The following is a 288,358-nucleotide window of genomic DNA, read 5'->3' as shown; positions in this document are numbered from 1 at the left end:
TGAGCAGTTATGGTTTTAGCAGTCTTTTCATCGCATTAGCGTCACTGATTGCTTTTTCTCAGTGTCAAGCATCAATATGTAGACCTTGTGCTTATTAACAGTGATTAATTGTGAAAACATGTTCACCTTACTTTAACATGCCCGAGCGTCATGAGTCCTACTGATTTAGCACTCATGGGAAACTTTATTGTGGCAAATAAGTTATTTTCTAAAATCCTGTCAGGAGAAGGTAGTATCCGGATATATTTCTGCTGGATGGACCCCCCCCCCCCCCCCCCACGTACAATGTAAGTAATTTACGCACTGTGCTCACAACATTGTTTGTTCTTTTCAGTTATACACCCAGATCTACTATCCCTATCTACCCTTTAAGTTAACTTTACTACTATTACTAATATAATGTGGTGATGTGTCACAATTTCTTTGAAACCTTAATTCATTTGTCAATGTGAATGAAGAATGAAGCACAATCCCACTGACCTTTGGCTATGATTTGTACATGCATAATTTCTGTAGACTATTCGTGGCACTTTCTGCTGCAGGGACACAGTTCTTTGTGGACATTGCGACAAGTAATTGTCAAGAAAAACAGCCTAAAATCACGAGAAATACGTTTCTGAAATATGGTTGGTTTCTACAATATTTGTTTTAACATGGGTACCCAGAGATATTCCGCATATATGTCTTCGTTATATCTATTCATATAATCTGTACTCCAGAAATATTTCAACCAAGTCACATCATACATTTATTAGTTCATCAAATTATCTAGTATCTTATGTTCTGTGTCAGTTCTGTGTATCCAGTTGTACCAGTTAATCAGTTTCATGGTTTGATATTTGTTTTATAACCATTAAAACCTTGTCCATCAGTACATGTTGCATGTGTTAGCCCTACAATGCATTGACATTATCATCACACCTCAAGTTTCATATTTCTGAAAGAATCGTTGTGTCAGTTATTTGATTTACAGATATGGATTGTGGACCAACAAACTCGGAGAATGATGCCCGGTAAGGGAATCTCTTTTATAACAATATTATTCATATAGCTTTATAATGAAGCTGACACTATGTTAATACATACAACAAACCTTTTTGACCTCACTCAAAGTGTAACTGTACATGGATTCAAGCATAATATATACTTATATTTTAAATTCCAGGAGAAATACGGCTTTTCTGTCCTCACTGCCAGACGTCTGTTTCAAGAAAAACACGTTATCTCCATCTCCGTAACAAGATGTTTGTTAGTTTGTAAAGATTGTTCGGGTGAATGACAAATGTTTCATCAGGTTATTCAAAGAATTCAAAGAATTCAAAGAATTTTTAGATTTCACTAAAAATCGAGTTTGCACTGTCACTTTGCTATCCATGTTTAATATATTTAATGCATGTATCATACATGTAACTGTAATAACTGAAAGTGAGCAAATGGTAATACGTATTTAATATTTGTAATACATGTTATCTGCATATATTGCTGTGTTTCATTCATTGAATTGTCTCTCAGTTGAATTGATGATTCAAACTGAATGTCCTTTTCCTTTCCAGACACTGACAGTGACCAAGATATTAACAGCACATTCAAGGTTTGCGAGCTATTACCACCACAATGTGAGAGCCTGATTGATTCGGATTCAGATGTTTCGCCAGATATTAACCAGGAACCAGGACTCGCATACACCAACAAACATCTACAGAAGAACAAAGCACTTTGTGTACTGGCTAGCTCGTCTTCATTTAGTGTGCCTACTTCCTGAGCAATGCTTGTGTGCAGAGAATTCTGTTACTCTTCTCTGAGCGCCCCAGTTTCTTAATACAGCGAATTGTGTACTACTGCAACTGCCCTGTTGCATTAAAATGTGAGCTTTTCTAAGAAATGAAACAGTTGGATCATAATATTTCCAGCGTTTGTTTTTTGTTCAAATAAATATGTAATAAATATAACAAGATAATACAACATATTTCAGCTTTCTAAACTAAGCGAACTCTCATTGCCATCTTCCTTGTACAGAAACCTAGCGGAAACCTACATTACCCAAGATCCACAAGGTTTCCGCAAGACCAGAAACTCACTCACTCCAGCTATAAAGGTTTCAGTAAACTGAAACTAAATGGAAACTTCCAACTACAGTTTCAGTTGACGGAAACATGACGGAAACTAAGACTTGTTAGTTTCAGTTGTGGAAACTATGCGGAAACTCTCATTGCGCGTTTCCTGAAACTGAAACCTAGCGGAAACCTACATTACCCAGTATCCATCAGGTTTCCGCAAGAACGGAAACCAAGTTATTTTTGCTGTGATACATTGTAATATACAGATTCCAGTCCCTTGGGGGATTGTGGTTTCAACATACTGTGAATGATAAATTGTCAGTTACAACTCATACCAACTCAGGTTTAAGCATGTTTCAACAAACCATTAATGATAAAATGTGTGTTCCAAGGGCAGGACAACTATGGTTTCAGTATATTTTAAGATATATAGAATGATAAAATGTCAGCTCCAAGGGCATGTTATCTGAGGTTTCTTCATGTTTCAACGTACCGTTAATGATAAAATGTCAGTTCCAAGTGTATGTCAACTGAGGTTTCAATATGTTTCAACATACACTTAATAATGAAATGTCAGTTACAGGGTGAGTCACACACATATGTAGTCACGCATACAAAATAAGAACAGGAACAACCAAAAGTGTAGACAATCATGGTACGTTACGTTCATAATACCTTCAGAATCCTTCCAAATCATTCTGATGATTCGCACATAATAAATTAATTAATGAGTTGTACGTTAATGAATGAAGTCAAAATATCATTCATTTATTTATGTTTGTTTCAGTATCTGGAAATGAGGTTCAACAAGACTGTCCGGACATGGGCGGTGATACTCTTCATGTTCCCAACTGTGAGTATGTATGTATGTATGTATGTATGTATGTATGTATGTATGTATGTATGTATGTATGTATGTATGTATGTATGTATGTATGTATGTATGTATGTATGTATGTATGTATGTATGTATGTATGTATGTATGTATGTATGTATGTATGTATGTATGTATGTATGTATGTATGTATGTATGTATGTATGTATGTATGTATGTATGTATGTATGTATGTATGTATGTATGTATGTATGTATGTATGTATGTATGTATGTATGTATGTATGTATGTATGTATGTATGTATGTATGTATGTATGTATGTGTGCATGCATGTATGTATGTATGCGTGTGTGTGTCTCTGTGTATGTGTGTATGTGTGCATGCATGCATGCACACGCGCACGTGTGTGGACGTGATTATGTATGATGGAGGAGGGAGGAATGATATGTGTTTGTGTATATATACAAGTATTACATCGTTTACATTGACATTTCAACGCTGCCATTAACTTTGCATTATATTTGACAAATTATATTCTGTAAAGAGGGCGGTATGGACATCTAAGCCAGCCACTGTCAGGCAATACTCCATTCAGATCTGCTAATCATCGTGAATGTGTGTTTTTTTTCTTTTCAATTTCAGATAGTATACGTGTCGTTTGTATTATATGCCCCCAGTCTTGCATTCAATGCAGGTAAGCCAGGAACTTATTTCTGTAAGCTTGCTCGTATTTCCATACCTGAAACATAGTTATCATATAGGATAAACAGTATTACCATGTGATGTCACACGAATGGTATCACAACCCCATACTTGTAGACATCTACACACGGTTGGTATCACAACATCATAATTATAGACATCTATACGTCATACAGTACACCTTTTATTCTACATATATAATATCTATATCCGAATGCACACATGGGTGTACTGATGCATATCCCTATAGACAACACATATTGCTACACATGCCGTTGCTTCTATCTGATTTGGTACAGTGTTCCCTGAAGTTTTAGAGTGTCTGTTGTTTAACGACGCGCTGTACTACACAGACTGAAAGCTGAGTATTAGTGTTCGTTGTATAACGACGCACTGTACTACACAGTCTGAAAGCTGAGTATTAGTGTTCGTTGTTGCACGACACACTCGTACACATTCCTGTCACATTCAAAACTAATATTCTCTCTGCGAAGATGAAATCAGGCAACATTTACCACTGTTTCATTCTCGACAACAGGTGCTTAGTTCAAGCTACAATTTTATATCTTTAAAACACTTTCCCCCTGTATCCGTGTTCTTGCAATTCTTTCGAAAACCTTTTAAAGTCACCAATCCCCATAACAGTGTGAACCTGAAAAATTTGACTTTCATTAAAAAATGCATTAATCTTATGTTTCTTTTCATTTCCGTCTCAGTGACAGGACTTGACCTTTGGGGTTCGGTCGCTGCTATTGGTGCTATAGCTACCTTTTACACAACTTTAGTAAGTAATTCAATTAACAGTAATGTATTTCAATAGCGATGACATACACTAATCACTGATTTTCATTGTTAAGATCGTGATCATTATTCATGTCTGGTCTAGTTGTCAAGGGTATCCGAACCTCAACACGTCCCCGATGAAAGGTTATGAAATCTCCCCTCAGATCTTGAAGGATGTAAAGTCGTGATTTGGAATAGCATATTGTAACGTATTTAGACAGCATCGTTCAAGTAATTAGCTTCTATGAATACCATCGAGTGAGGCACTTAAGGCGCAGAAACGAACTGGCATTCACAATCGTCTAGCATAACTGGTTATACTACAACACATGCGTAAACTGTTGTAAACTTGATATTTTACAGAAGCCATCATATAGCAAGAAAATTGAGTGCGGTGTTAAATATCATGCAAGCAAATAAACACATCTAACATATTACCTGTAGGTGCAATAGCCTGTCTTCCATTATCCTGGCCAGCTAATTAAACACGTTATTACACCCCAACATTTAAACATCCCCCTTTGTTGGTTACTAATTAATGACTAGTATCACTGGTTTTCCAGGGTGGCATGAAGGCTGTGGTGTGGACTGACAGTTTCCAAGCGGTGGTGATCATCGCAGGTTTGCTGGCAGTGCTCATCCAAGGTTCCATCAACATGGGCGGCTTCGGTAACGCTTGGGAAATTGCTGCTAACCGGTCTAGGATCAACTTTCATGAGCAAGTTTAATATCAGAGTCCTTTGAGTGTGTGAGTGAGTGCGTGTGTGCGTGCGTGTTGCCACAGGCTGCAATATTCCTGTTATGTCTGGGTTCAGCTGCTTGATCAAATCCTTACGGCCACACGAGGATACGGTGGCTAACAGTCAGCTCCCCAACGAATCCTAACCCAGACACCTATGTTAGCATGTGTTGTATGACATGCAGGAGGTAAAGTCTGTCTTCCATTGTAAGTCGCTTCTAAGATGTATTACATTTTATTCACATTATATCTTTTCAAATCGTATAAACATGGATTTATCCAGTATGAGCACCCCTGATGATGCAGTGTTTGAAAACCGGTAGTACGTGAATAATGGCATTCAGAAACCGATATGCATGGTACTATTTAGAAAGTGCTGCAACGATGGAGGTAAACCCAGGTTAATACTACTCTTCAACAACCCATGCTTGCTGTAAGAGGTAACTAACGACACCGGGGTTAATTGTGATTGACACATGTCATTGCATCAAAATTGATGATCACTGGATTGTCTGATCCAGACTCGATTGTTTACTGAGTGCCCATATATACTCTTTAAAAAAGAAAGGCATATCCATTTCTAGAAGCAATGTAGTGAATGTAGTTAACTCGCCAAAACAACAGCATTCATTGTTGTGTGTCTGTTTACTTCTGTCCACAAGACAGCATCAAAGTCAGTGATTTGAATGGCCACCATTGGCAGCAATTACTGCTCGGCACACACTGTCGACGGCGTATCTCTTGCTGAATTCTTACAGTAACATGACAATGAGATGGCGTAATGTTCAAGATCTAGGCGTGTCTTGACCTTAACGAAAACGGTTTTGTGCCTCTGTGGCACGTCCCTCTGTGGCACGTCCCTCTGTGGCCTATGAGATATTAATTGAAATAGTTGGACTTTTCCGCTGTGGCCTATGGTCGTTTTGTGTGTCACTGAGAGGTACTGGTGTGCAGTAAGCCATGACTGATAAGGCGTTAGGGAAGTAACGCGGTATTGATTGACCTTGATTGGAAGATTGATGGCATTATAAACTGTATATGAGAGGTTGTTACAAAAATACATAAGAAATCCATAGGAGTGAAAAAACGTAAAAGTTTCATATATTTATTTTCATACATAATTAGTAAACACATAGGTAATTAAGCACTAATATACTTGAGACGTTCACACCTCGTTAATTGAAACTGGTCACCTGTACCTCCGTAGTACATGGCATCTACTCAATTTCCCTCTGCGAAATCAGTGATATGTCACTGAGAAAAGTGATACAGAGGGACACAGTTTTAATCAGGGTACGGCAAGACACTCAGTCGTGGCATGATGATTTCCTTTTTCCAAGTAAAAACGAATGACAAAATTAAATGTAAGTTGTCCCTTTATATAGTGATCGATACCGCATGCTTTTACGCTTACGTTCAAGTGCATTTTACTGTGCGTGTTTTGGTGACGTTTTGGTGAATATTCCTTCAAAACAAGGGAAATGTGAAAATTGCGGGGTTTTGGCGCTGATGCAGTTTACGATCACACAAAGATTCAGAAAGAAAGAATATAACTATATTGTGGATTTTTATTATTTATTTTTTTTTTTTGAAGAGCGTAGCTGGAATGTTGTTGAGTGTGGCGTTAAACAAATATAGATGAAACTAAGGAGAAGTAGGCCAGTATCATAAAGTAAGACAATTAACACGTACAATTTATATCTCTCCAGCTTTGACCCCGACCCTACAACTCGACATTCGTTCTGGACTATAGTGTTTGGTGGAGGTTTCGTCTGGCTCGGTCTCTATGGCGTAAGCCAAGCACAAATCCAGAGAGCTCTCTCCTGCTCGAGCCCAAGGAAGGCACAACTGTAAGGAATCTTCTTTTTGGTTTAATAAGCGAGAGAGCGAATGAGTTGCATTGACAGGAATAGGTCTGTGTACAAGATGTTATGCCATGGTATGACAGAAATGATTTTCGGATCAGCTTTAAATCCAGTCATATTATTTAAGAGCTTTTTCAATTTGGTGATCGTGCGCGTTTAACGTGGGAAATTGCGCTTACTGTGAGGCGAAGTGACGCAGATCCACCACAAACACAGGATCACTGTTTATTAACCAATGATCACACTCACAAGAAACCATAATGTATTCGACAAAATCAAAATTCTACCTCAGGACTATACTAGCCACAAAAGTAACTGTGTTTTGTAAATTTCTTTCCAAATTAGAAAATATAACATTGAAAATCCTCCGTACAAAATATAATAGGTGGGTATATTTGCGATGAGAAGCCGACAGAGCAGTATTTGTTAGGTTCATGGCATGTTTGTACGTCACGAAAACGGTGCCTTTTTCCTCATTTCAGGTCCCTAAAGCCTTGGTTTACATTTGCATTCGTTTATGTATATAGTTCCATCATATGTATTTGTTATGTCCCTTGTTTCTTTTTCTGGCTGTACATCGGATCGCAACACCACCGGACACTTATCATTTCCACTCCCATTACAGGTCTATGTTGATAAATCTGCCAGGACTTATTCTCATCGTCAGCCTATGCTGCATGATCGGCATCGTCATGTTCGCCTTCTACGCCGACTGTTTCCCGTTAAGATTCAACAATCTCATCTTCAGCACGGATCAGGTAAGTGTGACTCAGGAATAACTTATACTGTAATCTGAGGAAATTCAACAACCCCATCTTCAGCACAGATCTCATCACGGATGAAACTCGAAAGCATTTATTTAGAATCTGCATTTTACAAAGAAAGCGTAATTCCAAATATAGCATATGTTATAGTGGAACGGCTTCTGAGTGGCATTGTGTGCTGATCATAATTTATTAACGTAAGGCTGGAGGTACCATTGCGTTTATGCAAGTGAATCTTACGCATTTATTTTATTGCAAAATGTTGGTTGGCCTACCTTACAGTTGCAATAATGTGTACTTCAACTATTACTAGCAGGAACTTAGTTGTTGTTATTTAGCGTAATTAATTGTTATTCTTTATACACATCCAGCATTGCAGCATTCACTACCATGACACAAAATTATGAATGAAGTGAATACGTGATATCTAAATAAATGCAAAGAATATTACATTGAGACTTACCTGCCATATTAAAATTTCACTAACAGCTTATGCTGGATTTAGGAATTTGACTGAAACAATTACCTTTGTCTGATTCAGAAAAGAGATTCATGCTTTATCAGCGTGTCTCATTCTACAGCATGATGTTCCTGTTATGTCAACAATTGTCTTTGTCTGATTCAGACACGGGATTCGTGCTTTAACAGCGTGTCTCATTCTACAGCCTGATGTTCCTGTTATGTCAACAATTGTCTTTGTCTGATTCAGAAACGGGATTCGTGCTTTATCAGCGTGTCTCATTCTACAGCATGATGTTCCTGTTATGTCAACAATTGTCTTTGTTTGGTTCAGAAACGGGATTCATGCTTTATCAGCGTGTCATTCTACAGCCTGATGTTCCTGTTATGTCAACAATTGTCTTTGTTTGATACAGAAACGGGATTCGTGCTTTATCAGCGTGTCTCATTCTACAGCATGATGTTCCTGTTATGTCAACAATTGTCTTTGTTTGGTTCAGAAACGGGATTCATGCTTTATCAGCGTGTCATTCTACAGCCTGATGTTCCTGTTATGTCAACAATTGTCTTAGTCTGATTCAGAAACGGGATTCGTGCTTTAACAGCGTGTCTCATTCTACAGCCTGATGTTCCTGTTATGTCAACAATTGTCTTTGTTTGATTCAGAAACGGGATTCGTGCTTTATCAGCGTGTCTCATTCTACAGCATAATGTTCCTGTTATGTCAACAATTGTCTTTGTCTGATTCAGAAACGGGATTCGTGCTTTATCAGCGTGTCTCATTCTACAGCATGATGTTCCTGTTATGTCAACAATTGTCTTTGTTTGGTTCAGAAACGGGATTCGTGCTTTATCAGCGTGTCTCATTCTACAGCCTGATGTCCCTGTTATGTCAACAATTGTCTTTGTCTGATTCAGAAAAGGGATTCATGCTTTATCAGCGTGTCTCATTCTACAGCCTGATGTTCCTGTTATGTCAACAATTGTCTTTGTCTGATTCAGAAACGGGATTCGTGCTTTAACAGCGTGTCTCATTCTACAGCATGATGTTCCTGTTATGTCAACAATTGTCTTTGTTTGATTCAGAAACGGGATTCATGCTTTAACAGCGTGTTTCATTCTACAGCATGATGTTCTTGTTATGTCAACAATTGTCTTTGTTTGATTCAGAAACGGGATTCGTGCTTTAACAGCGTGTCTCATTCTACAGCATGATGTTCCTATTATGTAAACAATTGTCTTTGTTTGATTCAGAAACGGGATTCATGCTTTATCAGCGTGTCTCATTCTACAGCATAATGTTCCTGTTATGTCAACAATTGTCTTTGTCTGATTCGGAAACGGGATTCGTGCTTTAACAGCGTGTCTCATTCTACAGCCTGATGTTCCTGTTATGTCAACAATTGTCTTTGTTTGATACAGAAACGGGATTCGTACTTTATCAGCGTGTTTCATTCTACAGCCTGATGTTCCTGTTATGTCAACAATTGTCTTTGTTTGATACAGAAACGGGATTCGTGCTTCATCAGCGTGTCTCATTCTACAGCCTGATGTTCCTGTTATGTCAACAATTGTCTTTGTTTGGTTCAGAAACGGGATTCATGCTTTATCAGCGTGTCATTCTACAGCCTGATGTTCCTGTTATGTCAACAATTGTCTTTGTCTGATTCAGAAACGGGATTCGTGCTTTATCAGCGTGTCTCATTCTACAGCCTGATGTTCCTGTTATGTCAACAATTGTCTTTGTCTGATTCAGAAAAGGGATTCATGCTTCATCAGCGTGTCTCATTCTACAGCCTGATGTTCCTGTTATGTCAACAATTGTCTTTGTCTGATTCAGAAACGGGATTCGTGCTTTAACAGCGTGTCTCATTCTACAACATGATGTTCCTGTTATGTCAACAATTGTCTTTGTCTGATTCAGAAACGGGATTCGTGCTTTAACAGCGTGTTTCATTCTACAGCATGATGTTCTTGTTATGTCAACAATTGTCTTTGTCTGATTCAGAAAAGGGATTCATGCTTCATCAGCGTGTCTCATTCTACAGCCTGATGTTCCTGTTATGTCAACAATTGTCTTTGTCTGATTCAGAAACGGGATTCGTGCTTTAACAGCGTGTCTCATTCTACAACATGATGTTCCTGTTATGTCAACAATTGTCTTTGTCTGATTCAGAAACGGGATTCGTGCTTTAACAGCGTGTTTCATTCTACAGCATGATGTTCTTGTTATGTCAACAATTGTCTTTGTTTGATTCAGAAACGGGATTCGTGCTTTAACAGCGTGTCTCATTCTACAGCATGATGTTCCTATTATGTAAACAATTGTCTTTGTTTGATTCAGAAACGGGATTCGTGCTTCATCAGCGTGTCTCATTCTACAGCATAATGTTCCTGTTATGTCAACAATTGTCTTTGTCTGATTCAGAAACGGGATTCGTGCTTTATCAGCGTGTCTCATTCTACAGCATGATGTTCCTGTTATGTCAACAATTGTCTTTGTTTGGTTCAGAAACGGGAGAGAGAGAGAGTAATCGCTGATATAATATGTTACGTATGTCCACTTGCAAATGCCATTGTGTATTCATAGCTTAACAGATTTTCATTCAATATAACTTGAGTGAAAGTAGATGTTCGCCACTGTCAGCAATACGGAAGCGGTATGATTTTGGCCTAAACATAATTGGCTCTGTGTGATTTAATTTAAACCAGTGTTTCATAGTACCGTCGAGATGATAGTCCTTCACATCTCTTCTCGCAGATGCTCCCTCTGTTCGTCATGGACATTCTGAGCCAGTTCCACGGATTGCCCGGAGTGTTTATGTCATGCATCTTCAGCGGAAGTCTGAGGTAGAGTGCTTACGTGAGTGAGTGAATTTAGTTTTACGCCGCACTCAGCAATATTCCAGCTATATGGCGGCGGTCTTTGAATAATCCAGCCTGAACCAGACAATCCAGTGATCAACAACATGAGCATCAATCTGCTCAAATGAGAACCGATGACAAGTGTCAACCAAGTCGAGCCTGACCACCCGATCCCGTTAGTCGCCCCTTACGACAAGTATAGTCGAGAGTGCTTACGCTTGCTAAAAGATACACTTCGTTATTTCGATCCCTCATGGTGTTAATTCGTAATACCATTATTCTTGGATATTACTAACCGTGAAAGTCCGGGGTAGAATAGGCCTTCAGCAACCTCAGCTTCCCATGAAAGACAACTGTGATTGTCGTGAGAGGCGTCTAACGGGATCCTGTGGTCAGACTCGCTGACTTGGTTGACACATGTCATCGGTTCCCATCTGCACAGATCAATGCTCATATTCTTGATCACTGGATTGTCTGGTCCAGAGTCGATTGTTTACAGATCGCCGCCATATAGCTGGAATATTGTCGAGTGCGGCGTAAAACTAAACTCACTCACTCACTCACTCGAAATTAGTGTTGAGTGACTGTAAATCTTCAAGGTTTCAATACCTTACATGTAACTGGGAATAATGTACCGAAATTTCACTTTAATTTCACTTTACCGAAAACTGAGAAAATGCTATTGTTACTAATAACAAACTATGTCATTTTGAAGAGAAAATGAGAGAATTTTGACAAAATGTGATTGACAAGATTCTTGAACAGAATCAGTAAATATACGAACCTAACATTGCTCCCAATGCGTAAGGATTTGCACCTGCGATTGGATTGTGTTACAGCACTCTATCATCCACACTGAACGCTCTGGGCGCCGTCATACCCTACGATCTGATCCAACCAATGTGCTGTAAGAAACTGTCGGACAGGAGTATGACCATCCTCTCCAAGGTCACGGGTAAGTGTATGTTCTGGGTTTACATCTTATATAGGACACTGAGTAATATACTGTGTATCCTACTGATACTGTTGAATACAGTGTGAGAAACTGGATACTGAGTAAAATACAGTTACTGTATATGATCTTGATACTGTGTTGGGTACTATGCACAATGCTCTGTAAGATACTGAATGAAATACAAACTACGATATTGATACTGTTTACTATGGTGTGTTGGGTACGGTGTAGGACACTGTGTACAATACTGGGTTTCTATTGTGTAGAATACTGTTTAGGATGTTGTTAAGGACAGTTTAGAATACTGCGTAGGTAACTATGTAAAATATTGCTTAGGATTCGGGCTAGAGGTTTGTACACGATACTGCAGCTGTGCAGAATATTGTGTAGGATACTACATAGAAAATCCTGTAGGATACTGTATAAAATACTGAGAAGGATTCTGTGCTGGGTAGGATTTTAAACATAATCTGTAGGATACTATGACGGATAGTTTGAAGTATACTGCGAAAGATATTGTGTTAGATAGTTTGAAGAATACTGTGTATAGTACTGTAAAGGATAGTTTGAAGAATACCTTGTTGGGGAGTTTGAAGAATACTGAAGGGCATTGTGTAGGATACTGTGAAAGATACGTTACGGATACCGTGTATGATACTGTATATCATACCATTTGTTTTAATGTACAGCGGTGTGACACGTGATATTCGTGTATTTCACAGTGTTCATTATGGGTGGTGTGATGATAGCTGGTGCATACGGCGTGGCTCAGTTAGGGAGCGTCCTTCAGGTAAAATATCTCGTAATGTGTGTGTGGTAATATTCTATTGCTCAGAATACCAGTAGTACGTGCGTGTACTTGGAACAAACACAGACGTAGTCCTCCATTACCTAAAGTCCATCATTGATGACGTAAAATCCTCCGGACGTTAATACTCTCCATACATTATAAAGGTTCCACTTACATTATCACACTATTCCACGGGATAACTTGTGTAAACTACATTAATAGGAGTAGAATTTACATAAGTCATGACATAAGTGTGTTTACCATTCAGGCCACGTACGCTGTAACAAGTGTTCTGGATGGGCCAGTGTTCGGAATCTTTATTCTGGCAATGTTCTTTCCGTGGGCGAACTCTTGGGTAAGTAGTAATACCAACTGCAAAGAGTACCTGTGTCCCGTGTAACGTTAACTGATAATAAATGTATTATGAATTTTAATCGTTCGCTCGGCTCGGCGTTAAGGTTCGTGGTTTACTGTGTTCGCTATGAAACGCACCGTCAACCATGAGTATACTAATTCTAAAGCTTATCGAATGAAAACATTCTCTCTTTGGAAGCGTTTACAACAGACCATCTCACATAACTTACCACGGGCTGGGGCACCCGTGAAGAGCCACCTCCTCGTGGTTGGTGCTGGGTAACGCTAACTGCTCTTCTCCCGCGTGGATCCGGGACAGAATGCGTCCACAGCACCCCATTGCTGGTCGTAATTGCTGTTTACCGTGGGTTGCGTCCCGTGTCGGTGGAGGACGGTAGTCTGGTGGTTGAGGGCACTGGGAGCCTGAATCGTGTTCCCTTTGCCCAACACACCACTTCGGCCTTTACTTCACCTAGACGGGTGGTAGAATCGGCCCGATTCTATCAATCGGCTGGTCACGCCAAGCCCTGTGTGTATGGCCTGTATTTATTTGTCATTACACGAATTGGATTTGTAAATGCTAACCTTTTGGTCTTGGCAATATTGTTCATATTCGTTGTTTATAATTTTGAACTATGATATTTTGCACTTTGCCTAGAGTCCTGTGCCAGAGGGCGGTGGCTCATGGGCCAATCTGGTGGATTTGTTATTTGTAACTCTTCTGCTGGAGTATATCATCCGAGTATCCTTGGTGCTGCAAGTTGGAGACCCACTTGCTTTTAGCATTGTCCTTGTGATACTCCGTGGTGGGTGGGGAGCTCGGATGATGAAATCTAAACTATAGACCGTGGCTTATGAAACCCCAAACAAAAAAACTAAACGTCCTCTTGAAATTGACCTTGCTGACAACGATTTCAGAATGTCCAAACCAGTTGATTACTGGCCTCGATTTGTTGTCATGGAGACAAAGGATTTGACACCATTAAAACTGAACCCGTTTGCTGTGTCTAAGGGTATCCAAGGCATTGCCGGCGATGTGAAGAATATTAGAAGATTGCGTTCAGGTGCCCTGTTGATTGTGCCAAGAGACAACAGTCAACTAATCTTTTGAACACAAAAACTTTTGTTGCCATTTCTGTTAACGTCTCAGCTCACAAGACCCTCAATACGAGCAAGGGAATTGTTAGAGATCGTGAGCGATTGCTGGCTGACATGTCGGAGCTAGATATCGTTTCCGAGATGAAGGATCAGGGTGTACTTTATGTAAAACGTTTCTCTACCCGTAAAAATGGCACAACCATCCAAACTAATACTTATCTGTTTTCCTTTTCTCTACCTAATGCACCAAAATCTCTGAAGGCAGGTTATTGTAACCTCAATGTTGAGACATACATTCCTAACCTTCTTAGGTGTTTCAAATGTCAAAAGTTTGGGCACGGTGTAAATACTTGCACATTGTCTGTTGTGTGTGCTCACTGCAGTGAAAAGACACACACAACAGAAGATTGTGACAGTAACGTCAAAAAATGTGCTAACTGCAAAGGGGAACACCCATCATTCTCAAAAGACTGTCCTGTTTGGAAAGAGCACATGGCAATCAATCAAATAAAATTTACACAGAATGTTAGCTTTGCAGACGCAAAGAAACTGGTTCACAACTCAGAACAAACACAAAGCTATGCTTCCATTGCCGGAACGTCCGCAGCCACCCCTACAGTTACCAAATTGTCTGTAAGTTGTCAGACCAACTTTACATGGATGACCAACAAACGTAAAAAGCCAGATTCCTCGAAAAGGCTCAGTGGCAGAACCCCTAAAGGATCAGAAAACAAAATTCAGTTGTTCAACAAATATGGATCACTTGAAGACATGGACGTGTCTGAAAACGTCCGCTCTAGGGCACACAGCTTGTCGCCCACCAAAAAAGTGCGGGGTAGATCCCCAATAAATCCCCCCAAAAGATAAGTTATCAGAATAATATTATTCAGTGGAATTGCAGAGGACTAAGGACTAATTTTAATGAATTGCAGCTTTTAATCCAGGATTTTACACCGTCAGCAATCTGTCTACAGGAAACATATTTAAAACACAGAGATACTCTGGACCTCCGTCATTTCAATGCATATCATTATTTTTCACCTCCGGGTGATAGGGCAAGTGGAGGACCGTCATTCTTGGTACGGCAAATTGTTATACATAGTTCAATAGCGCTTAAAACAAATCTCCAAGCCGTAGCTGTGCGACTTACATTGCAAGTTGCATTTACACTTTGTTCATTGTATATTCCACCTTCATCTACTGTCCAGTCAACTGATCTACAAGCTCTTTACAATGAACTTCCCAAACCCTGTATAATCATGGGCGATTTAAATGCCCACAACCCACTCTGGGGTGGTACTACTACGAACACCAAAGGTAAATTACTTGAGGATTTTCTTTCAAATAATGATCTCTGCATTTTCAATGACGGGTCACATACATATTTACATCCTGGCACAGGAACATATTCAGCTCTTCATTTATCAGTTACTGTCTCTCATCTTTTAAATGAATTTGAATGGTTGGTTCACGATGACCTGTGTGGAAGCGACCATTTCCCAACAATACTAAAGTCTGTGAACCCCTCTGATGTGCCTCCACAATCACGATGGAATTTTAAAAAGGCCAACTGGACTTTATATGAATCTCTCTTAAACTTGAACGTTTTATTACTGTTCCTGATGCTATTAAATGTTTTTAGATGTACTCAATGACATTGCTGACGAGTGTATACCAAAGTCTTCTGCAGTTCCACACATACGAAAACCATGGTTCAATGATGAATGCAAACAAGCTAGGAAGGCAAGGAAAAAAGCAGAACACTATTTCCGTCGCCATCCTATGGTGCATAATTTAAATAAATTCAAAATTTTAAATGCTAAAGCGCGACAGAATAAACGTCAATCTTGGCAAAATTATGTATCCAAAATAAATTCTCGGACACCCATGTCCAAGGTATGGAACATGGTCCGGAAAATTAAAGGTAAAGGTACTAAATCTAGTATCCAACATCTTAAACATGGAGATCAATTACTTACCGAGGAATCTGATAATGCAAATAAACTGGGTGAAACTTTGGCTAAACACTCTTCCTCTTCTAATTACGTGCCTAAATTCCAAAAGTATCAAAAACAACAAGAAAAGAAAACTATAATTAATTTTAATTCAGATAATAGTGAAGATTATAATGAACTATTTCCTATTCATGAACTCCATACTGCTCTTGATCAAGCTCATGATACTGCTACCGGAGCTGATAAGGTACATTGTCAGCTCCTGAAGCACTTACCAGAATCCTGCCTCGAAACTCTTCTAAATATTTTTGATGATATTTGGACATCGGGTAACTTTCCTCCCTCATGGCGTGACGCCATAGTAGTACCAATACCTAAACCTGGACGTGATCATACGGATCCGTCCAATTATAGACCTATTTCACTAACTAGCTGTGTTTGCAAGACCATGGAACGCATGATAAATAATCGACTTGTTTGGTACTTGGAAACAAATAACTTTATAACAGATATACAGTGTGGTTTCTGTAAAAACAGAAGTACTGTCGATCACTTAGTGCGTTTGAAATCATTTGTAAAAAACGCCCTGATTAATAAACAACACGCTGTGTCTATCTTTTTTGATCTTGAAAAAGCATATGACACAACCTGGAAATATGTCATTCTGAGAGATTTACATGATTTCGGTTTGCGAGGTCGTTTGCCTGAATTCATAGTCAACTTTTTAGATAACAGACAATTTCAAGTCCGTGTGGGTTCTACCCTGTCTGATCCTTACAATCAGGATCAGGGTGTTCCACAAGGCAGTATTTTGTCTGTCACACTTTTTAGTATAAAGATAAACAGTTTATCTAAAGTTTTAAACGATTCAATTGATGGATCGTTATTTGTGGATGATTTTAATAGTTCTTGCCGTGGGAAAATATGCATAATATTGAACGGCAACTGCAGCTGTGTTTAAACAAAATATATAAATGGTGTCTTGAAAACGGCTTTAAGTTTTCTAAATCCAAAACTAATTGTATACATTTTTGTAGAAATTATAAGCCACATAAGGACCCAGAATTATCTTTAGATTGCACTCCCATCAGACTTGTTAAGGAGGCCAAGTTCTTGGGCTTAATCTTTGACTCCCACGTAACATTTCTGCCTCATATTAAGTTCCTTAAAACTAAATGCCTGAAGACTCTTGACTTGTTGAAAGTTGTTTCCAACTCAAAGTGGGGAGGGGATCAAGCAACCCTCTTACACCTATATCGATCACTGGTCCGTTCAAAACTTGATTATGGCTCCATCGTATATGGTGGAGCCTGCAAAAGCAACCTTAAACTTCTTGATTCTGTCCACCACCAAGGCCTAAGACTTTGTCTTGGGTCCTTCAGAACTTCACCTATTGACAGTCTCTACGTTGAGGCTGATGAGCCATCTCTTGAGCAGCGGCGTATAAAGTTAGCTTTACAGTACATTACTAAGTTATACTCTAATGAATCTAATCCTGCCTATAACTGTGTTTTCAATCCCCTTTATGGGGATTTATACACCACGAAATCTTCGCTTGTCCTTCCTCTAGGACATAGAATTAAACCCTTTCTTTCTTCGGCCGGCATTGAGCTGGAAAATATAGCTCCCTCCCGTCTTCTTTCTTCTCCTCCTTGGCAGATAGTTAGGCCACAAGTCGACCTAACATTAACTTCGTTTAAAAAGTCAGAAACTAATGAGTTACAGTATAAACAAGAATATAATCAATTAAAACATCAATATAGCAATTATAAATCCTTATTTACAGATGGGTCCAAGGACGGTGGCGCAGTGGCTTGCGCCACTGTCATTGGATCCAGAACAATATCTTCTAGATTACCAGACAACAGTTCTATTTTTACAGCTGAAGCTAATGCCATACTAACGGCTCTTAAATATATTCAAAGACACCCTAAACATAAACTCTATATAATCTATTCCGACATATAGCCATTAAAAATATTTCTTGTAAACATCCACTTTTAACTGAAATAATTGAATTGTATAATGATCTTGCTACTGGCCAATACGACATCGTCTTCTGTTGGTTACCCAGCCACGTGGGCATTTCTGGTAACACATTGGCTGACCTTACTGCTAAGGCAGCACTCAACAAATCTGTGACACCACTTCTTATTCCATACACTGATTATAAAGCTGCCATTAGGTCTTACATCCGTGATCTGATGCAGAAGAAGTGGGACACTCAAGTAGGTATCAACAAATTACATGAAATAAAACCCTACATTGGTTACACCTACTTGGGTTGTCAGTCCAGATTTGAAGAGGTCATCATGCGACGATGTCGTATTGGCCACACACGATATACACATGAATATTTGCTTAAAGGTGAAGATCCTCCGCTTTGTATCCCTTGTGATGAAAGAATCACAGTCAAGCATGTCTTGCTTGACTGTGTGGAATATTCCATCACAAGGGATAACTTTTTTAAATCAAGAACTATGCAGGATCTTTTTAGTAATGTTAGTGCTCATTTAATCATTGCATTTTAAAAAGAATTAGACCTGTTACATGACTTGTAAATAGATTACTATTTTATAATTGGAAGTTGAATTAACAACTTAAGATTGTTAGTGGCTGTATCCTCGAAGGGGGTTGAAGTACCGTAAAATTATTGTCCTCCTGAGAGGGTACGTAAGTCCCAAAAACAGTTTAAGTCAGATTTAATCTTCCACTTTTTTTAATCGTAGAATATGTGTCATTTTAAATTGTGGCTAATCTTGCATACAGTCGCCAGCAGCTGAGGGGATGGTGTAAACCCAGCTAGGGACCATGCAGGTAGCAAACGTACTGTAAGTCCCCATGGTTGTTGTCCCCTGTTGTTGGCAATCTATGGCCTGTTTTTATATTGTACTGTCCAAATAGTGATATATTAGTTTTTAAGTTTCCACGCTAGTTTTAAATCCTAACTGTGATAGTCTAGTGGTTTTACTGTCCTTCGTCGACAGGTTCTTCATAATATGCATATCTCTTCTTTTTTATGTCACGTATGGTCTCGTCACAATATGGCTGCAATATTGCCGACGTGACGTTAAATATTAACTCACTCACTCACTCACTACAACGGGCTGGCAGTCCAAGTGTGACGTCACGTCATGAAGACACTAATGTTTAATGGGAATCAGTACTCATCATGGTGCACTAATTTCTCAAGAACACAACGTTAGCCAAGAAGACTGCATGCTTCTATTCAGTTTTTCTTACCTTTTCCTACCGTTTAAAGTTCCCATTTATTTAATTTTTTTTTGTTGAGGGCAGTCTATTCATATCGAACTATACCAGTTTGACGATACCTTGCGGATAGTCTTGTAATTGTCGTCATATGACATCTGAAGTGCCTGACCACTGCAGTTGGTGTGGATCCGGTCTGCAACATTCCAACGGCGATTCCTCGTTGCTGTTTTCCCAGCATTGTCAGCAGTCAATATTTTGTTCTATGGTGTTTTTGCATGACCTGCGTTATTAAGCTTCAAACTGCAGTGAAATGCACGCATTATTGTGAAAACTTCATGCAAAAAACATAAAAATGATGGCGTCTGGGTGATATGGTCAAGAATAAGTGGAAACAACGACAAAACCATCTACGAATGCTTGGTTCTATAATAGTATCCTTTGCTGTCCTAAAAGGAATGCATTGGGAAAGTATGTTTTGAAAAAAAAACTTGCTTTTCTTTTGCGGTCCAGTATAATTTAATTTGATGCATGGTCTTTTAATAATAAAATAAAAAATATGGAGTGTTGCAATGCTTTTCCATGTATATGTTATCTTGATATTACCAAACACACAAGATTTTTCTCCCGTTTATATGGCGCACTGTTGCCTTTTACCTTTACTATATTTTGTTTTGGCATACTCTCAGTGTACGGTAAGCCCTTTAGCTTGTGATATTTTGTGAGTAAGCGCTCTTAACATTTATATTTCGATGTAGGCGCTAGAATCTACACCTAATCACCAACCATGGCATTGTCACGTGACATTTAAAACTAATGCAACACAAAGCGGTTCTTTGCTTCCACTGACTGCGAATAGCTGCACAGTTTCGTAGGCAGCGTGAAGCAGTATCCACTCACTTACTCCAAGAAGCATGAAATCTATCCAGGAATGATTGTGTTTTATACAACTTTGGCGCCATGTGTGTCCGAGATCGAGATTAAATAGGGGGTGGTATAATTGTAGTGCTACTATTACTTTTATATTACCTGAAAATGCAATTCAAATCATAAGTAATGAAAAGTGCACACAGCCCATCAGTACCTATAAGGTAAAAATACCCGTATTACACCACTATGTTGAGTCGTTAACGTCACCATTGTAGGGTGCCATCGTAGGAAGTGTGACGTCCCTCGCGATTATGTTATGGATCTGCATAGGGGCCTTCGTCAAAAGAGCATTCAATATCATTCCGTCCCGCATGTCTGTTAGTGGTTGCAACTGGAACATCACAACAACGGCGATGACGACGCTCGCTACCACAATGTCCACCGTGAACACCACCGAAGCTGTTAACGCTCCCCCGATGGTAACGCCACGGTGAGACTGTATTGTATCGACATAAAGTGTTTAAATATCAGTTGTAAAAAATATAATGCATATTCCCTTAAATATATTTCAGAGAGGTTCAGAAGTATTTATTTAAGACGACAGACATCACTGCATTTGATTGGCTGGTCGAGACTCAATTATTAACAAACCGCCGCCATAAGCCGGGATATTCTTCAGTGCGGCTATAAACAATAATCAATAGCCTTTGATATATCTATATTTAACACCTTCATGTCATTCATGTTACGGACCCGTGAAGGTCCCGGGTTAGAATAGGCCTTCAGCAACCCATGTTTGCCATAAAAGGCGACTCAGCTTGTCGTAAGAGGCGACTAACGGGATCGGGTGGTCAGGCTCGCTGACTTGGTTGACACATGTCATCGGTTCCCAATTGCGCAGATCGATGCTCATGTTGTTGATCACTGGATTGTCTGGTCCAGACTCGATTATTTACAGCCATATAGCTGGAATATTGCTGAGTGCGGCGTAAAACTAAACTCACTCACTCACTCACTCATTCATGTTACCTCGGACTGGGGAAAGTCATGGCCAAGATGTAGTGGAAAGTACTCTTGGGTAGCAATTCTGTGATTAGAGCCGTCAGGCCAGTTCAAAATTATTGCAGATCATGAGAAAAATGTCATTTCATTTTAATCCTACGTGAAATTGTTTGGTTAAGAGAGATTACATTTAACCGCCAGAGTGGCGAAACGTGGCAATGATGACCGTGAAGTACAGGAAATTCATTACTTCTCATCGCCCATCGTAGTGTGGCAGTTACAATAACGAGACTGGTATTGTTTTCCACAGTGACCCACTCTATTCCCTGTACACGTTGTCGTATCTGAACTACGCCGCGACATCGGTTGCAATAGTGGTGGTTGTTGGGCTCATTGTCAGCTTCATCACAGGTAACTCTTGTTTTTCTTGTATCCTCAGTTGTTTGGCGGCTTGGCGAACTGCAACTTGTTTCCATCGGTGTCTCATTAAATGTTACGGACAACTCATGCAATATTGTGCCTAGATCAAATTAAACCGATACGGTTTAGAATGAACACCGTGAACATCATGTTTCAAATACACCGGACATCTTTCATGAGAGAGTTTTAAACAAAAGCAGGAATCAGTGGAGTATGAGACGAGTTTCAGCAATCTTGGTTCCACACCTGAAGAAGTGTATGTCGTTTTGAAGTTGAGGCATCTGATTTTGAAATGTGTAAGCATTAACATTGAACATCGTGGACAACTCACTAGTATGAATTGTTCAACAAGGATCGGTGCAACAAGTGTGTCGGTGAACGAGTGAGTTTAGTTTTACGCCGCTTTTAACAAACATTCCAGCAATATCACGGTGGGGGACACAAGAAATGGCCTTTATATATTGTACCCATGTGGGGAATCGAACCCGGGTGACAATTATTATGTGGTCACACTGACAAATGCTTTAAAACAAGCAAACGCACACATAAGGTAGAATACAGACGCATGACTTTGTTCTTTATAGGAAGAACTGACCCCAAGAGTCTGGACCCACGTCTCATATGCCCTCTGTTTGACTGCCTCTTCCCCTGTTTGCCAGAGATGATCCTCCGACCTCTCAGATTTGGAGTCAATCACGAAGGGGTATGCTCACATAGAATTCTACTTTGAATTTTGAAATTTGATTGGTGAGATTTAAAGATATTATTTGACAGATGCATTTCTGTAGATAAGTTAAGATGCTCATGGTGTTTTTCATGACATTTTATTTGACTGACACACACAAAGACATAGTATGCCCTGATTTATCTCAATATCCACACCTAAAGACAAACTATACGATTAATGATAACTAGAAATTCAAAACCAACGTCAATATGTGCAGAGACTGAAATGATATTGAGGTGTGAATCATCCCTGAATTCAAAACAGATACAATGTGAAAGTCATTTAATACATATTGACACACGCCTATGTATTTCGTTATAAACGATCAGAAATTGTTCGGGTTGGTTGCTAAAAACTGTCAACGATATAAGAAATGCAATAAAAATGAATAGAAAATTTTACAAATTTTGTGATCTATGACATAGGGAATTTAACGCAGCTATTCATTTCCAAGTAATAGACCAGCAGTTTATGATTCAGGCACCAGGTTTTTACAAAGCACTAAGATAGTAGTTAGTCCCATACATTAACATTGACTTACGATTATTATAGTGCTTCCAAAGTCTAGGGCGAATTCTTCAAATGGTAGACATTTTTACAACTTGATGTTTTTACTATTCGGAGAACTAAACAGAACATGAGAGAAATATTCAGACCTTTTGATTGTACATAATTCATGTCTGATTCGTATTTAGGTAAGTTGTCACTGCTTTGCGTTTGAAATAAGTTTCAATTTTAAGTGTGGAGGCCGCTGAGCGCTTGCTGAGTCAGTAATGGAAAGTAACATCCCCTGATGACTTGTGAGGGAGATAGCTCTTTTGACACTGAGTATGCTGCTAATAAAACATCGTTGAATCGTTACCTTTTTCAGAAATACGACGTTGATGCAACACCGGGGGTAAATGACAAAGCATCAAAGATACCTGAGATGATCACTACATCTTATGCGGCTGATCAGAAACAGGAAAATGGCGATGCCAATTTTCCAGTCAAACATGGCGTCGACAACATGGCATATACAGAGATTGACACAATTTCTGTTCGTCTGTGATATATACAGCCGTGTCTCTTTGTGCTTACAAGCAGTAGCAGTCTTTGGTCAGTGTATCCTTTTCTTGTTCGTGTAACAAGACGGATATCTCGTTAGCTTGTTTTAACAGAATCAATGTTTACCTGGAAACAAAGCACATAGTTGAACTCATGTCTTTGTATGTTGACTGTCCTTTATATGCTTTGTATTACTATGGGTGCTTTATACACGGAAGTAAGAAATAAACAAGTATGCGCTTAACTGATCCCTATTAAACAGAAACTTACATATTACTTCAAATATTAAACGACCTATTATACCAACTAACATAAACCATAGTTATTCCAGAGGAGACTTTGAGTGTTTAACGATTACATGTTTGATAACAGAATTTATTACCTACTTCATTGTGTAATAACACTGTGGTGTTGCTGAGCAGATTTTTTTGTGTGATGACCAAATTCTATTCCTTATTCTTTTTAAAACATAAGGATAAATACACTAATGTTGACCATCATAAATGAAATATATTCATACGTTGCTACGGCCTCTGTTATGACACGTTGAAATCTCAGATATTATTTTGATAATGTTTGGTGAGTGAGAAATGAAATAACAAACGATGTCCCGTGTAATAAGGTATTTATGAAACTAGTGATTGTTTTGGTATCGTTTCGTAAATATTCGTTTAGTATTCTCTTTCTCAGTTTGCCAGTATTAACTGTAGGTATTTTTTGTGAAATAAATACTATATCTATTATATTTCTATATTTTTTTTCTTTGTTTAGGTAGATCAGAGTATAAATAGAAGATATAAGCTAGATGTTTTTCAGCAGGTGTATATTTCTAACTAAATTCCCTTCATATGTGAACTATGTAAAATGTTCCGGGTGTTCGCGACATGTCATACTAAGGACGCATGTGCTTCAACAGATGTGCGATATTACTCATGCAGTATTATTTTAAACATTGTACTCCATCACAATCAAGAAATAAACATATCAAAACCTACAATAGCTTGAGTGTTTATTAAGACTTCTTGAGTAATGTACTACAGGAGTGAATGAGTTTAGTTTTACACAACACTCAGTAATATTCCAGCTATATGGCGGCGGTCTGTAAATAATCGAGTCTGGACCAGACAATCCTGTGATTAATAGCATGAGCATCCATCTGCGCAATTGGGAACCGATGACATGTGTCAGCCAAGTCAGCGAGCCTGACCACGTGATCCCGTTAGTCTCGTCTTACGACAAGCATAGTCGCCTTTTGTGTCAAGCGTGGGTTGCTGAAGGCCTATGCTACCCCAGGCCTTTCACGGGTCGGCAAAGCAAAGGCTTTCCCAGTCGTTGACTATGTCTTCTTCTCCCTCACTTTGGCAGCATCGTTAGGGATTGGGCTATTCTTTGCCATCAAGGACAGAATGGATTTGGAGGAATACCTCATAAGTGGTCGCAAGATGTATGCATCGTTGATGTATCGTTGTCGCTGTTGGTCACGATGACTTTGATTGGGGCGCCGGCCGACATTTACAACTACACGACGATGTACTGGTGGATATGTGCATCGTTTGTGCTGGAAATAATACAGACAGGTGTAGTGTTCATTCCGTTCTTTTTTAAACTGGGAGTCACAAATGTCTTTGAGGTGAGAATCGTTGTCATCTGACTTCAGATGAAAAACGTACGGTGTATAATAGCAGAAAAATATAGTTTCATTCTGTCACAATATCAGTTTTATAATCGATCTTTAGCAACCCATGATTCCTGCAAGAGGCGACTAACGGAATCGGATGGTTTTGATCACACATGTCATCGTATTCCAACTACGCAGATGGATACTCATGATGTTGATCATTGGATTGTCAAGACACGAATATTTACAGACCGTCGCCACATAGCTGGGATATTGCTGGGTGTGGCGTTAAACAACTAACAAATTCTACGATTTTACGATGCTTGACATAACTGCTGCGTCAGCATACAAGAAAGATAATCAATACAACAAAGATAACCGATTAAACGATACTTTTTTTCAGTATCTTGAGATGAGGTTCAAAAAAGCTGTCCACACTCTTGGAATCGTCATGTTCACAAAGCAACGGTATGTTTACCCACAATTACATACATTACCATTTTGTATAATTTTATAACAACCGTAATAAAACCGTAATTTTTTTATAATCACCAGTATGAAAGGTGACTTGTAAACAGGCGAGTTTAGACTAAAGAAAAATGTTAACGACATTTTGAGCTTAGTCCCTGCCAGCTATTTAAGGAAATTGTATTCTTTCGAAAATCAAATCTTATATGTATACACTTCTATGAGGGACACTGTCGCGTTGATGCATTGTCGCGTAGGCGCTCTTACAGATACAAGCACTAGATGTCAAAACTAACCGAAATGCGACAATGACCCTTCTAGGATCTCATACATTTGAAAATGGAAACGTCATCAACAGATGAAATTAGGTGTTTTACGTTGATGAAATTAGGTGTTTTCTGAAAGCATCATTGTTTCATTGATGTAATCTTCTTTCTTATTTCTCAGTATTTTTTTTTCCTCTTAACAAAGGAGATATTCTTTGTTTCGAAATATTTTGAATGAAAAGTTAATGTGGTGCATATTAAAATGCAAAAACGCTTGCTTTACTATCTGCGTTAATCCTGCGTTTCAAAAAACAGATCATTGTTCCATAATGATAACTTATCAAAGGGCGTCCCAGGTTGAGACTTAATTGTGTGTCCCCCCATACTTAGTAGTATAACAAGCCACTGCAGGGAACAACGTATGGCATATTGATTAGTGTCGATAATCTTAATATACGTCATGAGCAGATTAATTAATGAATATACAAATGTAATGAGACACGTTTGTATTAACCCTCCTCGTGTTTCACCGACGTCACGCTCACGTGTGAGCATAGTGGTGATGTCACGCCCTTTGATAAACAATACAGGATATAATGGGGAGGGGACGGGAGCGATAGAATCTTCTTGAATATCGTGTAGTTGTCAATATGAAACACTGAACAGTCTCGCGGGTAATAATACATTACCATGCACTGGCACTGCTTCTGTCATGGGCATAGGCTGTAGTGCTGTCTAGCGCTTCATTTAAAGGAAACGTTGCCAAACGTCTTCCACTGGCACTAAGCTGTTGTGTTGGATGTTTGAATCAAACACAGTACTGTTGTGTTCCAGCACCCTTGTTTTTTTTCACTGTTTTGACAAAGTTTCATTTCACTCAAACTCAACGAATATTGAATCAGGTGCTTCAGTGCATGTTCCAACCTGTCGTTTAAAATGCACACAAAAAGTTGCATTTACCTTAGAGGATCACGGAAATAGTGATGACAATAGGATTTCATATAAAGGGTAAGGTGCAGAGAAGGACCACCGGACAAAAGGAGTAGAATAGGAGTAAAGGAATAGTCAATCGCTCGTTCAGACAACAATGGTCATATATACGTAATTACTTAAGTACTCAAAAAAAAAAGAAAGAAAGAAACGCATAGATAGTATTTTTCCATTTACTCTTTCGCATTTGAATCAGTAAATCTATGGTGAACGAAATCTGCAAACATTTTCGAGTTTGAATCCATTATCATCGAGGACAACCCGCCAAAACGCACCAAAATCTGTTTTCCTCAATAAATGCAATAAATTGTGAACGGGAAGAAGTTCATGCGTTTTCTTTTGCACCCACATTCCGGGCATCATTTCCAATAAAAGTCGGGGGATTTCAATGCCCTTGCAACAGTTGACAACCTTATATGTGGTGTTAAAGTCCCGCCTAGACTTAATGAGGCTCAGCGTAAAAATGCGATTGGTCATTTGGACGTCTCAGTCTGCGATTGCAAGGCAACTGAATGTGCCACAGAGTACCATAGCAAGGCTTTGGTATCTCTACCAGCAGCAAGGGTCAACACGTGATCGCTCCAGGTCAGGTCCACCCTGTGTGACCTCGCCCGCTCAGGACAGGTTTATTCGGCTTCGACATTAGCGGAACAGATTCACCACAGCATCTTCCACAACATCGGTAGTGCCAGGACGCAGAACAATTTCTGATCAGGCTGTGAGGACCCGCTTACGTAAGGCTGGTATTCGTTCCAGAAGACCTTTGCGAGGACCCGTCCTTACACGTCAACATCGGCAACAACGCAGACAGTGGTGTCGTCAACATCTCCTATGGCCATTGCAAAGGTGGAGGTCGACGTCGTAACGAACGCTTCGCTGCAAACTGTGTACAGGAAGTGGACAGATTTGGTGGTGAAAGTGTCATGGTTTGGTCTAGTATCTCATGCAGTGGCAGGACAGATCTCATTTGGACAGGGCATTTGGACAGCTCGACGTTACCGTTATGAAACGTTACCTGGTCTTTAAAGAGTATCAACTCATTCCTAGGCACTTCATCTGGAATCTGGTCCAGTTTATGGAGCGCCGATGCCAAGCAACCATTGATGTTAATGGTGGTCACACAAGATACTGACTGCTCTGCGACCTTGACCTTGGAACACTTATCATTTGTGACGTACAGTTTCCTGCAGCATTGGACCGTTAATGTTCATCCAGGTTTTCTTCATGACTGCCCTGTTTTACTGAACCTTAAGCGTATTAATTGATGACAGCTATGTGTTTCTGTTTTTAGTGGTATATTTTCTTATTTCATCCAGTATTTTGTTTACCTTCATTAATTTCTCGTTGCTTCGAACATTTTCTTGTTACTTTTTGTATCAAATCGAACGAAATTTCGAGTATTTTCGGGTACTAAGAGAAACACATATAGGTATAAACCTATGGGGTTTACTGGCCTCCGTGGTCAAAGCTACTGTGTACACTGCTGTGGTGAGTTCTTCCTCTTTAACTGGATACTCATGATGTTGATCATTTGTTTGTCAAGACACGAATATTTACAGACCGTTGCAACATAGCTGGGATAATGTCGGGTGTGGCGTTAAACACAGTCATCAATGTTGACAACATTTTTACAATTGTCTTTAGTACAGTCAGTAACTGGGGAGAGTGTGGCAATACAATTGACATGTTTGGTTTCTGACCTGTCATGATATTTTTTTTTGTCATGTTCACATGACACAATCTCTTCTGTTTACGACGACCAGGCATCAAGACGACATAGTCTGTGTCTCGAACCTTCTTGTCCACAACATATGGACGTTGACATCCATCAGTGGATGACCAGGAATGGGAAGCTAAAGTAACACTTTCTCAACACAAGTGAAATTTCTCTCTTTTGCCTTTTTGTCATAGTTTAGCTTCATTTTATCTTGTGAAACTTTCAAGTTTCTTCTGGCCAACTCACTTGCTTTTAATAGTCTGTCCCTAAATGTAGACACATATTCTAAGAGATGTGATCTCAGGTCTGTCATTGAGTCATTGTTCTTTTAAGTGTTTTAATGGTCCATTGTGACCAAATACAAGTTCAAAGGGGCTAAACCCTAAGCTTTCCTGAACTGACACTCTGACAGCAAACAACAAAAAATTCACACCCTCATCCCAGTCTTTCTCTGTCTCAAAGCAATAAGTCTTGATCATATTCTTCAAAGTTTGATGGAATCTTTCTAAAGCTCCCTGTGACTCTGGATGATAAGCACTAGACTTAACTTGCTTAATACCTGGTACATAGCTTGTTGTACACAGACATATAATTTGCCACAACTTGTCTCAAACTGGGCCAAAGGAAATGTGCCAAAATGTTTTGTTTATACCGAAATGACATGTCATGGGTTTTTCAAGTGCCAGTGAAAGTACGTGTTTTCGAAATAATTTTGGCACCACAATTTCATGGTACAATTTCCATTCACCCACCGCAAGAACATCTGGCGACCTACATTTCCCCATCAGAACTCCATCCTTGTAGTAATAACAATCTTCTGCACTTCATTATCCTCACCCTGTGTACTAATAAGCTGCTCTCTGGAAAGAATGTGTTCACCAACTGACAAACTATCTGACTTATCAAGAAGTCCTGAAGAGCTACTACTCTCTGAAGATAAGTCCTCTGCCTCTACCTCACACAAAGAATGAACCATGAATGTACCTGACAAATCATAAATGGTATCATTCTGCAACGAAGCCTTGGAAGAAATGCCTTTCGACATTGAAAGAGTCGCTGCACAAGAGGGAACAATACCCGGAAATTCATCCTCCAACTTTTCTGTACTAACTGATCTCTCCGAGAGAGAGTCAAGAACACCAACTTTCACCTCACCTGAAATCAGATCTGAAGTCAAATTCATAAAAAGGAGAGGTGCAGAAGAATTGCCACCTATACCCTGAAGCAAAACATCTGAGTTAGCTGAAGACTTATCAGAAAAAGGCAAAATATCCTTCAAAATAGGAGATTGAAGAGCTCCAGTATCCTCAAGATAATAATGGGCCGTGGGGTAGAATTATCTCCCATAAGTGACACAGAACCCTTAGACACAAAGGGCAAAAACTACTTCCGAACTACAGAATCTGGAGACTTACTCTCACAAACAAAACTCTCTTCAGAACCACCTGGAAAGAAAGGATTAGGTGCGATGGACACAAATCATTTGGGGAACCTGTAGCCTGATTTTTTATAACTGGAGTTTGTAACATGCAGAAATCAAATGACCTGGCTTCCTACAATATGCACAAACAGGATCAGAACCACTGGTAGTCTTAGACTTAGACTGAAAAGACTGTGACTGCTTGCCACTAGAATCTGAACCTGTTCTAACACCACTGTAACCTGCATGTCCTGAAGTCTTAACCGGGGAAAAGCCCTTTTGGCCAGAAAACTTTGCATTACCCGGAGACTTAAATGAATTCTTGTGAGTCAAACAATAATCATCTGCCAACATTGCTGCCTTATGTAAGTCATCAACCTTTTGTTCATCCAAATAAGTCTTAAGGTCAGCATGAACACTCTGCCTAAAAACCCTCCATCAACACTAACTATCTCAAACCATCAAAATCTGTGCCCTCCTTAGGCCAACACCACCTTTCAAACAATGTTTCCTTTTCTCTAGCAAACTCTACAAAATTTCTGAATTTCTGACGATAAGCCTCAGGCACCAACTCAAAAGCTTTCAAAAGCGTACTCTTGACAAGATCATAATCTGAGCTTTGTTTCACTGACAAGGCTGAATAAGCATCCTCAGCTTTACCCTTCAAAACAGTTTGCAATAGCATAGTCCATGACTCCCTAGTCCACTTGAGATTTTCTGCCACGTTCTCAAAATGTAGAAAATATCTGTCTACTTCTTTCTCATTAAAAGGTCTGAGAAGGGTTTTCAAGTTTTTTTCAGAGCAATTTCTCTATCAACTTGCAATTTCTTCAGTTGTATTTCTGTCTCCATGTCAAACTTTTTCATTTCCAACTCTTTATCTTTTTCTATTTCCAGCCTTTTCAATTCTATTTTTTTTTCATTTCTAACTGGTCTGAAAATTCGTCTGGCACCATTTCCAAAACATTATCTTCAAAAACCCCCTCATCAATATAATGATTCAACACAATTTTCAAAATCTGAACTTTCCTCATGGCAGATATGGCATCAAGTTTGAGATGTGAAGAAATCTGCAATAAATTTGATTTCCTCAACTGACTGATTGTCTCAGAGTCAGTGGATGATACAAACTTCACAAGTTCAAACACCATTTTGCTGGTTCCACAATTAACAAAATTTGGAATATATTTTACAAATGGTCTCAAATGTCACATGAATTCTATCCCGGACGAGCCCCCAATTTTGTTATGGTTAACAATTTACCGTGACAAATCCCTTTGTGAACCAGCAAAACAGAACAGACAAGTCATAAACGTTCAAATTATGTATTATTATGCAACGAGAGCAAGGTATACAAAGTCACAAGTCAATAATCAAAATGCTGATTACAAATTCAGTACAAATGAGAAAAAATCTAAAGCAATGGGTCACAAGATATAATATAGCAAACTCACCAAAGTCTCAGTACGAGAGATAATCAACTATGCAGAATATAAACACAGCCGTCGGTCTGACAGCAGATAATGTAGATTCAGGCGTTGGCGGGTTTTGATGACCAAGCGTTGGCAGTGATGTATATCCTCCAGTTATGTGAATGTGTGTCGCCCTCAACTCGGCAACAAGCCTTTATATATATACTCAGTCATTTCCCGAAAGTTTGGGCACTTACGAACATCGTCAACACGGTAGAATGCCATCGAATAAGTGCTATTGCAAACACATAGAAAACTAGGAGCAGATAAATTCCGGAAAACCAGAATCCTAAAAGTGTTGACCATCTATTAAAACGAAATCATATTTAATATTAAAAACACTAAACATTGTGACCCAATAATAATCATTACTGATTTAAAAACAAAACTATACAGAAAATACACACTCGTAACAATTGTTAGTGGCTGTACCCTCAAAGGGGATGAAGTATTGTAAAATTATTGTCCTCTTGAGAGGGTACGTAAGTCCCAAAACATTCACAGGGAATTTAAACTTTCCACCGTTCTTAGTCGTAGCATGTGTGTATTTCTATTTTTTGGGGTTAGATGTGTCTAAATTGCTAACAGGTGAGGGGATGGTGTAAATCCAACTAGGGTCCATGCAGGTGGCAAAGGTACTGTAAGTCCCCATGGTCCCTAGTATGGTGATCTACCTTCTGTTGTTGGCAACCTATAGCCTGTTTTTATATTGTATTGTCCGAATAGTGATATTAGTTTTAACTTTCCACACATTTTTTAATTCCATTTGTGGTATTCTAGTTGTTTTACTGTCCTTTGTTGACAGGTTTTTATAGTAGACATATATATCATTTCAGTGCTAAATGTTCTCGTCACGATATGGCTGAGATATTGCCGATGTGACGTTAAATATTAACTCACTCACTCACTCCCCAACCGGTGAAGGTCACGGGGTAGAATAGGCCTCGGTTCCGAATTGCGATCGATGCTCATGTTCTTGATCACTGAATTGTCTGGTCCAGACTCGATTATTTACAGACCGCCGCCATATAGCTGGAATATTGCTGAGTGATGGGTAAAACTAAACTCACACACTCTACTTATCCCCAAATAATACAATCAATGTTACATGTGCGTAAATTAACCTTTCAGACCTTGACTGGAAATGTCAAGAAATTGTTCATGGCTCAGAGGTGCCAGGATCTCATTAATCACCGGTTCCAATTCTACGTTATCTTAAATACGATTTTGTCATGCTGATGACTTTTTAAGATGATTCGTTGAAATATCAATGTCTCCGGCTGTACGTTATCACAGAATTAAGTCCACTTTTCGAGGCAGACGTCACGACGTCCCTCAGATTAACTCCCTTGTGAACTAACTTAGTACTTTCTTTATTGTCAGACAAGACGGTGGATCAACAACAATTATTAACAGGTAAAGCTTATTAAGTTATGTGTCAAAATCAGATCATCAATTTCTCGAGGGTTTCATAAACATATTCAAACCGCCGTGTACACAGCAACCTCAATCTTAACCGAGCCAGGCGTTAGTGCCCTGGTTATAAGGCTGTTTGACGTTCATGACAAAGACGTGAGTCATCCTTTAATAGTTTCCATGTCACGCGCACACATTTGTTCAGCTGTGGACTGATAGTGCTCAACTTTCATATTCAAATCAGGGATACTCTACAACAGGGATAGGTCACTCGATTGCTTTCTTTACCATTTGTACTAATTAACGTGTGCTTCGTCATGCTCCAACGCACAAAAGTGACTTGACTCGTTCCCAGCGCAACTTCAGTTGTGTTTAACTCAATTTCAGCCAGTTTATTGTATCAGTCGGAATTTTACAATGAATGAATGAATGAATGAATTATAGTAAGAATTAAGAGCAAGAATTATATGAATGAATGAAAGAAATAAAGAAAAAGAATAGAAGAAAGAAGTACATACGTGAATGAATTAAAGAATAAATGATATGCCGCGGCCTTCCCTCCCAAAACATGTTAAAGAACGCAAAAGCATCGCGAGAACACGTGTTAACATCAGCTGTCGTTTTAAAACATCTACCTTGAGACATTTTTGTTTAAATTCATAATTCATTCATATATCCTATTGCATGTGGGGAATGGAATGGACATTAACAAAATGTTAACTAACACTGTCACACTGCCCTCAAACATAATGTGTAAAACTGTCACAAAATGTTCTAAAACACCTTTCCAGTTTTGTCAAATAATAAGATCAACAGGAAAGAAAGAAGTTATGGAACTATAACCCTCAAGCATCAATGGCGAATCAGATCAGATCGGCAATATGTCATCTTTTTCACACACCTCAAATACACCCTATACTGACATATTGTTTTAGATTATGAAACTATCACTATTACTTGCAAACACAATTCACCTGATAGTATATTCCCTTCATAAGAATTAAAGGAGTATGTGAATGATGTTTTTGAAGAAATAACTAGACACACTCAAACAATGGCGTGTAGCATTTCAATGGCAGATCGGTGATATGTCATATTTTTCACGCACCTCAATTACACCCTAACAATTTTTAAGTCATAAAACTGTCACTATTACTTGCAAAAACCTTTCAACTAAAGGTATGTTTTCCTTCTAAAAATTAAACGGGTGTGTGAAAGAAGTTTTATCGGCACGGTTTAGTCTACCTTCGTGGTGAATCGAGAATAGAAGCCAGTGAGTTATAACATTCCGACTTGAAACTTAACTACAAATCTACTGTCCTAATACGGACACTAATACCAATTATTTAACTTAAACTGAAGTGACAAAATAGTTAACCTGTCTTCTACATGTAGGATTTCAGTTGTTACAACACTCAGCGAAATTAATCAGCTGTTGAAAATAAACCGGGCTCAGTCTTAAATACTACGCTGCCACCATGTTGGCTACACTAGTTACGTAACGCCCCGAGACATACGTTCAGCGGCTTTCCGAGAAGTTTCTTCTCCCCCCTCTATATAAGCTCCCTGTTCAAACAAAAAGAAATCGCTGTTGTTCTGCTTCCGTCATGTTTATCTTACGACAAACGAATCATAGGATTGTCTGGTCTTGGCTTGCTTCGGTTTGATCATATTGCTTGAACTGTGTTGAGAGCGTATATAAATAATAACAACCTTTCAATGCACCGGGGTCCGTCGGGACCAAGCTCTAAGGAGTTGCGTCCCTTAAGTTAACGTCCCAGTGTGTCAGTGTGGGCCAGTGCTCGTGTTCATTTCACGACCAGTATTCCTGTTACTTTAGGTATTCGATTCAAAATACGTTAGACAATGTGTTGCTTCTAAATAATTACATAACAGACCTTAAGCCAAACATGTTCGGTTTGTTAACTTGGTTTCCTATTCAACAGTGAGTGAGTGAGTGAGTGAGTGAGTGAGTGAAAATTTAACGATACATCGGCAATATTTCAGCCATATCGTGACGAAAACATGTTTGATACTGAAATGAAATATGTATATATCATAAAAACCTGTCGTCAAAGGACAGTAAAACAACTAGAACATCACAGTTACAATTAAAACTAGTCTTGAAAGTTGAAACTAGTAGCACTATTTGGACAAAACAATGTAAAATACGTTCTATATATCAACAATAACTGAAGGTTGATCACCAGACTAGGGACCATGGGAACTTACAGTACATTTTCTTCCTGATCAACGCTAACAACAACCAGCGTTCTAGATGTGACGGCGTTCTGTAAATGGATACCAATCTACGCAACAGGAACACGGTGTCTTCCTGAGAATATTCGTGACGATTAGGATACCATCTCCAAATAAAACTGGAAATACTACAGACAGGCATGTTAAGCTTGTTGTGTGACATTACCTTCGTGAATCTGATATTTTTCAAAATACCTCACTTCAATGTCGCCCACCACTCTACACATGGCACATGGCTGGCCATATGGACACGGTCTCTCCCAGAATCCGCAGGTAGCCTGTTCTCTTCAAAGGCTTGTCCTGATTATGACCCTTGACCCATTAACTCAAGGGTTTCATGTCTTAGACTTCGAAGCTTTAGACGTTTTTGACTTTCCCTTCACATAAATGATTACCTATTCCATAAATGTTGGGCTATAGGGTAGCCCGGTCACGCACGCCAAATACCAATTCCCCACAAAGGTACAATGTGTGTAGCCCTCTTTCCAGATATTGCTGGAATATTGCTAAACGTGGCGTAAAACTAGACTAAATCACTCACTCATTCTCTTTATAAATGATCGAAGATCTGTTTGAAGCGTCGTTAAATCCCAGTCTGTTCACCCAAGGAGCACACAAACATACTACCTTTGCACAGAAGCTATGCTCGGAGGACACGTTATCTGATGAAGATGAAAACTTATGACACTCTATTTTTTCAGTGACCCTTTCTACCAACTGTATGAGTAATCGTACTTCAATTACTCTCCGACAGCCGTAGCGGTGGTTGTTGTAGTTGGCCTTGTCGTCAGCTTTATCACAGGTGATCATAAGTATTTCCCACGTTCCGGTAAGGCATGCACTTGTAACGCTTGTATTATATGTCACGTTAACCCTCTCCAAGGTGACTTGTGGGTGTGAGCATGGTTTGGGTACGACATGAGTGTGGGGTGTCCGTCTGGTCGCATTGTAGCATTTGTCATTGAGTCGCCCTCCACTTCTGCCTTAGTGATCTTTATCTCCTGAAATGTATTATTCATTTGCATAAAACAATAACAGAGTGATCCTTATCTTCAGACATGTATTATCACTGCACGTGAAAACATGAAGTTTCATGCGCAGAGTGATCCTTATCATCTGAAATGTATTATCATTGCACATAAAACAATTAAGCTGCATATGCAGCATGATCCATACTTTAGGTATTAGCGCCAGGAGTATGCACAATGCTTTATAATGCGATGATGCAGCTGCTTTATAAATAGTTATCATTATTTTCTCTCAAAGTGTATTATTGTCACGCACAAACCAATTAAGTGTCACGCACATCACAATTCATGCCTCTTCCAATGCATAATCATCCCACTTCAAGCAATGAAGATGTACGTGTGGAATAATCCATATTTCCTCAAGCGTATTATCATCCCACTTAAAACCGTGAAGTAAATATATACGTACACCCCAAAGTGTATTATCATGTGGCATGGATAAATTAGTAACAAGCAGAATTCTGTCAGCTCTACCTCTTGGTTAATCACCGACTGAAAAAGATATTGTGAAGTCAGTCAAATCGCTATGACGACTATTTTCAAAACAAAAGCTCCGATGCATTTGAAGTAGCTTCATGCAAATGCAAAAATGACAGGAGCAATGGGAAAGCTGAAAGTGTTTGTAATTCAATCCTTCAGGAAGGACTGATCCTAAAACCTTGGACCCTCGCCTGATCTGCCCTCTGTTTGACCGCCTCTTCCCCTGCATGCCGGAGATAATACTCAGACCTCTCAGATGTGGCGTCAACCACGAAGGGGTAAGATGCGTTCTAATGTTAATGCTTGAATGTTTCATGGTGTACAACGTTCTTGTTTAACAGCACACTCGGTAAATATTCCAGCATATGGCGGTGCGGTCTGTAACTAGTCGAGTCTAGACCAGACAATCAAGTGATCAACAACATATACATCGATATACACAGCTGAGATACGATAATATGTGTCAACCAAGCCAGAGATCTCAAACACCCGATCCCTTTAATCGCCTTTTGCGACAAGCATGGGTTGATAAGACCAGTTCTGTCCGAATCTTTACGTGTGATTTCAAATGTGATTTATATGTGTAATACATCTGTATATTCTGCGCAACATTATCCCTTTTACATTTCAGAATCATGGCAATACTACGAAATATACATTAGATCACACAGGCGGAATCGGGGACTCAAACAAGGCAATGTCCAAGTGTCATGATGGTTGCCAGAAACCACGGCTCAACCAAAATGATGAGTCAAAAACTAGACATACAAATCCGGCTTTTATACATTCGTATCTTTATGATAGGGTGAGTGAGTGAGTGATTTTAATTTTACGCCGTATTCAGCAATATTCAAGATGCAAGAGGGCTGTAAATAATCGTGTCTAAACCTGACAATCAAGTGATCAACAACATGAGCATAGATCTGCTCAACTGAGAACCAATGACATGTGTCAACCAAGTCATCGAGCCTGACCACCCTGTCCCGTTAGTCGCCTCTTACGACAAGCACAGTCGCCTTCTGTGGTAAGCATGAGTTGCTGAAGGCCTATTCTACCCCGGACTTCCATGGGTCGTTATGATAAGAGTGAAACCGGCACCTTCGACGCAACGAGGGTTTCACTTGGCTGCATGTGAATGACTAATCTTACGACCCACATCTATATACAACTGTGTGATAAGAGAAACCTCGTTGTGCATGTACCATAACGACTTAAACCGTACCCAAAGAAATGACATTCTGCATCTCGTGAGTAATAGTGTTGCTTGTGGTATGACGTTGCATTTTATCATTTCCCAAAGCAATTGCAGTCGTGACCCTTCATCATTACATATTCAAGCATATGCACATGATGATCATAAATTTAAGTGTGATGACCGTTACATGTACAAGCATGCAAACATGAAGACTCTTGCATCCACGTTACTTTTCTATGTAAGCATCTGACCTCATAACCCGTGACGATCCAGATTACAACAGATCTTCAGTAACCCACGCTTGTCTTAAACACTGACTGACCCCAACACCAGAGAAAAGTGGATCTCCTGTGGCTGCTTTCACGAAGCAACCTTTACTAAGGTTAACCTTATGTCTCATTTCGTGATATTGCACTAGGGTTACCTTAATGTTTTACGGCCACCTTAGTGTTTTGAGAAAGTAGGCCCATATCAGATTACCGGGGACGTAAAGGTGGTGGATTTTACATATAGGGATCAATATGAGACATGCCGGGGGTTAGTGACAAAGTCAAAGTCAGAAGTTCACTCACCGTTTGCACAATGCAATGGGGTCGTAGCGCTCTAATAAATTTCCCCTGTGTGCAGTAGTTCACGGTGCACACAATGGGCTTCAACCTGAATGCTTTAGAGATCATGTATGTCAGTAGCGAATATAATTCCTCCTGGCATGTCCTACATTTGTGTTTATAGGGATTTTCGAGAATGAGTATTAATTTTAGATACTTCTTTTCACATCCCAATTGTAAATTATGAGGATCACAGTTTAGACACCACGGATTCGAATCCCGATGGGGATATATTCACATATTTTTGTCAACGAAGCCAATGCATGAAGGATCACGGTCAAGTGCGTTTTAGCTACAAGAGTACAAACAGTTAGTTATTGAAAGGGCAAAGACGAAGAGCTCGAGCAACACTGTAAATAAGAGATAAATGACTGTAAATTTGCGTCGATAGGCAATAGCTAGAAATAATGCTGTTTGATAACCATGGGATTAACTGCACTGGTAATACACTCGACAAACAGGCAACAGGCAACCCCAAAGAAAAAAGTATGCTCCTATCAATATGTAGATGCATTGCTCCTGCAGTGAACCAGCACAATTTTATAGTCATACTGAGTCGTAGTCACACAGCACATGCAGAGTGTGCTAGTTTCAATGTGAGGCTATAAGTAAGACACCCAAAACTGGGTAAATCCACCGCTTCGGTACACAAGTGTAAAGGAAGAAATTAAAGCTAATGTTATTCTATTGCAACGATAAGTTAAGTAGCGACATTCCGGGACAAAACCAAGGGGAACAATGACATAACGAGCTCCTTACGGAGTTGCCGCTTTAACTGCAGCGTAAACCTGGGCTAATATTCATTGCCTCGGCAGGCACGTTCTCGTCTGGTACATCGTCTTAACACCATGGAGGACTACAGCATCATCACCGGCAAAACGAAAACGTTTTCTGTCGTTGACTATGTCCTGTTTGGCCTCACATTGTTCATATCTGCAGCTATTGGACTGGTGTACGCCATCTTAGATCGCAGGAAACTAAGTTCCAAGGAGTACCTGTTTGGGGGACGGCAGATGAGCGTTATACCCGTCGCCTTGTCACTGCTGGTGACGTTTCTATCTGCAGTTACACTTCTGGGAACGCCGGCCGAGATGTACACATTCAACACAATGTATTGGTATCTGTGTTTGTCATTTGTATTCGCGATTGTGCTCTCAGTCGTACTATTTGTCCCATTCTTCTACAAACTGGGAATAACAAGTGTTTTCCAGGTAAAATTTTATCATACTCTTCACAAGGAAATTCATTCAGTTGGAAGATTTCAATGTATTAATGTTAAGAAGTCTTTATGGCAAACGAGTATCTTATAACATTCTAATACTGGGCAAGTGTCTGATAAATATGTTTTACTGATAAATAAAAACTAACGTTTTGGTTTAAATTTACATGTTCCCTTTGCAAATGTCAAGATGATGATTACGGTTTTGAGACTACGGATCCGAATCCCTGTTTTGATATATTCACAATCTTTTGTCAACGAAGTCAATGCATGAAGGACCACAATCAAGTGTAATTTAGCTACAACTATATATTCAGTTATTACTGTCTGGACAAAGACAAACAGCCACAGTTTAAGTAAGAGAGACGTTGTTCCAGGTAATGCGGTGACGTCGTTACACACCTTTAATTGAATTAGCGTCGAATGTAAATGCCTAGAAATAAAGCTGTTAAATAACCATCAACGGATTTACTAAGATTCTTGAGAGGCACGCAGACGTTGGCATTCAAGTATAAGACAAAATATCAGCTTCGTATTGTATAAACAACTTTCTGAGCTTTTCCATTTCCCTTTGTCAGGATATTTATACTAGTAATGTACATGAAGCCAGAGTAATTTAAGCATATATACAATAAGCAGGGTACTGTCAGATGAAAAGAATAACTAATTATACAAAAGCTGATGTAGTATTATTGCAGTGGATAAGTGATAGAAGCCAATGAGTTTAATTGATGTACAAAAGGGTAGATGATATATAATGATATTCAAAAGCGGGGATGACATGCATTAGTTATGGATGGTGCTGTTACAGTGGATTAAGAGGAGATCGATGAAGCCATATGAGTCTATTTAATTTGCCAAGCATTCGGTTGCTAAACCCCTCGGACATTGTACGTCATCACCAATCATGGAAGCTTGATGGTCTGGTGGTTGTAGTTTGGCAGTCAAGTTAGTGTGATGGATTGTTCACAGTGTGTCCAGAAAGGGGCGACGTCAGATCTGATTTCAGCACTGAGGTTTTGGCTCTTCGATATATCTCCAAGTCAAAGGGGCGGGATGCCTCTCCTACATAGTCGCTCCTTGTCACACGTTAGCCTGTATATGCAATACGTAGGCATGGAATTTTGAGTGGAATTAGATGAAGTATATTCTTCCATTGACCTTCAGAATGGTTTTTAGTGTTTTCAGAGCACGACTTTAATAGTCGGCTGATGGTAGTTCTTGGTGGGGAATGTTATCGTGGATGGGTCAGGTTTGGGTTGGCGGTCTTCTTGCTGTTGAAAGATCATTGCTACGGTTCTGTCTACAAGATGTTTGGGACAGCCGCTGAGGTTGATGAATGCGCTCCTTAGATGGATTATTTTGAGCTTTGATGTAGTAAGGGTGGCAGATGGACTTGGTTCGTCAAGACAAGTTTGATGTGTGTATAAATATCTTTTATATGTATGTATCATGCATGGTCTATTGTAAAATGAAGAGTATCTATCTGTGTTATGCCGTCATGTTCTGACTTAAATGTACCATTGAGATGACTCTCTCCTTTTTCAAATCACCTGCATGCTAAGATACAGTAACCAATGAAATTGTTCACGTGTTTAACTGATGCTGCAACTTCTGGTATGAAAGAAAGACACCCTTACTGGCACTGTGACAAGCAATACCACTAAACATAATTTGGTACAGATTGTCATATAGCAAGGAGCATGTACAGAAAAGCTCGTAAACAGTTTTCAAATTCAAATCATTTCAAAATGAGATATATTTTGAAAGATGCTTGAATCAGTGTGTAAACAAAGAAAGGCACCCAGCAGTATCTAACAAGATAAAAACAGTACCGGAACCTTTTGAAACCTGCAATTAGTAGTATGATTCTTCCGTTGGAGGATATCTTCAAACATTTCGGAGATATTAACTAATGTACCCAAAATGGTGTTGCTACCGATGATAATATTGTTTTCCACACACATTGCTCTTCTATACTCAACGGTAATATTATGTTACTATAATTAACACATGCTGTGAAATTTTTTTAATGAAATAAGGCATAGGGTGATGACTGTATAGAAAATGACAATCTAATTTACTCTTGGGCGTAATTGGTCCTTTGTGTGTGATTTCGTTCAGTCTCGTGTTAAAAATGGAATAATACCAGAAGTTTGAGATATCAAACCTATGTCCAAGAACAAAGGAAGAAACGATGATCCTTCATCGTAAAGGCCTATTACCATTTTGCGCTATTTAGGAAAACTATTGCCACCTGTACTGAAGACGAGGTTGACTAACGTTTCAGACACTAATATACTACTCTGGTGATGTACAGGCTGGTTTCCACAATCGATTATATCTTTGTTTCAAACATGTTGATTAATGTAATTTTTAAAAAAGTAAACAAAAGTTTATAGTATAGTGTGCGTTTGCTGACTTCTCTAAACCATTTGATAAAGTTTGGAGAGGCGGCTTGTGGCATAAACTATTGAAGCAAGGCATCCATGGGCGGTTTGTCAACTTATCTAACAAACTATGTACAAAACATGAAATCATGCGTATGTGCAAATAATAATTATCAGAACTATTTCCCGAGTGAGTGTGGTGTAAGACAAGGTGAAATCCTAACACCACTATTGTTTTCACTGTTTTTTAATGACCTGGACTCACACATTTTTAATGATATTATTTATGATGGTGTTCATATCGAGGGTGTAGATGTGAATGTTGTTTTACATCTTTTCATTCTTTTGTGTGTGTATATGACGTAGTACTTATCAGCCAAAGTCCAAATGGACTCTGAGATCATTAAATTCGTTCTGTATAGATTGAGTGCAGTGGAAACTTGATGTCAGTGTATCCAAAATCATAATTTTAATTTTTAAAAGTAAACATATATTCAATTTTCGAAAACACGCACTTGAAATTGTTTTTAATTGTTACATGTATCTAAGTTTAAAGTGCATAGATCTGGCAGACTGGGATCGACATGCTATCAAAACTTTGATTGACTCGGGAACTACAGCTATGTTCTGTCTTTTGGAAACGACAAGAAATATTAACCTCACGGTTAACTGTTTAATCCAGGCTTTTTATGTGAAGGTTGTTCATATTCTCTGCAATGGTTAGGAAATCAGGGGCACATCTGAAGTTTCTTAATGTATCTACTCCAATTTACATGTTCCGGAAGGTACCCTCCGAGAACTGACACTGTAAAGCGACTGATTAAACAGGTGAAATAGCAAACGTTACATTATCTGACTCTTTACACAACTATGTTACACTTTAAAACTGCATTCTAAGTATCAAGATACTGGGCTGAAGGGTATCGAATGTATGTTAAATCATTTAGGTCTTAATAATATGTTCATAAAGCCATAATGTGTGAACACTGAATGGCTGACCTTATGGGTAGAACTAGGTTTTTAAAAGAACAATTTACTCAGAGTTGGTGGACTTTAATGAAGGCTTTTACACTTTAATGAAGGCTTTTATAATAAGACTATAAAATACTCTACAGCATTTGAACGTTATGTGTTTCTTTCAACCAATGTTTATATCGAGACCGGAGGGCAGAGAAAATGCAACATGTAAGGTATGCGACTGATGAATTTCATTAGTAACTGAGATGCCGTTACCTTACTGATGTTAGACTTAAGTACATCAATATCCTTTCGCGGTATCTTCCAAGGAAAATCCTGGTTACCTTCAAGTAACCAGTGTATAGGAAGGAAACAGCAGGACTGACAAATACAAAAGTTTATTAATTTCATACTAACACATGTTAACTGTGCCCCATCTTGCCCCATCCGTGTAATCTGATGACTTTGTACTCTCGCACCACCGCTGAATGGTTGAAAGAGAATAAAGAAGACGTCATGATTTGTGAATGCTGAATTGCTAGACAGACGACATCAGGAATGTCAAGGTATCAGTCAAGACTTTAATACGACCTCACTTTGAAGCACATGGTACAGGAAGAGGCACATATTCATATGCGCTTTATTCGGGTATAGTAACTATATAGCCACTCACATTATGTCATAAAGTAGATGTTAATCTACTGTGACGATTGGTTGAGTGCCTACATTCCGAAACTAAACCGTGGGAAAACCTGCATAACGTGTTCCTTACAAAGTTGCTGCTTTAACTCCAGCTATAACTCTACCTGGGCTAATATTCATTGCTTGGGTAAGCGCGGTCTCGTCTGGAGGACAATAGCATCTTTACCCTTTATCGGCAAAACGAAGACGTTTTCTGTCGTCGTCTATAATCCGTTTGGCTCAAAAGCGGACCGATGAATTGCAATCTGACTCGAAAATTAAACATAGCAGACTCAATGAAACGATGAAGATAATCAAAACATCATACCAACTATGTGGGATTCTTGCATATATGTCCTATTTGTCCTGGCATTGTTCATATCTGCAGCTGTTGGATTGGTGTGTGCCATAGACCGCAGGAAACTAAGTTCCAAATAGTACCTGTTTGTGGAACGGCAAATGAACGTTATACCCGTCGCGATGTTTCAACATTTCGTTACTAATAAATTGTCAGTTACAAGAAAGTGCATAGACATTGAAGGTTCAGCATGTTTCAACATACCGTTGATGACAAAATGTCAGTTACAAGGGTATACCAATTAAGGTTTCAGTATGTTTCAACATACCATTAATGATAACATGTCAGTCCCAAGAACAGGACAACTAATGTTTGAGCATGTTTTAAGATATATTTAATGAAAAAATGTCAGTTACAAGGGCATACCAACTGAAGTTTCATGTTTCAACGTACCGTTAATGATAAAATGTGAGCTCCAAGAGTATGTCAACTGAGGTTTCAATATGTTTCAACATACACTTAATAAGAAAATGTCAGTTACAAGGTGAGTCACACACAGATGTAGTCACGCATACAAAATAAGAACAGGAACAACCAAACGTGCAGACAGTGATGGTACGTTACGTTCATAATACCTTCAGAATCCTTCCAAATCATTCTGATGACTCACACATAATAAATTAATGAATTGTATATTAGTAAATAAAGTCAAAATATATCATTGATTCTTTGAAGGGCATTTAGAAGTGAAATGCAGAAGAATGAAGATTATATGGATATCAACTTCTTTATTTGAGAACACAACGTTTCGGAGTTAATGCTTACTCCTTCATACAAAGACGTTGATATCCATATAATCTTCATTCTTATATCATTGATATATTTTGTTTTCTTTCAGTATCTGGAAATGAGGTTCAACAAGACTGTCCGAACATGGGCGGTGATACTCTTCATGTTCCCAACCGTGAGTATGTATGTATGTATGTGTGCGTGCGTGCGGGCGGGCGGGCGGGCACACGTGTGTGTACGTACGTACGTATGTAGGTAAGGGGGAGGCAGGAAGGATGAGTGTATATATGTACATGTATTATATCGTTATATTTCAACTCTACCAATAGCTGTGCATTATGGTTGGCAAATTATATTCTGTGAAGAGGGCGATGTGGACATCTAAGCCAGTCACAGTCAGGTAATATTCTATTCAGATCTGACAGTGAATATGTTTTCATTCTTTTCAATTTCAGATAATATACGTGTCGTTTGTATTATATGCCCCCAGCCTTGCATTCAATGCAGGTAAGCCAGGAACATATTTCTGCAAGCTTGCTCGTATTTCCATACCTGAAACATAGTTATTACATAGGATAAACGGTATTACCAAGTGATGTCACGGCTGGTATTACAATCCCATAATTACAGACATCTACACGTCATACAGTGCACCTTTTATTCCAAACATATATTATCTATATCAGAAATAACACATGGGTGTACTGATGCATGTTGCTATAGACAAAACATATTGCTACAGTGGTCCCTGGAATTACAGGGTGTCTGGTCTTTAACGACGCACTATTCTATCCACCCTGAAAGCTGAGCATTAGTGTTCGTTGTTGAACGACGCACTCAGACATATACCTGCCATATCCAATACTTACATTAGCTCTCCGAGCATGAAATCTGGCAACGCCTACTACTGCTTCATTATAGACAACAGGTGCTTAGTTCAAGTTACAATTATATATCTTTAGAACACTTTCCCCCTGTAGCCGTGTTCTTGTAATTCTTTCGAAACCCTTTTTAAGTCACCAATCCCCATAACAGTGTGAACCCGAAAAATGTTCTGGTAAATTTGACTGTCAATAAAAAGTGCATTAATTTTATGTTTCTTTTCATTTCCGTCTCAGTGACAGGACTTGACCTTTGGGGTTCGGTCGCTGCTATTGGTGCTATAGCTACCATTTACACAACTTTAGTAAGTAATTCAATTAACAGTGATGTCTTTCAATAGCTTAACACTGGTTTTTCATTGTTAAGATCGTGATCATTATTCACGTTTGGTCTAGTTGTCAAGGGTATCCAAGCCTCAACACGTCCCCTATGAATAGTTATGAAATCTCCCCTCAGATCTTGAAGGATGTAAAGTCGTGATTTGGAATGGCATATTTTAAGGTATTTAGACAGCATCGTTCAAGTAATTAGCTCCTATGAATACCATCGAGTGAGGCACTTAGGGCGCAGAAACGAACTGGCATTCACCATCGTCTAGCATAACTGGTTATACTACAACACATGCGTAAACTGTACAGTTACAGGATTGGTGAATGTCATTGTATTCAGTTGCATAGATCGATGCTCATCGTGTCAGTCACTAGATTGTCTGGTATTGATTTGATTATCTACAGAAGCCGTCATATAGCAAGCAAATTGAGTGCGGCGTTAAATTTCGTGCAAGTAAACAAACAAATCCAACACATTTGCCATATTACCTGCAGTTGCAATAACATGCCTTCCATTATCCTGGCCAGCTAATTAAACACGTTATCTACACCACAACATTTAAACGCCCCCCTTTGTTGATTACTAATGACTGGTATCACTGGTTTTCCAGGGTGGCATGAAGGCTGTGGTGTGGACTGACAGTTTCCAAGCGGTGGTGATCATTGCAGGTTTGCTGGCAGTGCTCATCCAAGGTTCCATCAACTTGGGCGGCTTCGGTAACGCTTGGGAAATTGCTGCTAACCGGTCTAGGATCAACTTTCATGAGCACGTTTATTATGAAAGTCCTTTGAGTGTGTGAGTGAGTGAGTGAGTGCGTGCGTGTTGCCACAGACTGCAATATTCCTGTTATGTCTGGGTTCAGCTGCTTGATCAAATCCTTACGGCCACACGAGGATACGGTGACCAACAGTCAGCTCCCCAACGAATCCTAACCCAGACACCTATGTTAGCATGTGTTGTATGACATGCAAAAGTCTTTCTTCCATTATAAGTCGCATCTAAGATGTATTACATTTTATTCACATTATATCTTTTCAAATCGTATAAACATGGATTTATCCAGTATGAGCACCCCTGATGATGCATTGTTTGGAAACAGGTAGTACGTTAATAATGGCATAAAGGAAGTGATATGCATGGTACTATCTAGAAAGTGCTGCTGCAACGATGGAGGTAACCCCGCTTGATGCTGCTCTTCAGCAACCCATGCTGGGTGTAAGAGGTAACTAACGAGACAGCGGGGCATAGTGATTGACACATGTCATTGATGATCACTGGATTGTCTGATCTAAACTCGATTGTTTACTGAGTGCCCATATATACTCTTCAAAAAAAAGGCATACACATTTCTACAAGAATTTACTGTGTTAGGTTAAGAATAATTAGTCGATGTAGTTAAAAGGTGACAATTAACATGCCTCTAGGCAAAGAGTTCGCCAAAACAACAGCATTCATTGTTGTGTATCTGTTTACCTCTGTCCGCAAGACAGTGCTTTGAATGGCCACCATTGGCAGCAATTACTGCTCGACAGCGTCTCGGCACACACTGGAAAAGTCGACGAAGTTTCTCTTGCTGAATTCTTCCAATGAAATGGCAATCAGATGGCAAGTTATGGAAGTGTCCGATTCGTGTCTTGACCTTAACGTACATGGTTTTGTACCTTGACACGTCCCTCAGTGGCCTATGAGATATTAATTGATCTAGTTGAAATTCCCCTCTGTGGCCTATGGTCGTCATGTGCGTCTCTGAGTGGCACCGGTGTGCAGTAAACCATGACTGCTAAGATGTTACGTCACTAACACGGTATTTGATTGACCTTGATTGGCAGATTGATAGCATTATTTGAAAGGCTGTAACAAAAATACATGGAAGAGAAACAAAAGCAAACGTTTCATATATTCATTTTCATACATAATTAGTAAACACCTAAGTAATTAAGCACTAATATATATACTTGAGACGTTCACACCTCGTTAATTGAAACTGGTCACCTGTACCTCCGTAGTACATGGCATTTACTCAATTTCCCTCTGCGAAATCAGTGATATGTCACTGAGAAAAGTGATACAGAGGGACACAGTTTTAATCAGGGTACGGCAAGACACTCAGTCGTGGCATGATGATTTCCTTTTTCCAAGTAAAAACGAATGACAAAATTAAATGTAACATTTTCCTTTATATAGTGATCAACACCGCATGCTTTTACGCTTACGTTCAAGTGCATTTTACTGTGCGTAGTAGGGCAGTACGCGCTTGATTAAGTAAGACAATTAACACGTACAATTTATATCTCTCCAGCTTTGACCCCGACCCTACAACTCGACATTCGTTCTGGACTGTAGTGTTTGGTGGAGGTTTCGTCTGGCTCAGTCTCTATGGCACAAGCCAAGCACAAATCCAGAGAGCACTCTCCTGTTCGACCCCAAGGAAGGCACAACTGTAAGAAATCTGCTTTTTGGTTTAAATCCACTCATATTATTTCGGAGTTTTCCAATTTGGTGATCGTGCGTGCTTAACGTGGGAAATTGCGCTTAGTGTGAGGCGAAGTGACGCAGATCCACCACAAACACAGGATCAGTGTTTATTAACCAATGATCACACTCACACGAAACCATAATGTATTCGACAAAATCAGGATTCTACCTCAGCACTATACTAACCACAAGAGGTAACTGTGTTTCGTAAATTCGTTTCCAAATATAACATTGAAAACCCTCGGTACAAAATATAATAGGAGGGGATATTTATATGAACAGCCGACAGAACAGTATTTGTTAGGTTCATGGCATTGTTTGTACGTCACGAAAACGGAGTCTATTTCCTCATTTCAGTTCCCTAAACCCTTGGTTTTCAGTTGTATTCGTTTATATATATAGTTCAAACATATGTATTTCTTATGTCCCTTGTTGTTTTTTTCTGGCTGTACACCACCGGACACTTATCATTTCCACTCCAATTACAGCTCTATGTTGATAAACCTGCCAGGACTTATTCTCATCGTCAGCCTATGCTGCATGATCGGCATCGTCATGTTCGCCTTCTACGCCGACTGTTTCCCGTTAAGATTCAACAATCTCATCTTCAGCACGGATCAGGTAAGTGTGGCTTACGTATAACTTGTACTGTTAGAGAGCAATCGCTGATATTATATGTTACGTATGTCCACTTTCAAATGTCATTGTGTATTATTAGCGTCGGAGATTTCATTCAACAGACTTTCATTCAATATAACTTGAGTGAAAGTAGATATTCGCCACTGTCAGCAATACGGCATGGATATGATTGTGGCCTCAACATAACTGGCTCTGTGTGATTTAATTTAAACGAGTGTTTCATACTACCGTTGAGAAGATAGTCCTTCACATCTCTTTTCGCAGATGCTGCCTCTGTTCGTCATGGACATTCTGAGCCAGTTCCACGGATTGCCCGGAGTGTTTATGTCATGTATCTTCAGCGGAAGTCTGAGGTAGAGTGCTTACGTGAGTGACTGAGTTTAATTTTACGCCGCACTCAGCAATGAGCCTGACCACCCGATCCCGTTAGTCGCCCCTTACAAGTATAGTCGAGAGTGTCTACGCTTGCTAAAGGGAAATTATTCCGAACCCTCACGGTGTTACTACGTAATACCATTTTTCTTGGATATTACTACCCGTGAAGGTCCACGGTAGAATAAGCCTTCAGCAACCCAGGCTTCCCATGAAAGACGACTGTGTTTCTCGTAAGAGGCGACTAACGGGCTCGCTGACTTTGTTGACACGTGTCATCGGTTCCCATCTGCACAGATCAATGCTCATGCTGTTGATCACTGGACTGAGTGGTCCAGAGTCGATTATTTACAGATCGCCGCCATATAGTTGGAATATTGCTAAGTGCGGCGCAAAACTTAACTCACCCACTCACTCGAAATTACTGTTGCGTGACTGTACATTTTCACGGTTTGAATACTTTACATGTAACTGGGAATAATTTAGAATGCTCACTTTGCCGAAAACTGTGAAAATACTACTGTTACTAAGTGCAAACTATGTCATTGTGATGAGACATTGACGTTTTTAGTCATCTGTCTCTTTTGACAAAATGTGATGGACAAGATTCGTGAACAGAATCAGTAAATATACGAACCTAACATTGCTCCCAATGCGTAAGGATTTGCACCTGCGATTGGATTGTGTTACAGCACGCTATCATCCACACTGAACGCTATGGGCGCCGTCATACCCTACGATCTGATCCAACCAATGTGCTGTAAGAAACTGTCTGACAGGAGTATGACCATCCTCTCCAAGGTCACGGGTAAGTGCATGTTCTGGGTTCACACCTTATATAGGACACTGAGTAATATACTGTGTATCCTACTGATACTGTTAGAATACAGTGTAGGAAACTCTGGATACTGAGTGAAATACAGTGTATGATCTTGATACTGTGTTGGGTACTATGCACAATACTCTGTAAGATACTGAGTGAAATACAAACTACGATAAAGATACTGTTTACTATAGTGTGTTGGGTACGGTGTAGGACACTGTGATATTGTGTAGAGTAAATACTCTGTAGGGTACTGCGTAGAAGACTGTGTTGGATCCTGTATGCGATTCTGTTTACGATACTGAATGGGTTGTTTGGGGTACTGCGTAGGATACTGTTTAGCATTGTGTTCACGGAGCTGCCAAGGGTACAGTCTAGAATACTGACAAGTATATTGGTTACGATACTGCGTGGAACACCATGTAGAATACTGTTTGGGATTGTATTTAGGGTTTTGTGTAGGAATACGGTGTAGAATACAGTACTGTGTACAATACTGGGTTTTGTATTGTGTAGAATACTGTTTAGGATACTGTTAAGGGCAGTTTAGAATACTGCGTAGGACACTATGTAAAATGCTGTTTAGGATTCTGAATAGAGATTTGTACACGATACTGCAGCTGTGCTGAATACTGTGTAGAATACTGAGAAGGTTTCCGTATAGGATAGGATCTTAAGAATAATGTGTAGGATACTATGACGGATAGTTTGAATTATACTGTGAAGGATATTGTGTTGGATAATGCGTATGGTACTGTAAAGGATAGTTGAAAAAAGAATACCTTTTTAGGGAGTTTGAAGAATACTGAAGGGCATTGTGTAGGATACTGTGAAAGATACGTTACGGATACCGTGTATGATACTGTATATCATACCATTTGTTTTAATGTACAGCGGTGTGACACGTGATATTCGTGTATTTCACAGTGTTCATTATGGGTGGTGTGATGATAGCTGGTGCATACGGCGTGGCTCAGTTAGGAAGCGTCCTTCAGGTAAAATATCTCGTAATGTGTGTGTGGTAATATTCTCTTGCTCAGAATACCAGTAGTACGTGCGTGTACTTGGCACAAACACAGACGTAGTCCCCCATTACCTAAAGTCCATCATTGATGACGTAAAATCCTCCAGACGTTAATACTCTCCATACTTAAACATTATAAAGGTTCCACTTACATTATCACACTATTCCACGGGATAACTTGTGTAAACTACATTAATAAGAGTAGAATTTACATAAGTCATGACTTGATTTACATAAGTGTGTTTACCATCCAGGCCACGTATGCTGTAACAAGTGTTCTGGATGGGCCTTTGTTCGGAATCTTTGTTCTGGCAATGTTCTTTCCGTGGGCGAACTCTTGGGTAAGTCGTGATATCAACTAATAAATGTATTATGAATTTAAATCGTTCCCTCGGCTCGGCGTTAAGGTTCGTGGTTTAAGGTGTCCGGTATGAAACGCAGCGTCAACCATGAGTATGTTATAATGATTATCGAATGAAAACATTCTCTCTTTGGAGACGTTTACAACAGACCACCTCACACAACTTGCCACGGGCTGGCAGTCCAAGTGTGACTTCACTAATGTTTTTCTCTTTGAGGGCAGTCTATTCATATCGAACTATACCAGTTTGACGATACTTTGCGGATAGTCTTGCGATTGTCACGTCACGTGACATCTTAGGTGCCTGGCCACTGCATTTGGTGTGGATCCTGTCTGCAACATTCCAACGGCGATTCGTCGTTACTGTTCAGTTAGACGTGGCATGTTTTCTCCACGTTGTCACAGTCAGTTTTGTGTTCTATGGGTTTTTTAATGACCTGCGTTATTAAGCTTCAAAGTGGAGTGAAATGCATGCATCTTTGTGTGAAACAGAAACACTGCATGCAAAAAACATAAAAATGATTGCGTTTGGGCGACATGGTCAAGAATAAGCGGAAACAACGACAAAACCATCTTCGAATGCTTGGTTCTATAATGGTATTCTTTGCTGTCCTAAAAGGAATGGACCCGTGAAGGTCCCGGGGTAGAATAGGCCTTCAGCAACCCATGCTTGCCATAAAAGGTGACTATGCTTGTCGTAAGAGGCGACTAACGGGATCGGGTGGTCAGACTAGCTGACTTAGTTGACACATGTCATCGGTTCCCCATTGCGCAGATCGATGCTCATGTTGTTGATCACTGGATTGTCTGGTCCAGACTCGATTATTTACAGACCGTCGCCATATAGCTGGAATATTGCTAAGTGCGACGTAAAACTAAACTCACTCACTCATTCACCCTAAAAGGAATGCATTGGGAACGTGTTTTGAAAAAAGTAACTTGCGTTTCTTTTGCGGTCCAGTATGATCTAATTTGATGCATGGATAAGGGTATTGCTAGGGTATACTCTCAGTATATGGTAACCCTTTAGCTTGTGATATTTTGTGAGAAAGCGCTCTTAACAATTTTGTTTGGATGTAGGCGCTAGAATCTACACCTAATCACCAACCATGCCATTGTCACGTGACATTTAAAACTAATGCAACACAAAGCTTTGCTTCCACTGACTGTGAATAGCTGCACAGTTTCATGGGCAGCGTGAAGCAATATCCACTCACTCACTCCAAGAAGCATGAAATCTATCCAGGAATGATTGTGTTTTATACAACTTTGGCACCATGTGTGTCCGAGATCGAGGTTAAAATAGGGGTGTTATAATTGTAGTGTTACTATTACTTCTATATTACCTGAAAATGCAATTCAAATCATAAGTAATGAAAAGTGCACACAGCCCATCAGTACCTATAAGGTAAAAATACCCGTATTACACCACTATGTTGAGCCGTTAACGTCACCATTGTAGGGTGCCATCGTTGGAAGTCTGACGTCCCTCGCGATTATGTTATGGATCTGCATAGGGGCCTTCGTCAAAAGAGCATTCAATATCATTCCGTCCCCCATGTCTGTTAGTGGTTGCAACTGGAACATCACAACAACGGCGATGACGACGCTCGCTACCACAATGTTCACCGTGAACACCACCGAAGCTGTTAACGCTCCCCCGATGGTAACGCCACGGTGAGACTGTATTGTATCGACATAAAGTGTTTAAATATCAACTGTAAAAAATATAATGCACATTCCCTTGAAAATATTTCGGAGAGGTTCAGATATATTTATTTAAGACAACAGATTTCATTGCATTTGATTGGCTGGTCGAGACTCGAGTATTAACAAACCGCCGCCATAAAGCCGGAATATTCTTCAGTGTGGCGTTAAACAATAATCAATAGCCTTTGATATATCTATACTGAACAGCTTCATGTCATTCATGTCACCTCGGACTGGGGAAAGTCATGGCCAAGATGTAGCAATGTCTTGGGTAGCAATTCTGTGATTAGAACCATCAGGCCAGTTCAAAATTATTGCAGATCATGAGAAAAATGTCATTTCATTTTAATCCTACGTGAAATTGTTTGGTTAAGAGAGATTACATTTAACCGTTAAATGTCAGAGTGGCGAAACGTGGCAATGATGACCGTGAAGTACAGGAAATTCATTACTTCTCCTCGCCCATTGTAGTGTGGCAGTTACAATAACGAGACTAGTATTGTTTTCCACAGTGACCCACTCTATTCCCTGTACACGTTGTCGTATCTGAACTACACCGCGACGGCGGTTGCAATAGTTGTGGTTGTTGGGCTCATCGTCAGCTTCATCACAGGTAACTCTTGTTTTTCTTGTATCCTCAGTTGTTTGGCGGCTTGGCGAACTGCAACTTATTTGCACCGTTGTCTCATTATTGCAAATATTGTGCCCAGATCAGTTTAAGCCTAGATCAAATTAAATGGACACGGTTTAGAATGAACACCGTGAACATCATGTATCAAATACACCGGACATCTTTCATGAGAGAGTTTAAAACAAAAGCAGGAATCAATGGAGTATGAGACGAGTTTCAGCAATCTTTGTTCCACACCTGAAGAAGTGTATGTTGTTTTGAAGCTGAGGCATCTGATTTTGTAATGTGTAAGCATTAACATTGAACATTGTGGACAACTCACTAATATGAATTGTTCAACAAGGATCGGTGCATACGTGTGTCGGTGAATGAATGAATTTAGTTTTTTACGCCGCTTTTAGCACACATTGCAGAAATATCACACCAGGGCACCAAAATGGCCTTTATACATTGTACCCATGTGGGGAATCGAACCTGGGTCTTCGGGGTCTTCGGGGTGACGAGCGAACGTGTGAGATGCTGTTGAGCAGCTATCATTACTCAACAAAAGATCAAACTAAATAAAAATGATTAGTTTCTTAAATAGAAATAAACATAGTCTCACTTAATCAAACAGGTAATGAAGGCTGAATATGTCAGCCACTGGGGCAGTCACGGGTAGTACACCCTGGCAGATGTTTGGATATAAAGAGAAAATTTATATTAAGCCTGACATGAAAATAGTGAGTGAGTATGGGGTTTTTAGTAATATGGTGTGGTGCTTTGTGGTGCTTTTAGTAATATTCCAGCAAAAGCGTGACGAAGAGCACCAGAAATGGGCTTGACGCATTGTACTCATGTGAGGAATCGAACCAGGTTCTACACCATGACGAGCCAATTCTTTAACCATTAGGATACCCACCTGCCTCTGATCTGTAAACGATAGTCTGGACACTCTTGCGGCGGTGGAAATCATCATGATTCTAGGTCTACACAAACGAGATATGATACTTATTAAAAAGAGGTAAACACAAGAATTGGAACATTTCAATTCAAACTCTCAGAAGGTCATACATTTTACTTTAACATATGGTCACACTGACAAATGCTTTAAAACAAGCAAACGCATTCATAAGGTAGAATACAAACGCATGACTTTGTTCTTTACAGGAAGAACTGACCCCAAGAGTCTGGACCCACGTCTCATATGCCCTCTGTTTGACTGCCTCTTTCCCTGTTTGCCAGAGATGATCCTCCGACCTCTCAGATTTGGAGTCAATCACGAAGGGGTATGCTTACATAGAATTCTACTTTGAATTTTTAAATTTGATTCGTGAGATTAAGATGCTCTGGGTGTTATTCGTGACATTAATATTGACTGACACACACAAAGACATAGTATGCCCTGATTTATCTCAATATCCATCCCTAAAGACAAACTATACGATTAGTGATAACTAGAAATTCAAAAACAACATCAACATATGCAGAGACTGAAATGATATTGAGGTGTGAATCATCCTTGAACTCAAAACAGATACCAAGTCTCCAAAGTGAAAATCATCTAATACACGTTGGCATGTGTCTATGTATTTCATTATATACGTTCAACAATTGTCCGGGTTGGTTGCAAAAAGCTGTTAACGACATATGGAATACAATGAAAATGAATAGAAAATTGTACAAACTTTGTGATCTATGACATAGCAACTTTGACGCAGCTGTTCATTTCCAAGTAGTAGACCAGCAATTAATGACTCATGCCCCAGATTGTTCAAAGTTTGCTTGGCGCTAAGATAGTCCCATACATTAACATTGACTTACGATTATTATAGTGCTTCCAAAGTCTGGGGCGAATTCTTCAAATGTTAGACATTTTTACAGCGTGATGTATTTACTATTCAGGGAACTAACCAGAGAAATATTCAAACCTTTAGAATGTACATAATGCATGGCTGATCCGTATTTGGGTAAGTTGTCACAGCTGTGCGTTTGAAATAAGTTTCAATTTTAAGTGTGGAGGCCGCTGAGCGCTTGCTGAGTCAGTAATGGAAAGTAACATCCCCTGATGACTTGTGAGGGAGACAGCTTTTTTGACACTGTGCATGCTGCTAATAAAACAGTTTATATAATTTGAATCTTTACCCTTTTCAGAAATACGACGTTGATGCAACACCGGGGGTAAATGACAAAGCATCAAAGATACCTGAGATGATCACTACATCTTATGCGGCTGATCAGAAACAGGAAAACGGTGATGCCAATTTTCCAGTCAAACATGGCATCAACAACATGGCATATACAGAGAATGACACAATTTCTGTTCGTCTGTGATATATACAGCTATGTCTCTGTGCACTTACAAGCGGTAGCAGTCTTTGGCCAGTTTATCCTTTTTCTGTTAGTGTAACAAGACCGATATCTTGTCGGATTATTGTAATAGAATCAACGTTTGCTTGGAAACATAGCACATAGTTGAACTCATGTCTTTGTATGTTGACTGTCCTTTATATGCTTTGTATTACTATGGGTGCTTTATACACGGAGGTAAGAAATAAGCAAGTATGCGCTTAACAGATCCCTATTAAACAGAAACTTAAACTTACATTTTACTTCAAATATTAAACGACCTATTATACCAACTAACATAAACCATAGTTATTCCAGATGAGACTTTGAGTGTTTAACGATTACATGTTTGATAACCGAATCTGTCACCCATCTCATTGTGTTATAACACTGTAGTATGACTGAGTTTTTTGTGTAATGACCAAATTCTATTCCTTATTCCATTTAAAACATTAATTTAAACACACATATGTTGACAAGCGTGACCTCTGTTATGACATGTTGAAATCTCAGACATTATTTTGCTAATGTTGGGTGAGTAAGAAATAAAATAATAAACGATGTCCCGTGTAATATAATATTTACGAAACAATACCAAACCATTCATTAGTTTCATAAATATGTTATTACACGGTACATCGTTTAGTATTCTTTTTGTGTCTGTATGACAGCATTAACTGAATGCATTTTTGAGATATAAATACTATATCTATTAATTTTTTATTATCTTTCTTTGTATAAGTAGACCAGAGTATGAATAGAAGATATAAGCAGGATGTGGTCAGCAGGTATCGTATATTTGTAACTAAATTCCCTTCATTTACGAACTATATATAATGTGAGTCCGAGTGTTCTAAAACTGGATGAGGCTGTCAATTTACAGGTCTGAGATTACCTTAATATTCTGCGAATAGACCGTTTCCATGTGTCATACTAGGGATGATTGTGCTTCAACAGAAGTGCGATATTACTCACGTGGTATTATTTGACACCTTCTACTCCATCATTAATCAAGAAATAAACATATCAGAACCTACAATAGTTTGAGTGTTTATTAAACCCTTCTTGAATAATGCACTACATGAGTGAGTGATTTTAGTATTACGCAGCACTCAGCAAATATTCCAGCTATGTGGAGGCGGTCTGTAAATAATCGAGTCTGGATCAGACAATCCAGTGATCAACAACATGAGCATCGGTCTGCGCAATTGGGAACCGGTGACATGTGTCAGCCAAGTCAGCGAGCCTTACCACCCGACCCGTTAGTCGCCTCTTACGACAAGCCTAGTCGCCTCTTATGGCAAGCGTGGGTTGCTGAAGGCCTATTCTGCCCCAGGTCTTTCACGGGTCGGCAAAGCAAAGGCTTTCCCAGTCGTTGACTATGTCCTCTTCTCCCTCACTTTGGCAGCATCGTTAGGGATTGGGCTGTTCTTTGCCATCAAGGACAGAATGAAACTGGATTCGGATGAATACCTCATAGGTGGTCGCAAGGTGTATGCAATCCCTGTATCGTTGTCGCTGTTGGTCACAATGACTTTGATGGGGGCGCCAGCCGATATTTACAACTACACGACGATGTACTGGTGGATATGTGCATCGTTTGTGCTGGAAATAATACAGGCAGGTGTAGTGTTCATTCCGTTCTTTTTTAAACTGGGAGTCACAAATGTCTTTGAGGTGAGAATCGTTGTCATCTGACTTCAGGTGAAAAAAGTACGATGCATAATAGCAGAAAAAATATAGTTTCGTTCTGTCACAATACCAGATGCCTCTCTCAGTTTTATAATCGATCTTTAGCAACCCATGATTCCTGCAAGAGACGACTAACGGAATCGGATGGTCTTGATCACACATGTCATCGTATTCCAACTGCGCAGATGGATACTCATGATGTTGATCACTGGATTGTCAAGACACGAATATTTACAGACCTTTGCCACATAGCTGGGATATTGCTGGGTGTGGCGTTAAATAACAAACAAATTCTACGATTTTACTATGCTTGGTATGTGTGTACTGATAATCACTTTTTAAATGGGTTCTTTGCATCAAATGGGTTCTTTTTTGACATAACAGCTGCATCAACATCGAGCATTACAGCAAAGATAACCGATTAAACGATATTTTTTCAGTATCTTGCATGAGGTTCAAAAAAGCTGTTCGCAATCTGAGTATCGGCATGTTCACATAACAACGGTATGTTTACCCATAATTACATATAATACCATTTTGTATAATTTTACGACAACGTTTGTTAGGTATAAAACCGAGGAAAAATGTTAACGACATTTTGACCATTGTCCCGGCCAGCTATTTAAAGATATTGTATTCTTTCGAAAAAGTAAAACTTAAATGTATGAAATAGTGTGAGGGGCATTGTCGCGTTCATGCATTGTCGCGTAGGCGCCCTTACAAATACAAGCACAAGATGTCAAAACTAACCGAAATGCGACTATGACCCTGCTAGGATCCCATACATTTGAAAATGGAAACATTAATATAAAACTTCATCAACAAAGGAACGCCAGTGACCAGTCTCAATGGGTTTTACGTTGATGACATTAGGTGTTTTGTGAAAGCATCATTGTTTCTTGACTATTTCATTGAAGTAGTCTTCTTTTTTATTTCTCTGTATTTTTTCTTCTTCTTTTGATAACAAAGGAGATATCCTTTTTTTCGAAATATCTTGAGTGAAAAGTTAATGTGGTGCATATCAAAACGCAAAAACGCTTGCTTTACTATCTGCGTTAATCCTGCGTTTCAAAAAACAGATCAGTGTTCCATAATGATAACTTATCAAAGGGCGTCCCAGGTTGAGACTTAATTGTGTGTCCCCCCATACTTAGTAGTATAACAAGCCACTGCAGGGAACAACGTATGGCATATTGATTAGTGTCGATAATCTTAATATACGTCATGAGCAGATTAATCAATGAATATACAAATGTAATGAGACACGTTTGTATTAACTCTCTTCATGTTTCACCGACGTCACGCTCACGTGTGAGCATAGTGGTGATGTCACGCCCTTTGAACAACGGCACTATATAATGAGGGTTGGTGAGCGATGTTAAAACTGGCCCCTATGGAAACTTCATGAATATCGTGTAGTTGTCAATATGAAACACTGAACAGTCTCTCGGGTCGTAATACATTACCATGCACTGGCGCTGCTTCTGTCATGGCCTTAGTGAAGACGTGGTCAGGCTGTAATGCTGTCTAGAGCTTCATTTAAATGAAACGTTGCCAAACGTCTTCCACAGGCACTAAGCTGTTGCGTTTGGATGTCTGAATCAAACACAGTACTGATGAGTTTCAGCACCCTTGTTTTTCACTGTTTTGACAAAGTTTCATTTCACTCAAACTCAACGAATATTGAATCAGGTGCTTCAGTGCATGTTCTAACGTGTCGTTTAAAATGCACACAAAAAGGTGCATTTACCTTAGAGGATCACAAAAAATAGTGACGACAATACGATTTCATATAAACGATAAGGTGAGACAGAGAACTGACCACCGGACAAAAGGAGTAGATGAAGGAAGAGTGAATCGCTCTTTCAGACAACAATGGTCATATATAATTACATATACGAAAGCAAGATTAAGTGACTTGTTGAAATCTTAAGCCCGACGCTACCACTTTTACAGCAAATTCTTTCGTTTCTTCGATTATTTGGTTGGTGTTTGGGGATAGTTTCTCGATATTTCAATTATTTTCTTACCTCATCCAGTATTTTGTTTACCTCGATCAATTCCTTGCTGCATCAAGCATTTTCTTGTTACTTTTTGTACCAAAACGAAATTTCCTACTTTTTCGGGTACTAAGAGAATCACATGTATTCTCAATAACCGCCATTTGTTTCAGTGACAGGTATAAACCTATTGGGTTTACTGGCCTCAGTGGGTCTCATAGCGACAGTGTACATTGCTTTGGTGAGATTTTGCTGTTTAACGAGATACCGTCAGTTACAGAAATGATCGTAAGTTAAACATATATTATTATGTAAGTTGTATCTCTCTACTTATCCCCAAATAATACAATCAATGTTACATGTGCGTAAATTAGACCTTCACTAGAAATGTCAAGAAATTGTTCATGGCTCAGAGGTGCCAGGGTCTTATTAATCACCATTTCCAAATCTACGTTATCTTAAATACGATTTTGCTGACGATGATTTTTAATATGATTCGCTGAAAGATTAATGTCTCCGGCTGTAAGTAATCACAGGATAAAGTCCCCTTTTCGAGGCAGACGTCACGACGTCCTTCAGATTAGCTCCCTTGGGAAATAACTTAGTACTTTCTTTACTGTCAGACAAGACGGTGGATCGACACCAATTATTAACAGGTAAAGCTGGGGACGACTAGTGCTCAACTTTCTTATTCAAACAAAACCAATCGCTCTTGATCTCCATCCGTCACGTTTGTCTTACGTCGACAAGCGCGGATTGTCTGGTCTTTTGACCATATCGCTTGAAATGTGTTGAGAGTGTATTAAATAACAACAAAACGTGCTCCGTAGAACCAAGCCCTACGGAGTTGCGTCCCTTAAGTTGTGGCGTTTACGTCCGAATGTGTCAGTGAACGCCAATGCTCGTGTACATTTCATGACCAGTATTCCTGTTACTTTAGGCTTTCGATTTAAAATTGGTTCGACAATGTATTGTTTCTAAATAATTACTTAAACATGTTTAATTTGTTGTGTGACCCTACCTTCATGAATCTGATATTGTCCCTAAATAAAACGAGTCGATAAACTCCACATTTCACAAATATAAAAAATGTCAGTATTGTTCGTGAATCGTCAAGGCAGACATGTACACTATAGTCTCTTTGCAGTGAAAACGTATCGATGAATTTCACTTTAATCATACAAGTAAGTCAAATAAAGTGATATTAAGATAGAATACGTAGATATATTTATTATAAAATACACAGAGGTCATTATTCTATTCATTATTATATTGACTAGAATGATGATCTGTGTAGTATATGATTAATATCTCTATGTACACGCACATTTATCTATAAATACACTGATCTGTTCTATATAGGGCGGTATGAAGGCCGCGTTGTAGACGCTGCAGGCAGTCATCATCGCCGCTGGGCTGTTTGCGGCTCTCAGTCAGGGTTCCATCGTTATGGGAGGCTTCCAGAACGTGTTGAACATTGCCTCCAATAGATCTAGGATCACCTTCCACGGCTAACACTATTTAAGTGTAACAATATATAGTGTCAATAAAGTTGTTAGGTCACGGTATGAATAAATAAAAGGATACGTCTATGGCGACAAAATCTGACCCCATCATCAACTGAATGACGTTACGTCTATAACGTCATTCTATTTTAAGTAACAAAGTCCAAAACTTGACATCCTCATTGTCCCCACAACGCGGAAGGTACTGTTCAACGTATACCAAACAGACATGACATCACAGTTAGCATGTCTCCAGGGTCAATCCCATAACACGACATTCTGTTAGGACGATCGTAATCGGTGGAGGTTCCCTGTGGCTGAGCAACTATGGCATCAATCAGGCACAAGTACAGATGGCCCTCTCCTGTCCGTCAGTCAGGAAGGCGCAGATGTAAGCAAATGGTTCCGAATCGTTGTTTGTGCCCATATTTTGGTTATATGTCATGGATTAGGGTAAAGTTCTTATTTCAACTAGGGACAGCGTCGTGAACATAGCATGTTATCAAGCATTTTGCACAAAATAGGATTCTATATTCGTGACCACATCCGAATAAACCCCACTGAATAGATATTATCAATAAGTATCTTAGATTTGTAAATATGTTTCTCATTAACAATGTTTATTCATCTAAAACTTGCCCTTACTTAATACTCCCACTTCTAAATAAACCATAATGTAATTTATTGTGAATATCTTAGCATTAAACCTTAGAAAAATTAATAGGAAACTTATTTGATTGATGTTAAATTTGTCTACCTTGCATCTTTTTAACACTACTTTCTAACTGACTCACTTTCAAAGTGGCCTTTAATCTACTTATTAGACTCACTAAGACTAAAAATGCTATATACCATAAACCAATCTACTCAAATAGATTTGACTTTATCTAGTACTTATCGCCTTCAATGTTATATAATTAAATCTACATTATCCATAGCACTGTTTGTGGTGGACAGCCTGGGACACATACACGGACTGTCGGGAGTCATCATCAGCGGAAGTCTCAGGTACACGGTTATCTCCCTTAGCTATTTGATCACGTGACAGACTGAGACTGCGCTGGACAAAAACAATACATTTGCCTGTATCGGATACCTTGCTGAAAATGAAGTAGTGTATCAGTTTAATGTTAGACTAATCTCTCAGATGTGTCTGTTTCAGCTCGCTGTTCTCGGGTTTCAATGCAAAAACAGCCGTAATACCCCAAGAGTCAATCCAGCCATTCTGCTTCAGCAAGATGTCGGACAGGGCCTTGATGTTCGAAGCTCTCTACGATAGTCATAAGTGCCATACAATAACATTACCTTATGACTATCATAGGTCTGAGAGACCTTCCTCTATAGGCCCTAGACTGTAACTATTCTGTGCAAGGTTATTCTTAAGGTAGCCAAGGCACCAGTGTCTCGTTACAAATGTATATTGACACACCCTACACATAATGTGTACAGTGGTTACAGCGTTCGCTCGGCACGCCCCAAACCCGGTTCGATTCCCCACATGGATACAGTAGGTAAATTCCATTTATGGAGTCCTGCGTCCTCCGTCGCCCGCTGGGTTAGACCTAGGAAGGCTTTGGTACTGTTGGCATTATGAGTCAACTAGTAAGAAAATCGGTCAAGCTGTACGACCCAACTGATCCCGTATTCCTGCTGCCAGTCACCGGTTAACAGGACCTGAGATAGCTATATACAAACACGGATATATTTGACACAGTGGTTGACAGCGGCTGTAAACATCATTCTCTCACAAATAATTTTAGCGCCTTGGCATCACAGTATTTCTCCGCATTTAAAGCAAGGATAAAATTGATTACTTGTTAGTTTTAGCATGCAAAAAACAGGTGAATAAGATTTTACCACAAACAAAAGCAGAAGAGTTGTGTACTTGTTGATTTTCCTTGAAACAGTGTTCCCAGCTGGTGGTATCACGGTAGTCCTGGCTTTTGTTGTGTCAGAACCTGGTGGATATATGTAGAGTAGTGTCTGCAAATACACCTGCAGTTTTGCCTATAGGGCATTAATGTTATGTTCAAAGATTACCAGGTTGGAGTATTTGAGACGGACATAAAATATCCACGACGCATGTCCATTCGTTTCCAGTACTGGTGGCAAGGTGGTGGTGTTTGTCACTTATTGCATACACTGTTCACATGCAAGCCTTTTCCTTATTATGATCGCGATCGTTAACTCAAGCTTTCAGTTGCTTTACTGCGTGTTCCGACATGGAGTTCAAAATGCCAGTTAAGCACACACAAGATTGCATTTACTTTAGAGAATAAATGACCTCACCACTTTTAAATTTATATGAGACTATGGAATTTTACTCCCATACTTTATGTTTGTAGAACTTCAGTATCCCACAAGCAGAATGCTGTCAGCTCTTGGATAATCGCCGACTGAAACAGATACTGTGAACTTAATCAAATCAATTAGTTTCACTATGACGACTATTTTGACAAAAAATCAGATGCACTTGAACTAGTTTCATTCAAAAGAGGAAATTACAGGCACGAAAGAGAGCTAAATGTGTTTGTAATTCAATCCTTTTAGGAAAAACCGATCCTAAACCCTTGGACTCTGATCTGCCCTCTGTTTGACCGCCTCTTCCCGTCCTTGCCGGAGATGATACTCAGACCTCTCATATGTTTTAATTTCTGAATTTGATCTCACGTTAAACACACTGCCTGTTGTTCCATTGTGTATGATAGCTCACGAAGCAATCGTTTTGCGGTTGTCTATCGAACACAAAAATCGTCTACGATGGTGGTGTACGGTCCCTGTCCGGGTTAGAATATTGTGTGACGACTTGGGTTCCCTAAACTAGTTTCATGTAGTGGTGTAACTTGTCTGGGTTAAAATTAAAATACGACTTTAATGGTTATTATTGGTAATTTAACTATTTTACTTTAATATGTAAATAGGTTCGTCTGTGTGAACTGAACCCGAGTCCTCAGAGTGACGAACGAGCTCTTTAACCACTAGCCCCAGACTGAAATTTGTCCTTGGGTTGAAGGTAGTGTACGTAGAGACCTACGTCCACAAAAATGATACATAAGGAAATACCAGCACGCAGGTGGATAATGTAAGACTTATTTACAATTCCTTATCTCTGAAACAGCAGAATTTATGACGGATTGTGATTCATTTTTTTGTGTTTTAGCTTTCAGAACGTACGAAGTACATGCTGAATTATTGTTGTTACGCCGCAGAAACATGTGTACAGTTTTTATCTGACAGGTGCATGCAGAGGTTAGTCATGGAAACATTATTTAGGAAACTGGGGTTAAATAGCAGGGGTCAAGATGTGGAGCTTACGTTTTTGACAGAATGTTTGTTCATTTTTAAAATGTAAGATATTACGTCTCATCCACAAACACATGTAACTCTTGGAGTCAAGATTATTTTCTTTTGCAAAGAACGCGAAGATGTGCGCACGCGTCGGAAAGACGCAGCGTGGGTAAAACCTTCTACTGAAACTTATGCCAGACTCTGTGTTGATCTTCTCAAAGATTAACACATACAAATATCATTTACCTTATGAAAGAAATTACATAAGCATACCTCCACAGGTATCGATAGGATGTCCTTTCTAAGTTGTTGTCAGCACATTTGAATTATTATTTAATTTACAAATGTAACACAGTTCACCAAACATATCAAAATGAAACCTGCAAGTATTAATTGAACCACGATTCGTCTTAATCCTCAAACCAACAGAGCTCTGATGTCCTTGTTACCTCAAACCATTACCTTCCAGTCGAAAAAGGGGTTAAACACTGCCAAATGAAAATTATGCGCTCTTTGTAAGCCAGACGATATAATATAAGTTCAATGTACAAATCTAACAACAAAATCAGCCCTTCTAGTCTAATTATGCCTAAGAGCAAACGGGGCGACAAGTGGCAACGAATCGGACGAATAGGACGAATAAGCACTAATGAGGACGAAAGGCATCAACGAACGAATAGCAACGAATGGGTTGGGTATCGTTGACCACCGTCTTATATATTCCAAACTACTTCGCAGTCCACGTGCATTCATTCCCATTTCCGGGTGTATTCATGCGCCATGGCCGGTATGCACCGGGTGTGTGACACTGTAAAATGAAAATCCAAAAATGTCTTCAGAACAGTAACATTGTTCATTTAAGTAGTTAGATGCATAGAATACTCTGGCAACTAATCCGTATGAACATATTGCTATTTTGTAGATAGTAATGGCATTCATGTAAGCATACACCTCTAAAGCCACAGAACGGAGTAAAATAATGTTACGTTTAGTTCAATTACTGCAGATTCGTTTAGTTTGATCAGGCAAGCAGCGTATGGGAATTACTGTGTCCGGTCCCCAGTAAGCTACTTGTGCATTCGTCTGACTAAAGGTGGTACTTGTAATTTGATTTCCCTACCTTAAAGGCGAACACTTCAGAGGTACGGTTGAACGTTCAGCGTTAATCAGGTGTCCACAAATACATCGGGAAATTTTTATTCCATAAAACATGGATGAGACGAAGGAAGTAGTAATTGTTGTATTGTTTAAATTGTGCCTGATTATAAGTGCCCTGGCGTACTACAGTAAAATCAAATGGCTCTTGTAGAAGTGTAAATGTCTTGATTTTCATCCATTTGGAACCTTTCTCTCCATGTCTGTTTGTTAATCTTATGAAACTAACAGTCAGTCAACGTTGCGTCAGTCTTTAGCATTTCCAAGAACCTTTCTCTCCATGTCTGTTTGTTAATCTTATGAAACTAACAGTCAATCAACGTTGCGTCAGCCTTTAGCATTTCCAATTTAACATGTACTACGATAGCAAGGTAAGTAACACTGTAACAATATTCAGGTTCACAATACAGAGAAAGCATATATAATACTGCAGAGAAATGGGAGGCAATAGAAGTTAAACGACTGTATGAGCGGAGTAGAAAGAAGTGAAGAATGAGGACTGTAGATGAGAGAGGAAGACATGATCAAACATTGGTTTGCGCCCATTATATTAGTAAGGGGCCCATTTTTCTGTAACTTTGGTCTTGTCTCCAGAAGTAATTTTTAGCATGTTGGGAGTATATTTTTGGGGCGGTAATAATTGGGTAAATATGGGCATAGTCTTATTGTAATAACAGTTTTGAATGTACCGCTTTGATTTAATAAAAGGGTGTTTATGAAGAATATTCAACTTTGGATCGCCGTGAAGGAAACTACTCACATTTAAGTCTTAATTTGCTTCTGTTAATAATCTTTTGATAATTTAATTTATGTTTTAGGTATAAAACTTACCAGTCTGAAATAAGAAATTCTAATTGTCATTTAGGGTTGAAAATTGATGTTTAAATAAAGGAATTATTTGTGATTTGATAATCGTTATTTTACCGTTTATTGTTAGCAATCTTTTTGACCAGGAAAAGCAGACCTGTCTTGTTTTGTTTATTTGTATATCAAAATTCAAGGAAATCATTTGTTTCAAATCTGTCGATTGCAAAGGCAAATGGTTAGAGAGGTTTTTGTAGCCTCCAAATAGCCTTGGTTTTGTCACAGTTACTCTTTAAACCGGACGCGTTAACAAAAGTCTATGAAGTTTTCGAGAGTCCGTCATGTGATCCTTCTAAGGTGAAATTTGCATCATCAGCATATTGGAAAGTTAGATATTCAACACCATTAAGATCTATAGCCTTTATCTAAGCATCATTCTCAATAGATATGGATAATAATTCTGCATAAATGATAAATGGATAGGGGGAGATATTATCGCCTTGTCTAGAGCATCTTTCGAGATTAAAATAATTTGAAATGCGCCCTGTACTTATTACTGCACTGTTACTATTATATTGAAACATTTTTTACCTATTACCTAGGAGAAGGTTCGAATTGAATTCTTCCAGACTGAGTGCTTTATGTATAAATTGCCACACGGCAGCGTCAAAGGCTTTTTCAAAATCTACCGGTATAAGAAGTCCTGGCTTTTTGTGTAATTCACAGTTATTCGTGATATCAATTATATATTCTTATATTTTCCCCCAATGAATCGGTCCTTCAGAAAGCCCGTTTGCGTTTCACTTATGATATTTGGTACAACATTCTTGATTCTACTTGCTATTAGTTCTGAAGCTATTTTATAGTCCACAGTTAATAAAGTTATGGGGTGCCAGGTTTTTTTTAAGTAACGTCTATCTCTGTTTTCCGATGTGTCACTCACGGTGGCACAAGTAAAACGGATGCAGATATACTGTGTTCTTGACGGAAATGTATACATATATCTTACATGCAAGTGAAAATATTGACATATGATAGGTGCGACATCATGAGGAAATATTACGTGAGGGACTTATATTTCTGAACTTAAGGACACATCACGGAAAAAAAACAAGCTGCACGTGAATGACAGGACAATATTAGCTGTCGCATCCGCATGGAAGTAGAAGACTGAACGTTTTCTACACTACACCTAAAAGTCAAGCTCACCAGCTTCACATAAGCTGTTCCTCGTGATTTTTTTTTAAATTTTGCATCAAATATTTTACAATGACAGATTTATGAAAAAAAGTGGACAAGAGACATTCGGTGTAGCAGCAAGGTGGTGGGCTTCCTGTTCGTGGTATAAAACTCCGGGCACATAGACTTACATATTTTCTTCGTAATGCTTCCCCAATTAACAAGCAATGAAAACATGTCCACTATTAAGCCGAGACGACATTTCGAGTAGTGATAAAACTTCAAGATATACCTCTATTTAGATGTTATTTGTTGTCTGATTTATAATTAAGATCTATGTGAGATTATTGAACAATAATTGCGCGTAGTCAACGCTCAAAGGTTTTTCTGTGTGGTGGGGTTTATTCCGTAAATGTAGCTGAGCATTTTCACAATTTATGCAAAAATCGTGAAACACAAACATCCCGACGGTTTTCTTACTCCTTCAGCCTTTTCTTTGAAGCTTAAGAACGTTGCTGTGCTAGGAATGTGTTTACAACGTTTCAAATATCGAAGGTTTACGTGTTTGGAATTTCACCACTTACCCTTATCTTCATTAGACCAATTCATTTTTTTTTTACGAATCTTCTGATTCCTCTTACAAACTGTTGGAGGATCAACATTTCACAATGATACTTTCAATTTTCAACCACATTAATTAAACTAGATGTACTCTGTTTTGTTTTTTAAAAAATGTTAATGAGTTTTACATTTTGACTCACATGCACATGTCATATATAACATTTAGGGGACCAAGGTGTGCTGCCAACTGGGGTAACACAGGGCATTCACATATTGCATTCTAATACAAATAAATAAACTAAATAAAGAATATGTCAACATTCCTCACTTCTGCTGCGTTCAAACTGACAAAACAGTGTCTTCTTGTCACGAATATGTTTCTCTTGTAATTCCGACCATGAAAGTACTCATTTTCGCTTTGTATGGACGCGATGGAAAAGGACAAGTGTTTAGATTTTAATTAGCGTCTGACTGCTCTGCGTTCATTCCCTCCCCTGAAGTGTAATAGAAGCTAAGAAAACGAAGGAGTTATTATGCGATAAACAGCGTGATATCTTAACCGTGACGTTTATAGTTTCTCTGTATATTTTTACTGTTTCAGGTATTAATGCTTCAGGTGAGCTATGTTCATAATCCCATAGGGAAGTCACGTAGGTCACGGCAGTTCCAGAGACCTTAGTACTTCCGGTAACAAACAGTCATACCTTTTCCAATGGTCTCACTGACAACTGACTGGGGGAAACAGATATTTCTTGCAGGAATAACAAATCTTTGATCTAAGCGTCTTCAGCTATTACTTCTTCAACAGCTGTGACAGCCAAGCAACACCTTATCCGGTCCACTAAATAATATTTGGTGGTCGCGCAATTTAGAACCAGAAATCTTGAAAATGCTGATGCCATCGGAAATCTGATACCTGAAGTAAGCTGTACCCCATCTCGTACATCGCAAGTTGGCGTGCGCAAAAAGTGCAGGGAACGAGTTTATTTCCGGATGTAGCGCCTCACTTACTGGCCTAAGTGTTCAATAATAATCAATTACCCAAATCCGTTCCAGCTGAATTGAAACTAATAGAAACCAGAGCATCCGACTCATTGCGGTGTATGTTTTGATCTATGCATAGAGATTTAGAGTAATGAAACTTGTCCTTAAGACAGTATGACAAAAGGTACGCCTCCAACTTTCGAATGCCACTTTCAGTAACATGTCAGATGCTACAACCTTTGTTTGTTATGTTTAACAGCTTTTGAGGAGCAATCGAATGCGCAGAAAAAATCCAACGAACGCCATACAGCTGAAATGTTGTTTGTTGGCGTTTAAAACATTCAAGGTCACGGTAAAGGTTTTACGAAATGGCGAGGTGAGGAAGACATTGTTTCAGATTTGACACATCAGTGACAAAGGTCATTTGGACGTCTAGTTTCCGTCCTTGAGGCGCATTATTGACATGTCTTTGCATGTGTTTGTGATGGTGACACTGGTGTGGCACGATTACCGACCGCATGGTTTTTAAAAAATGTTAAGTGATTAAGAAAATAGGCCCGCGTATATTTATTGGATAATGTTACGATTAAGTATCAAAAGAATTGATAGGATGTTCAACAGGTTACCGCCTGTCCTTGTTAGTAGTGATGGTTTATGTAAGGAATAAACTCCGAAGATTCGCCAATAGTCGCGCGGCTGGTTGAGTCCGAGGCCGTTAGGCCGCCAGGCGCGCGAGTATTGGCGAGTCTGAGGAGTTTATTGCGCTTAAACCTAAAATCATGCACACAGGCGCCCTAGTTTCGTAACCCTTGCACCCGAACATAGCAATAGCAATATGGGCGTCCTATATCTGGGTAGCACGGTATGCACGATACACACGTTAAGAACACGCTCTACTGTGCACGAGGCAGCGTATTGGAGGGATACAAACACAAACCATGTCAGGCGAATAGGGTTGCTTGTGTTTGTCACTCAAAATACATTTTCCGAAGCTTTTGAATGGAAGCATTTCGAGTGACAGTTTTTATGTCAGTCTGCAAAGGGGCAAAACTGTGTAGATGAGGATTTTCTGTGCGAGTCGCAAAACTTAGAACGGGAATTTGACCACATGAATAGTTGAGCAGATTATGATGAACCGATGCTTACTTCTTAACAGGTAGAATAAGAAAGTGTACCAAACGGTTTGGCAAGCCTCTCAGTTTCTGAATATCAAAGCTTGGAAACTCTCGCAAAAAATAACAGTACAGAAAAAACCAATGAGCAGTGCGGATTTTTTATTCCTGGCAATATGAAAAGGATGGAATGAATCCCTGTCAGGCAGTAAAATATTAAGTATATCTGATGATCTGAATAGGACGCTGAGTCTGTCACAGAGATAAGGACTCAAAGGGGTGAATGAAGTTAGTTTTACAGTTTTACGCCGCATTCAACAATATTCCAGCTATATGGCGGCAGTCTGTAAATAATCGAATCTCGACCTGACAATCTAGTGAACGACAGCATGAGCATCGATCTGCGCAATTGGGAACCGATGACATGTGTCATCCAGGTCAGAAATTCTTGCGCCAAAGTGGTCGATGTAAACCTAACCACCGATGTCGCTTTTATGAGTTTAAGAAACATGTAATCACTGGCACAGGCCAAGTAACGTCACCACACCACAGGAGAAGAATGCATTGTGGGAGTCGTGTTCGCTTGTTGGTTAAAACCGCTTTTTATTTGAATGGGCCCGTTGTCCATACAGACTTGACCAAAAGTACATGTCGTTGAGGTGAGGAAATAATATGGTGATTGCTTAAAAATCTTAAATTTGAAAAAAAATGAAATTCATATTGGTTTTTTTTTCACCAACAACTTCAACTTCAACTGCAGATGAGTGTGTTGTTATCCCCGTTATACTGCTGCTAAATCTGTACAGTTTGTTGTGGAACGTGACGGTGCTAGAGTGATATTTTACGTGTAATTAATGGATGAAAACATTGCGTTTTTGTTTCTGTATTTCAATAACAGGGGTATTATTGTTCTGATTTCTGCGTTAGGACAGGGTCAGTAATAGGGCGCCAGTATGTGAAAGTGGGGCGCCAATATACGCGCTAAAGTCGCCAATATGCAAAGCTAGGTCGCCAATAAACGAAAGATACTGGCCTCCAGTTCCGTCCTTATTGGAGAGATATGTTGTGTAATGGAGGCAGTTTTAGGTTTAATTTATTATATTTTCCTCCTTTCTTGTTCTCAATCAGTGACAAGCCGGTTCTTGTATATAATAGGTCTACAATTGACGTGCCAACTGTTTATTGAATGATATTTCAGTTAGTGCACTTCGTTTGGTCCGCGGATTAGTTATCATCATCAAAACATACAATGGTAGATTGTTGCAGAACGAAGTGTGTTTGTTTGTTGTTTGCTGGACCAGACCATACAGTGATCAACAGCCTGAGTATCGACCTACGCAGTCTGGATACTATGAGATGTCACAGCCATGTCAGAGAACCCGACTTCAGGATCCCGTTCGTCACCTCTTACGAGAAACACGGGTTTGCTGATGACCACGGATTTTCAAGGGTAGGAGAACGATGGAGATGATGTTATGATACATTCAACCACGCCAGCCAGAAGTAGAAGCATCCACTCGATTCCTATGACGAGCATGTTGTATAATGAGGTGTATTTCTATATGAGACAGTTCCTTGTAACTCTCGTACCTTGCCCACGACGATGTGATATAGTTGCAATGTGTGGCGAAATAGGCACAAATTTATATTTAAATTGTTTTACATATTAAACAATTATTTACATAAGACAAGACGACACAACAAATTTGTTTTGTGGATTCTAACCTCATTCAGTGATATGGATTGGGGCACAAAACGCATTTCTTTTCTGATTTCCTTTTAAATACAACATATGTATGTGTATATAATTCCTGTAGTATATTTATTGAATTATTATTATTTTTGAGACGGGGATTCGGTGACGTATCTACTCAACAGAGTATTACATGTTTTCCTATACGAATTGCCGATTCTAAGATATGAGTACATTAAAAATACTAGCTGTTTCACGGGCACATTTTTTTCGAAAGTGACGAGGGCGATAGGACTTTTTGTAATTTTTGATAGACAACAATAGTGACGAAAGAGGAACACATTTATTTATCTTATATTCATCTTGGAAAGTTTAACACGTGTTAATGACTTGTAGATTCAGTCATTCTCGTTCTTACATACACTCATTCTTATAGTGGAAAATTGATGATTGGGATGAGGCCAAGTCAAAATTAATTTTTCTAGATGGCAATAAAAATGGTGATTGCGCCGATGCCCGAAAAACATTTCACTCTTCTATTTTACCTAAGATTTTATTGTAAGATTTTGTCTAAACAGAGTGACCGAGTTTAGCTTTATACCGTAAAGTCAGGACTGGACATTCCATTCAACAATTCCATTGCGCAATTGGGAACCGATGACATGTGTCAACCAAGTCAGCGAGCCTGACCACCCGATCCTGTAGTCAAGCATAGTCGCCTTTTTGTCTAAAGGGAATCACTAGAAACTCGTGTAGTGTAGTAAGGCCTTGGTTGTTTCAGACCAGGATTATGTCCACTCTATTGGCACAGATTCATCTGGTCATTCTGACATCACAACTCTGAAAAACACTCAGTAGGTTCATCTTAATTTTTTATATAGATATAAGGTTAATAAAATATAACTGAATGTGTCTCTTACGCAACCCTGAATTTGATTTGATAACTGAAGGTATTCGTACCATAATGACTGTAACTGTTTCAGATTGATGCCATAGTTGAAGGTCCGTCATGGCACAGTGGGTTTGAAAAACAACTTCATGTCCCATATGTAATTAAACCACCATATAACATAATTTGTTGCTCATAATAGTGGACTTTTTGGTGATAGATCTCTTGGTGACTGTTGGATGTTGCAAAATTATGCAGAGCTGAAAATTTAATGTAACTGTTGACAAGCTAATTTAGAGAGCATATGTGCTACAGAACAGTCTAATCCCGTCGAGTGAATCCGTAAAAATCTCTGTCATCGTGAACGACTTCGTATGCAGGTTGATGAATCTTAGGAGACAGGATGAACATATGATGCGTCACCCATGAATGCGCGTGCATAAAACATTCTGATGACTAACGTTTGGTTGTAACGTTTCGTCCATATGACGAAAACGGTATCAGGAAATGTTTCTGAGAAGGAAAGAATGTGTGTATTCATACATCGCCACTCATCCAATGACAATGATATTCCACAATAAAAAACTTTCAAGACGTCAAATCATACATTATTATTTCTTCTTTCGGATTTACCTTCACCGGAACGTAAGTGCTCACCGACAAGAAATATCTAATTCTGGTTCCAGAATAAACTCAACACAAATATAATAGCAACACTCGTTTCAAAGTCAGTAATTTGAACATTTTGGAAAATGGGTTTGAAATAACGATTGCATTCGATTCTCTTGTCATTAAAGATGCTCTAGCATACAGATCATGTTTGTCATGGAATCGGTTCCACCGGAAATGCGACTACAATGTCCATGATCCAAAACTGTGAGTCACAACTTAATGAAATCAAGTCAATATAGGGTGTATCCTCCATGGGCGTTCACAACTGCGATACAACGTCTCCTCATGGATTGGATGATGCGTCTGAACACAGCTTGGGGAGTGCGCCGCCATATTTGTACCAACATGGCACCAAGCTCCTGCAAGTTCTGTGGAGGATTCCTTACTTGACGGAGCCGCCTGCCTAACACATCCCACACATGCTCTATGGGGATGAGGTCGGAGATCTTGAGGGCCACTCCATTAAATTGATGCCAGCGTTCCTGATGAAATTCGTTCTTAAATTGGCCGTATGAGGTCTGACGTTATCTTGATGACAATGAGTCGGGATCGAGCATGACGGTTGATAGCACCCCAAACCATAACGTTACCTACACAAAATCGATCCGCTTCCTGTACGGAACACTGGGCTCTGCGTTCTCCTCGTCTTCACCAAACTCTAACCCTTCCATCAGCAAAGGTTAATGTGAACCTTAATTCATCACTGAACACAACCCTATTCCAATATCGCTGGGTACATCTCAGGTGCCGTCGTGCCCAGAGAAGACGTTGGTGTCGATGGGAACGGGTTAGAATTGGTCCACGAAATGGTCGCCGTGGATGAAGACGAGCAGAGCGCAGGCGATTTCGAATGGTTTGGGCAGTCACGCGACCTCCAAACAATACATTCCCAGTGGATGTGGCAGTGACAAACCGATTACGCATATGAGGTAAGACAATCTGTCGGTCTTCTGTCATACGTGATCGACCAGGACGGGGGCGGTCAGCTGTTGTGCCAGTTTGATGGACACGTGTCTGGAGATTATGGATGATCTGTGGACTGCATCCATTAACAATCGCTACATCAGTGACGGACGTTCCCGTATTCAGCATGCCCAATGACACGTTCGCGCTGAATGCTTGACAGTCGTGGCATTGCAAATTAACGAATAATTAACCATAAAACCGTGTTTTTCTGAGATGACACTCTACTCTGAGAGATCAATTGCACGTGTTGGTCACGTGACTTGTGTGTATGTGGAAACGTGATTTTAGCGTAGAGTGTTCTCCCCCTCGCTACGTAGGCCCGACCAGTAGAATGAATGTGTGACGTAATGTCCTTGACAATGCATTTGACCATAATCACAACAAGAACTTTTTCAAGAATAGTTTCAAAGCACTATTTGAAAAATAATGAGTGTCAACATTTTAATTTTGCTGAGTTTTATCATATTTCTCAATTGGGTTTTATAAGAACTGCAAAACATTTTGATCTATTGTGTGTAATGGAAAATATTATAGGTTGTTAATATAGTGCCAAGAGCAAAGATGACAAACAATATACGAACGACACAAATAGAACTAGGTGAGTTTAGCCGCTTTTAGCAGTATTCCAGCAATATCACGGCTTGGGGCACCAGAAATCGTCTTCACACAGTGTACTCAATTGGGGAATCGAACCCAGAACTTCGGCGTGACAAGCGAACGCTTAAACTTGGCTTCACCGCTGCCCCATACCTGACAGGCATTGCAAATAACGTGAGTTTTTCAGCTTCATGGGATGACACTGTACATCCCCTGTAAACTGGGGATAGTATGCGTGTTTTTAAACAGTTCTCCCAAATATTTTCAACAAGATTTTAAATTTCACATCCAAATTACAGTATGCTTCTGCGAAAAAGTAAACCCTATGCATTACAAACTTCCACAAAAACGCCCCATTTTCACAAATTGTGTAAGTATTTATTACGAGACGCATTGTTTTTGTTTACAAAAACAAAACCCATTTCGTGAAATGGGTTTTGCAATTATGAATTACTATATTCCCGTGATAAGGAGGTATCTGACTCATATGTTAAAAGATCGCGAATACTTCCCAGCCTTGGGTGAATACTGAGTGAACGTATAGTAGGGTAAGAGTTATTATAATATTACAAACAGCATCACAAAACAAAACGTTTTTTTGATATTATAATTCCTTGGAAAGTTATGCTTTACAGTGTTACAGTTTTCTCTTTCTCAGACGATAAGTTCTGCTATTTACATTAGCCCCAAAATCCACTATTTGACTTCTTTTCGATACGATTATTATTGTTCAGTATCAGATAGATGGATGTGTTCCAATGAATTATGGTTGTTTAGTTACGTCTGAAAATACTTTAAGGTGTTGTAAAACGAAGAGACAAAATGAGAATGCAAGTATTTCAACACTTATAATATATTGAGCAGCAGAAGAAACGCAACTTTCGAAAAAACTACATCTTATGAACGTAAGCGTTCATCTTTATGTCTTCTATTTGAAAACTTGGCAAAATGCCAGAGTTGTGTTTCTTTGGCTGTTCATTATGTTTAAACATGATGATGAGTATACTGAAAGTATTCACCAAGTCAAAGTCAATTTTCACCGAATCGTTGTACCTGATCTGCGAAGCAGGGGCCTTATTCCCGAAACGTTCGAAACCCAAATAATTCTTAACTGTGATCGTAACCAATGTGTTAAGAATGATCCTAAGAAGTTCGTAGAGATACCAACGTTTATAGAATAGCAATCCAGGAGAGTAAGGCGTAGTGGTCAAGGTCAGTTTGCGCCTCATTACCGAAGCCTTGATTTAATTCCTCTAATGTCATCACTATCTGTGATACTGAAGATGACATAAAACCATTTCCACTCAAGTTGTGAACAGAAGGGTATATACTGAACTGCCATTGCAGAAATTCTGCATTTGTGTTCATCAGAATTAGTTTGTCTGATCCACCATCACTGGATACATCTATCCAGAGTAGGCTCCTCATATATTGGCGTCGTACGGTAAGAGTACAAATGAATGGTGGGTCCTATTGATAGAAAAGGACATACATTCCCTTCTCGGAAAAACCGTGTATCATCACTGATATTTTGTGTTCTCAGTTTTGCCTTTAATATTCTCTGGGACTGACATATCATATTGATGTCAGATATTTTTTTCCAAGGTTACACGAACTAAATGGCAAATCGTTTTGTTTATACCCTCCATTTCATTCATTCATTCTTTGATATCGTACTTCAAGAAATAAACAGATAAGTGCTTTAGAAATAGTTTTAGTGTACGGGTGTATTTGTAAATAGTTCCATGCTTCACAGATTTCCTTGATTATCATTTTCTATATGGTTTCTTATACGTGGACGTTTCTATTGTAAAGGCTTCAAATCACCAGTTAGTAAATCAGAAAGTGGGCATTTTGAAGAACCTACTTGAAAGTAATTGGTGTGTAATATGAATTGTGAATATATACGCGCATAACCAGTTGTCTGTTTCTAAATTTGGTTTGGTGGTGTTTTAACTTGCAAATGATACTCTTATGTTGAATTGTCTATATAAATAAATTCCTTTTAAATGTAATTCTGTTTTATAATGGAGATAAAATGCGGTAGATTTTGTTTCATCGTCATGTGACTGCAATTATGTCGATGACACACTGACACACTGAATAATACGAAAATACCATATAACATCACGTGAGCAATATTTAACCCCAGTCGCTGTTTTATTGGAGAACTGTTTTCTCAACTGATTGTAACACAACAAGCCATAATTATGAGAACGGTTGAAGGAAGATCAAAGACAATTCTATATTGAATTATCTGTCCGTTGTGGTCAAAGTTAGTCAGATAACCATCACATCACATCACACCACATCACATCACATCACATCACATCACATCACATCACATCACATCACATCACATCACATCACATCACATCACATCACATCACATCACATCACATCACATCACATCACATTCCAGCCCTGCTGTGACATGTTCAATCACCAGCCTTTTCCCTTAATATCACAGCAGTGTATGTGAGGAGATTTAAGATATATACAACTGTCTGGCAGAGATCATTCCCAGGTAATTTCCGTCAACGTATTCATATACCTATAGGGATCCATGACCTGGGTATATTCATTTACCTTAGCAGTAATGCCATTCAGGACATCCATGGTTTTACATGGCTTCCATCTCTATTCACCCTTTAAGAGAAACATACCTAAACAAATACATGTTCCTCTTGTGTTGTATAACTGCATGTTGTGCTATGTATATGATGAAAGTTGGCATTTTAGATCACGTTTTTATCACGAATCACAGAAACAGTGCAGACAAGGCAACTGCCATACAAATCAAACCATAAAATCAACAGAACTAATAGTTTGATGACGGACCAAGTTCGGTTCTGTCACAGCATTTGAGTGAAAACTTGATTCCTTGATCCAAGGGGCATAATTATGTTCATAAACGTGGTCAGCATATATGTACAACAACTGCTTGACACCCTCACTAATAATGTTTGCGTGAGATTGTACGACATTATAACAAAAGGTTTACTTTTTCACAGATACCTTGAATGAACTTCATAAACACGTGTATTTACATTTCAATTGTACACTCGTTTTTACCAACCATTTTCATGCAGTAATTCTTATGACAATGCACTTCTAGCTTTCAACGGAAAAGTGATAATTCTGCGTACACAGATTTGTCTACTTATTATATTTTCATATGACGTCGTATTACTGTGTGAATTCTTTCAACCTCAAGGGCTTTACATTATTTGTCTGTTTAAAAGAATTTGTTCTGTAACATGAATATTAAATATGCACGTGTATAACCAATTGATTGTTTTTCAGTTTGGCGTGGTGGTGCTTTAAATTGTATATGACACTGTTTTGTTGAAATGTAAATGTATAGAAATTCCTTTTATATGCAATGCTGTTTCTATTACATACTTATTTTGTGCATACATTTTGTGTGTTTTTTCGGTTCTGTCAGAGCATTTGATTGATGCCTAGACAAACGTTGTTGGAATATAAGCACAACATGTAAATGCTGGACATACATATCTGTCATATCTGTCATATCTGTCATATCTGTCATTAAAGGTTTGTAACATTTAAAAACAAATGTCATCAGAGAATGACGGGTTTTTTTCGTATGCTTGTTATGTGGAATAGTGGTATACAATGTTGAAAAGTCAAATGTTTTGACAGAACAGAATTCTGTCTGTTTGTGAGTGCGACGTAAAACTAAACTCACTCACTTTCACAATGCATATACTACTGATTACGCGAGTCTCAAACATTTCCTGGGAATATCGAGTAAATCCTACTTTGGTAGTATTAAGGATTATGGTTAATCAGGGAGACAAGGATTTGGTGGTAGATTTGCTAGAATGAATACCAGACCCTGTGCTTTACAGATATTGTAGTATTTTGACGTATTTATTTCTATTACACCCTTTGTAACAAATGTACTACAGGTCTGTGCTCTTTTCAGTACGTTAAATGAAGATTACTCGACTTCAGTGGATAATATCTGATTAAGTGTTTACTATAAAACATTGTTTATTTTAGTTTTTCGCGAATACCTGGATCATCTCCCTGTGAGAGTGATTCATAAACAGGTGCTCGTGAAGTATATTGAACGTAGGAATTGTTTGACGTTATGGAAAGGGGTTTGTGACGTTTATGTCTTATCTCATTTTTTCCAGCTGTATCAATGCTAAAAGGTAGATCTCTAATATCAATGATAAATCTCTTTACCATCCCCTGGCATTTCGTCATGACAACCACAATCTCTGAGCACGTAAGCTGTTAATATAACAAATAGCCGTGAATAATAATTTGCATATTCAGATAATTGTGTCGTTTCATACACTGTGGAATTCATTTCGGCGTATAATCGAGACTGATAATCTCTGATGCTGACGTTTTGTGTTATACTACCTATTTACAAAGACATTTTCTTGACAGGGTTGTGGCAACTTGTAATGTAATGCAACTATGTAATGACGTGACTATACCCTGCTTTTCTTCACATGGCCTTATTCATAACCCTATTTCTTGACCTGTGGAACAGATCTTAACAGCCAGTGTTTGGATTTCCTTGTTCTGTGGGCTTGGAATATGGATTGAGCAGAGGTTTAGATGTGATTTTCCAACGAATATACGTTGTTAGCAATCAAATATTGCCGATAGGAGTAAAAATTAACTCACTCCAACGAATATACACTCCGAATATAACGAACTCAAATGAAAGCGGCCATCACCCATTCATGCTGAATTTCTTATATCTACTTCTCGCTTGATAATGGTGTTAGTACCAACGCCGAAACGTTCGTTATATCCATCAGTTCGTTTCAGGGATGTTCGTTATATCCACCAATTTAATGTAAGACAATATGCAGAACATATCCTTATACTCGTAAGTTCGCTATAAGCCTGTTCCATATAAAGAGAGTTTAATGTACTTAACTATTCTTTGTTCTATTAATATATGCCAATTAAAGTATTACCCTTTTTAACTTAATGTAAAGTGGGGAGAACTTCATTTCCCAGTATATTATGTTTGCATGAATGAAAATGTACGAAATGAATTTTGTTTTGAAAAAATAACTTTTTTGTCCTGAATGAATTCTCCTAACAGTTACTATGTATCTTTAACATCAGTTATCATCACGTATATTCAATCATCGAACACCTGGGAGATTATCACTTTCAACATAACTATCCCCGAGAGTAAAATGTTGGTGCAATTCATGTAGTTCCCCACGAGTTGGTGATGAATTCCAAGTTTTCGCTGTTCACCTCCTTTCCAAGAGGGGTCTTCATATTCTTTTTTTTTTCTTTTCTTATATTCTTTTTAAGACTGTTTTCAGTATCGGGATTTAACTCCCGAATGTGATTTTTTTGTTCACATTTGGGATTGAAATCCTGAATTCGAATTTGGTACATTAGAAACATAAACAACCAAACTGCAGTTTTCCATATTTGAACCTCATTCGAATCCCGAATCTAAATAATAGTTTTACATTTTGTACGTTCGTACGTACGTACCTACCTACCTACATATACACACATACATGCATGCATGCATAATCCCGAATCTAAATAATAGTTTTACATTTTGTACGTTCGTACGTACGTACCTACCTACCTACATATACACACATACATACATGCATGCATAATCCCGAATCTAAATAATAGTTTTACATTTTGTACGTTCGTACGTACGTACCTACCTACGTACATATACACACATACATACATGCATGCATAATCCTGAATCTAAATAATAGTTTTACATTTTGTACGTTCGTACGTACGTACCTACCTACCTACATATACACACATACATACATGCATGCATAATCCCGAATCTAAATAATAGTTTTACATTTCGTACGTTCGTACGTACGTACCTACCTACCTACATATACACACATACATACATGCATGTATGCATAATCCCGAATCTAAATAATAGTTTTACATTTTGTACGTTCGTACGTACGTACCTACCTACCTACATATACACACATACATACATGCATGCATAATCCCGAATCTAAATAATAGTTTTACATTTTGTACGTTCGTACGTACGTACCTACCTACCTACATATACACACATACATACATGCATGCATAATCCCGAATCTAAATAATAGTTTTACATTTTGTACGTTCGTACGTACGTACCTACCTACCTACATATACACACATACATACATGCATGTATGCATAATCCCGAATCTAAATAATAGTTTTACATTTTGTACGTTCGTACGTACGTACCTACCTACGTACATATACACACATACATACATGCATGCATAATCCTGAATCTAAATAATAGTTTTACATTTTGTACGTTCGTACGTACGTACCTACCTACGTACATATACACACATACATACATGCATGCATAATCCTGAATCTAAATAATAGTTTTACATTTTGCACGTTCGTACGTACGTACCTACCTACCTACATATACACACATACATACATGCATGCATAATCCCGAATCTAAATAATAGTTTTACATTTTGTACGTTCGTACGTACGTACCTACCTACGTACATATACACACATACATACATGCATGCATAATCCTGAATCTAAATAATAGTTTTACATTTTGTACGTTCGTACGTACGTACCTACCTACCTACATATACACACATACATACATGCATGCATAATCCCGAATCTAAATAATAGTTTTACATTTCGTACGTTCGTACGTACGTACCTACCTACCTACATATACACACATACATACATGCATGTATGCATAATCCCGAATCTAAATAATAGTTTTACATTTTGTACGTTCGTACGTACGTACCTACCTACCTACATATACACACATACATACATGCATGCATAATCCCGAATCTAAATAATAGTTTTACATTTTGTACGTTCGTACGTACGTACCTACCTACCTACATATACACACATACATACATGCATGCATAATCCCGAATCTAAATAATAGTTTTACATTTTGTACGTTCGTACGTACGTACCTACCTACCTACATATACACACATACATACATGCATGCATAATCCCGAATCTAAATAATAGTTTTACATTTTGTACGTTCGTACGTACGTACCTACCTACCTACATATACACACATACATACATGCATGCATAATCCCGAATCTAAATAATAGTTTTACATTTTGTACGTTCGTACGTACGTACCTACCTACGTACATATACACACATACATACATGCATGCATAATCCCGAATCTAAATAATATTTTTACAATTTGTACGTTCGTACGTACGTACATATCTACCTACATATACACACATACATACATGCATGCATAATCCCGAATCTAAATAATATTTTTCATTTTGTACGTTCGTTCGTATGTACATACCTACCTACATATACACACATACATACATGCATGCATAATCCCGAATCGAAATAATATTTTTACATTTTGTACGTACCTACCTACATATACATGCATACATACATACATACAGCAGATTCGCAGATGACTCGCAAGTAATCCACCATCACTGATATAATCAACAATACAATCAGTACATCCACGGATGTTGTACCGGAATACTTGATTATAAAAAACTCATACCATTGTGAAGACCCCCCTGCCTCTGCTACCATTGTTTTGAGGCATACCTCCATGGCGTGGATATAGCGCAATGCAAGTGCCTTTATTATTATTAAAATATATCCATGTGTGAATATTATTACAAATTCAAATACTTTCATTAACAGCTACACTTATATACTTTTCCAAAAGATTTACTATTTACGATTCACATAAGGATTTTGTCATTATCTGATTCAAGCGGTTAATGATTTATTTATTATCATTTTTCAAATGGGAAATACAAGAAACACTAATTTTAAGCCGCAAATACTCCAACACACTCACTCTTTACTGAAACGCATTTCTTGTAACGGTTCCACTGACTTTCCTCGACCTTGTAGCATTGCATTCCTGTGTCAGCTGAATAGTGGCTTCTAGATCTGTACCTCGACTGAAGCGTTATTGTTATCGTTAATAAAAAACAGCCTTTTAAATATATTTCTTTATTGACTGTAACAAACATAGTTTACAGACACACATATGTTAATTTAAAAGCAATACTTTGTTGTCATCCATCAAAGAATATGCACAATTAATTTTGCATTCAAAGTATCAGCGCTGATCCGAGCTGGTTATCTATTGATATGAGTCGACTAACTGGGGCGAGTTTATGCAAGTCATCGTATCCCAGTTCTATAGACCGATGCTCTTGATTTCAATCACTGGTTTGTCTGGTTCGATCAATTACAGACAGTCGACATATCGCTGGAATACTGCTGCGTTAAAGAACGGCAAACAAACGCGTCTGTCCAGGAGCGATGCCCACTTCAAAATGTTCTTCAAAATGTTCTCTCCAACAGCAGGAACCAATTCAAGATTTATTTCAACATTTTGAATTTCAGGACTTCTCTTTGTCATCTAAATCAGAGTGTGTCGGGTAGAAACTCGTTTTCCCAAAGATCCCTGTCACGCAGGAAGGAGGTCGTAGCCTCGTCCACGAGGTGATGGTTCGTGTCTGTGGCACCATTGGTTTCGTTAGGTCGCTTGGTAGTCTGTAGACCATAACAAGTACACAACAAATATTGTAAATATACACTAATGTATTTTAGAACATTAATCACTGAACATTAATAAGTGTATTACCGTAATAACGTGATCGGTCATCATTACTTCCCGTGATAGGTAGTAGGGCTGTATGAACTGTTCCAATATGTAGCAATATGTATCGGAATACGGGTACCGGAATCGCAATTTAGCATCTAAGACACTGGAGATATTCCATGTGTGAGATATAGAGGATACTAAACGACCTTCCGTGTAATACCATTTTTATTAAACGAGTTAATGATTTGATATGAAACGAGCGAAAGCGAGTTTGATACTAAATCTTTAACGAGTTTAATGAAAATGGTATTTCACGGAAGCGAGTTAAGTATTCTGTTTATTACTCGCCAACATAAATTGACAGAAACTGCGGCGAAATTGCCTACAGTGTGAGGACTCTCAGCTTTCAAGTCAAGCAAGGTCTAGTAAAATCGCGACATCAACATTAGCATAGTGACGTCACAACTTTGAACCATTTTGACGTCATACGTCAAGCGGTATTACACTAGTGTAATACTGAAGTAAAAATATTACACTGCAGTATCTTCAACGGGCGAGTAATAATAAATCATATGTCCTGTGATTTCGTTTCGACAGTAGTTTGTGTACAATGCCCTGACATCATCAATTACATGCCTAACAATGCCATGACGTAAAAAACCTGATGACGTCACAATGCTATGACACTGCAAGTCTAATGGCAGTACCGTGTTAAGAGATGTTGTATGCCAAAACAGTTGTACACCAAAAGCCTTCGTGTTCTGTAATCTGAATGGTTGAAAAACATGATGGTATTCGATTCCCTGAAACTGATATCAGTAAACACTTGGGTGGGAGTCTCTAATACACTGACCCATTTCTTTGTTAAGTCATAAATAAGGCGAACGATAGGATGCGACAAGCTGTGTAGAGTTGAGCCCATTGGAGCCATATACTCTTGATTCTAGGTTCGAATCCCGGTTCGCCCCGATGATGTTTCTAGGTTGTCTTCACAATACGGGTCTTCACAATGCGTGTGTTTTACCAAAGACCCGACCTTTCTTTGTGCATCAAATCAATTGCCGTTCACAACAAAAAATAAACCTTGTAAACCTAACCTTGTGAAAACGTAAACGTTCTCTCCATGACTGTGGCAAGAATGGACACAACAAGTCAACCAGTGGGCAGATCAGTTCGGGTCTTACATCCTCTGGTTTCGTACACCCTGAAATAAGAAAACTTTAAAAATCTACTTTGGAAAGGTGTTGTTTTAACATATACCGGAGGTCGGAAAATATGAGTCTGGACCAGAGAGTCCAGTGATCAACTGCATCAGCATCGATCTACGCAGCTGGGATACGATGACATGTGTCAGCCATCCGATCCCATCGGTGGCCGCCTCTTACGACAAGCATGGGTAATTGAAAATAAATTTTAACTGGGATCTTCACGGGTCGGAACATACATGTGGCTATATCAAGATGAGCTCATCAGCGCTTGACGTAATTATGGATGTGACGTCATAGCTAGTTAAACATGAGCAGCAAATGTTTCCCAAGCTGATCAGCTGAATCAATCCGGTGGTCAACACACACACACACACACACACACACACACACACACACACACACACACACACACACACACACACCGATATAGAAGTAATACAAGACACTTAAAAACAGCAGTTTCCACGGATACATGTCTATTTTGAATTCATAGCCTTTAAACGCTCTTCTTCACAAAGATACAAGGTAGGTTACCAAACACAGGCATACCTGTAAGAGCACTGACGAGGAGACCAACGACAATTTCTATTAAGAGGGCCGTAGGAAGATACCACAAGTAGGACATTTTGTAGATTGATAATACTGTACTTGGAATGCTGAAAACGAATACATAATAAACTCTGAGTGAACCATATTATGACACTTTATTACCAGTGATCATGACTGAGGTCATGCATAACTGACTTGATTATACATTTATGAAATGCCAGCGCGTACAGTGGGAACTATCTGTGACATGTACATAAATATATGCTGACTCGCCGAACCCCGTCTGTACTGCACTATAGGTACCTCATTGTTATGGCGCCTAATCAACAAGGATAAAAAACTAAGAGAAGGTAGGACACTATTACTTCTGAGCCTTGAACCAAGGGGAACTCATCTGCCGCCTCAAAAATAGTGAACCTATTTTCTGGGACTATATTTGAGATAACTTTGTAGATGAGGGCTAGTATCAAGGGCCGATTCCCGAGTATCTGTCTGCTATCCGACCAAGTGTCACAGACATTTAGTGGTGACAAAGACGTCGCTTATTTACCACCTTATACTTGAGAGAGTGAATGAGTTGGGCTTTACGCCGCTTTCAGCAATATTCAAGCAATATCACGGCGAGGACACCAGAAATAGGCTTCAGACACTGTGCCCATGTGGGGAATCGAACCTGGGTCTTCGTCGTCACGAGCGAACGCTTTAACCACTGGGCTACTCCACCGCCTCTCTTATACTTGAGGACAATGACTACTACTGAGGCAAGAGTAACGCATTTTATTGACGCTTCCTGTTGTACATTTTGCATTGTTGGTTTGTTGTTAACACTCAGCAACATTCAGGCTGTGTACCGACTGTCTGTAAATATTCGAGTCTGGACCAGGCAATCCAGTCATCAACAGTACGAACATCGTCCTACACTTTTGGGATACGATGACATGTGTCAGCCATGTCAGCGAACCTGACCACCTGATTACGTTAGTCTCCTCACATGACAAGCATGGGTACTCCTCCAACTCCTCCTTCTACGAATACCACGAAGTAGTATTTTAATGCGCAATGTTACATGGTCTCGGCACACGTGGTATTAATATCATCGGCCTCTATAAGTATGAGTCGATGTTAATCAGCTGTCACATTTAGGCAGAAACATATCCATATACTTCCCATCAAAAGTGTAGACTCACTAGTGTAAATATAGCCACTTAATTCAAACAATTTCTCTCAACTAAATTATGTACAGTATCCCATACAGTTTAAAGGTACTGTGTTCACACGAACTTATGCATTGTAAACAAACACTTGAAACATTATGAGTTACTGTTGAACGCAGATGTTCATATGCATGATATTTGTACATGATTTTCAACAGTTTGATGCATGATCCCCGTGCATTCCATCTGAGTTGGCTCCCCCAAGTTAATGTAGAAATCAGTCTATGATGTAACCATATGGAAAGAGTGGGGGATATTGGATTTACAAGATGACAAAATGCAAATGAGGAAACAGGTGGCGAAGAGAACTTTGGGGAAAATATGACAATTTATTCCATTGCTTTGGAAACGTTTCATCTGTATGGATATATATTACTTTCTAATATGCACTGGCATTGCCTTGTGGTATGCTCGCAAAATGGAAAGTCTCCTAATTCTAATTTTTGAGGGTGGGCGAGCTGTCCAGCGAGCTTGGAGGGGCCCGGATCTAGCCCACCTGTGACCGGGTGCAAAAACCTTGGCGTCAACGCTCTGTGCAGACTCTTTCAGTGTTGTCACAAGCCCTAGTGTACAATAGTAACATTCCCGTGTACTTGAAAGAAGCCATGAATGCATTGGTAGATTAGCAGATGGTGGACACAAGAATATGTGCAAATACCAGTTCCGGGTACAACAATATGCATTGAACACGGACGAAGTACTGGGACTATTACATGTGTCCCAGTCCACCCATCTCTGAGTGGGTACCTCGTAAAAATGGGAAAGCCCCCAAAACTATCTGCGCCTAGTAGGCAGTAAGAGCTGTATGATCCCCAGGGAGTTGAGATTGAAAATACGATGTGCAGTAGTGATGGACATTCAATGATCGAAGGAAAAACAAAGCGCCTTTGAGCAGTTGAACTGGATATCGGCGCTATAAAAATATGAACATCAGAAATATTAAGCGACATTCCATTACTCAGTTCCTCAAGAGACACCTACCTAGTGTTGTTTAGATCAGTACCCGTTACGTTGCTTGTGAACTGGGTAGTTATGCCAAGCGTTGCTGGAGAAACGTCAACTAGCGTTGACTGAGTGACGTTCCAGTTGCATCCGCTGGTTATGAAAGACGATGGAGGGACGTATGATGCTCGAGTAACAAAGGCGCCGAGTCCTATCCAGCACATCATGCCTAGTGATGTAAGAGATCCAGCCCAGGCACCCTGATCAAAACAGTATTGTAAAGGAATTAAGCTTTTCACATCAATTCTGAAACTTCACATTAATACAATGACGGTGGGATACCCTATTGGTAAAACCGTTCGCTCGTCACGCCGAAGACTTGGGTTCGATTCCCCACAAAGATACAAAGTGGTGTGAAGCCCATTTCTGGTGTCCCCCGCCGTGATATTGCTTGAATATTGCTAAAAGCGGCGCAGAACTACTCACTCACTTATAGTAAAATAGTAACTTACCCATTTGTTTGCCCTTGGAAAGAACATCCCAAGAATAAAGAGCCCGAAGAGCGGTCCACTTGTGATACTTGCAACGGTGTATGTAGCCTTTTGTATACAAAATATACCATGAATTTAATAAAAATATTTTTACAATATGTACGCATACAATATACAGAGAAATAAGTTCAAAAGGTATTTACAATAGTGTATGTGAGAAATCATAAGTTACATCTAGTGTCACTTGTTTTTGTTCTTCTTTGCACCTGTCTGTTACATGTGACAGTGAATGGTGCATACTTCTAGAAAAACAGTAATGTTTGATTATCTGATAAATAATCAGAATAGATGTAAGTAATATATTAATTTGTATCCTCTGTACACACTGTTGATTTCGCTGAAACACAGTTCAGTATGATATGGTGAGACAGTGTCGGGTCTTGCTGTCTGTTCAGATCCTTTGAAATCTATAGTAGTGTTTCACATCAGTATCTTGTATATCCGCCGCGTTCCTGGGTGACATCTTCCATCCTTCACCCACATTTAGTTCAAAAGGGATCCTTGTACTTATCCTGGCCCTTGCCCTTCGGGTCCTCAAACCCCTGAGACGGTTACCCACGGTCTCTGGTTGACAGACTCCGTTGGGCAGTAAGGGTTGTTTCCAAGGAATGCTGATGTAGAACGATTGACGACTCACGTAACGGGCCGCAATACGATTTTCCTCTGGCATGGTCTTCCATGACTGTCCTACCCTTAGTCGATCCCTGACAGCTTCTGTTTGTTGGTGTTTTTTCCGTGTTTTTTTCCGGGTAAATCAACTGATGACAGAGTGGCAGTAACCAAACTGAGGCCCAATGGCCTTTAATGACGTCTTAGCTTCATGCATCCCACTATCGAAGCTATCTGCCAATTCAGTCTCAATGGAAGTATTCTCCTCGCTATGCTTTTCGTGATGTAAGTTGCCTATAAGCTATGTAAGTGGGTAGTATGTTTCACATGCATATGGACTGCGCTTTGGCAAACCTTTACAGTCAGAAACTTGTTTCTCATTACCTGAAATGAGCTACTGACTAAACAATGGCTTCATTGACATATCATCAGCACTATGATGAAATATACCAGTGTGTGTGTGTGACTGTGTGTGTCTGTGTGTCTGTGTGTCTCTCTGTGTGTGGCTGTGGCTGTGTGTGTGTCTGTGTGTGTCTGTGACCCAGATTTTCGAAGCTCTCTTAGCGCTAAGATAGTCGTCAGTTAAGGTTAATGTATGCTTAAGATTGTTATTTAAAATGTCCACCAAATACTGGATAGACATGTAACGCATACGCAGTTCACTATCCGAACTGGGTGTGTGTGTGTTAATTAGGGTCCATGTATATAGTTCTGTATAGAATTCCATGCTACAGTACCTGTAGTATTCCTCCTAGCCTGGATACCATAAATGCGAACGCAACTGTTGTAATGCCAGAGAGAACGACTGCAAGAAAGGGAAACAAATAACAAGGTCATTATGACAGATTTTGTTGGTACCATTGTCATTTCTTTCGTTTCGTATTCAACGCTCTGAAACTTCGTAAAAAGAATATTGTTGAGGTCATTTCTAAATACCTTCAAAATTGTCTTATGATGTGGCCATAGAAATTAGGCCACTGCTGTGTTACAATTCACCATAGTTAAAGTCACGCGTGCAGTTTACCTCCTATATTTGTTACCACCGTGTTGAATGGTAAAGTATATAGACTGTCATCACATCTGTCCCATATTAATGTTATGCGATGTTATTGTCATGTTATGCGATTTCATTGTATAACTGAAATAGCCAAAGAGGCCTTAAGTCTAGTTCATTCATTGAGTGAGTGAGTTTAGTTTTACGCCGCACTCTGCAATATTCCAGCTATATGGCGGCGGTCTGTAAATAATCCAGTGATCAACAACATTAGCATCGATCTGCGTAACTGGGAACCGATGACATGTGTCAACCAAGTCAGCGAGTCTGACCACCCGATCCCGTCAGTCGCCTCTTTCGTCAAGCATAGTCGCCTTTTATGGCAAGCATGGGTTGCTGAATGCCGGTTCTACTCTGGGACCTTCACGGGACACCTCATTCATTGAAGGCACCCATGCGTCCACATATCAAAAATAAGTTTCAAATTTCAAATGTTATCCATACACGTACTAGCTTACCAATGACTTTCGACAATATGGTCAACATTTTGTCGCCAATTCGTTTACAACAAAATGGTTGAATGAGATCTCGAGGCACCACAGCGCTGAGGGCCGTCAGTGACGAAGACAGGGTGCTGTTGAACAATGAAAATAGAAATCACGAGCATTGACGTGATAATGACAATTCATTGGTCATGACGCTAACCTTATTTAATGACAAACATTTGTGTATGTATCGTAGATAGAAAAGCGGATTTATGTGCTCTGTCCTTGTGATTAAGTGGACGTACTGTAAATGAACTCCCATCTCTAGTTCTTGTCCACAATCTATGACGTTTTAGCACCTGGAAAATAAATAGAACCTACCTTACATCGAGTATATTATATCCACGTAGACGACGTCTTAGAATAGCAAGTATCGACGGAATTATCCCAAATTCCCCCAATCCTTGAAAGCCGCGTTGGCTGTGTGAGGTAGATGGCTGACTTTATTACCTTACTAAGAGCGTGGGTTCGAGTGGGGTACTAGAATCTGTACTTTACTGAGAAAGTGTAATTCCAGATATTGCATGTCACCGGTTTCTTCGGGGATTGCATTTTATTTCCCAAGGAGTTGCATTTAAAAATGATCCTACACCAAGAACCCTAGATTCATTCCGTGGGTTCCTCAATTTGATTTCTAGCTAAATTTACAAGACCAATCAATCGGCGATGTATGGAAAAGGGTTAGGTTTGGTTCAGGCTGGCTTTTGTTTAACTCTGCACTTAGCAGTATTCCAGCAATTTGGCGGCGGTATGTAATGAATTGAATCTAGGCCATAAATCCAGTGGTCGACAGCATGAATATGAGTTTCTATTCAGAACGTTTATCCAGCAAAATAGCTTTGTCGCATTGAAAATGTACAAAACGGTACAACACACGCCAACTGTCTTCATTATGTAAATATCGCACATTGTTGTTACAGCGACAAAGGCCACTTTTACAAACCATATTGAACTGACCTCAGACTGCCGCTGAATAAACAAGAGATGAAGATTCCCGGAAGGCCAGGAAGATGTCCCAGAATGTCCATTATATACAGAGGCAGAATCTGTTGGAGAAACATATGCATTGATGACTGTCCTTTGTGACGCTTCACCTCCAGGGGGCATTCACATAACGAACACCATATAAACCATAAGGGCAATGCATAGTTGTTTTTTAAAATACAATACATCAAGTTTTCCAGATGACTTTCATATAACCAATTTTTAATACATCCCTACATGCATCATGAAATACCACTCATGATCAGTTCATGATTATTTGCATGGCACGATTTGTTTCATGAAATCTCATTTTCCCAGTGATATATAGTTGAATATCAGTTTCATATAATCATCATAAACACCACAGGTCAAAGTGTTATCGTCTTTTTACAAAGAAAATTTGAATCATTTACATTATTTTGTTGAAGGTTTCATCTTCTTCGTCTTCTTCTTCTTCTTCTTCTTCTTCTTCTAATTTTCATAAGTGTATTTAAAGAAATGGTTTGTCAATATTGACAGCTAACGTTGTACTTACCTGATCGCTTCGTGATATGAGATTGTTGAACTTCAACGGGTGACAGTCCTTGTAAAATGCAAACATGGCCACACCCAGAAGACAGCACACTGACATGATGGCAGCCAAGAAAGGAGCACTAATTAGCATTGCCCTTGGAGAAAAATAAAAGCATAATATTGATTTAAAATATCTGAAAGTTATTTAAGTTACAAACACACAAATCATCACCTTAGAGATCATCATCACACCACTATGGTAATTATTAACGACTTTTTAAATTTTCTTAAACTACAATGCAAAAACTGCTAAACAACTAATTTGAACTCACAGTTTGGCCTTTGTGACACTGGAGCACGATGACGTCCGCTGGATCTGAGTTTGGCCCGTAGACAAGTTCACCCATAAAATGCTACCACCTAACACAAACCCCCAGAAAGAATGGCGGGTAGATGGATCGATGTTGAAACTATAAAAAGTAAAACAGAAAACAAATGTACGATTAAACAATAGTGAATGAGTTGTGTGTGCGTCCGTGCCTGTGTGTGTGTATTGGCTGCAGGGTCAGGATAATGTGCATAAGCTGCACTGTTATTCAGTCTTTAATGTTACAATTTCGCGTGGTCCTCCTGACAAAAGAAGGGCCTAGAGAAGGAAAACGGTTTTGGGATGTTTAGAGGCGAAGGAGGGTGTGGGGTGGGGGGTAGGGGGTGGTAGGGGGCATCAAAGGCCAGAAAGTACACACCAAATTGGGATTAGAGATTGTTCACCGAATGTTTTCATATTGGCTACATGGTATTGTTTTTCAATCACCTGTAACACGCATAAACACACTTAAACAAACACCCGGTGTCATCACTGATCCATTCATAAAAAAAATGTATTTTGCCTTTTTCGCCTGAAGTAAATTCATGTATTTTGAATAACTTCACATTTGTGATTGAGAGTGACGATAGGTTTGTTCTGACGTTTTCTAACACGGCTCTGCATGGAGCAACTTGGGGTCTTATTTCACTTTAATATGCGATTTTCTAACGGAGCGAAATTTTATGTTTTAAACTTACTCTGTAAAATATATGCGTGACCGTTCCTCTGCCACCGTCCATGCAACTTCAAGTCCCCCAACAACTCTCAATCCTTGGACAAGAGCTGCAGTCAAGCCCCCTATTATGATGATTGCCTGGAAGGTGTCAGTCCACAGCACAGCCTTCATGCCACCCTGGAGGAATAAAACAGAGCAGTCACATATTATTGAGTTTGATGTTATTTCATGTACCATTAAGTGACCGATGCTTTTTTCGTTTATATGTTTTTTTGTCGTTCATTTGTTGGGAGGTTTCTCTGTTGTTGGTGTTGTTGGTGTTGTTGGTGTTGTTGTTTGTCCGTGCGTACGTGTGTTTGGGGTTGTTGTTTTGCTTTGATTTCTTTTGCTTTTCTTTTTTGTGTTTGTTTTTGGGGGGATTTTTGTTGTTTTGTTTTGTTGTTTCTTTGTTTTGTTTGGTTTGGTTTTTTTGTTGTTTGTTTTATTATTTTGTTTGTCTTGTTTTGCGCATGTGTGTTTGCTTTTTGGTATCATTTATGTTGTTTTCTGGTTGTTTTATTGTTATTATTATGGGGTGGGGTTGTTTGTTTGGTTTTATTTGTTTTGATTTTTAATTGATTTTTTTCTTATATCGATGGAAATGATATGAGTTCAAACAGATCGATGGAAAACAGATCGATGGATTGCATCTGCAACTAATACTCACAATAGCTGTGTAAAATGTGACGACTGTTCCCACTGCTATCACGGATCCCCATAAACTGAAATCCGTTGCTGGAAATAGATTGCCAGATACTAAGGTCATCCGTGGACGAATGAAATCTCATATGAACATAAAACTCACAAAGTGCAGACCTTCAGTGCCGAGTGCAGGCAAAAAGAAAAAAACTGCAATCATTTACGTTTGTGTGTGTCCCAGTTCAAAAAGAATTAAAACGTCAACGTCACTGGGAAATCAAACCGGCAATAGATCCCCTTTACCGCATATTAGTTGAAGCATCCCCGACGACCTGTGTTAGAATTGGTCTTCAGCAAACTATGTTGATCAGGCTCGCTGACCTGGTTGACACATTGCATCATAATGCTGCCGATGTTCATGATGTTGACCACTGGATTACTGGTACGTGTTAACTCAGTCATTTACATACCGTAGCTGTACAGCTTGAATATTGCAAACAAACAAGCACCACCGATCGTAATCAGATGTGGTTCTGACACTGATTCGTCTCAATCCTAAAATTGTTGGTTGAGGCAGCTTCATTCCGAAGATGCACAAACCGAATATGGTTGTCTGTGTACTGAATACGGTCTACTATTGATCCCTTTCAAAATGGGCGCTTTTGTATTTTTCGATGAAAAATCATTTAACATTTCTTGCTAGAGTTTCTTTGGCTCGCGTCATTCCTTTTCCTGCAGCATACGCTGTTTTTCATTGAGTACACTCACGTGAAAAAGGCACGTCGCCAAAATAGAAATTATTATAAATCTCGTCTAAGAGTGAATTATGACAGGGAGAACATCCCCCAAACACAGATTAATATTATACACGAAGGAAAAGCGACAGCTCACACGTCTTAAGCGGTAAAACTGACTTTGAGCGCCAAAACTTCTCTATGTCTTCTCTGTCATGACGTACACTCGTATGATCAAGGAAACATGCCTCGATTAGCATCAAAGCACTGAGAACGAGCAATTGCTATGCTGGAGGTGGAGGAATCAATGGCTGCGCAAAACGACCAGTTGAAAGATTAATCACACGCTTAAGACAAACTGGCAGGACAGCCCACGGTGGGGAAAACCAAAGGTCACCAGCTCCCAGGATGACCACCATTTTATCTGAGGAACAGATTTGTAACTGTGCCGTCATTAGCGGCGAAAAGTCTTAGGCATCGAGGCAGCAGATAGATAGACAGAAAGCAGACATATTCGTGCATATGCTATCCGTTACTACCGAACGTTCAAGGGCATGACGGTGACGCGTGAACATCGACATCACAGATTGACATGAGCCGAGAATGTTCGTCAATGGAAGCAACGAAATTGGCATCGAGTTTTTTTTCCACAAATGAAAACAGGTTCTATAAACTAACAGATCTGATGGTCGGGTACGTGTCTATGCACCTGTAGTACCACCTCTAACGTCGCATCCGAAAGCGTTGACCAGGAATGCTCTGATTCAGGACCTATGAGAAAAATGGCAATAGGTACCACATCACGTGAACAGACAACTTGTCCACTCTGTACGACGTCATGTCGAGGCATGCATCAACGCCGGAGGTCGTCACACGCGTTACTGGAGATGTACTATCTCTTTGGAACTTTTTATGCTGTGATGTGTGTGCCCGAAAACCGGGCGATCAACCGTCGTTTGTAAACGTTGCCTATAAAAATGTAGAATCAACCCTGATCTTTGTGTTAGCATATCGAATTGAAAAATATGGTTTGTTTATTGATATGAAACCTTGAACAAATTTGTGTTTGTGATTGTTGTTTGAGAGAGGATATTATACATGGGGACATTTCTTTTGGACGTCAGTGTATGCTTCATTTACAGTTTAGCCACTTCTGAGAACACAGCTTTGGGTTGATGGGGCAGTGGAGATGTTTCAAGTATGTGTTTACTTCTCCATTTTGGTCAGACAGTGTCACATTTACGGAATCGTGAAGACCCGGTCTAGAATTGATCTTCAGAAACCCATGCTTTGTCGCAAGAGGCCACTAACGAGAACGGATGATCCGTCTTGCTGGCCTGGTTAACACATCGTATGTCATTTGCGTAGATCGATGCTCATGCTGTTGATCTCTAGACTGTCTGATCCAGGGCCTAGATTTTCGAAGCTCTCTTAGCGCTAAGATAGTCGTAAGTGCTGTACATTAACATTAACTTACGACTGTCCTAGCGCTAAGAGAGCTTCGAAAACATAGGCCCAGAGTCGATTATTTACAGATCGCCACCATATACATGTAGCTGTAATATTGTTATGTGCGGCGTAAAACTTACTCACTCAAACAAATTTACGAATGATCAGACTGATCATTAGTTTCATATTGTTTGCTGGCATGTTCTGGCACATGGCGACAGACCATTGTACAACTCTGCCCAGCTATACATAACATTATCGTTGGCTAGTTCACCAGAAGCTCAAAACGTATCTCGCTGTTTTAAGCGGCGATCCTTAGCAAACTTTGAGAAGTATACAGAATGTTACACCGGGAGTAATTCCCCCGCGAGGTTATCAGTAGCGGATTTGGCTATTGCGGACACTTCACATCTAGCCTTAGAAGTGTGGGCGTTGTGTCAATAGTAAAGTGTTTGCCACAACAGAAAGGGACAGCAAGAACAGAGGTCAAGTTCAGCACCGTTACATACTATGTCAAGCCTTTCCCCGACAGTATTTTGAAACATGATCTAGGGGTGGGGGGTCCGGGCCAACTAAATTGTAGCATCTTTAGATGTTCTGACCTAAATTTTAGAAATAGTTTAGACATGCCTGTTTACGTGCAAAACGACTGTTTTCTTCGGTTGAAGTATTAATATACAATAGTTGTATTACTGATTCAGCAGACAATCCAGAAATTGCACGTGAAATATACATCACGTGCATGATAGCTTTAGGTTTGTTCAACATTTTGGAACCATGTGGATTGAATGCTATCGTTTTTCTAATTAAGACTTTTGTTCGTTTATTGCCATTAGATATTGCATATTATTACTCGCACGTTGAATATACTGCAGTGTAATATTTTCACTTCAATATTACACTAGTGTAATACCGCTTGACGTATGACGTCAAACGTTGTGACGTCACAATGCTAATGTTGATGTCGCGATTTTACTAGACCTTGCTTGACTTGAAAGCTTAGTGTCCCTACACTATAGGCGATTTCGCCGCAGTTTCTGTCAATTTATGTTGGCGAGCAATAAACAGAATACTAAACTCGCTTCCGTGAAATACCATTTTCATTAAACACGTTAAAGATTTAGTATCAAACTCGCTTTCGCACGTTTGATACCAATCATTAACTCGTTTAATAAAAATGGTATTACACGGAAGATCTTTTAGTATCCTCTATATATGCCTCGTTTTATAGGGTCCCAGATAGTCTATGACGTCATATTATGACGTCATACGATTGTTAGCAACAGTTTCTCTTCCGAATGTTAGGCGGTTACCGTGGCAGAGGTAATATATTTTCTATCTGTCACCCTCCTGGGAGAGGTGACACAGAAACTTGTTAAAACGTCATAGACCAATGGATTGTCGTACGAAACAGACTAAACAAACAAGTGGCAAACAAGGTAGATAGACACGTAGACAGATAGATAAATATAGATATAAGCAAAAAGGTGATGAGATACTCATCATTCATCGGTCATGACGCAATCTGTCATAAGATATGAACACTATAAAACCGGGAGAGAAAATATAGTTAAAACTAAGCTGATCACTAGCAGGAATACACAGTATGCAAGAACCTCCTGTTAAGAGTCACTTGACAACCCGCCATCAAAGGAACATGATCAAGAAATTATTGATACTTCTGTAAAGCCGACGTTCCCAAGCTGATCTGGAGGAGTCTACTTGTAACTTATTATTTACGGCATCCAATTTTAGCATCGTTATCGAGACGGAACATCTTTACACGCTGGTATCATAATTTATATGCTGAAACTTCACCTGAAACCAACACGAGTTGATAAAGGAGAACAAGTTGCATAAACACTCCTAGACACCTGACAGAAATTTACATGAAATATAAGATCTGTCTATTTGTTCATGAAAGCAAGTAAGTGAGTAAGTTAGTGTGGTCTTACGCCACTTTGAGTAATATTCAAGCAATGTCACGACAGGGGACACCCGAAATTGTTCATAAAAGTAACTCCTTTCGTGGTCGTAAAAATCGTACAATTTCGACTGCATCATGACCAGGTGTTATGACAATGACTATTAAATAGTGATGATGACTGGTAAAAGGTGGACTAACACATGCAAAGGCACGTCAACTCTTCTCTTGAAAAAGATCACGACCACCATAGGGTACAAGTTAAAATAACGCTTTGAAACTATCATTATTAGTATGAAAGGTGTGTCACATTTTGAAATGCCTTGAAACGTCCTGCAATAACCGTTTGAAAGTTTTGAAGAAATCTTGTCCCATTTAAACAGCTTTTGAGACGTGTGAGTCGTTTAACGTTTGTTAAAACCATCATTGAAAAATCATGGTCGATTGTTCTCAAAAGTTGTGAAAAGAAATGGAATACTGTTCGAGAGGAAAGGTTTAAATAATCCTTCTTGTCAAACAGTTTTGATAAGAATCTGTTGAAACTCTGTACGTTCTATATGAAACGAAGCATTAACTTTAGTACCATTTATACCGCAATTGAAAACCAATGGTTGCCATTTCGTTATGACAGGAGTTTATCCCACAAAGCCTAAAGCAAAACAAGAAATCCTATGAATGGTCCACAGAAAATCAGCCCCGACACCAGGTGTTCACGAAAGGTACACGCATGCCCGCTCACGTGTACACTTTAAACTGGAGGAATTAGTATCATTTCTACTATTTTGTTACCCATATATGATAGAATTGCCACACTCTGTAGATTTGCTAACTGTCATTCTATTTGAGGTCAGTTTTAATGCAAAGTGTTCATTCATGCCCACGTGATTTACAGTGAGTTTATCAATGATGTTTTACGTCTTTTTGGCAATATTCTGGCAATATCACGGCGAGGGACACCAGAAATGGACTTAACACATTGTACTCGTGGGGAAATCAAACCCGGCTCTTCAGGGTGTAGAGCAAACGCTGTAACCACTAGCCTCCCCACCGCCCAGTTTATGATTTAAAGTTCTTGATTATCGTAAGAGGAATCGGGTGGTTGCATACTTGGTTATGACACGTTATTTTAGTTCGGCACTCATGACGTCAATCATCCGTCATCGTATTGCAATTATGTAGAACGTTGTTCATGATCTGAATCACTAAATAGCCTGGTTCAGACATGATTATTTCATGGGGCGTTAGGGTAGACTAATGTTTCAAGTGTTTGCTCATCACATCAACGACCGTTTTCCCACATAATTACAATGTGAAGCCCATTTCTGGTGCCCCCAACAGTGATATTGCGGAAGCATTGCTGAAACTGGCGTACAACCATTCTCACTAACTCACTCACTCACTCACGCATGATTACTTACAGACCATCGCCATACTGCTGGAAAACTGTCCTGGCTTTTAACAACGAGGAAATACCCAGATAAAGATATATCATTTCAGGCTAGAAGACACGACATCAATTATCTTGTCACCACGTATCACTTTCACAAGTTGGAAAAAACGTGCTAAATCGTTGTGTCACCTTTTGTCTCGACGAACATGTCATTTGGACAGTCAGGTTTAAAATTGTCAGTCCGTTCATATAAAACAGCCCTGTTACACCTTCTCCGCAATTTTGTCCTATTTTATATGAAGTCCAAATTGCCACGCTAGCTGCTTTGTTCCTGAGTGACAATCCTTCTTATTACACATGGCATGACGTTAATATCATCCATGTGTGTTGAAATTGAAAATCAGAATGAAGTTCGTTATCCCCTTCTTATTCGAAAGCTCAAGTTTAATCCCAGATAATACCGATCTCATGTAAAACTTAAAACATAAACGTCAGACCAATGAAAACCGTTTGACACAAAAAATAATAGCATGAAATCATTTTGCTACATCACAGGGACGAGTAATTACCTTTACAGTGACATTTATTGAGACATTTTTACTAGCGGCAATCGTGAAAAGACATATAACGTATACAATTATAAGCGTAAACGCTAAAGATATAGCAGGACTCTTTTGATGAACTCGTGTTACACTGTAAAAGGCTTTGCCGTTTTTATGGAAGTTATAACACGGTTATTCTCTCCTCTGAGGCTTACAACCCCTTTTATGACTTCTAAGCATATAGCTGTTTCATCAGTCATGTACTCCCTTAGAGGTTCCAGGTTTAAATCGGTCTCCCAGCGGTCTGTGGTTATTGTAAGACGATTCAATGGATCAGGAGAACGGACAAAACCAGTGGATGTTTGTATGTTATTGAACATCGTGACGTGTGGCATATCAATCAGTTTATACTCTTGTCCACTGAGAAAAGGCGTACAAATAGACCTACTGATGTATAAATAACTCTTTCGGCGAATGCTCAAATGTCTTATGAATTAGTCTACTCGCATACCTGAAGAACATATATAATTTTGATAATGGTTTGTCAAAGCAGTATGTTTGTCTTTACCTGCATTCAAGGCCAGCGATGGAACGTACAGGACGAATGCCATGTAGGTCAACTGAAATGGTCATAAAACCTTGAACTTAGTATCTATTCATCTACATATATATTGTATTATACTCATTAACTTGATCATGTGATCACAGGTCATTGTGCCATTTTGTGGATTATTAGAATTATGCAAACGTCGTACTCAGCAATATTCCAGCTATATGACTGTGGTCTGTAAAAAAATCGAGTTTGGACCAGACAACCCAGTGATCAACAGCATGAGCATCGATCATCGATGGGAACCAATGACATGTGTCAACTATGTCAACGAGCTTGACCATCCGATCCCGTTAGTCGCCTCTTACGACAAGCCTAGTCTCCTTTTGTCGCAAGCATGGGTTACTGAAGACCATTTCTACCCCGCATCAATAGGGATGGAAGGACATGTAATTCATATTATGGTCATACTTTCAAAGACGAAAGCGAAACTGTCAAAAACAATTATTGTTTCATTTTCCGGAGTTGTAAAGAAACCATTTCTTACCGCTTTGATGAGGAACAGAATGGATCCTAAGACTCGGATACCTCGACCAAATCGCATATCTAAATACTGAAATACAAACAGAAGGCGATAGACATTGTGTTCATTTCTACCCACTCATTGCGAATGCTTTTCATCGATACCATTTCCTCTCACAACAAATATCTTGACTATTGACGCCTGTGAGATCGTGGTGCTTTTACCTCAGTTCAATAGCAGAAAAGGGACATCTTTGGCCAATACAGGATTAACTGTAAACATAAGTTTAATAGTTGTATGACTGAAGCCCAAGGAGAATTGTATTATTTGCTATCCTAATAATGATAAAACGTTTGGTCAATACAGAACGTCATCGCCAATACACGATGGCTTGCAGGTTTTTCTGAACATGAAACGGTGATCAAAGGTACAGGAATGAGTCACTGAAATTCAGTGATGAAACCTTGAGAGGTTAAGCAAGACCTTCTCTTCCGGCAACATCGGCTCATCCACATTCAGATAGTCAGTATTTTCTTCATAAATGTAGTATACTTGTGTACCATATTACGACATCGTCTTACCTCATAAATACTGGTGACGTTTAGATTATAGAAAAACGGGACGAAGACAATAGCAGCGATGACGAGACCAATAGATGCTGACAGACACATCCACCAAATCATTGTGTTGTAGGTGTATACTTCTGCCGGCATCCCTAGCAACGTCGTCGCTGAGAACGACGTCACAAGTATGGACAGCGACACTGGGACAATGCTCATCTGACGACCCCCAAGTAAAAAGTTTTTAGAATCGATGCTCTGCTTGTCCTTGATTGCATAGTATATACCAATAGCTGTTGACACTGCCAGTGTCGCCCCAAAACACGCATAGTCAACAATACTGAACGTCTTCTTGACACCGGTGTATATGCTGTAGTCTCCCATTGTGAAACGATCCTCACTGAGGAATGAGATCTAGTTATATTTGCATCAACGACTATGGCCCATGTCACGTGGCTCACCGCTTTGGTCCATTGTACAGTCACGATGTTAAATTACCATATTAACTTAACATTACTTTTTCACTAGCCCTTAAGGAGTTGTGGAAAGTACTATCATTTCGGCGAATGAAAACTTTGTGTCATATATGAACTGCCCTGGGTTTATTTCCTTATCATGCCTGCTATATTCACCATTTCAATAATACCTGAGATTAACTGTTTTGTTTCTCCCTATATGTGCATCTTATATAGCCCAATGAAAGGAGTTGTTTTAAATTTAGTGCAAAATGTTTAAATAGAAGACTGCACACGAGAACGTTTCTCGGGCCTATTTTTCACAAGGAAGAACACATTTTTAATTTTTTGTTAATTCTTCATAAACCAGCACCGAGACAAACTCAGTTTGACATGGAAGTGTAACATCCGCTGTCAAGCTCATATGACGTTATAACTGACGTTATACATAAAAGCTAAAGAAAGAGCGATTAATCATCAAATGAAATATCTGATAAAAGCTGTGTCCATAGGATTCTTTCCATATCATAGACAGTCTGGTGGGAAAACCGCATTAGGAACAAAATTAAGAGTCATTCTCGTTCAACCACATTTTGTTCTGCAGCTCCAGATCAGTGGAGCGAAGTAATCACCGAGAAAACGTTTCGCTCTTTCTTTTGTTTCCTGTGAAATTTGGCCACATTCGCTCTTTTCCCCGCGCAAATTTGTCACTGTGATATATTAGTTACTGTGGTATTTGGTCTCGTAAGCAGTGGAATTAAAGAAATGACTGTGACATAATATATATCGAAAATATTTATTAAAAGAGGAAATGTTACATGATATTTTACAAATAAAGCTAACGCAGGTGTATATTTGAAGGTCTACTCTGTACAAGAAGTAGAAAAAGATTCAATGAAGATCTTTTACTGAAGAATCGAATGCGAGACATAGGATCATATCGATTCAAAAAGTTTGATTGGTTATGCCCTGTAAAGACCTACTCTGTACAAGAAGTAGAAAAAGATTTGTCTTTTACTGAAAAATCGAATGCGAGACATAGGATCATATCGATTCAAAAAGTTTGATTGGTTATGCCCTGTAAAGACCTACTCTGTACAAGAAGTAGAAAAAGATTTGTCTTTTACTGAAAAATCGAATGCGAGACATAGGATCATATCGATTCAAAACGTTTGATTGGTTATGCCCTGTAAAGACCTACTCTGTACAAGAAGTAGAAAAAGATTCAATGAAGGTCTTTTACTGAAGAATCGAATGCGAGACATAGGATCATATCGATTCAAAACGTTTGATTGGTTATGCCCTGTAAAGACCTACTCTGTACAAGAAGTAGAAAAAGATTCAATGAAGATCTTTTACTGAAGAATCGAATGCGAGACATAGGATCATATCGATTCAAAAAGTTTGATTGGTTATGCCCTGTAAAGACCTACTCTGTACAAGAAGTAGAAAAAGATTTGTCTTTTACTGAAAAATCGAATGCGAGACATAGGATCATATCGATTCAAAAAGTTTGATTGGTTATGCCCTGTAAAGACCTACTCTGTACAAGAAGTAGAAAAAGATTTGTCTTTTACTGAAAAATCGAATGCGAGACATAGGATCATATCGATTCAAAACGTTTGATTGGTTATGCCCTGTAAAGACCTACTCTGTACAAGAAGTAGAAAAAGATTCAATGAAGGTCTTTTACTGAAGAATCGAATGCGAGACATAGGATCATATCGATTCAAAAAGTTTGATTGGTTATGCCCTGTAAAGACCTACTCTGTACAAGAAGCAGAAAAAGATTCAATGAAGGTCTTTCACTGAAGAATGTGAGACATAGGATCATATCGATTCAAAAAGTTTGATTGGTTATGCCCTGTAAAAAGTCTGCTACACGGCATGGCATCTCTCTAACTATAAGAATTTATGAAGGCTTTCCAAAATATAGGACAAAATGTAGAAAGAATATACTGCGTCATATGTCAACCTTTCCTACTCTGGTATGTAACGGTGTCATCAGAGAAACAGTGCATATTGTCTCTTTCGGGATTACTTCACGGACATGCATGGATGTGAATGCAAAACTGTATGTCTGTGTATGTTCACACGAGGGTACGCATATTAACCAAATGTTAACTTATTAAACAGCTCGTACAGTTCAATACAATGCAAAATCACGAAATCATTTGATTTCGTTGTACACTTGTACCCAATGAAACATGGGACCTCAAATGACAACTGCTCAAAGATGCCAACTAATTAGGATGCGGAATTCTAACACGTCATTGAAAATGATTGCAAGAAATCGAAATCGACCACATGTTGTCATGAATCTGTGGTATCTCTACCTTTGTCCGACAGGAGTCCAGATCTCAACCCCAGGTTTACATAAGTTCCTATGCTATGGGTACTGGTAGCATATTGGTGCTATGAAAAAGATGGAGTGTTGGGAGTGTTCTTTGTTTCTTGTTTATGTGTATCCATCACTAAGACAGTGGAAGCACGTCGACGTGTTCTCAATTCTTCATTCCTAGGCTTTCTCACGCTGGTTCAAAGTGTTTTTTGCAGATACCGACTTAATATAAAGAGACGAAAGCTCTTATACTTGCACCATTTACAGTGAATGAGTCAGCCAGTCAGTCAGGGTGGCTATATGCTACTTTTAGCAATATTCCAGAAATATCACGGCGGGTGACACCAGAAATAGACTACACAATGTACCTATATGGAGATGCATTATTTACAAATATTAGAAACGGAATCCTTGTCCTTTCAATATATATATTAGATATCTAAATAAAACAGTGATTACTCCAGGCTGTTTACGTTAATGTGGGTATCTCTTGCCCTTCCGGTGACTCCCGTTGCACTTTTTACCTGAAAGAAACATAAATATGTGGTTCTATCCTAAATAAGGAATTATATGTGGATTCATGTTGTCACTGTTGTCACATGCGTCATAAATGGCAATGTGCTCTACATGTGTAACATGGAACTATTTAAAACCTTCAGTAAAGCCTTGAAGTTTGTAACCTTCATCAATCCGCTTTTCAGTAACAAACGAACGATACCGAAGGTTGAACCTAACAGACAATTGTGAAGCAACACCTACCTGTTTCAAAGTTGAATTGATCCTTCAGTTTGGCGGAAAATGGATTGTCATCAGATGGTTGAGTGAGTGAGTATGATTTTACGCCGGTTTTACACTGAGTCCAGAGTGCCACGTGCAAGGCTTTAACCACGAGGCTAGCTTACCGCCCAGTCAGCAGATGAGTCGGTGTCAAGGGTCTCCTATATTTCATGTTCAAGTAGATAAATCAGCCACAAGAAATTATAGCTATATGACCGATATTTAACGGTACGTTTTAAGGGACATATTATAAAATTTAGTCACAACTTTTCATATTACACATCTGTAATGAGATATGTAGTTTGAGAGTGTACCAGAGGCATATGAATGAGATTTGCATTATTTGTTGAACGTAAGATGACCACTATATTTTGTTTGACCCTAAAGTCTATTTCATCATTTAGTATGAAAACTCACAGGATCTTGACCACAGGTTTGCATAAGTTCCTGTGCTATGTTTAATGGTAGCGTACTGATGCTACGAAAAAAATATGGAGTTTGGGCATTCTTTGTTTCGTGTGTATATTTATCCATTACAGTGCAAGCACGTCGAAATGTTGTTATCAGTTCTTCATTCATATGCTTTCTCACGTTTATTCAAAGTGCTTTTGCAGACACCGACTTGATGAAACTGAATGAACGTTCATATGCTTGCGCCATTTACAGTGACTGAGTTTGCCTTCATGCCGCTTTCAACCAGATTCCAGCAATATGACAGGGCACCAGTCATTAATATCGTGTGAATCCGTCTTCTCAAGACATTTCGACGCACACACTTAATCAAAAGTCCCATGTCAACTGACATCTGGATTGAAATGTGGTCACAGTACGTTCTCACGTTAGAGGTATTCAGTCAAGATATAGCTAAAATATTGCCGATGTGACCATAACCACTTACTATTGGTACGTATCCTGATGGTTCCTGTGTTCCTCAAACACAAGATGACCTCCATGTAGACGTGGAGATGGTACCACTGGTACCGCCTGGGTGTTGTGGCTTTAGCTCTGCCCACTGACTCGTCCATGAATAACATGCAAGGTGTTTTGTCAGTCACACCGAAAAAAGGAGAAGAAAAAGAAAAAGAAAACAAAAATATACTTCACATTCTTTCTTCAGGGCACTATAAAAGAACAAGAGATGGCAAGATGGTTAAATTGTTATTATTTCATTGCTGAGATCTGTGTTATGTGCTCGATACACTGACAGTACCACCATCGGTTCCATTAGGCTACATCGTCGTTCCAAAACATGGGTATACAGAATGTCAAGTCACAAAAATAAAAAATAAAAATTTCTCAGTTCAATGTTGTGTGTGGCCGCCCCGAGAATTCACTACTGTCAAACACCGTCTCCTCATCGACTGCCTGATGCTTGTGAACACGTGGTTGGGGATTCTGTGCCATGGCTCTCACAAGGCAGCGCCAAGTTCCTGCAAATTCTCAGGTTGGTTCGTAAGACCACGTGCATCCCAATCGTGCTCTGCTGGATTAAGGTCAGGGGACCTCGATGGCCCGTCCATGACGTTGATTCCAGCGTTTTGAAGGAAATTCCGTGTCAAAATCGCGGTATGAGGCTGAGCATTATCATACTGGAACTGCAGACCTGAGTCATGAACCGCCATGAAATCAACAAGTTCAGGGGTGAGCACCTGGTCACAGTAAGCAGCAGCTGAGAGGTTTCCACGGATGACCAGAAGTCGGGAACGGTTGTTCCCACAGAAAGCACCCCACACCATGCAACATCCGCTCCCGAATCTGTCGACTTCCTGTACACAACAGTGTACTCAATGCCTGCCGTCCGCGAATCTGAGGGTAAACCTGGATTCATCGCTAAAGACGCCTTGATACCAGTCTCTCTGGGCCCATCGAAGGTAACGTTGGGCCCACAGCAGAAGTTGACGCTGATGAAACGGCGTCAATATTGGCCCACGACATGGACGTCGAGAATGGAGACTGGCAGCCCGCAACCGATTTCGAATGGTCTGTGAGGTCAGTCGACTTCTAAGCATCTCAGCCCTGGACCCCGTAGCCGGCAGAAATCTGCCACGTAGGTGAGGTGGGACGACAGAACGACTTCCGCTCGTGACGTCACCCGATCTTGGGTCGGAACTGGTGCCAGTTTGTTGTAGACGACCTCGCAAGACATACAGAGTACGACGGCTGCATCCCATTGCTCTTGCGACGTCAATAACTTATCTTCCGGCTTGCAACATGCCAACGACACGTTCATTGCACATTTGACAATCGTGGCATTTAAAATACCGTTAGAACTGTTTAAAAGTGCGGGGATTTTTTCAGTTCTTGAGACCAATGCAGATACGTGCAAATGAAGAAAACTTCGATGCGAAGACCACGAGATCGATTGCGTGTGCAAGACCTGATTTGGCACTAATCTCATTTTCACGACGAATGGATGTTTTTGAGTGGGTTTTGCTAACGTTTTTCTGGAGTCGAAAGATAAGGGTCCCATTTCGGATACATAGATGTATCATCAGAGAAAAATTATTATTTATTTTTAAAAATACATTTTATGAAGTTTCTTTCTTGACTCAGTATATATATATATATTTGCACTAATTTTAAAAACACCGAAGATAATGTTATGCACACACACTGTGGCATGACACTGAAATTACAAGCTGAATCCGGGTTCTATCCATTAGATCTCATGAGCAAATAATTTCCCACATGTTCACGGTACACATCGGACAGTGTCAGTCCAAACACAGATTACGTCTTCGACGTATCTAACCTGCAGTGGGTGCGTGGATTTAGTTTCCCGCCGCTATTTATTCCAGCACTATCACAACGGTGGTTAGTAGAAATGGGCTTCACGCGATTTATCTATGTGGGGAATGGAACTAGGATCTTAGGCGCGACGAACGAACGCATGAACAACTAGGTTACCTTTTCCTCCCACTAACTTGTGGACACATGTAAACCTTATATTACCCCCATTCAAAACGCACAACATCCCTGAATAATTGACTAACCTTTGCATATGTTTATGACTGGTGCCACCTGTAAGGCATGATACACTCGCTTGTTCGTGCACAACACTTATCATCTTCATTTGATGGTGAGTCATAAACGCGTGATCTGTCATCGTATCTCATGAAGTCAATCGCCGGATTGTCTGGTCCAGACTCGAGTTTTTACAGACTGTCGCCATATTGCTGAAATATTACTAAGTGCGGCGTGAAACAAAATTCATTCACTCACCCTCATCATGAGTGTTTGTGAAACGTTCCAAAATTCTAAATGCATGTGAGTTCGGCGTAAAACTAACTCACTCACTCCAAATTGCATGTAGCAACTGATGTGAGAGACAGCGCATGCCAAAAAGACGTTGTTCAAACAGGATTGTCAAACATCTAGTTGGGTTTTTATCACTGAAAATATAAAGTAAAACACGTTTCACGGCACATTTCGCTTTAAATGCCGAGCATGTTTATGCACGCATCACGAACAGCGCTTGCATGAAACTGGCGTGTTAGTACAAAATTTATCACGTGTGAATGGAATAATCATTTTCTAAATTCAAATGCACATTTTTAATATTATGTATCATATCTTCAATAAAAAGGAATCTGCACAATTGGATGTCCGAAGAATAAAAAACAGGCTATAACGTGAACAGAACACAATGGAACTATTTAGAAAACATAATGACAATCCCGGTTGTCGGAAGTGCATGTACATGAAACAGCGTCATAACTTAGCATTCTGACCGTCAAATAGACTCATTGTCATCTTTACTAAGTTTCAAACTATCTTGGAAGGCGAGAAGAATGCCCTGGCACGATAATTGTATCTGAGGTCAAAATATGGATTTATTAAGCCCAATGAATGGTCTAATAAGTGTAATAAATGCCAAACTGTCAGATGTGTCCGGAAGTGTTTCCCCTATAACATGAAGACAATTAAACAATATAAAGCATTTTAATGGCACGGCCAACTGTCATGCTTGAAACATTTGTAGCTGTTCCAGCTGACAAGATCTCAAATTACAAAACAGTTATATGTAAGCGCCACTACATTAATTGTTTGATCAAAGAGCCCGGTTTAAGTGATACAAAACGTCACACAGAAGGCCTCTGTGTTAAAAAGAAATCTGCCAAAGCATTAATTAACTGCCTATTTCACCATAAAACCTTAACACATGACTGTTCCCCTTTTGTTGAGGATTCCAAAGCTCCATAAAATATTCTTCAAACAAATCAGAAATAATGTTGGGTCATGCATGTGTACGAGTTCCATCTTCTCCTTGTATCAAATATACTGAGGGAAAAAAGTAAGGGATCACGCGAAAGCACTAGTGTTCCTTTATTGTTTTCCGGGTTTCGTCACAAAATGTGAGATGCAAATCATATGCTGAAACCAGGGAAAAATACAGGAACACACTTTAATGTAACCCCGTATTTTTTCACTCAGTATATTACACACTTTCAGTAAATTAATCAACATATCCTCCATTTTAGTCCTTAATATGACGACGTTCACGCGTTTCATCATTTCCTATTCAAATTGTGTGACGGGTGCTACGGTTTGGTAAGATATGCTTATTCCTTTTTCTCGAACACCTGGTGTCATCGATTTTCAGTGATCTGTTCAAATACGTTTCACCTCTACTATCCCTTGTACGTCCTATCAAGAATGGATGTCCACTGGAGATGATCAATTATAAGGGGTCTTTGTAACCCCAGGTTAATCCCTGGAGTTCTATAGTCTTCGCACAAGCAGCCTTTACTGCATAGACTGTTCAATTGTGTGATTGATTTGCTTGAAAGTTTGCAATATCTATTCGGCCAAGTTCACGTGTGTCAAAATATATGATATTTAGCTTTATACCCTTCCATCCTGGGGACAAACGACACGAAAACTACGTTCCTTGATGCAGATGATACGTGTAACTGGATTTGTCAGTCATTGGAGCTAATCGGGAGATACATACGTGTTTGTGACTAGCGTAAACGATCGAATGGCCAATGATTATACGCCCTGGTATTTTATAAAGTGAAATCGCGTTCCGTTTTAACACGAAATCACAAAATTATTAACATAAATATAGCTTTGGTGAGAGACAAAACTTGAATTTTGACACACTCAGTGTGTTTTTGTTATGAATTTGATAACTCACTAGAAAGAAATGACAAATCACTAATGATTTGTGCAATCTCTTAAATATTCAATGTACTATGTCACAACACACTTCTCTTAAAACAAATAATGTATATCTCTCAAAAATACTAACAATGAACCCTCAGGGAAACTACAATATAATTTATTCCTAAAGTAATTACGTATTTACATGTAGAATAAAATAATGAATTAACAAGTTGGAATGAAATAATTCACAGTTTCATTAAATGGACTCACGCGCCTTCTGGACAAACATTATTTCAAGCGAACCCCATAGGATTATGTCCCGTGGGGGCTCTTTGCGAAGATCCTACCCACAACTTGTGATTGAAACCAGTTCGGCAAACACTGACAACACCGCGTGCGACAGTTTTCGATGGACGGAGCAATTGTATAGTTCCATATATGGCAAGTGTTCTCTGTTTCGAAGCTGTTCGCCTCGAAGTTTCAATTATCGATTAATGATGATAAGTCTTTTATGGCATCACTAGTAACCTAAGTGAGTGCAGTAAGCTAAAGTGAGTGCTGTAAGCTAAAGTGAGTGCATATGTCCCAATATGTATAATATTAGCCAAAATATTGTCGAAAATGAGTGAAAATGTGTCTTTAATTTATCATTTGGTTATAAATAACGTTTCGCGCTGACATGGAATGATGACTGGCCCTTTAGCTTACATCTTCATTTTTTCAGTTTTGTTTTTCATCCTGTATATTTTACGGAATATCGGACCAAAATTACCCTGAAAACATTGAACCAATAGTTTCACAATGAACGATCGTGTTCTTTGATCAAACGCCAGCCAAGATTCTTATTACGTTTACTCTGTCAGCATATGATAAAAACTATAGCCCTGTAGCCCTGATGTTTGAACAATTTACCACCGTCTGTCAGTCTGGCTGGCTGTCTGTCTGCCTGTCTGTCTGTCTGACTGACTGACTGACTGACTCACTGTGTGTCAGTGAGTACGTATGTGAATAAAAGAATACACATTTTAGAAAAAGGAAAAACTAACTTACTGACCATCGTGTATGCTACAATGTTGAAGTGATTGTTCTCTATAATCAATGAGTCAGTGGAGGCAGTACAAGGACTCCACAACACAGTGTAATTCTTCTATTGACAGCTAAATCTACATTGTTTTAGCATAGGTACCTTAAAACAATGGCTCTTGCTTTTGGCGCTGTGTTATGAATACCATTCGTATGTGAGCGCAATACCATGGTCACAGCGAATCGATATGCCCTTCATAACGTAATACGCTGTCAGATTTCAACCTAACAGAAGCAACAAAACCCTTTCCACAATCACATGACATCTCTGCTACGAGAAGAGTCGATTATACAGCTGTGACTATATCATGAGCAGATATTTGTTTCAGAAAGCGTTACAGCTGTATGATGTTGTTTGTAAAAATATCTTGTCTGGACCAGACAATCCAGTGGTTGTCACACGCGATACCATGAGAGCATGTGTTCATGAGTAACTGTGAAATAGTGTTGACAGTAGGTGTTCGAGAAAAAGGTGAACGTTTCCTGCCCTATTGGTGGCACCCGTGGTTAAACGATCCACTATTTTGTAAGCACAAGTAAATCATTCATGTTATGTTAATGACATGTCACTGACTCTTTTTCAGGGCATCTAAGACCAATGAAAATGTGTTCTCCACAGTAGATTGATGAATGCACCACTATAACGCATGCTGTACATCAGTTAATGATGGTTTTCAACCTAAGACAGGTTTGTATCTGATATGTGCTGCTCATAATAATAAAAAGTAAGAACAATTGCATGAATTGTGTGCCAAGGTGTAACGTAAAATGGACACGGAGAATAAACGCGTTGGACTTGTTATGGGAAGGAATACTGCAGTCATGTGGCGTTCTATGAATAACAACCATATTAATGCTGTACTGTTTCGTAAGGTGTTGGTTTCAGTGCTGACCCGACATCTGTAAGCCAACGAAGTCAGTGAGAAACAAACTGGCAAAGCAGAGGTGTTATACAATTAGCAACATATGATGAGATTTACAAGAGTTACAAATCAGTTCCAATAACTGCAAAGTTTTCAAAACGGCCATTCACAATAAGGTGGCAGTCAATCTTTTAGTTTCAGTTTGAATTGCAGAGAGAATAACAGTTTGGAGATTTGGATTCGCATATTTTTTCATCTTCAAACAACCCATACTTTTCGTGAGAGGCGACTAACAGGATCGGGTAGTCAGAATCGCTGATGTCATCGCATCCAAATTGTACAGATGATTCTCATGGTGGCAATTACTGGATTGTCTGGTCCAGACTCGAGTTTGTACAGATTGCCATCATATAGCAGGACTTTTGCCGAGTGCTGGTTGCACCCTTATAAAGTCTAAACACAGTCTACAAAGAACCATGCTGAAGAGAGTAAGTATGGTTTTATGCCGCTTTCAGCAATATTCCAGCAACATAATGGCAGGGTACGCTGGATATCGGAGTATTCAGATTACCTAAAAGATTCCACATCACACATGACTCCAAGTGGATCAAAATATAACGCATATTAAGCGTGATTGTTAATGAGAGGAGTCCGAAGTGGTTATGCAAAACGACAACTAGTCGAAAATAAGCACAATTTCATAATTTACAAGCAGCATCAAAAACTAATGTTTGTATGTTATTCGGCAATATATACCAATCGACCATCTTATCCAAAATTAAGTGCAATAGTCGCCGCTTTATCTATTTTGAGGTTGGTGATATTTATTCTTTCTTATTTGCGAATATTTGTTACGTCTTTTTTTCTCTACGTTAGCCGTTGAAGTATTTATTATTATATTATTATTATATAAGTATTATTATTACTAACATTCACATTGTTATCTTTGCGTTATTTATTGCTGAGAAATGCACGTGATAGTTTATATTAGGTCAAACGTTTTCGGTCGCACGGAAGGAAATCCACAAAACGCGCACATGGGCAGAACAGTGAATCTGAGCAGGACATTACATAATCCCAGGCGCCGAAAGGCATAATTCAGCACATCCACACAGAACTGCTTGCACTCAATGGAACCCCGTCCTGTGATCTGAGCTCTTTCACTGACACTGCCAGTCAAGAACATGATTGAGTGTGGTAACTTCGTTCTCTCTCAGCAAATCGTAACGCATTCCGATATTTTAATTACGTCAAATACTTCGTTCTTTCTTCAAATGCCTATATACGGGACGTTTGCAAATGTTATTTTTCCTCTTTTCTTTCCTTCTCTTGGACCACTATATGTCTGGTTCGACTGCTATATTTTCTACGTCTGATTCTAACACAACACCAGGTAAACCTTTCAAATTTAATACTGTCGTCTAAACAGATATAATAATATGTACTTTATGTTCAATAGATGTTGATATTGATCAACAACGTGCTTTTAGATTGTTATACAATGATTACATTCTAAAATAAAATCAAATTGAATTTCGTAACCAAGGGTTGTATTTAGATCTGTCTCTGAGGCAAGTGACTCAAAATGAAGGCACTAACAACTAGCCGGTTCCCCTCAGTATATCTCGCTGATATCGCTGTGTCCATATTTTCTTGGAAATTTGAAAGTATGAGAACTGGCACTATTGTGTCAGGAACCGGTACATGTACACTATAACTCCATATCTTCATTACAACATACAAGGAAAAAACTTATCGACACAACTTCCGCAATCTGTTGATGTGACATATTGATACACTATTGACGATACAAGACTCTCTCTCGCTCTCTCTCTCTCTCTCTCTCTCTGTCTGTCTCCCTCCCTCCCTCTCTCCAAACGATCCAACCTAACGATCACGTCTTCCATTAGTGAACAGCCAAGGTTCGCAAGGCCTCAACCACAGATGTAAACGACCTAAACTCGACAGCCGAGGAAGTAAACAGAGACATGCTGGTAATTTAAAATACACTTTATATTCACGTCCGAGCAAGGAATGTGATGTATGTATGTGGACTGGAAATAAACTATACAAACACGTTTTGCTTGATGCTTAAGATTTTTCATGACAGTTCTTGCAGTCTTTACACTGAAACGTCGTACTAAATGAGATTTTGGTCTTCTTTTTTTCTATACTAATGATAATACACATGTATATATACGCACTTTCACAATTTTTCATTTTTGCAGGTATTGTGATGTTACATCTTTTTTAAATGTTACGAACCTCCAAAGTTGAGATTTCACGTAGATGCCTGTCACTCATATGAAACTAACACTAATATGCCACATGAAAATATAGGAAATGTTGATACTTGTTACTGATGTGAGAAAATGAAATAAACAGTATAACATGATGTAATGCTATTTGTGGACATTTATAAAAATTCATTCATGTGTCATCGTGGAAACGTTACACGTTATGGTGTCTTGCAAATTGTATAATCAATCAAACATTGAACTATCCATTGCAGGTATTGTACATGTACTTCAGCTTGATGACGCAGATGACGTGCTGAGATTACCGGCTGGTGCTGAAATCTTGGTACCTGTTCCTTTGTTTATTTTTTCTTGCTTTCTAAAAAAACAATTAAGTCATACTCTTATTTTAGAGTAAATTGTACTCTGCATGAATATTTCACAAAACTTGAAAAGGTTTGGTGTGATGGATCTCCATTAAAATCAAGGTTGTCAACTTTCAGACACCCGGTCAATAGTTAGAGAACCACTGAACTCATTATATTGGTGAAAATTGAATTTTCAGTTCAAATCAAGTTTTATGAAGTTTCAAGAGATATATCTGAAAACTGTTAAAAAAAACATAACACGACGTTACACGATATCCCCTCAAATTGTAAAATCATTAGTTATTTCTGTTTCAATTCACAGTCACTACGTGTAAGCGGATCGAGGAACGTTCCACCAGTGCAAAGCATTGGGGGTGGCGGGATTCGAACCCTTGAACCCAAGCCACACATCACCACCCTCAACCAGAAACCCGTACCCACTACACCCCTTAGATTCGACAATGTACTGCCACAAAAACTGTCAGTTGTTCAATGAAAGCAATGGCAGTTTGGGGGGAAATAGCTTTCACTGAGAACTGTATAAGATTCAAAGTACGTGTAATATAAAGTGGAAACATACTCTCTGGAACCATTTGCTCACAGCATTAATTCAGTTGTGACTAATGCAATCATTCGTGCACAGATATCCAGTGTTACAATGTCATTCAGTTTCAACAAATCTGTCAAACAACACCAAACCTGCACCTTATAATCTTTCAAAACAGAGGTCAAAATAATATATCTTGTTTGTCCAAATACATTTATACATGAAATACGCAGGCGCTCGACACTGGTACATATTTGGAAGTATGACCTAAATATACAACATATAGAAAGGTGTGACACTAACAATGGCGGCCCTGCACTTACCTGCTGATTTTATTTCCATTTCAAGCTTTCAAAAATTTTACCGTCCATTCTCGGACGAAGTCAGGACATATGCCCCAAAGAAAACAAATCTCAAGCTACAGACCCGCACCATATAGTGGAGCGAGTCCCTGGTTGGATATCATAGATGCACGTTAAAAGAGATGGGAATAATGAAAAACAATCCAATCACTTCCGGGCATATGTCCTGACTTCGTCCGAGAATGGACGGTAAAACTATTAAAAGCGTATTATTAAATGTAAATAAAATCAGCAGGTAAGTGATACGCAAAGCACTTTACAGGGATCAACGGAGTATAAATTGTGCAGTTTTTTCAACGATCAAAGCTACAGAAGCGTTTGTCAGACTGAAAACGAGCCAAGGCGAGCGGGGCCGCCATTGTTAGTGTCACACCTTTCTATAGCTTCTATATTTAAGTCATACTTCCAAATATATATCAGAGTCAAGCGCCTATGATGAAATATGACCTTCGCGAATAGGGTTTGTCTTTTTTAGATAAATACTGCAAAATCCTTCCGTCATGTAGTTGATGTTACCTCACACATCTTACCTCATGTCGTTTTCTGACTGGTTAAGCTCTCTTCTGTTATTTTCAACGTACCCTGCTTACCAACGACTTACATTTCAATCTACCTCGCAACCAAAAGCGACGCATTCAGTACTTCGTGGTAGTACTTCTTTGACTCGATTAACATTGAATCGCGCGTGATGCATGGAAATTACCGATGTTTTGCGAATGCAAATCGATGGACTCCAAATCTGTTTTCATGTGTCGTCTGCAAAATTTATCGATGGCTACGGAAAGATCTGCCTCGCATTCTCATAAATAAATTTTGACAAATCCTGTCCCTGTGAATAGTAAGGAGGTACATATAATTACACCGAGACGACATTACTAAGACAATACCTGCGGGAATCGTTTGATTCACACAGGTTGGCTAAAGTTTACGATCCGGTGCCCATGCTTGAAACAGTTCAAAATTACCATTGAACTGTTCAATAAAATACATACGTTGGTCCCTCGGGACCATGGGTTGACATACCCTCGATGTGTCTATATGTATACACAAACACACATCGAGGGTACATCAGCCCATGCCCGACTCGTAAACAACAAACAACTCATATTGCAAAAGAAACGAAACTTTAAACATCAAGTATAAAAAATCTAAACATGTTTATATCATTACGATAATTACAATCATACACTTTAGTTGTCATTTGTAAACGGTTTGAATTTAAAGAAGCAATAATTTTTGTTTTTGCCTTTTAACCATTACATATAAAATACATGGGGTTAATCTTAAGCGAAGCACCAAATTCATTCTTTACAAATGTGGTTAATTAATACCGAGAGATTAATAGATGTCAAAGACTCGTCTTCTTCACTCTTGCCCGTGAAAGAAACCACAGACAGGTTACGTAACCCGGTCGCCAATTACTGCAGCCAACCGGAAGTGACATAATGTGAGGAAGGCTTTTCAGTTAGTCATATATAAATTATGTAACAAGCTCATGAAATAGTTTTCATTTCTTGACGTCAACAAATCATGCCGAATCGTTACATTTGTCGTCAATTGCTCCCAGAGATCGGGTGATGGTGTAATGGGTTATGTTTGTGTGTGCGAAGCGAACGTTGTGGAGGCCTGTAATACATAGTTAATCGGATGACTCGACGCCTAGCTCGCTTCCAAGGTAGAAAATGCTGCTCAGATTAACATGGAGTTAAAAAATCCAAACTACTCAGTAGTTGTAGTAAATGATTGATGATCAAAAGGATTTTGCATGACTCAACTTGTAACAGAACGTTTTCTACCTGGGAAGTGAGGTTGTGGTCGACATGACAATTATATTGTAAGCAGTAGACTTACTATACCAGGGTGACTCTAGCAGTGTTGAAGATTATCCATGATTATATTGACATACACCTCACTTCAAAGAGTGAGATTGTAATGGTACAAGTTATTTCGAGCAAAATCCTATTGTCCATCAATCAAATTCATATTTTACTACCAGCGAGAAAGTAGTTCTGATTTTCTAAATCTAAGACAAGAAACCTAACCAGCATTTTTTCTCAGACTGGCGGATGTTCCCGACAGGGCGCCGCCATTTTTAAAATCGTGACGTCAGCTCGACAACGAACTAGATGATGGTTTGTTTTCATCAAGTTAGAAAATCAAAACTACATACTACTGCTCGTAGTTAATTATGTTCTTGAATAAAATGACTTTTTTACACAGCTTGTAATATAACAATTTACAATGGTTATGACAACTTGCGAAGTTTATATAATCGTCTATGAAAACAGGTTGTAACTCGGCAAAGAAGGTGACCAGATCAAATGACAGTACATTGTGAAAACACAACACGTGCCACAATTCCATGTTTAGACAAACAAGTACACAAGATAATTTACATGACTTCTGTGGCGTCCTACATAGGTATACCTCACATTACGTCACGAAAGCGCTTCCGGTTGAAATTTCGTTCTCGTGAGAGAATTGTGCACTGTTATCAAAAAGGTCGATTGAAGATAATCAGATGTCGAAATGCGGAGTTTTAATGACAGCTTCCATTTATGACAATGCCTGTAACTGATTTATGTACTTGTAGCTGGTTTTATAGGTGATCATGAAGAGCTGACGAATGTTACCCAGATCAATGTAGGTTCATCGGATGGTCAGGCTCGCTGGCTTGATTAACACATGTCATCACTTTCCATTTGAGCAAATCGATGCACATGATGTTTTATCACTGAACTGTCTCGTCTAGACTCGTTTATTTACAAACAACCGCCATATAGCTCGAATATTGCTGAGTGCGGCGTAAAACACAATTCACTCACTTACTTTAAAGGGTTCGCGAATCCACCATACCATGGCATTATTTAAACGACTGATTTAAAGGTCACATGCAACCAAAAAATCAAACATAATTAAAAACACAATTATCACTTATTCACGACATATAATATACACTACTGCTTGTAAAGAACAAATTAACGAAATTATAAAATCGCGTACAATCGCGATTCAAAAGTACTATATTTTGTACTTGGGCTTACTTCCCTCGAAACGAAGCCCTCGGGAGACCGAACCCAGTCAGCGGGTGGATGTGCACTCAAGTGTAACGACGGCTTCCGATTGGCTGGTTCGTTTGCTGATAGGCTGAGGTCTCATAGTGTGTTGAGAAAGATGATCTGTTAGATGGGCATTTTAGAAGTATGGCGAGTCACAAGAAAGTAAGAGTCTATATGGATAACAACTTCTTTTATTGTACTTGATGCGTCGTTTCACTATGGATTCATATACCGTTGTCAAACAAAATCATATTCACTAGAAGAGGTTGTTATCCATGAAGAATGTATGTAGAGATGTTGGGTTTTGTAACTACATGTTCTCTGAATTTGCGTCCGATTCCATCAAAAATCATCTCAGTAGAGATTGTAAACTACTGCGTGGCTGGAAATTGTCCAATTACAAAGCAGGACTTGAAACCAGTTTCCGTCAGATCCAGTGGTCAGAGAAAAATGGTTGTAATTCGTTTGCAACCCATAGACATAAAAACATGTTATGTTTATAAGTATCACACCTGCCTAATTACATAATGTGGCAGAGACAGGACTCGGGTGCACGTGTCAGAAATCAATTTATTTTGTTTATGGCGTATAGCCTGATAGGTGTTAAGTTTAAATTGCATGTGTGTATTACATATTGTCTTTAGCAGACAGGAAGGCAGACATATAGGTGTCAATAAACCAGACATTGCGCTTTCTCTGTGACAGGCTGCTTACCACAATCAACAAGTTTTTCTATGTAACGAGTAGATTATTTACTTGTTTGTGTACACAACCAAGATTAGACTACTGCTCACGACCTCATGCTCCGGGCATGCATACTATTTCAAGCTCTCGAACCTATTCACAGCGCATACATTATGGGCGCAGCGCAGCACAGCTGTTGAAACCAGTTTTTTCCGATTTCGCGGGATTTTCTTCATCGCATTTTTTTTCAACATTATAGGTTGAATTGGCATTTTTGATTTGTTGCGGTAACTGCATACCGAAAGGTATCAGAATCTGCAAAGTTGTGTTTTACGTTGCATGTGACCTTTAACATTTGTAATTATAAGTCAATCATGAAACATATTACCAAAATGAAAAGAAAGGGATTCGTACCATGCATACGTCCTAATAAAGTGCATACGCACCATACAAAATATCAGAAGGAAATTTGCAGAATTATTCATGTAACATGTACATTAATACATGTAGGTAGACCTTATGTCAGGTCTTGGTGTCGACGCAGCGCATTTTTTGGTTTTGTGGCAAAGATTAATATTATTCCTGGTGACATTCTCTTTGATCATATTTATGTAACAGAGACAGTGTCTCGCCAATAAAATGGTATAAGAATCATCCTTCATTGTGAAACACTATATTTCTCCTAAGATTTATGAGAAGAACCTCTCTGTTTCTTTTCAAAAACTGGGTTTCATTCAACATACACTGAAGAGATAAAGAAACGTTACCACTTTGAAACTGAAATTATGAAAGATTCCAAATCAGCTGCAGTTGCCCAAACTCAACAAAGATTTTTCCACTTCGATATAGATCATGTATAGACCATGTAATGCATGCTTTTCGCCATATTGTCCAAACTTGGTTTGCAAAGTAAAAAACGGTTTTAAAACCACTGTAAACGGGTATTTTCATTCTATTTAAAACACACTAAAAATGGCTCGATTAACTTTGCGACAACGAGAACGGCCGGTCGGAATGATCGAAATGGGGCCTCCCACATCCACGTTGCAAGAACGCTTGGCTGCCATCGAGTGACCGTCGCCAGACTCACGCAGCGATACACCAGGACAACACCCCAGGACAACTATCTGCGCACCTGGCGGTGATGTCATCAGTGGCATGGGTCATCGTTTAAATGGATGCACAGTAGCCAGACAACTGAAGGTCAAAGGAATCCGGACTTACAAAGCTTTCCCAGAACGTCGTCGGTCCGCTGTTGGCAGCGACGTGAGTGGCAAAAGGAGCTGTTCTCCGATGAAATCCGCTTCTCTCAAATGAATGCTGAAGGGATGAGTCTACCGACGTAGTGGAGATAGATGTCTTTTGTTGGTATTTCCCCATAGGGCTTTCAATCTATTGTAGTGTTTCTTATGCCCTTCAGATTATATAGATGACAGATATTTTAAAAGATGTGGTAGATAATGTCCGGAAACATTTGACTAACTTGATCCCTTTTTAGATTTATTGGGATTTGAGTTTCAGGTCTTACAACCTTGTTTTCATATCCAATGAAAATGTCATACCTCTGATATGAAGACATGTGCATTCTTGGAATAAATTTGGAATACCCCGATGTAAACATAATTTCGGCAAGCGTGTGACAGACATCAGTAAGGGTTAGACTAAAGTTCAGAAGTAGTACTTGTCGTTGCCTTGCCTTGTGTTCAGAACACCGCAGCCAGAATTGTTTCTTTATCTTCTAAATATGACATATATCTCCTGTGCTAAGATCTCTACATTGGCTTTCTGTTCTAAACCGGATAGATTGCAAAGACCTGTGCATCGTCTACAAGTGACTCAACAATCTTGCTCCTTCATATCTATCATCCCTGTTAAGTAAGCATTCCAGTGACTCCTCACTGTTCTGGTACATAGGTTCTCAGCGCCACTAGCATAGATTCGTGGGTGGACACTGGCGCTTTATAAATATCCCTATTTTTATTTATCAGGTGGGCATAGAGAGGATGAACCAGTGGCAGGAGTCCATAGGAAGAGCTTCAGTAATTGCGTGGATGTTCATAGTGCGGCATACCAGCATCTTCACATGCACGTGCATTAGAAAGTGGGTGACTAGATGAGTATGGTTTTATGCCGCCTTTAGCAATTTCCTGCAACACCACAACGAGGGACATCGGAACTGGACTTCATGCAAAGTAAACTCGGTTGGAACAAACTCCAGTAAGCCACTAATTATAGCTTGTTATAAAAATAATTTGAAATACTGAAAAATGTGACGTTTATATGAAATAATGTGAAAATATTTCATTAGATTACCGAGATCAGAGAATGTTAGATACGTCTATCAAGTCTGTTCGATAAACAAAGACATTTCTGGAATGTGAAACTGGGGATATCCGACAAATTACACACCAACACCGTGCTCACAAACAAATTAACTGACATCTGTATGCTCACTCCTAAACTCACTCACTCAGTCACTCACTGAAAATAACGTCACGTTGTAAAGCAATAACAGTGCCATATACAAGACACTTACATCCTCCAATTGCCTACCTACGCTGGTCCAGAGGGGGAAGGTATGAAGTAAATTTAAATACAATAGTATTCAGGTCAGGGACTACAAATTCCAGTTTGTGAGCATTTTAGAGAAATTACAAATAACAAAAAGAGTCAAATGATTTACAGATTTCACAACGATTTTAAATTTCATTTTCTGGTTTGTCTGGCAATTCATGATCTGTGCGTGGCAATTATGAAAGACGAATCAGGTCGAATACTGGAGCTCCTGTGATCAGATGAACTGATAGGTTGAACAATTGGCTGTGATAAATCTGTCAAACATACACACATGCAGTCCTGAACCGTGAAGCTGTGTTTTGATTGATAACCCAGTGAAGTGGTAGCCAGACAGAAAAGAATATAAATCTGGAATCTGCTAGTTCACACGGACCGCTCACTGCCGGAACACGTGACAGAGTGTATGTATTTATTAATGGTACAGCGCCAGAACTGAGGCATCAGCACAGAAGCATCGACCATGGATGGGGAATACAGCATCAACACCGGTGTCAAGAAAACCTTTGGAAACATCGACTATGTCTTTTTTGGTTCGTTGTTAGCTGTTTCCACAGGTATTGGTGTATTTTACGCTTTCAAAGACAAACATAATGTAAACAGCAAGGACTATCTATTGGGTGGGCGCAAAATGAATGTCGTCCCCGTGTCGTTGTCAATTCTTGTTACATCTTTCTCTGCAACAACGTTGCTGGGAATGCCTGCCGAAGTTTATACTTATAACACTATGATTTGGTGGTTGTGTATCTCCGCCATGATCGGCCTCGTCATTTCATCTGTAGTCTTTGTTCCCTTCTTTTACAACCTGAACGTCACAAGCATCTATGAGGTAAGACCATTGTAACTGTGTTGTTACATTTGTTATGCATAGCGATGATATTATTACATATTACAACTTTATTATATCATATTTACGAAGTTTAACCCACTTTTACCAATTTTGTATGATATGTAGTGTTTATCGCCTTGCACCAAGCCATTCACAGGTATAATATGTAGGGGAGATGGGGTAGTCAAGTGGTTAAAGCCTTCTCTCGTCATGCCGAGGTCATGAGTTCAATTCCCTACACTGTGAAGACCATTTCTGGTGTCCCCCGCCCTGATATTGCTGAATATTGATGACAGCGGTGTAAAACCATACTCAGTCACTCAAACAGTTTACAATCATCTACTCTGAAATGCTAATGAGGATGTTTCTGTTGTTCTTCTTACGTAATACAAATGTTTTTCAAGCGATGAAGTTTAAAGAACTTCAGTCACAGTTGTGGAGGTGAAACTTCGTGTAGATGGCACTGATTTTAAGTATTTGGAATCATTGTCTGCCTTTTCATGCAGCCAGTTAACGTCAATTATTTGGTCTGAATGTATCACTTCCGGATGAGCCATATTGACGTGACGCCATTTTGTTTACAGAATTACGGTATTTTTTGCAGTATCTGGAGATGAGGTTTGGAACGGAAGTGCGGGTACTAGGTTCGACTCTCTTCGTCATCAAAGTGGTAGGTTGTTCTTGGTTTAGCTGACGCCTGGAGAGCTGTGACAAGCAGAAGACTACCGGAATCTGAGACAGTATAGAATTGGAGTCGGATGTAACATATAACACATATAATATGAACATATCTTGTCACGGTAAACGTGTGAAGATTTTTTTCCAAATATTGATTTAAACAAATGTGTCACATGCAATGCCCTCTTTTGTCCTGTCCATATCTTACCGGTATTTTAAAATGAAAAACTTCCTGCCCCTTGCATGTGTTCCTGACATGCAACAATGGAGGCTCACGTTTTTATCTCTGTCTGACAGCGACTCAAGAGACTATGCTTGGATATCGTTCGAAATATTCAACGAAATGTGCTTTCAGTAAATGTTTCTCAGATAATGCTGTGTCTTTTAACGCTTCTCGCTGATATTAATGCAAAATCAATTTAGAGTTATTCTTCATATAACAACGATCAATACAACTTTGAGATTCAACGCTTCACCCTCGTTGGCGCATATTCATTATAGTTCGGAGAACACAGACTATGACTTAATGTTCACGAAATGCATGAAAAATCCACTTTTATCCGTCTATGTGTTTTCTTTTCAGTTGCTGTACATCTCATTTGTCCTGTACGTCCCATCTCTTGCACTCAGCGCAGGTAATTACACTAGATATATATGCCACGACACGGAATTTACAGTTCAACTTTACTACATTTGTGTATACCAACAATAAAGCTTTCAGTCAGAATGAAATAGTACGTATGCAGTATTTGATGACAGTTTCATGCCAATCGACGTCAACTTCTCGGGCTTCCTCATTTCAAATGATGAATTTCGTGTAGAAAAATGTAACTGTTTTCTGTGCAAGGCGATAGCGTTATTGTCCTGTCGCGGTTACTGGGTAATAATTTAGTCAGGCGTTGGTAGACATGCAGACATGACAGAGAAATGCAGAAGGTTTTCCTAGACATTAACTATTCGAGAAACATTGGAAAGTACAGTCCAAAGGTATTTGTCGTCCTTTGAAACAGGGAGGGTCGAAATAAATATCCTTTAGAAATTATTTGTTAAAAAAAACATATTCATACATGGCGTTGTGTATTAGAATAACTACACAGAATATACCTTGACTGTTAATCTAATATTATGATGACAAAGTATGTTAAAAGGGTCAGGATAGTGTCAAATTTTATTAACACAATTAAAGACTAAATGTTCAATATATACAAGAAAACGTTCAATAAAGGAAAGAATGAAAGAAAGTATTTGTACTAGGTTTAACCCTAAAAGTGTGAACCTGAGGAACATGAAAAGAGTCGACGAAAATATGCAAGTGAAGGTCGAGACCACGACCGTCGAAGGATGAGTGTTGCGATTTTTAAATGCTTTAGTATTGAATTGGGCTGATGGAAGAGAATTGCTAAAAGAATTAATGATATTTCTCGTGTAGTCCATTGACGTGTTGATCTTTCTGTAAGAGAATAAGAGAATGATTTTTTTCTTTTCTTTGTTCCTAACAGCAACTGAATTCAGCTTGTGGGGGTCTGTAGCGGCCGTAGGGACGGTCGTAACTGTCTACACAACAATAGTAAGTGATGGCCAAGTATACTGAACAGCAGAAGAAACGCAGCTCAGGCTTTTTGTCAAGGTTTTAGTTAGAAGACATAAATATGAACGCTAACTTTTATGAGATTTCATATTTTCGATACGTTGGAGACAGATACATTTGGAGACAGTCCGAAATACCATGTTACGGCAATGAAATAACACGGAGAGTGTGGTTTAACGATGCATTGAACAGCATTTCAGTTATGAGTCTTTCAAGTGGGAGGAAAAAACGATGTAATACACTATCATTTTGTATTCATATATTTTACCGATTACCAGTCGTCATATAGTTGAAATATATGAAAACGTCATATATGAAACGTTAAACATGATGTTTAACGTCGCACTAAAACAACAATCCAGCTATATGGCGACGGTCTGTAAATACTCGACTTTGGACCAAACAATCAAGTGATCGACATCATGGACATCGATCTAAGCAATAGGGATATGCTGACCAAGCATCATCAGGTCAGGTCACTATTTCAAAATGATTAAAAATTTTCTGCTATTACAGGTACTTAATTGTGAGCGGTAGTGTAGTGGACAAGTGTACAGATATAAATATAAACCTCATGAGATTGGTATTTACAAAGCTGTATATGGCACGCGTGTTTTGCCCTCCCATCACGGTACTGAAGTGTGATGATGGGAGACGAATTTGGGGGCCTTTTCAAACGAGGCAGCAACCCTGGAGGGTTTTTTTCTCTTTCTTTTGGTTGTTGTTGTTGGGGGTGTGTGTGTGTGTGTTTTTTGCGGGGGGGTTGTTTGTTCGTTTGTTATTTTTTCTTGTTTTTTTTTCCTTTTCCATGGTGGGGGTGTATTTTAGGGGGGGGGGGGGGGTGTGAGGGAATGGGAGGTTGTTTTGGATGGGTAGAAGGTAGCGGTTAATGGTAATCACGTGACAGGCTTCGGTTGCTAACCAGAAACGTTTTTGTAAGCGTTGTTGTTTGACCCTGTTGGATATATAGGTCGATATGGACAGTTAGTCTAGCAGTAACTGTCCTCATTCACTTGTTTTTGTTCTAGGGAGGGATGAAGGCAGTTTTATGGACAGACACGTTCCAGTCTGTGATTATCGTGGGAGGTCTGACAGCCGCATTGGTCCAAGGATCAAACGCCGTGGGGGGCATTTTCCAGGCATGGAGGGTAGCTGATGAGCGCTCTAGGATTTATCTAACAGAGTATATGATTATCATTATGTTGCATAATATACGTTTACATACGTTTACTGTGTATCTTTACTTCACTGTTGCATTGCTCTTATTCCTTGTATATTACATATATAGGTTAACTGTTGAATCTGGTCCGGACAAACTATTTATCGGTGTTAAGAACTTAACCACCTTAACCACATGTATTTATAGGCTTGGGTTATCATCCAAAACGTTTTAATTGATAGTTGTGTTTTGTGTATAACCAGTATTAATTCGGGCAACACTTGAACCGTACATGAGAATAATAGATATAATAGGTGTGAAAACATGAACAAGTTCTATTTACATACTCTTTAAAAAGTAGGGGATATTGAACTTTCAGTTTGGAAGTGTAAACGTTAACGAACGTTTTAAGGACGGACATCTTATGAACGCACCACCATTTCCCTCTATTACCATCCCTAAACACAACGCATGATATGCACGTGCACAACGCAGTTGCCCCATACACGCGCACGAGGTTCCATTCTTGATTTTGACGTTTTTTTTCAAGACGGTCGAAAAATCACTAAGAACATTAATTTTGACACTCACTAGCATTTGTTTGTGTTTGTTTCCAGTCGTTTGTTTTAAAATGAAAATCGGGACTACATTCCAAATAACAATGGTTATGCAAATGGTAATGCACTCTCAAAACATTCAATAATATCATACAACATTGATTGACTACGATCAAACTCCTAAATATTTTGAATCGCAAATTTAATAAAATGAAGATTCCCTACTTTTTGGAAGAGTATATAATGACCCAAACTGAAAATGCCGACTTAGTAAAATTTCGTTATCTCAAAATGTAAGACATGTACACAATTTTAAGCATGTGCTCTGGAAAGCATGGATGAGTGCCACCCTTTCTGATGTTTTGCTATCATCTTCTACAGTTTCAACCTCGACCCTTCCACTCGCCATTCCTTCTGGTCTCTTGTGCTGGGCGGAGGTTTCATCTGGATTAGTCTGTTCGCTGACCAAGTTCAAATTCAACGTACCATGTCTTGCCCCTCTGTAAAAACAGCAAAACTGTAAGTGTACTTGTTTAGAGAGAAAACAAACAGTAAGTGTTCTTGTATAGAGATACAAACATAAGTTTATTTGTTTACAGCAAAGCTGTACCTTTACTTGTTTACAGCAATACAGTGAAAAACAAACTTTACGTGTTTACAGCTTAACTGTAAGTTTACTTGTTTGCAGCAATGCTATAAGTGTACTTGTTTAGAGAAACAGCTGTTTATGAAAGATTGTTTATTTAAAATGATAACGGTACATAATGATCTCATTTCAGGTCCATGTTGATTTGTGCACCATTCCTGTTTATGATCATGTCTATATGTTGTTTGATGGGTGTGATCATGTTTGCCTTCTACAAAGACTGCCATCCCGTTGGTTTCAATGACCTTATATCCAGGACTGATCAGGCAAGTATATAGATCTATTTCTTATAGGAACTGTTCAAAGCGTTGTGGTAAAGACCGTTTGGAATGATGTGGAAGGTCCGTTTCAAAAACCTTGACGTCACCGGCCGAGACATGACTGGAGAAATGTAGAGTTAACGAAGTCCCAACAACTATTTTAAGAGTGTGAGTGAGGTTAGTTTTACTCAGCAATACTCCAGTCATATGGCTGCAGTCTGTAAATAATCTTGTCTGGGCCAGACAATCCAGTGACCAACAACATGAGCATCGATCTGCGCAATTAGGAACCGATGAAATGTGTCAACCAAGTCAGCGAGTCTGACCACTCATTCCCGTTAGTCATCTCGTACGGACAGGCATGGGTGATCAATTCTAACAATTATTTTCACGGGTACATAACGATGTATAGTATAAAGGACATATCTAAGTTCTGAGTGTTAACTTGCAGGACATTAAGTCAACATCTTGTAGGGCGATGGAGTAGCCTAGTGGTTAATGCATTCGCTCTTCACGCCGAAGACCCGGGTTCGATTCACCTCATAGGATAATTGTGTGAAGCCCACCGCCCGATCCCGTTAGTCGCCTCTTACGACAAGCATAGTCGCCTTTTATGCCAAGCATGGGTTGCTGAAGGCCTATTCTACCCCTGGACCTTCACGCGTCCTCTTATAAGAATAAATAATGTCCTTTTGAAGAAAAATTAACGCAACTGATTTTTCTTTATAGTTCATTATGTATACGTTTGTTTATGTGTCATTGATTTAAGTGTGCCAGCCAAATGTCAAGGGCTTTGCCCTTTTGTTTTTGTGAAACTCATTTATGTCTAAACCTGAAGCATTTTAATACTATACAAGCTTTAGCAAAACCATGGAAGCACTTTCTTGTCATATGTGTATGCCTTTAGTGAGCTTCTGGTCCAACTTCAGATCCTACCTCTGTATATAATGGATATCTTGGGTCACCTCCCTGGCGTCCCTGGTATATTTATTTCCTGCATCTTCAGCGGTAGTTTGAGGTACGTGTTTGTCAACACCAAGGCTACCCGCCAGACTTGAAAATCAACTAAAAACAAAATCTAGACTGAGTGTCTCATGCGGATCTGAACATAAAAGATGAAGAGGAAGGTAGCCATTGTAATAAACTTCACGGGTATTCTTTAGACTTTCCATCTCTGGATCTACCTTCCAAGTCGTGCAATATACCCCAAACTCCTGTTCATTCTATCTCCACTTCAGACATATTTGGGCTGTCATGAAGAGAAATATCTTCCCGTGTTCCATCTCAAGTTATATCCCGTTTAATAATCTTTATATGATATTTTCACACCTCTAGTATGACAGTTACTTTTACACATAAAAATTTTATTTGTGCCGCGTTGCTGACATATTGTTTAATGTTGAATAATGTTTCATAATCTTCTCCACTTCAACAGCTCGCTTTCCTCTGCCTTGAACGCCCTAGGAGCTGTCATACCACGTGACCTAATTCAACCATGTTGTTGCGGCCGAATCAGTGACAGATACCTTACAATTATGTCCAAACTTGTGGGTAGGTCGCGCCATTGGGATAATCGTTCATCCACACACATTACATATCGATTTGAACGCGTAATGAAAAAACGTCCAAAAGTACCATACAACCCTCTAATTATCTGAGTACAACTTAATGACTGTTATGTTAGTGTGCTAGTTAAAGAAACTGATATTGTGGCTGTTTAGTGTGCTATTTTTTTATCTGCATTTTGGGAGGTCAGCGTTAACAGAGTAAATTTTTATAGGCGTTTGAACGCTCTGAAACAGGCAAGTAGAAATATTTCAGCCCGTTAATACACCTGTAAAACCGCTACAATTTCTTATGAATTCGCATTTTGAAGTTTAAGGGTGCCAGTTTCTCTGTGACACACATTTTAGTCGATGTCGTTATTGGTTACATTTGACACTTTGGCCACTCAAGCCGAGAACCTTGGTTTGATTCCCCACATGAGTACAACGTGTGAAACCCATTTCTGGTGTCCTCCGCCGTGATATTGCTGGAATATTGCTGAAACTAAATGCAGTGACCCAATATAACGGGTATAGTCTTCAAACTTACGCACAACAAAGTAGTTTCACTTCCATTAGCAAACATACACCTGACTATTTTACATGTGTATATGACATGAGAAATTACTCTAAGTTCATAACTTGGTAGATCATTGTTGGATGCATTAGCATGTATATAGTGTGAAAAACGTTTAAATCATCGAAATCCACTACACCTATTTCCAGGTTAAATGGATCTTGGATTTTACATATTGAATGTTTCATACAGCATGACACCTCGATGAAACTAGGGCTGGGCGTACATTTCTTAGCTGCGACTATATAAATAAACGTTTTAATAAGTAGTCATACGAAAAAGGAACTTGGTGAGTGTGGAAGACAACAGAGAATTGTTGTACTTAGGAACTCACCATGAAAAATAGTTCCGTCAAAAGTCGTGCAAACAAAACATGTGCATACATTTGTAAACGTCACTTTTTGAAGTTTCTTGACAAATGAACTGGTCACTTACGTGCACCAAGTGAGCCAGCCAACCCGATGAAATTCCTTAAACTTCAAACTAAGGATTTATTTGTTGTTTTACTCCACAATCAGCCCCCAGACGCTGAAAATTCATAATTCCGCACATATTTGCGTAATTTTTTTCTTGCCTCCGTTTCAGTGCTTGGGTGTGGATTTGGATCAATTGGTTTGACGTTCGTCGTATCCCGCCTCGGTTCGGTCTTACAGGTTTGTGCCGAATCATAAGTTTGCTTGTTTGTTTAACGGAACACTCGGCCTTGTCACTGCTATATGGAGGCGGTCAATAGTTAATCGAGTCTGTATAAGACAACCCACCAACCCAAGTCATCAATCTATGCAAATGAGATACGATGCAATATCAACCACATCAGCGAGCCTGACCACCCGATCCCGTTAGTCGCCTCTTATGACAAGCATGGCTGCTAAAGAAAAATTAGCACGTATATGATAAATTCTAAATGCTTTTAAGTTTTTATTTAAAATGTACCTAACCCCATTTCAGGCCACCTACACCATAGGAAGCATCACTAATGGCCCGCTGTTTGGCCTGTTCATTCTTGGAATGTTTTTTCCGTCCGCCAATAAAATGGTGAGCAGTCGATTCAGACAGTTCTTGAAGTTCGAGTTAAAGAGTACGTCTTACCGTCTTCTTGATTTATGTATATTGCAAGTTTATTTTTATTTTCTTTCTCCTTTCCTTTCATAATGACAGTTCTATCACGGATTAATTAAATTGAAATTCCGTTTATAAAGATATGCGTTGAGGTGAAAACGAAAACTGAGCTTCCTTAATACAAACAGAAATATACAACACAGCAAAAGAAACCCAAGTTTCGAAAAAAATGAAATCACATAAAAGCAAGTGTTCATGTTTGTGTCTTCTATTTAAGAACTTGACAAACACAGAGCTGCGTTTCCTTTCCTGTTCAGTTTATATGGTTTTCATAAATTTTCAACCATTTCGTTTTCTTTGGGACACTGTAGGGGGCATTTATAGGGTCTGTGACGTCACTGATTATAATGACGTGGATAGGCATGGGGGCGTTCATCACGCGGGCGGCGTACACCCCTATCTCTAGTGTGTACACTGACGGCTGCAACTGGAACATCACAACCCCGGCTGAAGCGGATATAATCAGCACAACTCTAACGTCTACCACAATGAATGCTTCAAGCATCACAGAACTCGATACTGTAGATAATAGGTATGTATACATGAGTACTTAACCTTGTCATTTGAGAGTGACATGTGTAAAACGAGTTAGTTTTAATACACGACTGCAATGAGTGTGTTTAGTTTTACAGCAGTATTTGAGCAATGTCACGACTGGGAAAACCAGAAATGGGCTTCACGCGATTACCCGATGAGGTGAATCGAACCCGGATCTTCGGCGTGAACAGCGAATGCTTTAAACACTAGGCTAATCCATTGCCCTACACGATGCTGACTTAATGTCCTGCAAGTTAGCACCCAGAACTTAAATATGTCCTTTATACTATACATCGTTATGTACCCGTGAAAGTAATTGATCATCCATGCTTGTCCGTACGAGACGAATGGGTGATTAGGGCCGCTGACTTGTTTGACATTTGTCATCGGTTTCCAGTTGCGCAGATCGATGCTCATGCTGTTGATTACTGGATTGTCTGGTGTAGACTTGGTTAATTACAGACCGCCGCCGTACAGCTGAAATATTTCTGAGTGCGGCGTAAAACTAAACTCACTCACACATCGGAATGCTTGTACAGAGTGTAATTCAAAATTAAAGTCAACTGACATCATCAAAATGTCATCATTAGTTTTAAGTTTTTTATTAAGACGCTCTCTTCTTCAGCAATGGCTTGCTTCGGTTATACTCCATGTCGTATATGTGGTACATGCCTGTTGCTGTGATTGCTGAAGTAATCGTTGGTTTAATCGTCAGCTACCTCACAAGTAAGTTCTTTCAGCAACTTGGGAACAACGTGGAAAGATGTATTCATCAATATGTATACATGAATAGTGCTAAAAATATATCCAATAATCAGTTTGAAGTTCTCATTATTTTCGAGAATGCATTTGATTACAGACTCATATTTAATGTTGCAATATGTAAAAAAAAAGATACATAAAATGCATTTTTTTTAATTTCCAGAGCCACTCTTTAAGCAGCAGTTAAATCCAATGTTGATTTGCCCGCTGCTTGACTATCTTTGCCCGTGCCTTCCAGAAAAGATCAGAGCATGTTTCCAAAGTAGACAAGTATGTGTTTAACATCTCGGATAACATGAAATTATCCTTATATTAAGATTATCTGTCTGCAACGTCAGTCTAGCGGGTGGTTTTTAGCAATAACAGCAATTCTACGGCTGGGGACACCGAAAATGGGCTTCAAACCCATATGTGGAATCGAACCTGGATCTTCAGTGGGACGAGCGAACCCTTTAACCATAAGGCTAAAAGCCCCAACGTCAGTCCAAAGGGGGTGAAGTGGGTATTTTATGTTTTAATATACTGGACAAAATAAGTTAGGGATATTGCTATTTTTATGATTGGTATATTATCATTGTGCCAATGAGTAGATAGACAATTATTCATAATTTCAAAATTTACATATATCCCAAACTATTTGTGTCCAGTATACATGACAAATAACAGGTCAAAACTCAGGACCCCGTTTTACAAGTACTATTTTCAGTGTAAAAAACTGGAGAGTTTCAATCCCAAGTTGTGTACATTATAATGTTAAAGTCATTATTTTAAGGGTCCGGTGGGGTAGCCTAGTAAGGCTTGCAAGGCGTCACACCGTAGGCCCAGACTGGATTCCAGACGTGGGTACAATGCGTGTCTCCTCCGTGATATTACTTGAAAATTACTGAAAGCGACGTCAGACTAAACTCACTCCCTCACTATATTAGTCAAATTATAGTCACGCTTCTTTGTTTTCCATTTTCTTAAAGGTTCCCGTACGTTATAAATTTATATTTATACCCAGAATCTTCCACGTTTCAGCCACATGACACTTCCCAGACGTGTTCAGATCACAACTGCTGCAGAGGCTGGGATGAGCATCGCAGGTGTGACTGCAACTGTGTCGTTGATCATGGGGTGTTAGATACCTTCTTAGAAATGAATGAACTGACACCTAGACCATTCCATGTTGTATAGTACTTAGGTTGTTGACCGCTGTAATTTATGTGTTAGATATATATATATATATAAAATAATAAAAAAATCTTTCACAATTAAATATGTCATTCCATTGTAACATGATTGTTCAACACCTAAAAATCACAATGCTTATACGTGGAATTCAATTTGCATAAACGTCTATTTGTATAAATATGCTTACATGAACAAATAAATCATAATAAAAGCGTTTCTTTGATCTAAGTGATACCGAATTTGTGTCAAAAGGAATTCTTAACTGACTTTCATATGTCATATACAGAGGGCAACCCTCGTTAAAATTTCATACGAGAAGACAATGGATTAATGGCGAATGTTTAATGCGATTAATTGTCATTTTTAATCCTGGTTGTTTATGTCATGGTGTTTAGTTTGGTTTGATTCATTTAGAATCGTATTAGTGTCATTAATGACATCGTCACTATGACAGGAGCAAATCTCAATGTCAAAATAATATTATTTCATATCATTTCATTTCATATCAGAAAGAAAATGATCTAAAGGCGAATGCTGAATACGGTTCTTTAATATTCACCCCTAATCTTATTTGTTTGTGCCATGGTCTTTAGTTTGGTTTGGTTCCTTTTGAAGAGTGTTTGTGAAATTAATGTTTTAGGAATACTGACACCTTACCTCTGACAGTCGACAAATCTCAATGTTAGAATTTCATATCAGAGAGATGATGGTCTAATGGCGAATGCTGAATACGGTTCTTTAATATTCATCCTTAATTTATTTGTTTGTGTCATGGTCTTTACTTTGGTTTGATTCCTTTTGAAGAGTATTTGTGACACAAATGTTTTAGGAATACTGACATCTTACCGATGACAGAGGAGCAACTCTCAGTGTTAGAATGTCATGTCAGAAAGATAAAGGTCTAATGGCGAATGTTGAATACGGTTCTTTAATATTCACCCCTAATCTTATTTGTTTGTGTCATGGTCTTTAGTTTGGTTTGGTTCCTTTTGAAGAGTGTTTGTGAAATTAATGTTTTAGGAATACTGACACCTTACCTCTGACAGTCGACAAATCTCAATGTTAGGATTTCATATCAGAGAGATGATGGTCTAATGGCGAATGCTGAATACGGTTTCTTTAATATTCACCCCTAATCTTATTTGTTTGTGTCATGGTCTTTAGTTTGGTTTGGTTCCTTTTGAAGAGTATTTGTGACACAAATGTTTTAGGAATACTGACATCTTACCGATGACAGAGGAGCAACTCTCAGTGTTAGAATGTCATGTCAGAAAGATAAAGGTCTAATGGCGAATGTTGAATGCTGTTCTTTAATATTCACCCCTAATCTTATTTGTTTGTGTCATGGTCTTTAGTTTGGTTTGGTTCCTTTTGAAGAGTGTTTGTGAAATTAATGTTTTAGGAATACTGACACCTTACCTCTGACAGTCGACAAATCTCAATGTTAGGATTTCATATCAGAGAGATGATGGTCTAATGTCGAATGCTGAATACGGTTCTTTAATATTCATCCTTAATTTAGTTGTTTGTGTCATTGTATTTAGTTCGGTTTGATTCCTTTTGAAGAGTATTTGTGACACAAATGTTTCAGGAATACTGACATCTACGTAGAAAACACTTCTATCCACACGCCATATTGCAGTCTTGCGTATTGACACTGTGCCACTGGTAAACAAATTGAAATAATTTCAAATATTAGACAAAACATTACCGACATCAACTTCTTATTTGATTCACCCGACACAGAGGCAATAAAAATCCTTGAAACATTGTGCATACAATAAAGAAGAAGCTGACATCAATACTTATACTTGAATACCATCTTTTATATGCCTCTCAAAAACCTAAAATACCTTCATTTAACAAACATCAACATATCTAAATGAAAGGTATATTTATCTTTTTAATTATCACATATTTGTATCTTTGTATGTTTGAAGTCATCAAATCGTTATCATCAGCTCTGTCAAATGATTGCATAAAACAGGAACTTAACTGTTGTTCTCTACTCACGAAAGTTGGTTAAAAGTCGCTTATACCTTCTCTTATAAATCAATATACTTGAATGCAACTATCTTCTACGTAGATAAAAGTCATTTCTACACAGATAAAAGCATCATCTAGGTAGAAGATACATTTATGTGGTATATTTATGTGTGGGGCGTATGGATTCCCATATTCTTCTGCACTAATATCTAACTTACTCTTTGGGTGAACTGTTGAACTTTCAAACTGTTTTTAAAGAGTTTTAATTAAATTTTACTGCATATGTATTGAGGTGCTGCATTCGTGTGTGGGTGTTACTGTAGATATTTGATGTGTCCAGTTGTATATATTCTACGCCCGTGTGTGTTTCGGTTTACCATTGCAAAATACTATTTCACTACACATATGCATCTTTTCATGAATAAAATATTTAGAGAGTGGCAACTATATTGTTTGAGTTATACTGTTGATATTCCTGTGCTAACGTGTCTCACGGTGATGCATCTTGGATAAGCGTATCCTATTCAGGGATGACAATCTAATGTCTTTAGTTTAAGCACCATCAAGCAACATAAGCCAATCATTAAAAAAAACATCCAACCTGATGTTCAAAGGAATATGGAGAACATATTTTGAGTGCAAGTAATTTTCAAAATCTACAGACAAAGTTCAAAATCTGGAAGTCAAAGTCACGACCCTGGCATGTTGGCGTTATGTTTGGTCACTTTAGTTAATACAAGCAGATTAATACGCCAACAGAATTCACAATCATTATCTCCCATTTGTCCCCTTGTCCCGTTCTGAAACCTAGTCAGCGAGTTAATCACAACAATATACACAAGCCTTCTCTAAAGACAAGCTTAAATTGATTACGATTGATTAAGATTCTAAACTGGACGCCCGCTGAATATATATATACCGGAATTACGCGTGCATGATGAAACTGTAACGGTTCTTGCAAAGTGAGTTCCTGTTACACTTGAAAGGCAACCCTGAATTTATGGTTGTGGTGCTTAGGGCACAAAGCAGATATTCGGTCTTTCATCCAACAAGACATTTGTTTCCGTAGTCTATTAAGAGAATAGATCAAAGTACGCCTGACGGGTATACATGTTTCATGCATATAATGCACCGCATATATTCAGTTTTGAGCCTTAGGGTTTTTCAAAAATAGACAGGAAGACTTACCTTTGACATCTTCATTTTTTCCAAAGCGTACATTGCAGACATTGTTCTTGAGGATTAATTCGTTCCTTTTTGGCCATTGTAGTTTCAACCCTCACAATTCCCCATCTTGTTCTGATATAGAGCACGCGCTACATACAATATTCTGAATGCTCGTCAAAGCATGTTTCACTGGAGTAACTAAATTTAGCATTCACGCCATTTATTTTTCACAAATGTACAGCATTATGTGAGCTGGAATATTTCCATGGTTTGTTATACGAATAGATGAAAGTACGCCTTACGTGCATAATTCTTTCGAACATAAATATGTCTTTTATTTAACGCAGCGTTTTGGTCCTTTTCCGGAAATGGGTGGAGATGGCACCATCCTTTTTTCAAAGTCCCCATTACAAACATATTTCTTAAAGATTATTTTAATTCTCACTTATTCCCTTGTGCTGGTTTCAAAAGTCTCCATTTGCATTTGTGTTTGAATTAGAGCGCACGAAAAAGACATTGTAACAAATGCTTATTCAACTTGATCAAAGTAGGTTTGTCGTACATAATTCTTTCATATACTCTTCAAAAAAGAAATGTATGATTAAAATGTTTAGGAGATTTATCAGAGTCAATCAATGATGATATGATATTATTGAATGTTTTGTGAGTGCATCACCATTTGCACTTCCTTACAATCAGCTATTCGGAAAGTAGTCTCTTTTGAAAGGTGATTGGTGCATGGCATGTAATTTGCATGTGTACGATTTTCATTTTGAAACAAACGACTAGAAACAAACACTAACAAGTGTGTTATGCAAGATGAGTGTCAAAAATTAATGTTCTAAGTAATGTCTGGACCTTCTTGAAAATCGTCAAAATAAAGAATGGGACCCCATGCACGTGTATGGGGCTACTGTGTTGTGCATGTGCATATCATGAGTTGTGTTTAGGGATGGAAATAGAGGGAATTGGTGGTGCGTTCATAAGATACCCGTTCTTGGAACGTTTGTCAACTTTTACACAATTGAAAGTTCAGGTTCCCCTACTTTTTGTAAAGAGTACATCTAAAATATAATTACTTCTCATGTTCAATGTAACTGTCAAATAGACAGAAAAACATTAACTTTGCCATTTCGTGTATTTTTTTTCAAAATGCACATGGCATATATTGTTCTTAAATCTTATTTTAATTCTAATATATTCCTTTCAGTCCTTTGTGGGTTTTCAAACGTCTCCACTCCCTTATTTGATTTAGAGCACACGCCGCTGATACTGTTCTTAATGCTATTTAAGTCTTATTTCACTTTTTTACTTACTCTTTTTCTAATTACAATTCAAATTTATTTCTTTGTAGACTTTCAAACGTATGCATTCCAATCTGTGTTTGATTTACAGCAGACACCATGTACATTGTTCTTATGTCTTTTAATGAAATTTCACTTCTTTCTGTTTTTGCTTCATTTTTCTCATAAGAAATACATGCGTTCTTCACGCATTGTCGTGGGAATATCTTAAACCTATTTATTTAAGTACATTGAAATAAATATATTATGCATCAATGCTAATTTGTTTTTCACACGTGTAAACTATGAGGTTGTATGATTCTGTAGTTGTTTACATGAACAGATCAGACTAACCATGACATACACAATGTCTCCACGCATAAAAAAACTCATCAATGTAGCGCTCTAGTGGTTTTCAGCAATACGTAGAAAGACTTAGCTTGGCATCTTCATTTTTTTTCCAAACTCCCTTGAAGACATTTTTCTTGAAGCATATTTTAATTCGTATTTTATTTCTTTGTTGGGTTGAAATGTCTACTTTCCCTTGTTTTGTTTGACATGGGGCGCATACAGAAGATACTGTCCTCAGTGCTCTTTAATGCTAATCTAACCTGTCAGATATTTTCTTCTTTGTCTTACAAACTGGGGACGGTAGGGTAGCCTAGTGCGTAAAGCGTTCGTTCGTCACGCCGAAGGTCTGGACTCGATTACCCACATGGGTACAATGGGTGAACCCTTGACATTGCTGGAATATTGCTAAAAGTGGTGTAGAGAATAAGACATACGTCGTCCTTCACATCTTATCACAAGAACACGTAATAGCTGTTAATGAAACTGCATGAATATGCATTATATTTTTCATACATGTGAGTGGGTGAGTTGAGTTATACGCTGCACTCAGCAATATTCCAGCTATATGGCGGCGGTCTGTAAATAATCGAGTCTGGACCAGACAATCCAGTGATCAAAAACATGAGCATCGATCTGCGCATTTGGGAACCGATGACGTGTGTCAAACAAGTCAGCGAGCCTGACCACCCGATCCCGTTAGTCGCCTCTTACGACAAGTATAGTCGCCTTTTATAGCAAGCATGGGTTGCTGAAGGTCAATTCTACCCCGGGACCTTCACGAGTCTTCATACACGTAGAGTAAGAATGTGAGCTAGGTGGTACTGTAATTGTCTCCCGTGAAGATCCGGGTTCGAATTCATTTTCAGTAACCTACGTATGTCGTAAGAGGCGACGCGTCATCGTATCCCAACTGCCAATGATGTTTATGCTGTTGATCACTGGGTTGTCTGGTTAAGACTCGATTATTTACAGACCGCCGCCACATAGCTCGATTATGAATATAACAACAAACACAGCGGTTGACGTGTAACCGTACGATGTAGCCGAAATTGTATTCTACATGTAAGTATATTTCCGAAAATGAGACAATAGAGACGATAAAAAGTGAACCGTTTGAAATGACAATCCAAAAGAAACGCGGAAACAACATGCATTTTTCAGTACTGTAAAGCTGACGAGTGCAACGTTGAACTACAGAGCAACCGACAACTAATTATGTGTCATGTAAAAAGAAGATCTCGGCATGTCTGTAAACTGTAACACAACAGACACAAAAAAACCGTTGCAGCCGTATGGGTTTTGCTTGTAGCCCAACTGTATGACCTCCTCCAGGTGAATAGCGAGAACGCAGAACGACTCTGTCCCTGGGCGTCGACGAGGCAGGTTCACATAACGACTGTTGACATTTGAGTAACATAAAAACGAACGTGACACAGATTGGAGACGTACGCATTCTGAGAGCAGACTGCTAAAGTCCATAAAAAAGCTAGACTGGCTCTTGATTCCCAGCATAACTATACTGAACAGCATAAAGAAATAAAACTGGTTGTTTGTCAAGTGTTCAAATAGAAGATATGAACCATTCTTTTCCCACAGAGTCTACTTGTCATATCTTCCTACGAGCCTCTGTTCTAATACGGCCATATTTCGCGGTTCTCATAAAATCCCCAAGTGGCAAAAGATGGCAGCAGATTTATCTCCCTTTTTCTGTTCAATCAGAACACGTGTTACATCGACTTAGATTCAACTTGACAAATGCAAGCAATGTAGAGAAACAAATATGACATGTTCGGGAAGAGGTTCTAGTTTTCACGATGCTTCCGGAAATTACCGAGATCTTTCGAACGATCACTTTTGAAATAAGGTCGCTGATTGCACTACTAAATCTGATTGCCTCCAATCACGAGTCTTGAACACTCGCACCATGAAAAGGTCGCATTAGAACAGAGGTTACGAAGGAAGATGTGACCAGTAACCACTGTGGGAAGAGAATGGATATGAACATACGCGCTTATTTTTATGAGATGACATTTTGTGTTTGTTCTTTTGTTGTTCAGTATGTATCATTTTCACAGAAACATAAATATATCCATTTAAACTGGTTAAAGGCGTCACCTCAAGCTTGGAGATTCATTTTAGAGTATAGTTTTACGCCGCTTTTAGCAGTATTCCAGCAATGTCGCTGTCGGGGACACGAGAAATGGGCTTCACACATGTAAGGAATCAAACCCGAGTCTTCGGTGGGACGAGTTAACCACTAGGCCTCCAAAAGCCCTGCTTCATTCTGGAACCTCATGTGGACTTCCATCTTGTAGCTGTTTGCCTTGCTAAAATACGGAAGCGCTGAAGGGACATGAGTATGAGAATTTTTGTTAATATATATTTCGTGCGCACGAGATACTATAGTGTGCGCATGATATAATATAGCGTGCACACGATTTACGAAAGCGTGCGCACGTTATACGAAAACGTGCGCACGATATAATATAGCGTGCGCACGATATACCAAAGCGTGCGCACGATATGATAAAGCGTGCGCACGATATAATAAAGCGTGCGCACTATATAACATAGCGTGCGCACAAAATGAAAGGAGACACGTATTTTTAAATGTTAAATCGTGCGCACGAGATACTATAGCGTGCGCACGGTATAGTATAGTGTGCGCACGATTTAACAAAGCGTGCGCACGATTTAACAAAGCGTGCGCACGATATAGCATATTGTGCGCTCGATTTAGCAAATCTTGCAACACTTACATGGTTTCAAATGGCTTTGACACGACACGAGGCATCAGTATTTCGTGCGCACAATTTAGTATATCGTGCGCACGCTATAGTATCTCGTGCGCACGATATATGATTTAAAAAATCTTCTCCCGTCATATCGTGCGCACGCTATATTATAACGTGCGCACGCTTTCGTATATCGTGCGCACGCTATATTATATCGTGCGCACATTTTAGTATCTCGTGCGCACGAAATATATATTAAAAAAAATTCTCATACTCATGTCCCTTCAGCGCTTCCGTACTAAAAGCCTGGGCGGAAGGGAAAATGATGTGGTCCACTGGCTGTGAGACAGATACACAGCTTGAAGAGATGTATCTGCGAGCACACTCCTGCCTCTCCTTGGTGAGATTCTCCTCTCTCACATTTTGCAGAAAATAATGTTCCTAAATTATATTCAAAACTATAGAACAAACAAAAGCTTTTCTTTATTTGCAGCCTGAAAACTATTGGTCACCTGTGCTCGTGGGTTTGAACAAAGTGGAAGACCTGAGCCTCTTCAGACTTTACTGCATTGTCAGGTCCAAACCGCTAGGCTATTCCCCACCCAGTATTGTGGTATGTTTGTGGAATAAATGCAGTATGTCTGTTGAACTGTTGAAGCACATTTGCGGAATTAGCATTGACAAATTTGTTGCAGTAATTAACAGGCTCTGTTTGCGGACTAGTTCATATGAAAGGGACTAACATCTTGAAGCCATAAATCAGAAAAGACTTGCGTGATTGATCTGTAGCATGAATTGTAACGGTTTAATGTGAGAGACAAATTGCTTATTTCTAAAATTCCTGCTATGACATTCTTCATTGTAGGTAATATTGTAATGATGACCCATGTATTTAAAGAAACTCATTATATATCCAGTTATTATATCGGATATACAGAAGAATTGTTATATTCCAAAGAAGCAAAGTCAGTGGATGAAACCAAAGCTAAACATCCTCGTGAAACATGGAGAAGACATTTTCTTATTTAGATTTCAAATGTAGAAGAGTTGCCGAATATTCTTGATTCGATCCATCCCTTGATTTCATTCACCATGGAATTCGACCATAATGAGCAAAACTAAATATTCCATATGCAATGGCAAGAAGAGGGTGTACTATTGCTCCGGATGTGGACACAAGTTATGTACGGTTAGAAGAATTGAAGACATATCTTCAACTATAAGGATATCCACATCTTCGTAAAGCAGTAAAAATTCCAAGAGAGACACTTTTGAAAACAAAAGACAAAAATACAGAGATGGACATTCTTCCATCTGTTTGTACCTACAATCCAAATAACTGCACAGTCATGTCCTTCATAAAAGCAAATGTTCCAATGTTGTATAAAAGTGAGTTGATTTATGCCACAAGGCAGCCTAAAAGCCTAAGACAAACCCATTATCCATCTAGTGTTCACAAAATGCAAACACCGTCTGTGTAACAAATGTCACACACCTCAATGTGGATTTTGTTCGATCATAACTGAAGACTGAAGATTGCAAATTTACATTTTGTGAAGAAAAAACTATTTTACTTCCAAACTGCCGCAGGAAAAACGTTATGTGTCTTAACATGCGGGATGTGGTGAACATTACATGGAAGAAACTGGAATGCAAGTAAAGAACCGTGTCGCTGTAGGTAGACAGCATATACGAAATCCTTCGTGCGATATATAAATGTAAGCAGGCACATTTATGAATGCGGGAATGGGCAGTTTACTATATTTCCGTCTTATCAGTTGTGTAACAATGATAACCAATTACGGATGGAAAAAGAAAAAATATTAACGAGGCTGTTTAAACCGAAGTTTAATTGAAAAGTGTAGTTTTGTATCCTTCCCATTGTAGCTCAGTACGTAAGTGTGTACTGAAACTATAGAGCATATATACCTACCTATATACCTATAGTCAGTAAGACGTCAAAAACATGATGAGATCACAAACGTAACCATAATATGAGTACGATATACGTCTTCGGCTGTCGCTGTCGTAATGTCATACGATTAATGCTTACGTGTATCCTGTCACGACACCTAGTTGTTATTGTACACCAGGGACTCCTTTCACGAAGCAACCTTTGCTAAGGTTAACTTAGACGTAGGTAATCTTAGTGCAGTGTTAAAGAATGGGAGTTACTATTAAGCTTAGTTAAGGTTGCTTTGTGAAAGGAGCCTCAGAGCCAGGTTTCACAAGCTCTCGTATTGTTACAACTACAGTATAGAAGGTAGGAACGGTGTGAGGAAAGTTACGAGATCTTAGGCTTACGAGAGCTTTGTGAAAAGGAGAGAGCCGTTGACCGGCGAATGATCTTTTTGTCTTGTTGCAGATAAAGAGTTTTTGACAAAAAGATATATATGTGAAGTTATCTTTTATATGTTTAGTGCCTATACACCTAAAGAAATCACGGTTATAAGTTCTAAACAATATCCCTAAATAAACCCTTTTGATGTCATGCATCGCGCGTAGCACGTGCAAAATGAACTTAATCTCTGCATGCTTTTTGACACCTGAAGTTAACACTTGCAATAGAACAGTTGACTGTTCGCTGACTGTTGAGAAAAACACGTTCATTTCAGCCTAAACTACGCTCACATCATGAACAACTCAGACGACAGGTCAAGAGTGTAAGCTGACGGGTGCGTTGTTCAGCGTCAACAGTTTGGCGGGACTACCGTTATGATGTGGGAGGAATCATATTTCATGGCTGGATTCAACTAGCCATTTTTATTGGCAATGTTACAGGTCTGCGATAAGGGTTGAGATCATTGGACCTCACGTGCAGCCGTTCATTCATAATTTCATGCTTCATCAAGATAATATGCGTCCACATGTTAGATGATTTGGGAAAAGCGTTGGTTCTGACATCGAACAACACTCCAAAGCGTAGTTTAGTGTCGTCTCTGTGTTGCCGCTGTCAAGCCTGCTTGAACGCCAATTTGTGAACTGACTTATGACACGACATCTTTTCAAGGGCATGTCACGATACCTAGTGTCAAATCATACAGATTTCAATAATTATTATCCTGTCGACAGTAAAACAGTGATTGAAGAAAACATCATAAATCACGTTACTGTCTTTTGCATTAAAATGGCCAAACATAAACTGATGCACAGTTACCTTATTTCAGTAAAATATATTAATGTGATCACGAGCTAATTTCGCGATGTTAACTCTTGTTTCGTCAAGGCAAGCAGAGTTGGTTCCCTTCTCGAACAACTGCAAATTCCGAGATAAAGCTAGCGGGCTTATTTAGAAGAATGGATATATAATTAACACAGTAGGTGCATGTACGTTGAAACGAGAACCTTAGTTATGCGATATTTCCTCTTCTGAGAGAGGTAAGTGGTCTAGGCTACCAGTTGTGTGACTTTGTCAGATCACTGACTTTGAATCCCTGGTAGGACTTAACCCTAAAAAGTACTAGAATCTTCACTTTGCTGACAAAGTGTATTCCCAAATGCAACACGTTACAACCAGAATCTGCCATCATTGAATGTCCATTTTTAACTGTTTAAAATCTACTATTTTTCAGTGCCACATATATTTGACAAGTCTGAAGCTAGTATTATTCAGTGTCACATATGTTTAACCCATCCCATGGGTATTCTACAACTGTTCAATGTCACATGTATAAATTTAGTACTGTTCTATGACACATACATTTAATCTATCGGAATCTAGTATTGTGCAATGGAATGACAATGCTGTTTTTCTTGTCACTCTCGTGACCTGTAGTTTTTCTTGTATTGCTGGTTGACAATGTTTCCATATGCCTTATATGTCATCTGAGAGTTCCTAAACAACATCGCATCTGTTTACATCAGACTGTACAGTTATTTATGTTTTATTTAACCCTAATGGATAGATCAAATGTTTGTTTGCAAGCAGGCTCCTACCACTGGGACCGTGGGGTAGCCTAGAGGTTAAGGTGTTCTCTCGTTCTCCAAAGACCTGCGTTCGATTCCCCATTGTTAGGTCCAGAAACGATTATTCACATGAATATGCCACGTGGCTGGGATATTGCTGAGTGCGGCGTTAAACAAAATGCCTCCACTCACTCACTGCGAATTTGTTTCTGTAGCCATAACAATCTGCTGCCCAAATCCAAACAAAGTAATTTGACGAAGAAGCGAAACCTACAGATGGAGACAAACTCTTATCTGATGAAATTCCCATATTATACACTGGCAAATTGTTTCAGGTGAAAGCAATGACGAGCCTTGGCAAGTGTCTTTGCCGATTGCCAGAAAGACACGCACACCTGGTGTCAAAATATTGGATAGCGATGCATGAAAACAAGCTCATGATGAGGTCACAATCGAACGCTGCCCTGGTTACGGACTCCTTGTGAATGTGGAATGGATTTTATTGCTTCTATTCAAATATAATTATGTTCGGAATCAAATGTTTATTCTTTTTTGTTTTGACTATCTGTCATCTTCATCACATTACAAGGGTGTGATGCCTCAACGGATGAACCCTGGGTGTAACGCGGTGTGGCAAGTGCCACTGTAGAGGATCTTGAAGTCTGGCACTGAAACATATTTATTATTCATGAACATTTACCAAAACACCATAACATTCACATTTGTCCTTTCAAGATAATAACCATTGTTCATTCTGTCCCGAATCACTGTCATGTTCATGACTGAAGTATTATCATTTAAAGAGTGAGAGAGTATGGTTTTTCGCCGCTTTTAGCACTATTCCAGCAATATCACGGCTGCAGACACCAGAAATGGGCTTCACCAATTGTACCCATGTGGGTAATCGAACCCGGGTCTTCAGTGGGGCGGGCGAACGCTTTAACCTCTAGGATAAACCACCGCCTCGTTTTAACAGGGAAGAGTATTATATGTATATGTTGATATGTTTCCAATGTGTCATGATTTTTCTAAAGGCATGCGGCATAGCATTGTCATCGAGGTCGGTAAGAACACTACAGTTCGCTTTGAGACTTTTGCGTATCTTTATTCTGGCAATCCTTTGCACGAAGGTTCGAATTGTAAATCATCCCAGACTATATGCTTTGGTTTGTGAGTTCCATGCTTGGGTAAGTGGTTACTTATAACTCATACACTAGATCGTACAAAGAAACCTTGAGGTTGACATTGGCACTATTCCTAAAATAATGAGCACGACAGATGTACAATGCCTTCATTTGCAGAGACAAAATTTCAAATAGCATCTCTATAATTAGTAATAGTAGTAGTAATAGCTTATATGGCTCTAATGCTTTTCCAACTCCCTGGGAATCATACGGCCATGCTGCCTGTTAGCCATAATGAAATAAACACTCACATTGCCAGCACATCCACACGGGTACGCATTTTAAAGCTGGATGAACTGACACAATTTGGATCTAAGTATCTTGTCCCAGGATACTACGCAAATGTATCTACCTCGAGTTCCGAACCTTGGTGCCTCCACCGGGAATCGAACCCGGACCTTCGGCGTGATATGCAGACGCCTTACCACTGCACTACTGCACTCCACAATTAGGCTTAACCAAATATGTGTCATTGCACTAAATACCTAACCTTATCAATGTATCCTTTCATTGACATTCGAGATGGTATTGCGAACACTGATACAGCACTATGACGTCACAAAGCTTCATCTAGGACTCAGCTTTTAAGATCACAAAGATCCACGTTCTGTCATTCCAATCAGTTGGTGTTTGCATCTAACAAGTTGCATAAAACATACCTGGAAGTGTTGGGTTGTACTTGATTTTGTCAATATAGGAGTTGATGTGTTGGCACAATTGGCATTCGCCGATGAACGTTCCATGGTTGGTACAAACTGGCATTTGGCTGTGAGGGCACAGTGTCTGGATGGTGCCACCAAGGGGTCCTTCTATAGCGATGTCAGATGTGTTTACCGCATACTTCTCACAATCAGCCTAGAACATGGGAATATGGTCATTGTGCTTGGTTGGTTTGTTAGTATTACTGTTGTTGGTGGCCACACTCACCAATATTCCAGCTACATGGCGGCGTCTGTAAGAAATCGTGTCTGGACCAGACGATCCAGTGATCAACAGCATGAGCATGGACCTACGCAATAGGGATTATGATGTCATTGTCATCCACGTCAAAGAGCCTGACCACACGATCCCTGTGGTCGCTTTTGACGTCATGCATGGGTTGCTGAAGACCAATGCTATCCTGGATCTTCCCCAGTTATATGAATCCCTGTCATATAATGGTGATACAAGCATGTTCGAAGACTTAAGTTCCACTTACTTCCACAGGCGTGGGGCAGGTGGAGCCGTACGACACAATGGAGAGACGGGTGCCGTTCTTGATAGCATGACACTGGGCCTGATTGAAGCGACAGTTGTTGTCTATTGGGAAAGGAATACCTTTGGGTTTGTCCATGTAAAATATTTATATCCATAAAAATATTCATTTGAAATTGTCTTTTAATAGGCAGTGCTCTTTTTTTCAGTGGAAGCAGTCACTTGTATTGATTATAATATCTCTCTATTAAAGAATATTAGAATAAAATCATTGACAGCAGATGTCACATTAATGAATATTGTTTTGTGCGGCGTTAAACAAACGTCAGCTACAAATCTCTTACCGTAAACCACGCCGTCAGATGCGCAGATTGGGGACCTTTCCTCGTCACAGATTTGGTCACAAGAGGCGGTGTTATGAGCGCGGCGGATGTTGCCACAAGCTCCGCTGTGAGAGTAGCGGATGTGTGTGAGGCCCAGTTCTATGTTTCTGCAGTTAGCGTTGTGCAGATCACAAGAATTCACTGTATATCACAAATAATTAATATAGCTTACATTCCGAATTTACCAGTATCAAAGTCAAACAGAAGAATGTCATTTCATATCGCGGGCTAAGTCGAATTCTATGCTACACGACTGCCGGATGTACTGTTTTCGGTCGGTCTGTCAGCATCTTAATTTATAACTGGTCTTTAAAACATTATAGTTTTATTCAAATGGAAGTTGTTTCGTGTCAGTTATTCTGTTCTGTATCTATTGTGATAAAGAGCCTGGTTCTTGGTCAATGGCATCAGGCAGAGGAATGTCCCTTGCGTGTAGTGATACTAAGGTCATGGTAACTCACTACAGACGTTTCAGTAGTGAGTTTAGAGTAAAACCATTCTGTGTCATGAAAAGAATATGTAATAAATATTGAACGTCACACAAGTGCCTTTAGACCTTATATCCTGAACTCGAAGACGCAGAAGAGAAACAGCAAGGTCTTTGCATGTACTCCTTACACCTCTCCTTCTATAGCATCTTCTCGTTCAATACATAAGGTCTAAACGGTATGACATTCAACATATGAACTGCAGAATTAAAACTTACTGTAAGTACGTCCGTCCGACCCACACACAGGAGAGTTCGTTGACTGGCAGTTCCGGATGCAAGACGATGGAGCACCAAGTGCAACTGAAATTTAAAACAGCCAAACTATTCTTAGTCTGCGCCTAACCACGTTCCACGTGACTTGAAAAGGCGAACATATCGATGCAGGATGCTTGAAGGAATCTGTTCACTTAAATCTGTGATGTAAAAGAATAATATATGTTATCGATGCATTGCGAACTACTCGGTTTACTGGCCCACTGGAACTGTTTCGATGACTGCAACAGAAACGGGTTTTACACTTCATATTAAGACAAGACATAGAAACAGATGGATCATAAGGGGCTTTTCCAACTACCCTAACGATAGATCAGTAATGACAACCAATGAAAAACAGAAAAAGAATTCAGTTTAAGACAAAAATGTTGCAACATTTGTTTTAGTTGAGTTTTTCTATTACAGTAAATGCATAATTATAAACATAACGTTTATGCCTGGTATTCACATAGGGCAATGGGGTAGCCTAGTGAGAACGTCAGAAGCGTTCTCGATTCTGGTGACCCCAGTTTGATATTGCTGGAATATTGCAAACAGTTGCGTAACCCAACTCACACACTCAGTCATATTCACACAAACGCATAAGACATGATTTTTACAAGTTCCGAGATTGTTGTATATTAACAAAATGGTACATCAAACATTGCATAACGTACAATTTACATTTTACAATGCTGAGTATTTTTCTACGGGACTAAAAGCACGTTTTGAAAAATAGATTTTGAGGGGAAAAACAATACAGTGGCAAAAACTGCACGGCACCTATTGGGACAACAGAGAGTTTTATGTTTCAAAGTCAACTTAGCGCTGACCAGTCTATGAGTAAGACAGTTCTGCATTGAAATCACAGTATGAATGTTTCCTAAGTACAAAAAGAAACAGGTGGCGAGATTTGCAGGTGGCAAGATCCCTGTAATCCTTGAGCAACATTCGGCCTACCAACTATTCCAACTACAAAAGATCAACATATACATACCAGCGACAAGCGAGAGACAAATAAAAACCAACATGTCCAATGTCCACGGAATTTACCCTGGGAAATGATAACGGGTTTTTTTCTAATTTCAAGTACCTGTCAAGGTGACCCCTGTTTATCTAAAGCTGCTTTTATCATATGATAAAGGAAGACTTTTCTCCAGTGTGGATTATGATTGGCTGATTGGTTTTCCTAGCAAACTTGATTCGCGTACCTCTTATTCTGGTCTTGTCTGTCATATTCACTCGGAATCAAATATATCCCAGAAAGTCCAAGCAAAACTAGAAACTGTGACTGGTCGAAATTTCCACAGCTTTAGAGTAAAATGAAAAAAGGCTCAGGGCTCCTGTTCATTTTCTTTCATAAACTGTAAACGGTCAACCCCTAAGACAGAGCATCCTCACCCTTTTGCTTTCGGTACCGATTTTCAGTGACCCAGATATGCTACCCATCAAACATATAAAATATAGTGAGTGTATTAGATGAGTCTGAACTATTGATGGATATGTGCATTATTTTCACTGACATTTTGCCTGTTCACCTTCGGGGACGTTTCTGCTGATGCTCGAGACTCTTTACTTGATTTATGTGTCGTATCATCCCACACTAAAATCTTAAAGGAAAGTCTGAGTATAATGAGACATCAAGAACCTCCCATGTACACCTTAATGACCAATAATCCGTTTCCGGACTATTCCATAACTTTAATTACTCAGGCAAAAAGAGTGCACAAAGATATTTTCTTTTCGAAAACAATTTATGAGTCCCGAGACATGAACTGACCAAGGGGTATCTTCATTCAATACTTGTTCAATGGAGCATATGCTTCCCTTGGTGTATCCAAAAGAATGTACGATACTTTCTTGCATACACTTCATATTTGATGCAGAATTGCCATATACCATGAGCTAAGTGTAGCCACTGGGAGAGAATTCTTCATCGGACAGAATTAAAACTCAGATTAAAATACCATTAACGACAACTAACATATTTCACGATGACCGCATTTTCCAAACTATTATGTCATTAACATAGTCTCTCTATATGGAGAAAGTAAATAAACTCCTCATTTAGGCCATCCTTCCTCGGACGCGGCTCCACCTGTCATGGCGTTCCTGCTTACATGTGTCCTCAGGGTATACTGTAATGTGTCTCCTGACTTAACCGCCGGTAAAGTACTGATGAGCCGTCCTTGCTTTGGCACCCTTTCAAGAGGCAGTTAGTGTTGTGTTTATGTTTCTTAAAAAACGAATTGCATATTTAATATGTCTCAAAAGGTATACTTAGTCACACTTTCTCCCTGAAGACATACAATGTGCCACATGCGCGTCCTTGGAAGGTGAAAAACTGAGGTTTATGTACATTCGCAGAAGTAGATTGTAGCGACCTGTGTCTCCGCAGTGTATTGTGATACTTCCTCTGAGGTGTATAACATCATGTGTCGTGTCCTCAAATAGATATTGATGCTACATATCTTAAGTAAGTTTATATACTGCGTAATGATACAACAAACACATTTTTGCTGACATGTATATATTTAGTTGGATAACGTCGGTCTATACAATATTATAAACAACTAGTCATCCATAAACTTGCATGCTTCATTTCTGACTCACTAACTTTTAGAATGACGCCGAAACAAAATAGCGCCATTGATTGTCAAAAATAGTTATTCATGGAGTTTTCTTGGTGTATATTTCCAACTACAAACAATTATTAACATATGGGAAGTAGGGCTTGCACTGCACTTTTCACTATTACACAAAAGAATTAAAACACTTGGCCTAGAGTGTTCCAATAACAAGAGATTCCTTTCTGTAGATCAGCAGCTGATAAACCATTGTACTGACATCAAAGTTATGGTAAGAATGCAGCTGGTAATATATTTCACTACTAACGTGACAAATCTTGAAATCGTGCCTTGCACTTTTCTCAGGCTAATTAACCGAATATAATTGTGGGGAGGGTGAGGTGTGGGATAGGGGATATTTGCAAAGTGACATACTGGAAATGTCATGCAGGATCCGTGATCGATTATCGTTTATCGACCCCATGGAATAATGACCAATTTTACGGATAACAACGCCTAACATAATGTTTGTCGTTTCGAGCAGATTCGTTTTCCGTTGTCAAGCAGGAAAAATCTAATATGTCGTTATCTATACAGTTCATTATTATTAAAGGCCCCAACTTCTAAAATGCCACCCAAAGCAAGCTCTATGGTAATGTCTGTTTGACCACCCTGCAGGTATTTGCCCTCTTCTTTGGTTTATGTAGTATGGTTAACCAGTTGCCACTATCAGCGTCCATTGTTTCATCACATGTATATACACGCATATACAAACGCCGACCCATACTTGTTGTGAAATATATGACTACAGGCATGGGTTGCTGGAGACCAGATCTGGGAATTTTAACCCAACTGAAACTATACTATACAAATCGAAAAAATATATTTTCGCAGAAACAAACACAGAACAGTGGCCTCGGTTAAATGGGATACACGTGTCATAGAAACAGTCGGGCATACGAGTTTATGAAGGAGTATTAACCTGTTTCGTACACAAACGCCACCTTGGTATTTATTACGAACTATTTCCATGCGTCAGACACCGACATATTTCTTACCAAAACCCATACACATACACAAATCTATACACTGATCTAGTGTTGTCTGTGTATCATTACCGAGCCATTCTGTACCAGCCTAGATATTTCAGAGCATTGCTTATCAGAAGGCATTATCTTAAAAAGCTGTCATTAACTCACTGGCTTTTGAAACTTAACACGATCTTCTGTGTGAAGACACCTTATGTGTTTAGTCTGCCCGTGAAGATCCGGGTTAGAATTGTTTTTCAGCAGCTTACATTTGTAATAGGGGGTGACTTACAAGATCGGGTAGTCAGGCTTGGCGACACATGTTTGGTACCCAAACACATACACAAATCTATACACCGACATAGTGCTTTCTGTGCACCATTACCAGGCATAAACGTCGAGTCATTCTGTACCAACCTAGATATTTCAGAGCAGTGCTTATCAGAAGGCAAGGGCTAAGATCATGGCCATTTGACTGTATGAGGTACGGGACAATTGCATTTATCAGGGTCATGTGACTAATTGCTTGATATGTTGTACTGATTTCAACAAACAAACAAAACACATCGTAGAGAACATTTCAAAGTGTGATAGCCAATACCCGCATGATCACCCCCAAATTCTATGTTATATCCACTTGAAAATCAAGTGTAACTAGACTAGATAGGTGGCATTCGTGGTGAAAAGTCAATTCTAGGACCACCCAGGTCATTATTTACACTGTTCTGGTCCATTTATTTATCAATTTGTTTATTAATGACTACAGATAACCCATGTCGCTTCAACCTGGCTAGGTGTAATGCAGCCAAGAATGGCAGTGGCACCATGCAGTACTTTGTGTCGTACAACGATTCCTGCCCTGTGGTAAGTGCTGACTTACCACACAATGTGAACATACAAAAAAAGTTCTAGCTATTCGACGGCGGGTTGTATATAATAAAGAAGACTGGCAAATATTAGTCATCGGAGTATGATTACACAAAACCAGTATTCCATGTAATCAATAATAGGTTGTAGATTAAGGGTTGCCGCGTTTGGCATCGTCTGCAGTGTCCTAACTTCTCTTTAAGAAGAAGCTACAGATGGTTTAATTTTTCCGATGTATGATGGCTTGCACCATTAATATCATCCTCTGCACCCCTATTTGATGACGTTAACCTGACTTGTCGTTTGTGCCATTTTACCCCCGGGATCGTGCATATGTAGAGTAGCTCAGGACAAGTTGAAAACTCTATAAGACAACAGTTCACATATGATTGAATGCAATACTCTTGAATACAGCACACTCATACTGGTATATAAGCTTTTTGAATGGGGCATTTATAACTGTCGCAGTATGTATTTATAGGTAGACATCGCTAAAACGTTTATCAGACGTGAAGTATTCATATGAACGCTGGTCCCGGAATACGTTCATGGTCAAGACGGTTAAAAATTCGAATAGTTAGTAACATTCACATTTTAATCGCAAACAATAACGAATAACTTATTCGAACAAATTTTCACATTCTCTCCATGTTGATACGTGTACACAAGTGTTTATTATACCCAACCGACGTTCCTACACAGACCTATAGTGTTTATCGGGATCGGGATCCAATGTCGTGGAGACCAGTTATGGCCATTTGACCATGTTAGACATTTTTACAAAGGAACAAAGATTCAAATTATATCATCATATACTTTCCTGACACTACAACTTGTAGGATAGCCAATCCCTGTCTAAACACCTTGGGAAAAAACATGTGTCTGTTATCTATACGCACATATACATCTCAACGTATGACAGGGATAATTAGACATACCATGCTATTTACACGCACACTGATCATATTAAGAAAACAATTTTGTGTAGCATAGATTTTTATATATCTCAGTTACGAAGTGACGGAGTGCAAAATACAATCATTAACATCAGTTCACCCAGGAAACAGCCATGCTGGGCCTATTGTGTCTGTCATTTGTAGTTGGTATGTATGTTTAATCCACAGTGTTCAAATATATGGGATGTGATTTGTTTTCCAAGCGTTGACGTTGGTGTACCGGAGTGAAAATTCACACGATAAATATAATGCAAGACAATTAACACAAAACTTAGTTTCATTGAATTCCAAAGGTATTTCTTTGGATCAACATAGCGAAATTATATTAATCTAGATTGACTGAACTCAGCTTTACATATATAACTTACTTTTCACAGTTACATATGAGGGTGTTTATGGATAGAGCTAATGTAGAATGTTTCACTTCGCATAACCGCTTTCAAGACATGCGACTTAACAGAGTTCGACTTAACAGACGAACAAGTTTCTTTGCATCATAAGTAACTTAAAACACCGAGTTTTCAGTGTTTTCTTTGTTTGATTTGTATGATTAGGCGATTGTACATAACTGGATTATTTCACACACACGAGGACATCCTGTCAGACAGGATCTGTCACCAAATGCCTTGATTTTTCATGGCATAATGATGACCATATTTTGATCACAAGGACTGAGTGATGGTTGGCAATCAAGCCGGAGACAACTAAAGTGTAACCTAGTAATAACATACCACAAACAAACTGTTTAAAACCAATACCGTATTTACACAAATATAACGTAAAATATGACACATTAGTACATGTGTGTGTGTGTGGTCTGAGATGTACACAGGTGCCAGGTCTTGGAGAGACTTCAATACCAGCACAACTATCACATGATCTCAACACAACGGGATACTGAATCTTGAACCATTGACTGGTTCCCTGTCTTGGCATTAGATGTACATGGTAACGTGTAGACTATAAATGATTCCACAAAATCTGGCTATGGGTCAATTAGAGGAATGGTATAGGATAAACACAATAGGTCTCAGTACTGAATCTTGAGATGTCTGTAGCCTGAATTAATAGGACACGATTGAGGTCCCTCCACCACTAAATGATATGCTATACATAATTCCGACAATTATAAACCAGTATTGGCATACTTGCGCAGTTTTGACAATTTACTCGACATAGACTCGTTATTGTAAAACCGGAAGTGCAATGTGTATGACCTTTTGTGCGTGCGAGCGTGAGTGCGTGTGTGCGTGCATGTGTGCATGCATGCGTGCGTGCGTGCGTGTATACGTGAACAACCACCTACAGCCAATGCTAATGTCATCCAGGTTGCTGGCTGAACATTGTTAAAGATAATGGTTTAGCATCCACAACTGTTTCACAGAAGATATCTGCTTGTATGAGATCAAACGTTATTACTCGCCCGTGGAAGATACCGCAGTGTGATATATTTACGTCAATTTTACACTAGCGTAATACCGCTAGACGTATGACGTCATAATTATTCACAGTTTTGACGTCATAACGCCAGTGCGGCTGTCGCGTACTGGACTTGCATACCTTTGTTTGGACTTGGACACGCGTAGCTTGCTTGACTCGCAGAAAGCTGAGAGTCATCACACTCTAGACAGTTTCTATCAGTTTTTGTTGGAGAGTAATTTTCGTGAAATACCATTTTTAGTAAACTCGTGAACGATACCAAATCTTTGAGTCGTTTAATGAGAATGGCATAACGGAAGGTCGTTTGGCATACTCTATATATCTCCTAGGAGGTTTTGTACAATGCCATGACAGAGCTGTGACGTCATGAACTATGACGTCGCAAGCTGTGACATCTCTGCACGGCAAGTGTAGTTTCAGTACCGCGTTCAATTATGTAGTTGTTTTGATTGAAAACTAAAGAAGAGTGAGTTTCAGGAGAAACAGAATGTCATCGTCTGATATCAAATATATCAAGTAGTCCCACTGATAAAGGTAAAAATATCCTCCCCAAGCCAGGGATATTTGTAACTTTATCAATTAGTACGCTGCTTTGAGTAATACTCAAGAAATATCATGGTGGGGACGCCAGAGATGAACTTCACACATTCTACCCATATAGGGAATCGAACGAGGATGAATTAACCACTAGGCTACCACAACACCCCTGGTAAACAACCTCTTCCGGCTTTTGTCACACTTGATCACTGGAATATTGCGAAACGTTTCGATAAACCAAATTTACTCACTCATTCATTCACGCACCATGATACCATAATTACCTCATCAAATCCATTATACCATCACCGTCTGTCTAAGTAACCTTGACATGTTTCAGTCACTGCCTATCCGCCATTTTTCTGTCAGGATAACTGTGCATCTGACTACAGTCCAGTATGTGGATCCGATGGTGTCACATACAGTAAGTTACCACATCAGAGAAATGCCATGTGACATTGCGTGTATTCCCTCAAAATTCAGCTGGTAACATCAGTGTCCTTGAATGTGAACCTTTCCCAGTGCATCTTCACGAGGCTGTCGAGAATAGCTGCAACTTTGATGATGAGGCGGTATTCAGCATTCATTCACTCACTCACTCACTCATGGACACGAGCAGTGCACAGCACACTTCTCCAATATGACATTCATAATAATACTCACCGTTTCAAACTTGCATCACAAATTCCATATAGTAGTATAGGGGATGGGGGTTCTGAACCGTAGAGCAAAATCGCCTGAAACAACTGAAGAAATGTGACTGTTGCACTATAAGCTGTGAATGAGTTCTTAAATGGAAACAACTATCTTAGTCTCGCATTTAAGAAATTATATTTGCATGTCTTTTTTTAAAGAGAAAAATCTCTCAGGTCTTAAAAGCTCAGAATGGTTTTCTTTTCGTGGATTCAAAATGTCTTTGCTATGGATTATATGAAGACTGGTTTGACTCGCATTTAATAAATTATACCTGCATCTTCATTACACATTTATCAGATGAGTAAGCAATACTGCCTCTTGACTAATGTCCTGTTCGTGGTTTGTCTCAGGCAATGTGTTTAAGTTACCCAGTGGTTTGCTATATCTCCCAGTGTGTTATAACCTGTTTGCGGTTTGTTACCAATAATGCCTTTATGTTATCCAGTGGTTGGCTGTAACTCCTAACGCTGTATGACCTGTTCGCGGTTTGTTTGTTACAGACAATGCTTTTATGTCACCCAACAGTTTGCTGTATCACCCAACGTGTTATGACCTGTTCGTGGTTTGTTAAAGACAATACTTTTATGTTACCCAGTGGTTGGTTATATCTCCCAACGTGTAATGACCTGTTCACAGTTTGTTGCAGACAATGCTTTTATGTTACCCATTGGTTTGCTATATCTCCCAATGTGTTATGACTTCTTCGTGGTTTGTTACCGACAATGCTTTTATGTTACCCAGTGATTGGTTATATCTCCCAACGTGTTATGATCTGTTCGCGGTTTGTTATAGGCAATGCATGTAAGCTGCAACTGGCTGCTTGCCAAAACATGCGGCTAGGACTGGTTTCAGTCCGCGAGATATCCAGTGGCCCATGCACCCATGTGATGGGCGGTCAGTCCAGCTGCGACCAGATCTGTGACGAGCAGGAAGTGAGATCCCCGATTTGTGCTTCCAACGGCATCGTGTACGGTGAGTATTTTAAAGGTCACATGCAACGTAAAACACAACTTGCAGATTCTGTTACCTTTTGATACACACTTACCGAAACAAATCATCAAAAGTGCCATTTCAAACTATATAGTTGAATAAAACGAGATGAAAAAAGTCCGCAAAATCGGAGTTCAAAGTCAGTGTGGTAGTTAAAAGGCTCTCCTGACATATTTCATTTTACATATGGGTGAAATGTGTGACGATTGAATCCAGTGACTTTTATCTTGAGCTCTGTTGTCTGTCAATGTGTCGCCATATTGTTCGAAAGCCTGAAAAAGAGTTATTCCTCTGCAAACTTGTACACAAACAAATCACTCTCACCACTACCCATCCACCCCAAATATATGATGTGTGTGTGTGTGTGTGTGTGTGTGTGTGTGTGTGTGTGTGTGTGTGTGTGTGTGTGTGTGTGTGTGTGTGTGTGTGTGTGTGTGTGTGTGTGTGTGTGTGTGTGTGTGTGTGTGCACGCATACGTCTCTGAAAAATAGTTCCTAGCGCATGTGCAAAAAAAACTGAACACTTTTTTATTTTGAAGTTGTTCATGTTAGTAAATTCCTTTTAGGCGGAAACGGTTCGCTCACACGCTTACTATTTATACCCCTTAACGCAGCATATTGGTTGTGTAGAAGTACGTCCATGTTCCATAATGATAACCGGGTGCGAGTATATCGTCGCAAGGGAGAAAGACTGCGTCCAGTAAGTCCTTCCTTTTGGAGGAGACGGGCCGGTGGTGTGGGGAGGAATTTGTGGAAATCAACGTACACTACTGGTGGTAATACGTGGAAACGTGAACACTCAGAGATTCAGAGATGGCATTCTTCAGCTCTTGGCAATACCATTCCTTCGCAAGCAGCGACACGGAGTACTTCTGCAGCACGACAGCGCCAGGCTCCACACAGTGTGAATTGTCCCGAACTTCTTGAGAGCCCAGAATATCCAGGTTCTTCTATGGTCAGCACGCTCACCCAACTTAAACCTCATAGACCACTTGTGTGATCACCTGAATCGCCAGAACTTGCAGGTGCTCTCAGGTACGAGTGAAATAGGAGACGGCGAGTCTGGTTGTATATTGCTGCTACAGGTGGTCACACTCGTTACTAAGGTTGTGTCAGCGTGACCAGAGACTTGAAATGACTGAGACATTCCATGACTGTCTCTTGTTGTATCTGTGAAGTGTGCTATTCCTACCCCTCTGTCCATTACATGACAGGTGCTCTCCCTCTTTGATGACTTTCTAATAGACACTGTTGGTGCATTGTCCCAAATGTTTTGCTGTGATCTTATCGATCACTAATAAGAGTGTTCACTTTCATTTGTCCACTAGTTTATATACGCCCATGGCTTTATATTTTAAACATCTGACTTTGCAGTTTTGCCATAAAAGATCAAAGCCATCACAGCTGACGTGTTTATTAAACCCAAGGTCACTAACATATCTTTTATAACGCTACTGTGTCCTTTAGGTCTCTCAAAAAAGTGGAATGACGTTACACCTCAGACGCAGCATGTGATACGTCACCAAAATGTCCAGTTCCAAGTCATTGTTTTCGACAGTAGTAGTTAGAGAGTTTGTAGTATCGGCATTTCTTTACCTATCCATCTCCACAGATAACCAATGTCGCTTCAACCTGGCTAGGTGTGATGCTGCTCAAAATGGCAGCACCCTGTACATTGTGTCATACAACGATTCCTGCCCTGTCCCCATAGAGGTGAGTGCAGCAAAAAATACGTTATCGTGTTGGCATGTTAAGATAAGGATGCACATTTTATACACCATAAGGATAACCATCTGAATCAACCGTGAACAGGCTTGCCATTCGTTATATTTATCCATGTATCGAGGGGGAAAAATAAGGGATCACATGAAAGCACAAGTGTTCCCTTATTTTTTTCCAGTTTCTTTGTCATAAGCCGTGCGATATAAAGCTAGTTAAGAAACCTGGAATAAAATAAAGCAACTTTTGCCCTTCAATATAATACCTTATTTCCCTGTTCAGTATATTTAAAGGTCACATGCAACGTAAAACAGATTGCAGATTCTGATACCTTTCGGTATGCACCGGAACAAATCATTAAAAATGTCAAATCAACCAATAAAGTTGGAAAAACAGCGATGGAAAAACCCGCAAAATCGGAGTTTAAACGATTCACCAAGTTTCCCCCAGCGCTGGGGGGAAAAGTGGTTTCAACAATTGTGCTGCGCTGCGCCCATAACGCATGCGCAGTGAACAGGTTCGCGGAGCTTGAAACAATATGAATGTCTGAAGTATGAGGTCATGAGCATAGTCTAATCTTGGTTGTGTACACAAACATGTGAATAATCTACTCGTTACATAAAAAAAAACTTGTTGATTGTGGTAAGCAGCCTCTGTCACATAGAAAGCTCACCATGTCTGCATTGGAAGCTAGCTACACTCAGTCTGTGTGTTAAGTCTGTCTAAAGTAATAGCCTCTGGAAATGGGTGTTACATGTCAAAGGAGCGACTATCTTGCTTCAGTATAAATCACTGTCACCTAATGGTCTTCATCTCCTTTCCCTAGCAGATGTTGCATGTCCTGACATCATTGAACAGGATCATGCATCTTTAACAATGGAAGTTTATTGACACCTATATGTCTGCCTGCCCGTCTGCTAAAGACCATCTGTAATACACAGCTTCAATCATTGAACGCACATCAGGCTATACGCAATAAACAAAATAAATTGATTTATGATTCGTGCACCTGAGTCCCGTCTCTACCACATTATGTAATTAGGCAGGTGGGATACTTGAACACGTGACATGTTTTTATGTCTGTGGGTTGCTAACAAACTACAGTCATTTTTCTCGGATGACTGGATCTGACGAAAACTGGTGCAAACTCTTGTCAGTTTCAAGTTCTGCTTTGTACTTGGACGAATGACACTTTCCAGCCACGCAGTAGTTCACCATCTCTATTGAGATGATTTTTGATTGGATCGAACGCAAATTCAGAGAACACGTATTTATAAAACCCAACATCTCTATATACATTTTTTATGGATAACAACTTCTTCTGGTGCATATGATTTTTTACAACGGTATATGAATCCATACTGAAACGACTCATCAAGTACAATAAAAGATGTTTTTATCCATAAAGAATTTTACATTCTTGTGACTCGCTATACTTCTAAAATGCCCATCAAACAGACCATCTTTCGGTACACAAAATGAGCTCTCAGCGTATCAGCAAATGTACCAGCCAATCGGAAGCCGTCGTTACACTTGAGTGCAGACCCACCCGCTCTAACTGGGTTCGGTCTCCCGAGGGCTTTGTTTCGAGGGCAGTAAGTCAAAGTACAAAATATTGCACTTTTGAATCAATCGCGATTGTACGCTTATAATTTTGTTTATTTGTTGTTGGTTTTTTTTTTACAAACAGCGATGTATATTATATGTCATGAATAAGTGATAAATGTGTTTTAATTATGTTAGCTTATCTGGTTGCATGTGACCTTTAAAGCCACACTCAGAAAAACTCCATCTATCCAGAGGTAGGTTGTAGATAATCAAAACGACTAGACAATCTAGTGACTGACATGAGCAAATATCACAATAACCTGGGTATACTCCAACAGTAGGTTGCAGATAATCAAAACGATTAGACAAACATCCCAGCCATCGATCTAATGTCCCAATCCTCTAACAAACCAGTGGTTAATGCAACGAACACGGAAGAAATGTGTCTTTTCGGGACCGACCATCAACATATTTCATCCACGGTTTTGTTGCATTGAACAAACGACATCGTGGAACGTTGAATACATCGTAGAGGATGAAAGTTCAGCACTTGATATACGTATGTCTCTGAAATGCAATATTTGCAGGTTATTTGTATCTAATAGTATATCATATATTAATAATTACAACTCCTAAGCTGACTGGATGTTCGTATATCTCTTAGTGAAAATCCACTGTAGTACGTGCAAAGGCATAAACACAAACATATATGAGACAGCATATTAGCAACATCCGATTGGACAGTGAAATTAGGGAAATTTGAGACACGTAAACTATATCTTTTCAAATGTTTTGGTAATTAATTTATAAAGGCTGTTGCTTAAATCTGAGACTCTGTATGTCCAGAGTAGAATTGTCCAGGGTCTTCCACGAGCCATTCTTGTCATAAGACGCGACAATGAGGATCGTGAGGTTAGATTTGTTTAATTGCATGTTTTTGGATCCCGGCTGCGCAGACTGACGCTCAAAATGTCAGTCACTGGACTGGCTGATCCGGCTCTACTTACCGACCACTTTTGTATAGCTGAAATATAGCTGAGAGCGGCGTAGTGACAAATTCAAAATAATTAATGCTGCAATAATCCAGCTAAACGACAGCGAATGTATCGAATGAACTACGTGAACCAGAGAATGGTGCAGCGATCGGAATAGATAACACATTGACTGAGATGATTCCTGTAACCTGTATTAATTGCCGGGGTATTTGTTCCGGACTCGCTTAACCTCCTGTGACGTCAATATTTCAGCCTGACTGTGAGAAGTATTCTTACAATACCACGGACCTGGCTCTGGAAGGCCCAGTTGGTAGCGACATAACCACTCTGTGTCCCTCCGACTACCATCCCGTCTGCACCACCGACGGCAACTTCTCCAACGAATGCCAATATTGCATACACATCAACAGGATTTTGTCCAGTCCGAATTTCAATGGTACGGAGACGGTATAGATAATAATTAAATCAGGCTTGATCGACAGTCTACCTAAGAAACAAGTCAGGGTCACCTTTCACAAAGCACTTAGGTGATCGTTAGTCACTAAGGTAACCTTAGTGCAGTTAATGAATGGGAGTTAAGGTTAACATTAGTAAAGGTTGTCTCCAGAAAGGAGGCCCAGGTTAGTTTATTGTTGAACTGTTTGAGCGGCCTTCTAGAAGTTGTAGGCAATGTTATTCATTGTTCATTGTTTGATGACCAAATTGTGTTGATGACCTTTGGCCTCTCGATCCCACTCTCGCTCGCAAGCACACATGCAATGTTCATTGTAGAATATTAGCACGATACGAAGCTTATTTTCCACAGCAACTCCTATTTGTGTTTATGGAAAGTACCCATTTGGGGATAAACTGGTGTTTCAAATCTGCGACCGAGTGAAAAAATTGATATGCATAATAAAATTATTTATAAGTGACAAGTCCACTCCTACGTATTTCATAAATCCAATACTATTATACATATGTCCCTTATTAGACTCTTACTCAATCTATAGGTGTACTCAAAAAGTCTCAGAAGAAATGCATTGTCTTTATCTTCCACAGCTGCTAACCACAAGATCATTCACAATGGACGCTGCCAGAGCTACTACCAAGGAAGTCCATTTGGTAAATGATCCAGCCAAACATGAACTCCCAACTTGAAATAAACCATTGATACATCAGAGATCTGTTACATAAAAACAGAGAATAGCCACTTAAGATATTTCGTGTTTTGTAATAATTTTTCCAGTTCGGTCATATTCACATGCATTTGAACGACAAACAATGCTGCAGCCAGCACCATTCCTGCTGTAGGGTAGCCGTTTGTAAATAATCAAGTCTGGACCAGACAACATCTAATAGCTTTATATATATTAATACATACATCTTGACCACAGACCCTATCTCCAGAGGACGTTTTATTTTAGTCAACATATTCCTGTATAAGCCACAGTAACAACCAACAAGGCATGTACCAACACAAAACAAACAGGTTTCATATGACATAGTGGTTACAATGACATTCACTGCAACCAAAACCAACCATAGACAATGTCACACATCACACAGATACTACACAATTTGACATGTACACACTTAGGGATTCCCCAAGATTGTTTTCTCTCTGATTAATGTCTACAGCTTATGATTCCTTGTTTTATGATACTGGTATTCCAAATGGTAGCATAAATTTTCTGTAGGCCAAAGAGAACCTGTCTGAGTCGGGGGAAAGAAACTTTCAAGATTTTCCACAAGGCCACAGGACCAGTGAGAGGACAATAACTAGTGGACCTGTCTGTACTTCAATGGTTCACAGCAAACTTGTCATTTCATGGTGCTGATGAATTTTAACTAGCCAGGGACCACAGGACCAGCAAAATGTTTGCAAATCAGTAAGTTCTGCATTCTACTTTAGATGTAATGGTCATGGAAATCTATGCATTATGAAAACATAAGCTTTTAGACTGAAAGTAAATAATCACTTCACTTGGGAGAGTGCATGCATGTGGCATATTTACCTATTAAGGCATTTCTTTGTAATAAAACACCACTTTTATCTCCATACAATTTCATAACAGCATGTTTATTTTCAAAGCAATTAAATGCACAACTGTCAGAAATATGTACAAAGTCCTTATTCTTATAAAGAGCAAAGGGTAATTTCACAATGTTAATAAACAGGACCGAGTAAGTGATCTTATCTTAAACCAGAGTCAGAAATGTCACACTAATATCACATTGGTCTTTAACCCTGGACTGGAACCCGTGTTTGATACACATAGCATGAGTGAGTGAGTGAGGTGGGTTTTACGCTGCTCTCAGCAATATTCCATCACAGCACAAGACACTAGAAGTGGGCTAACATATTGTACCCGAGAGGGGAATCAAACCCAGTCCATCTTCATGACAATTAAACAATTCAACTGCTACCACCCCTATCCATAAACATAGCATGAACATCATACAGGTGTGATGACACACAATCAGGTCAAGCACTGTATCCAATCTATTCCCAGCTGGTTTACTTTTACAAAAGGTGTGAAGAAAGAAAGTCAATAGGAACAACCTCAAACATTTCGTTCTTACTAAAGTCACATAAACCATATACAGTGCTCTGAGTAAAAATAAAGTATGATTCTTCCACATATATATCTGAAATAAAAGTCTTTACAGGCTTCAAAATCAAGTACACATGTCATGGGGCTCAGCCTGAACCATGATAGTGAATATAGATTCAGAGGTCCCTGGATTCAACTACCACAGCAACAAGCAACAAGGAATCCCTATATTACTAGTGCTGCTTCTGAAAATCACCCTGTACACAACCCATCATTCGTCCTTTATCACACAGATCTCTCTTCATCTCTATGTACATGGTTAAGCTCAATCTTTATCCCCTAGCTTCTCCTCCAGTTTTCTCAGTTCACTATTGGCCATTTCATCAACTTCGTCTTCAACCTGAAAGCATACAGTAAATGACTGATTTTAGGTTTGCATTGCTTTTAGCAACATTCCAGCAATATCATGACAAGGAACACCAGAACTGAGTTTACATATTGTACTCATGTGGGAACACTTTAACCACTGGGCTACCCCACCACCCAGGAAAACACAGAGTATGTGACAGAATGACATCCTACAATGATGTCCTTACACAATCTTTTCACACCACTTGGTTTCCTGAATTTTAAAGAAAAACCAAAGAGTCACTTGTGGAAATTCGTACAGAAACTTCTGGAAAGAATAAAGATTTAATTTACTCCAAAAATACATTAAGTTAGGACTTCATTCAAGGACTGCTTCTAACTTATGTTCAGGACAAAGTTTAGTTAGTAATCCATGAATGAACATGTCAACCTTGTCAACCTGTGATTTGAAATATATGTATTGTTACAGACATTTTTGGCACCACTGCTCCAAGTTACTTCTCCGATATTTAGCAATAATCAATGAGCAGTTAACTAACGACTATCAACCTCTTAATTCTATGCCAATTTATAGTAATTTATAGGCTGAAACATGCATGGTAATAAGGAAGGTGTAGTTGCAGATCCAACTACATGTATTTCCCTTCTCTGTCGACAGTTCATAATAAACCAAACTATGGTAACATTCGTGAAGGCGGAAACAGCTAGCTTTACAAACTATGTGCACAAACGACACATCAGTGGCCATCAGGTCAGGTGGTCTAGAGAGAACATGAAAGTTTGTACATCTTACACTAACAGTCTATACATGATCAACTGACCTGCTCCACTGACTGTACTTCAGGGATGTAGAACTGCAGCATGTTCTGCACGCCATTCTTCAGGGTGACGACCGAACTGGGACAACTGGTACAGGAACCCTGCATCTTCAGCTTTACAACACCACTATTGAGATGATTTTTGACTGGATCGAACGCAAATTCAGAGAACACGTATTTATAAAACCCTACATCTCTATATACATTTTTATGGATAACAACTTCTTCTGGTGCATATGATTTTTTACAACGATATATGAATCCATACTGAAACGACTCATCAAGTACAATAAAAGATGTTTTTATCCATAAAAAATTTTACATTCTTGTGACTGGCTATACTTCTAAAATGCCCATCAAACAGACCATCTTTCGGTACACAAAATGAGCTCTCAGCGTATCAGCAAATGTACCAGCCAATCGGAAGCCGTCGTTACACTTGAGTGCAGACCCACCCGCTCAAACTGGGTTCGGTCTCCCGAGGGCTTTGTTTCGAGGGCAGTAAGTCAAAGTACAAAATATTGCACTTTTGAATCAATCGCGATTGTACGCTTATAATTTTGTTTATTTGTTGTTGGGGGTTTTTTTTTACAAACAGCGATGTATATTATATGTCATGAATAAGTGATAAATGTGGTTTAATTGTGTTAGCTTATCTGGTTGCATGTGACCTTTAAAGCCACACTCAGAAAAACTCCATCTATCCAGAGGTAGGTTGTAGATAATCAAAACGACTAGACAATCTAGTGATTGACATGAGCAAATATCACAATAACCTGGGTATACTCCAACAGTAGGTTGCAGATAATCAAAACGATTAGACAGTCTTGTGGCTGATACGGGCAAACATCCCAGCCATCGATCTAATGTCCCAATCCTCTAACAAACCAGTGGTTAATGCAACGAACACGGAAGAAATGTGTCTTTTCGGGACCGACCATCAACATATTTCATCCACGGTTTTGTTGCATTGAACAAACGACATCGTGGAACGTTGAATACATCGTAGAGGATGAAAGTTCAGCACTTGATATACGTATGTCTCTGAAATGCAATATTTGCAGGTTATTTGTATCTAATAGTATATCATATATTAATAATTACAACTCCTAAGCTGACTGGATGTTCGTATATCTCTTAGTGAAAATCCACTGTAGTACGTGCAAAGGCATAAACACAAACATATATGAGAAAGCATATTAGCAACATCTGATTGGACAGTGAAATTAGGGAAATTTGAGACACGTAAACTATATCTTTTCAAATGTTTTGGTAATTAATTTATAAAGGCTGTTGCTTAAATCTGAGACTCTGTATGTCCAGAGTAGAATTGTCCAGGGTCTTCCACGAGCCATTCTTGTCATAAGACGCGACAATGAGGATCGTGAGGTTAGATTTGTTTAATTGCATGTTTTTGGATCCCGGCTGCGCAGACTGACGCTCAAAATGTCAGTCACTGGATTGGCTGATCCGGTTCTACTTACCGACCACTTTTGTATAGCTGAAATATAGCTGAGAGCGGCGTAGTGACAAATTCAAAATAATTAATGCTGCAATAATCCAGCTAAACGACAGCGAATGTATCGAATGAACTACGTGAACCAGAGAATGGTGCAGCGATCGGAATAGATAACACATTGACCGAGATGATTCCTGTAACCTGTATGAATTGCCGGGGTATTTGTTCCGGACTCGCTTAACCTCCTGTGACGTCAATATTTCAGCCTGACTGTGAGAAGTATTCTTACAATACCACGGACCTGGCTCTGGAAGGCCCAGTTGGTAGCGACATAACCACTCTGTGTCCCTCCGACTACCATCCCGTCTGCACCACCGACGGCAACTTCTCCAACGAATGCCAATATTGCATACACATCAACAGGATTTTGTCCAGTCCGAATTTCAATGGTACGGAGACGGTATAGATAATAATTAAATCAGGCTTGATCGACAGTCTACCTCAGAAACAAGTCAGGGTCACCTTTCACAAAGCACTTAGGTGATCGTTAGTCACTAAGGTAACCTTAGTGCAGTTAATGAATGGGAGTTAAGGTTAACATTAGTAAAGGTTGTCTCCAGAAAGGAGGCCCAGTTTAGTTTATTGTTGAACTGTTTGAGCGGCCTTCTAGAAGTTGTAGGCAATGTTATTCATTGTTCATTGTTTGATGACCAAATTGTGTTGATGACCTTTGGCCTCTCGATCCCACTCTCGCTCGCACGCACACATGCAATGTTCATTGTAGAATATTAGCACGATACGGAGCTTATTTTCCACAGCAACTCCTATTTGTGTTTATGGAAAGTACCCATTTGGGGATAAACTGGTGTTGCAAATCTGCGACCGAGTGAAAAAATTGATATGCGTAATAAAATTATTTATAAGTGACAAGTCCACTCCTACGTATTTCATAAATCCAATACTATTATACATATGTCCCTTATTAGACTCTTACTCAATCTATAGGTGTACTCAAAAAGTCTCAGAAGAAATGCATTGTCTTTTTCTTCCACAGCTGCTAACCACAAGATCATTCACAATGGACGCTGCCAGAGCTACTACCAAGGAAGTCCATTTGGTAAATGATCCAGCCAAACATGAACTCCCAACTTGAAATAAACCATTGATACATCAGAGATCTATTACATAAAAACAGAGAATAGCCACTTAAGATATTTCGTGCTTTGTAATAATTTTTCCAGTTCGGTCATATTCACATGCATTTGAACGACAAACAATGCTGCAGCCAGCACCATTCCTGCTCTAGGGTAGCCGTTTGTAAATAATCAAGTCTGGACCAGACAATATCTAATAGCTTTATATATATTAATACATACATCTTGACCACAGACCCTATCTCTAGAGGACGTTTTATTTCAGTCAACATATTCCTGTATAAGCCACAGTAACAACCAACAAGGCATGTACCAACACAAAACAAACAGGTTTCATATGACATAGTGGTTACAATGACATTCACTGCAACCAAAACCAACCATAGACAATGTCACACATCACACAGATACTACACAATTTGACATGTACACACTTAGGGATTCCCCAAGATTGTTTTCTCTCTGATTAATGTCTACAGCTTATGATTCCTTGTTTTATGATACAGGTACTCCAAATGGTAGCATAAATTTTCTGTAGGCCAAAGAGAACCTGTCTGAGTCAGGGGAAAGAAACTTTCAAGATTTTCCACAAGGCCACAGGACCAGTGAGAGGACAATAACTAGTGGACCTGTCTGTACTTCAATGGTTCACAGCAAACTTGTCATTTCATGGTGCTGATGAATTTTAACTAGCCAGGGACCACAGGACCAGCAAAATGTTTGCAAATCAATAAGTTCTGCATTCTACTTTAGATGTAATGGTCATGGAAATCTATGCATTATGAAAACATAAGCTTTTAGACTGAAAGTAAATAATCACTTCACTTGGGAGAGTGCATGCATGTGGCATATTTACCTATTAAGGCATTTCTTTGTAATAAAACACCACTTTTATCTCCATACAATTTCATAACAGCATGTTTATTTTCAAAGCAATTAAATGCACAACTGTCAGAAATATGTACAGAGTCCTTATTCTTATAAAGAGCAAAGGGTAATTTCACAATGTTAATAAACAGGACCGAGTAAGTGATCTTATCTTAAACCAGAGTCAGAAATGTCACACTATTATCACATTGGTCTTTAACCCTGGACTGGAACCCGTGTTTGATACACATAGCATGAGTGAGTGAGTGAGGTGGGTTTTACGCTGCTCTCAGCAATATTCCATCACAGCACAAGACACCAGAAGTGGGCTAACATATTGTACCCGAGAGGGGAATCAAACCCAGTCCATCTTCATGACAATTAAACAATTCAACTGCTACCACCCCTATCCATAAACATAGCATGAACATCATACAGGTGTGATGACACACAATCAGGTCAAGCACTGTATCCAATCTATTCCCAACTGGTTTACTTTTACAAAAGGTGTGAAGAAAGAAAGTCAATAGGAACAACCTCAAACATTTCGTTCTTACTAAAGTCACATAAACCATATACAGTGCTCTGAGTAAAAATAAAGTATGATTCTTCCACATATATATCTGAAATAAAAGTCTTTACAGGCTTCAAAATCAAGTACACACGTCATGGGGCTCAGCCTCAACCATGATAGTGAATATAGATTCAGAGGTCCCTGGATTCAACTACCACAGCAACAAGCAACAAGGAATCCCTATATTATTAGTGCTGCTTCTGAAAATCACCCTGTACACAACCCATCATTCGTCCTTTATCACACAGATCTCTCTTCATCTCTATGTACATGGTTAAGCTCAATCTTTATCCCCTAGCTTCTCCTCCAGTTTTCTCAGTTCACTATTGGCCATTTCATCAACTTCGTCTTCAACCTGAAAGCATACAGTAAATGACTGATTTTAGGTTTACATTGCTTTTAGCAACATTCCAGCAATATCATGACAAGGAACACCAGAACTGAGTTTACATATTGTACTCATGTGGGAACACTTTAACCACTGGGCTACCCCACCACCCAGGAAAACACAGAGTATGTGACAGAATGACATCCTACAATGATGTCCTTACACAATCTTTTCACACCACTTGGTTTCCTGAATTTTAAAGAAAAACCAAAGAGTCACTTGTGGAAATTCGTACAGAAACTTCTGGAAAGAATAAAGATTTAATTTACTCCAAAAATACATTAAGTTAGGACTTCATTCAAGGACTGCTTCTAACTTATGTTCAGGACAAAGTTTAGTTAGTAATCCATGAATGAACATGTCAACCTTGTCAACCTGTGATTTGAAATATATGTATTGTTACAGACATTTTTGGCACCACTGCTCCAAGTTACTTCTCCGATATTTAGCAATAATCAATGAGCAGTTAACTAACGACTATCAACCTCTTAATTCTATGCCAATTTATAGTAATTTATAGGCTGAAACATGCATGGTAATAAGGAAGGTGTAGTTGCAGATCCAACTACATGTATTTCCCTTCTCTGTCGACAGTTCATAATAAACCAAACTATGGTAACATTCGTGAAGGCGGAAACAGCTAGCTTTACAAACTATGTGCACAAACAACACATCAGTGGCCATCAGGTCAGGTGGTCTAGAGAGAACATGAAAGTTTGTACATCTTACACTAACAGTCTAAACATGATCAACTGACCTGCTCCACTGACTGTACTTCAGGGATGTAGAACTGCAGCATGTTCTGCACGCCATTCTTCAGGGTGACGACCGAACTGGGACAACTGGTACAGGAACCCTGCATCTTCAGCTTTACAACACCATCATCAAAACCCTGGAATGTATCAGTAACAACTGACATCATAAGTTTCTTCAGTCTTTTACATTCAGTCTTGTATGTTCAGTCTTTTACATTCAGTCTTGTATGTTCAGTCTTTCACATTCAGTCTTGTATGTTCAGTCTTTCACATTCAGTCTTGCTAGTTCAGTCTTTTACATTCAGTCTTGTATGTTCAGTCTTTCACATTCAGTCTTGCTAGTTCAGTCTTTTACATTCAGTCTTGTATGTTCAGTCTTTTACATTCAGTCTTGTATGTTCAGTCTTTTACATTCAGTCTTGTATGTTCAGTCTTTAACATTTAGTCTTGTATGTTCAGTCTTTTACATTCAGTCTTGCTAGTTCAGTCTTTTCCATTCAGTCTTGCATGTTCAGTCTTTTACATTCAGTCTTGCATGTTCAGTCTTTCACATTCAGTCTTGTATGTTCAGTCTTTTACATTCAGTCTTTTACATTCAGTTTTGTTAGTTCAGTCTTTTACATTCAGTCTTGTTAGTTCAGTCTTTTACATTCAGTCTTGTTTCAGTCTTATATGTGCAATCTTGTATATTCACATGATTCAGTTTTCTATGTCACACATCTATCATTGCAACACCTATACACATACTTGTGTTAATGTTAGAAATTATGCAGGAAAGCCATTCAACTTGAGTTAAAAGTCCAACATTTAGAATGTTCCAGATCGAAACACTACAGAAGTAAAGCTGAGGCACTCAGGTTTCTTCTTTACATGAAACTGTATCGTGACTAACACCCTGGTGTGTGAGTAAATGGCATTTTCATCATGACTGCCAAAGGTGAACAGTAGAACAAGACAAGAAAAATGGGTTTGCCATTAAGTTTTAGCAATATTTCAGCAAATATCAAAGATGGTTACACCAGAAATGGGCTTCACATATTGTACTATGTGAGGAATTGAACCCTGGTCTCCAATATGATAAGCCAATGTTTAAACCACTAGGCTACCCTCACGTCACAAACATGGAGTTCTTTACCACGATCACATCAATGTGTCTTTGCCGCATTTATCTATGTTGCTATTACTTAAACTTTGTAATTGTCAAACAACTAAACGTTTTCCAGGTTGAAGACGAAACTAATGAACCACATAACATGAACATACAGCAAAACTTACCATATAAACAATGTCTCCCCCATCCTCCTGAACTGTCGGCCTAATGCGAGTGTCCAGCAGCTCCTTGATCATCAACACTGTCTCATCATCATCAGGATGGGCTGCTACAAAAACAAACCTTTCATGTTTATTATACATGTACACACACAACATCCAGGTTAGAACTGGACTTCAGCAACCCATGTTCATTGTTAGATGCAACTAAAAGGATCAGGTGGTCAGGATCACTGAATTGGCTGACTCTTTTCATCCCAATAGCGTAGATCGATGCTCATGTTGTAGATCACTGGAATGTCTGGTTTAGACTTGATTATTTACAGATCACTGCTATATAGCTGGAACATAGCTGAGTGAGCGACATTAAAAACAACCAAACCATTTATTCTCACAGGAACACAGGGTACACAGACATGCAATCAATCACTAAAATAACTGAAAAGCTTGCATAAATCTTCTCCCAACTAAGGAAATGATCCTGTTATAATCAACATCTCGCAAAAACCCCTACCTCCTGTGGATGTTTTGATGATAGTACAGACAAAGCCAGCAAACCTGTAAGCAATGGTTCTTCACAGCTGACCATTTTGAATTACAATACAGACAGTCAGGGGCCAGATGCAGGATAAATTGAAATGTAAAAATATATTTTCACTAAAAGTAAATCTGTTACTCATTAAACGTCATGATAAATTTGATTGTTGTACGCATTTTTCATAGTGAAAACATTTGAGCAGCCTAATAATGAAATAACCTTGTACTGCACTGTCAACTGGGACAAAAACATAAAACATAGTCATGGCAAATACAATAGGCATGTCTACACAGCTTTCTTCACTGAAAAGAATCTGTGCACAACATGCAAGAAAATTTGGTACATCTTTCATTTTAATGATTACAAGACAAAGTGTATTCACACAAGAGGATTACACCTTTTTACTCAGAGTTATTTCTATGTCTAGTGATTCACAGCTGTCACACTGCAGTGCATTACATACAAGGACCTACTTGTATCAGAGGAGGGCTGTTCATCGGTAAGAACGGGAAGGTTGGAAGCAAAGAAGTCCATGATTGTGGCAAAGATGTCTGGCTTCAAAATACCCCACTCCACATCTTCATCAATCTACAACAGATGTTTCATTTTTCAACTTGAGAAGAAGCTGATAAAGCATTACATCTAAACAAGGATTACACTTCCATGGAATGTTGATAATCTATTTGAAAAAAGCAAATCAACACTGAAACTTAGAGGAAGCTCACTGGCTGAGTGGGCTAGATCAACGACTTTGTGTTCTGACAATTAGGTACCTCACCCTGGGAGAATGGGTCCAGATCCTGGATGGGACTCCAAATGTACAAGAATCTCTACTTTACTGACAGAATATAGTCATGAAGCTATGGTTATAATCATAACCTATGGAACAGTTCATTAACAAGACCACAAACCTAGCCAAATGTTCCTGTTGGACATTGTAGCATTATTCAGAAACTCAAGCTCAGCAAAAAGTGTTTTCTTCAAGCATGTCTAGTAACTATGTGCTTAGCCGATAATCATCTGTTCTTGATTATTTAGCTTAATGTTTAGGTAAGGAAAGGCTGAAAATGATGTAAACTGGAACACATTAGACAAAAGATATAAAACACTCAAAAGTTTGTTTCTTAATATGATATTCATGCATGCAATTTAGATCACGCAAATATCTTCATAATTATTGCATAACAACAGAGACACAGTTTTAACAAGAGAAAATATACATCAGATATACCAACTTTGCTGTAGCTTTAGAAACACATGTGAAACATGATATTATCATTTGTTTATTTTTAGTATCTTACCCTTGTTATTGTGATGAAATCTGTTCCGAAAAACACTGCCTTGATGCCCTCAATCCTGAATAGTTGCCTGGAAACAAAAGTAAGACGATCAAAATTGCCTGAATCACAAACATCTGATAATGCTACATGTGCTGAGCAGTACTATCCCAAATCAAATCCTTAAAGATCACATATACTCTAGGGGGTGCAAATGCAAAAATTCATTCATTGACATTGTTATAAATGAAACCCCGTCATTAAAACTGCTCATTTCACTCTTTAATTACCTTAAATCGACCTTTTTGGCAACAGTGCACAATTCTCAGCCGCAAACGAAATTTCAACCAATCAGAGCGGCACCTCTCAGTGACGTAATAGTGGGTATAGATGTGAGGGTCTATGTGGAATTCATCAACATTTCAGGGGGTAAACTATTTCGTTTACAGGTTTGTACAAACCTGAAATCGTGACAGCTGTTGTGAAAACTAAAAGCTATAATTTGTCACAATGTACTATCATTTAGTTTTGTTTCCTGCTTTGCCTAGTTTCCGAGTTACAACCCTTGTTTTCACAGACAATTCTGTCAAAATCACTTGGTGTCGGTAGGTTGTAATCCATGTTAGGTGGTATAAACCTACACATTATTTGTCATCATTCACTTGATGCTCGGTTAATGAATTTATAACAGGTATAAAGAGTGGTAACGCCACTTAGATTACCTGACAATGGTCCCCATTTGGCATTTCTTGTGTCTGGATCGCTCAAATGATTAACCAATAACACGCTGATTGATTAATTACTTTCATGCGGATTTAAATGGGGATTTCTCAAAAGGTAGTGTGTATGTACGTACACTTACTAATCTATATTGAATACACTCTGTCGTGTCTGTGTCTATGTAAAAACAACACCCTTCTTTCAAAGGATTAACCACCACTACAGTGATTGATTACTCATTATTGACTAACTAAATTACTTTTTTAAAAGAATGACGCACATTATGCAATTAGTTGCCAGGTGTGCTATCTTGGGTGACCAATGAGATTATACAGCAATGTGAAAAACCTGAAACAATACATCAAGATTTCATATATTAGACTGTTGAAAGACACATCACTTGGGAAATCTATAGATGTATTATATACCACTCGTTTTTGTGGATATTGATGGATACATTCCTCGAACAAGGTAGTAGCCTGACATTGCTCCTATAACTTTAATTTGTTTTAACTTTAATATTTGCATTTTGTTTTTGCAAGTTGTTCAACAGAATCATTTTTATTGTCATGTAGTGTAATGATACAGACAACATACACTAGGCCATTCTTGCAAATTATGATTCATATAGGCAAACTATAAACTGTCTAGATATTACATTCCTGTTATACATTCAAGGATAGCTTCTTTTCATTAAGTTTCCAAATGCATACAAGTATGATTATAAAGTAATTAGGATTATGAGACCATATTAGGATTATGAGGCCAAATATAAAGACATATATTGATAAGTGTCTACATACTGGTGAGTGAACGTTACAAACCAAGTAAATTTAGCAAGTGACGAAATTTATCATGCAGTATTTTCACTTCAACCCCAACCTCACTTATGTTATGTCACAGGTTGTGTCAAGCAAACTCCTTTTGGTCATGATTCAAATACATATTTAACTACTAGTAGAAAGTAGTTTTGATATTCTAACTTGATGAAAACAAACCATAATCTCATTAATTCAAATGGACTTTAGTCCGTGACTTCACGATTTTCGTAAATGGCGGCGCCCTGTCCGAGGAAAATTGCCATTTAAGTCACTGACTTACAAAATCAAAACTACTTTTCACTGGTAGTAAAGTATGTAGTTTATTGACGGATTAGGATTTTACATGACATTGCTTATAACATAAGAATTTCACTCATGGAAGTGAGGTGGGGGGCAATATAATTTTAATTACAATAATATTGTCACTTCGACCACAACCTTGCTTTCGAGGAAGAAAGCGTTATATTCATGCAAAATCCTTTTGGTCAGCAATGTATAGTAAGCAGTCTTGATTTCATAAACTCGATGAAACTTGAACTCCATTTTCTGTCCTGGAAGCGTGGTAGGAGGCGAACCATCCGATTTAGTATATACCAAAGGCTTCCACAACACTCGCTTTGCACACACAAACAACCAATTTAAGCACAAACTACGGAGTCCGGTGGAAATCTGTGCATAGTGACACCATCACCCGACTCCAAGGAGCAATTGACAGCAACACAACAATTCGGCATGTCTTTGGTGACGTCAAGAAATCAACAAAATGACAAGCTTCCTACACATTTGCTATACAACTAGCTGAAAATTGTTCCTTCTATGACGTCACTGTAGGGCTCTGGCGACAGAGTTACGTAACCTGTCTGCGGTTTCGTTTGCAGGCGAGAGAGAAGCAGACGGCTTTTTAGCAACTTTTAAGCGCTTGGTATTAATTAACCACAAGGTTTTTTTAAATAAAAATGGTGTTCCGTTTATGACTAACCAGAAGTCTTTCATATACAGTGGTAAAAAGAGTACGAAAAAATTGAGTTTATTCGTTCTTTAATGATCCTGAAAGGTACGTCTTTATATGAACAGTGGACATATTTCTGGTCAAACCCAAAATATGGAATGTGCATCATGTGTGTCAAGCTCTTTCATATTTGTTATCAATATCATTATTGTTGGGTTTTTTTACTGTTGCTGTTATCTATTTTGTGAATGTTGACGTTGTTGCTACTTTTTGTTATTTTGTAGCTATTACCTGTAAGTTTGGCTGTATTTGTTATTTTTTGTTGTTGCTGTTGTTGTTACCAGTGGTGGTATTACAATTAGTACTTGCATAACATCTCATTATTACACATGAGGTACTGAAGACTTGTTATACCCTAGAGAATTCCTACTGAGATCAACAATCAAGACATCTCACTTTGCTAGTGGGGAGCAGTAGGCTGACTGAGGATTAGGAAAGTCAAAAGTTCCAGACTCCAGCACTGTCACACCAGGTATAAACTTAAGGCTGTTAGGATTAGGTGTCTCTTGAGTCTGGATGAACATTGTCCGAGCTGAAAAATTTCAAACATATTATTAGCGTTCACAGAAACCAATAATTGAAATGATACCCTAAGCTTCCTTTCACTTATAGGATCATAATGATGTGTATATTGTTCTAAAATTAGATGCAAATCATGCTAAAATTACAGTTGTGGTGAAAGTGAGGATACATACATACCAGTAACTAATTTATGGGAAGACAATATTTACATGGCGTGTTGTGCTGTTTTTCTGATAAACACTTGTGGCAGTGACACGGAAAAACACACTACTCATACATGTATGGGGAAAACTATGTCCTGTTCTGTATTTGAAAATAATGGGAGACCTAGGGTACTTGGGATGCATGTCTTTACTGTCTAAATCTGGGGACATTTGAAATGTTTGACTTTTAACTCTAGGGAAATGGGCTCTTGATTATCATGCTTAAAGGTCACATGCAACGTAAAACACAACTTTGCAGATTCTGGTACATGCACTCACCAAAACAAAATCATAAAAATGCAATTCAGCCTATAAAGTTGAAAAAACGACAATGAAGCAAAAAGCCGGCAAAATCAGAGTTCAAAACTTTTATTAAATTTCCCCCAGCACTGGGGGAAAAAGTTGTTTCAACAGTTGTACTGTACTGCGCTGCGCCCATAAAGCATGCGCAGTGAATATGTTCGCGGAGCTTGAGACAGTATGCCCTGAGTATGAGGTCGTGAGCAGTAGTTTAATCTTGGTTGTGTACACAAACAATTACATAATCTACTCGATACATAAAAAAAACTTGTTGATGGTGGTAAGCAGTCTCTGTCACAGAGAAAGATCAATGTCTGGTTTATTGACACCTATATGTCTGCCTGTCTGTCTGCTAAAAACAACACGCTGTACACAGCTTCAATCATTGACCACGTGCAATTTGAACTTAACACCTATCGGACTATACAACATAAAACAAAATAATTTGATTTATGACTCGTGCACCCAAGTCCTGTCTCTGCCACATTATGTAATTAGGCAGATGTGATACTTGAACATGTGACATGGTTTTAGGTCTGTGGGTTGCTAACAAACTACAGTCATTTTTCTCGGATGACTGGATCTGACGGAAACTGGTGCAAACTCAGTTGTCAGTTTTTAAAAAAGTCATGCTTTGTACTTGGACGAATGACAGTTTCCAGCCACACAGTAGTTTACCATCTCTACTAAGATGAATTTTTATTGGATTGAACGCAAATTCAGAGAACATGTATTTATAAAACCCAACACCTCTGTATATACATTCTTCATGGACAACTGCTTTTAGTGCATATGATTTTGTTTGACAACAATATATAAATCCATACTGAAACGATCCATAAAGAATTTTACATTCTTGTGACTCGCTATACTTCTAAAATGCCCATCAAACAGACCATCTTTCTGAACATACAATGAGCCCTCAGCCTATCACCAAATGAACCAGCCAATCTGAAGCCATCGTTACACTTGAGTGCAGACCCACTATGACTGGGTTCGGTCTCCCAAGGACTTCGTTTCGGGGAAGTAAGCCCCAGTACAAAATATTGCACATTTGAATCGCAATTGTACGCTTATAATTTTGTTTATTTGTTTTTTTTACAAGCAGCAATTTATATTATATGTCATGAATAAGTGATAAATGTGTTTTAATTATGTTTGATTTTTTGGTTGCATGTGACCCTTAATTTCTTACATTAATACGTGAATGGGTGTTGCAATGACAAACATCTTGAGCCTGGTTTGTATTAGAAAAGGACTTCTGTATATATGTCTTCATATTTCTGGTCTGTATCATGAACAATATTTCTTACCTTGCTGTGTGCCCCACACAGGCCTGAGTCTGCTGAAGAGATTCGGACCTGTGTTGTGCTGGATGTGTTGAGAAAGACATCTTGCTTTCACAAGGCTCACAGAAACTCGTGAAGAGCTAAAATACAAAGTGCCTTAGACAAGTTAAGAAGAAAAATATTAAGATATCACCATGGTCACTATATTATCACTCCCCAGTAATCACAGAGGTATCTTTCCTTCTTATCATACTTATTACATGACGTAGAAGATAAATATACTGAGTTTGTAATTTAAGCATTTGAAAAAGCCAAATTGCACTTATCAATTTTTTTCTCATAAGAGAAAAATATTGGTCTTATATTTTAAAACCTTTAGCTTATGTAAGATGGATGTCTGGAGGATGCACATAGAACACTGGCTTGCAAATTAATGTTACCTCATGGATGAGCCTAATACTTTGAGGATCTGAATGTTTCAATCATATTTGAATTTGTCATCTTCAAAGATTCTATCAAAATTGAAAAAAAAAAAGGAAAATGAGGTGGTAATCTCTCTTCATTATATCATATGCAAATTCATGCAGCAAAATTAGTACCATGTAAGTGCCAAGACCTAATTAAGGCTGGAAAACTATAATGTCAAATGTAAGTGGACACATGTTAATGGCATTCAACATGTTCAAGTATGATTACTGTATCACGCTGCATGGGTGAAAATCTTAAAAGTTCAGCCAGCTAAACGTCGTGGCTGAATTGTCAGTTGGCAGTATTTTCCCGAGCATGCAGAACTGGTCATGCATTGTCATTACGACTCATAATCAATGTTACATACGTTTTCAACCTTAACCTCTTTGAGAGACACATATTAGATTTTGTTTAGACGATAGTCAAGTCATTACACGGCGGAATCCGTTGAACTACAACAGCGACTATTCATATTTAGGCCTTAGTCTTGAAACGAAAGGCGAGAGGTTACATTCATGGTATATTACATGTTGTCAGACCATGCAAACAGGCTTATTTCATTGGACTAATTACCTCAGAATTGACTTCTGCGCCTTCTGAAGCTGACGAAAAAGTCCTCTCGACGCCATTTTGAAGGACCGCGTTAACGGAAAATGTTAGGTAATATCGTATCAACAATAGATCTACATAGGATATACCAGACATAACACATGATATCGTAAGACATTGACCACATAAATAAGTAATATGTGAAGGAGATATTTTATTATTATGACCGAAATGGACAATAAATAACCGGAAGTTGTCCAATGATTTAGTGCGAATCTGCCCAGCTTCCCTAGAAACTACAGCTCTCACCCGTTCGTGTTTGATAGGTGCCTGTTTTAGGCTTGAAAAGTTTGTGAGTATTGTTTAAGAGGTTTGTATGAAGGTTTTGGATGTTTGTTGATCAAATGAAAAGACAGGCTTATTGGTTATAGTGGATACTTTTGTTGCTACATTTACTATATTTATCCTTCTAATAATGTCAGTGGTTTTAAGTGCAAATTATCAATATCTAATATGTTCCAATGTATCAACGTACAATGATGTCAGTGCCGTGACCTTATCATTGCCAAGTCCCATGACGACATTCAGACCGCACACCTTCTGAGCCAAAGAAGAACTGACAACTGTCCATATCTCCAAAGAAGTGGACCAGTCAACTTATTAACTAGTTCTGGATGTCAATTCCACACACTACTATATTCTCACCTGTCATTGGAACACATGTCCTGGACCATATAGCTGTATACTATATTCTTGCATTCTTGTTTGTGCAGTATTTCCTCAACAATGTTTATTCTTGTGGAATGCACTCTCTGTTGCATGTCTGCTACTGTGGTATCAGGAAAGAATGCTGAAGCAATATTTCACACACAAATCAAGACAAAAAGAAAAAGAACAGTGTTCAGAAGAAAGCTGAAATCACATATAGAGTTTGTGAATTCTGAGAATGCATGAGAGACAGATGTGAGAATATAATTAATAGCATTAGATAACTTCATTTTGCCATTACTGTAAATACCTACCAATTCCTCGAAAAGTTTTAATGAAATATACACCCATTACTCTAATCTTTTCAACATTGCTGCAAAAAACATTTAAAGTAAAGTTAAATAGTGCATCTTCAATATTCATTGATAAAGACACCTCCTTGACTTAACAGACATGCTTTAAAATCAAACTGACATGGTGTTTAATTGTGAACAACAAACAACCACAGCGTGCCTAGTATAAGTGGCATAAAACCATACTCATGCATCAGAACACTGTATCATCTCTTTGATCTGACAACATCATCTACAGCAGTGGTAACACTCATGACTTTCCGTCTGTTTGAGCCTTCAACTAATTAACTACCTTCAACTTTGATTCTCAGAGTGTTATTATTTATTTTCTTACTTATATTCCGGTGAAATGTTACTATTAATTTTTCAGGAAATGCCAGCCCATGCCAAAGTATTCATTAATTATGGCCCTTACGAGGCTAATGGAATAGTGGAGCACAGAGAGACTAGACTAGATGGCCTACGCAGTGAGTAGCCCATTCATTCACTAGAATTTCATTGTGTCACAAAATGTGTCATTTTCTTTCAGTGAATGTGTGAAAGTTGGGTATTACCCTATCAGATTTTTCCAGCATTATGACAACATGTCCTATTATGACCCACGACCACCTTATAATCAGAATCAGCCCAAGTATTGGGTACTGGGGTCTACTTTTTCCAAACTGCATTTTCACATCCAGCGTAAAATGTGAAACTTATGACTAATATAGCATGAACAGTGTCCGCGGTATGTTGGGTATGAGTGCAGAAATAAAAATATAAATATGTAGTCCAAATTTTATGCGCATGAACACGTGAAATGTTTGTTACAATCCTGAATCATTTATAAATTTATTGTTTTTTTTATGTGTTGCTGTTTAAGGTACTTTTTTTTAAAACAAGTAGATCAGAATCTATGCAAACAAAACATGCATGCAAAATATTGTCTCTGTGTTTCTTGCTTGAAAAGCACATTTTTTTGTGTTAACACGAATACTGACGAAAGTAAACTTCGCAGTCTTCAAGAAATATTGAGTCATGACTTTCCAGTACATAAAGTGAGGTTTCTAAGAATTAAATGTTTTTAGTTCTTGACACCATCCTAGATATGTTCCATCGTCAATATTTCAAATTCTAATTACAGTGGTTTGCAAATCATTTGTGTTCGATTATGAGAAAATATGATCAATTATCAATTATGATCAATTGCCTTTGGAGTTGGCCACTGGGACCACAGTCTGGCACAGTTAATCAGGCTAGTGATCCAGCGAGGTTGAGGTGTTGGGATTGAGCCCACCTGTTACCGAGTGTAAACATCTTGGAATCAGCTTTGTATGCAGACTCTTTCCATGTTGTCACAACCCCTAGTATAGAGTACACAACCCTGTGCACTTAAAAGAACCCACAAATCCATTGGTATACGACTATAAGGTGGCAACATGATTATGTGCAAGCACTGGTTGCGTAAATATGTGAGCTACATAAATTTCCCGTAATAATAATCTTCGATTATTTCAACTAATCAAAGCACCGCAACTGTCCACGTGATCATGACTCTAAAGTCATTCTCTAATTTAGTCTCTATATAGTACGCAGTGGCATCATCAACATAGTATATTACAGGACGTTTACATATATACTCTTCAAAAAAAAAGTTAGGGAACTGTACTTTCATTGTACGATTGTCGAAACTGGGAAATATATGGGATTGAATCAACATTGATACAATAATAATGGATGTTTTGAGAATGCATCACCACATGGATTTCATTCAAAGCAAAGCTGTTTGTTTGGTTATCCCCCTTGTTACGGAACTGGAGTATGACAGGAAAATGTCAGGTTTATAATTTTCAGTCAGTAGTGTGTGATTTGACTCTGAAAACCCTGACCATGCACAGATGCAAGAAAATTATCAGAAAAAATGGTCTGCAGTGATTTATTGACCTGCCTGAAAAACGTCAAGATTCATAAAGTCACCCCTTGCACATGTAGGAGACTCCCATGTTGTGCACATGCTTCCCATGCATTGTGTTTGCATGTGGTGATAACGTGAAATGATGCTGCATACACAAGATAAATATCATTGTAACGTTCCTCAATGGGTTTTCTTTCTGCCAGACTTCAAAGTTCAGGTCCCCTACTTTTTTTGGAAGAGTATATTATCTCCTAGGAGACTTACAATTAATTCTTTAGGGTCCACAGGACACCCACTTTTGAAAGTCAAGAAAAAAAGCTGGGTTAAAGCTACTTGATCAGTTTTCTACAGTCAACTCACGATTACGTTTACTCTATGTTTCAGCTGTATTGAGAAATGATGGACACAGCAGTCAACTCGTCAAGATAGATGACCGCAACACAGTTGAAGTGCATGTAAATGGAGAACTAGTTTACAAATGTGACATCCGAGATCTGGACCATGGTAAGTCTGCTCATCAAATCTCTGATGGAGGCCACAGCATTCATATTTCATATTCATAACACATTTTGCCAAAATGCTGCAATCATCAACAATATGAGCATCAATAAGTTAAATTGGGATATGATGTCTTGTCATCCGAGTCGATGTGCCCAACCACCTATAAGTCACCTTTTATGATAAAACAATTCGAAATTTAGCACACCACCAGCCCTTCACTAACTCCACAGTCCGTAGGACATGCAGTCTGTGTATATTATTAAATATGTATGTTATGAAATTTAATAAAACTGTAAATAATAATCAATATTATCTTACCTCACACATAAATGTCGCTTTTTGAATGGCTGGATGCTCTCCTATTATTTTTGCTTACAAGCGAGTAACATATCCTATGTACCCAACTGGGAATGTCAAATTCATTTGGTACTTCATGGTTCGTGGTATTAATTCTGTGTCTTAAGTAACATTGAATCACTTATGATGTATGGAAATTACTGATGTTTTGCGAATGCAAATCAATGAAGGGAAATTAAACTTTAAATGTCTTTTTCTTGTCATCATCAAAATCTAGAGATTTGTACCCATGCTTCAGACAATTCAGAACTGACATTGGGGTTTTTGGTGAGATAAATACGTAGTTCACTAGTGCCTCGGGATCCACTGATTGATGTACCCTCAATGTTTGTCTTTATTGCCTCAGCGTTCAAGGAACATTTCATTCCATCCCAAACTCCATGGGTATATTTATGGCTTACTGAAATACAGTGTGATTTCCATTCTTAATGTTTGATGATCTAGTGATCTAATTACAAGCAGAATATTTCTGTTCTGAGTTGCCTCCCCTTACCTGTCCAGGATACAGTGGACCAACCCGCTTATTCCTCTTTTGTGATCCCTGATTTGTTTACACATACCTTGTAAGGGGCCTTTGACATAGTGGTTATCATAGAAATTTCCATCCTTTTCAGTTTCCTTACATTAGAGGAAAGACTATGACAGTACAAAAAATATTGATAGCATTATTATTTTAATGTCCCTCATTCATGTAATGATGCCTCCTCTCTGTTTTGTATAGGTGGAGATGGTGGACTGGATGACCTCTGTAAGGAAGCACTAACAGCTGTCAGAAAGGCTTTCTAAGCCAGATGCAGCACAGGGTGGAGGCTGGAAGATGGAACAGCCAAATCAGAGGAGTCAGGGGTTGGGGTCAGGGTCAGGGGTGTATTGTAAACTGTTTTCACAGACAAGTGTCACTGTATCAAACTTTCATTCTCACTCACTTCCCACCTGTATATTGATCTTTGTTCTATATAATGGTGGCCTGTCAATACTTATAATAATACTGCAATCCCCCAGAAAAGTGAGATCTCTGGAAAAAATGATTAGTATTTTTAGTTCCTTAATATTCAGTTCTGGTGATCTGTGTCTTTATCAACACCAGGAAACACTTAATTATTTTCTCACTTTTTTTGTGATGTGATAAGAGTGTTTCCACTTCCACATTTGTGCAATATAAGTCAACTGCATGGAGATTAATCTTTATAGATGAAAAGTTACAGTAAACTCACCTTGATGAATTACTACTTCGATAAACCATGTCAAATTCAGTCACTTGGAATATTTGTGGTGAAACACTTTTTGTAGATTGAAGTTTTTGAATATTGAGCTACAGTTTTGTTTCAGCAGATAATTGAGTTTGATGATTCTCTTGTGTTTGGCAATTTTTGCTTATTTCTTTTCCTTACTTACATTTGTTTAGAAACATTTAATTATGTTTTTCTGTTCTGTAGTTGGATTAATTTAGCACATTGTTCAACATAATTTTCTGTTGTTTATAGTTTCTTGCTTTATGCCAATACTTTGCCACACTAAGCCAATGATAGACAAATGACTGGATAGTTTTATTATAAAAAGAAATTACTGTGCAACCATTCTTGTACTGTCACAATGTTTTATAAATAAAAACTTTATTGCTATGAACTCTTTTGTAAAATATATTGGTACTGTATATTGAACAGCAATAAAATATTTTTAACATTTTACAGGAGCTTCATGGACATTTTGTGAACAGTACACTGAGTGTATGTTGTTTAATGCCATATCACCATTATTGCAGATATACCTCCCACCATTTGTTGGTGGTACAAACAAGAGGCTAGATTTTCGAAGCTCTGTTAGCGCAAAGATAGTCGTAAGTGCCATGCTTTAACATTAACTTACGGCTATTTTAGTGCTAAGAGAGCTTCGAAAATCTAGGCCAAGGATTCCAGACCCGAATACAGCTTTTTCAGAAAGGGGTGGTCCACGCTCTGTAGAAGCTGAGAAGGAGTGAGCGCACACTTATTTTCACTCAACGTCAATGCTTATTTAATAAACATTCAGGACAAAAGAGGGGTGGGGGTGGGGGATGTACACTCTGCGCAGTCACAGTCACACACACACAGTTATACACACACATAGAGTCTCACATGCACACATACCAATCTGGATATGCGTATGTATTCACGTTTGGGGGCATGTTAGTAGGTGACAATTCTGTTTCAGTTCAGTCTCACAAATGTGTTGTATGCTGGATTTACACTGGCTCTTGACAAAGCCATAACAACAGTGTTGCTGGTTTCAACACCACATCATCCAGAGGGTTTACTCCCGTAGTGGATAGCAAAACCTTCTCTTTTAGTGTCCCATACAGTTTAATATACAGAAACTCCAGTCTTAGATAGCAAAACCTTCTCTTGTAGTGTCCCATACAGTTTAGTATACAGATACTCCAGTCTTCGACAGCAAAACCTACTCGTGTAGTGTCCCATACAGTTTAATATACAGATACTCCAGTCTTAGATAGCAAAACCTACTCTTGTAGTGTCCCATACAGTTTGATATACAGATACTCCAGTCTTAGATAGCAAAACCTTCTCTCGTAGTGTCCAATACAGTTTAGTATACAGATACTCCAGTCTTAGATTGTAAAACCTACTCTTGAAGTGTCCCATACAGTCTAGACAAAAAAGACACGCTTGTAACAAACTGCATTACATATGGGGTCATTTTGAGTTGTGGCCGTCGTTTTTGTACATCTTCAGGAATGGTCGGAAATCACTGTTACCGAAACATGAAGCATGTAGAACAATGGCGCGTTATTATTTTCTGAATGTCTTAATCTATGTTCCCCAGACATAGGGTATGTCTATGTCACCACGGACGCAAGCATTTCTCTTGAACATTTACAAAACGTGTGATTACATTACAAATTCCGGCAACCCACTGAAAATATCCCGCCTCGTTAACAGATACATATTCTTTCAAATCTCAAGTAACTGACGCATATTTCCTTTGCTATGTTTCTGTGCGTGCGTGCGTGCGTGCGTGCGTGCGTGCGTGCGTGCGTGCGTGCGTGCGTGCGTGCGTGCGTGCGTGCGTGCGTGCGTGCGTGCGTGCGTGCGTGCGTGCGTGCGTGCGTGCGTGCGTGCGTGCGTGCGTGCGTGCGTGCGTGCGTGCGTGCGTGCGTGCGTGCGTGCGTGTGTTGCTGACAGAATAACAGGACACTTGCCTTTCTTAACAAGAAAGAGCATTCATAGTTCTTTATTGCCACCACAAAATGTACGAACAACTCCAAAGCGAACGACACGTACTCAGTGTCTTATACCCTAGGGGCGTTACAAAATCGAACCTGCCTCATGTGCTGTTTCGGTGCATGACAATATCTTTCCTTAATAAATCCATAACCGGTATCATATGCATGTTATATAAGCTTTGGGCAAGACACTGTCACCACCTTACATAAAAAGTAATTCATTTAGTCGACCTTTAGGGCATGTACTTTCCACAGCGAGTACCATCGGCAACAAAAAGCTGTTGAATATATTTAAGGAGAGCCAAGCTAGAATAGTGTCGCATTTCAATGCTTGTTATATAAAAGGTAGATTTTTGGCGTGTGGACTGAATTTTGCATAGGCCAGAATAATTAAATGGATCCATTTATGTAAGAACTCGAACATTTAGCACGATCGAGGCCAATGCGCCGAACAGGGCTACCTTTCACAAAGCACTAAGGTGATGTAAGTCACTAAGGTTACATTAGTGCAGTGTTAAAGAGCGGGAGTTAAAGTTAACCTTAGTAAAGGTTCCCATGTGAAAGGAGTCCCAGATACAATATATAAATAGGTTTTATCAAAAGGGGTTGGTAATCAATATGTGTTAAGTCAAAATATTATTTCCCTGACAATTCATCTTCGGTGAACGATATTTGAGGATATTGTAACTATAATTATTAGACAGACATAGTTGTACCAATAATGAGTTTGACAACCTGTAAATGGTTGTGATTTCATTGTATATTTTATAATTATTATTCGTATGCATTATCACAGATTAGAGACTAACGTACAATCCACATGGAATGTCGCATCCCTGGACAAACCAGCACGACAGGCTTGGTCAATAATGTTTTTCGTCACCATGAGTATAATCTTTGAAAAGCTGATATCGGGATGTAGCGCTTCAGCCCCCTTTTGTATTAAGCTTCAAACCTATGTTCATAATTTTCATTTTCAAGCTTGCGACTGTGCAAAAAATTGCATTGAAATGCATTGACGATGGGTCATGAGATGAGACGTCTACCAGCCATGATCATATATTAAGCATTTTCCTTTGTGAAGACACATGTACTTGCTAAAATGCGTGGGAACCAGTCTTGTCGGTTTCAGCAACAGAGAATGCTGCGCCACTTTGTCCTTGCACAAATGTTTTGCTTGGTTTGGGTTTGGTTCAAACGTGGCCTGTTAGCATGAGAGGTATTTTACTTAATATGTGAAAAGTTCAGAATGTACAGTGCAACCTTCGTAGTTAGTGGTACTTGAAAGGCATTTAGGAGCTGGACGAACATGAATACATGACACGTTTTATGAATAAAAACTTATTTTTATTTTTTGTCGCGACGTTTCAGAGCATATTGTTCGCTTTCAGATTTTTTATACCCCCAAAGCCAGCCAAACAAAATAAGACAATATTAATTTAAACTTATAACTTATAATTATCCATTTTCGACTATCCACAATGAAACAAGTATGTGAGCTAGGCAAACAAATAGAGTGAGTGAGTTTAGTTTTACGCCATACTCAGCAATATACCAGCTATATGACGGCGGTCTGTAAATAGTCGAATGTGGACCAGACAACCTAGTGATCAACAGCATGAGCATCTATCTACGTAGTGGTGATACGATGACATATGAAAATGACATACCCGATCACGCTAGTCGGCTTTTACGACAAGCATTAGTTACACGTTGATTGATTCATCATTGTTATTTGGCACAGTGGATTAATCAAAAGTGTGTAATGCACTCTTCAAGTAAAGAAACGCATATGTGATTTTTAAATTTTTTTTTAGAAATTTGGACTCATGTAGCTATAACAAAGACAACACAAACATACTATTTCTGTTAAAACGTTATCTATGTGTGACTGTAAACAGCTTCAGTGCCAAAACGCGGCAGTTCCAAAAGCGTTTGAAGAATTTTTCGCCAAAATGTCCTTAAAAAAATGCACTCTCCTACCCAGAGTTCCATGCGGCGAGCCAGCATAGTATCTCTGCCACAGGCCAGAAAGATGTGACAATTCCTCACATCTTACACAGTCATTCAATATAATGTGCACATTTCATAACTGTTTTATTTTTTATGAGTCTACTCATCTAATTAAATATCGTTGTTAAACTGCTTCAGTTTCACTGAGAAATTATCCTAAAACGTGTAACACTATTCGATTTGAGCAGGGACCCTTTGTTAACATTGGTTGTACGCCCCCACGTGCTGTCATCGAAGCCTTATGGAGAAGAAACGATGTAGTCGGTTTGAAATATAAATATGTATTGTCATAAACCTTAAAGACGCAGTTGTAGAAGAATATTTACGTAACAGTGTAAAATAATATGCAAACCTCACCGAATCGTTTGCGTCAGGCTCAGCCTATTTACGAATATGCGCATTTGTTTACAAACAAGAGAAAAGTCCGATCACGTGATATGCAAATTAGAATGTGGCAGTGATGTTATGCTAAGTCACCGCTGCGCCGGAGTGTGGAAAAAATGCAAATCAACATGCACGTGGCTAGTATTCAGATAAAGAAAATCATCGTGCCACGAATGAGTGCCGCCAATCGAAACATCGCCATGGGCCGTCTTGAAGCTGGAGAGTCCCAGTCTGCAGTTGCCCGACATTTGAACGTTCATATCTAGTCTTTGGGATCGTTTCTTGCGGACCAGTTCCGCACGCCCAAGATCGCCCGAGAGCTACCACCCAAGCCAAGGACCGCTACATCCGAGTTGTTCACTTGCGTCATCATCTTGCCACAAACGTGGAAACTGCGCCACCCCTTCCTGGTTTGAGATGCATTTCCCACCAAACTTGTGAATGACTGAAACAAAAATCTTACTTTTTTATATTTAATATGACCTACGATGTTTAAAATTCTTTCATAACCTCTTTACCATGGCAACATTTGCTTTTATATAACTGTAAATGAGTTGGGTGAGAAAGCAATAAACAAGTCTCTCTCTCTCTCTCTCTCTCTCTCTCTCTCTCTCTCTCTCTCTCTCTCTCTCTCTCAAAAGCAAAAAGCGCAATACAAAAAGAACAGTCAATGAATGCTTCATTACAATCACTGACTCCTTGTGAAAAAAACATAATATATTTGAGTGAGTATAGATTTACATCGCTTTATCACTGGGACACCAACATTACCTCGATACAAGCGAGGGGTAGGGGAAGGGGAGAAAATCATACAATGGAAGCTCTCAAAAGCGACAGCCCTCCAATCAATCATATTGGCACTTTTGTTATTTGATCATGGATTTACACCACCTCTAATTCGTATTTTCTCTCTGAATAAGTTCAGCATTGCTACAGGCCTGTTTAGAAGCTCAAGGTAGCTTGCAGATGAATATTATTATGAATGGTTTATATATCGTACTGTATATCATTACATTCCATTACAATACTCCTGAAGTTTGTACTTTCAGTTCAATCTATCGTAAAAGTAATTGTAATTACTTTATAGTAATTCATGTATCAGTTTTGGCATCCTCCCTCACAGAGTTGACAGGCTCTGAACTGAACAGCAAGTGTTCGAACCGGCGTTAACCTAGCTCACACACTATCCTCTTTGAGATCCAGGTAAGCACACTGAAAACGTATCCTAGCAGACACCTTTAACTCCTATAAACATGAAACCGGTGATAAAACCGTCAAAATACCTCTAATGTTTTGTTAAACATCAGGAAGTCAGATTTAAGAGGGAGCGACATAGTCATGCCCTACGTCAAACGTCTATGCTGTATCTGTGGTACTGCGTTATAACTGTGCACGTTAGTGTGGTGTAGAAGCAGTAGAACCATCTCGAAGTATCACATAAAAATGATATAAATGTACAACATTCTGGACCACAGGACGTATGTATACGTTTCTACAGAAATGGAGAAATGCAAAGCTAAAGACGCCATCCCCTAGCCAGCTGACTGAAGACATTATCGGAAAAAAGATGTGAGTATATATTGCAGTATACTCCTCAGCATGTTCAGAGTTCTGGAACATCACCGAGATGTGACTGAATACATCGTGTGATTGTATCTTAACATGCTTTTCAGACCAAATATACAAACGAAAAGCTTCGTCTTCACAAAGAATTCACAGCTATACATAATGAACTAGCATACATGTATTTCCTGTTTTCGTGTCCTCACTGAAACAAACTTGAATTCGATAGGTATCCCGTAATTGCAATTCCGTACTGTTATGTATGGCAATGTCACCGTCTCAATGAAAGGAGGGCTTTAGGGCGTCGGTAGCCTTGTGGCTAAAGCCCTCGCTCGTCACGCCGAAGACGTAATGTTCTTGTGGAATATTGCTAAAAACGGCATAAACCTAAACTCGATCACTCACTCACTTGGCAGGAACTTCTCACGCCATTTCTTTCACTAACATTGATGAACATTAACAGTTTATTACACGTCCTCAACCCTTCACTTCAACTGATTGATATGATCAATTTATAATATTCCCTGATATAATATCGAATCAATGTAAACTCATCGGCAAAAGAAAGTGAACACTGTTGAATGTTTGGCAAAGTTGTTCAAGTTAATAAAATCCTTTGAGGTCGAAACACTAACTATCATGCGCCCAAACGCAACATGTTGGCTGTGTAGAAGCAGGCGTAAAATGCCAAAACGTGAATCTAGGAGATTTTGCAAAATGTTTGTCGAGAACTGATATAGAAAAGGCAGCATATCACCTGACAGAAAACCAACGAAATGATGCCACGCAAGAGAGGATCATAGGTATGAGGCGGATGGGCGCCAACAAGTGCCATATTGCAAGGCCTGGACTATACACGTGGTACCATCATCCGGCTGTAGGAGCGTTACAGACAGGCAACGATCAGTCTCACCACGTGTGACGACCCCACAGGAAGAACGCCATCTGTATACTCTTCATCTGCGCAACCGGCGGCAACGGCTCTACAGTATGTCATCAGTAGAAACTGACTGCGAGTGCGTTTAACAGACGAAAGTCAACCCACCGCGTTCCATAATGATGGCCAGGTACGGGTATACCGTCGCAGGGGAGAAAGACTAGCGCCGAACTGCGTCCTAGAAGTGCGCCCTTTTGGAGGAGGAGGTGTGATGGTGTGGCAGAAATTGTGGGAATCAACATACACGATTGGTCTCAATACGTGGAAACTTGAACGCTCGGAGATACAACAGTGACATTCTTCAAGCCGTGGCAAAACCATTTCTTCGCCAGCAACGACAGGGAACACTTTTGCAGCACGACAATGCCAGGCCAAACAGTGTGAATCACCAGATGAGAAGACGACCACTACCCCCAGCGACCGACAAGAACTTGCAGACGCTCTCAGGAACGAGTTGAATAGGATTCCGAATGACATCATTCATCGGCTGACGACTTCGGTGAGGCGGCGAATCTCGGCGTCTGTTGCTGCTGGAAGTGGTCACACTCGTTACTAAGGTTGTGTATGCGTGACCAGAGACTTGAAATGACTGAGACATTCCATGACTGTATCTTGTTGTATCTGTGGACTGTGCTATTCCTACCCTCTGTACATTACATGACAGGTGCTCTCCATGTTTGATTGAGTTTCTCACAGGCACTTCTGGTGCATTGTCCCAAATGTTTGCTGTGATTTTATCGATCATTAATAAGAGTGTTCATTTTCTCTTGCCCCCTAGTTTATGTACGCTCATGGAGAAGGAAGGCTGTTGAAAAGACCGAAGGCTTCCTCAAATGATAATGCCCTGAAAAATAGCGTTACGGTTATTATACTGAAAATGGATAGAATTTTTAATAAAATTAAGAACAAAAACAACAGCATCGCTTTAGAAGCATTTACGGCTAGCAACAAACGACGAGGTCACTGGCACACGTTTTACAAATATGGACACGTCAAAGAACAACACGTATGACGTCACAATTGAGTGGCGACATTCGACCTTGACCTTTGCCCATACTACCAGCCGCCATTGTTTTCAAAGCTGAACAACGTTGAACCAAAGACGAATCAAAGACTATATTCTTTGGACGAATATACGTCTTTGGTTAGACTTCCAGCAGTGTATGAAAAATGTAGAAAATCCTATCCACAAGACTAGCTGGTAATTTTTTTAGCAGTCATTCCAAAATCTAGCCTGTACTTCAAATAGAAATGAAACACCATTTCGAGACTTAAAACTGGCTTCTTTTATTTCAAGCTATCATTTAATATGCACACACAGAGCTTGGACTGTTAAATATCTCCTAGTGGAATCATCTGGTAACAACATTACAGAACTAGTCTTCAGGCAAGTCATCAACATCTCCATGAAAAGTCAGATACATACCTCATCGATTTCGTTTGCGATAATTTTATCTGTTTGATTATTCTCTATCCCTTGGCAATGTTCATAAAGGCTATGCTCATTATATGTATGTCATGAGTTTACTAAAACTGACCCGACATGAGAACGGACTAATTTTGTTTAACCGGTCCTCCACAGTATTCGTCTTAAACGTAGGGACGTGGTATCATTCCGACACTGCTTCCAGTCGATGTTTTCATAGCCGTATGCTGTAATTTATGGTACAATTGTTATGGTTGGCACCGACAAGAAAGTGTATAACGGTACAGCTACATGTGACGAATTTGGGCCAAAATATCGTCGGTAGTAAACCCAAGTTCTAACGAGCTGTAGGTGACTGAACTTCAACAGCTTAGCTACTTATGGCGTCACCTAACAACGCGCTTGATAATGGCCCTTCAGCATGCATTTTGCAGGCATCATCAAGTTACAGTGGTCCGCTCATTTCTGTTAACGTGCGGACGTTTTAATCATAATTCTATCCATTGTAGCTATAAATGCACTATAACTTAAAAACATTGAATGTTTCGTTAATAAGGGTGTTCACTTTCTTTTACCCACTAGTTTATATAAACTCTAGAAGTTTTACCTAGAGTAATATGTTGAGATGTGATTTCTGCAAGTGTCTTTTCAACCCTTTTTGAGACCTCCTTGCTCTGCAATACATGACTGAATGTGCCTACCGATCAAAGTTTGCCTGAAATCGTGTGACAGCATATCCCGATCACTCTTTTTCTTCATATCCTCAATATATCTACACCCTTTTTGGTTTATTCTGTCCATCATTAGTCCCCACACATTCTCAACAGGGTTTAGATCTGGGCTGTGGCTGTGCCAGTCTCACACTTGAACACTTTCGTCGGACAACCACACTTTTGTGTAGCCCGAAATGTGTTTTGGGTCGTTTCTATACTGGAGAATCCAGTTATCTTCAAACAGTGTTGGGGTCGTTGGTGATTATTTGGTATGTCAACATATCATTCCTTCGTCAAACTACCAGTATTAAACTCCACATGATGTTATCCCATCCCACATGTTCTGGTACCTTTTACATTTTCACACAATTCGGAAAAAGACAGAACTTTCATCAGAAAGGAAAACATTATTACAATCTGGATTTGTGTGATCCCTAGATCTACACAAGTTTAAAGGGATTTCCTTTTATGCATTTTTCATAAGTGGGTTGGGAATGCTGTGCTTTTGTGTTAAGTCTTTGTTTTCCTTTTAGGGGTTTCAGTACATACCTTAGGACTTCCCTTATTAATCATCTTCTTCTTACATTCTCAACGCTTTTCAATTTTCTCCTTCTCACAACCAGACAGAAGTCGCTGGCGAACAGTAGTACTGTACTTCCGTGGCCTCCCTAGCTGCCTATCTTGTGCTCATGATCAGTCCCCACTCCTAACTGAATATTTTGTCAATTCCGTAGATACTGTTGACACAGGAACGTCATGTCCACCACCTAACTCTTTTGCATTAGTCATACCCCTTTCAAAATCATCTAGAATCAACTTCCTTTTTTCTTTTGCTGTCAAATATGCCATGACAATAAAGAGCTACCTGCTCCATCAGGGGAAATAACTTTTGATGCAGTAAGGTTTACTCTTAAGCATACAAGAGTTGCCTCCCATATTTAGTACCTTACACCATAGTGTAACTCTAACTTTAAAATTATATTATCAGTGTTAGGAAACAAAGATTTTCTCAATAATTTCTGGGAATATTGTATACATCTATTTGGGTCGCACAAAGATGGCTTGTTTTGACTTTATTAACCTTTATTGGAATTAGGTGATATTCTAAAACAATAAACGCCTAAAAATCAAACCATTTCATGTTCCTTCAAGGAAATTAGGAAAGGAATCTTCGTATAAGGTCAAAGTTAATCAGTTGTAAGTTATCATAACCACTTATTATATTTATTATAAGTAATAAGAGTTTTGCAGAAATGAAAGATTTTTACTTTCAAAGGATGGGTGGCACACGGTCTAACACAGTTGTGTCGAACTTGTTGATGTCTCGAAGTAGAACCATGGTCCCTCGGTATTCCACCTTTGAGCATCATTTCACGCGTGAGTCGAATCTCGGATAATTCGAAGTGTTGTGTAAGACTCTTCAACTTCGATACAATGATGTTTGGTTGTACATACACTGCAGCACAAAGCCGATGTTGCCTGGTTATCAACAAGGTCCCTTTTAAGAATGATTTTCTGTTTTGAGTTTTGTCTGATCGGACACAGACTTGTGTTCGTCCTAATGCTTTATCAATAGTAGATCGCCAACGGGACATGACAGGCGACAAGTGCTTTATAAACACCCTTAGAATCTCTGCACAACAATCAGTTAAACCCGTCCACAATCGAAGCCGTTTGTTCGCTATAACATGCAAGCGCGTTAACAGACGGGCTTAATCTAAGGGTTGTTTTGTTCTGAGGGTGGCAATGTGTTTTTCAGGGTAAGATCTCTCTGTTATATACATATCCGGTCATGGGGAGCGGCTTCGATGATATATAAGCAACGGAAAGAATGGCTACAGTCGCCGAGCCTAAGCCACCATATCTGTTATCGGGGCATTGTGGTATTGACGGATTGAACGGCCAGGCTGTGTTGTCACGTGACAACGGTATGGCGTTGGGCTCCGAGTCTGTGTTGGAGTATTTCACAGTTTAAGCCCAGCGTCCACTAGGAGGATATTCCGTGCAGGTGCCACACATTATCGTCAGGCTGGAAGAAGTAAGTCTTTTGTTACGACTTGTCTAATAGTTATAGTAACGTGAATATGTTTTGTTTTTACAAACATGCTTAACCCTTTACGGCCCCGCGGGGTCTTGTGAGTTAAAGATTCGTGACGAAAAACGTATTGGCCTGTTCTGCGAACTTGTCAAACTGTTTAACTTAAAGCTATCTACCAAGTCAATAAATGAAATGCAGGCGACTTTTTTATTGTCTCATATTCTGTAATTTAATCTGAAGCACTCTACCGTTGTCTGATTTTAATCTTCATTGGGTTACCAGCTCCTTTCATTTACACACCTGTCGGTTATTATCAACGTACTTGTCAAGTTATTTGTGCTGCTAAATGTTACGGCTAACAAGTAACTCTTACACTTGGGTAATGCACACACAAGTGAACACACAAGTACATATTGCAGTCACAAAACTACACGCCATACACACATACGTCTCTCACACTCTACATCGTTTATACCTACAACAACGACACACATACCTACGCGCACGCACATACACATATGAACGCACTAAAATACACCACATACAATTACGCACACTATATTCTTCTCTGATGACATACAAGTACACATAACACATCTTCACAGACAGACAGGCATATAATTAAGATTACGACTGTCAAGGTTCACTTGAAGATGCGAATTTAAATGAATGTACTTGCACAAACGAACATTAATGCATTTCGTACATACATACATACATACATACATACATACATACATACATACATACATACATACATACATACATACATACATACATACATACATACATATGAATGTGAATGTACAGTTTGTGCATATACATTCATTCACCAAGCTAAGTTTGACAATTGCAAACACAACCGCAAACAAACAAGTATCTAACCACAACAGTTTAACAGTCGCATTCAGCACACACGAACAAAGATATAACATACATGGAAATCCTTTGTCACACCAATCCTACCTACTTCGCCCAGGGCAGATATACCGACATGGACTGTAGCAACACTGACACATTTTGTACAACAGTTAGTACTAGATGTCACAAATGTGAAAGATATCTCACTAACGATTAGCATACTCTTGGCTCATATCCCACTAACCGTGATATATTAATGCTAAACCCCCATTCATGCTGAAAATGATAGCATGATAAATACATAATTTGTACTATATTGTGTTATAATACCATTGACATACCCTCATTGCTAAACCCCCATTCATGCTGAAAATGATAGCATGATAAATACATAATTTGTACTATATTGTGTTATAATACCATTGACATACCCTCATTGCTAAACCCCCATTCATGCTGAAAATGATAGCATGATAAATACATAATTTGTACTATATTGTGTTATAATACCATTGACATACCCTCTGTGCGTGACATACCATAATACCAGTGATAGACCAGATACCTGCGATTTATCGTAATGCTTCTCATACCTACTAGATATCCACAATGATTAATGACAGTGCTATACTAGTGGACTAGTCCTACCTGTATAGTACCATCTGGTCATCATGTATCATTATACCTATATGATATATACTTATTACATACTATACACTATAAACCATTCCTCTACCAGTTGTCCATGATGCATATTAATAGTAGTGACGTAACACTTGTCGGGCATTATATCAATATCAGTTATATGTTCTAGGTTACCACGATAAAACAGCTGCAATATGAAAGGAACCGATGATATATTTAACCAGTGATGTACCAAATGACCACCATATATCAGTGACATGCTATACAAATGATGAAAAACAGTGATGTACCAAATTACTGCAATATATCACAATACCAGTGATGTACCAAATGACCGCGATATACCATCATACCGGTGATACCTACGGGACGTCATTATGCCAGCGCATTACCAAACGGTCATACGCCAAGAAATACCTATACTCCGCCAGGTGAAAGAGTGGTGTACTTGATGCCCTTGCCACTCCGCGATTATCAGGTGTTAAAAGGCAATTAATGATCGTCGTACAGCCTCACACAACCCCATCAAAAGGCCCGTCAGCCATTCTCACAAAACTGTCTCAGCGCTAAGACAACTCCAATACTCCTTAATATAGTACTTCAAAACACAAAGCAAACAACATAAATTTGATAGAAAATTTCTAAAATGACAGTTTTCGGATGTACGTGAATAAGGATTCCGAACAATATCTAAGAGTGAAAAGTGTGTTTTATGATTTAGAATATTTTCAAACATTCTTAGAGGAAGGAGAAACTGATCCTGAATGTTCTCTGTGCATTCAACTGACAGACAATCTGGAGAACATCCGGTTTTGTCAACTGTATGGACAGCTGTGTTCGGGCATACCGTGGATATCACTACGTAACCGGAGAGAAATTTGTGAAGTACTTCAGCACTAATTTCAAGATAGGAATTTATGTAGTAATTCAGTTTTTATTTCAAGATCAGAATTTATGCAGTACTTCTGTTCTAATTTCAAGATCGAAAATAATTTCAACAGATTTGATTTTATGTCGTGATTCAGTACCCATTTCAAGATCCGGATTTATGTAGTTGTTCAGTTCTGACATCAATATCGGAATTCATGTAGTAATTCATTTCTTATTTCAAGATCCGAATTGATGTGGTAATTCAGTTTTTATTTCAAGATTGGTAATTATGTAGTAATTCTGTTCTAATTTCAAGATCGAAATTAATATCAAGATTGGATTTTGTGTCGCAATTCAGAACCTAATTTATGTAGTAATGCAGTACTAATTTCTATATGAGAATTAAATTCAAGATCGGATTTTATAAAGTAATTGAGTACTAGTTTCAGAATCCGGATTTATGTTACAGTGGTAATTCAGTACTAGTTTCTATATGAGAATTAAATTCAAGATCGGATTTTATAAAGTAATTCAGCACTAGTTTCAAGATCCGAATTTATGTAGTAATTCATTACTAATTTCAACGTGTAGTCATTATCTTCCATAGCATTGCTAACATCCCGGATTTTTCATGGTACAAGTTATATACGTGACGTTTAATGGACATTTCCCATACACCTACCACACTCTGGTCAGTACAATGGACGTCATTTATCTATATATGTGACTAATGTTACAACACTGACAATGTCCACACTTACAAACTTTGAACATTATATATCCTAGGTATGTATCAATATAGACGACAAGCGACGTCACTCAAGCATTGAAGCTACCAGAGTTTAGTCCATTACAAACGATCAAATCCATGTGATTTTCGCCGCAATACAAATAAAACAGTGATGATGTCGTGATTCAGTGGTTGAGTGTCCAGTGTCTTCGTCATGAATGCAATTCATTAATTGTTTTGGTGTTCATTTCCGCGACTCCTGATGTATATTTCACATGCTGCTGTAGTGTTCTTTGTCCGCTAATTGATAGCATCCTTGTCGTTTGCAGAGGCTTCCCACTGAGCAAATAATGAACGCGGACAGGTGATCATCGAATACCGAGGTTACCTTGGAAACGGGATTTGATGAGCAGTTTATTTTTATACATTATGTCAGTAATTATCTCTAGTCTCTCGTTGGTCAGTATTCACGAGATACTTATTTTCGTTAATTGAAAATTTGATTCAGTAGCATTTGACGTCATAAAGATTTGATATATACTGTCTTCTCTTTTGACCGTAGAAAAACAAAATTAACTAAGAATCATGATACCGATTTCAACCGACGGACATAAAAATGCTAAAACCGTAATTACACATGCCAGAAAGTTTGACTCATGGTCACCTGATCAGCTGACACTATCCAAAACTGCGTGTTTTCTTTCCGATGTTTCATGTACATGGGATGGTTCTGTATCTAATATTTTTGTCCATATATTTTACCTATTTTCACTAAATGCCTGCCAGGAGCGATGTATGGAGCCATATTGAATAGTTTATAATGCATTTGCTATATATTTTTGAGGAACCAGTAGCAGGACATACTGATTTAACGTTTTGATACGCCTAGTCTGATTTAACGGTTTAATACGTCGAGGTTATGTTTCTAGGATCATAATCAGAGTTATGTTTACCTGTCACGAGTGTGGCAACAGACACCTGGCTAATCTCTAACAGCTCACTGTCCACGCGACATTACCGTGGCGTACTTACACAGAATGGTCCTGTGTTACAAAGGGGCGGTGGGATAGCCTAATGGTTAAAGCGTTCGTTCGTCGCGCCGAAGACCCAGGTTCCATTCCCCACCTGGGTGCAATGAGTGGGGTCTATTTCTGATGTGCCCTTTCGTGATATTGTCGGAATATTGCTAAAAGTAAACTCACTCTTCTTGTCTTGGAGGCGGTGGGGTAGCTTAGCGGCTAAAGCCTTCGTTCGCCACGCTGAACACCCGGGTTCGAATCCCCAAATGGGTGCAGTCTGCGAAGCCCATTCCTCTTGTTCCCCACCGTGATATTGTTGGAGTATTGACAAGAGTGACTTAAATATGTTACTAATGATTTCGATTGAGCGAGATGACGTAGCTAGTAATGGTAGTTAACGATGACAGTCTCAGATGTTGGAGACTGCGCCACGCAACCAGGGGTTGATAATATGAGCACCCTGGTGATCAGGGGTCGGACCTGGCACGCAAAGTGTCTTTGTTGAAATGTGTGTAATGGTTTGTATGTCACATATGTCGGTTTTAACAATCTGTTGACGTCTGATCACATCTTAAGATAAATATATGGTATCATGTTGTCAGTTCCATCGACTACCATCTAATCAACTGCAGTGATGGCGGTCGCCTGACGCTGCCTTAGCGTTCCATCATGTCAAACTACTATGTTCTTTAGACATTGTGTATGAAGAGGAACCCCACGGACAGTAACTTGAGGAATACATCTGGGACGCCCGATTCTGTAAAAGGATCTGACGACGTCTTTGTAGAAGTCTGATATTGTCACATATGAGTGTGTGTAGCCATGGCTGTTTTTGGTTCTCCGACACTTGTTAAACAACGAGCTGGCACAGGTACCGCTGCCAGTGTGCTACATAAAAAATAACATTTGAGTAAAGAGACGATGTATGCATCAGTCATCCACGGAGTGATTTGTGACTTACTGTCGTCTTTACTTTATACCTACCTACCCTGGCTACCACAGATAACCCTATTTACTGATTACACTGTCGATAAAGCTTTTATTGTGAACTTCAGTGAATCTGTCTCGACTAAACTGAACAGAGCATGTTAAGAACCTGGCAGGTGCGTGTTTTGATCAACGTGTAATGTAAACATACAATACCGATCTGTTAGCTTAAGACTAAATAAAAAGAGTAAAATGTTTCCCGGGCATCGGGGCGTCACTTTCATTTGTGCGCGTAATTTCTATTTCCATATTTTTTTCTAAATAATTTTGACTTTGCCACGCCCTGATCATCCATTTGTGCACTAAAAATCACGAGTGTCTGTAAGAACAAGTGTGACTGAATCGGCTGAAACTCATTTACACGTGCTAAACTTTCCAAGCTGTATTTCTGAGTGAAACAAATAACAATGTGTTCTTCCATCGTCACATTTTTTTTTCTGTCAAAAATTAAAAAGGTCCTACAGCCCTCGTCACTTTTGAAAAATATGTGCCCGAGAAACATTTACTTTTTTATGCAGTTATGCTGGTTATAATCTGTGAATGAGTTTAGTTTTACGCCGCTTTTAGCAATATTCCAGCAATATCACGTCGAGGGACACCAGAAATGAGTCCCACACATTATGCCCATGTGGGGAATCGAACCCGGGCGTGACGAGCGAACGCTTTAGCCACTAGGCTACCCCACCGACCCATATCACTAGTGAATTTTGGTGGGTTTAAGATTGTTTAATGTGTGATCGCATAGTCTGAAATGCTTACACTTTGCAATCGTAAATAACGTCAAAAATGTGTCCGAAACTTTGTTCATTCTCTCCCTGTTAATCACTTCCCAAGAATAGGTAGAAATTAATCTGAGTCGGGTCATAATTCATTTTATCAGATGACCCAACAGTAATATTTCAATAGCTGCACGGTGTATTACCAATTTCGAGAACAGATAATAATGTTTATGTCAACAGAACCGCATTGAGATATCCTCCGGGTGTTTACCTTCCTTCTCATCAAATTGCCGCAGCAGAATGAGAGACAGTCACTGCTCGAGCCCGCCCTCAAAGTGGCCCCATGGTTCACACACTATATACAAACATTGTCTATCATTGGCGAGTGTTTGAAGCAGTATTTATAAGACAATTATAGCTTCTATATCGTGGCACTACAAAGATAACGCCCAACCCCTGGGCGAGAGGACAATCCCCTCACGGCTCAATAGTCGGACCTGATTTACTATGAAGGCTTTCTATAATTGATTGCTTTAATTTATCTTTGACTCGTGCTGGTTGATGCTGTTGTTAGCTGTCGGAGTGTGCAGCTCTGTGAAGTATATGTCGGATTGTTTATTCATGGGTGGATGGAAATATACACGTGGGTGCTGACGTTTTTTAACTCTTGTGGATTGACGTACCGTGAAAACTCGTTAACTGAAGATTCTCGGTATACGAACATGTGATCAAGATTCGAGACCAACATAGTGCTGCTGCATCATAAGATTTAGACTTCGACCACTCTCGTCGTAATATGTCGTGTTATCCGGGTTCGAGACAAGCGGAGCGGTCTGACGTTACATATGTCGGTAAGGATGACAGTTAGTCTCTATAGCAGTTAAGGATTGTCGAGTTAATTGACTTAAGGTTATCGACTGTTATTCTATTGCTTGATATGACTAGATTTAAACGACGGGTGTAGAGAGATTAAAGTTATATTTGTTCGTTCCACAATTGTTCCAAGATAAATGGTGATGTAAGTAAGTTTTGTTCGATTGTGGTAACGACATAAAGGGAACGTGCTTGTCATGTGTAGTTAGTGGTTCTCGCCAATATAGGATGTTAATAATGTGCTAGAACAGAGAGGAGATACATGTTTAATGCCATCTCGTACTCGTTGCTTCATCCATGAGCAGATTTGGTTGAAGCTCGTCGTGTTCAGTAAGTTGACTTTCAGATGTTTTGATCTGTTGTTCGGACAAAAGCTGGCAGTTCGGGGGAGATGCGTGTTTTGCAACACTGTGTTTGGTGTTTTCGAGTTTCCTAAAGATAGCATTCCTTAGTATAATTTAAATACTATTCAAGAGGAGCGTTGAACTCAAATCACTAATTCCTGTTGTGTTGAGTCACATCTAGCTACTTAAAATAATGATAAGAAATAACAAAATCATCCTTACTGTTAATTGTTTTCAGTCGTTTGAAGGTCATTTATTAAATGTAAAATATACCCCGATCATATGTTGTTGTTTTTTGGTTTTTGGGTTTTTTTTTATCTTTGGGGGTGGTGTGGGGTTGGGTTTTTTTGTTTTTTTGGTTTTTGGTTTTTGGTTTGTTTGGGTTTTTGTTTTGTTTTGTTTTTTGTTTGTTGGGTTTTTGTTTTTTGCTCTTTTGTTTTGTTGTTTTTGTTGTTTGGTTTTTTTGTTTGTTTTTTTGTTTTGGGGAGTTTTTGTTTGTTTTGGGAGGTTTTTTTCCTCAAGTACGATATCGTGAGTAATTGGAAATGCACGTTAAGATGGAAATCCCAACTAGACGACCTTGCAATTCCGATATGAAATAGACACGTATTTAACCATTAGGAAATCGTGATGATGTTCTTTATCCGAACTGTGCTAAACCATTCGTCTACACCAGACACATTTATTCAACGTTTTGTTATTGAATATTGACAGTCTTGTATACGTTCCTTCGTGGTACCAATGATCCGACCACTCTCTTCGAAATTATCACACACATGCACTCAAGCAAGCGGTTATACACAATTCAAATTCCTCGGTTTTTAACAAACAGAGGACGCAAACAAGACCTTGGACTTGCAGAGATAAGTAATCGATTCCTGCCATATATGACAGCCAACACAAACGGATATTTCAACAGATGTGTACACTTTACCTCAAAATACAGCAGATATTAAACAAAGAGATGTCCAGCGCCTCATTATCTACACGAGTGTCAATGTAGAATGTAGAATTTCTTCATGTATATTGATTCAAGAGTCAAAAGCTTTTTTTTACTGGCAATATATTCGAGTGTTAGTGCAGAATCTAATGCACGCATAATCAATACGGATTACTTCCTTGATGTAAACTGACTCAGACTGTCTCCATAAAAGGCTTTGGAAAGGCAACTCAAGAATGAAGTATATAACAACAAATCTCTCAAGTTTGACATTAAGAGCAGTTACAGGTAGTGGGCCTGTTTGCTCCTATCATTCTCCTCCTCACAGCTACTCGTGCTGAGATCCTACACGCGCCGGGGAGTGTCCGTCATGATTAAACCAGGTATATAACACTAGTCTTTGAGAGGCTAACTTTGTTGCTATCTATTGGTTTCAATATAAATGATAGTAAATATTGACAAACTATTTAAGTTATACGTATTATATGCAGGCAAAGGAATAACTATCAGGTGACTATTGATTTAACATAATATCTCTCACTTTTTTTATTCTATGAGATAAGCATGTATGTCTTTGGAATTCCCTTCCCAGACAATAGAGTATTTATTCTTTAACGCTGACGTTTTATATTTACCTTCTCATCCCTACGCATGTATGGGCAAGGCAGCTTACCAGTATTTCCAATCAGGTTCAATACTCACCCACTTCATGTAATTAGAACAGCTCATCCATAATCCTCCATAGGGACTTTGTTATTATTCACACTTTGGTCTCTAGGATGGTATACATGTATGGAAAACAAACAGGCCGTGACCGTACACAGGACAGTTTTCTGTAGTACACTCTGATACCCGCAGTTATGAACCTGTACCTGTGATCCTGAACATCTAATGCTACGGGTATGCTACCAATAAAACAATAAACGTACCGTGTATCACGCATACATCTTAGTGGCGACCTTTCTGGTTTCATTCACGAACCAGAGTGGTCACTCGTTAACTGCAATGATAAAGCGGATCAATACAGAAGTGGGCGACTTCATTGTTACCTGTCTTATCTCATGTGTATTTGTATCCGCATACTAAAGCGTGGATCGGTTGTCACAATGTCTAGTGAAGGTACGTTTGTTTTAGGTTTGTATATAGTGGAAGAATGCTATGATATGAGGCGACTAATAGGAAGCCCTAGGTCTGAAGCCGTACGCGTGCATTCAGTATAGTGACGAGTTCGAATCTACAGTCAGCTCCGATTAAGATCACAAGCACGCCTGTGCACCAATGGTACGTGCGTATACTATGTCTAGTTTCACCAAAGAAATCTTCTGCTTAATTTATGTAATTAAACCAAGTGAACTAAATTTCTTTACATTGAAAAATGAGAAAAAATATCATAAAGTGAATGTATATGCTAAATGATAAGCTAACAGGTTCTAATTAACTACATGCTTGCGTTCACAGGTAACTAATTAAACAGATCAGTAATCACCTAATTGTAAGTTTACTAATCACGATATGATAAAAAAACGGATAAGCATAGCGACCTCACTCACGCAAGCACGCACGAAAGCACGCACGCAGGCACTCACTCACTCACTAACTCGGTGGCAGTATCATGTTAGCAAACCTCTGGCTACTCAGTTTGGTATACCAATCCACACGTCCTCACTGTCGTGTTATTCCGTCCATTTACGATACACATCAAATATTTATGGGCAGTATCGACTTACCCGAGAGCGGAACACACAATTGTTCCTTTCTAAGCCTTACACGGAAAATATTTTGACTTTGGAACGGGCAGTATTTATAGTGGAAGCTATTTCACACGCGATCTTCTAATCTACACAGTGCGTGCCTTGTGCTCGTGAGAAAGGTGTTGCTGTGGGTCTGGTATTGGTCCCCCGGGAGTCGGGGTGGGGGCAGCAGGGTGTAGTAGATATAGGCAGTAGCAGCTACTGATGGAATATACTTCTGTCTCTGACCAAGAACCTAGGTACGTGGAGAACTGATCTTTGTATAACTTGATTTTGAATGCTGCGTCATTCTAAGCTGTGGGGATGAACAAGGTGTGATTTTCTGTGCCTTCCGTTTCAGTATTTATGCTGTGTATTGTGATATTAAAGTATTTCACTGTGTACTGACATCCTAACGCGTATTGCCCCTACAAGAGTACATTCATACAAACTGGCTGAACAAATCTGTACCCTCCATTCTCTTGATACAAATATCATTCCTTTTAACTACTTTGAGAGCTATTTAGAAGTTGGATCAGTAAAGAATGGTATATGGGTGATGAACGACTTCTTTGTTACAGTGAGAGTAACGTTTCCGTGTATGTTAAATCCCTTTTTTATTACAGTTCTTGTTTCATAACATTGTTAGACCCTCCTCTCGCTGTAATACATTTGGATACATTAGGAGGCGTACGTTACAACGTGTTTAACGACCTTAAGGAGTCATCGATGCGCTGCTAGGGTTATATATGGTGAAGGGTAGAACAGTACGTAACTTACATTACGGTATAAAACCGTTAACACCCCAAGACGTTTTCCCTACTTACTAGTAATGAACTTGAGCAATTAGAGCGCGCATCTCAGTCAACTGTTGTATTACACCTACCGACTTCCTGCATTCTCACACTCTCTAGGCTATACTTGGTAATTCACCCTTCCGACTCTACAAACCTTGAAATCAGCACCACCCCACAGTTTCTTTGAGTGGCATTTTAGACGGTGGGAAGTACAATATTCAACCAACTGGATCGACACCAGCGTCTTTTGTTTCGAGAGTGGGACGTTTCGATACACATTCATGCTTGACAATTGTACAAGAGGCTGTACCGAAACGCCATACTCACGAAACAACAGTTGTTACCCGCAGAGTTTGTTCAGTATCGCCCCACAGACCGGCAATATGTCATATGCCTCGATCTGATTGAACTGACGTGTAACAGATTAATATATAGACTTTAAAACTGGGTTAGACCTGTAATATTAAAAACGTTAAGAAAACGTTACTGGGCTAAACAGCCCCGGGACACTTCAAACATAAAGCATATAACAGTTCAGACACTTGTATACACGATACAAAACATCGACATCAGAAAACTATTTCTTGTTTCCCTTTTAGCTGCCATCAAACGTAGGTGTGCAATTAATAGTAAGCACCTATACATAACTACGGACATCTACACCTCCTTGGTCAATGGTTTCTAAGATTAGATGGATTCTATAGGGCTTTTCTTTGTTGTAAGTCAAATTGGCAACTTCCTTGTTTCTTAACTGTCACTGATTCTCTTATTCAGTTTCAGTAGTAAAAGAGTTACGGGTGTTTTTTCAACCTCGTTAGAACACTGCAAGTACTGAAAATATCACATGTCTTTTGTTAATGTCAAGTTGTTTCACCGTTGCGCGTCTGTAGCATTAATTTAACTGAAACTGTATGTGTGTAACCTCGTTATACAATTTCTACATTAGATCAGTCAAAGAAGTCAAACTAGTTTGAATACTAGAGGCAGAGATTGTTCCATGCTAGCAGCAGACATGTAAGTCGATCGGCTTGTCAGCTTGAGGTTACTGTTCGGGGTATATATTCCCTTGCTCTTTAGGTTGATAGGTTGTGTGCAACTCGGTGTCTTGTTTGAAACAAGAGCTCGATGATATGACGTAGTGAAATGACACGGGTTTTAACGTCGTTATCAAGATTGTCATTGCACGCGTATATTGCTCCTGCTTGTCGTTTGCTTGCTGTATGGCGCTAAACATTTAAACTGCTATGACGCAGTGAACCATGTATACTCCACTCAAAAACGGTATAATCAACCAAGTCAACCAATCCATGCTCAACAGGCAGATGTTCTCTCCGTTTGATCACGGAGATGACCTTACGGAAATGTAGTCAATATTTAAATATCACGCAACGTTTAGCGTCTTGTTGTGGAGTTGGCGTCGTGGCTGTGTTGAGTTGGTGTTGTGGCTGTGTTGAGTTGGTGTTGTGGCTGTGTTGAGTTGGTGTTGTGGCTGTGTTGAGATGGTGTTGTGGCTGTGTTGAGTTGGTGTTGTGGCTGTGTTGAGTTGGTGTTGTGGCAGTGTTCAGCTGGTGCTGTGCCTGTGTTGGGTTGGTGCTGTGGCAGTGTCGAGTTGTGTTGAAGCTGTGTTAAGTTGGTGTTGTGGCTGTGTTAAGTTGGTGTTGTGGTAGTGCTGAGTTGGTGTTGTGATCTCTTTGAGTTGGTGGTTTGGCGGTGCACACATGTTGAGTTGGTGTTGTGCATGTGTTGTGTTGGTGTTGTGCATGTGTTGTGTTGGTGTTGTGCATGTGTTGTGTTGGTGTTGTAGCTGTGTTCCGTGGTGTTGTGCCTGTACTGAGTTACTTGAATTGTTCGATGTAATTTACACCCGCACCTTACAACCCCGCACCATTTCAAGAACATCTATACGTCAGAGAAATCATTCTTAAAACTGAATATGTATGACACACATACACACACACTGCACCAAGCAGAATGACTTTCGACACGAAATAGTAGCTGTTTAGTATATTTGATCATAAGTTGCCATGGAAATAAGGCGTTGACATGTGTTGCAGTGTTTGTTTACAATTAATGAACGTGCATTCACACTGTCAATCACACGAGTAAAAGGCAGGTACATACAGTGCGTGTAATGTAATCAGTCACGGAAAACAGCATGTGCAGATCCGAATGCAAGTTTGGGGCCACCTGACATGTTCTTCCGTCCTCACACATGCATTGTGAAATATGTCATCGACATTCCACGTAAGTTATTACATTAGGTGGCTTTGTATACACTGACATCTGTCTCAGCTGAGTTAAATATTATTTTGACGCTAAAGAGGTTTGACACGTATGTACTGGAACCAATCAACATTATTCAGCAATAATAGGAACGAACCACACTTGGAAATTTGGTTTCGCTCCATTGGTAACGGCCATGCCAACAGTGTGCAGTCTGCAGAAAAGCTAACTACACTATAGAAATTTGTGATCTTTGGTTCGAATCATCGTACGTCGGGATTATTTCCTTGATATGTCAGAGACGGGATTGTGGATTTCATAAAAGTTATCAATGTAATATGCATCACGTCGCATATTATTCCTCTCCTGCATCAAGCGGATAAGTGGATAGCCAAGTGGTTCAAGTGTTCGTCTGAAGCGGCGGGTTTGATTCCCCATGTATACGATGTGTGAAGCTTATGTTGGTGTCCCCCGACGTGATACTGCTAGAACGCTGCGGCATTTCGACGGCGACTTCCGTTTTGACAGACGCTCGTCTCACACTACCTGTGCTAACAAACATGCCCCAACATACACAATTGACCAGCTGCCAAGTTCACGTACTCACTGAAACTCACTCACTCACTCACTCACTCACTCGCCAACGTCACTCACTGAATTGTTGCGGTGACGACCATCCACTTCGGTACCCTAACTTTGAGACATTGAAAAAGACCAGCAAGGTGATTTATTGCATCTATATGAGCGTGATGGCGTGATTGTCGATACTTGGTTTGTTCAGACTATTAAATACCCCTCGTAGAAATAAAGAGGCTGACGTGGAATCAGCTTCTTTATAACCTTAACTCAATGCCCGTGTCGCAGTTTGGTTATATATTTATATGATGGCTCACCAGTCGAGAACTGCCCAATATCAAGTTAATCTTACAACGCACGAGGCGGTTACCAACCGAGGGTATTTACCCGGTGTCACGTAATCCAACTTATCTCCATGTCATTGATTACCCCAGACAGTGGACCGTTTTACGACGGTGTGATCGATCAGCTCAATATTGTTCTTCATTTTTTTTCAGACTGACTGGGACACGATATGGCAGGCGGTCCAAAGCTCAGATCCTAACGATTGCTGGCTGTGATCGTGTGTTGAAGCAAGAATGGGGTGAAACATTACTGTGATATAATGTCGCAGATGGGAACAATTGCTCGGCAGGGTACATTTGACACTGCACCGGCTGATTCTATCAAGGGTAACAGCATAAAAAGGGGTGATATTGAGATACCGATTGTTGAGCCAGAATCGAAGGTCAAGGCTTCGAATAAGGACGGTAAAAAGAATGTTAAACATGCTGACAGTCATTCCAACAAAAGCTCAAAAGATCCGGAACCCTCCGAAGGGGGTAATGATAATCAGTTTGCCAATGTACCTCCTGCCAGTACATTAAAACCTCAAGGTTCAACCAATTCACAACAGAGTTCGTCCAAAGCGGCTCTGAGTGCACTCAACAGTAAAATATCCAAGGGTAAAGCACCTGCTCCAGTTACAAACAGGGTAGACGACAAACCAAAGCCTGCCTTCTCGGATTCTCTTTCCAAGCGCCTGCGCGACTCACCAAGACGGGATCCCAGTCCAACGAAGCAAGTTGACGAAGAGAAGTCCAGTAAGGAGGTTCGGAAACAGTCTGTCAGCTCGGTAGGTTCGAGTAACAGAAATGACAAACAAGGCGAGAAACCTGCTCAAGCGTCTCCTTCTTCCAAGTCAAAGAAGGAAGACAGATATGTTGATATGTCTAAAGGAAAACGATCTGAGTCTGGTGTGTCTGTGAACGATAGTAGACCAAGCAGGCCCCGGAACAGACCGGATCGTAATATGTCGAACTTAGTGTCACAAGAGAGAGCAAAGGAAGGTATTCGGCCTCGGAAACTTTCGCCCTCAAGGTACGAAGATGTTGACGTGCCTACCCCTAGAGACAATACTTTTCGGTACGAGGAAATGAAAGATGATCCAGTGCCTTTACATTCCCAAAAGGGGTTATCTCAACCAAAACGGAACACAGACACTCTGAACAATACGGGAAGGGAAGAAACCTCCCGAACTGTGCCAAAAGTCTATGAGCAAACAAGACACTCTGTTGATTCAGATAGGAGGGAAACCTATGAGCAAATTCGGCTCGAAAGGGATGGTTTGCTTCGAGCAGAAGCTGCTTATAAAAAAAGGATAAAGCAGCTGGAGGATGAAGCAAAGCTGTTTGTGAAAGATGTAGGCAACTTGTCTGAAGAAAATAAAACTTTACGTGCCAGGATCGAGAGTTTGGATGCCAACAAGACGTCTCATGTGGAGGAGGTTAGGAAGGAAAACCTACAACTACTGCAAAGGTCGGAGAAGCTGGACAGGGAGAACCAAGGATTATGGATGGATAACCAGAAACTCAAAACTGAAAAGACAGATCTGGAGAACAAAGTTCACAGACTCACGTCAGATATTGAAGCATTGCAAAAAGCTTTCAGTGCCACCGAATCAAAGAAAAATGAGGAAATTCGGGATCTCCGGAACCAGAACAAAAAGCTGGACTCCGATTATGATAATCTGAAAACTTTAGTTTCCGATCTTGAAAAGAAAGTTGTTGACCTGCAATCTGAGAACACAGCACTGACTGAGAATTTAAGTGAAAAAAGTAGAGAGCTTGAAGAGCTGACAAAAGCTCTCCAAAGTGATAAGGAAATTCAAAACGACTTGAAACTGAGCCAGACTGAGTTAGAACGTGTCCGCAAAAATTTGAATAATATCACAAAAGAGTTTGAACAGTTCCAGAAAAAGTTCAAAGACCTTGAGGCTGAGAAGGGTAAGGCTGAGGAAACAGTTAAAGAAAAAGATGGCGAGATATTCAACTTGAAAGATACACTCAGGAAAAGAAAGTCAGCGAATACAGACCTTCAAAATCAGATTGAAAGTTTGAAAAAAGAAATTGAAAAATTGAAAGCTGAAAATGCAGATTTGAGACTACTGAAAAAAGATATATCTGACATGAAAGAAAAAGTGAAAAGCTTGAATGATGAACTTGAGAAGAAGACTGAAGGAAACAAAAAACTCAAGCGTGAAAAGTCAGATAACAAGAGTTATATAGAAGACTTGAAACGAGAGCTTGCAAATGCAGCAGCTTCAGCAGAAAGTGAAGCTGAAACATTTCGTGAAAAACTGACTACCGAGCAACTAACGATGAAAACGATGAAAGAAGAGATGGAACGAAAATCAAACTACATATCACAACTTGAAACTGAAACATTCGAAATGAATATGAAATTTGATTCCCTCAATGAGAAAGTACGAGAACTGGAGCGGGAACAGAAGGAATGGGAAAGTAAAAGAGACCATGTTGGTGAAATAGAAAGCAACAACAAGAAACTGATAGAGGAGAATAGACGTATTCGGCAAATGCTGGTTGAGAGGAACATGGAGGTGACAAACCGGAAGTCTGAGAAAACAGTGCTGACATCAAGGCTTGAGAAGATGGAGAAGAAGCAACTGGACTCGGACCTCAAGGTGAAGCAGCTGCAGGGGTGGGTGGACGACATATACAAGGAAAACGACCCCATCGTCGTTATGACAACAACACCTCTGGCAGAGCCTGGTCGTGCCAGAGCAATTAGACCTAAACCCAAAAAGCCAGTTTCCAAAAGTCTGGAACCAATTTCTAAAGGATCCAGTGTAAGTTTGGAGGACCTTCGTCAAAGTGATCATCGAATCCCTAGTCCCCTCACACCGCCAAGCTTGCCAGCCATTGATTTTAAGGTCCAAAACATTGGCTATTATGATATCTATAAACAGAAGCTAAAGCTGATGAGAGAGAGACGGTATTAATTATTGCGGGATATGTGAGATGGGTGGTGCTGGACGGATTATTTCAAACCAAGAAGATTAATGTGTTCCTGAGTGCCTTCGTGGATCCCTACCAAACAGATGCAAATATGTTGTGCATGTGACAGGATTATCAGTTGGTAAGCTGACCTTGATTGGTATTAGTGCTTTCAATAATATTTTTATACGGACAATCCTCCAAAGACAAGCTTTTTACATATGTACGGAAATGTACTTTGTTTCAGATCGGGAGGCGAACATGTATATGAGTCACATATGATGAATACAATTCTCTGTTCTTAGTCTTTCTTGGCTAAGATTCTCGAAAAGATCCAGATGAATATGAAAATATTTAAATTATGCTCACACGTCATGAGGTTTTGTAATCAGCCTGAAAGAACAGTACCATTGTGGAAGTACTGGACAATATATTGTTCATTTACTAATGTGGATATCTACATGGTGGTCGAACCACAATGAAAGGCTCCTCAGGGTCACAATGCTAACATAAATAGTTCGATCCTATGCGGGCAATGCCTGCTCAAGTGCGATTGGTTGCACAAAGAGGATTGCATGCACTCTGATTCCCGGGGATCGTGAAGGATTTACAAACTGGCACATTGCAGCTATTGACAAGGGTTTGTTTAACAACCTTGCTTTGGAGTACAGTATATCAGCTGCCCTCTGTTCTACACAAAGTTATACAGAACCCATCTCCTTCGATATTAAATGACATTACTAAGAGAAATTTTAAGATGCAGTTTAATGGTTTTCAGCCGTTTTTCAGGATTTTGAATATTAAGTCTGTATTCATTTTTTGTAAAATCTTTGCGATCTCTGTTTCACGCCTACATACTCGAATCCCATTGTCACAGCTAAATATACTCACACGCATTAGGAACGCAAGTTAATTATTCAAACAGGAAACAAACTCGCAACACTAAATTACCTTCTCTGCAGGAGGGAGCAAGGAGTAGGGTTCAGCTCAACCTGCACTTGACGCAGGGTGGATGGGAAGGTCCCGTGTGGTCACAGATAAGTAGAAGCGTGTTGACTTTCACACTGGAACATAGGTACGCTCAACAGTCTGTGATATTAATCTGTGATACTCCACATATCGTGAGATGTGCATTAACAATCACACGTAGACCTTTTACCGTCAGTATTCCGCTGTCATTATTGGATGTTATGTTTATCCTGTTGTCATGTGATGCATCAGATTGCCTTTAGACGCATTGCCATGAGTTACCCGAAGCACGTCTGTGTTCACGTTAAATATAATGTGTCATGGGCTGAAAAACATTTTTAAAATACATTTAAAAATACATGTACTTTCTTCCATGGGAAAACAGGGTGGCAGTGGTCTGAGGTTCATTTTTCCCAACGACAGTTTGTTGGTTGGATCCGCTGGTTGAGTTTGTATCCGAGATTATGGTCCCTGTTCTACTACACTGTAAATAAAGGTGCGTGTGTTAATTGAATTAAGGCTAAAAGACGAAACATTGAAAAATCGTTTCTTCACAAATTTTAATATATTCGCAGTATGTCAAAGAAATAGGAACGGGTCCATTAATGAAAAATTGTAATGAAAACAAGGCACATGTATTCTGAAGAAGACAATATGCTGTCACATGAAAGCATACGTATTCCCTTGTTTGTTTTTCAGGTTTCTTCATAAGCTATGCGAAACAAGGCTCATGAAGAAACGCTGGAAAAAATCTAAAGGAACACTTGTCCTTTCATGTTATCCCTTAGTTTTCCCTAGGCATATATTGTAACAGAGTGAAGACCATTGTTTATCCTGACTGAGGCTTGACTGTGACGACCTCATGAAAAGAGCAAATGCAGCCAAGAACATAATTAGCTGTCACCGCCTACAATGTCAGTATGGATTTTTGAGCACCAGCGTGGCTGCATCTTTCCCATCCTCCACTAGATCGATGAGAATGACAGCAATTAATTGACGCCTTGTCGATGGTTCGAGCTACTTAACTTCGTCAAGGTCAATCCTTGATTGTTTCTAGCTTCTTTCCTCCAAAGAACAAGTGACCATCGACCAGCTAACATTCCTTTTAAACTCTGGGAAATTAAAGTGCCTTTTGAGTATTGCTATTGTCTCTGGAACTTAAGCATGGCGTTTGCGAATGTGTGTATTTGGCATTGTCATGCAGTCACGGCTATGCGGAGTGAATATTTATGGGTTCGAAACCCGATCGGTAGGAACTGGTTTCATGGACGTGTGTACTCAGTGTATGAAGCATGTAGATGGATGGCGTGTACGTCCGACGTGCTTGTTGAGGGATATAGTGGCTTAAGGGTTTTCAGCAATGATGATAACATAATACGATTATCTCCTTATCGGAGACCGTTCCCATTGCTTTTATACATATTATGATATCTTAGGTATAAATGTAATCGCTTTGACAAAAATATAAAGTAGAATTTGAACACAGTGAATTCTCATTAATCTGGATTCGTTTGATACGGTCACACCTCACAGCTTCCACAACTGTACTGCAGTCGTTCGCATGGAACCTATACACACTATCATTACTTCTCATTAATCCGGATTTGTTTGATACGGTCACACCTCACAGCTTCTACAACTGTACTGCATTCGTTTGCATGGAATCTATACACACTATCATTAATTCTCATTAATCCGGATTTGTTTAATGCGGTCACGTTATGGTTATTTTCAGAACTTTATTATACTCAAAGAAATTAAAGAACGTCCGATCTAACTATAGCAATGTGAAATATGTTGTCATCTCTTACTTCTTTTGAGTAGTATACCATTAATCCCAATCTGGCAATCCTGGTAAAGTAAAGTCTGGTACAGTAAAGTCTGGGTTCATTGTTCACCAGAAGTGTTCTAACTGAGCACCTGTTTCCATCTTTCATTTTTGATGATACTTTAAACACAATATTTTAGAACCATATGACTGATAAAATATTGTTGTTTACAATCCATGTGTCCAAAGCACGACACCCGATGCCTTCTTTCAACTGTTTATTTTATATGCCATGAATTTCCTGAACCACTAGTGTGATATTATGTAGAATATAGAGCCATTGTTGTTTGACATGTTGTACAGGATCTGTCACCGCACTATCTACGCACTATTGTACAAATTGTATCATAGGTGTACATAATGATCAGATAATTTATTGATGTAACAAAAATACTTTGATATCTCAAAATAAACATTTTACGAAAAAAATCAAGTTTTCGGTTATGCAGATTATCTGGTATGACTTGTGACGTGGGCCATGTTGGCGATTGTAACCGTTAATAACCTGTGTAATATACTGTTTTGAAACTGTATTAGTAGTCGACAAGGATATCCACTTACTTCCTTGTTGTTCTCCGCATTTATCAAATTGTTGACCAAACCATTCATTAATTAGGTTTGACCAGCATGGCCCAAGTAATTAGTGCGTTATTTTTATTTGCATTTTGGGAGGTCTGCGTTGTGTGAGTAACCTTAGAAAACACCATAATGTGTATGAATATTGAAAACAGTGTCAAATCCCGTCCATTCACCGACGAAGGAACTAGTATAAATTATCGTTCATGGTTAAAATGTGTTGGTGTCATGAAGAAAATTTTTAAACTAAAGGTTTGACTCTCACTATCGCACCCAGACCTTCTTTGTCACGCAGCACTATAGCTACCAGACCACCCAAACGACTTATGCGTCAGTGGAAATACGAATTTCTGTGTATGTGTATCCATGCGTGTATGTGTGCGTGTGTGCGTGGGAGTGCGTGTGTAAGTGTCTGTGGATGTGTGCGTTCCTTCGTGTGTGTATGAGAGTGTTTGCCTTTCTGTGTGTGTTTACGTGTATTTTGGTGTTAATGTGTCATACTTCTTTCAGACAAAAATGTTGGGGTGGGGTAACCTAGTGTTTTAAGCGTCTGCTCGTCACGTCGATGGCGTTCGATTGCCCACATGGGCACGACATGTTAGACCCATTTCTGTTGTCCCCCGCCATGATTTTACTGGAATATTGCTAAAGACTAACTAATACACTCACTCACCCACTCTCTCACTTACCCTTTCAGAACATAATGCACGAATTCTCTAATATGCTATACGAATGACCAGACAACGTACAAAACGTTATCCCCAATATAGTGTATAGCCACTGTATACCATCCTTTGATGTGTCATCGGTGAACCCGTACGCCTGTGTCTATTACATTATGTCAATTGTATTGGATACCTTAGTGCAGAAAACCACATCGCCGATATGATCTACCGATTAAACGATTACAGATTTGATTTCTGTCGTGGTATGTCGCGCTGTCGCGGCATTTAGCAAAACACCCAACTGAAATTGTATTGGACAAAGCGTATCGATAACAACTTCTTTATTTCGTGAGTGCGACTTTTCGATACAGATTCTTGTGCCGTTGTCAAGCAGGTACAAGAATCTGTATCGAAACGTCTCACTCATGAAATAAAGAAGTTGTTATCCATAAAGTTTATTCAAGATTTTACGTCCCAATTTCCTAAATGTTACTCGAACAATACATGTAAAATTTGTCATCACAATTCATCAAGACCCCAGCCATGTCTACCTGAACTTCATGTCTACTGTCCCTGTATAAGAAACATATCTTTCAAAACAAATTTCATTTTAGGTGAATTCTTGTTTTGCTGAGGTGAATTCTTGTTTTGCTGAATCAATATTTCAAGGTTTTTGTACGTAGCCTGTATGAAAATGAAGCATTGTGTGTGTATGATTAAAATCCTGAATAACTGCTTATTAGATTCGCAAATTTTGTTTTTCTATCTTGAATAACTCTACACCTCCTATAACTACATACGACAGAAGAAACGCAACTCTGTCAAGTTAGAAGTTAAATAGAAGACATAAACATGACCGCTTACTTTTATGAGATTTCATTATTTTCCAAAATTGCGTTTCTTTTGCTGTTCAGTATACTTCGTTGCCACCCTTGTCGCTATTAACCTCTTTTCCACATGTCGACCAACACAAACTTTTATTCGATTTTCAATGCACAAAACGCTGAAATAACTTTCGTGTGCTACGCGAGCGATCATTCATACTGTCAATGTCGACTCTGACACGCTATTCAGGACAATGATAGCCAATGAACCGTATCATCTCATAATCTGTAATTGAGAACGTTTTCCCATTGAGCCGATACCCAATACCCAGTCTACCTCAGGTCTCTATTGAAGCATAAGTACCTGTGTTATATATTTGGGCTTGATTGTAGAGATAATGTAGGCCTAAAGTAGAGGTCAAATACGTGTAAATGAATGTCAGGAGAAGATCTATAGTGGCAGTGTTTGGTTGTTGAACAGAGTATGCATGGAGCAGCAAAATACATATACACGTATTTGTAATATTTTGTATTCTGTTTGTTTTGCCTTCAGTGATATTCTAGCTATATGGACCAGATATTCTAGTGATTGATAGCATGAGCAATACACGATACGATAGGATACGATGACATCAGTTAGTCGACCCCTATTGTTAATATTGCTGAGTAAAACTAAATTCACTCATATAACTGTTAGAACAGTTTTTGGTACATCGAAAATAGGTAAAACGAATGATAAGGTTCGAAGTGTAATTGTCATGGTTTAGGAATATTTTATAAGAAGATTGGGTGTATACGCGGACAGAAAATCTGTCACAAAGCATGGCTTCCGTGCGAATTATGGATTCCTCAATTCCGAGAATCGATGTCCTTGCAAGTCCAGTTTACTGGTTAGCTGATTCTCACTGGCATCAGGTGATTACACGGGTTAATTAAACAGCACCGACTGTACGACTAACAACTGAAGTGATGTTTGTCTGATCTATACTCAACACTCAGGCAGCTGGCATTCAGATGTAATGACGTTGAGTGCGGCAAGAACATCACATCATCACCAGTTTTACACATGCAGAGGGTTGAAAAAACATCGTGAAGTGTCATAAAATCCCCCGCCTAGATTCTGCCACGCCTGCTTGTAAGAACACAAATCAAAGCCGTGTTAGCCCACTGCGACACTACGTAGTTTAATCAGGAAAATCTCATCCACACACATGCTCACTCCGGGATGACCAGGGTTTATTCGAGTGACATTGTTTGGTTTCACAGGGATCGAACCACCGACTTTCCGCTTTCCTAGAAACTCGTCTCACACTAGTTGCGCTGACAAACATGCCCAAACATACACAACTGACCAGTTGGCAAGTTGACTCACTCAGGCACTCAGGCACTCAGGCACTCAGGCACTCGCTCATTCACTCACTCACACACGCACCCATCCACCCACCGACCCACCCACTCACTCACTCACTCAGACACTCACCCAACCAACCAACCACTCACTCACCACCCACCCACCCACTCTCTGGCACTCACCCACCCGCCAACCCACTCACTCACTCACTCACTCACTCGCTAAACCAAAGCTGTAGTAACTAACAAGGCCAGAGATTACTGATCCCATACCTTGTCCTGGCGTTTAGGAGAAATTACGGAATTTGTGGTAAGACAAGGCCAGAATATACAGGTCGTTAACCATTGGCAACAAGCTGACAAAAGTGGCATCGTCACTGGATGAAACTAGGTAATGGTGTTTCATGTTTATCAGTTTGCTGAAAAAAAAGACACATAATAAATAGTCAAACATTCAATACACATGTTCCTAAAGCGGAGCAAAGGTGTTTAGTTAAATGCCGCACTTAGCAATATTCTAGCTATAGCAGTCTGGACCACACACTCGGGTGATCAACAGGATTAGCATCGATCTACTCAATTGGGATACCTTCACATGTGTCAGCCGAGTCAGCGAGCCTGACCACCCGATCCTGCTAGCCACCTCTTACGACAAGCATGGGTTATTGAAGACAAACTCAAACCCGAATCTTCACGGGTCACAGCAAAGGAAGGTTGTAGGTTTCATGTCACCAAACACTGAAAACAGTCGGTGCCACTGCAGACAAAACTTCCACTACCAGATATATCCCCATGGAATAACCATTTCGTCTTTGTTTCAAGGTTAGCCACAAACAAACATGCATGTATGGATTATTTGCCAGTATTAGTACTGCACGAGGAGGGATAAGTGCTATATACAGTTTTCTTCGTGCTAAATTGTGTTTTAGGAGAAGCACAAAAAATATGGATAAAAGATTTGCATGTAATAATTTGAAGGTTTCCACTCTGTAAACGGCTATATCTGGGTGTGAAAATACGAGATTCTGATTGTGTCTGCTTTCTTGCTTCATTTTTCAGAATCATTTGCCATCCAATTATTTTTACATAACAACTTGCAAAGTCAAAAATTTTACGTTAATATATGTACACAGAAAAACCACAACCAAATGCTATACACATGTTTTTCAGACGTCAGAAGTCAATGATAAAGCTGCCAGATATAACGAGAGTTTCAGATAAATGAGGACCATTTATTAACCCCGCCTACATCGCTGACCAAGAAACCTCATTTCCTGCTTGATTTATTTGACATTTGTCAGCACTCGTCTTTCGGAAGCCTACCAGAGACAAGTCCCAGTGTGACAGTGACAGTGACGGTGAAGTATTATATTCTAAGTGGTTTTTTTTTCAAATTTATATCTTCATTTTGAAATATTTGACAAAATTCCACAAAAAACAAATACAGTTGTATATAGTCAACTAGAACTGCCACATTCTGTCACTTCAGTAAATGGCACGTAAAGACGTTTCCTTGTAAAAATCGATTATGCATTTTCATTATATTTACGTACTGGCTCTTTTGAGTGAGACAACAATGTGATATTGGTTACATTCGAGTGGAATTTAGAATATGATCATGAGAGACAGTTTTGTGGATATGTTGTAATAAATAAGGTGTCTATCAATATTGATTACACAGCAGTCCCGTTTCCCGCTGACTGGGTTCCGTCCGTCCAGAATTATGACACCAACTCATTCATATGGATATATAAATTTTAATCAGTACTATATGATACATCTAATCATCTATATGTTGCAACACTACGCTGCTTGTAATCCTTGCAAACACGACGTGCAGCGTGCTCTGTCGTACAGCAAGCCCTAACAAACGGAAATCTGGAAATTGTGGAAATGTCAAAACGAGGCTCAAAAGCTATAGCTAGAAAGGCTTGGCAGTCTGGTACGGAGTTGATATTATATCAATCACATTGCACGTTACCAAAATACACTTAATAACCACAAAGAACACATAAACGGTGTAACCAGTGGACCAGATGAATTGTGAATCATTGTACGATATCTTTAAACAAGGGCAGTCTGTGCCGCCCTAGTGAACGACATGGTGCCTACACCTCGTCATAGCTAAAGAAATACGATATTTTTAAAGTTTAACATTATAGTTCATTTGTCATTACTATTTTGTTATGAAACAAGGAATCTGAATTTCGGCGTAACCATAGTTGTTTGTAGTGTCTCTTTTCACTTCCACAAGAGAAAATTCGGATCGGCTGAAAAGCAGATTATTGTCTGAATTGGTTAATGAGACTCGGTCTGAGACCCATCTACCTTGTTTGTGATATAACTCTTTACGCCATCCACCAGGTTATATATGTTCTCAAGCGCCGCTCCAAACAGTTTACGTATAACTATCGATTTCTGATCTCCTTATCTAACCACTGTGTAGACACGTTTATCGCCAGCATGGAATATAAATCACAGACGTGACCGCTATGCATAGATTGATGACGTGGAACACATAAACCATGACTGATTAACGTCAGCGGTTAAAGCCGACGGTCCAAGCCGACAATTGTAATCACGCTAATCAAACATACGGTATGTCCGGCCTTTCAGTTAGCCATGGACTAGGTTAATCTACAGACGTTGCGAGTCGACGGTGTAGGAGGCTGAGGGGACATGTTTTAATTTGAAGCCGAACATCAACATAGCGATGTTACTGCCTCACTTTTTACTGGTTGTATAGTTTAAATCCTGCACACAGAATTGTGTTCTTATAGCGGTGTTCTGCTTTTCTGGAAATACCTGGCGGCAGAACTTTACCTTAATTGTTTGATCGGCGTTTTAAAAGTTGGTGACTCATACAACTTAATGCGAAAGTCGAAATCATCGAAAGGTAGCTCTGTTAATAAGTTGCTATCCTAAATTCAGCAATAACTGAGCACAAAATCCAAGGCGATAGACCGGTTGTATATTTTCTTAATTATTCATATAGACAGAAGTCCAGTAAATTTCAAATCGATATCAACTGAATTTTAGTTTCTTAATATAACTTCCCAAAGTAGAGAAACCAAACAAAATCTTCGTCCCAATTTTGAAACAAGACAATTTATGACATTTCCCTGACATTTCCACATGACATTCCCAAGAGAACAACGAACTGATGGGGCAGGGTATGTCAAGGGTAACAACGGGAGGGACTCTGTGAGTGTAATACTAGTATGTCTTTAAACCATAAATCAGTAACGTCTCTTTACATTCCACGTGCATACAGTTGGCGAACGTTACCTTTGTTTTCGCGCGACGCAGAGAGTTGATAACAGGACTCCGGCTGGCGTCCAAGAAATGGGTAGCATCAATCACAACTCTGATGATATTTGGGTTCACAAGTTAGAACTGTGACCGACATTCCTGATAACGACCCCACCTGGGAACGTTATCTTTAATAAAGAGAACGAAAAAACATGACTGCATATGTAGGTGTTGATATTAACGGCAGCGAGCTGTGGTTATTTATATCTGTGTAGTTCTAGATGGAGAACCCCTATAACATTTACATAGCGCCAAGACGGTAGTGACGTCGACGTTATCGTCATCTAATATTTGGGTTCACAAGTTAGAACTGTGACCGACATTCCTGATAACGACCCCACCTGGGAACGTTATCTTTAATAAAGAGAACGAAAAAACATGACTGCATATGTAGGTGTTGATATTAACGGCAGCGAGCTGTGGTTATTTATATCTGTGTAGTTCTAAATGGAGAACCCCTATAACATTTACATAGCGCCAAGACGGTAGTGACGTCGACGTTATCGTCATCTAATACTGTGATAGAGGAACGTATTTTACATGACGTAGTTCACGGGGATGGGTGCCGTTCCAGGGGTCGGGTTTATTTGTATGGGTATGTAGTGTCACCCATGCACAAAATATGTAACGTTTATAAAAACTACGAAACACAGGAAATTAGACACCATGCTTGGTGGTGCTGAAAATTAAACATACACGTAAACAGTTATTCGATCTTGGTATATTCGATATGGGTATCAAAGTTGTGTGTAGAACCTATTAACGTTTTAAATGTTTTGGTCAAATACATTTTTCGACCTGGGAAAACCCGGGTTAGAATTGGCAACACAAGATTGTCGTAAAAGGCGACAAATGGGATCGGGTAGTCACACTCGCTGACTTGGTTGACACATGTAACCGTATCCCAGCTGCGTGGTCGATGCTCCTTATGTCAATCACGGGATTGTGTGCTCAAAACTCGATTATTTATAGACTTTCCGATAGCTTGAACATTCCTGACTACGTTAAGCAACAAACAAACTAATAAAATGCATTTCAAATAAACAAGCAATAAAAAATGCATTTACGTTCTTTGACCGGAGGCTTCCTACACAGCACTACGTTATCACCGGAGGTGTCGCTACAACAGAGGTATGTATCGATGTGTGACTCAATGTGTCATATGTCCATAGTCAAATAGGACTGAGAAAGAAGTCAATGTTTCGTCGTGGTGTGTGTTGCAAAAGTAACCACTGTGCTGGAGACATTACCACATCTGAAAATACTCTACGTGTCTCGGCAATGCAGTAATAGCTCGCTGGTTTGCAAGATGGCTGTTTGGATGACTGACTGACTGACTGACTGACTGACTGACTGACTGACTGACTGACTAACTGACTGACTGACTGACTGACTGACTGACTGACTGACTGGCTGGCTGGCTGGCTGGCTGGCTGGCTGACTGGTAGGTTTGTTTGCTGGTTGGTTTGCTGGTTGGATAGTTTTGTGGTTGGATGGTTTGCTGATTGATTGGTTTGCTGAATGATCGGTTTGCTGGTTGGATGGTTTCCTGAATGTTTGCTTTGCTGAATGTTGGTTTGTTGATTGGTTGGTTTGCTGAATGGTTGATTTGATGGTTTGTTTGAGGGATGGATGGTTTACCGGTTGTTTTGCTGGGTGGATGGTTTCCTGGTTGGTTTGCAGGGTGGTTGTTTGACTGACTGGTTGATGTGCTGGATGGTTGGGATGCAGGATGGTTGTTTGGTTGACTGTCTGTCTGGTTGGCTTGCTGGGTGGTTGGTAAATCACACAGTGTGGTGGGGCCTTGTTGGTAATCTAACCACACAATTCAATACCGATGTTACGATCAACAATCTGTCAAGCAAGCAAGTCAGCGTGCCTCACCTCCAGATTTACTGAATTGCTTCATACAACTGCCATGGCTCTATCCCAGAACGACCACGGGACTGCACAATGTCCACACTGTCCTGAAATGTAGACCAACCTGGATGCACTTCGTATTTGAAACCCTCAAAAAGCACACTTCTTGTACATATCAAACACATTCTTCCCTTTCATATACCAACTCAAAAGAAAATAAAGAACACCACATTCTTTCATATTACCCGTCACACTACATTTATATGAAAGACTCGGGTATTCTTTTACATCTTTTTAGAAGTATACGTTCACAGTTTTATCCTATAGTAAAAGCAAATGCAAAATGATGTGTATTGTTCCGTGTCTAGAGGCATCACACATGAAAGTCAGGTTTGGTTCCGTTATGTTTTGGGCCGTTTTTAAACGTACACTGTTTGTCCGAGCACTCAGGATTTAAGATGTTGATTTTACTTAACTCTACAACATCAAACGAGAGAGAGAGACAGGCAGACAGAGACAGAGACAGAGACAGATAAACAGAGAGAAACTTGTTTATTGTTTTCTCACACCAACTCATTTACAGTTATTTAAAAAATAGGTTGCCGTGGTAACGTGCATTGGCTACACAACACGAGGTTATGAGAGAATTTTTTAACATCGTAGATCAAATTAAATATACAAAAGTAAGATTTTTGTTTCAGTCGTTCACATACTTTCATATAGTTAATATAAAAATGACAGAAAAATTCATACCACAACAGTGAGTGGATGAGGGGATTATTGGTTAGCTTCACCTCAGCATAATTGCAACCAAACAGTGAATAGTACAATCTAATTTATATCAATATTAAAATCAATGAAGTTAAAACATAAAAACCATCGAAAGACTTCGAGGAACAGTAAAAATACTCCAGTGTCACAGATATATAAATTTAAAAATACACTGTCATCACCTTAAATATCGCTATAGACAATACAAAATAAATATAGGTTTATCACCAACAACTGAAAGTAGATCACCATACCAGGGTCCTTGAGGACTTACAGTACCTTTATTTGCTAGCTGCATGGACCCTCACTGGATTTACATCATCCCTTCAGTCATTGACGATTGGCGTCAAAAGTAGCCTACTATTAAAAACGCGAGGTATGAAAATTCCTTTGACGAAAATGAGACATACTATCCACACGCACACTCGGTATTTAGTACAAATATTATGTAAGAATGTGGATAAACAGTTGATATGATTTTATAATATTTTTAGTCCACACAAAGACTTGCTAAACGAGGTTATTTCCTCTGGTTATTCACACGTCCATGGTCGATGTGGCAATTTTCAGTGTTCACCGGGAGTTTCACCGTATTTCGTTAACCAATGTCATGCTCTCTTGCTAGATTACACCTTTGGTTCATTAAGCCGAAGATGCTGATTCGTTTCTCCATATGTGTACAGTATCTCAAATTACTCACTCACTAACTCAAATCACTCACTCACTTTAGGGGACACGTGTGCGTGTAGTTTAAAAATCCAATCTATAATCCTCTGCTTGGAAGAGTCACTAGATTTTACGAACGTTTATATCACTTTGTGTGTTTGAGTGACTTTTTTTGACAAAGTCGGGCTCTAATGGGAAATCCCCTCACTAGAGGAATTTGAAATGAAGACAGGACTATAATCATACTCTGTCTCGGTCTGTCCAAGGAGTTTATCAAAACATACACCATTATCTGTAGCTCGCTCGTAATCGTGAAAGGCCTCACAAATAGCTGTGAAGAGTTGCGTCTTTCAGAGTGTCTAAAAACTATGGCCGTTCCATCCCCATTTCCCTTTGGTGTTCATGCTGTTGATCACTGGACTGTCTGGTCCAGACTCGACCATTTACAGACCGCTGCCATATAGCTGTAATAGTGCTGGTTGCGGCGTAAAACTAAACTCAGTTAATCAATCAATCTTGTGTTCGTCCATGGGGTGGTTTTGACAATAGCTTGTGGTCATTTAGACATTTTGGTTTGGTGACTGTTTCGATGACGTTGTTTGTGATCTTCTTGAGCTGTCCTCCATTTTAGTGAGTCAGCACGATATCCGTGTTCATTGATGTACACAGGGGTACAAACGTACCAAAACGTCATCAATCCGTGCTTCCTTCACATCTACGTCGACAGTTTCGTTTTCCACTTTACAGATGACGGCATTAATCAAACCCGGCGTGACGAGTGAACGCTTTAGCCGCTAGAGCATTCCGCCTCCCCTTCTAACATGCGCTGAAGCTGTATTCGGAATGTGCTGTGAACAGTCTTCAGCTGTGTATCTTCCTCTGTCAGTTAACGTGATAAGATCGATACCATGAAGCAATTAAAACGTTACGATATCAATGTATATAGATGTAGATAGTAGGAAGGTGATGTTGCTGCTCATTATAGAAATGCAGCCTAAAGGTTCACTTGTGAATGGCAACGCAAAATACATCAACATCTGACCCCGTTATAACGCACAAAGTAATGGGAATTTCATATAATAAACATCGTTAATAATTTGCAATATACGGAGTGGAATAGATATTCCTGTATGTCACTGCTGCTGAAAACTAGCGTCACTACGTTAACCATACATCGTGTTATAACGGGGTTAGGTAAAGGTAAACTTCCTCTCCGAACATCCGAACAGATCGATATAAAGCATTATCACCTGGTGTTCGGGTGGTTTATCCATCAAGCTGTGTATTACAAGACAATTCAGAGGTGCAGACAAATTGCGGAACGTTCCTCACTAAAGCTGAAGAAACGATATGGGAAAGGATTCCATAAAGGTTTATTAATGGAGAATTGACACCAGGCAGTGAAAAGTCAGATTAAAAGAAAATCACTGAAGCTTCACATGGAATCACACAGTCAGTGGAGCAGGTGAGGCAGTGTTGGCAGCTTGATGATCTGTAATATCTTTGACACTGCCTTGTACCTCGTTTAGGTTTCATCTGTGACACTATCTTGTACCTTGTGGAGGTTTCATATGTGACACTACCTTGTACCTTGTGGAGGTTTCATCTGTGACACGGCTTGGTGCCCTGTGGATCTATGATTGGGACATCAGTTTTTTGGACAATTATTGCTGTTTCTGCTGTGGCTTGTCTTCTACTTTATGGCGAGGAATCTTGTGGCAGGGTTACGTATTGATGAATTCGCATCTCAAAATGGATCCAGAGATGCTTTTAATTCTACCTCGATATCATAAGAATGCCTTTTACGCAAAAATATTAAAATCTGAAGTATCAGTCGCAATAGCAAATTGTTATAGATGTGAACTCGAAAGAACTTAAGCGTGAAGAACCGCTATATTCTATGCTGTGATTCCTCAACAATGCCTTCTCAAGCTATACCAAAACCTAAAACGATTTCAAAACCGACAGGGGGCACCATGAAAAAGACACAAGAGTTTATGGGGAGACGGGGGACAGACAAACCCTCAGGCCCCAAGCCTTTGACTGTCGCTGTGACAACGATGATTGGACTCGGGTTTGTTGGTGGAGGTGTTGGGATGATTATCTACAGCCACAGCAACAACACGACAATTGACTTCATCATCATCGGGGGATGCATGATCGTTTTCGGATTATTGTTCCTTGGAGTTGCTGCTATGTTCGTTATTAAACCCCTTTACGTGAAGCGACGTGTTCAGGCAGTCATTGACGAGAAGGCGCGAGAAGACGCTGCTCTCGGGGTTGACGATTACGTCGGAGGTCAAGGTCTTTCGGTCAATGTCACCGACGGGGCGAAACAACGACGCCCTAGCGCCCTGGAACTGTACTATGGGGATCGAGGTGGGGAGACGCCTGTTGGGGGTAACTCAGACCCCTTGCCCCGACCACCCCGACCACCCCGACCACCCCCACCCCTGGTGGCACTGCCGGGAAATGACATGCACAAACAAGTGGCCTCCGTCTTCCAGGCCCCGCTGCCATCAGGAACCCACAGCATTGAGAAAAGTGACCTTTGATTACCCCCAGAGACAGGGACCATGCGGTTTGGTCACAGCAGAATTATACTGATGGAGAGAAGCAAAGGAACGGCGGGAGAGAAAAGCGTCTATTAGGTGGGGATTTGTGATTCTTCCTGAAGGGCGACTACCCTGTTCTTCCAGGCCCATCTGCCACCAGCAGCCCAGAACAACGACAAAAATTATCTATTACGTCCGTAGACAAAGGGACCACACGAAATATTTACGAGGCATAATTATACTGAGGAAATAAAATAAGGGAACGTCGACTAAGGGCAGAATGTGTTTGACAATAAAGTGAGACAATACATGAGGTAATACAATGCTGCCGAAACAAGTCAGTGAGTATCAATTATTATCTTACGTGTCTTTAGTAATATCCCGGCAACATGGGTCGAAGGATGCATAGCAGAAATGGACACACTGTTGTCAGAATGAAAGTGCTTTACAGAAAACGTCATGTTCTCTTATTTATTGACACAAGTATATGTGTGTGTAGGATGTGCCTTTGATAAGTCGGCCGCCATTCGGTCGAGTGGTACTACCTTGTACCTTGGGAGGTTTCATCTGTGACACTACCTTGTACCTCGTGGAGGTTTCATTTGTGAGTGGACACTGCACAAGGTCAGTAGTTCGACTTTCAGCCTTCAACTACTCATGAATTCATTTAGCGGAGTGTTCGACTTGATCTTGTCAAGTCTTTGATGATGTTATATTCTAAAAGGACATAACCCAACAAAGGTGAGCTCACCCATACCAACGAAAGACTTGTAAATGTGTCGCCAAGTGCACGTGCTTTAATGCCACAGTTGTCGTCCGTATTGGTATCACTGCGGATTCACGTATGAATGTTTTCACAGGAAACTCTGGCAAAATCCCGATTTCTTGTTTCTGGCCATAGCAATAAAATATTTTTACGAAATTCTCAGGCCTTCGTTTTTTATCCATTAGTAGGCAGAGTGGGTGAGGTTGGATTTCGACGCCATAGCAGTATTCCTGCAATATATTGGCGGTGGACACCAGAAATGGGCTACACACATTGTACCTATGCTAGGAGTCGAAACTGGACCTTCGTCGTGTTGGACGAACGCTTTGACCACTCGGCTACCGCTCCCGTATTCTTCAGAAATACAATATCGGGGATTTCCGTAACGATAATGTGTCTACAAAAGATTGTTTTACTTATCAGTGCATTACTGGTCTTTGGTTCGAATCCTAGATTGAGACACAGATTCGGGGTATTTCACCTCCAAGTGATTCTGGTAAACAGCCATATCCAGCTGGTAAACACTCATAGCCAACTCGCCCCAACAAACATTGTTAGTTTCCAGGTACATGTACATTCAGAAACAAACATCGGCTTTATCACTATCTCGAAAGATGACGGAATGGTGTAAACCACCAACTACGAGAGAGACTACGATTGTGAAGAAAAATACAGTCAACAGTTGGTATCTAAACAGAATAAACACGACAGATGTCATTACGAACTATTGATACGATTCCGATTCCAAATAGCGCATTGAATTTGATGACCTATTTGGTGGTAATGTAGCGTAAGTGAGTGAGTGAGTGAGTATACTTTTACACTGCTTTTTGCAATACTGAAGAAATATTACGATGGGGAACACAAGAAAAGGGCTTCGGGGAACGCTTTAACCACTATACTACCCCACTACATTAAGTAGGGTCTATTTCCGCCTAACACATTGTTTGAAGTATAATTTTCATATACTAGTATGAGTAGGCATACTGCGATGATCAACCGGACATGTTTAACACTATACATAAGCCTATGCCTTTATTGTGGAAAACAAAGGAATTGGGTACATGTATTTGGTCAATATCCGTGTGTTCCCTCACAGAAATGTTTTTAATAACCTTACACATGGCTCTATGCTGGAACTTTATGTCAGTCCAGTTTTCAGTATCGACAACAGTTGCGGAAGTCGAGAGAGTTACCAGGGAGACGCCGAAACATGTATTGTTGCTCAACAATGCAAATGTTTATATACATGGCCCTAACTCACTGAGATCAATAACGATTGATCCATGAGTACATGTGCGTTCCAAAACAGCTTGTGATATGCTTTCCATGGCATTGTTTTCAGTATAATGTAGCGTGTGATGTTCACTGAAGAGGAGAGTCATATACTTCAAGTGTGAGAGAAGTGTTTAAATTTTGTCAGTGCCTAGCGACTACGAAACTACTGCCGAAAAAGATCAGTGTTACCGAGTGTTAGAGGTCAAATCTTTAGGTATACAAAGGCATGTTCACAGATTTTATCTAATCCACCACTCTATCCAAATTAGAAAACTGACAATGAGGTTTGATGTAGGTAATCTAGTCATTGGCGATGCAGGAGGATTCTGGACAACGAGCTTTGATGTAGGTAATCTAGTCATTGATGATGCAGGAGGATTCTTGACAACGAGGTTTGATATAGGTAATCTAGTCATTGATGATGCAGGAGGATTCTGGACAGTGAGGTTTGATGTAGGTAATCTAGCCATTGATGATGCAGGAGGATTCTGGACAGTGAGGTTTGATGTAGGTAATCTAGTCATTGATGATGCAGGAGGATTCTGGACAGTGAGGTTTGATGTAGGTAATCTAGTCGTTGATGATGCAGGAGGATTCTGGACAGTGAGGTTTGATGTAGGTAATCTAGTCGTTGACGATGCAGGAGGATTCTGGACAAAGAGGTTTGATGTAGGTAATCTAGTCGTTGATGATGCAGGAGGATTCTGGACAACGAGGTTTAATGTAGGTAATCTAGTCGTTGACGATGCAGGAGGATTCTGGACAGTGAGGTTTGATGTAGGTAATCTAGTCATTGGTGATGCAGGAAGATTCTGGACAGTGAGGTTTGATGTAGGTAATCTAGACATTGATGATGCAGGAGGATTCTGGACAATGAGGCTGTCATAGATGAAATCTATAAATGACGTGTCTTTACGGTTGGTCAGCTTCTTTAGTGTACAATGGCAACGTTTCGGTACAGATGCTTACACCGTTTTAAAGCATATATCGTGATTTCAGGTGGATTCCGGACAGCAAGGTTGTCACAGATGAAATCTAACCAGTATGGTTGTTTCAGGTTGATTCTGGACATTGAACATGTCAAAGGTGAAGTCTAGCAATATCGTTGAAATCTAGCAGTATCGTTGAGTCTGGATCCGGTGATCAGGCTCGCTGACTTGGTTGACACGTGCGCAGATCGATGTTATGCTGTTGATCACTGGATTGTCTGGTCCAGACTCGATTGTTTACAGACCGTCGCCATATGGGTGGACAATGAGGATGCCACAGGTGAAATCTAGCCAATACCGTTATTTCAGGTAGAGTCGGGACAGTGAGGATGTCTGTGGGTCAAACCATAACGTGTCACAGATTGGAAGCATTCAAAGGGGTCAAGCTATAGCTATGTGTAGGCAAAGTGTTATATATTCCTCTTTGGACTTGAAACGTCTTGTAATATGCCCTACTTCCTCTATGCAGTGGATCATGCCAGATATCGCTACAACAAACATGAACACAAGTTTGTCTTGAGCTTGTTTTATTGCTCTCTGTTATACATGGTACAAATACATATCTCACGGAACCAATATGTACAAATAATTATATTCTCATCTTTGTAAAACACTCACATGCAAATGGGAAAAGGTTTTGATTGTAATTGTACTTTCACAGTTAATGTGACGATAACAAAATGTATACCTTTCTTGTGTATGTACAGACATCCAGATTATAGTTCAGTGAGCAAATGTAAAGTGACAAGAGAACTAAGGAAGACTGTACAATCCTGACAACATGACAGAGTAGGACCTTAATGAATCTGTAACATGGTTCCGCTGATGCACTGCCAATGTGGTAGGCTTAGGACTGACAGTACACAACTGTAACTCATAGCAAACATTTTGATCTCAGAACTATTTGTGGAGGTAAGCATGATTAGACTTAGTGAACATGAACTGTCTGGACTCAATGCTTTGACATCTGCATCTGAGAAAGGAAATACATTCAGAAAGAAGCTTAACATTTTGCTTTACTAAGTGTGATTTGTTTTTAAGTGTTTTCATAAGCGGGAAAATGTTATATTGTAAGTTTGAAAAAAACATTCCTTACTGACTCACAATCCTTGCAATATTTTAATGCATAAGAAAACAGTCATTCACACAGAAGTCTAATCAGTTTCCTTAAACCACAACACAACCACATCCCAGTGCATCAGAAGTCAGTTAAGGATAGAGTAAAGAAATACTGTGAAAACATGAAAGGAACAATATGATATCTGAAAATACAGCTAACTTTTCAGGACAATGACCAGGTCAGATTTGCAAGTGCAGAGGTTAGTTGATGTCTGTGCCACATGACCATAGTCAATACAGGTCAGAGTTGACAATACAAAGTCAAAGATGTGTTACCATGATTATAACAGGTCAAGGTTGATAATACCGTGGTCAACTGATGTCTGAACCATGGTTACTAAAGGTTGGGGTCACACAGGGAAACCACATTTTATCAAACCAACAATTATAAACAGTTTGAGCAGTTACCTATACATCTGTACAAAAACATAAATCCAAAATAGGGAAAATAACTTCATATGAGAATCCAAACAAGGCATATTCCTGATGTTGTTCACACATAGGTGAAGGTCATTGTTCATAATAAGTTACCTTATCACAATGAACTTGGTTTTAAAGAATATCTGCTTGATTTCAAAGACTGAAATTTCATTCAAAATCAAGTCAAAGGAAGAACTTCTTGATAACTTTTGGAGGCTCAACACTAAAGCATATTAAAATTCATTTCCATTGGTCAATACAAAGCACTGAAATGTACTGAAAAACATTGGCACTTGCTCTAAAATTAACTCGTAACTTTGAAAAATACTGGCAATATTCACTTTATGCACTGCATGATATATCTTATTCATTATCAAACTGAATCTGCCTCAGATCACACTGGTTTATCCAATGAGCAAATAACTCCTTTATATTAACTTTTCTTATCTGACAGATATCCCTTCAAGATGAGTTAGAATATCCATTCTCATCTCCAGGACACATTCTATCAACAGTTCATCTCCAATAGTCACATAAGGCCAAGATTGGTGAAGGATACATTCAATACCATGAGCAGATAAATCCAGGCCGGTTCATGTCATATGTGGTCAAAGGGAGTTAACTCATACTGACACTTCCTTGGTGAGAAAAAGCTTTGAAGATGGTAACAGCACTTCAATGTAGGAAGACTGGAAGTAAATAGGACAAGTGAAGGCTGTAAAGGGAAAATAATTCAACATCAGCAGTTTGATGAATAGGTCCTCTTCAATGTGAATGAATTACTTGGCTTGATAGAAACTGGGAATTTGACACGGCCAAGTCTGACACAACCTGGTACAACTGTATCAAGATACTCTTTACATGTCTCAAAGACAATTGTTTCTTTTGGGAATAGAACACAACCTGGTACAACTGTATCAAGATAGTCTTTTCATGTCTCAAAGATATTTGTTTCTTTTGGGATTAGAATTTCATAAAAAAAAGTACAGATTACATTCAGTCCCCTAAGGGATTCGAACCCACACTATCAGAGTCGGGCACTTTTTCGCCAACTGACAAAATCCGCTATCTAACCAACTAAGCCACTGTGGCTCCACATATTACTGTATTTGATCTAGATTACTAGTTGTCTGACTTCCATTTTGTGGCTGAGTGGGTTAGGTGGCTGATATATTTGTTATATTTGATCACTTTCTAAATAGCATTGTGCATACAAGTCTCAAGGCGTCACTAATCAATATCACAGATTAGTTTAAACTGATTGACGCCTTTCATTGGAAATCACATCACTCAAGATTAAAATGACTCTTTCACTTATACTTGATTATTTCATATAAACTAGACTGTTTTCTAAAACATATCTTCATTGTCGAAACTTTTAAATTTTGAGGACTTTTGGCAGTTCCTATAATCACTAAACTGAAACGAAAGGTTAATAGAAACTTCAAAAGTCCCTTGGATTTAACTAAACATTAAGTCAAGCACAATCAAGTCAGGAAATCAACAGGGTTTAGCATAGTCATGATGAATACAAGACAAAGCATGAGATTCTAATACAATGAGAAAGAAGCACCAGTTTAACAAAGTCATCAATAAACATAATACACCCTGTTGCATCAATACAACAGGACATGTATCCAAAACCTTACTCTGTGTTGAATGAAACCTGTAATTATCACTTCAATCAATTCTCAAAAAGTGTAACCTGTTACACGATCAACCAACAACCATTAATATCAATTGTATGGTACTGACCAACTCATTTGTTCCACCTCTTGAGTGAAATATCCATAGGTAAAGGGAGCTAGAATGAGATAAAGCTTGCAATCATGAAACACCTGGCAACCAAAATTCACTGATTCACAAAAAGCAAAATCTGTCAACCGCTTGGCAAAAGAAAAACAATTATTGAAAAAAAAAATCCAGTTCTCAGGCCCCAATTGCTGTTCCACAGAGTTGCTGCTGCTGAGTTGCACTTTGCCAGTTATATGGACTTACAGAATCCCAGCACTACAGTCATTCTCTGCAACAGCATCTAGGAGCAGAAGAACAAACCCAGCAGGAAAGCATCTTAAATAGATCATTACCATTCTGCCTCTAGAACAAATTCTTCTTTTTTAATGTAGCCTAATCAAGTGAAAAATTCTAACATAATAAGTCATCATTCAATTCAAATTCTGGGCAAACAAGAAATTTATGGATGTAATACTAAGAATACTAAATTTTGGATTATATTCGTCTGTCTTCATCAGGTGAAAGAGTGAAGATGTTAGATAAAGATTATATTCCAAGACTTGTTCCTCATCTTATAGATGGCCCCAAAAGACCCCTTTATGTGTATCAGTTACAAATGCCATTCAAAGACCATGTTAGAGGCAGTTACACATCAGCTTAGCACTTTGGGAGCTGTATTGTGTCCATCTTGAGTCAATGAGGACCACTAGGGTGAAACGGTCTTACCACAGTGCAGAACATATGATCATACTGTAGAATACTGACAAAAAGTGCCAGACATTACATTGTTTAATAACATTCAAAAAGTAACCATAATCTTTGTGAATTTGACTGAACAAAACTGTCAGTTTATGAATTGATGGTATGAAAACCAAAAAGTACTGAATTTTTTTATTGCAATACAGTATACCGAACTGACAGTAAAACCTGTGGTATACCATTTCACTTCTAAAGACAACCCCAGCCTAATGTCTTCAACTGACATCATTATGTCAGATACAAAATCAAAGCTGGAGCTCAAATTTTGAGAAGCCATCACATTTTGAGTTTTCACAATACACTGATATAACTGAAAATTGAAATGTTGTTTTGATTATATTCACCAACCCAAAGTCTGATTTCTTACACACTGCCGAATGACAGTTTTCTAAAACTGGAATTAGTCACCCCAATAAAATATCATTTCCAGTCAATCCTGTTAATTCAGAAAGTCGTTTACCGTTGTACTAGTTATTACTAGGAATGGTCTAAATTCTAATGCAGTACCGGTACATACTAATCGTGTAACAATATGGCAATAAATTATTCTGCGATATCAAGCACAATATAATGTTTACCGACTTACATTACAAGTTGCACTGATGTAAAAACGTGTGAACTGCCCAAAAACCATTTTATGCTGATTCTTGAATATTTTCTGGTTGTCAACAAATAGCAGAATCAGCACAATGCCCCAAGGTTATAGGTTTCTTCCCTACAATATCCCATCTCTGCTACCCGTCATTTGAAAACAAATCATTCAGGCTTGTGATTCAGCAGCCAAAATGGCAAGAATATTAACTTGAAATAACAGTACTGTATCGCGACACAACTCATATGGCACCCACATTATCAGGCTATGTATCGCCTCAAAGCCTCAAAATAGTTACACCTTAGTACTTACATAATGCGTGTCTGCTGTCTCTCATTCATGTGTTTGCTTGTGGCACCATACCCAGTACAATCCTACAATACTATACGATGAACAGCTTACATGGTTTCAAGAATTGCCACTAACTAGCTTCACACAACCACAGAAAATGAAGAGATAAGTTGCAAATGAATATGACACAATGAACTATGAACTTTCAAAATGAAAATATACACTATAACAGAAAGCAAGACCTCAAATCACTATGTTCTATAAAATCCTCCTTGCACTAATGACAAAATTTCAGTGGCAGCTCTCCTTACTTCAACACCCCGTGGAGACCTTAGAGCTGCAGAATCCATACTTTCATAAGGCAACAGATGGATCTTCCATTGTGTATTGATACATGCTGCAAGTAACACCTGTTATTTCTTCTCTTTACTTTTCTTGAAAATAACACCTAAGTCTGACAAAATAATCTGAAATGCTGAAGCATCATGAAATCATCCAGAAGAGGGTTCCGAAAATAGCATGCATATAAAAATGGTATTCTCTTATACTGTCCGTCAATAGAGGGTACTACTTTCCTTTTTATGCTTGTGATAATAAATTATCTTCGACAGAAACCTTACAATAACAATTAGAAGATGCTTCTGAAATATGCTGCTCTTGAGATATGACACATCTGGAAGCCTTACCATTTACCATATATCTCGTCAACAAATTGAAAAGAAACTATAAGTGTAAGGAGAAAATACTGAAAAATATATCTACTATTGAGCAGGGAGTCCACCAGAATCATATGAAGTAAAGCTAATATACTGAAAGAAACAAATAAAGGAACACAGGAAAATCCAAGCCTTCTATTAAAATTTTCCAGTTTTTGTCTCCAACTTTGAACAGCCCTGTTGAAGGAAATATGAGAATAAATAAAGGAATACTACCATAAAGTGGAGTTTCCTTATTTGTTTCCCTCAGTGTATAATGAATATTCATAGCTATCATGCCAATATAATTAATCTCCATAGTTCTCAAGCTAACAATCAATCTTCACTGTTCTAAAGCATAAGAACAACCCCCCTGTAGAAGCATGTATTATCTACTGGTGGTTGCTACAATGCAAAAATATACTGCAGCCTGCATCATCTGATAAGCTGTAAAACCTTGCATGAGAACCAATCATTTTTGTTTTTACAGCCTCATCTTTGGTTTGTGTAAGTTAATTAATTTTAAAATCTTGTTGTTTATTGCTACTACCATCAGATTGCTAAATCTTAGAACTGTCTTCTAACATGCCAAATAAAGTAAGCAAATCAAGGTATTAACAATATAAATCTACTTATTCAACAACCTCAGGGGTTAAAATACCCCATCTCCTGATGCCCGAGACGAGTCAGTTTTCATTACGGGCAATCAAATAATGGTATCTTACTTGTCCATGGAGTACTATGTAACTTCCACTTATGGTTTCAAAGTGCAAATAAAGTTTGATTTCATTTCATATCTGCTCATAATGTAGCCATAATAAATAATACATTTAAAAAATATAATAATAAAGTAGAGCTATCATTCTTCGAAATTTATCACTCTTTGTTAAATAGTCTTAGATAAATAGTTACCATTAAACATTGTGTCATAAAATTTGGGCAAGTGGAAAATTAGACAGGACAAGTTACTTTCCTAAAGTCATCCAACCTATCGCAAGTGGCTTTTTTTTTTTGAAAAAAGAATTGAACCCCCAAGCTGTCAGCTGACACTGCCAGACACTGTCCAGGCACAGTGGTAATACTTTCAGTGGACAGTCATCATCCAAACATAATGCTCATCATTTCTTCAACCGTAGTTAAGAAACATTCCTAAATATTCATAACTGAAAAGGTCTGTCTCCAAGATATTCAGGACTTGGGGACAGAATTAATCCCAGAAAGTCAAAAAGTTGGCAATGTGATTTGTCATATTACATAGACGTTCACAAAGTGTTAAAAATTCTAGTTGACCTCAAAATAACTACAACAGAAATGAAAAAGGCTAGTGGGCTAGTGACTGTTTCTATCTCTGAGGACCAGTTTCAAAATTACCCCAACGATGTTATGTCAGTCACCGAAAAGTGCCCTATACAGGTCTGGTACAAAAGTGGCAAGCTTTCATGTTGACATTTCTAGTTATTAATATATTGTTTTCCTCACCTAATTTTAATGCTAAAAATCTTCATAATTACAAGTTTCCAAACTCAATTAATACGTTCACTCCCTTTACTCTGCAGATTGTTGTGTTCACTATATAGGCAGAAACAATGGCAGTAAACACAAATACAGATTTACCCCATGCATATGTTCAGCAATACGAAAATTATACCTGCTGAACTGATGTGAGAGTCAAAATTATTAACAAAACGACCCAATTAAATCAAAATCAGGGGAACTTCCATAAAAGATTGTCATCTATGAATGTTTATATTGTTCATATCAGCACCAGAAAATATATTCCATATATGATTATAGTCTGTTCTTATAGCACTTGATTATCAATGTAGGTAGGTTCTTACCAAGGTTTTGTTATTTCAAATTCTTCACAATCCTTATGAGCATGTGGTTCAAATCAATTCAGTATATTACATAAATGTTCTGTCCCTTCGAACATTTTACATTCACATACAAAACTGTACAAAAAAAAATATTGAAAAAAAGCAAACAAAAATCACAGCTGTAGCACGAACATGGATGAAATAAATTGGCCTGCAAGCGCTGATGCATACCAAAGCTCAGTTGGCTTGAAATGATGCAAATGAAAACAGTCACATGACAACAATGATGAGACAGCAATGAGGTGAAGGTCATCAGGGGAATGAACTCTTGCATGAAATGGCAACACAGAGAGAACAAGGTTCAGTGCTAGCTGATACAGCAGCTCTTTCGGCAGTTCATTGGTGGAGAGTCACAAGGGTTTAAATATTTCACTTTTTTGTGTTTGTCTCTGTGCACAAAACTAAGCATCCTTGCCCTTGTTTTGTTCGTCAGTGCATATGACTTCAGGTGGGATTTCAGTGCATGTGGGAGAGGAAGTTGTTCAATGCCATATATGGTAGTCCGAGAAACTATCGTCCTGCAGGCTAATTCTTGAAGACTCAAAACTGAAACAAACAAAATCATTACTTGAAGGTAATTCTGAATTCCTTAATATTACATTAATTATTAATAAGTAATTGTCAGTAATAATAATTTCAAAAATCAACTTTAACCAACAGACCTTCAAACTTGTGTGTAAAATGTTTAAGATGAAAGAAAGCTGTGACTATCAAGCAAGGGAGATAACTCCATCAGGCACACCTGACATCAATACAGCACATCAGGGAAAGGAACAAAAATCCAATTACTATCAATTCAGTATCAAAGAAATCATACCTATTCAAACCAAAAGAAGAACGCTACAACAATATGAATGTCAGTCTTGGAAGTCGAGAATGTATACTGTATGTGCTCTAGTGTATTACAGACCTGAGTAATAACAAAGCACAATAAGAATCAGTGAGTCAGTCAGTTTAGTTTTACGCCGCACTCAGCAATATTCCAGCTATATGGCGGCAGCATGTAACCAGTCGAGTATGGACCAAGCAATCCGGTGATGATCAACATGAGCATCGATCTGTGCACTGGGGAACCGATGACGTGTCAACCAAGTCAGCAAGCCTGACCACCTGATCCCGTTGGTCACCTCTTCCGACAAGCATAGTCGCCTTTTATGGCAAGCATGGGTTGCTGAGGGCCTATTCTACCCCAGACCTTCACGGGTCAGCAAAGTGTGTTGCATGATATTAGCTCTACATGTGTTTCTTCATGCATGACATAAGATATCAATTGTTCTTACAAGAGTACAATGAGTGTCATCATTTTGTGCAAACTGTCTGATATTCTTTGAAAATAAAAGGATCTTCAATAACTGATCAAGATGTTATAATGAAATGATTATTCCTTTATTAAAACTGTCACACAGCAGTCCCTCTCCTCACCTTTATTGTGCCCCCATGCCCGACTCATGCCATTTCTCTTGAGAGCAAGTCGTGACAGTTCAGCAAACGACTCCGTTACATTGAAGTCGCACAGTGGACTCACTTCAAAGAAAGCCATGTCATTCTTAATAGCATAAGTCTCTGCCGTTGCTTCACTGATCTGACGTTTGAAGGCGAGATGAAGACGATTTCCGACCAGGATCTTTGGTACACCCGGTGCATGCTGCAATGTAGGAGATTAGAGTGAATTCAACATGTTCAGATATGGATGAGCTGGAATTGGGTTTAATGTTGCGTAAAGATCACTGCACTCCTATAACCACATGCATTCATGTGGAGGTGTGTGCTTGCACTAGTTTGGGGGCGGTGGGGTAGCCTAGTGGGTGAAATGTCCTAACGTCATGTTGACAATCCGGATCTGGTACAATGGGTCAAGTCCATTTGAGTGAGTGAGTGAGTGAGAGAGTGAGTGGTTCTGTGCAGCACTCTGCAATGTTCCGGACAATCCAGTGATCAACAGCATGAGCATCCGCCAGCACAAATAGGACCGATGATATGTGTCAACCAAGTCAGCCAGCCTGACCACCCGATCCTGTTAGTTGCTTCTTCAGACAAGCATAGGCAGCATTTATGGCACGCATGGGTTGTTGGAGGCTGATTCTACCCGGGACCTTCAAGGGTCTGGATACCCAACTCAGTCAACCAAGTCTGCGAAACCTGACCACGAAATTCCATTAGTTGATTATAACACTGATCTTCATTGGTCAAATGGCCAAATGCCTTTACCCCCAGACCATACAACTGAGAACTCCGAGAACTGTGGACAGGATGATTCTCACCACGGTTCCATGACTGACTTTCCACTACACAGACATCGTGCATCAGAATACGATGTTGGTAATTATGAAAAACTGGACAAAAAAAATAAGCTGTTAACTTGTTCACTGCACATAAAACATACAGGGTACATCAACCCATGGGCAACAACATACTTAACTTACCAAATGCCTCAATATTAATTTTGAACTGTTTGAAGCATGGGTATTGGATCATAAAAAGGAGTACTGGAGTTGGCGAGTAATATTTCTATTTAACTGCAGGAAATGCAGAACTGTGGGAATTCGTTTGGTTCTTCGTGTAGTGTTTGGGCTATCGCCTAATATGAACAACCAAATGAATTCCCACAGTTATGCATTTCCAGCAGTTAAATTGGCTCAGCTGATAAAAAAATATGACATTTATGTGTGAGGTAAGATAATCAATTATAAACAATCTACAAGCCTCGGCCCCATTTCACAAAGCTCTCATAATGCTACGACTACCGTAAGTCAGTGTTATAAGCACAGGAGGTAGAAATGCTCCAAGGAAAGTTTCCAGGTCTTAGGATTACGAGTACTTTGTGAAGCGGGGACCTGTACGCGATTAACTTTTCATAGCATCATTTACAGCACATGATATGAACATACACATAAACACAATGTTAACAAGGTTTTGACATCAGACTTAGTACCCTAAGTCATATACTGCAATTCCTATTCTGCTTCAAGATATTTTTTTAGCCATTTCCTGTTATTTTCAAAAAGTTTTCAAACTTTCATTTGGCTGTTGTTGAAACACTTGTTAGCTTTATGGACAAAAAATACAACTGTTTTCCCTGCCAAAACTTCAGAAATAGCTTCTACATCCTGCAGACAAGTAGATGTAATTCAACAGCAGGAGTTTTTAGAGCAATCTAATACCTCGTTGATTTCTTTGATCCATCTGTCTATGCCATCAAATGACCACCTGTTTGTAATGTCATATACCAGCAGAATTCCCTGGAAAATAGAGAAGACATTTAAAGCTCAACAAACACAAAGTGTATGTGACATAACAGCTTGCTGAAAATATAGGAGTCTAGGTTCTTGATTCAAGGAATCAGAAATTACATCGCATGCAGTTTACAGTATATCAAGATACTTGTTACAGTTAGACAATGTTGCGTTGAACTTGATGTGTCCAACCTTTTGTTGTCTAAAAGCAAAGGTCCTGTATATTCCTCCTTAATCATCATTTGCAGTTTCATAGCACCAAAGACAACATGCAGTACTTGTGTATGTTTTCACAACTGTGACTCAGCAATGTTTGTGTGTGCAATGCAGCTTAAACAGTTGAGGTCTTTCATCAATCAAGATTTTTGTAACAGTAAATATGGCACATATGCATGGCAATCAAGTCTGTCAACTCTAGCTTCCAGGACCAAACCTGTGCTGTTCAACAAATTACAGCATCTAAGATCAGACACTTGCTTCCAGCTGAAGGCAGTTCCCCTTACATGAATGTAACAACAATTGCCATCAATGGTATTTGGTTACCTTCAACCACTGCATTGAAATTCCCTACTTAATGCATCAAGTAGGTCCACAACTTTCATATCAGTGGTATCTAATTTCCTAAAATCTACAACATTCATCACAAAGACATTCTAAGTTCTATTTTTGGTATTTACTCTGTTTTTCCATGCACACCACTTAATCAATTCAAAAGCTTGAATGTCAAGTCCACTTCTCTAAAAGCATCTTTAAGATCTTATTCTGACTGTTGTTGGGGAAACAGCATTTCTAAGCTTTCATCCATGTTCATGAGGAAAATACCACTAGTACTACAGAGCATAAAAAAAAATGCTTTCAAGCTATCCTTTTACCCATTAAGAGTATTGAGGATTTCCACTGAAAGGTCTTAAGAATTAACTTTATAACATTTTAAAGAAGAACGACGGTGTTGCCTTGACATAAGATTCAGCTTATTGATCCTTCATCGTATGTACAAAGTCCTAGTGACCATCTCTCAGATTCTCTCCTGATCTTGACTGGCTTCATCCAGAGATGCAAATAACAGTACTCCAACTACTTCATCGTTATTCATAACCTATCACAGCCGAGCTAGGTTGCATGTCAAGTGACAATCTGTATGTAACACCAAACATGATCAATATTTATTGTCAGCCGTCGATCGAGTTCTGTTACAGCACAATCAGAGGGTAGATCTAAGAGTAGCAAGACAAACCTGTGATCTGTTTTGCATTGGATCACTGCAGATAATTCTTGTGACTGAGTCATGTGAAGCTGTATGTGACAACTACTGGGTAATATTCCATTTCTAGCAGTTCGAATGTTGTGGCATGTTTTATGTATAGGGGAAATAACCTGTAAATACAGCTTAGCCAAGCATGAATGCATGATGGCTGTATGTTGGTATGAGGGTGAATCCCAGGCGCCAATGCCTGTATTTTGAGTCAAGTAGTGAGTGAATGAGTGTGTCGCCACTTTATCCCAACAACAGGTGAAAATGTCTGAAATAGGCCTCACCCATTATATCCACTCTGAGACTGATAATCAACAAAAACTATGCAACAAGTTCCGCATAAAATGTCCAAGTTGGAACAGAAATGAGGAACAGGTTTAGTTTCATGGTTTTAGTAATAGTAATAGTCTGCTTATATGGGGCTCATATCAAGGCACATTATTATCCCCAGTCACAGTATATAATCATACTTTCCAACACTTTTTCAGCTCCCTGAGGAGTATTGTGCTGAGTGTTAAAATACCTATTACAAAATTATAAAATCCAATTTTGAACAAAAGAACATTCTTGCCTGCCAAGTCACTTAGTGTAAACTTGAACACAAATCCCTGTAAAATAATCTACACGGACTGCTCATATATAATCAGCAAGGAGTATGTATGAGACTCAGTGATTTTTGTACATTAGCCTTGAGAGCTCAAGGCATGATGGATGAGACCTGCTTATTTCAGAGGCAGAGAAGACCTCATCATACCTGACGCAACACAGCATGCTTGTCACAAGAATTACAAAATCACCTGTCACACTTACTATAGGCCACAAATTATCAGATACCTCCCTGTCATTACTGAAACCACACATGCATGCACAGTTAGCAATTAGATTTCCTATTCATTGTAGTATCTGCAGATGTCTTCAAAGTTATTGCAGTTCTTTCTTAGTTCAACTTCTACCACAGTGAAATGTCATCAGTCTTTCAAGAGTTTTACAAATCTTGGACTAGAATATTTGTTGCTTTTTGAATTTGTCAACTCACATCCTGCACATCACCACATCAATACATGCTCAAGCACATCCTGTCCATCTGATGATTCAAGCTGTCAGAAACTACTGAAGAATGGCCACAGTCATCAAATGTCTAAATCAAATTTAGTTCTCTTTTTCTGGCTCCCACTGCAATCTTATTCACAGCTTCAAAGCATGACCACAAACATTTTGTTGGCCACTTGATGGGAAGTCAGAAAGTATGACTTGCCCTGTCATTTTGTTTTACACTACCTGATCCCTGTTCAACAAGCTATGTTGAAATCAAACATCAATGCTGAAGAATGAGCGCTACAATCATCTTTGCACAAAAACTACTGTGTGGCTCAGGTCTAAAGTATGTATGTTCAGAGAAGGCAAGAAAAGTTAGGCTGTCAAACATGCCCATTTGCTACACTGAGTTGAGAATCAGAAACACCATATTAATATGAAGGTCAATGACAGAGCTCCCTCAGAGGCAGTCAGAAACAATGTACATTAACAGAAAATCCCCTGATGTCTACCACAACCAAAATCAAAAAGTTTTATCATAAAATAAAAATGTCCATATATTCAAACCTGCATCTACAAACATTGAAAGTTCCCCCAAGAACAAAATATTCAGTATCTCCAACAACCCTTGCATACTGCATGGTGGCTAACAGGAATGGGCATTCAGGGTGTGACTTAGTTGATGCAACTCATCATATCCTAATCATGTAGACTGATGTTCTTAATGTCACTCACTGGATGATCTGGTCCAGACTGAGACTCATATTGCTGGAATATTGCTGAGAGTGGCGTTAAACTTCTCCTCCTGAGGCTCAACCATGACCTCAGCCTAGTGAGAACATGGGAAAGTATGTTTCCCTAACCCTAGCCCCTGTGAGGAACCAGCTGGCTTTCCAGGATAGAACAAAGGAAACATGTGTCCCTAGCCTAGCCCCTATGAGGAATCAGCCAGGTCTCCAGGATAGAACAGAAAACATGTGTCCTAGTCAATAAGAAGAACCAGCCAGGTTTCCAGGACAGAGCTTGTCCGTCATAAAAGGTGACTTAATGACTGTGGTCAGTCTGTTGAAAACAAGGTCAAAATACCAATCTACTGATTGTCTGACCCAGACTCAATTATTTGCAAGCTGCCTTGACAAAACAGAAATATTGCCATGTGGGGCCTTAAGCAACAAACACTCTTGACTTTAAACACTGCCAACAGATAAACTCCTTAAGCTCCTTAGCTTGTAAGCCTAGAAACACATACAAAGGATAAGAAAGACTAAACACAACAGCCATTCACCTCATTATGTAATCAATTATGGAGTGTCTCAAAACAAATCAGTTTATATCAAAGGTCATTCTGACAGAAAACAAAGATTAATGACTTTTCAGACATTCAGTAGTAATGATAATCTAATAATCAAACAAACACAAGAATTAAACATATATAAATTACAAACGGCTATCATGTTATTAAGTGCTGTGTTTTGTATTTACTGCACCAGCATGAGGCAGTTTGTGCCTTTTCTCAAATATTCTTTGCCTACTCCATGGACCAGTACCAAGCTTTGCACTCGTGCAGATCTGCCAGTTATTGACAAAAAAGGACTGAGTCAGTGAATGAAAACAATGTCCCTTACTTCATCAAGAATCTTTCATCAGTTCCCTCATTCCTGATGACATATTTATGACAGAGTATAAAACAGACAAAACCGTCCATGATATCAGCTACCAGAACAACATTTTGCACATCACTTCAAACAAGAGGAGTCACATACATCACCATATCTATTCAATGTATATGTAAACTATCAATAAAACAGCAAATAAGGAAATGAACTCATCACTATCCCAGCAATGGTATATCATTATCATGAGAAGACCTGTCAATGTATCAAGTTTGATAAAGAAATATTTTACAATTTCAAGATCTGCTCTGAAAGCACCTATTAACATTATTTTCTGTCAAATTTGGAGCACAGGAAAGTAGAAAAATCAACTTTAAAAGCCCCACATTCATCAAATGACAGATACAAAGACTGATTAAATGTTTACTTTATATACAGATCTGTTCAACCTAAAACAAAATTTAAACAGAAAAATCAAAAAAGGCATTTGATTTAAGTTTCATAGGTGTACATTTCAGAATATCATTATTAATCAGGTATTGTGATATCTTTTGAGTTAAAATATTGACACAATTTCCAATCAATAACATCCTTTTTCTCATCATTCAATTACACCTATCATGAAGGTAAGAAACTTAGACAAAGACATTCTGTTGTGAACAAACAGTAATGACTACATGACTTAAAAAGGAAATTTGAAATGATGCTAATGATTAATGATGAATTCCAAATGGGTAGTGTTGCTGAGAAAGTCAAATAGTGAGTGAGTCTGGTTTCATGCTAATTTTAGTAATATTCCAGCAATATCATGGTGAGTGCACACCACAAATGGGCTTCACACATTGTACCCATGGGGCTAATCAAACCCGGGTCTTTTGCATGACAAGCCAGCACTTTAACACTAGTCTACTCGACAGCGTCAGATTTCAAATAGTGGGTGAAAATTATATTGCATCACCAATCTTGCAGCCATAAATGGCCTGAAGTGAAATCAAGAAATATTGGATCAACATTCACTGGTATATATCACTTTGATGTGACACAAAAAATTCATCTTTTTGATTACCAACAGGAAATACATTTAAAACCAACTTTACTCATCAAGCACGTCAGAGTAAATTTCCAAACATTTCAGCCACTCTTTTCAAATGCTCTTTATTTCTCACGTGTCTGACTGGGGAGAGTAATTGTCAATTTCAAACACTTCAGGGGCAATAGTTCCTCACAAGAAGATCAAATTGGCTGTTAGGCAAGACTTAATTCTCCACTACACAAAGTATGAACCTGACAGGAGGTACAAACATAAAAAAACATGATCGTCAAGATCAAACAAGCAGCAACCTCCTACCATTACTGCAAGGTTCTAGATCAATAAGGCAACACGTTTCCTCCTTTCCTGGGAATGATAGCATCTACACTGGCATCAGGAACTGCTTATGCAAATATTGACCATATTGCTCGATTTACTGCAACAGAGTGAACAATCATGGCACTAGGCTAGTACCTGGTGGCATGGATTAACACTTCAACATTCCAGATCAACAGTGCTTCAATGGCAAGAACTCAACAAGGAGCATCAGACAAGTTCTGTCCTGTTTCAACATTCGGTGACGAATTTGTTTTTTAAACTTGAAATCATTAAAACATTTCTAATTTACACATTGTACCCATGAAATCTGTGTTTTACCCAGGTGACAAGTGAATGCTTTAACCACTACACGACACCCATGGTGTCTGAGGTATATATGGTACATACTATGGTATTTCTCAAATACCAACTTACCAGTTCCACTTTTAACAAATGGAATGTTAACACTGATTACTCGCCCGCTGAAGATACTGCAGTGTAATATTTTTATGGCAATATTACACTTGTGTAATACTGCTTGACGTATGATGTCAAAATGGTTCAAAGTCGTGACGTCACAATACTACTGTCACTGTCGCAATTTTACTAGACCTTGCTTGCCTCGTGTAAACGGAGAGTTCTCACACTGTATTCAGCTTCGCCACAGTTTCTGTCAATTTACATAGGCGAGTAATAAACAGAACACTAAATACCATTTCTAATATACCCATTAAAGTTTTAGTATCAAACCATAAACTCCTTTAATAAAAATGGTATTACACGGTATTTAGTATCCTCTATACAGAATGCTATGTTAAGTCCATGCATCGATAGTGTGCTAAACATGCTCAAACAGTTCAATGACTGAAAAGACATACAAAGTTGTATCAGCAATTTCGGTTTCAATATCACTGTCACAACTGTTCTGGTACAATACAATTTACCAAGACCAAGTTTTAATATTGCCAATCACGAATAAGAAAGAAATTTCAATTTAATTTCAAACAATGATTGCTTAAAGTTAATTTCAACATCAAGCACATCAATATTCTGTTATCAGCATGACAAGAATCTTCAGAAGCAACAGCATAATTGGAACCTGTGATCAAAGAATCCTGTTTATCAGGAACTTCTTCTACCAATAAAACAGCCATTTTCCAATAAAGATTGAAGCTCTTGCTGAAGAAATCACAATTCTGCCATCACAACTGGTTTTGAACTTCAATTGTAAAATAATGAAGGATTACCAACTTTCAATTATCAATGCATCTCTTAAATCCATTCAAAATAAATCCTTTCCAAATTAATAATTCCCTTCTATTTCAAATTATCAAGAGTAAATCGATCATTAACACAATCAATTTCAATTCAAATAAAAACACCTTGAACAAACCTAATAACATTGATTTTTTAGTGCTAACAATACAAAAATTTCATTAGCTGATAATTGAAAAGGATTATATTGCATCAATGTTGCATGAATGCTGTTAATGAAATCAAACAGGGTGGTCTGTAATTGATATATTTGTCTTGGATTACTGGTGCTGATCTGTTGTGTCTCATGCAAGGAGGAACCTATCACAGCTCCTTAAACTAAACTGTTGTCTGGTAGCTATGATGATGGATGGCAACACCCAATTATCTGTCAATGCATATTAGTGTGAAATTTGATTAGCTGGGATTTCTACACATTTTATCAGATCACTCAGTCTTGCTGTCTATATTGCCAAAACATTATCAAATTACTCCTCTTGGCAATGTAACAAACCCAGATATCCAACAGTTCATCAATCCAGAGTTCATTCTTCCCTACCCAACAGAGTTCATTCCTCCCACAGTTTCCAAACATATAGAGAAAACAAATGTTTGGAGACTAACCATTGTTCAGTGAGTGAATCCAGTATATTACAATAACCATGAAAGCCAATGGTTCCTTGCCAAAGTCAAAACTTGGGTAGTCTCATGACAATTACTATCTAACAAAGCCTCAAGGATCCAGAGATCCAAAAGTTTCAAACAGTATAAATCCATCATCAATAATCAATTTTCTTCATGTTTAATAATATATCTTTGAGAAGGGGGCTTAAATAAGTAATTATAAACATGATGAAAGACAGCAAAATGAAAATAAAATAGAAAACAAGAATTCCATGAAAAAAATGAAAATGGTCCCATCTTGTTTGATTGTTGATACTTCAGCTTATCCTGTGTAACGGCTGAAAGGTCTACATACTGTAACAATCAGTCTAACATCAGACACCAGCAACATGAATTTTCATGTCTTATCTTGTTCCTGGTGTTCATGATTATCTGTATCCGGTTACATAATGTCTACGACATATCAGTGTCATCTCTCAGTCAAATTACACTAACGTATGAACTGTCTTAGATATTCATCCAAATCCATTTTCAGTGAATAAAGAGTAAACAACTCAAACTGAGGCAAATGTAGGACATGACTCCTGAGCACCAACTGGTTGCGTGTGTGCCACAGGGCTTTCCACAGCTACACACAAAGTCCAGTGAATGTGAGACACTCATAACTGGCATATGCATGGTAAGTCTAGCCTGATATCAAATATCCCATGAGTGTAAAATGACATAAAGTCATCTTAATCAAGACATCAGTCATGTCATGTACAGCATGACACAATATATATAAAATACAGTATATCCCTCACCATTTCTGATAAATATTGCAATAATTAATTATCAAATGTGTGCTAATGCTTACAAATTATCAAGTCCTTTGAGTGAGTGAGTGAGTGAGTTGAGGAAGTGAGTGTGATACTTAGAGCAAAGACAGGAATACAAACTGCAGTTTTCAAGAAGTAACAATTTGTTTAGCACTAAACATGAGTTTTGATCATGAATATAATTCCGATAAGGGGAAGCAGTAAAGTTACTGCAATACATTCATCAGTTTGTGCATTTTGAACAGGGCCAAAAGTGGTTTAAATTCTATTGGTTTCAGTTTGTGCTCGTAAAAAATGTATGCAACTCATGATCCAAAACATACTTAACTGTTTATGGTACACCACCCAGATAGTAACCGAAGTATTATTGCATATCACTTTATAAGTATTATCTGATACATGCATCCACATATATAAATAACTTACAATTTTATCAAAACAGTCTGTGAATCTTTTTTCCACTGTTAATAAAGTACCTCATACAATGCTCCAAGTATTCACCTCTGTCCATTAATTTCAACATAAAATCAATTATGAATTTTCAGGGAAATTCAGCCTGTGAAAATTAAAACAATCTACTATAACTGATTACAGAAAATAGAAATATGGTGATGCCTGCCTTCATATGAAATCTGACCTCTCCTCATATCTGACAGGTAAAAAGGTGCATATGCTTGATCTGAACTCATTCTCTTTAAAGAGTGGCTAACTTCAATATATGCCTACATAATGTATTATAAATCATATACTACTTCGAATCTGACTCAGAATGTTAATGCAAACCTTCAACCAGACACATGTACATTGCCACAGCACACTGTCAGGAAGTAGCATGTCTGTGCTGCAATCTCGCATACTACAGCTGGAATTACGGTTAATCATATTGTACATAATCTCCTTTAGCAGGTCAAGTGCTGAATGTGTGTGACTGAGTTGAGTCAGTTTACTGCTGTGAAGCATGATCAAATTAACAATCTGGATCACATACATGATGATGGACGATATTTAATAGTATTCCACATGCTAAATGATGTAAGTATTATTATCAGCATAATTTGATAGGACTGGATAATATTTAACTTTCAAGACTAGTGATTAGACAGGTTCGAGTATTGTCGCTCTCTGTCCTCAGATGTGCAAAATGTTTAGAATGAGATTAGTTTATGCTGCTTTTAGCAATATTTCAGCAATATCATGGCAGGGGACACAAGAAATGGGCTTCACACATTTTACCCATGTGGGGACTCAAACCCAGGAGTTCAGAATGACGAGCGAACACTTGAACCACAAGGCTAACCCAGCACCCGTTATGAAAATATATGATATGAAAGAAAGTACTTACTTATCTTGTGACATTTGTGAAAAGAGCGTTTCTTACCACTGATGCTAGGTGTCTACCATCAATATTTTGTAACGTTATGATGATGGTTTGCAAGCAAAGATCAAGTTTATGACTGCACCATGCTTATAAACAGAATGATTACAGGTACATGGATTATTATTTCTTGATGTCCTTATTTTCAACTACAACTGAGGTCAAATGCGTTCATAATGGAATTGTTCCATCTATCCTTTTTCCAACAATTATGTCCTATTTCAATTATGTCCGTATGTCCTATTTAACAATTACTGCATAATCAACATAACCACAGCTCATCTTGAGCCAAATCCATCGTGCAATGTTTCACATCAAACAACAGACTGCAATAAATATTATCACCATGGCAACTAAAAATTGAGATATTCAAGAAACGAATGTAATTACCAACCTCAAAAGAAGCTGTCTAACCCCAGAAGCACATTTATGATAAAAGAGGATTTAATCATGAAAGTGGAATACAATATATTTGAGTATGATGCATATGCAGCCATAAATTCAACATACAAATATAAATCAAGATAAGAATCACCAATAGTGTAATGGAAATCAATAGAACCATTGAATGCTGGACAACAAGGGGGTTAATGACAATCACGACCTTTGTGTTCGATGCTGATGCCATTATTCAGGAGGTAGACGCCATCAAATGAATCGATTGAACCTTGATGATTTGTACACAGTCAGCAGCAAGCAGTGAATATTTGTAGCAGGGTTAACGTCCTTTTCTTACACAGATCTCGAGTTGTCCGACACGCAACACAGAGCTGGTCAATTCAGGTCATAAATAAGTGTTGGGATGTGCAAAGCCAAAATGCTTACAAAAAAATAATACTTTAGAACTTGCTCATTTACCAATATCCTTATCAATGTTTATATATCTGAATTTGATAAAAATATATCAAAGTTGATGGTTATTACAGATCTACCAACAAGACCAATTAACAAAATGAACACTTTCCCAAAGAAACGTCAAGTTACACTTCTTTGACAATGTAACAAGTATATTTATGAGTGGGAGAGTTTAGTTCTAGCATTTAGCAATATTCCAGCAATATCACTGCGGGGTGCACTGGAAATGGGCTGTACAGACTGCACCAATTTGGGAAACTGAACCCCAGTCTTCAGTATGATGAGTGAACACTTTAACCACTAGGCTACACCACAGTATGTTTATGAGTTAGCATGGCATGGGAGCCATGTCGCCAAGTTTTTCAGGAACCTTTATTACTATCTTCTAAAGATGCATTTCTTTGCTACCAGAATAAATTTGTCTTGAACAAGTTGAATGAGTTTTGCGTTCGTTAGGATCACTGGTCTCTCAGTAATATATATATATTCATGACAATCACTGAAACAGTGTCCCCAAAGAACAAAATGGCTTCTTTATATGTCACTTTAGACTTGTTTCACAGAAAAGATTTAATACAACAGAAAAGTTCCTTCAGAATTGTGTACAACAAAACCCTCTCACTCCAATCTAACATCTGAATCTGGTAAAGCTTGCTGGATATGTTACACTATTGAGGTACAGTGCACTCCTTTCACAAAGCAATTAGACAATGGTCTTCTGCTCCAAGCCATATTCAGCTATGACCTTAATGGTGCATGCATGTCTAATGAGAGTGCTGTGTCTAATACCAGTATGTTATGGATAACAGGACAGCTTTCGGAAATGCGGGCAAGGCCAAACAATAGCCAAACATCATCCTAGAACAAGGTTTCAGCTGAAAAATACAGAATAATGATAGAAATAAGAAGCAGTGTTGATACAAAGCCCGAGTAAGACGGGAAAATTGAGACATATTGCTGTAGTTAGAGCTGGACAGAAATTAAAGTAATATGGTTTACGTGATTATAACACAGAATGATTTCTTCTTTGATTGGCACTACTGAAGTTGAGGAGATGAAGAAATGAGGACAATATTTTTCGGACATACAATTTTGTCATTATGTATAGGCAACGTTCCGACATAGGCTCTAATGTCTTTGCTTGACAACTACATTAGAGTATATGTCAAAACATCGCCTGTACAGAAAAAATAAGTTGTATACCCATAAAGTGTATCCTGATTCTTTCGACTTATTTCGTTCCTGTGGTCTACACAAACCTTTCTCATTCATTTTTTTCTTGCACAGTCTTTCCTCCATATTCCCTTTTCCAAAATAGGTATACAAATTTGATCCCTGTAACCTGACATGTTTATAGCCAATATTCGTGACACTAAATCGTTCAGTATGAATTTCATAAGCAGATGTTGCGACTATTTTACCAGATGCATTTTGACTGAGACAACAAAATAAATGTTGACATGCATTTGAAAGGCAAACATTTCCATCATGTGTCCATTGCCAACAGATCAGGCTTCATGCAACACTGACTGTAGATCCAGGTCATATCTTCCATTTGATTTAAACATACCATCTGTTCATCTTGAAAGACACATTACACACGGAGAGCAGTAAAAATGGGATTAATATAATGCAAGAAGATCAAATCACAATATTCTGACTCAGAGAACATGTCTAACAGATTTACTTAATGATTTTATGATAGAGGAGATGTTTCAAATTACGACTGAACTGAGAAAAAATAACAAACAAAAAACCCGAAAGGGTTGAGATATCAACAGATGATTGAAGACTGAGTATCAACATAATTTGTTGAGCATTTTATATTTTCAACAAACAACCCTGCTATGAATATGATGCAATAGTGTAAGTCAGATTAGTTTTACTAATGCTTTTAGTACTAGCAATATGCCATCAAAATCACAGGACACCGAAAATGGGCTTTACACATTGTACCCACATGGGGAATCAAACCAGGGTCTTCAATGTAATAAGTTAACGAGTTACCAAGGCTTTACCAAGGCATACTGGTAATGGATTGTGAATATAGTTTAGAATAATATTTCTTATCTTTTAAAAATATGACTTCATTTAATTTTGTCAAACTGCTTTTGAAACTGTAACAGAAAAAGGCGCAGACTGTCTCTTCATTTACTGAAAGTCACGAAACCAAGAACTCCCAAAGTATTATAGATTTGGTTAGGAGACTTCGGATACAGGTACTTTTAGTTCAGGGTCTGTATGGGAACACCAAGGTTTGTAATCACTGCTTACAGTCCATGCTCCCCTAAAGTCAATATATCCATTCATGGTATTTCTGCCGATACCCATCGCTCAAAACCCAGGGCATAGAGATCCCAAGCAGCTTTCCCTGCTGGACTATTGCTAACAGAGACATTAAACATCATTCTCTGGCTTACCCACATCAAACTGTCATTACTCCACAACATCAAGCAATAATCAGAAAAATAGCATTTCCTATCCAGCCCCATTGGCTTTGAAGGACTTCCTGAACCCCTCCAAGAAAGGAAGCAAAACAAGCCAAACATTATGCAATCTATCAACGTGAGACATATAACAAAAAACAATTTACAGGTAACTATGCAACAACGCACACATAATGGCTTCTCAGATGAATGGGGTAATATGATGTGAAAAAGACAGTAAAGCTAAGAAAATGCATTCTGTTGATGCAACAGAATCACTGTAAAGTGTACAGGAAAGTTGATCAAACAGACAAAATAGCACCAAATGGAAAATAAATGTTTCCTTGGTGTGTGCAGGTCTGTTTAGAAACACATTACGATAGCTTGTGCACTTTGACGAAGGGGAAACCATGGAACGTTACTGCCAGGTGTTTTCACATTATTGATATTCATGACTCAAGTACACTGAACTTGTTTTCTGCATTTGTGTATAGAGTGTATTGTGTCAATACATCCCATAACAACAAAATATTGCATCAACACAGACAGGCACACACATTAAAAAAAAAGTGATTGAAAAACTCGGTTTTATTACTCGCCCGTTGAAGATACAGCAGTGTAATATTTTCACTTCAATATTACACTAGCGTAATACCGCTTGACGCTTAGTATCCTCTATGAATGCCACAGTTTTCCAGTTATATCACAGCATGTCGGTTTCATGGAAGAAATGCCTGAAGTGATAGCTTGTCCTAGATGATACAACAGTGGTGAAACTCATTAACGTGAGTTTGGTGCTGTCAAACCTCGAAATATAATAGGAATGAACTGGATTCAAATCCAAATCAAGGAAATTCTAGCCCTACCTTGCCCTCCCAGACAGATAGACAGACAGACAGACAGACAGAGAATGAATTACTACCATAGCATGGCAGCTATTCGGACTATGTGGCCCACCAGTGATAGTCCTGAAAGTGTATGTGTGTGTGTTCTGGGTTATCTGCCATGTGGGTTACAGGGTAATTGAGGCAGGATGCTAGAGCAGCCTCTGAACCAGACAGATACATCCATCTGCAGCCCGCACCTTCATCGCAGTCACTTGGACTGGAGGAGCTCCATGAAAGATCATAAAACACTTCATGTGTTTTAAGATGTTACAGATACCACCTTTACTAGCTCATTGAAAGACAAATGCAACATCTCCACTGTTGATACACGAGGTGATCTCATCACGTCTTTCTCATTCAAAGATGTATATACTCTCCCATATCATTCTCAAGTCAACGGCAACCTCATATGCTACACTGAGCATTTCCTGTGCCTTTACCATGTTTAAACACATAAACATGAAATGCATGCATTTCAAGCACTCACAGTTGTAACATACTCCGAAGATCATGATAAAATTCTGTAAGGTTAAATTTTGTTTAATTGCCATGGATTTACCTCGGATTATGACTTTATTGAGCTGTATGTGGAAAATAGAGATAATCAAGTTCTTACCTTCAAACATTCTGAGATATCTAACATTGCATTCAGTATGATAATATAAAACTATGCATGTTTCTTTGTCAATGACAAAATTAACATAGATATTCATTTCTACAAAACCATATCACATAACCATATAATACAAATGGGCAATTATTAATTCAAATTATGAAATAATTGTACATTTCCTTTCATCATTGGGCAAAATATATGCCTCCTGCATGCATCCACAAAACCATGCTTAAACATAAAGCACTTGGTTTAGACAGAATTCTCACTGTTGTGAGTTGAAACCAGTCATCACAACAAAGCTGTGGGTGAACCAGTGTGTTTATCTTGTAGTAGGCGATGGCACACACCATCTTGCCAAACAGTTCTGTGTGCAAGACATACAATATCATGTGACCTAAAGAACAGGCAGATCAGGAACTGTACATATGGCTATATTCCACTTCTTGTTGCCGTTTCAAGTTTTCACACTTTAATGGTAAAAGCATGTTTACACTGTATTTTGATGGATCTACCATTTCACATAGGCTTTGAAAACACTACCAGCTCATACAAGCCAACCATATAATTTTTAAATTCATAAAACAACAACCATGTCATATACACAGTGTAAAAAAAATTGTGACAACCATGTCATACCTCAAGGTAAATAGCCTTTTGTGACAACAATGTCATGCTACCACCTCAAGGTAAAAGACCTTTTGTGACAACAATGTCATGCTACCACCTCAAGGTAAATAACCTTTTGTGACAACAATGTCATGCTACCACCTCAAGGTAAAAAAACTTTTGTGACAACCATTTCATAACAACACCTCAAGGTAAAAATCCTTTTATGACAACAACGCCATACTAACACCGTAATGCAAATAACCTTTTGTGACGGCCATGCTATAGTAAGGTCTCAGGTAAATAATCTTTTGTGAGTGAGTGAGTTTAGTTTTAAGCCGCTTTTAGCAATATTCCAACAATATCACAATGGGGGACACCAGAAAATGGGCTTCACACATTATTTTTTTATGATGCTTGTAATGATATTTGTGTAATACGAGTATCTAATGACAGTTCCTGGCTAGTTAGACCAGACGACAAGTCAAGTGAACCTCCTATTTTAGTGCCTAACAGTTCCACGAAATAGACAGATGCTGCAGATGGTAGCATCACATTCACATTATCATGTTTAATAAGGATGATTCAGAAAATATCAAACTCCTCAGTAAGTCAGGTGTCATTCATCATGTACATAAACAATTAGACACACAAGCCAACAATCCCTCCACATGCATGTGTTTATCAAGCATTTACTCAAGTCTTTGAACTGAACCACTGAATGGCTCCCTACAAACTCAACACAAGGACCATTACCTTTGATGAAAACAGCTTGGATATGACTGAGTGACCAAAGGTTCACTCTACCATCACAGCCATTCAAGTTAAGAGACAACAGGACATGATATTCTCACTATAAAAACTTCAAACAGTTATCAAGGGATCTCTTAATAATTCAGTTTACAGCTTGCTGCTATGACTAACTGATTACTGAGCCATCTTCGGGGTTCATCAAGCACACATCGTTCAACAATTAGGCACAAAACCTGAGGGGAAGTGGCAAAACAATCTGAGTAATCATAGTTCTGGTATCATCAGTATTTGAACCTCTACCAAGGTCAGTGATATTTTCAAAACGGGGTTGGGGTCATCATCACAGCTGACATTTGTAAACAGAGTTTCCTCTGTCCTTGTGGTTCTCTAGCAAGGCCATGACATTTGTTCTGTTGATTATGTTGCAAACCAGCCTTCAGTTAGTGTTGAACATAAAAGAAAAACTTTGATGAAAAATGTGGGTTTCAAATTTTCAAGGATTCACTTGTTTGATATATCTAATTTATCATCTATTTTTTTAATGTCTTTATGAACATCACCTGGGCAGGAAAGGTATCAAATACCAATTGAGGATTACTGAAAAATAATCTACAAATTGAACTCTTAAATGCTCTAGAATCTTAGTAGTTGCTGCTTGCAGAGCCTCATCTCTATACTGTGCTGTATACGTACTCCTAGAAAATCGGTCTTGAGATTCATCCGACAAATTCTGTAAGATGAAATCTGCAGTCTGAGGCACCAGGAATAGGGAAGTGAATCCCTTATCACTTGGAGGAAGAAGAAAAACAGATCATTTGTCCATCTTCTTGCTGGCTATGGTATGAATGAATGATTTTCCAGAATCGAAAACTGCAAGTTGATGACGCTCTTAACAATACTCTAGTAACATCACAGTGTGACATATTAACACAACATGGGGGCCTAAATTCTGCAGGTGTGAGAAACTTACTACTTTGGAGGAGCTGGCAGGGTAGCAAAGTGGGTACATTGTCTGCACATCATGCAGAAAACTAGGTTTGATACCCCTAGTGGACAGAATGCTTTAAATTCATTTCTAGTGTGCCCCATCATTGTATTGTTGGAATATTGCTAAAAAAATAGGGCGTAAAACCATATTCAGTTGTGACATGTCCAAGGTATTCACCTTTAAATGTTGAACCACCACTGGGATGCTGAGCCTCAGACAACCTGGCTCATGACTCTGGCAACAGGTTTTTCTGAATGGGATTTTGTTTGAACTGAAAGTTTCCACTTAGGAATATTTTGTTCAAATTAACCTATTTCCTTGCATTCTATTTCGTATGGTTTACAGGTTGCTATGTATATTGTGCTGTTGTAGTAAGGCAGCTTTTTCTGTATGCTGTACCACATCTGAAATGTCAAGTCAAGAGCCAAAATATTTTTTCCATCCCTAGATGAATTCCTGAGGAATGTAAATGATGATTTCTCCTCCTTGGAACACATCTGCCATCGATCAATCCCCACGTTGTTGGTATGTGTAAGAAACATACTAGTGTAGCCATCTTTGTTTCTGATATCAGGAAGAATGCCCTGTTTGTGGCATCTCCAACCACAAACCACTAACAAGATTTGTCAGCAACGAGACAACATGAGTATAAACACACCTGTTCATCCTACTCAACCATCATCAAAGACAGCCAAGGAATCATTACTCAGCCCAAATGGGGAAACTACTCTCCAAGATACTCCTCAGATAGGTATGCCTTGTGCCATCAACAAAATAATTACTCAAGCTCACGAGTAAGTCTTACAGTCACTGTCAATGAAATTCCAGACGGACTCCCCTTACATATTTCCAAGCTTGAAAACAGTTTTTGAGATTCTGGTGAACTGTAGGTAAAAATTCCACTGTTAGATTGTGGTAAACAGGAAATGTGGGTTCTGCAACATGATCTATTTGTTTTGTGCGTACAGCATCACTCCCATAAGTGAAGACGCAGTGCAGAGAAAAGAGAGCATTGAGTACAGACAAGCCTCAACAACAGTTAATGATTCAATGGTAAACGAGTTGTAGGCTCTGAATTTGACATTGTTTTCATCAGTTGAGTAAAGTTAACTATAAAACATCACCTCTTTGATGTTTGACACTGTAGTGTGTTTACATAAAGAAGATATAGGGAGAACTATAGGACAGGCCTGAGGCTGGACTGAGTCGCAGTCCCTGAAAGTATTATTTTTATGTCCTCCTGTCCCATCTGCAATGCTAAAGCTGTAAAAATGAGGCAGATCTAGATTTCTTCAGTTTCTGAATCTTCCTTTTCACTGGGGCTCATCAGTTTAAAAGGTCTTGTTAGTTTCTAAAAAATCTATACACATGACCACCAAGCATTAGTCTACATCTGAGGACTGAATACAGTACGACTGTTTGAGAAGAGAAGAAATTAACATTTTATCAAAATATACTGAGAACAGAAGGATAAGTCTGAGAAATAATTGCCCAAGTAGACAAGCGAGTGAAGTGAGTTTAGTTTTATGCTGCACTCAGCAATATTCCACCTGGTGGCAGCAGGTGAATAAGCTCTAGACCAGACAATCCAGTGATCAACTTCATGAGCATCATTATATGTAAATGGGATATGATGACATGAGTCAAACAGCGAGCCTGACCACCCAATCGAATTAGCCTCTTCTTACACGAAGCATCGGTCAGCGAATACCAATTCTAACCTTAACGGGTACTGTTTGGAAACAAGAAGGAATCAAACATGATCTTATCATATTCTTGAGTGATTGTGCAATGTATTTCAAACCTTCAGGTATGAGGTAAATTGGCATTTGATGTTCTGTAGATTTCAGGAACACTATACAGACTTTCCTTGTCATGTCACCAAGTCACCAGTGTACCAGACCAAGCAAATCATACCAGTCAGGCTGAGGATGAAATATGTGCAACAGCTGGAAATGTAAGCAAACTATTATCCGCCAACAAAGTCATAAATCTTGCTGCATAGGTAATTGAATTAACAAAGCACCGGTGTTCTACAGCCTTATTCTGACAGGTTAGCTGTTTTGTTGTGGTGGTGGTCTGCAAATAATCAAATCTTGACCTGACAATCAACGGATCAACATCTTGAGCACTGATCTATGCAACTGGGATATGATGGTGTGTCAGCCAAGTCAGTCTATCTGACCATCTGATCCCGCAAATCACCTCTTACTACAAGCATGGCTTGGTCAAGACCAATTCTTATGAAAGGTACCTGTTGATATACATAGGTAGGGTCCTTGCAGCAATGAGAAATATAAGCTCACCATGAGCTTTCTTACGTCCCGATATTTCTGTGTACTGGTTTTAACAGCAGAGGCAGAGTTTATGTAACTTTTTATATCATAAAATACGTCTAGGATTCAATGCCTGTTTTATAATGAATGGTTCAACACATTGCTGGTCCATATGACAAATGAGGCAAAAATATTTAAAGCCAGTTATTTAAAAATCAAACAGCTGAATTTCTTAAAAATTGATGAATAACAGTTGCGTGGGAATTATGAGAGAAATAACAGCTGTCAGTCAAAACCATACAGCCAGATCCATGACTCTGTTATCTTGAGCCATTTAGAGGGATTGCAAAACATATCTCAGAAATGTTTAAGGCTTGGTTAATTTTGCAGCATAAGGTTAATGTTAACAAATTATATTAACATAAACAGACTCATCAATCATACATCTGATGGGAAACCCTGGTTGCTGTTTTTTATTTCTCAAACATATTCTGATCTAGAAACAATGAAATGGGTCTAGCCCCGATGGTCAAAGTCAAAAGCATTTTTAGATTAGTCTCTGAAATGAACATATTTTCCTAAAAAAGTTCATAGTAAAAAAAAATGATTATATGAAATGGAGCCATGACACTTCCTTTATTTTCAGAAGCTAAGGAAATTTAGACTTGCCACATTTTCTAGACTTGCATGGGCTTTCTTGGATATATTTGCTTCAGGGTCTGTACAACAGACTAAGGCACTTTAGGACCTTTGGCCAATATACATTGGAGTTGCCTTCAGGATATAGTATACGTTCCTTATTTAGATGTTTGTTTCTCAAATAAATGGCATTTTTAGCACAACCAGTCTAAATATAGCACGATCATCTTTTGAAGCAAGATGGTCAGTGATTGATGAGCACCAGTTGATGCCCTTGGGTTTCAATGACACATACTCAACCAGGACACTGTCAAGGTGACTCCATGCATATCATCACTATACTATCACTTTACTAATGTAAAAAAACAACATTTGAGCAGCAATGTTGTATCAACAACTTACTACATTGCGGCAACTAATGTGCTCTCACAACACATTCATAATTTAGCAGGAATAAATTTTTCATCATGAAGATAAGACACAAAACAGTGTTTAATAGGCTCTGCATGAAAATCCTGTTTATCTGGTAATTATTAATAGATATTACATGCCAATAAACTGGGTATCTGCTCTGGACATTAGGATCTCAGTTACATATCATGTATGTATTTTTAATCTTATACTTCAGTCATGATTCATCGCTGCAAACAAAGCAAACAGATACATCATTTTCTTTGAATCTATGAAAAAGAGTCAATTACAAAGCTAACTCTTAGGCTAAACGCTGTTGAGAAATCACAACTAATTAACTGCTGCTGGACACTTCTAGTGACTAGTTATCATAAATGACCAGTTCAAGTAAACAGACAATCACAATTAGTACTGATTTCACTGATTTTTATTATGAAGGAGAAAAACTAAAAAATATGAGAAAACTAATTAGCAAAACTATCAGACAATGGAATGTTATGTAACAGGTGGTTGTACATCAAACAAGGTGCTTGAACATCAAACAAGGTGATGTACACTCACAATATCACGGAGGGGGACAACAGAAATGTTACGTGTTACCTATGTGGGGAACTGAACCTGGGCCTTTGGCATGACAAACAAACACTTTAACCACAAGGCTACCCCACCACCCCCCATCTACATAAGAGAAAAGCAATACTTTATAATTCAAAGCAGGAGTCACCCTTATCTTGCATTCATGTTTCTGGCACGGCTGAAACTGTTCAGTACTTTTGTTATGCATATTAACATCAGCAGCTCCCTAACAATGTGCAATGTCTCATCACTAAATCAATTTTCATATGGAGAATATCTTGACTTTGACCTATGGCATACTGGTCAACTTCCCTGGCCAAATATTCCACAGCTTCACAAAAATGTCTCGATAAGCTAGAAACAACAATCTCAGACACACCATAACCTGTACATCAACATCTATCAAAAGCACATCAAAGGGAGGATGGCCTACTAGCATGTATACATTGTGTTTGAACAATATCAACTACATACATGGACTTTCAGAACCCTTGTCGGCTTGTTGGATATGATTAATTCTCTAGTCAGCTGACCCTGTACCTCAGCAAGCATGGCCAGACTGAACAAAATCTAACCCTGACCAGTCTAACAAGAATGATTCATGATGACATCTCTTTCCTTGTAACTCTAAATATAGTTCATTAGGTTTGTGTGACATGCTAGACTGTAACATTTGGTAAATTTACAGGTATTTTTCATGGGGATCATTTTGGAGATAATTGCCCATAGTTCAACTCAATGCCATCAGTGGCATGTCAGAATTCAATAAAAGATGTGTACATGGACTATGAGACTGGTGAAAGAATCGCAAAATATTGTCATGGGTATTGCGGAAAATAATCCCTACATATTCATATCTGTCTCATCTATACTGATATTTCATAGATTGTGAATTTACACCTGGCAATATTAACACAATCTGCAGTGTCTATTCTAGAACTGAACATCTAGGGGGGATCTCTCACCCCCTCACGAAAAAAAGAAGGGGCATTTGGAAAATGTAGGTGGGAATATCTGAATTACCGTCTTTCAAAATAGTGTGGATGTACGAAAGTTATTGCAACCGCCATCTGTGAAACTATTTCTCATTTTATTTTGGCTTCAGTAGTCAAATATCATAGCACCAAGTTCATTTTGAGAGAGCCATGGCCATTCTTTCAAACATTTTTTTGTCTGAAAAACACTTGGTTTAGTTTTTTTTTTAGAGTCGGAGGGACCGGGGTCAATCTCGGGGTTTTGCTCGCCTTTCGATTCACATGTCTCCTTAACAGACGTATCGGTCTGGGGAGACGTGACTGACACTGTTCTCAGTGGTATTTTGTGCAAAAAAGTCAGTTATTCTCATTCTTTTGCATGACATTATTCATGCCAAAATACCAAAAAACATTCTAAATAAGAATTCTGTATTCATTTGTCGCCTGCAACTTAAAGTGATAATACTGTCTGATTTCGAGAACAAAGCTAAAACGAACTGATGTTCTAAATAAGATCCACTAAACTGTGTTTTGCAAGCTCTGTACACATGCACTATGTTTAGAGTTCATACTCTAACGTTGTCAATTAATTAATTAATCAAATCATACCTTCATTGAAAAATGTGATCTATTTTCATACTGATATGAATGGAATTTCGTTTCCCCAGTGCCGATAGTGGTTTTAATCTGAATCTGACACTGAATCTGCCTATCCAGTACTCAATTAAAGTTATACTTTTGTGTGGATTTCTGTGTTTTGTTAAAATCTGGCTTCTTAAATACACAGACTACTATTGCGTTACTATGACCACAAAACAAACTTCTAAATCTGATTGCATAAAAATGAGCCTAAACACACACAAGAGAGAGAACTGGTCAATAACAGGGTCTTTCTAATCTGGCTCCACTAAAGAGAGCAGAAATGGCTGCAATTATGCATCATGATACATACATCATGCCTCAAGAACTGTGATAAATATCAATGTTGGATGTAGGCATAATTTGATACCAAAGTGTGTAGGCCAACGAATATCAATTCAATTCGTACCTCATGGCCCGCCAATGGCAATGACCCATGGCATTTCCGTGCAAGACTGTAGGTCCCAAGTAACTAATGCCTGTCGGAAGAAGCAACTAAATGGATCAGGTGATCAGACTGATTGCATGTCACATTATCCTATATGAGTAGATCGATGCTCATGATGCCAATCACACAGTATGGACCAGACCCAATTACTCACGGTCATCTTATAGCTGTTACACTGCTGAGTGTGACATCAAACAACATACACACAACATGCCAGGAGTAGATCATAGTTTCCCCTGTTGTATCTACTACAGATAAAACACATACAGGTATCTCACAAAACACACCCCTACACAACCACTGTAATGTTTAGTTTCCTGTTCATAACATACAGTCTTCAGCCAAGAATAATTTTTCTTCTGTAACAGCATCACAACTGAAGGTCTGCCCTGAACTCAACCACAACAAGGAAATGGCCACAGGGTGCAAGCTGTTAGGTTCCTGTTAGCTCACTGTTTTACACAGTAATTGCTTTGTCATGTGCTGTACCATAAATTTAATGATTTAACTTTAAAAGGAAGGCATCTTTCTCAAACAGGATGCTTTAACTTCTTGAATGAAGGCCAAGTTTGGAGTTGAGTGACTTAGTTTCACAAACTTGGCACTGAATATAGACTTTTACTGAAGGCATCTATCTATCTATCTATCTATCTATCTATCTATCTATCTATCTATCTATCTTCACAAATTAATACTTTTATGAGGTTCCATCCTTAGTTGGTTTTCCAAACCTTTTATTTAATACAACACAGTACATCAGAGGCCATCTTACTTTTCAGTAATACTCAGTCAAAAACAACTTCAAGTTGCAACTTTTACCTCCATAAGTGCAACATATTGTTTCCCATGAATGAAATATATCAGCTCCCAAAATAACACTGAATGTAAACACCAAAGTCAACACAAGAAAGCCACAGGGGGCTGAGCATTACCATGATCAGAGTGTAACAACCAAGCACTGGCTTGTTCTGGCGCGGTCAACTTCATGTAAGAAGGCAATGTAAAGTAATGCAATGATGATGATGGAGATGATGATGATGATGATGATGATGATGATGATGATAATGATGATGGTGGTGGTGATGATGGTGATGATGATGATGATGATGATGATGATGATATGATGGTGGTGGTGGTGGTCATCATAACCACCCTCATCATCACCATCATGGTTTCTCAACAGCTATAATTCAGATATGACTAAAAGCACTTTATGTACTCATTGTCAAAACAGTATGATGAGTGTTGGTCTTCAATTCTTGCCCTGACTAACCGGATTGTAGGTGTGATTAATAAAGACTTCAATACTACCACATCCACACATAGCTCAAGTGGTAACGAAATGGTGCATTGTTGTCACCTTGTGGTTAAAGTGCTCATCACACAGAAAACTTGGTTTTGATTTCCAACATGGGTATATTGTATGAAGCCTATTTCTGGTGTCCCCCAATGTGATATTGCTTGTAATATTGCTAATTTGTCTTAAATCTCACTTCATGACAATGTCCTAATTGGAAATGGACTGCCTCTTACATACAAGATCACCAGAGGGGTTCATCCACTTATCCCAGATATATTGCATCTGTACAGCCATGATAATGCTGGAATATTGCAAAAAGCTGTGTAAAACTAAACTCACTGGTGATGAAATACTCCTGTAATATATAAAGGACAAAACAGCTTCCATTTATGCAGGCAGCACTACATAACCACTCAGCTTCTACACAGCACCGGTTCACCTTGTACAAGACTTAATACAGCAACAGTAGCTAAGAGGTAAATAGTTTTCATAGCTGCAACTAAACTGGGTCACTTCAGGTTTCAAGTAGGAAATATGAATGAGGAAGAATATATAACAATAATAATAATAAGTCATCTTCTTTAGCTCGGTCTCAGAACACCAACTTAATCTTATTACCCTGGATAACCCAAGCTGCCTGTTAAGTGCTAAAAGGTTAAGGTCACATGATTTTATGCAATATTGTAATATTAACACATGGTATCTTGACTATGATGACCATAGTCATGACACAGCCACAATATAGTACCACATACATCATAGTGCAATATTCAACAAGCTTACGTAGTCACAATTTGTGTGAAAAATAACCAAAGTGTTTAAGGAGTTGGGTAGTAAAAGGAAAGAAGAAAACGTGAAGCCAGAATTCACATTTAGTCCTCATTCAGGGGATCCTGGTATGACTAAGGGAAAGAAATCTGGACAGTAAATTTCAACAATTTCAAAAACTGAACCACCCATTCTAACATACAGCAAAACAAGTTCTCAATTTGCAACTACACTTTAGTGCCATCCATATAGGACACCAGCAGTCAGAGGCTTAAATAAAGGCAAGTAATACAATATTAGTTGAATAAAAGGACTTTGTAAACCTCAATGAAAGAATAGGGTAGCTAGATGACAATGGTAGTTACCATGACCCCAAATACACTGACAAGTGAATGAGTGAGTGAGTTAGTTTTACGCCGCACTCAGCAGTGGCCTGTAAATAATCGAGTCTGGACCAGACAATCCAGTGATCAACAACATGAGCATCGATCTGCGCAATTGGGAACTGATGACATGCGTCAACCAAGTCAGCGAGTCTGACCACCTGATCCCATTAGTCGCCTCTTGCGACAAGCACAATCGCCTTATATGGCAAGCATGGATTGCTGAAGGTCTACTCTACATCGGGATCTTCACGGGTCTACACTGAGAAGATTGCGTCCTCAAAGTTACGAATTCAAAGAAAGAATCAGGAAACTGAAAATGGAAGTCACCATAAGCTTGACAACATTAATGACAACATAACATTGAGCGAGCTCACATAAAAATCTACACACGAATCTTGATAAATCAGAAAGTTAGCTCCTTCAACAGATGCCAAATACTACATATATAATGCTCAGAAACCATGAAAAACATGCACACTCACTACAGCTAAAGGCATTCATTAGAAAAACAAACACCTAATTTGAAGTACTGTCAAGCTTCAGCATGCAAACTGCAGACGAAGAAAAACAGTTAACTACCTAGCTATCACTGTTACACAAATACCCACTGAATGATGTTCAGCATGTAACACTATTATGTTCCCTAATTCTGTGAAGACAAACACTAAGCTCTCTAATGTAGAACAAGATGTTACACAAAGCTAGGATAATGAATCGGAATACCACAAATGTCATGTGTGGAATTACAATAATCTGAAGACAGGAGCATGTGGAGTTGCAGGCAGGCCTGGAGCCAGCCAGGGAAACATTACAGCTGACATTTCTAGGTGGATGAGATGTTACCATTTCCCATCTATCCATATTGATTATTTTCTTCCAACATCTGCCATACTCACTCTTCAAACTTTTCTGCATGTCATAAATGGACTTTATTCATTACAAGAGAGTGAGTATGGTTTTACGCCACTTTTAGCAATATTCAGACAATATCACAATATATGTAAACACAAGAAATGGGCGTTACATATTTACCCATGTGGGAATAGGACTGGGGCCGTCAGCATGACAAGCAGATGCTTTAAGCGCTATGATACCTCCTACCCTATTCACTACAAGACAGTCAAAATTGTATTCAAACATTGCATCCAAAAGCTTCACAGATTTGTTGTTGAAGTGCTTTAATCTTGTATTACCTGATTATAAAAATATAATTTATATACATGTCACGTAAGACTAACTGGTGCTGTTTTCAGAAGGAACTGTAAAAAGCAGTAGACTGAAGATGTGTTCTCAGTAAAACCATTAGCCTGTCTCCCAGTCTATGAACCACATTATTTTCTTGGCTTCCAAACCTTCTCTGCAGTGCAAAAGCCCCAAATGAAGTCTAGATTTCCCCAGGTTCAGCTCTGAGCTGGTCTCCCTGGGGCTCCTTTTCAATTTATATGTGTTAGAATCTTACTATCAAAATTATATATACTCAGAGACTAAGCATTAGTCTATAAACCCATATGTTTGTTCAGGTAACACATAAACGATTATTAACATATTCTTCCACTATGGGATAACATGCTGAACAAAAATGTTGGGGATCATGGAGATTTTGTGGGAAATTTAACTGAACAAACAATATAAATATCCATAAAAATATTCAGAGGCCTAGGGGTTAGTGGTTTTTTTTGTCACTATATCCATAATATTTTGATTAACAATAACAGAGCTTGCCTTCCCAAAAAGTCTAACATGTATGTAAAATACAGAAACTCTTTTCACAGGAGTGGACATGGTTTTATGTCATTTTTAGTGATATTGATATTACATCAGTCTTGTAGTAGAGGACATCAGAAATGGGACTCACACATTGTACCCACCAGAAATATGCACTGTACACTTTGAGGGGAATAGAATGCAGGCCTTCCAACGTTTTAACCACTAGGTTACCCTACTCCCCCTTTTTCACTGGAACAAGAATTTCTTAATTATGTTAAAGACCTATGCATCATTACAGGAATCAACAGGGATGGCTTACATCTGTCACTGTCAGCCTCCCTGTACACCATCCGGGAGACAGTGTACCAGAAGCATCTGGCCATTAAGTCTTATCAAAAATATATCAAACAGACATTGAAAAAGGAGTTATTTCCAAAAGGCATTTGTCAGCACTGTCAATACCTTGTCTCTTAATCTTTTATGAAAACCCATGTGGAGAAAGGCTGTGGGGGGATACTTCTTACCAGTCAGTGTCAACAATCTTGTGTAATGATAACATGGAGGTTAAGCTGGGATTTCACTTAAGTCCATGCATATTTCAACCTCGGGCATAGAGCCACAGGCCAGTAGGACCAAGATAAGACATGCTCTGTCCTGGTCCAATGTTATTGTAAATACTCATTACCAACATATACCAAATGGATATCAGTCTAGTCATATGTTCAGTCTAGTCATTTCTACCTGGCTAGTAACATCATCCCTAATGCAAATGATGAATTCAAATCTACGCCTAATTTCAAGCCAGGAAAGCAGCAAGCTGCCTGATTTATTACTATGCTGAAGAAATACTGTAAAGTTTACAGTGCAGAGCATATATTTTCATGATTACCCCTTGCTTTATAACAAACATTATGGCCTATTGAATAAACTAATGGTAGACATCTTAATTTAGGGCTTTTGAGGAACAGAAAATCCTCTTTCCATTTTCAGGCCTTAGATCTGGTCTTGCAACATGGCGCAGCAAATTCATAGTAATTTGTACAAAACTAATTTGCTCCTTGCTTCAAAGTTCAGCGTTAATTAGTTGAATCCAACATCAAGTTCTTCCAAGACCAACAATCAATCCATTTGCATTCAGATGTATAGATCAATCAATTCAGCAGTCATGTCAAACTGTTCCCATGCACAGTCAAGTACTACAGTAATAGACAATGGTCAAGCCATGTCCATCTCTTGTCTGATTCAATGCAGACGTTCTGGTCTTATGCCACCGATATCTGATCAGTTCTACAAGACATTTATTCCATACTTAGGATGAGACAATTCCTGACCATTGTCATAAACTTAATCATGTCATCAATGACAGATACGATCCAGAATGACAGGCAGACAACAATCACTTTTTTTATTATTTATGTCAAAAAGAGTTTTTAATGCTTGAAGTGACATCAACTGGATCAACATCAACTGTTTTCTTCTGGGGATCAGTACAGAAAGTTTTTGCTATGAAGTCAGGAAAGTTCTTAGAGAAACTTGAACATGAAAGTGACATAACCCTTCCCATGAGAAATCTGTAGTAAAAAGCATAGTCCAAGGTATGACTTTATTTCACTCAGTTCCGTCCCTGAAAGAATTCCAACCATATCACGAGCAAATGTTTGTAAATCTGTATCAAATAGTTATAAAATCACATAGAAAGGCAGCCTTAACCCGGTGGTAAAAGTCACGACAGTGTGTACATCAAGGCAAACCCTGTTCTTACAGTACTCATTCATAACTCACTGCATGTAACAACTAGAAGTATGGTGGAATTATTCTACATGCATGCCTTCCAATGTATAGTTCACTCAGACTCCTCAGCTAACCTGTTTCTGATGTAACAATACTGTCTATGTTCACATTATGCTAAAATGAATTAATTTCATCATATTGATGCGGTGTAAATAAATTACTTCACACATCACAACTGCAACTAACATGTCAATATCAGTTTTCAATCACGATCACTGAAATATACATTTCCAGAAATCAAAAGTTCATTCAGAGACAGCCTCTTGGGAGTATTCCCTTTGAAATAGACAACAGTGCTGATGACATGAGGCTTGTGTTCATCATTGCCTGTCTCTCAACCCCTATCCATGTATAAATACACCTTATATTGTGACACATGTTTATGTTTGCCCATCTGTTTGTTCATGCAAGATCAATACTGGTTTCTTGTATCACTCAAACATGAAAGCTAATAATGCCAGGTATACAACATGTTGTTTTACCTCTAGCAAATACAGATCCCATAAATCATTGTCAAAATACCCTTGTTCCTACTGATGAAAACATTACAAACTAACTGTAATGCTATTGACAATTATCACGATAAACATATGTGACATGTGATATTGTAATCAGATCATAATGATTTACTTAAACCATTGATTTACATTTGCTATTCATATATTCTAAATCATATTAAGCAGGATAATCGTCCATACAGACATGACTGGCATGAAACAATTACTTGAAAAATTGAAACACATGTCACATACACAACAAACATTTGTCAGAGTCTTGATTCAGAAAGTTATATTTTGGCATATCATGTTACATGAATTGGAGTGAGCGAACGAGTTTAGTTGTACGCCGCACTCAGCAATATTCCAGCTATATGGCGACGGTCTGTAAATAATCGAGGCTGGACCAGACAATCCAGTGACCAACAACATGAGCATCGATCTGCGTAATCTGGAATCGAAGACATGTGTCAACCAAGTCAGTGAGCCTGACCACCCGATCCCGTGCGTCGCCTCTTACAACAAGCATAGTCGCCTATTATGGCAAGAATGGGTTTCTGAAGGCCTATTTTACCCCAGACCTTCATGGGAACATGACCTCTATAATGCAAGAGTGTGCATTAAACCACAAACATCTAACACAACTAATATAGTATCAATAGGACATAATGCATGATAAATAACCTGGTTGCAAAGTAGCATGATTAACACAGCCAAACATACCTGCGCCCCTCGTGAGTAAGATCTTAGGATGGTACAGAACCTCCCTTGCCCAGATGTGTCCCTGTCAACCAAAGAGATACAGTATGGCCAAGTCAATAAATTTTCTTATTATTTCATTCAGCAAAGTCTGTGCAGCTTAATGTCATTCACTTTCACATGTGAAACATACAACGCCAATTATGATGGAGAAACAATCATGCCACTATACATCAAAGCATTGACATTATTAGGAACTATATACAAGTGATTTCTCATGTATTTGTGAGCCCAGTGGGGGCATGTAAATGAAGAATGTCAATTATAGAAAAAGCGAGAACACATAAGTAGTGCTCAACCTTTGTCCAGATGGCCCAAGAAACCTGTAAATGTTTAAAGCATTAGTTCAGGGCTTCTGTTCCACTTACCATAATACCAAAACAGTGAACAAAAAATTACCTATACAATAACCATTGATAATGATGTTCATTAGTGGTACTACAGTACACCATGTTTATGGCATTAGCAAATGTTTGTATTGGTATTCTGGGGCCGAGGGGATATTATCAGGATTATTGTGCAATGTTATCAATATTCTGGATTATATCCTGGGGACTACATACAGTATCTGTATCTGCATATCACATATGCAATATACTCACCAAAGCTGCAACTTCACTCTTTTGCCATCCAACAAAATCGTTGTTGTTTTATAATCAATCCCTGGAAAAAATAAACACATAATTTAATTCTAACATGCAGTTTCTATCAACACCATTGCTCTTGGTCATCATTATCTGGCAATAACAGTTTCATATAAAAAGGTAAGAGAAAATCACTACAAAATATTGTACAGTATCTTTAGTTAAACATTCAACACTTTTAAAAAGTGTATCTTTGGTTTTATCACTGTATACAATTTTACTCCTTCTTTTAAGTGTTTTACAATGCTTTTAATTGTTTATCTTTCAGCATCACTTGTATAACACCTGTATATCACCATACAGTATTTTACACGTGAAGTGCCTTAGAGTGCGTTTAGATATGCAAATAAAGCACTACAGAACTCTTGTGAATTATTAACATGCACTGATAAACAACAATAATCTATCTGCATAATTTTAACTGTTTGCTAGATTTTTCTTTAAAAATTCATTTCTCCTTATCCATCAGTACAATTACCACTGATCAAGAAAGGAGTACCCCAGGATTCAGCAATTTCAGTGTTAGCCAATAAGTTATGACTGTTGCAACCAACTTATTTTTTTGTGGACTGTTGTGCATGCTGTCACTGACATGCCTGTTGAAAGCTGGTTTACGTATGTAATACAGTTTAAAATAGTGCCCACTCAGAGATTAACGCAGATTAATTCAGCTGAGTTACATTCAACACATAGAACACTTTTTTGTATCAAAAGATATGTCTACCCCAGAATACGTGAAAAATGGTGTGTACATTCGGACATTTATGTTTCTGGCTGGAAATTCTTATTACATGTATGAAAAAATATAGTATTTATACATTGTACATTTTATCAACATGCAAACATGTGAGAATAGGTCTGGACTTTATCATGCCATGATTTGTCTCCTCGAAAGTGAAAACAGTCATCATTGGATGATGTCATGTTTACATGTTTACAAGAGATTGTGCGAGATTGTCAACAGTACAATGAAGGAATACACACCACAATTCGAGTATCCGTAGGGTGATTCGGTCGCTCCGTCCTCCATCCCTGATAATAGTTCTTCTTTTCCAACATCACTGTCCCCAACAAGGAGAAATTTCAGTAAATAATCGTATGATTTGGATGCAGAAGCCGAATTTACAGGCCGAGGGGGCGAGGGACTACTGGTAACAGCAGTGCACATCATTACGGCGCTGATTGATCGAGCTTCCATATACGCGTTAAAACAACAGTTTCCATTTTATCCAGAATTTAGAGGATACGTATCCATAGCCATTTTGGAATTAACCACACAGACACACAATTATAAGTGACAAAATTTAACCCATCTCAAACAACGTCTAGATGATCGCTTCTCTTCCTCAGAATACTCTGCGCATGACGGATATAAAAGTGCGCGTTTGGAGCGCATGCGTCAGGTGTCCAAACCAAGATGGCGGTAAATGTGAAGTGAAAATCTTACGATAATGTGTTTACCGTTATTTTGAGGTGATCGGTGTTCAAATACCGTGTCACGCGCTTTCAGAATATTCGTACACTTATAATTGAATTCCACCAATGTCTAAGTGATTAGCATTCAAGACTGCTTTTGAAATTAGTTATTCCGATATCGTCTGCTCCGTCAACCGCACTCGATTTTTTCTTAAAATGGTCAAAACTCCTGCATGGTGTCTTTCTCAGTGACCAGGTAAATGATCTGTAAAACTGCAGCCATCCGGCCATGAGGCAAAAATTCTTGTGTGGAACTTTGCAGGCATAATATTTTTCACGTGAATATGATATATTGCATCAATATACACAGACCGTGCAAAAAGTATTCGGACACTTAACATAGTTTTATTGTATTATTTTCAAGAAATGGTTTTAGGAAGGATATTTGTAAAGTTTGACAGGCAGATTGGGAGTAGTGCACTTTACAGGGCGCACTTTTTCCAACTTTTTTTGGATGGATATACTCACACCAAAAGTAAGCCAACCCTAACCTTTATTCACTAACCCTAATGATCTAGAAGGGGGTTGCCCATGGGCTAAGGATCCTGAAGGGGGTGCCCAAGGGCGAAGGATCTAGAATGGGGGTCCCCAAGGGCTAAGGATACAGCAGCACGCTCATAAGCAAGCGCTCAGCAGTCCCCAGGTAGAGCACCCGGTAAACTGCACTCTAGCTGGTAGATTTGAAATCATCTCTGCTGTGTGCACCTAATTTCAGTTAAATTTTCCGACCACTATTTAAGTACTGACATCATACTTATCACCTACATATGTATAGTTCCACAATGTACAATCCAAGTTGAAAAAGTTCACCGTAAACATGTACACTTGTTGATTAAATTGTTGCCATTCGATAATGAGCAACGGAATTTAAACAGAAATGTGACCCTAAGTAAGATGATTCCTCACAAATAGGCACAATTTAGTGAAAATACTCTATGCTGCTCTAAATTAACATGTAAGCCTATGGAAATTACATCAAGTGTCCAAATACTCTTTGTTTTACAGTCAGTTTCAGTCCTCTTTGTGGCCACGTTTTTATAATTTGATTGTGTTTACTATGAATTTTATGTTCATGATTTGGTTGAAATATTGCCAACATGACTATAGTGTTCTAACTCACTCTCTCACTCACCCATAGGCGTCTGTGACCATTATTTCATCTCATTAAGAGCTGTTTAACGCCAGTCTCCTGAATATTGTTTTAAGAAATTATATGCTTACACTGGACTTGGCATGATCATTATTAAACTAAATATGCTTTATGGTTCAACGTCTTTATTATACAAGGTCACAACGTTTCGAGACAGTTCCTAGTCTCTTCTTCACCTGAACCATAAAGTATATTTAGTTTGATTCCACCAACTTCTAAATGCCTTTGAAACAACTCATGATCTTTTTTGTTCCAGCTGATGTGCATAAATAAAGCAACAATCTGGAAGTGTTGGTGGTAAAGAATATGATGGATGTTTTAGAAACGAAATCCATTGACAGAAATGAGGTACATATATTACATCTCTTATGATGGTCATTATTATTGTTTATTATCAAATCATTCTATCATTATGTTTAACAAATCACATGCCAAATTTAATGAAAAAGTTCTAATCTTGAACCCCTTTCATCCCCCTGAAAGTTAGTCCCAAGATCACCAAATCATATAAATTTAGTGAACGATTCCTTAAACTGAGTTCATCGTATCACTACCACTTGGTTTTGACAGTCATCTTTGAGGCTATGACATGTGAACAGTTAACCAGCTTCATCGCCGCCCGTGGATGCCTCAAAAAGATGCTGTACCACTCCAGTCCATTATCTTGAGACATTAATGATTACTGTGAAACAAATAAATGAATGAAACTAGAGATTTTTTATTTTCTACATTGTCCTATGTAAGTACATTGTATATGTAGTATTATGTACACAATGAGCATATATACATTGTATTTCAATATCGATTCACACAATATCTCAAACCTCTCTTGATGGTCCCTTGGGGTTCAAGATCGAGGGGTTTTACTGTAATCTGAAAATAGTACCATGACCCAAGGATTGACAGTGTATGCAATGAAGAAGACTAACACATCCACAGAGATGCAGAAAAAGTCCAAATACTTGTTTTTAATATGTTGATCAAGTAACAATAAGTTATCACTGAGTATTCTCCTAGCTGACTACGAGCTGGGTTATGATATCATTTGCAGTTTAATTACTGTGATGATCATGATATACAAGACAATAACAGTGACTGAATTGCAACAAAATTATAACATCATATTAATAATAATCGTCAAGTGTCTGGTACCCCCATTTTGTAGACCAGGACTGATGAAAATTAAGAGTATGAGTCCCAGGAACCCTCAAATACAGGACTCAAGTTAAATTCCTGGGTGACCATTTCTACCATTGTGCACTTTTCTTGGTTGATATATTATCCCAACATTTGTGCAGTGTATTTAAAGACCCTTTCCATATGGTAATATTACTTCCCTCTCACTTAATCTCTTATGTTGCTTTAATTGGCTTAAAGGGTATGAAGACCCCACTGCAGTGTTCTTTTTTAATCATTATTTCTTCTTTAATATTTTACAGGTTTTAGAGAGACTAACTCGAATGAAAAGAGAACTTGCGAGAAAAGAAAAGAAACTAGAGGTAAGAATTTCATTCCCATACTTATCTTCTCACAGTGAATCTTGTAAGAAGCAGTTTAACTGAAAGGTTATTGGTATGAGGCTTATTGAAAGTGGATATACCAAAGAATAATAGTGAGGCCCACAGGCAGCAACTTTTGAAGTGTCAGGGAAAAGTTATGACAGTATTAAATTTTGAGGAAATAGAAAATCTAAGATCTCAAAAATAATTTGGGGAATACATTTCATATCTGCAATTACAGGGTTTAAAAATTTTTTCTAAATTCACTGGACCAGATATTGATTTCACTTGGCCACAATTAACAATACCATCACTGCAGCATGACTAAGCAGTATTTTCCCTTTTTTTCTTTACACAGATATATTCACCATCTTTTAGATCACATTTGTTTTTGAGCAAGTAGACACAGTCTTTGGATAACTTCTTCAAGCAGATATATAGCCGCTGTATATCATTTATAGTTCAGATGCCACTTTTAACTGTGTTTGCAAATGTTTTGTTTTGGAGCAAGTATAGTGTCTTTATTCTGACATAGTACTGTTTTTACTGTTTGTTGTTGTAAAATTCTTGTCCGTAATTAATTACTTGGTTTTTTTTTCTACAAATACACAGAGAGCTAAGCGTGCCTTAAGAGCAAAAGCACATGTGAAACAAAAACTGAGAGAGCAAGCTTTGATCCAAGGAAACTGTGGCTCCCCTCACCTTCATCAAGAAGAAACTCAGACAAGTGCGAACAGCAACTCATGGACACCAGTTTCAGTGCCAAATGCTTCCCTTGATGTATCTCAGTCATTCTCAGATGAAAAATCAGAAAACTTTATCATCAGAAATAAAGGAGACTTTGGAAAGGACCTTGTTAGACAAAGGGAGAGAACTCCTTCTCGACGACCATTTCTGGCTAAACTGGAACAGGCTTGTGGAGAGTCATTGAAATCAGAAATTAATGTTCAGTGTTCAAAATCTGTTGACACAGGTTTAAAATCAAAATCTTTGTGCAAACAGTTGGTTCAGTATGACAGTAAGAAAAGAGTGAAAGCAACTGAAAATGTGACAAGTGATGATGTGTTAGATTGTTCTGCTGAGGTTACTTTAATAGATCAGTGTTCTGGACATAATGTTATCAGTCCAGACTTGCTGGAAGACTACCCCATTATTCTTGAGAAAAAAGTTACATTATGTGATACTGATGATATACATCTTGACAATTCTTTGTTTCTTACACCAGCTCCAGTAAGTGACAATTCAGAGAAAGTTGATCTTCATCAAGCATGTCAAGAACATTCTGTGTTAGGCTTGACAAATGTTAAACTTAAGCTTGACTTTGGGGTGGAAAATGCTCTTGAAAGAGTAGGATCAAATGGGAAACGGAAAGACATTCAAACTGTGGACAAAGAAAGCAAACATGTTTCATTAGAAAGCAAACATGAATCTCAGGATGATCAAATTCTTGATGATTGTATTTTAATACAGAGGACATTCAGTTCAAATGTCAGTCAAGAAACCATTCAGAACTCTCTATCTCCAGTTTCTAAGATCACAAGAAACTGCAAAAGGGAGAATGCTCATTCCTTGAGCAGAAAAAGAAAACGGGGTGCCAGGGCACATAGACAAAATGAAAAGAAGTTCAAATCCAGTGATATGGAAACTGACTCTCTATTTGCGATATCAGACACAGAAAGTGTTTCAAGAGAGGCTGTTACTGTGGCCTCTGATTCTCTCTCCCAAGTTGCTAGCCAGAGTTTACTGAAACCTTCAATTCCCAAAGAATCACAAGCCACAATGAAAGAGGACCGTACCTGTGATAATCTAAAGGAAGCTTTGCCTAAGGAGGTGTGTGGTAAGACATTTGTAAACAAGTGCCAAAATATTAAAGAAAACAGTTTGTCAAGCAGTTTTTGCGATAATCACAAAATGTGTTTTTCAAAAGAAACTGATTCAGAATGTAAGAGTCACCCAAAAAAGATATCTTTCAAAAAGTCCCCAAAGACTTCAGCAGGATCTTCACAAAGAAAACAGACACAGCCGACTGAATACCTAGATTTTACTGAGTTGGATGTGATTCCATTCTCACAATTTCAATACTCAGACTGTCTTTTCTCAAGTCAGGACTTACTGTCTGAGACAGTCCCTGGCAAAAAAGGAAGGAAGAGTCATTTTGGCATGCTGATACAGAGACGATCACCACGTCTGTCAGCAGGACTCAAGAATGTAGTTGGTGATGACATCATGCCTGATGACTCTAACTCTGAAACCATTGCATCAGAGATTTTAGAAACTGATTCATGTGGTTCTCAGATACTGCATCCTGAGCTTGTTTCTAAAGGAGGTAGACGTCTGAAGAAAAGTAAAAAGGGCATTATGATATCATCAGTGTTCCAGTTCATTGTTGATGAAGCAAAGAGATTCAAAGAAGTGAAAGAATTTGTGCTGCCAGTAAAAATATTTAACAAGAGAGTGCAGAAACAAATAGCAAAATATGTATCGCAGGATAGTATAAGTGACAATGGCTTTACATCTGAGATGAAACACAAAATAGGTATGAAAGTTGACGGATTTCAGTTTGGAGAATGTAAAAATGGATCTAACCAAATAAGAAGCAAGCATGTTAATCAGAACAGAAGATGTCAGGAAAATCTGAACAATGACACTGTAGAGGATGCAGCTGAGCTGTTGGATTTCAGTATGAGTGAGGAGGAGAATAAGTTAATCAAAGTTGGCAGTAGGCAAGTTTTATCAGCAGAGAAGATTCCTCTCAAGATGTCACAAGGAAATAGTTTTTGTGATGAAAGTAACCAATGTGACGTTATAAAGGAAAGAGACAACACCACTTGCAAGAATGTGAATTTACTTAACGAAATGTGTGTGTTTGACACTGCAAGAGAAGAAAACCAATCTGCCCTTTCAACTCCCAAACACCAGTGTGTCAACTTTAAGACACCAAAGCAAGAAGTATGTGATTTCGCAACACCAAAACACCATCCAAGCTTGATGTCTACACCAAAGGTTGAAAATTCATTTGTTACTCCAAAGCACCAGATCAGGAGATCGAAGTATGATATTCCTGCAGCTGAGACATGTTCACCATCCCTGTTTCCATCACAAGAGGTCAGTGAGGAGAGCACTCCATTGTTTTGCAGTCCAGTTTCTGCTTTTAAGGCATCACCTTCAGGTGTTGCTACATTACCAGAAGCTAGGGACTGTGGTGTTGTTGATGATGATGTGTTATCCAGTCTTGCTGACACTGATTCTGCAGATACAGAGGGTGAAAACAGAGAAGAGAAGAGACTTGTTACTGTGGGGTGTTTCCAGGTAGGTTATCTCAGGTACAAATTATAAAATGTGGTATGGAAGAATACAAAGAAGGTCATTAATTATAAACAGAATAAACTTTGGCCCTTATGAAAGAAACTTTGTCTGGTAAAACCAGGTAAATGTAGTCCATGATGATGAACAGTCAACAGGATTTGATTTTTAGACTCAACATACTCGGAGCTGTTGGCCGAAAACAGTATAAAACATATTTATTGCTTTACATTCTACAAGACATAATTTGTAGCTATAGTCTTTAGTAAGATCTGTTGTCCTTGGTTATAAACACTGTTATAAATTTCTGTATCCCAGACTAGCAAGACAGAGCCCATTATCTCAGTCCTGTGCGGAGTACTACACACTGCAGGGTCACTGGTGGACTTTGTAGTCACGGTCTTCTCAACTTCCCTCAGCATCTGGTCCATGGAAGCATCACTGTGGACAAATGAACTAGACTGGATTCTACCTGAGGTAAGTAAGCGCATTAGTTTCAAATGTTAATCAATGTTCATAAGTCATTAAATGCATACTGTAATATTCAGGTGTAAATATAATTCTACCAAGCAATTCACATTTTCGATAATATTGTTAACATACAGACTACTGGATATAAGAGGTAACTTAACCTAAATGAGATGCATCATTTCAAGCAAGTTGGTAAGCGTTACTGATGTATTTAGTTATGTTACATGATTACAAAGTAAGCTTTAATGTGGTCAACATATAGTGTTCATACCCTTGTGTAACATTGAGATGTATGAGTATACAATTAATATTATCAAAACTTCCCTCCTTCATCTGTTATACACATCATCACTCATCTATATATGAGATGGTACGACATCGTTTGCCTATGTGGACTGTGGTTGACTGGTTAATACATTTTGCATTTAGGGTTGTGAAGCTGAGACAGCTTGGTTGATGCCATCAGAGGACAAGATTGTTGTAGTATTGTCAGGGTCAAGTGTGAAGGTTCCGGTCATTGTCAGTGTGTTTGTCTATGACTGGTTATCAAGTGACTCAACTAGGTTCAACCTTCCCTTGCCTGCTTCAGTAAGATGGTAAGATATTACAGATATTAGCTGAATCAGATTTGAAACAGTTTTATTGCAATCATAAAAAGTAGGAATGTCTTTGTAAAATCAAGAAAAGTAGTGGTTCTATATTGGGGAATATAGGTTGTCTGATGGTTAAAGCATTGGCTTGTCATGACAAAGACATGTGTTTGATTCCAAGTATGGTTAAGATGTATGAATTACATCCTTGATGCTCCTGTTAATTGATCATTTGAAAAATGTATAATTTACTTGCATAGTAGCCAATTATTTTAAGAATCTTGTGTTGTACAGATATTATCGCTGTTTTAGTCATTATGGGTAAAGTGAAATATTTCAAATACAAATTCAACACTTTCTTGAAGCAGCATTTATGCACTCATATTTAGGAATGATCGCCTTATGTTTTAGCCCCATGAGCAATGGTATTTGCTGCCCACTTACCGACCGCCAGATCACAGTGTTCTACAGACAAGGCAAACTGACCAGGGGTCAGAAACTTACACTGAATACCACATTCACAGCCACAGTGGATGATATCAATCTGGACAGCATAGATGGTCATCTGACCAGCGTCAGCTCTGTACAAGACCTCACTCCTGCCATTGTTGGGCTCACAGTCAACTCACTGTTTCATATATGGTAATCTTTTATGATGAACTATACAGGCGAATCCAATAGAAAAGGTTTTCTTATTCGATGATGTATTCAGCATTGAATTTGTAGTAAGGCAATCACACCCAACAAGGTGTAAGGGAGATAACTCTTGGAAGACGTGAAATTTGTGTCATATGCATTAGGGTACTCTTGTCAGATTACCAGGAATTGTCATATTTAATCTTTGGAAATAAAAATGGAAAATTGACCCCTTTCGTTAACAAGTGTAAATTCCATAAATGAAGCAGACGGCTTAAATTCGGGAAATACTTGTAACTGAAGAAAATGATTCTGAGACACAGTAAAATGGGATGAACTTGATTAAAAATGGAATAATACGGAACACCCGAACTATAAACAATCATTAGAGAACACAAAGTACACCTCTGGAACTTTCAATAAGAATGTTGGTTTAAGTGTGCTTCAGTTGAACAGGTCTCACACTCAGGTTCAAGTTCCTTGTCAAACGGATCCTCCTCACCTTCATTGTCACCCTGAACAGTAAAAATTGAAACCCTAATATAGGTCAGTGGGCCTAATAACGGAAAAGTATCCAATTCACAATGGTGAATTTGTGTTTTCAGGAATCACGAGTGTGGATTGTTATTGCAGACAGTGGACATCAGTTTCTCATGCCCCACAGCAGTTACACTGGCATCAGTACAGTCTGAACAGGTACATCATCTGCCTGTGATATTTCATTTTTATATATACACAAATAAATTTGCAATTTCTAAGATGCAAAACTATGCTGTGTACAGAATCCCTTTCAAATTTCTTTGCTTTTCAGAGGCTTATTAGGTAGTGCTCAATTCCAAATGCTGACATACTTAGACCTACACAGCAGCAGCGCACATCCATGGATCTGAATCTCACATTGTCTTCTGTGCACAAATGAAAACTGAGGCTAGTGTTCTCCTTTTACCACCACAATTAAGGGAAACCGTCAAGTCGTATGCTTTTTAAGCATTAGATGTTAATGATTTTTTTATTCAGCCTTCGTAACCACAGTTTTACACATAACCTTACAAGTGCTACAAGTACTTGTTTATAATAATTTTTATTGTAACTCTAACAATAGTGCCATAATTTTTTCCTTTGAATACCTATATATTTTCAAAGCATGTTGCAAATCCATAATGAAATTGCTTCATAGAATTTTTGTTTTCTGTATTGTGAGACCTATATATATAGTATTTTAACACATGTTTAAAAACTAAAATATTGGGTCAAAATGATCTGTTGTACCAAGAAGGATTTTACAGAATATTAGAAACTTTACGTAGTATGATTAATCATTGAAATAACATTTTTACAGTTACAGAATTAATACAAATCCTCCAAAGTTTTACAGTCATCACATTCTGGTGATTCACTTGAGTGAAATTTAGACAACTAATTTCTTACATGGCACAATATTTTGTACAATCTTGAATTGTAATTCTTTAAATGTATTGGATAATAGAAGGCTTTTAAAAAGACCATGCATCTTTCTAGTATGTGATTAATCATTAAATTTGAATGGTAAAGTGACTTTGTTATCCAACAACCATTGAATAACAGTGCTCAGACTTAATCTTATCATTCATAAGCTTTCCCAGTGGTGTGTTTAACAAACACATTGCTCCCTATTGCCCTTTGAAGAGATCTTTTGATATTGTATCTACTGTTAATATTTTAATTAGGTATCTCTTGTAACTCTAGTCTAGTTCTTAAATGTCCATTTTCATGAAGTGAATCTTTAACATATACAATGCCAACTTTTTCCCTATTCATCATTATACACAGACTTACAGACATTAATGATGCTGTTTCAGTTTGAAATGTAAAATAGATATATTAACCTGTAAGGTTACACTGACATAGCTTGTAAGTTATGATTTTGTTATATTTTTTGGAAACGTTTCCAAATAAAGATAATGCATTTTCATAAATATTGGTGTTTTTGAGTATCCTGTGATAATACCTACTAATCATAAATGTAATATTTACTGGCCTTGAAAATAGGTTATCAGTAATTTCTTTTGCGCTCTTTCAATGTGTACTCAAACAGCTGCAATACAGTTGAGGTCAGTCTGGAAAACTATGGTCTTGTCATAGCATCATACAAAGCCGTCACAATGTTCTGATTAGGCCCATCTTTGTTTTCAGGGTTATTTACTGCTTACTATGATGAATACCAAGGGAGATAAACCAGTGAGTCTTCTTGCTGTGAACCCAATGACGTGTGCAAGTCATCTAATGTTTTCATTCCAGACAGTGCCACAGTGGAAAGGGTAAAATATTGTAAATTGTGTATTTATTTTAATTAATTCTGCATGTTGCAACCTTCTTGGACAAGACCAAGTTCTAGAATTCTGAAATATTTATATGGTGTGTTGCATCACAATCATACTAAGATTTAGTCAGGAATGTAAACTGAATAAATAGCATACTTGATTTAAATGGTAATTCTTTTTAACACAATCAAGAATCTGCTTTTAGAAACAGTAAGACTAAGAGGGTGGCAACTTCAAAAGTTGGACTTACATCCAGTATGCAGGTGTTCATAAATATTGCTATTTTTTTCAATTGTTGACATTTTTTAAACATTATCCTTGAAACAGTAAGGCCCAGAGTGATGATATTTTGATAGGACATGTAACACTGCAATGTTGTACTGATTTAAACATCATGAAGGAAATTAAGGTTTTTCTTCTTCGAATTCAGGATTCAACCTGGAGTTCAAAATATTGATCCTCTATTTTTTTTACTTATCATACGTTTACATCATACTGTTTCTCCTACAAAAAAAAGAACAGACCATATTACAAAGGCAATTAACAGTCACACTCCTTACTAGATTGTTAAAGATGTCACTATTGTTTTTGCCTTCAAGGTCGGAGATGAGTGAGTTGTTTGAGGACCTCCTTGTGGTTTGTGACAAGTCTGGATCTCTCCTCCTCTTTGACATGTGCTCAGGACAGCTCATGGTGCGGCTGTCTGACCTTCACACAAAGTGCTTGGCTGTAGATCCCTCACAGGAACGAATCTTCTCAGGACAAAAAGATGGATGTGTGCATGTGTATCAACTATCATGATGATATATTCAAGCATCTTTGTGTAACGTTTATGTAATTACTATAGTTTGCTTCAGTGTTTTACCAGGACATTATATTTAGTAGTCAAGTCATGTCATTCATTTCCATACATCACTTTGGGGATAGTAATTTCCATTGACCTTCGTCTAATTTTGTCAATTACTTAAATGTAATATACTCAGTAGACTGTATCCAATCTGGCAAGTGAGATGACAGTTTCTGTTACAACACAGTATTGTCTGAAGCGGTTGGTAAATAGTGAACTACATCATTATTCTGTCAAAGGTATGATCATATATGTGGACTGTTACCAACATTGACTCATTATATCTGAATGGTGGCATGTTCCTATGCAGAGCATCCACACTAGCTAAGTAGACAGAGACCCGTGAAGGTCCCGGGGTAGAATAGGCCTTCAGCAACCCATGCTTGCCATAAAAGGTGACTATGCTTGTCGTAAGAGGCGACTAACGGGATCGGGTGGTCAGACTAGCTGACTTGGTTGACACATGTCATCGGTTCCCCATTGCGCAGATCGATGCTCATGTTGTTGATCACTGGATTGTCTGGTCCAGACTCGATTATTTACAGACCGTCGCCATATAGCTGGAATATTGCTAAGTGCGACGTAAAACTAAACTCACTCACTCACTAAGTAGACAGAAGTTACTGAAAAAGCAGAGCTGATAATTCATGATATAAATTACTTAAAGGCAGGAAGTAAGTGGTGATTAGTATTACATGCAGAGTTCCTTCCTTTGGTCATGCCAGGATCTGCTCATCAGGTGTTCAAATGTCACCTGTCTAATACTTGAATATTGATATACAGTTAGAACTGCTACTGAGAAGTAAGCATGTCATAGGATTTTATTTGGAATTTACTCAGCTTTGAAACCTGGACATGGCGATCTTTAAAATGTTTGTTTTGGAATTTTGTGTACATTCCTGTTGTCACAAATATGTTGACAGGTTTATGCTCATACATGAAGCTCAACTCCTGTTATACGACTTTAGAAGACATTTTGATATTCATTTGTTTTTCATGTCTGTAATGCAGATTGTGAATTTTGAGTAAGCCTGCTGTTTGTAACAGCTGGATGAAATTACTGATTTTATTATACAATATTTGTTGAATTTATGCATCCAAAGCCAGGTGCTCTTTACTTATATATTAAGGGGATATATGGTTAATTTAACAATATTAAATTGTATAGATCTACTAAAACACATTGTTCATTCTGATGATAGTCTAGCAGAAGGACGGCAATTGTTGTGACCTAACAAGTTTGGTGTGTTTGAATCCCAGGATTGTCCTTATCATCCTTGGTATGTCAGAACATACTAATATTCATATTTCCAAGACAAGCCCCAATTTCCTCCCTCAGTAAACTGAAATTCTGTTCTAAGCTATATTAAACCCAGAATCACTCGCATGCAAGCATGTGATGCTACCTTTCAAATCTGAATGTATATTGCATTGGGACACAAGATCGAACTTTCAAGTTAAGACAACATTTTTATGAACAGAATTTGCAATGTTTGGGGAGGTGGGGTTGAACAAAAAGTACTGACTTTGAGTTTAGGTCTGAACAGAATTGATAAAACTTCACACATAGCTGAACCTGTTATGCGTGCCTATGGGACAAAATGTACACATTTTTTATTTTATTTAGAAATTACACCTTATGTTACACTGAGTAAAGTCATGTGACTGTTGATATTGCATGATGGGGCTGCTATAAAGAATTTCTTTGAAAACCAACATTTTGTTTTTCCTTTCCGTTGTCAACACAGTGTTGTCCAACAAACCAGAATAATGAAGAAATTAAGTTTGTCAAACCCAATCTGTGGGGTACAATAGTTATACTTTTATCCTTTTCATGAAAAAAATGAAAATAATAGGGCCAATAAGCTGTTAATTTACTCAGTTGTAGGTTTCTATAATTATTGTTGTTTTCTGGTAGTCTTGGAGTCAACATATTTAAGACTTACAATACATATACATTCATGCATGCTCATTGTGCAAGAATCTTTGAAGTGATGCCAAATCCCATTACAAGTCACCTATGTGGAGTGTTGACTACTTATAACTTTGGTATGCAAGTCAAGATATCACTCTTTGCAGAGATCATTGACCCATGAAGGTTCTGCTTAGTCAGTGACATCAAACTGCTGGCATGTGTCAAAACTGATCATCTTCAAAATGAAGCAAGTCTAGATTTTTGAGAGGTTAACAAATTCCAGTTACACTGGGGTTTCATATCAGGTTGAATGTATGTGTGTGTTTCTGCAGTATCAAAGCTTAATGGTTACATCATCAAGGTGACACTTAAATTCACCATTTGGAGAACAGAGTACCTGTATAAATGATTACGGTTTACCAAACCCAGACGTTTATGTAACTCACGAAAAATGGATGTCAAGGCTTGTTTATGGACACAGATTGACACATTCATACATAACTATTCGGTGACGTCAGTGTTTCGTCATGCTGATGATGGTACTTTAGTTCGATCATAGACTGTCTCGACTTTACACCTTTCCCAGACAGTTGGTAGTACCTTTAGACTGTGTAAAATTGCCCCTTCACCCTTTGTGGACAACGTTATCAAGCAGTTCAGTCCCGTCTTCAGTCATTATACAGTGTTCCCAGAAATTATTGAGAAAATCTTTGTTTTTTTTCTAATGATGCTAAGATTGGAAAAAGGGCTTTCACTATGCACTAAGCATACTAAATAAGGGAGACAACTCTTGAAGGCTTGGAAGGCAGCTCATTACGCCAAGAGTTATCTCCCTTGTCTGAGCAGACGGCTTCCTGTGTTGACATGGCAGAATTTACAGCAAGAGAGAAAAGAAAGCTCATTCTAGATGATTTTGAAAGGGGTGAGGCTGATGCTAAAGTGTTAGCTTGTAGACATGGTATTCCTCTGTCTACAGTATACAGAACTTTGAAGAATATTCAAACAGGAACCGGGATAGAGCACAAAGCAGGGGCAGGTCGGCCTAGGAAATTCAGTGTTGTGGATCGCCGAAGACTTGGGCAGATTGTGAGTAGGGGCAAATTGAAAAGTGTTAAGAACATCAGAAATGAAATAATTAGCAGAGGAAGTCCTCAGGTATGCAATGAAACAGTTAGGCAGGAATTACAGAGACTTAATTGGGTGAAAAAACGTGGAATTCCCTCGCCGTTGATGAAAGATGCACAAAAGGAAAAACGTTTAAACTGGTGTCGGGCTCATGAAAATCAAGATTGGAATAATGTTTTCTTTTCAGATGAAAGTTGAGTTTGGCTTTTCCCTAATTGTGTGAAAATTTGGACCAAAGATACTGTCAAACCTATCTACCTGCGACCAAAACATAGCCCGAAGTTTCACATGGCATGTGAAACATGGGGTGGCATATCGGCTCGCGGAGTGACGCCATTGTGTGTTTTCACGGGAAACTTGACAAAAGAAAGATACGTTGACATTCTAAATGGTCACCTTCTTCCGACAGCACAAACATTGTACGAAGATGATTGGATTTTCCAGCATGATAATGACCCAAAACACACTGCGCGCTACACAAAACAGTGGTTGTTGGGCGAAAATGTTCAAGTTTTAGACTGGCCCAGTTACAGCCCAGACCTAAACCCAATTGAGAATGTGTGGGGAGTCATGAAGGACAGAATAAACCAAAAGGGACTGAGAAATATTGAAGATATGAAGGCCGAGGTGGTCCAATATTGGGATACCCTGTCACACGAGTACCTACAAACTTTGATGGGTAGTGTGCCTAGGCGTATTCAGGCATGCATTGCTGAGCGAGGAGGTCTAACAAAGTACTAAAACAAGACTGAGACTGTAAAAGGATGATGTTTTAACATGTTTATGTAAGTAAAATGCCAGAAGTTAATAAACATAATGAGTTACATGACGCAACATGATTCTCAATAATTTCTGGGAATACTATATATCGGCTCTCAGGCTCTGAAATAGACATATCTCGTTCTTGATATGCACATCCCCGCTCTTACGCGTTTTCATCTAAACCAACTCGTTTTCAGGCAGTTCTTCCCTGCCGTTCCTAGTGCATGTAATGGTAATGGCAGTCACGTCCTGGTCCTACTTCCATAAAATTCAGCACTTTATTGTCCGTTATCATTCCCATTCCGAGTTTCAAGGTGGAAACATCGACATCTCTATTTCCGCAAGGTAGAAGACGCCGGGTGGACCATGAAGGACAAGTTGTGTGAAATCCAAGATCCCCAAGTCAATGTAAAGCGTTAGATAATCACACATGGGTGGGTTGATTCTCGCGAAATTGTAATACTCATGATCATGAAGGTGAAGTTCCTCGATCAGTTGATATTGATGTCTCACCGCTATTCGCCGCACCCAAAAAGTTCGTTTCTTTCTT

The 288,358-nt window shown here is 38.8% G+C and overlaps 13 protein-coding genes and 1 long non-coding RNA gene across 14 annotated transcripts in view; 10 read left to right on the top strand and 4 right to left on the bottom strand.

The window, feature by feature from the left end:
• LOC137284699 (sodium-coupled monocarboxylate transporter 1-like) overlaps window positions 1-24,487 on the top strand; it is a 41,760-nt gene extending 17,273 nt beyond the window's left edge. The window contains exons 2-15 of the mRNA XM_067816612.1: window positions 2,845-2,910; window positions 3,537-3,588; window positions 4,313-4,380; window positions 4,943-5,097; window positions 6,828-6,968; window positions 7,609-7,741; window positions 10,968-11,056; window positions 11,911-12,026; window positions 12,749-12,816; window positions 13,085-13,171; window positions 20,579-20,793; window positions 21,616-21,716; window positions 22,310-22,428; window positions 23,324-24,487. Of these exons, the coding sequence (XP_067672713.1) occupies window positions 2,845-2,910; window positions 3,537-3,588; window positions 4,313-4,380; window positions 4,943-5,097; window positions 6,828-6,968; window positions 7,609-7,741; window positions 10,968-11,056; window positions 11,911-12,026; window positions 12,749-12,816; window positions 13,085-13,171; window positions 20,579-20,793; window positions 21,616-21,716; window positions 22,310-22,428; window positions 23,324-23,503 (1,590 nt within the window). The 3' untranslated portion in view covers window positions 23,504-24,487. The remainder of the gene's footprint in view (window positions 1-2,844; window positions 2,911-3,536; window positions 3,589-4,312; window positions 4,381-4,942; window positions 5,098-6,827; window positions 6,969-7,608; window positions 7,742-10,967; window positions 11,057-11,910; window positions 12,027-12,748; window positions 12,817-13,084; window positions 13,172-20,578; window positions 20,794-21,615; window positions 21,717-22,309; window positions 22,429-23,323) is intronic.
• A 14,571-nt stretch (window positions 24,488-39,058) lies between these two features.
• LOC137284698 (sodium-coupled monocarboxylate transporter 1-like) lies at window positions 39,059-57,379 on the top strand. The gene is made up of 15 exons (XM_067816611.1): window positions 39,059-39,647; window positions 44,880-44,945; window positions 45,226-45,277; window positions 45,889-45,956; window positions 46,593-46,747; window positions 48,282-48,422; window positions 48,946-49,078; window positions 49,361-49,449; window positions 50,161-50,276; window positions 51,219-51,286; window positions 51,570-51,656; window positions 53,139-53,353; window positions 53,899-53,999; window positions 55,167-55,285; window positions 56,151-57,379. Exons 1-15 carry the CDS (start codon window positions 39,285-39,287, stop codon window positions 56,328-56,330), a joined length of 1,953 nt encoding a protein of 650 aa, XP_067672712.1. The 5' UTR covers window positions 39,059-39,284; the 3' UTR covers window positions 56,331-57,379.
• Window positions 57,380-83,478: 26,099 nt separating this feature from the next.
• On the bottom strand, window positions 83,479-102,224 carry LOC137284694 (sodium-coupled monocarboxylate transporter 1-like). The gene is made up of 15 exons (XM_067816606.1): window positions 101,619-102,224; window positions 101,062-101,127; window positions 100,533-100,584; window positions 93,954-94,021; window positions 93,270-93,424; window positions 92,537-92,674; window positions 92,227-92,359; window positions 91,665-91,753; window positions 90,681-90,796; window positions 89,906-89,973; window positions 88,521-88,607; window positions 88,048-88,268; window positions 85,853-85,959; window positions 85,193-85,299; window positions 83,479-84,043 (listed from the first exon to the last, which is right to left on the bottom strand). Exons 1-15 carry the CDS (start codon window positions 101,979-101,981, stop codon window positions 83,915-83,917), a joined length of 1,899 nt encoding a protein of 632 aa, XP_067672707.1. The 5' UTR covers window positions 101,982-102,224; the 3' UTR covers window positions 83,479-83,914.
• A 7,436-nt stretch (window positions 102,225-109,660) lies between these two features.
• LOC137283753 (uncharacterized) lies at window positions 109,661-116,232 on the top strand. The gene is made up of 5 exons (XR_010956877.1): window positions 109,661-109,721; window positions 111,947-112,050; window positions 114,136-114,219; window positions 114,738-114,808; window positions 115,153-116,232. It is a non-coding gene; the product is annotated as an uncharacterized lncRNA (long non-coding RNA).
• Window positions 116,233-122,169: 5,937 nt separating this feature from the next.
• On the top strand, window positions 122,170-135,915 carry LOC137284690 (sodium-dependent multivitamin transporter-like). Its single transcript, XM_067816603.1, has 15 exons — window positions 122,170-122,885; window positions 123,490-123,555; window positions 124,147-124,198; window positions 125,063-125,130; window positions 126,180-126,334; window positions 127,249-127,386; window positions 127,647-127,779; window positions 128,703-128,791; window positions 129,209-129,324; window positions 130,480-130,547; window positions 130,843-130,929; window positions 131,325-131,545; window positions 132,176-132,276; window positions 132,476-132,582; window positions 133,333-135,915. The coding sequence occupies exons 1-15, from the start codon at window positions 122,520-122,522 to the stop codon at window positions 133,486-133,488; spliced, it is 1,923 nt and encodes a 640-aa protein (XP_067672704.1). The 5' UTR covers window positions 122,170-122,519; the 3' UTR covers window positions 133,489-135,915.
• Window positions 135,916-145,443: 9,528 nt separating this feature from the next.
• Window positions 145,444-149,478, bottom strand: LOC137284695 (ovoinhibitor-like). Its single transcript, XM_067816607.1, has 6 exons — window positions 149,414-149,478; window positions 148,381-148,464; window positions 147,636-147,815; window positions 147,296-147,396; window positions 146,757-146,952; window positions 145,444-145,581 (listed from the first exon to the last, which is right to left on the bottom strand). Exons 1-6 carry the CDS (start codon window positions 149,445-149,447, stop codon window positions 145,514-145,516), a joined length of 663 nt encoding a protein of 220 aa, XP_067672708.1. The 5' UTR covers window positions 149,448-149,478; the 3' UTR covers window positions 145,444-145,513.
• Window positions 149,479-153,907: 4,429 nt separating this feature from the next.
• LOC137284689 (uncharacterized) lies at window positions 153,908-162,959 on the top strand. Its single transcript, XM_067816602.1, has 6 exons — window positions 153,908-153,981; window positions 156,152-156,235; window positions 157,300-157,479; window positions 159,109-159,209; window positions 162,011-162,194; window positions 162,800-162,959. Exons 1-6 carry the CDS (start codon window positions 153,948-153,950, stop codon window positions 162,868-162,870), a joined length of 654 nt encoding a protein of 217 aa, XP_067672703.1. The 5' UTR covers window positions 153,908-153,947; the 3' UTR covers window positions 162,871-162,959.
• A 5,375-nt stretch (window positions 162,960-168,334) lies between these two features.
• On the bottom strand, window positions 168,335-179,760 carry LOC137284688 (NFU1 iron-sulfur cluster scaffold homolog, mitochondrial-like). Its single transcript, XM_067816601.1, has 8 exons — window positions 179,669-179,760; window positions 178,652-178,767; window positions 176,710-176,845; window positions 173,788-173,854; window positions 172,960-173,074; window positions 171,955-172,058; window positions 170,682-170,816; window positions 168,335-169,891 (listed from the first exon to the last, which is right to left on the bottom strand). The coding sequence occupies exons 1-8, from the start codon at window positions 179,722-179,724 to the stop codon at window positions 169,817-169,819; spliced, it is 804 nt and encodes a 267-aa protein (XP_067672702.1). The 5' UTR covers window positions 179,725-179,760; the 3' UTR covers window positions 168,335-169,816.
• A 149-nt stretch (window positions 179,761-179,909) lies between these two features.
• On the top strand, window positions 179,910-185,145 carry LOC137284112 (UPF0728 protein-like). The gene is made up of 4 exons (XM_067815793.1): window positions 179,910-179,996; window positions 181,076-181,172; window positions 182,984-183,103; window positions 184,179-185,145. Exons 2-4 carry the CDS (start codon window positions 181,079-181,081, stop codon window positions 184,241-184,243), a joined length of 279 nt encoding a protein of 92 aa, XP_067671894.1. The 5' UTR covers window positions 179,910-179,996; window positions 181,076-181,078; the 3' UTR covers window positions 184,244-185,145.
• A 10,472-nt stretch (window positions 185,146-195,617) lies between these two features.
• Window positions 195,618-212,409, top strand: LOC137284279 (uncharacterized). The gene is made up of 2 exons (XM_067816032.1): window positions 195,618-195,751; window positions 209,563-212,409. The coding sequence occupies exon 2, from the start codon at window positions 209,670-209,672 to the stop codon at window positions 212,343-212,345; it is 2,676 nt and encodes an 891-aa protein (XP_067672133.1). The 5' UTR covers window positions 195,618-195,751; window positions 209,563-209,669; the 3' UTR covers window positions 212,346-212,409.
• A 14,281-nt stretch (window positions 212,410-226,690) lies between these two features.
• Window positions 226,691-228,606, top strand: LOC137284387 (uncharacterized). The gene has a single exon (XM_067816173.1). The coding sequence runs from the start codon at window positions 227,081-227,083 to the stop codon at window positions 227,714-227,716; it is 636 nt and encodes a 211-aa protein (XP_067672274.1). The 5' UTR covers window positions 226,691-227,080; the 3' UTR covers window positions 227,717-228,606.
• A 1,433-nt stretch (window positions 228,607-230,039) lies between these two features.
• Window positions 230,040-230,648, top strand: LOC137283896 (shematrin-like protein 1). The gene has a single exon (XM_067815571.1). The coding sequence runs from the start codon at window positions 230,040-230,042 to the stop codon at window positions 230,646-230,648; it is 609 nt and encodes a 202-aa protein (XP_067671672.1).
• A 6,713-nt stretch (window positions 230,649-237,361) lies between these two features.
• On the bottom strand, window positions 237,362-273,101 carry LOC137284686 (ras-related protein Rab-40B-like). Its single transcript, XM_067816598.1, has 6 exons — window positions 272,719-273,101; window positions 271,693-271,753; window positions 271,055-271,115; window positions 241,398-241,475; window positions 239,659-239,881; window positions 237,362-238,782 (listed from the first exon to the last, which is right to left on the bottom strand). The coding sequence occupies exons 1-6, from the start codon at window positions 272,930-272,932 to the stop codon at window positions 238,544-238,546; spliced, it is 876 nt and encodes a 291-aa protein (XP_067672699.1). The 5' UTR covers window positions 272,933-273,101; the 3' UTR covers window positions 237,362-238,543.
• Window positions 273,102-273,139: 38 nt separating this feature from the next.
• Window positions 273,140-285,718, top strand: LOC137283614 (uncharacterized). Its single transcript, XM_067815207.1, has 10 exons — window positions 273,140-273,406; window positions 274,617-274,708; window positions 275,800-275,859; window positions 276,472-279,168; window positions 279,481-279,639; window positions 280,063-280,229; window positions 280,635-280,865; window positions 281,465-281,555; window positions 283,032-283,156; window positions 283,759-285,718. The coding sequence occupies exons 2-10, from the start codon at window positions 274,667-274,669 to the stop codon at window positions 283,958-283,960; spliced, it is 3,774 nt and encodes a 1,257-aa protein (XP_067671308.1). The 5' UTR covers window positions 273,140-273,406; window positions 274,617-274,666; the 3' UTR covers window positions 283,961-285,718.
• Window positions 285,719-288,358: the final 2,640 nt, after the last annotated feature.

Source organism: Haliotis asinina, chromosome 5 (assembly GCF_037392515.1).
Source record: "Haliotis asinina isolate JCU_RB_2024 chromosome 5, JCU_Hal_asi_v2, whole genome shotgun sequence".
Lineage (NCBI taxonomy): Eukaryota > Metazoa > Mollusca > Gastropoda > Lepetellida > Haliotidae > Haliotis > Haliotis asinina.
Note: the sequence above shows the minus strand (reverse complement) of the source record. Positions and strands in the feature narration are given on the sequence as shown.

Excerpts from the sequence above, each read along its gene's own strand:
- LOC137284689 (XM_067816602.1), top strand. The coding sequence starts at position 153,948 with ATGCTGGGCCTATTGTGTCTGTCATTTGTAGTTG. Across the intron at positions 156,236-157,299 it reads ATCCGATGGTGTCACATACA|GCAATGCATGTAAGCTGCAA; the intron begins GTAAGTTACCAC and ends GGTTTGTTATAG. Across the intron at positions 162,195-162,799 it reads GTCCAGTCCGAATTTCAATG|CTGCTAACCACAAGATCATT; the intron begins GTACGGAGACGG and ends TATCTTCCACAG.
- LOC137284694 (XM_067816606.1), bottom strand. The coding sequence starts at position 101,981 with ATGGGAGACTACAGCATATACACCGGTGTCAAGAAGACGTTCAGTATT. Across the intron at positions 93,425-93,953 it reads TCACATTTTACACAGCTATT|GGTGGCATGAAGGCTGTGCT; the intron begins GTGAGTATTAGT and ends TTATTCCTCCAG. Across the intron at positions 88,608-89,905 it reads GGCTAGGAGGAATACTACAG|GCTACATACACCGTTGCAAG; the intron begins GTACTGTAGCAT and ends TGTATACAAAAG.
- LOC137284279 (XM_067816032.1), top strand. The coding sequence starts at position 209,670 with ATGTCGCAGATGGGAACAATTGCTCGGCAGGGTACATTTGACACTGCA.
- LOC137283896 (XM_067815571.1), top strand. The coding sequence starts at position 230,040 with ATGAGGTTTGATGTAGGTAATCTAGTCATTGGCGATGCAGGAGGATTC.
- LOC137284688 (XM_067816601.1), bottom strand. The coding sequence starts at position 179,724 with ATGGCGTCGAGAGGACTTTTTCGTCAGCTTCAGAAGGCGCAGAAGTCA. Across the intron at positions 178,768-179,668 it reads GCGCAGAAGTCAATTCTGAG|CTCTTCACGAGTTTCTGTGA; the intron begins GTAATTAGTCCA and ends TTTGTATTTTAG. Across the intron at positions 176,846-178,651 it reads TGTGTGGGGCACACAGCAAG|CTCGGACAATGTTCATCCAG; the intron begins GTAAGAAATATT and ends GAAATTTTTCAG.
- LOC137284387 (XM_067816173.1), top strand. The coding sequence starts at position 227,081 with ATGCCTTCTCAAGCTATACCAAAACCTAAAACGATTTCAAAACCGACA.
- LOC137283614 (XM_067815207.1), top strand. The coding sequence starts at position 274,667 with ATGATGGATGTTTTAGAAACGAAATCCATTGACAGAAATGAG. Across the intron at positions 275,860-276,471 it reads GAAAAGAAAAGAAACTAGAG|AGAGCTAAGCGTGCCTTAAG; the intron begins GTAAGAATTTCA and ends ACAAATACACAG. Across the intron at positions 281,556-283,031 it reads CATCAGTACAGTCTGAACAG|GGTTATTTACTGCTTACTAT; the intron begins GTACATCATCTG and ends CTTTGTTTTCAG.
- LOC137284690 (XM_067816603.1), top strand. The coding sequence starts at position 122,520 with ATGGATGGGGAATACAGCATCAACACCGGTGTCAAGAAAACCTTTGGA. Across the intron at positions 132,277-132,475 it reads AATCGTCAGCTACCTCACAA|AGCCACTCTTTAAGCAGCAG; the intron begins GTAAGTTCTTTC and ends TTTAATTTCCAG. Across the intron at positions 132,583-133,332 it reads CATGTTTCCAAAGTAGACAA|CCACATGACACTTCCCAGAC; the intron begins GTATGTGTTTAA and ends TCCACGTTTCAG.
- LOC137284695 (XM_067816607.1), bottom strand. The coding sequence starts at position 149,447 with ATGTTGGTTTTTATTTGTCTCTCGCTTGTCGCTG. Across the intron at positions 147,816-148,380 it reads GTCGGACGGACGTACTTACA|TGAATTCTTGTGATCTGCAC; the intron begins GTAAGTTTTAAT and ends TGTGATATACAG. Across the intron at positions 145,582-146,756 it reads GTACAACCCAACACTTCCAG|TGCCAGACTTCAAGATCCTC; the intron begins GTATGTTTTATG and ends AATATGTTTCAG.
- LOC137284112 (XM_067815793.1), top strand. The coding sequence starts at position 181,079 with ATGCCAGCCCATGCCAAAGTATTCATTAATTATGGCCCTTACGAGGCT. Across the intron at positions 181,173-182,983 it reads TAGACTAGATGGCCTACGCA|CTGTATTGAGAAATGATGGA; the intron begins GTGAGTAGCCCA and ends TCTATGTTTCAG. Across the intron at positions 183,104-184,178 it reads CATCCGAGATCTGGACCATG|GTGGAGATGGTGGACTGGAT; the intron begins GTAAGTCTGCTC and ends TGTTTTGTATAG.
- LOC137284686 (XM_067816598.1), bottom strand. The coding sequence starts at position 272,932 with ATGGAAGCTCGATCAATCAGCGCCGTAATGATGTGCACTGCTGTTACC. Across the intron at positions 271,116-271,692 it reads AGAGTGAAGTTGCAGCTTTG|GGACACATCTGGGCAAGGGA; the intron begins GTGAGTATATTG and ends TTTGGTTGACAG. Across the intron at positions 239,882-241,397 it reads GGATCAAAGAAATCAACGAG|CATGCACCGGGTGTACCAAA; the intron begins GTATTAGATTGC and ends CCTACATTGCAG.
- LOC137284698 (XM_067816611.1), top strand. The coding sequence starts at position 39,285 with ATGGAGGACTACAGCATCATCACCGGCAAAACGAAAACGTTTTCTGTC. Across the intron at positions 48,423-48,945 it reads ACCCCAAGGAAGGCACAACT|CTCTATGTTGATAAACCTGC; the intron begins GTAAGAAATCTG and ends CTCCAATTACAG. Across the intron at positions 55,286-56,150 it reads TTGGAGTCAATCACGAAGGG|AAATACGACGTTGATGCAAC; the intron begins GTATGCTTACAT and ends TACCCTTTTCAG.